This window comes from Bos indicus, chromosome 20, assembly GCF_029378745.1.
Source record: "Bos indicus isolate NIAB-ARS_2022 breed Sahiwal x Tharparkar chromosome 20, NIAB-ARS_B.indTharparkar_mat_pri_1.0, whole genome shotgun sequence".
Lineage (NCBI taxonomy): Eukaryota > Metazoa > Chordata > Mammalia > Artiodactyla > Bovidae > Bos > Bos indicus.
Window position 1 is genome coordinate 10,614,726 of NC_091779.1, and position 288,358 is coordinate 10,903,083.

Below are 288,358 nucleotides of genomic sequence, written 5' to 3' on the forward strand. Positions count from 1 at the left end.
TCAAAGCATTTGCTTTGAAACTTAGCTAGAAAAAGGTGTGGGGAGCTCTTCTGTTCTGGGTGGCCTACATGTTGCTGCCTGGAGTGTTTCCTTTTGGAAACCCCTTCTGTCGCCCTATTTTAAAATTTAGTGACATTGTTTCATGGCTGGTTTTCACCTTCATTTTTTGTTAAAAATATAGACTCTCTTCATTCACTCCCTCAAACCCATCCTTCACTCATCATGTGTATGTTCTGATGCTTTGAAAATTGCTGCAATCATAGGTAATCTGCAGAATTCTACCTTATTAACAGCACAGCCAGGAGCTAATCAGAAGTCTTCATTTGCCCGACACAATTCACATCCCTCCAGGAGCAATTGTTCCATCACTTGCTGTCTTCTTTTTCCTCTGCCTTGTTTTTCATTCTGAATTCATTTGGTTTTTATGCTACTTTTAGGATCTTTTCTTTTGAGCTTTCTTGCTGCATGTAGCCCACATGCTTGGACTTCTTTATCTGACTTGACCATACATTTAATTAATTATCTAGTCAGTTTCATCAAAAACATTAAATCCCTTTTTTTTTTAAAAAACAACATTGAACTCTCTGATCATTTTGAATAATGAATTCAGTCCGAACATTGATGACAAATGATGACTTGTCTTCCTTTTTTCTCCAATCTTTCCTTCATTTCCTTTTTATTCAATGCTTTCAATTTCCTTTTGTCTTAAACTGATCTTGGTGTTCCTTTTAAGGTATGGACTTTTCGTGAATATTGGAGCAGATTATGCTTTACATTTTATTACAGACTCCTGTTGCTTGAAGGGACAGCAAGGATTTTCTCATTTCTTAATCTCTGCTGCTGCTTAGTTGCTTTCGTGTCCGACTCTGTGTGACCCCATAGACGGCAGCCCACCAGGCTCCCCGTCCCTGGGATTCTCCAGGCAAGAACACTGGAGTGGGTTGCCATTTCCTTCTCCAATGCATGAGAGTGAAAAGTGAAAGTGAAGTCGCTCAGTTGTGTCTGACTCTTAGGACTGCAGCCTACCAGGCTCCCCGTCCATGGGATTTTCCAGGCAAGAGTACTGGAGTGGGATGCCATTGCCTTCTCCTCTGCCTAGTGGTAAAACAAGAAAAAAGTGTGTGTGTGTGTATGTTTATATGTGCTATAGAGAAGTCTGTCTGTAACTTCATAAAATCTATGCTTATCTTTTTTTGGTGTCTTTGAACTTTAGGTGTTTTGATATAATCAAATTGGGATAAATGATTCAGTTAATCTTACATGATTTACTGTTGATAAACTTTTTTCTTTCTTTTTAAAAACTGGGTATTAATTATAATAAGAGATATTTTATAATCATTTCTCCAACCCTCAGCCTAATCTGGCCCTTATATTAGTTATCAGTAATCACAAGTCACATTGGGGTACCACTTCAGAGTTTTGAATTTGGAAGTATTGGAAATTCTTCAAATGACTCAAATCCATGATGGAGGAGTATATAGCCATTTCCTGCTTCTCATACCTTTCCTCTGCTATTCCTGCTTCCCACACACACAAAGATACACAAAATGCATGCCACATATATACTCTCTGAAGATTTCTTTCATATAGAATATACCTTATACCTTGTATTATACATCACATGACAGTAAAACCTCGAGATCCTGGTATGGCTTGGCGTAAAGTGTTTGGATGATTGTTATTGTGGATAACTTGATTTAACTCACGAAACTTTTCCCCCCAACTTTCTGTTTTAAATGGAAATTTTCTAAAATAAATTCTGTACTCTATATCCTCGTCACTAGGGTTTATAAAATATAATTGAACCTTTTCTTCATGATGTAGGCCTTCCATCAAAGAAAGTTGGTGGGTTGTACAGACAGTGTTTTTGGAGGTGGATTTTGATTCAGTCAGAATTCTTGGTTGGAAGCAACAGAAGTGGATTTTGGCTTATCAGGGATAGAGGGTACTCAAACAATTGTATAGAGGGCTGAAGACACCCAGTCTTTTTTTTAATTTTGAATTTAATTTTATATTTTATACAATTTTTAAAGGTTATATTTCATTTACAGTTATTATAAAAGTAAGCCATATTCCCCATGTTGTATAGTACATTCTTGTAGCTAACTGATCCCAGTGGCTTGTACCTCTCACTCCTCCACCGCCATAATGCTCCTCCCCCCAGTCGCCACTGGTAACCACTAGTTTGTTTTCTAAATCTATGAGTCTACTTCTGTTGTAGATTCTACAAATAAGTGGTATCACACAATATTTATCTTTGACTTATTTCACTTAGCATAATAACCTCCAGTCCATCTGTGCTGTTGCAGACAGTATTATTTCATTCTTTTTTATGAGTAGTATTCCACCACATCTTCTTGATCCAGTCATCTGTTGATGGACACTTGCTGCTGCTCCTAAGTTGCATCAGTCGTGTCCGACTCTGTGCGACCCCATAGACGGCAGCCCACCAGGCCCCGCCATCCCTGGGATTCTCCAGGCAAGAACACTGGAGTGGGTTGCCATTTCCTCTTCCAATGCATGAAAGTGAAAAGTGAAAGTGAGGTCGCTCAGTCATGTCCGACTCTTAGCGACTCCATGGACTGCAGCCTACCAGGCTCCTCCATCCATGGGATTTTCCAGGCGAGAGTACTGGAGTGGGGTGCCATTGCCTTCTCCGCCATGCTGTTACAGACAGTATTATTTCATTCTTTTTTATGAATAATATTCCACTGTATATGTATATACCACATCTTCTTGATCCAGTCATTTGTTGATGGACACTTAGGTTGCTTCTATATCTTGGCAATTGTAAATAATGCTGCTATGAACACTGGGGTGCATGTATCTCTTTGAATCAGTGTTTTTTCCCCGCTGAATATATACCCAGGAGTGGAATTCCTGGGTCAAATGGTAGTTCCGTTTTTAGTATTTTGAGGAACCTGCATACTGTTTCTCACAGTGGTTGCACCAATTTACATTCCTATTAACAAAGTATCAGGGCTCCCTTTTCTCCAAATCCTCACCAACATTTATTAGTTGTTCTTTTTGATGATGGCCATTCTGACAAGAGATACCCAGTCTTGAGGGTAAGCTTCCAGAAATATTAATAATACTTTAAGAGAGGTCAAAGACCTGTCCCTATGTGGGAAGCTCCATTGCAGCTGTTGGGTAGCACAGTTTTAAATGTAACTTCTGTGCTGGGAACTTCGTCTTGCAGCTTCAGCTGCTGTCAGCGTGAGAAAGGGAGAGGAAGAGGGAAAAGAGAGAGAGAAAAAGAGAGAAAGAAGGATTGAGAGTGCTCAGTGTGAGGGAGATTTTGGTACTGAGTCTGAACTGATGCTCTGAAGCTTTGCTTCATGGATGTGCCCTCATGGGAGGGATAGCTAACATTTTCATCTCCTCTATGGGGTTGTCTGTTACCCACCAGTACTCATAATGTGTGCAATTCCCCCCAAAGAGAAGGGGCTCCCTATAGGAAAGCTAAGATAAAATGTCAGACCCCACTTAGGGTTAAGTTCAGTCGTGTTCAACTCTTCGGGACCCCACGGTCTGGGGCCCCAGGCTCCTCTGTCCATGGAATTCTTCAGGCATGAATACTGGAGTGGGTTGCCATTCCCTTCTCCACAGGATCTTCCTGACCCAGAGATTCAACCCAGATCTCCTGCATTGCAGGCAGATTCTTTACCTTCTGAGTCACTAGGAAATCCCCTAAGCGCATAATATCCCAGGACAAATCTTGGCACCCACTTCCTTGCATCTGCCCTGATATGAGCCCAATTCCTTGTTTCTTTCTAAGAAAGTTGAGGGCAGCCTGAGCAATTGCAGCGTAAGGTAGTTCTTTCTGAAGTGTCAGAATCAAAACCTCTGGGGTGTTCTCTTGTCCTCGGTAAAATTCTTTAATACTCTTATCATTGAAGTGTGGCTATTTTGGCACTACTAAAAATAAGGAACATCCAGAGCTATTTGTTTTAGCTTCCCAGACATCTTTTTTTGGGGGGCAGTCTTTGAGAATTTCAGGATTTTTACCCTTAGCCTATTAAAGACAGGTGGCATTTCTGCAACTGCAGACATAGTTGGGCATCCTATTTTCCAGATTTCTTTTTTCAGAATTTTTTATTTGGGCTGCAGTGGGTCATAGTTGTGGTGCATGAGCTTCTCTAGTTGTGACATGTGGACTTAGCTGCCTCACGGCATTTGGGATCTTAGTTCCTTGACCAGGAATAGAACCCAAATCCCCTGCATTGGAAGGCGGATTCTTAACCACTGGACCACCAGAGAAGTCCTCTGTTTTCTGGATTTCTTTAGTTCCAGATACAGTTGACCCTTGAACAACACAAGTTTGAACTACATGGGTCCACTTATATGTGGACTCTTTTCACTAAGTGCTACTACAGTACTACGTGATCTGCGGTGGGTTGAAATCATGGTTGCTGAACTCTGCATGTGCAGGAAGTGCAGACATAGGAGTTATATATATGGCTTTTGACTGAGTGGAGGGGTGGTACCTCTAACAACACCTCCCCGCCCCTTGCCCCACCATGTTGTTCAAGAGTTAACAATAATCATGAAGTTTGGAGTTTCAGATATAGGTTAATTCAGGTTTACTGTGTCCTGTTATGAAGAAGTTGGGATAGAATTCATTGTGTAAATCCAGATGATTGAGAGTCTCGGTTTACTGTTCTATGAGTGGACATGATCCTGCTTGGGTTGGACCCCTGGGTGCTGGGAGAGTGGTTGAGATGATGAGGAAAGAGGAGAGATAGACATGGAGGAGGAAACTGGAGTCTCCTGACTCCTGGATACTGTGGCCATGCTTCCTACCTCCAAAACCACTATCCAGAAATCCAGCTACCCAAGCTCTTGACTTCCAGTCTTTTCTGTATTTATTGTACCTGCCTATAAACTATTTTTTTTAAATGATTTTTAGAAGCATTGGTAGTAGATGTTTGATGGGAAGGAAGAGACATTCAAAAGTATTATCTAAAATTCAAATGATATATTTCAGAGCAATAGATTTGGTTCAGACCCAGACTCCACACTGACTGTGTACTTGGGGAAGTTACTCAACGTCTCTGATCTCCAGTGTTTTTCTCAGCAAAGTAGGAATAACAGTGCTTGTGTTGTATAGCCAGTGAAGATTAAATGAGACCAAAAGGTAAACTGCCACTCATAACGTACTGAGTAAATGTTGTATCCCTGCTTGTATGGAGTTTATGTACATGGACCCTGCCCCCACTGTGGTGACCTCAATATCTTTGTATAGCATCGCTGGTAGAAGTCAAGTGAAGTGAAGTGAAGTCGCTCAGTTGTGTCCGACTCTTTGCAACCCCATGGACTGTAGCCTACCAGGCTCCTCTGTCCAGGGATTTTCCACTGGAGTGGATTGCCATTTCCTTCTCCAGTGGATCTTCCCGACCCAGGGATGGAACCCAGGTCTCCCGCGTTGTAGACAGATGCTTTACCGTCTGAGCCACCAGGGAAGTCTGCTACCAATTGAGGGTTTGGCAGCCTCTCACTCTAACGTAAGTTAAATGTCATCCTGAAATCATAATGAACTTTCTAAAATTATACATTTTTGCATAACCTGATGGGGCTAGAGAATTACGACTATTCTGGAAGAATTCCAGCATAGAAGCTATACACCAGAAGTGAAATTCTGGCAAAATACATTTTCCAAGGAATTAATTTTATTTTTTGGAGGATTACCACATATATTTTTCTTTTTATTTCCTAAACTGTATTTATCTCTTTATTTATAGGTAATGCGATACTTTAAATAAAGCACCATCTTGGCTTATATTCTTCTGCCTCCCCCCCGCCATAGACAACGGCTTTCTTCATTAGAATGTCTCATTTAAACAGTAGTATTTGTGCTTTCTCTCCCAACCTTCCAAAAAATTCACTGCTGGGCGGAGAAAGAAGTTGATAAATAAAAAGTAATTTGTTCATAAAATTTATAAGCTGCTGGAAATCAGAGCCCAGGAAGAAAGTGCCAAGTCAGCTTTAAAAGAAGATAATAATCAAAACAGCAAATGTACGAGTGCATTATGGTGAGAATAAATCAACTGGCGAGGCTCAATATGAACAATATGGAAAAACAGCCAAGTGAAGAAATGTCAAATGAAGGATTATCTTTACTTGTGAAGAATCTATTTACATCATAAATTTAGTGCTGGATTTCTGCTTTGCAAAGCCTTAAGCAGCAGCAACAACAAAACAAAACAAAACAGCAAAACCCTTTGTTTTCTAACCAACTTCTAATGGTTTTGTGCCTTAGAGATAGACTTTTTCAGTGGCCTGCCTTTCATTGCAAATTTAACCCTGAAAGAAGGGCTCCCACAGGGTTTGCTCAGGGTTGGAGATATAGATCATTAATTGGACATAAGTTTACTTCTTTAACTGGCCTTTGCCACAGAGGGCAGCTGTTGACCATTTAAGTCTTAAACTCCAAAAGCAGATGTTCCATGGCACAAACATGACTTTATAACAATGAAATAACTTTATTGCTTTTCTTCTATTGGCCCTTTATACTTATTCTGTGCTAGCTCTTCTCTGCCCCTGGATGAAAGATAAAATTTAGGGCAAATCCTAGTAGCTTTCCGGCCACTTTCAATGAACAGAAGGTCAGTCAGTCATTTCAGTCATTCAGTCGTGTCCGACTCTTTGTGACTCCCATGGACTGCAGCATGCTAGGTCTCCCTGTCCATCACCAACTCCTGGAGCTTACGCAAACTCATGTCCATCAAGTCGTTGATGCCATCCAACCATCTCATCCTCTGTCATCCCCTTCTCCTCCTGCCTTCAATCTTTCCCAGCATCAGGGTCTTTTCCAATGAGTCAGTTCTTCACATCAGGTGGCCAAAGTATTGGAGTTTCAGCTTCAGCATCAGTCCTTCCAATGAATATTCAGGACTGATTTCCTTGAGGATTGACTGGTTGGATCTCCTTGCAGTCCAAGGGACTCTCAAAGTCAGGCCAGTATAATAGAATCAGTATATTTCATTATAAGTTAGTATTTTCCCTCCTCCCGCATCTCAGGTCTGCTCAAGGCTGGCTGGAGGCATTGAGCAAAAGGGGATCTGGTTGGCTTTTCTTCTTTTTCTCTAATGTGCATCATACCCTTCCTTCCTTATTTTGAGATGAAATCCCCTATTTCAGATCAATTTCAAGGTAGAAGGTGGGAGGGGCTGGGGAACAGCGGGATGGAGCCAGGAAAGGTCTTACCTGATGAGTGCTGTCATCAGAAGGCCGCTGACTCCACAGATGGGCCCATTTGATTTTGGGCACTTTCTGGGTTCTCTGAGTATCCACCTCCGGGAAGCTGTTACTTGCAATCCATCATTAAATCTGTTCTGCCTTCAAAAACTATTCCAAGTCTAACAAATTAGTGTCTCTTCCACTGCTCCCTATGCTCCAAGCCACTACCAGCTCTCTCCTAGATTACAGCAGTGGTCTCCTCCTAACTGATTTCCCTGTTTCTGCGCCCATGTTCCCTAGTCTTTTTTATATGTGGTAGCTAGAGAAATTCTTTTAACATCTAGTGCAAATCATGTTATTTCTTTGTTCAGGCTGTCTGGTGGTTTCCCATCTCACTCAAAGCCCTTGAATAGATTACAGGATGTATGGTTTACCCTTCATCACACTTTTAGAGTCTTTGCATTTGCTGTTCTTATTACTTAGGATACTTTCCCTCAGATAGCCATGTCTTAGTCCCTCATCAACTTCAATCTTGTACAAATGTCTCTTTCCCTGTAAGCTTTTCCCTGTCCATTCCATTGAAAACTGTAAACCTGCCTTTCTCCCAGCACTTCCCATCCCATTTTCCTCCTGTTTTATTTTTCTCCATAACATGATAATTTTGACCTACTGTATATTTCTTACTCATATATTTTGTTTTATTCCTCTCTTAGTATAAACTTCATAAAGGTAGAACTTTTATCAGTTTTGTTCACAGTTGTATCCCGGACACATAGAACAGGACTTGGCATGTAGTCAGTGTTCCATATTATTTTGAATCAATGAGTGAATTATTGATGATACTTGCCATGTTTTATTGTAATTCATCTGTTCATACAACTATATCTCTCTTTAGACTCTTTGAGTGAGTGAAATTCTTTCAGTTGTGTCCGACTCTTTGTGATCCCATGGACTATACAGTTCATGGAATTCTCCATGCCAGAATATTGGAGTGGGTAGCCATTCCCTTCTCCAGGGGATCTTCCCAATCCAGGGATCAAACCCATGTCTCCTGTATTGCAGGCAGATTCTTTACCAGCTGAACCACCAGGGAAGCCCTTAGGCTCTTTAGTAAGGTCTAGATCTGGGTCATTTTGTGTTCCCTATATATCCAATTCAGTACCTGGTGCAGTATAAATTCTCAATAAATATTTGTTGAATAAGTTAAATAGTGAGTGAATCAAGAAAGATCGTTGGAGACGAGGAAAAAAGGATTTGAAGAGTAAGCTAACATAGAAAATTGGGAAGGAGAAAGTTTCAAGACAAAGTAAAGCAGTCATATATTAAAGGCAGAGTAAGCCATGGCGCTTGATGGGGTAGGGGTTATGGGCCTTTGAGGGGTGGTGGAAGGGAGGGTGCAGGACAGGTTGTTGGGGGATGAGGGGGGAGGTGGAGGTGACTGAGAAGAGCTGCAGGATGTGGAGAACTCTGTCCAGAAGAAGCTTGTGAGGGGGTGAAATGGAATTTAGCCTGAGGGGAAATTGGTTGGGGGAATTTTGTGTATATATTAGTACACAGGAGGGACTTCCCTGGTAGCTCAGACGGTGAAGTGTCTGCCTACAATGCAGGAGACCTGGGTTCAATCCCTGGGTTGGGAAGCTCTCCTGGAGAAGGAAATGGCAACCCACTCCAATATTCTTGCCTGGAAAATCCCATGGACGGAGGAGCTGGGTAGACTATAGTCCATGGGGTCGCAAAGAGTTGGACATGACTGAGCAACTTCACTTTTTCACTTTCACTGTAGCACACCGGAGAATTGAAGATGTTGGTAGGCTGAAGCTCTTGTTGAGAGAGAGATTAAAATTCAGTAGAGAGGGGATAGATGCTGGTACAGATTTGGGAGGGGACAGCAGGAAGGGGGATCAAGAGGACAAGGGAAGACCCAGTCCTGGGGAGAGGTAAGGTTCCTATCTGAAGCAGGAGTTACCCCTGGTCCTGGCTTGGATTCACAGGTGTGGAGGGAGGGAGGGAGGAAACAACTGACCTAGCTACCTCCCTCCTCACTCACCTTCCTGTCTGAGTCTTTCTGCTCATCCATTCATCTGCTCACCCATCTGTCCTCTCACCCACCTGTTCATCTATCAACTTTTTCTTAGAAGCCAGACTCATTTCTTAGTTACTTCTAAGTGCTTTTCCCCAGGGATGCTGGGGAAGTCTGTAGTACTATGAGGTGGGACCAAGGTATGGAAATCTTTTCTCGAGTCATATATGATTGGGCAAGCTAGGAGTTTTGAATGGCCCCACCCAGTAATTCCCTAGCCTGAAGATCACTTTGAGGTCAGATATACACAATGTAAGATGAAAAACAACAGCTCACTAATATTTAGAACTTCATACTTTTCAGAGTCTTTTAAATTCCAAAATGTTCTACCTACTTGTATCTTTCCACTTACTTCTCTGCAGACTAGGCAAGATGATTGTAGGTAAATAATTTCCACCTCTCCGTATGATATCCAGTGAAAGGAATTGAGAAATTTTTTTTCCTTTCAATAATTGCCACTTCTATTTATGAACAATGGAAGAGAACAAAATAAAGAGTAAATGGAGAGAGGAAAAAAATAAATCCACCCTGACTTGACACTCTGTCCAGTTAATGAACCCTACAGAGGAACCACATTAACACTGCCACTGTTTTTAATGATGGAATAACTCAATATGTGCACTCATTCGGGACATTTATAGATTATTAATTACCCATACACACAGTATTCAAGCGATGAATGTAATTACCCGGAGCCTGTCTTCCCTTGCTAATCCAGCATCTTAGATCTTGTTTCCTGAATCACCCTTGGTTATGTGAAGCCCCAGATGTACTCTATACTCCTTGGAATCATTTTGGCAGCATCCCCCTTAACCTCTGCTTGTATTGACCTGTCAGGCACCTTCAGCTAAGTACCTGCTTTAAAGTATTGATTCTCAGGGCAAAGATGTTATGATGATTATAATACCCCCATCATCCTCGTGTTCACAGAGGGGATGTGGAAGTGGATTATGGGGACTGATTTATTTCAGGAACTTAGGGAATGTCATGGTTGCCCTTGCCTCTGAATCTGGGCTTAAAAACAGTTTAAAAATGATGAGGGCTGTTAGCTGGAGATAGAGACATGCTGAGCAGATGGTCCATCAGAGGCCAAGAGCCGAAACTGATGGTAAACCAGCGTGGAGACTGGGGAAAAGGGGCTTCCTTAGGGAAACGTATTTCTAGTTCCCAGATGTGGAGTAGTTAATTCAGTAGCAATAAAGGTGACCTTAAAGAAGGGCCAATCTGTGCTGTGACTCAAGGCTCAGGCAGGTGGAAGTTTTACAAGCAAGGTTTGCACAAAACTATCTAGTTTTTGTTATAATCCCATGGCTTTGGCTCCTTGAGGAGCCAGTGAGATGGGGCATGGACTCTGCCTTCATTAGGGAGCAGGGGACACAGGGTCCCTCTTTCTCTCTTCCTACAATGTACTAGTATTATTTTTCTGATTATAAACATAAGATATGCTGATTATAGAATACTAAGCATTTTAGACATAAATTACAGAAAGTGAAATTATTTTAACCCACAGACATGACCATTGCTATAATTTATGTATGGTTTTCCAGAAGTTTTTTGATATGTCTAATAAACACATATATTAGCACAGATAAACCTTATAGATAAATCTCATTAGACCCACTCTTCTATAAATTTTTCAGCCTAAAATACTTCATGGACATCTTTCTATGCTATTGCATTTAGACTTCTTTTTGTTTTTCTTTTCCAGTGCTTAAGACTATGCAGTTATATGGCTGTAGTACAATTTATTTAATTTGTCATTTGGATATAATTAAAACTTTTAAAATAAGCTAACCTGGAAAAAGAAATAATGTATATTAATTTTTGTTCATTTGTTTATTTCTACAAGCTTGTCAACTAGGTCAAAAGGAATATTTATGGAAAATATTGGTGGGAATGGCTATCCACTCCAGTATTCTTGCCTGGAGAATTCCTTGGACAGAGGAGCCTGGTGGGCTACAGTCCATGGGATCGCAGAGTCTGACATGACTGAGCAATTAACACCTTTTTTGGTATGCACTGTCTCGCTTATTACCTCCCAAAAGTTAAACTAATGCATACTTCACAAGTAGAGTATTTGTACCTTCACCAACTTTTGCAAATCTTAGGGTGGAAAATGATATCCCATTGTTATTTTAATATTCATTTCTTAATTACTAATCAGATTGAATACCTTTTCATGTGTTTTTTTTTGGCAGTTTGTTTCTTCTTTTGAAATTGTGCTGTTCATGAGCCTTCACTTACTTTTGGGGAAGAGGAGAGTACTTCTTTCTTTTTAAATTGATATATAAGAATTCTTCAGGAAATAGAGATACTAACTTCTTACTGCTCTGTATGTCACATATTTTCTTCCCCAAATATATTTTATTGCTGCCTTTATTTATAATTATTTTTTAAACCAAGGACGCAATAAAATTTCATTCATATGTGATAGGTAACTTTCATTTCTTTCAAATAAAGAACAAGTCACTCAAAAATTATTTCCAGTTACCATTGACTTTTTAGACACTGTTGTTGATTTAAAAAAAAAAGTTCTGTATCATATTATATAAGTTCTTCCATTCTTAGTTTACCCATAGATTTAACCTGGAGTTGAGTACAGAATTTTATCAACTACATTTTCTGCATTTATCAAAGTGATCTTTTGGCTTTTTATTGTAATTTGTTAATCTTGTGAATAACATTGATAGATTTTCTAATCTCGATCCATCCTTGAATTCTGGAAATAAATCTTGGTTACAGGCACTGTATTATTTTTTAATGTGTGGTTGATTCTATACATTTGCTAATACTATTTTTAGGATATATATATTATATAATATATATGTGTGTGTGTGTGTTCATCTGAATTTGACTATAGGTTACTTTTTCCCTACTATTTTAGCCATTTTGATGTCAGAGTTAAACTAGCCTTGCAAATTGAGTTCTTGAAAGCTATACTAGTGTTTTTATGAAGCCAGCATCTGGAACTTTTTTAGGGATTTGAGTTTGCTAATTCTTTCAATTCCTGTTCTTAAAAAAAAAATCAAGCAATTTCTCAAAATTTTTTTATTTTTTGGCTTTCACATTATTGGCATGAAGTGATAAGTATTATTTTAATAATAAGAATGATCTCTTCTCTATCTGTAGTTATATTTTATACTTTTTCATTGCCAATGTATATATGTTCTCAAACTTTTTTCCTTTTGTTAGATTTGTTAAACATCTGTTAATGCTTTTTTAAAAAAGAGCTAGTTTCAGCTTTACTCAGCAATTCTAATTGTTTTAAGTTTTCTAATTCATTGGTTTCCTTTGTTTATTTTGTTGTTATTTTTCTAGCTTCTGAGTCTAATGTTACAAAAATATTTATTCTAGACATTTCTTGTTTTAGGAAAAAACTTATTTAAGGATGTAATTTTCTCCTGGGTAAGGTTTTGGTTACATCCCATAGAATTTTCCATTGACTGTTTCAACATATGTTAATTTCCAAATAATTTATAAATTAACTTATTTACTCACTGACACAAGAGTTATTTAGAGAAGCGAGATTTTAGATTTAATTCCATTTTAATCAGTGAGGGGGATCTTATAAGAGTTCACTTTTAGAAATTTAGAATTTACTGAGAAAGTTTTTTATGACTATTAAATGTTGTTATTCTTTCTTTATTTTAAATGAATGTTCACAGACATTTGAAAAGAATGTGTTTGTTCCCCTTTGGAGAGAGAGAATAATTTGCTATGAAGAGAAGCTTGTAGTAGATGTTATTCAAATGCTTTCTTTATTTAGTTTTTGTCATCTTGACATGACAAAATTTAGGAGTGGTTTGTTAACCTTTCCCCCTCTGCCAATGGGTTTTACTTTCTTTTTCTATTTCTAATACTTCTTTTTACTTTTTGGAGAGAGTATAGTAGGAAGTTAAGAGCGCTGATGCTGGTCCATCTGCCTGGTTTAGATTGGAGCGTTACCCTCGCAAGCCTACAGGCGTTGACAAGTTTCCTCACCTGTGAAGTGACATCATCTATAGGGCACTTGGGAAGATTATGTGAGTCACTATGTGTAAAGAGCTTAGATCTTCCTCTGACAGACGGTGAGCACTCTAGTACTCTTGACATATCTGCGGCCATGATATTGAGAGCAAAAAGGTTTATGGTTGCTATACATTTTGATGAATCTGTTGTTTATCCGTATGAAACAACTTTTTGTTCTGTATGGAGCTTTTTGTCTTGAATTCTGTATGAGCTAACGTTAACATTATTATAGTGCTTTCTTTTGGTTTGTATTGGCTTGGTCTGTCTTTGGGCATCTGTGTATTTGTAACCTTTCTGTATTATTTTATTTTAGATATTTCTCTTCTGGGCTTCCCTGGTGGCTCAGATGGTAAAGAATCTGCCTGCAATGCTGGAGACCCAGGTTTGATCCCCAAGTTGAGAAGGTCCCCTGGAGAGTGAAATAGCCTTCACTCCAGTATTCTTACCTGGAAAACCCCATGGACAGAGGAGCCCATATACAGCGGGCTAGAAGGGGAGCCTGGTGGGCTGCCGTCTATGGGGTCGCACAGAGTCGGACACGACTGAAGCGACTTAGTGGCAGCAGCAGCAGAACCTATGGAGTCACCAAGAGTTGGACACAACTGAGTGATTAACACACACACACACACACATCTCTTTTAAATAGCATGCAGAAGGAGCTTACCTTTTTTTTTCTTTTTAATAAGTCTGGGGAATTTTTTAATCAGTCTGGTGGTCCAGTGGTTAGGACTTGGAACTTTCACTGCTGGGACCCAGGATCGATTCCTGGTCAAGGAACTAAGATCCCTCATGCCGTACTTGTGGCTCCCCCCGACCAAAATCAGTCTGAAGTTATTATTTTTCTTTATCTGAAGTAAAATTGACATGTAATGTTATATTAGATTCAAGTGTAGAACACTGTGATTTGATATTTCCATACACTACAAAATGATCATCACAGTAAGCCTAGTTGTCTTCTGTCACCAAATAAAGTTATTATAGCGTTGTTGATTATATTTCCTATACTGTGCATTATATCCCCGTGACTTATTTAATTTATAACTGGAATTTTGTACCACTTAATCGCCTTTACCTATTTCCCACAAGTCCCACTCCTCTTTTCTCTGGCAACCAGTAGTTTTGTCTCTGTATCTATGACTGTTCCTATTTTGTTTTGTTTATTCATTTGTTTTGTCTTTTAGATTCCACATACAAGTCAAGTCATACAGTATTTGTCTTTGTCTGTCTGATTTATTTCACTTAGCATAACACCATCTAGGTCCATCCACATTGTTGAAAAGGACAAGATTTCAATCTATTTTTTTTTATAGCTGAATAATATTTCATGAGATGGGAATACCAGACAATCCAACCTGCCTTCAAGAGATGGGAATACCAGACCACCTGACCAACCTGCCACCTGAGAAATCTGTATGCAGGTCAGGAAGCAATAGTTAGAACCAGATATGGAACAACAGATTGGTTCCAAATAGGAAAAGGAGTATATTGTCAAGGCTGTATATTGTCACCCTGCTTATTTAACTTATATGCAGAGTACGTCATGAGAAATGCTGGACTGGATGAAGCACAAGCTGGAATCAAGATTGCTGGGAGAAATATCAATAACCTCAGATACGCAGATGACACCACCCTTATGGCAGAAAGTGAAGAAGAACTAAAGAGCCTCTGGATGAAAGTGAAAGAGGAGAGTGAAAAAGTTGGCTTAAAGCTCAACATTCAGAAAATGAAGATCATGGCATCTGGTCCCATCACTTCATGGCAAATAGATAGGGAAACAATGGAAACAGTGACAGACTCTATATTTTTGGGCTCCAAAATCACTGCAGATGGTGACTGCAGCCATGAAACTAAAAGATGCTTGATCCTTGGAAGAAAAGTTATGACCAACCTAGAAAGCATATTAAAAAGCAGAGACATTACTTTGTCAACAAAGGTCCATCTAATCAAAGCTATGGTTTTTCCAGTAGTCATGTGTGGATGTGAGAGTTTGACCATAAAGAAAGCTGAGTGCTAAAGAATTGATGCTTTTGAACTGTTGGTGTTGGAAAAGACTCTTGAGAGTCCTTGGACTGCAAGGAGATCCAACCAGTCAATTGTAAAGAAAATCAGTCCTGAATATTCACTGGAAGGACTGAAGCTGAAGCTGAAACTCCAATACTTTGGCCTCCTGATATGAAGAACTGACTCATTTGAAAAGAGCCTGATGCTGGGAAAGATTGAAGGCAAGGAGAAGGGGATGACAGAGGATGAGATGGTTGGATGGCATCACTGACTCAATGGACATGAGTTTGAGTCAGCTCTGGGAGTTGGTGATGGACAGGGAGGCCTGGCATGCTGTAGTACATGGGGTTGCAAAGAGTCAAACACAGCTGATCAACTGAACTGAACTGAGTATTTCATGTGCTTTTTATAGGCATGTATGTGTACATATATGTGTGTGTGTGCAGTTTGAGTGTATGTATAAACACACACATGCCATATCTTTACCCAGTCATAGGTTGATGGGCACTTAGATTGCTTCTATATCTTGTCTGTTCAAAGTTCTTACCTTTTACTTAGGGAACCTATTTGATTCCCTGGTGGCTCAGAGGGTAAAAGCGTCTGCTTACAATGCGGGAGACCCGGGTTCGGTCCCTATGTTGGGAAGATCCCCTGGAGAAGGAAATGGCAACCCACTCCAGTACTCTTGCCTGGAAAATCCCATGGACAGAGGAGCCTGGTAGGCTACAGTCTATGGGGTCGCAAAGAGTTGGACACGACTGAGTGACTTCACTAGTCAATAGTACTGATATTACTAATATTCTGATCAACTTTATGTTTCTTTTTGGAACTGTTTCTAGATCTCTTTTCAAGATTGAATTGTTGCCCCAGTGACCTTGTACTAGTAGCAAAGCTTAGATCCTTCTAGGCTGGTGTGGCTAGAGAAAAGTCTGCTTTTCCTACTTCAAAATAAGAAAAAGCAGAAGCTAGCCAGAAGGCATAGCATTTGTGGTCACAACCCTTTTAATATTTTGGAACTAAGTTTCTTACAGCTGTCATCCAGTAAGTACCTAATATAAGCTGAGTGCTTTTCTAGACACTTTATATATGTTGTTTCATTTAACTCTCACAGCAACCTTACTAGACAGGTATTATTATATTTATAGATAGGGAGACTAATTTAAGAAATTGGGGTTTCTCAGGTGGTGCTAGTGGTGAAGACCCTGACTGCAAATGCAGGAGACGTAACAGACATGGGTTTGATCCTTGGGTTGGGAAGACTCTCTGGAGGAGGGGACAGCAGCCAATTCCAGCGTTCTTGCCTGAAATTCCTATGGACAGAGGGGCCTGGTAGGCTACAGTCCATAGAGTCGCAAGGAGTCAGATAGAACTAATGCGACTTAGCACAGCTTTAAATTGGCATGGCCGTTAAAGAAATTAAGGTGTGTTTCCGAGAAACTAAAGAATGTGTTATAAGCAATGTGTAAACTAATTCCTTTTCTCACTGTGTATTCATGAGATGTGGAGTAGGCTAAAAAATGGGTCCTGAATTGACTTTTATTGAATTTCTCAAAGAATAGGTTGCCAGTGCTGCTGGAAACTGGAGAAGGCGATGGCACCCCACTCCAGTACTCTTGCCTGGAAAATCCCATGGGTGGAGGAGCCTGGTGGGCTGCAGCCCATGGGGTCGCTAAGAGTCAGACACGACTGAGCGACTTCACTTTGACTTTTCATTTTCATGCATTGGAGAAGGAAATGGCAACCCACTCCAGTGTTCTTGCCTGGAGAATCCCAGGGACAGGGGAGCCTGGTGGGCTGCCATCTATGGGGTCGCACAGAGTCAGACACGACTGAAGCAACTTAGCTGCAGCAGCAACAGCAGCTACTGGAAACAGTGGAGCATCTCATTCTGGCTCACCCATTTTTCATACTAGTTTAAGTTTCCACTCTAAGTTGATTATTTTGGAGTGGGTTATCTGGACTTCAGTAGCCTTTTCACTGCTAGAGGAGGGGAAAGTGGTGTGTGTCACACTCAGCTGTTCACTTTTCTGTTTGCAGGGGCTGGGACTGGAGTTAGTGGGATCTGTGCTTACTGGTCTTACACAATCCCAGAGAGGAGAAGTGCCTTATTCATCTGATATCTCTAGTGCATAGAAGAATGCCAGGCCCATAATAGGTGCTATTTCTTAAAATGACCTGAGTTCAGAAGAAGGAAAGTTGTTTTACGTTAATATTTGAATTATGAGGCTTTAAAAAAAGGCACATAGAATATAAATGCATTCTCTTAAAATTATACTTTCTATAATTTCTACAATATTTTGTATAACACAATAAGAATAAAGTGTGTTTATTACTCTTTCAAGAACTTCCTCCAGCCCATAGCAGAATGTACTTTCAGTAGGAGCTTATCCCAGTCACCAAGGGAGAGAGGAATGACATTGACAGAGGAATGACATTGACATATGAATGACTGTTTGCATTCGTGATGTGAGTGAGGACATTCAACTAATAAAGTGCTCTGAAGCCAGCTGCAGGGGAGATGTATACCCCTGATCTCACAGGGATTCCATGGTCGAAGAAAAAAAAAATCAACCCAAGTGAAAACTCCCAGCTTACATCAGGAAAATACTGCTGCAGACCTTTAATGAGATCCCTAGGTGAACCAGTTTTTATATGGGCCTGTTTGACTTCTACAGATATCTGGCTAGACCTTGATTGATTGTCAGGCTTTTTAAGTAGCATTGATTTTTTTTTTTCTGCAGCAACATTGGGATGATGAGGTCATTGTATTCTGCCACGTTATTGAAGTTCTTGTTAAAGCAACTTGGATGTTAAAAGCATATCCCGGCACTGGCTTCTTGTTCCAGCTAAATTTTGAGAGATGGGAAAGTTGAGGTAAGTGAAATGATAGAGGCTAAAAAAATTCTCCATTCTGGTTATGGGGGGGGGGTTGTGTTTCAGATTTTTATGAATTAGAATGATAGTTGGTAGCTCTTCATCACAGCTGATCACTTCTTTTCATTCTTGCTTTGTTGCTCAGTTTTGTCCGACTCTTTGAGACCCTTTGGACTATAGCCCGCCATGCCCCTCTGTCCATGGAATTCCCCAGGCAAGAATACTGGAGGGGGTTGCCATTTTCTTCTCCAGGGGATCTTCCCGACCCAGGGATCAAACCCATGTCTCCTCTGTCTCCTGCATGGCAGGTGGATTCTTTACCTGCTGAGCCATCAGGGATTTACTGAGCAGGGACTGTCATGAACATCTGACGCACAGGACCTCTTTGTCATCACTACACCTCTGTGAGGCAGGTGTTATTCTTTGCACCTTGCAGATGAGGACGCTGTGTCTCAGAGAGAAGGGTTGCCTTCTCAGGGTTAACTAGTCAATGGAAGAGCTAGGTTTTAGATCAAGCGATGGCACCCCACTCCAGTATCCTTGCTTGGAAAATCCCATGGACGGAGGAGCCTGGTAGGCTGCAGTCCATGGGGTCGAGAAGAATAGGCCACAATCGAGCAGCTTCACTTTCACTTTTCACTTTCATGCATTGGAGAAGGAAATGGCAACCCACTCCAGTGTTCTTGCCTGGAGAATCCCAGGGATGGGGGAGCCTGGTGGGCTGCCATCTATGGGGTCACACAGAGTAGGACACGACTGAAGAGACTTAGCAGCAGCAGCAGCAGCATGGCTGACTCCAAAGCCCATGCTTTGAACTGCTGGTTTCCTATATTATGGAACTGCTGTTTTCCCATTCTCTTACATCAGAGAGTAGGATTGGAGGCTGCTGCTTAAGTGACAATCCTTCTCTCCCATGTGAACCTGGGTCCTAGGGAAAAATGGAAAGAGTACCATCCCTTGGGAAACAGCATCCTGACCTTCCCACTTGCAGACCTGAACCTCCTTCAGCTTGAGCAAAGCTGTGTCCCTGAAGGGGTCTCAGAGGGCTTTGCACATTTTGGGATTCCTCCGGCTCCCACCTATTGATCGGTGGCTGCCAGAAGCTTTAATCCGATTAGAGTCTCTAAAACTAGTTTCCATCTCTGGCGCCTGACTCGGGTTTCAGAGCAAGAGGAAAAAGTATGACATCACCCCTGCTTGCATCTGTGCTGGGTGGCTAATGAAATTACGTGATGGATTTGAGGACCATTAAAGTCAATGTTGATCCTGATTATTATTAAGAGTACTTTCAAATTTACTGCACTGTGGGGCAGGCTCGAAAGCATCATTTTTCATAGGTGTGTTCATTGCTCTGGATTTTAATGCACAACTCCCTGGGATATAGGGAACGCTAGCAGCACAGAGAATCAATTCTGAAATCTGCAGATGAAAGTGAGTGGAGCCCTTTTGCTGGAGGGAGAAGGTTCTGGGATTTTTCCATAATGAGGCATCGTGATGACCTCGGACTATAAAACGTAACAGAATATGTTTGTCAAATAAATATGAAGCACTGCAGTTTCCAATAGCATCAGCAAACAATAGTATTTTTTTTTAAGTTCAATTGGTTAGTGTACAAAAAAGTGTTCAGTTCAGATCACCAATCCACTGAGCATAGACACTGAGCTAACACTAGAGATACACTGTACTGAGGGGAAGGCCAGGCTTGTGTTCTTTATCAGGATGTTTCAAGGGCCCAGCTAAATGTCGGGCATGCAGATTATTCTCTGTCTTAAAAAAAATACACACGCATCCATGTATAACATAATACTACAAAATGCATAGATCTTAACTGTACAACTCTATAAACTTATATGCATACACAGAGCAACACACACATGCACACCTATGAACTAGGCCTCAAATGAAAATATAGAGCATTTTCTATATCCTAAAAGGCTTTGTCCTGCCTCGTCACATTCCCCCAACAGAGATAACTACTATTTTGACTTTATGCATAGGTTGATTTTGTCTATAATAAATATACTTCATATACATTCATATAAATCAATTTTCACATAAAAGGAATTATGCACTACGTAATCTTCATCCATGTTGCTACATGTAGTTTGTTTTTTTATTTTTTAATTTTTCTTTTATATTTGGGTTGTTTTTAATTGCTACACAATATTTCATTGGTTAAATCAGTTCAGTTCGGTCACTCAGTCATGTCCGACTCTCTGCGACCCCATGGACTACAGCATGCCAGGCTTCCCTGTCCATCACCAACTCCCGGAGCTGACTCAAACTCATGTCCCTTGAGTCAGTGATGCCATCCAACCACCTCATCCTCTGTTATCCCCTTCTCCTCCCACCTTCAATCTTTTCCAGAATCAGGGTCTTTTCCAATGAGTCAGTTCTTCGCATCAGGTGGCAAAGCTTCAGCATCCGTCCTTCCAACAAATATTCAGGACTGATTTCCTTTAGGATGGACTGGTTGGATCTCCTTGTAGTCCAAGGGACTCTCAAGAGTCTTCTCCAACACCACAGTTCAAAAGCATCAGTTCTTCGGTGCTCAGCTTTCTTTGTAGTCCAACTCTCACATCCATACATGACTACTTGAAAAACCATAGCTTTGACTAGATGGACCTTTGTTGGCAAAGTAATGTCTCTGCTTTTTAATATGCTGTTCATGTTGGTCATAGCTTTTCTTCCAAGGAGCAAGCATCTTTTAATCTCATGGCTGCACTCATCATCTGCAGTGATTTTGGAGCCCAAGGAAATAAGATAAGATCTCTGACTGTTTCCATTGTTTCCCCATCTATTTGTCATGAAGTGATGGGACCAGATGCCATGATCTTCGTTTTCTGAATGTTGAGTTTAAGCCAACTTTTTCACTCTCCTCTTTCACTTTCATCCAGAGGCTCTTTAATTCTTCTTTGCTTTCTGCCATTGGATAAATATTGTGCCATTAATTTATTATTCTATAATAGATATTTGGATTGTTTCCAGTTTTTAGCCGTTATAAACAAAGCCATTTGAATATTCTTGTACATGTCTTTTGATGGAATTTTCTCCTTGTTTATTTTGGGCATATATAGAACTGGAACTACTGGATCATTTAAAATATTTTTGAATTGTTGAATTGAAAAACACAGTCCTTAATTTGTCTGTGGCCCACTCAGATCTTGCAAAATAATGCCGGTCACCTATCGCATGTGTTCTTAGTAGAAAATAATCACTGATAGCAAAGAATTAAAGCAGCATATAAACAAAGCTGCTGCTGCTGCTGCTAAGTCACTTCAGTCGTGTCCGACTCTGTGCGACCCCACAGACCACAGCCCACCAGGCTCCCCTGTCCCTGGGATTCTCCAGGCAAGAACACCGGAGTGGGTTGCCATTTCCTTCTCCAATGCATGAAAGTGAAAAGTGAAAGGGAAGTCGCTCAGTCGTGTCCGACTCCCAGTGACCCCATGGACTGCAGCCTACCAGGCTCCTCCATCCATGGGATTTTCCAGGCAAGAGTACTGGAGTGGGGTGCCATTGCCTTCTCCGATAAACAAAGCACTCATTATTTATTTATTACAATGATAGTACGAACTTAAACACGTTGTTTTAATAAAAATATGCCCCAAACTTGGTCATCTAGTAATTTTATTACAACAAACTCAATATTATACTGGAGTGTAATTGCATATTCATGGTATAAATTCATAGTTAGCATAGAATTATTTTAAAGAAACTACTGAGAACCTACTATGTGCCAGAAGACACTGTTCTGGACACTGGGGCTCTAGTAGAGAACCCACAGATAAGGAAAGGTCTCTGGCCTTATGAGGTTCTAGTAGAGACATAGATAATAGATGTCAAACAAATAAATATGTGCTATAAAACATACCACCAACGAGACATATAGTGTAAACAAATTTTGGGAAGATTACAGATATATCTCCTTTAGCAATAGATTTATGGATGATTTGTATTTGAACCACATCTATATATAGCTTAAAGTGTAGTTACTGAAAATTAGAGGCCAAATGTCCTATTCCTATGCATAGTACTAAAATAATAATAATAATAGCTAACTATGTAGTTTAAGCCATGGATTATCTCATTTAATCTTCCCAGTATCTTTATGAAATAAGTACTAGCATCACCGACTCAATGGACATGAATTTGACCAAACTCTGGGAGACAGTGGAGAACAGAGGAGCCTGGTGTGCTGCAGTCCACTGGGTTGTAAAGAGACATGACAGCAACTAAATGACAACAACAGCAACAACTAGTCTCTTATTTTAATGGTGAAGAAACTGAAGTACAAGGGGTTGAGTCACTTACCTGAAGTTGGACGACTAGTATGTGGTGATGCTGGGATAAAACCAAGCAGTCTGACTTTAGAGACTGTACTCTAATTATTGCTCTATTCTGTCCTCCAGATGGACAAATATGCATTAATATACACTGTCAAGTTACCCAAATGGCACCCAATAAATTCATAAAGATGTTATACTGACTGTAAGGTACAATGCAAAAGCCAAATGCAAATAGTAATGTTGGAAACCATGATCAATTGTAGACAGCATTAATGATACATGATTCTCAAATTGTTCCCTGAAAACCACTGAGATTCTGTCCTGTGTGCTCATGCACAAGTTTTGCAGTGTGTTCAAATGAGTAGCTACCAGATATCTTAACCCGATACTGAATTTAAAACTTCAGTGAACTATATTCATAGCTCTAATGTAGGAAGTATAGATAACTCACCAGTAGGCTATTAGTAGGGAATATTAGGTTGTAGGTAAAAATAAAAGCTAGTGGAAAGTGTGCCATTTGTTGTCAGTTTGAAAGATTTGCATCTCTGGGTCTGCTCATGCTCATTGGAAAGGCCCTCCTGAGAATCATTGACTAACATACCGAAAATGTACAAAGAAACTTTAAACAACATGTTAATGCTGTGGCAAGTAGTCTGTGTTGTCATGAGTGAGGCTTAGTAAATAGCTCCCCTGACTTCCTCTAGAATTCTGAAACAAGAGATAATTCAAAAGTCAGATAGTGATGAAGATACTACAGTTACTGATTGAAACAATAATGTAGAACTCTGGAAAGATATTTACGCACTCAGGCAGAGCAGCCCTGGACAGACAGGCCTTTCCTAGAAGGGACAGAGCGTGCGTCAGGAGGTGGGAGGAATGTGTCCTCCGTGGGCAGTTTGCTCCCCCCGAGAAGAGGAGTAAGACTTATCCATGTTGCTCTGTCTCCCCTGGGAGGACTTGGTGGGAATAGATATGGGGCAATAGTGTCATGGATGTGGAACTCCCTTCACATGGAAGGGAACATTAGGCTTGGAGAAGAAGTTTTTCTTGCACTGAAAAATACTTTGGTATGTATCCTGTGGGGCTTCACAGAAAGGATGCAGCTAACCAGGAAGAGGAGAAAGCTCTCTTCAGAAGACAACTTCTGCTGAGTCTTGTAGAGCTAGGAGCTAGCCAGATGGAAGTTGGAAGGCAGGATGCTTTAGACCAGGGTTTGGCAGACTACAGCCCACAGGCCAGATCTGGCCTGTTGTCTGTTTTTCAAAATAAGAATTTATGGGAGCACAGCCACATTTATTTGTTTATGTATCGGGTATGCATTTGTGCTATAATGGCAGAGTTGAGTAGCTGTGACAGAGACCATATGGCTCCCATAGCCTGAAATATTTACTCTTTGGTCTTTTACAGAAAAACTTGCCAGCTTCTGCTTTAGGCAGGGGTAATGCTCGGGTGGGTGAAAGAAGATGGTCGTGTATTGGGGATGTGGGCTGGGCACTGTAATTGGTTTGATACTGTTGGGACATGAAGCAGGAGGCAAGTGGTGATTAAACAGATGGATACCTGGTTCTCTAAAACCTTACAGTTTTCTACAGAGAACAGTGGTGTGGGCATACAGGTTAATTATATTAATTGTATGAAGACAGGCAAAGATTTAACAAACAGAGCCTTTAAATTCATAAAGAATTTGCATCATTATATTCAAGTCAAAAGACACACGTAGAAGAAGGAATTGTGACAGTAAGATGTTTTGAAAGGATGAAATTGGTCATTTCTATTTGATTGGCTTGAGGAGGGGTTCAAAGAAGAGGCATGTTGCTATTTTGGCCACAGCTATGGAAAGGTAATGGGAAGGGTGAATTAGGAAGGGGAATTTTTTTTTTTTTTTTCCTGCATAGGGATGCACTTTAGAGTCAGAATGTGAAGACTGAGTGAAGTGAACTTGAATCTCTTTGCCTGGGAGAATGAATGAGGATGGTATGCCAGTATGGAGGACGGACTCTATGCCGAGAGGAGACCAGAGCCTGGGTCTTTTAAAAACAATATATCTCCTCTGCTCCCCAGCTGTTAGAATTTTTAAAATTTATTAATGTGTGAGCATTCCTCTCTGTCCCTACTCATTCTGCTTCCAAGAAAGATGATTTTTACTTTTCAGCTTCTGGGATTTTATTTATCCTGCTTAGGATAATAGAGAAAGGCTGAACCATTAAAAGAAGGACTGGTGGCTCAGACAGTAAAGTGTCTGCCCACAATGTGGGACACCCGGGTTCGATTCCTGGGTTGGGAAGATCCCCTGGAGAAGGAAATGGCAATCCACTCCAGCATTCTTGCCTGGAAAATCCCACAGATGGAGGAGCCTGATAGGCTACAGTCTATGGGGTCGAAAAGAGTCGGACACGGCTGAGAGACTTCACTTCACTTCACTTCACTTAGGAGATTAGAATTGAGAAGAAATGAAAGTACTGGTGGAAGGGATGGCAGAGTGACTGGAGAATACATCCAGGCAGATAAGGAAGGATGGAGGAAAAGACCACAGTTAGTTTTTTGGGCAATACTGAGAAAAAGGATGTGAAGGAGTTCAGAGAGAGAAGGAAAGAGTCTTTGTGGGCAGCCCTGAGTATCTGGGTAAGATAAATAAGACAGTGGGCATGATGAAGGTGTTTGCTATCAGTTATGAATTGGGTTCCATCTGATGTTTTCAACAGCCTTACTAAAGGTTAAGACTATTGTCATTTAATTCTTGGCTGCCAAACAGCTGAAATAGGACATTGTAGAGACCAGACCAAATAGAGTTAATTCTTCCTAAACACTTAAAAAAATTTTTTATGCCCTAATGTTCATAGCAGCACCATTTACAACAACCAAGATATATAAACAACCTAAATGTCCATTGACAGTTGAATGGAAAAAGGTGTGGTACATATATACGATGGAATATTACTCATGAAATAATGCAATTTGCAGCGATATGGATGGACCTAGGGATTATCACACTAAGTGAAATAAATCAGACAAAGACAAATATTATGTGATATCACTTTTATGTAGAATCAAAAAATAGGTGCAAATGATTTTAGTTATAAAACAAAGAGACTCACAGACATAGAAAACAGATTTATGGTTATCAAAGAAGAAAGGGAAGGAGTGATAAATTAGGAATTTAGGATTGGCAGGTAAAAATTACTGTATATAAAATACATATATGACAAGCACGGGGAATTATATTCAATATTTTATAATAACTGATAATGAGAATATATATATAACTGAGAATATATATATGCTCTTTATGTTTATAGCTGAATCATTTTGTTATACATCAGAAACTAACACAGCATTGTGAATCAACTGTGATAGGGAAAGTTTTAGTAGATTCAGTCGTGTCTGACTCTTTGTAACCCCATGGACTATAGCCTGCCAGGCTCCTCTGTTCATGGAATTCTGCAGGCAAGAATACTGGAGTGTGTTGCCATTTCCTTCTCCAGAGGATCTTCCCCACCCAGGGGGAACCTGGGTCTCCCACACTGCAGGTAGATTCTTAACCATCTGAGCCACTAGGGTACGTCACTAAAAAGTTATTTTCATTCAAACAGCTTTGTCACAGTTTAATTGACACACAGTAAATTGCACATCTTTAAAGTATATAAGTTGATGTGTTTTGACATGTATACACATGTGAAGTCATCACCATAATCCAGATGATGAATATAACCATCACTTCCAAAAGTTTTCTTGTAACATTTTGTAATCCTTCCTATTCCACTGTCCCTAGGCAACCACTGATCTGCCTTCTGTCATTATTAATTGGTTAGCATTTTCTAGAACTTAAGTGGAATCATGCAGAATCTACCTTTTTTTGGGAGAGGAAGCTGACTAATTTCATTCAGAATAATTATTTTGATATTTATTCGTGTTTTTGCATATTACAGTAGATCATTCCTTTTTCATTGTTGACTAGTAGTCCATTGAATGGATATGCCACAGCCTGTTAGTCTGTGTATCTGCTGATGGTTGTTTGAGTTGTTTCCAGTTCTTGGCTATTACAATAAACCTACTATGAGCATTAATGTTCTTGTCTTTGTATTAATATGTGCTTTAAGCTCTCTTGGGCAAATACTTAGGAATGTAAGGTTGGATATATGGTGGATATATATTTATTTAAGAAACTGCCAAACTATTTTCCAAAACAATTTTACATTCCTATTGGAAGTATATAAATGTTCTATTTTCTCCACATACCACACCTTGGTATATTAACTCTTTTTAATTTCAGCTATTCAAATATGTACAAAGTGGCATTCCATCATGGTTTTAATTTTTATTTCCATAATGATTAATGATGTTGAACATCTCTTTATGTGCTTGTTGCTGCTGCTGCTAAGTCACTTCAGTCGTGTCCAACTCTGTGCGACCCCATAGATGGCAGCCCACCAGGCTCCGCCATCCCTGGGGTTCTCCAAGCAAGAACACTGGAGTAGGTTGCCATTTCCTCCTCCAATGCATGAAAGTGAAAAGTGAAAGTGAAGTTACTCAGTCGTGTCCGACTCTTAGCGACCCCATGGACTGCAGCCTACCAGGCTCCTCTACCCATGGGATTTTCCAGGCAAGAGTACTGGAGTGGGTGGCCATTGCCTTCTCCACTTTATGTGCTTATTTACACATAAATATATCTTTTGGTGATGGGTATGTTCAAACTGTTTGATCATTTTTTATGGGGTTGCTTTTATTCTTATTGATTTTAAGAGTTCTTTATATATTTTGGATACAAGTCCTTTATTGAATATTTGATTTGTCAATATTTTTTCCAGTGTGTGGTTTGTCTTTTAACTACTCTAATGGTGTCTTTCAAAGAGTGTATGTTTTTAATTTTGATGAAGTCTAATTTATTGATTTATTTTTCATTTGTGAATTATGGATTTGGGTGTTATTATCTAAGGAAACTTGGTCTAATCCAAGATTTTATCATATGTTTTCTTCTTAAAGTTTTATAGTTTTAGGTTTAGTTTTATAGTTTCAGTTTAGTTTTAAGTCAATGAACCATTCTGAGTTTATTATACATGTATGAAGTATGGATTAAAATTCTTCCCCTCCTTATTCTTCTCCTCCTTCTTCTTTGTGTATGGCAATCTTGTTGCTTCCGCACTGTTTGTTGAAAAGATTATCCTTTTCCCACTAATTGCCTTTTCACCTTTTTCAAAAATGCATATATTTATGACTCCATTTATGAATTCTTTATTCTATTCCATTGATCTATTTGTCTATCTTTACACCAATACCATGTGTGTTGATTACTGTAGCTTTATAATAAAATCTTGAAATTAGGTGCTTTTAGTTCTCCAACTTTGTTCTTTTTTGGTCAGAGTTGTTTTGGCTGTTCTGTTCTTGGAATTCTCATGTGAATTTTAGAATCTGTGTGCTGATTTTTGGGATTTGATTGGAGTTGTGTTGACTGTCTAGATTAATTTGCAGAAAATTAGTATCTTAACATCATTGAATGCTCTAATTCATGAACATGGTTTTATTTAGGTCTTCAAAAATTGGTCTCAGCACTGTTTTATAAGTTTCACTATGGATATTGCATAATCTTTTGTCAGAGTGTTTTGCAATGGTATTTCAAATGGTGATTTTTTTTTTCACTCTGTGATTCTCTGTTGCTAGGATATAGAAATATAATTGATTTTTGTGTATTGATTTTGAATCTTACAACTCTGTTAAATTCACTTATTAGTTTCCATAGCTTTTTAAAAAATAGGTGAATACCTTTTAATGAACAAACTGAATGGGCATATATCCTTAAATGAAAGGTAGTGTCCATTGGTTTGAAGTTGGCTTTTTAAGCTGGTCAAGGATGTTCTCCGGACTTCCCTGGTGGCTCGGACGATAAAGCGTCTGCCTACAATGCAGGAGACCCGGGTTTGATCCCTGGGTTGGGAAGATCCTCTGGAGAAGGAAATGGCAACCCACTCCAGTACTCTTGCTTGTAAAATCCCATGGACAGAGGAACATGGTAGGCTACAGTCCATGGGGTCTCAAAGAGTTGGACATGACGGAGTGACTTCATTTTCACTTTCAGGATGTTCTGCATTTGTTCTGGGAATGGCTCTGTGGTGCTTCTTTCAAAAAGATAAGGTCTTTTTTGAGGAATGGGTTGGGGTAAAATCATAGTGAATGATTGCTCGCTCCCAGACAAGGGTCGGGGGAAGCACATTAAAAATAGATTATGGTGGACAAGAACAACAAACACTTGAAAAAAACCTGAAAACTCTGTTCAAGGACATTCCTTATGTACCAAATGGAGGTAAGTCTGCAGGAAATGGCATGCAATCTTGCAGATGGTTGTAGGAATGGGTGAAGGAAAAGACTTCTACATGACAGCACCAACTCTGAGAGGGTGGGCTAACATGGAGAGTGTTGCCTATGTTTTTGTGCTAATAAGTATCTAGATGATGACTAGAAAATTTACTTAAAGCATCCGGAAATTTATTTCCGTTTTTAGATTATTGTTAACATGTGGATAAGATGAAGTTGGGGGGACTCTGTTTTTAGTTGCTTCTTTCATGTCTCAGAGGCACAGTTGTTGCAAAGCAAAAAACAGCAGATTCAGGCAAGAGAATGATTATGGCAGAAGAAGGATTGAGATGACTCAATAGAACTCCAGTGTTTCTCTTGTGGGAGTTCAATGCTATTGTTGGCAGTAAAGAGAAACTCTGGCATAGGCAAGGGCATGTACAAGTAAGGCTTACATTAAGTGGATCTGGGCATTCAATTTTATGTAAAATTTGGTGGGTCTGGAAAAATAAATGATTCCTGTTCTCCATCTGTTCTGTAGAGTCCCTTTGTCCCAAGGAGATATGTTAGGGGCTGCTTTGAGGGCAGAGATGATGGATAAGTGAGCAGAGATCTAGACCCTCCATCTTCCTTCATCATACCCCTAACTTCTCCATTCAACCAGAGGTCCTTACCCTCCTTTGGGGAAAAAAAAATCTGTTTAATGTGTTAGGATTTTTTATCAAAAGTTGTTTTCTACATAATTGTTTGTGTGTGTTCACATGTGTGTGTGTTTGGAACCCAGTGGACAAAGTCAATGAAAGTGATCAATGCTGAATGCCTTCCTCAGAAACAGGATGCAGAATGTCACACAGAGCTTGTGCTCTCTGCCAAAATCAGAGGAAGTTGCTTCCTTCCTTGCATCCGGTCCTACTTAAGTGACAAGTTACTGATGGCCCAGTGTTTGGGTTGCCACATATTGCATGGAACATATTTGTGCTCAAAATTATTGTTATCTGCAATTTAAATTTAGCTGGATGACCTGTATTTTTATTTTCTAAATCTGGCAACCCTAACCAGTGTATAATTCATAAAAAAAAATAGTGAATGTATTCTCTAACATAATGATTTTGCTAAACACTGACCAAAAATTTCTCACTTTTGTGTGTATGTGCCTCATACTACGTTAATCCCTGGGCTTGCCTGTACAGCTTTCTAGAAACCAGCCATCCTTTCTTGCTGGAATGTGGGTACATGTGGTAAAGAACCTGCTTGCTAATGCAGGAGACACAGAGACGTTGGTTCAATCCCTCTGTTGGGAAGATACCTTGGAGGAGGAAATGGCAACCCACTCCAGATTTTCTTGTCTGGAGAATCCCATGGAGAGAGAAGCCTGATGGGATACAGCCCATAGGGTTGTAATGAGGTGGACACCACTGAAGTGACTCAGCACAAACAGTGTTGTCGCTGCTTTTTCAGTCCAGAAGGTCCTCCCTCGCCCCAGGACACTGAAGACAAATTAATCTAAATTTGGCCATTGAACCTGTTTTCCCAATTCTTGCTTTTTGTCAAGTATAATTTCATCTTTGAAATTTCAAGTTGCAAGTTTTAATTGGAATATTGATGGTGTCTTACAGTCCTTCATTGTTATAATATACCTTTTCCTTAAAGAGATAATTAAAACATTTTTGTCTCTGTCACTAGTACTTATTTATCTTAAAATTATAAGTTTATACCTTTTGCCACCTTCATCCAATCCCTTTGTCCTGCCCTTCCACCTCTGGTAACCTCAAATCTGATCTCTTTTTCTATGAGGCAAGCCTCTGTTCATTTTGTATGTTATTGCCAAGTCCTTAGTTTATGCTACTAAAAACAGTTTGCTTTGGTTCTCTATCCTTCTTTCCTTCTTTTATATATGCCTGTTAGGATCTGAACTTATCAGTGAGCGCCTTGGTAGCTGCATTGGCATTTCAGATGTCTCTTGCTTGTCCTTCTCATTTAAATCCCAACACAATAAGTACTATTATAAGAAAGCTTTCTGGACAGTAAAACTAAATCCATGTTTTTCATGATTCATCATATGAATGGTTCATAGCTGCTTTCAGTTCAGTTCAGTCACTCAGTCGTGTCTGACTCCTTGCAACCCCATGGACTGCAGCACGCCGGGCCTCCCTGTCCATCACCAACTCCTGGAGACTATTCAAACTCATGTCCATTGCGTTGGTGTTGCCATCCAACCATCTCATCCTCTGTCATCACTTTCTTCTGCCATCAATCTTTCCCAGCATCAGGGTCTTTTCTAAGGAGTCAGTTCTTTGCATCAGGTGGCCAAAGTATTGGAGTTTCAGTTTTGGATCTCCTTGCAGTCCAAGGGACTCTCAAGAGTCTTCTCCAACACCACAGTTCAAAGGCATCAATTCTTTGACACTCAGCTTTCTTTATAGACCAACTCTCACATCCATGACTACTGGAAAAACCATAGCCTTGACTAGATGGACCTTTTGGTAAAGTAAGTAATGTAAAAGTACTTTACTTTGGTAAAGTAAAATAATGTCTCTGCTTCTTCATATGCTGTCTAGGTTGGTCATAGCTTTTCTTCCAAGGAGCAAGTGTCTTTTAATTTCATGGCTTCAGTCACCATCTGCAGTGATTTTGGAGGCCCGCCCCCCCCACTCCTCTGCCAAAATAAAGTCTGTCACTATTTCCATTATTTCCCCATCTATTTGCCATGAAGTGATGGGCCCAGATGCCATGATTTTAGTTTTCTGAATGCTGAGTTTTAAGCCAACTTTTTCACTCTCCTCTTTCACTTTCTTTCATCAAGAGGCTCTTTGGTTCTTCTTTGCTTTCTGCCATAACAGTGGTGTCATCTGCATATCTGAGGTTATTGATATTTCTCCCAGCAATCTTGTTCTAGCTTGGGCTTCCTCCAGCCTAGCATTTCTCATGATGTACTCTGCATATAAGTTAAATAACCAGGGGGACAATATACAGCCTTGACGTACTCTTTTTCCTATTTGGAACCAGTCTGTTGTTCCATGTCCAGTTCTAACTGTTGCTTCTTGACCTGCATACAGATTTCTCAGGAGGCAGGTCAGGTGGTCTTGTATTCCCATCTCTTTAAGAATTTTCCACAGTTTATTGTGATCCACACAGTCAAAGGCTTTGGCATAGTCAATAAAGCAAAAGTAGATGTTTTCAGACATGTGTTAAGTATTGTACATTTATCATCATATTCAGTTCTCATAACCCTATGAAATAGGTGCTATATCTTCTTTTTATAGAAGTGGAAACCAAGACACAGAGAAGTGAAGCAACTTGTCCAAGGTCACATAGCTAGAAATCTTTAGAGCATAAAATATGAACGTATCTCTCTCTAACTTGACAAGATTACTTAGGCTATTTCGTTATACTCTACAAACAGTGCTTTCTTGTTCTAGCTTCAGTCAATCATGTGCAATAATCATCTGATTGAGTTAGTTTTTTCAGCAAATCCTTTTCCACCTAGAAGGACTAGCCATCTAATTAGGTGCCAACTCGTATTCCAAATAATTAATTTTAAAAGGCACATACAACAGAAGCCCAGCATCTAGTGAGAGAAAGGGGGAATATACGTGTTTGTATATTCATGACATTTCTTTCCCCAGCTGGGTTTAATTCCTTTTGCTTGTGGATTTATTAACAGAAGCCGGATGTTGGCATTCTCTCTCCTCCAGATTCCTCAACGTGGGACCTGTTTTCTAGCAATGTGTTAATTTTACACCACTTTAGTTCATTAAAATAATTGGCAAGTTCCTTGAGTTCATCACAATGGGAGTTTACCTATTTTTAACTCTCCAAAACTTAATGTGGTAGTGCTATTTTTACTCAGAAACTAATTCTTCACAAGTTATTTCTGAAAAAATTTTCTTCATGAAGAAAGTCCATTTAACCATTTCCAACTCATAGTGGAGGGAAAGCCAACTCTCAGAGAAGTTAAATGATCTACAAGGGGTTTCCCAGAGCCCAGCTGAAGCTCCAGTCTCAGGTACATATCAGGACCCACTGCTCTTTTCTGTCCTTGGCAACAAGAATGGTTCAACTTGCAGTATCTGTAACTCTCAGTTCTGATTGCCAGCCACTGTCCTTTACAGTGTGAACGACTTGATCGTCACAACTCAGGACTGTCATCAGATGCCCGCCCTCCTTTGCACGTGCCCCTCAGCAAGAAGTCTGCTTGCCTGCTGACTTGGTTTGGGTCTGCTCCCCTTATCCCCCATGCTATTTGGGGATGGCTTGTTATCGATGTCTGGGAGGGGTCCGGCAGGTGTCCCTCCATTCTCGTACGTACCATCCCACAGGGGCAGTGCTTCTGTTCTCTGGACTGGTTCCTTGGGCCCGTCACCCTTCTTCCTGCTGCTGTGGCCATTTGCTAAGGCTGGTGAGCAGGCTGAAAGTGGAGGGTTGCTTCTCAAAGTAGATAGAAGAGGCTCATTGACATTCTACCAGGGAGTTGTCTTTCAGCTGATGGTGAAGGAGACAGAAGAGCTGCTTTCTGCAGAAAGCCTCAGTTAAAGTCCAAATGTGAGGTTTGGGAGGGGCAGCCTGGTGCTTGAACCTGGGCTCAGTCCTGGGACCCTCTCTGCCCACGCACAGTGTCTGACGACCCAGTTTGCCACCTCTCTGCTGATGCCCCCTGGGCTCTCTTCTGACCCCCACACCCATGTGTCCCCTTGCCTGCTAGGCAATCCACTTTGATTTCTAAAGGGCAGATCTAACTAGTGTGTTCAGAAAAACTCTTGACCTTCCTTTCCAAACCTGCTTTCTCTCATTCATTTTTTCGGTAAATGTCTACTTCCATCTTTCAGTTACTCAGGTCAAAAATGTGGGCCTAATCTGTCATTCGCTTTTTTCTCTCACATTTCACATTCAGTCAGTCCTCAAATCCTGTCAGCAGTCTTGTAACACATGCTCAGCATCTGACCACTTTCATCACCTCAAGTCTATCACCGAAGTCCAGACCGCCTCCTCTCTTTCCTAGATCACCGCATCAGCTCCCCCCTTGCTTCTCCTCTTGCTCTGCCAAGTCTCATCTCCACATACTATTTAGGTGGATATTTTAAAAACATAAGATTATACTCCTGCTGAAAATCCCTCTGAGATGTCCCATCTCACTTGCCACAAAATGCAAGAGCCTTCATGATCTGGCCACCTCGCCTCGAATCTCTTATCTCACCTCTAGCCCATTGCCCCTTGTTTCGCCTCCAGTCAGGTCACAATGCCCTTCTCACCTGGAACATGCCAAGTACACGGTGCTCCACTTCCTGGAACACTGCTGCCCTAGGGACCCACGTGACTCCCCGCTCCCTTTACCTCTCTGCTCCTATATCGCTATATCAGAAAGTCTTTGCTGACCTAGATAAAATGCTACCCCCAGCTGAGAGCAGACCCTTCTTTGTTTTTGTTTACTGTGTACCTCCATTACCTACACATGGCAGACACCTGGTAAATATCTGTGTCTGGTAAGTACAAACGAATTCATTTGTTCCCAGGCAAGAGAAGAATTTTGTTTTTTCTTAAATCGTCTTTAATTCAGTTCAGGGTTTCAGTAGTCGATGAGTATCTTGTGTGATCACAGGAAGATCACACGACCTGCTTTTTTCATCTGTAAAATTCAGGATTGGACTAGGTCACGTGTTAGGCATGTTTTAGCCCCCTTTTCTGGTTTTGTAAATGTGGAATCTCTTCTGTGATCCAACAATAGCATACTGGGGTTGGGGTGTCTTCTCTGGTCCTGCACCTGTGCTTGAAGTGATGGAGACAGCCTTTCTTTCATACATCTGTCCCCTTGCTGACTCTTTCCTGCATCTCACCATCGAGCACAGTCCGTACTTGTGCTATTACAACACACAGCATGCAGTAGCAGTTGTGACATGTTTCTAAATACCACTCAATAGTAACAGATCATCAAAGTTTGTATGTAATTTACATTAAAAAGTCAGAATGTTAAATGAACTATCAGTTCAGTTCAGTATCTCAGTCGCGTCCAAGTCTTTGTGACCCCGTGGACTACAGCACACCAGGCCTCCCTGTCCATCACCAACTCCACATCCACATACTGTTTAGGTGGATATTTTAAAAACATAAGATTATACTCCTGCTGAAATAGTATACATAAGATTATAGTATACGTAATCAGGCCATTGTGACCTGCCTGAAGGGGAAACAGGGGCAATAGTGTGTGGAGTTTATGCAAACTCATCCATCGAGTCGGTGACACCCTCCAACCATCTCCTCCTCTGTCGTCCCCTTCTCCTGCCTTCAATCTTTCGCAGCATCAGGGTCTTTTCCAATGAGTCAGCTCTTAGCAACAGGTGGCCAAAGTATTAGAGTTTCAGCTTCAGCATCAGTCCTTACAATGAAATTTTCAGGACTGATTTCCTTTAGGATGGACTGGTTGGATCTCCTTGCAGGCCAAGGGACTCTCAAGAGTCTTCTCCAACACCACAGTTCAAAAGCATCAATTCTTTGGTGCTCAGCTTTCTTTATAGTCCAGCTCTCACATCCATACATGACTACTGGAAAAACTATAGCCTTGACTAGATGGACCTTTGTTGGCAAAGTAATGTCTCTGCTTTTTAATATGCTATCTAGGTTGGTCATTACTTTCCTTCCAAGGACCAAGTGTCTTTTAATTTTATGGCTGCAGTCACCATCTGCAGTGATTTTGGAGCCCAGAAAAATAAAGTCTCTGACACTGTTTCCACTGTTCCCCCTTATATTTGCCATGAAGTAATGGGACCGGATGCCATGATCTTAGTTTTCTGAATGTTGAGCTTTAAGCCAACTTTTTCACTCTCCTCTTTCACTTTCATCAAGAGGCTCTTTAGTTCTTCTTGACTTTCTGCCATAAGGGTGTTATCATCTGCATATCTGAGGTTATTTATATTTCTCCTGGCAATCTTGATTCCAGCTTGTGCTTCATCCAGTCCAGTGTTTCTCATGATGTACTCTGCATATAAGTTAAATAAGCAGGGTGACAACATACAGCCTTGATGTACTCCTTTTCCTATTTGCAACCAGTCTGTTGTTTAATGTCCAGTTCTGAGTGTTGCTTCTTGACCTGCTTACAGATTTCTCAAGAGGCAGGTCAGGTGGTCTAGTATTCCCATCTCTTTCAGAATTTTCCACAGTTTATTGTGATCCACACAGTCAAAGGCTTTGGCATAGTCAATAAAGCAGAAATAGATGTTTCTCTGGAACTCTCTTACTTTTTCAATGATCCAGCGGATGTTGGCAATTTGATCTCTGGTTCCTTTGCCTTTTCTAAATCCAGCTTGAACATCTGGAAGTTCATGGTTCATATTGAAGCCTGCCTTGGAGAATTTTGAGCATTACTTTCCTAGCATATGAGATGAGTGCAATTGTGTGGTAGTTTGAGCATTCTTTGCTCAATCAACTATACTTCAATAAAAATTAATTAAAAAAAAGAAAAAATATTACATTGGAAAAAAAAGTCAGAGTGGGTTCAAGACCATCTGTGAAATGATCTGACCTTGTTCATCTTTATTTTGCTCTGCTTCCTTGAGTGGAGAGAAATGGTAGAGCCCAGTGGGAATTATGCATGACCCAGGGGACTGTCTTTGGGGAATGTCTTGTCTGTGAATGTCATTGGTATTATGTGCTATGGTGGGAAAACAACAGATTTAGAGCCACTGGTGTTACAATGCTTGTGAGACAGAGGGAAGGGATGTGGTCTCTGCCTTCGGAGAGTTAAAGGTCCAGATGAAAAGACAGGACATATTTGTACTGTGAAAGGGTGTGTAAGAACACAGTGTGTGTGAGTGCTGGATGGATCCTGCAGGGTGGTATCTTCATGGGCCAGACTGTTTGTGCGATTGGGTCCTAAGAGAAGGAGGCTTGAGCTGTGTCTTGAGGGGTCTCTCCTCCTCTCAAGGAGCCTTTTTAACAAGGTGCTGTCTCTTTCTCTCCTTCCTGGGATGATATCAGCTTGGTTAGCATGAAGCATCAAGACTTCTGTACTACTCTTTGAAAGTGAAAGTGAAGTCGCTCAGTTGTGTCTGACTCTTTGCAACCCCATGGACTGTAACCTACCAGGCTCCTCTGTCCATGCGATTTTCCAGGCAGGGATACTGGAGTGGGTTGCTATTTCCTTCTCCAGTGGAATCTTCCTGACCCAGAGATTGTACGCAGATCTCCCACATTGCAGGCAGATGCTTTACCGTCTGAGCCACCAGGGAGGGTACTGCTCTTTGAGGTCTCCCTATAACCACACTGTCATAAATTCTCTTTGAATGATCCTAGTTTAGGTGTTTCCTGTTGGGACTCTGACCAATACGATCTTACAGAACTTTCCCTTTCAATGGGAATATATGAGCTCTCCCAGATTAATCTTCTTCAGTGTTGTGCAATCTCACAGAAAGATAGGCTTGACATCTACACCAGAGAAGAATGAGCACCATTTCTCAGTCCCTGCCCTGCTCTTTCAGGTCGCCTAGGAACACTGTTTGTCTTTGTTGATGCTTATGCTACCTTGTGTGGGTCAAGAAGGTATTTGTCCTTGATATCTTGAATAAGTAGGTTGACAATATAACTCATTTTCCTCAGTGGAACACTTTTGAGAGTTCAAAGGTGCACCATAAATAATTATGCAGAGAGAATAGGTGTAAACCAGGACTGTTGAGATGGTGAGTCTACCCAGAGAAGGGAATTCTAATTGTGTTTCATTAATCTGAATCACAATCCTGTCCCTGAGAAAGTAATGATCACCGCTTCAGTTTGCTGGAGTGACTGTCTTGGTCATCTTCAGGAGTGCTGTTCTGAGCTGCAAGGAAGATCCTTTGTTATCTCTCCCAATTACTGCATGGAGAAGCCCAGCTCAAGAACTCCAGACCATTTGGAGAACTAAATGGCCTCACTGCTGGGCAGAGGCCAGGCAGCAATACAGGTAACTGGGCTCCTCCTAGCATTGCCTTTGATAAGGAATTAAGGTCATATGACCCATTTTGAGAGGTCTGTCTCTCAGTGTTTTCAAATTCTAAGTCACTGTTATCAACATAATTGAAGCATGGTCTGGCCCAGGGAAGAAAGTGATTCTGAGTCTGGCAGGCACACAATAGATGAGAAAGATGCAGGTCTTCAGAAAGGAAGGGCAAGGGCACTTCAATCAGCACTAACCTTGTGAGCAAAGGCCAAACCTCAGGGTGCCAGCTGCTACACAAAGCAAATTGGAGACCTGAGCCACATCCCCAGTGCCCTCGTGTGTGTGCAGGACTAGGCTTGTTTAGAGGGATACGTTTTCTTTATTAACCTTCCACCAGCTAAAAATGCGAAGAGATGCTTCAAAGCGTCAGACCTCCCCAGTAGCCTGGGGTGTGTGTGTAGAAGCTGATGCTTCTCATTTGGCTTCATGGCATTAGCTCAGATGCAGTACTTGGGATTATCTAGCCAATTACTGCATTGGTACTCTGCCTCTCAAGAGATTTTCTTTTAGATTCTCTAATAGAAACATTTTGTTTTCCCTTAAAGAACAGTTTGGTCACCCTTTGGATAACCATCTCTTGTAATCTGTGCCAGAGTTTCTATTTATTTCTGCAGCTTGAACATACTCTTTTATTCCTCATTGTCTTAGTACTTGGAGTTCTTGTTGGTAATTTGTGGGGAGCACTTTGTATCATGCTCTTTAGCCTGGTGATCATCATTTCTGTCTTTGAAAGCAAAAGTATTTCTTGTGGTGGAAAATTCTTCATGTGCTTTCATACATTTGTATATGTATATTTTAATTTTGTGAAAGAGCAGGGAGCTACTGTGGTTTGTTGAAAAACCTCTTCCAGGATTAAGTGATATTATAACATCAGAGCAGAAGCTTTTAGCATTTGGAGCCTATTTATTATTTATTATGATGCAGATTGACACTTAGTTGAGTTGGAATTTTGGGATTGTAACATCAATAATGGTTAATCTCCTCAGTAATAAATTACACTTACAACTCTGATTGCTGCCATAAGGTGATTGGCTGTGGTTAAGATGATAGACCTAGTGGTTTAGCTCTTCTTAAGTATAGTTGACCTACAGAGGTTAGATAGGTGAGCATATGCTTTCAATTCCATTATGCAATATTTGTGAGGCATAACTATGGAAGTATAACTGTGGACCACTGCTAAAGTGCACAACAATACCTATACATACATTAGCACCTCTTTGGCTTTCTCTCAGTCATCATCTGTGCACTTCTTTTCCTTCGACTCTCCTCCTAGATTTAGAAAGTTTCCTAAGCTTCTTTTATTTTCTTGTCTGTGCTTCCGGACCTTTCACTGAAATTCTCCTGCAAGTGAACCTTTGGGTAGCTCCTGCCCTCATTCAATAAAAGCATTAATTTGCCTCCTTAAGCCTTTTAATGTATTCTAAAGTAAAGGGACAGATTGTTACTTCTTTCCTGGTCAGAACAACAAAAAACTTTCCTTTACAGTTTTTCTGAGCTCAAATGAAAAGAGGAACTCAAGGAATACACTGCAAATCACTTAGGAAGATCCTTCACTAATCAGAAACCTATTCCCTGTGGTCATCATACTTATTCATCTTCTCTTTTAAAAGATATGGAAACTTAGGTGGTTTCTAGGTAAGAAATGGCTGTGGCATTTAAAAGGAAGATCCATAATTCATTAGAGTGGTGCTACAACAGAAAAGAACCTTAATGCACCACATGAGTAATCTCTAGCCCACTTCATTTGTCCATCCATTTATGCATTGGTTCATTCATTCCTAAAACATTTACAGAGTGCTTGCTGAGTACAAGATACTGCTTGGTGCTAGAGAAAGTGAGATAAATGACTTATGTATTTATTTATTTATTTTTGGCTGATGATATAATAGTATACTCAGAAAACAGTAGGTCCCAGTAAAACTTGTAAAAATTAATAAAATATTTGTAAGTGACTGGATTCCATAAATAATTGAAAAAAAGGTCTTTTTTCTTCCCAATGACACCTAAAAAAGGAAGTGGGCGAAGTATTTTGTTCAAAATAGTGGCATAAAATTACCAAATATTAAAAAATAAAGTTGACAAGAAAAATAAGGGACCTACGTGAAAAAATATGTAATAAATCTGAACAAATAGAAGGGCATACTACTTTCTTGGACAGGGAGACATTATATCATAAAAGGTCAAATCATCCAAAATGGTTATGTGAATTTAGTATAATTCTAATAAACTCTCAAACTACTTTTAATTGGATAGAGACAAGTCTAAATGTCAGGTATAAAAGTAAATGCCCAAGAAATGCTAAGAAAAGTATGAAAAAAAAAAAAGAAATTCAGCAAAACCACTATATTAAAAATCAACATGGCATTCTTTTCACATTCTAAATGTTCTTTTGTATCTAATTTATAGTAGTCATGAGTTCTATTCTCTTGAAGAACTATGTAAGCTTCTGGCCCTTCATTACCTGTACTTGCCTTCTGTCTGACTCACAAGTTCAATGCTGACTCTCAGCAAAGGCCTGAACTGCTTCCAACATCCACAGAGATTGTAAGCCTCAGTGTTTTTCCTTACCCCCTGGGATCTGACAGCTTTCATTTCTGCTTCCCTTTAGTCACCCTGGACCATGGCCACATCTTGTTCCTTGTCCTTGCTTTATCTCCAAAGTCTTAAATTCCAAAATGCCTATAAGTCAGTTTAAGTAGCTCAAACTCTAATTTCTTTCCCAATTTCTTTTATATATGAAAGTGAAAGTTGCTTAGTCGTGTCTGACTCTTTGTGGCCCCATGGACTATACAGTCCATGGAATTCTCCAGGCCAGAATACTGGAGTGGGTAACCTTTCCCTTCTCCAGGGGATCTTCACAACCCAGAGACTGAGCCCAGGTCTCCTGTATCGCAGGTGGATTCTTTACCAGTTGATACATACACCTCACATACATATGCACACCTGCCTCTTCTCTTCCTCATTTCCCATTCTCATTCCTACCACTCACTCCAAATTTCCCATGTTGTGTATACCTCTCAGAGTCTTGTCCTTTGTATTCTGTACTTCCCTATTCGGATAGCAATCTCTATCAACTCCTGGTTGGCTCTAACTATTTTAACAGCTGTGTAATATTTCACAGGACCCTCAAGAGTCTTCTCCAACACCACAGTTTAAAAGCATCAATTCTTCGGTGCTCAGCTTTCTTCGCAGTCCAACTCTCACATTCATACATGACCACTGGAAAAACCATAGCCTTGACTAGACAGACCTTTGTTGGCAAAATAATGTCTCTGCTTTTTAATATGCTATCTAGGTTGGTCAGGGAGGCCTGGCGTGCTGTGATTCATGGGGTCGCAAAGAGTCGGACATGACTGAGCGATTGAACTGAACTGAACTGAACTGAATATTTCACAGTAGAAATAGACCATTATGAATTCAACATTTCCCTTTTGATGCCTATTTAATTTGCCTCCTGTTTATTTGTTGCAATGTGAACTGCTATAAGCACTCTTTCATCTGTATCTTGATGTTATTATATCTATAGGGTTTCCAGTACTTGGACTGGTGGTTTTAAAGGTATCACTTAAAAAAAAATTTTCATAGATGCTGCCAAGGTGCTTCCAAAAAGACTAACAATTCACATTTCCATCAGAAGAATATGAGATACTCCTTGTTGCTGCTTACTTTATAGCAATAGATACTGCTTTTTCTAACTTTTGCCGATCTGAAGCATATAGTAATGACACATCACTGTTACCTTAATTTTCTTTTCTCTGACCACTGGTAAAGTTGAACATCTTGTATTTATTACTTAACTGGACTTTCAGATAAACTCTTCTGTGAGTTGCCTTCTATTCTTGGCCAAATGTTGTGGGGAGAGGGAGTGGTCATTTGAGTTTTTTGTCATTCTTTCTTAACCCTCAGTTCAGTTCAGTTCAGTTCAGTTCAGTCGCTCAGTCGTGTCCGACTCTTTGCGACCCCATAAATTGCGGCACGCCAGGCCTCCTTGTCCATCACCAACTCCCGGAGTTCACTCAGACTCACGTCCATCATGTCTGTGATGCCATCCAGCCATCTCATCCTTTGTCGTCCCCTTCTCCTCCTGCCCTCAATCCCTCCCAGCATCAGAGTCTTTTCCAATCAGTCAACTCTTCGCATGAGGTGGCCAAAGTACTGGAGTTTCAGCTTCAGCATCATTCCTTCCAAAGAAATCCCAGGGCTGATCTCCTTCAGAATGGACTGGTTGGATCTCCTTGCAGTCCAAGGGACTCTCAAGGGTCTTCTCCAACACTACAGTTCAAAAGCATCAATTCTTTGGTGCTCAGCTTTCTTCATAGTCCAATTCTCATATCCATACATGACCACAGGAAAAACCATAGCCTTGACTAGACCTTAGTTGGCAAAGTAATGTCTCTGCTTTTCAATATGCTATCTAGGTTGGTCATAACTTTCCTTCCAAAGAGTAAGTGTCTTTTAATTTTATGGCTGCAGTCACCATCTGCAGTGATTTTGGAGCCCCCAAAAATAAAGTCTGATACTATTTCCACTATTTCCCCATCTATTTGCTATGAAGTGATGGGACCAGATGCCATGATCTTCGTTTTCTGAATGTTGAGCTTTAAGCCAACTTTTTCACTCTCCACTTTCACTTTCATCAAGAGGATTTTGAGTTCCTCTTCACTTTCTGCCATAAGGGTGGTGTCATCTGCATATCTGAGGTTATTGATATTTCTCCCGGCAATCTTGATCCCAGCTTGTGCTTCTTCCAGCCCAGCGTTTCTCATGATGTACTCTGCATAGAAATTAAATAAGCAGGGTGACAATAAACAGCCTTGACATACTCCTTTTCCTATTTGGAACCAGTCTGTTGCTCCATGTCCAGTTCTAACTGTTGCTTCCTGACCTGCATATAGGTTTCTCAAGAGGCAGGTCAGGTGGTCTGGTATTCCCATCTCTTGAAGAATTTTCCACAGTTTATTGTGATCCACACAGTCAAAGGCTTTGGCATAGTCAATAAAGCAGAAATAGATGTTTTTCTGGAACTCTCTCACTTTTTCGATAATCCAGTGGATGTTGGCAATTTGATCTCTGGTTCCTCTGCCTTTTCTAAAACCAGCTTGAACATCATGAAGTTCATGGTTCATGTATTGCTGAAGCCTGGCTTGGAGAATTTTGAGCATTACTTTACTAGCATGTGAGATGAGTGCAATTGTGCAGTAGTTTGAGCATTCTTTGGCATTGCCTTTCTTTGGGATTGGAATGAAAACTGACCTTTTCCAGTCCTGTGGCCACTGCTGAGTTTTCCAAATTTGCTGGCATATTGAATGCAGCACTTTCACAGCATCATTTCAGGATTTCAACTGGAATTCCATCACCTCCACTAGCTTTGTTTGTAGTGATGCTTTCTAAGGCCCACTTGACTTCACGTTCCAAGATGTCTGGCTCTAGGTGAGTGATCATACCATCATGATTATCTGGGTCATGAAGATCTTTTTTGTACAGCTCTTCTGTGTATTCTTGCCACCTTTTCTTAATATCTTTTGCTTCTGTTAGGTCCATACCATTTCTGTCCTTTATCGAGCCCATCTTTGCATGAAATGTTCCCTTGGTATCTCTAATTTTCTTGAAGAGATCTCTAGTCTTTCCCATTCTGTTGTTTTCTTAACCCTACCTACATATTAAAAATAATTACCATTTGCTATGCTTGTTACTAATATTTCTTCCAAATCTACCATATTTCTTCTGAATTTTTTGTGGTTCTTACATAGCTAAATAATCTATAATAGTATCTAGGGGTTTCCAAGGTGGCTCAGTGGTGAAAAATCTGCTTGCAATGCAGGAGATGTGGGTTCAATTCCTGGGTCAGGAAGATCCTGTGGAGAAGGAAATGGCAATCCATTTCCGTATTTCTTGCCTAGGAAATCCCATTGACAAAGGAGCCTGGAGGGCTACAGTTCATGGGGTTACAAAGAATCAGATATGACTTAGTGACTGAACAACAAAAATAGTATTCTGTTGCATATATGTAATGTACTGCATCTTCTTTATCCATTCATCTGTTAAAGAGCTCTTGGGTTGCTTCCATGTTTTGGCCACTGTGAATAGCATTGCTATGAACATTGGGGTGCTAATTCTTTTTTAATTAGAGCTTTCATCTTTTCCAGATATATGCCCAAGAGTGGAATTGCTGGGTCATATGGTGGTTCTGTTTAGTTTTTTGAGGAAACTCCATACTGTTTTCCACAATGGTGATGGTTTAGTTGCTGAGTAGTATCCAACTTTTGTGACCCCATGGATTGTACCCTGCCAGGCTCCTCTGTCCATGGGATTTCCCAGGCAAGAATACTGGAGGGGGTTTCCATTTCCTTCTCTGGTAGGTCTTCCTGACCAAGGAATTGAACTGTATCTTGGGCATTGCAGGTGGTAGATGTACCATTTTACATTCTCACCAACAGTGTACAAGAGCTCTCCTTTTGCCACATCCTCACCAACATTTGTTATTTGTAGACTTTTTGATGATGGTCATTCTGACAGGTGTGAGGTAATATCTCACTGTTGTTTTGATTTGCATTTCTCTAATAACCTAGTGACTTTGAGCATCTTGGAAAATGTTTATTATTTAAGTCTTTTGCTAATTTTTGATTAGATTATTTGTTTTTTCCCTTTGATATTGAGTTGTATGAGCTGTTTCTATATTTTAGATATTAATCCCTTGTCAGTCACATCATTTGCAAATACTTTCTCCCAGTCCGTAGGTTTTGTTTTTTTTTAATCAATGGTTTCCTTTGCTGCGCAAAAGCTTTTAAGTAGATCCCATTTGTTTATTTTTGCTTTTATTTTCTTTACTTTAGGAGACTGATCCAAAAAAATATTCTGCAGTTTATGTCAAAGAGAGTTCCATTTTGTTTTTCTCTGGTAGTCTTATAGTTTCCAGTCTTATATTTAGGTCTTTAATCCATTTTTGAGATTAATTTTGTATATTGTGGTAGAGACTGTTCCAATTTCATTCATGTATGTAGCTGTCTGGTTTTACTAGCACCACTTATTGAAGAGACTGTTTTTTCTCCATTGTGTATTATTGCCTCCTTTGTAATATATTAATTGACCGTAAATGCATGAATTTATCTTTGGACTCTTCTACTTTGTGCCATTGACCTACATGTCTGTTTTTGTGCCAGGACCATATTATTCTGATGACTGTAGCTTTATCGTATAGTCTGAAGTCAGGCAATATGGTTCCTTCAGGTCCATTCTTCTTTCTCAAGATTGTTTTGGCTATTTGGGGTCTTCTGTAATCCCATACAAATCTTAAATTATTTGTTCTAGCTCTGTGAAAAATGATGTTGTTATTTTGATAGGGATTGCATTGAATCTGTAGATTACCTTCAGTAGTATGCGTAAATTTTTTTCCCACTATAGATGGGTAAATTTATTTTGTTAAACATTTTGTTTTATATTGGAGTATAGGCGATTAACAATATTGTGATAGTTTCAGGTGGACAGCAAAGGGACTCAGCCAAGTGTTATGTTCATTTTAATAATATTAAAATTATTCCAATCTAAGAACACAGGATATCTTTCCATTTCTTTCTATCACCTTCAATTTCCTTAGTAAATGCTTTATAGTTTTCAGATTATAGATCTTCTATCTCCTTGGTTAAGTTTATTCCTATTATTTTATTCTTTTTGATGCAATTTTAAATGTTTTTTTTTGTTTGTTTTTTGGTTTCTGATATTTCAGTGTTATTGTATAGAAATGCTGCAGATTTCTATATATTAATCTTGCATCCTGCAACCTTGCCTAACTCACTTATTAGTTCTAATAGTTTTGGGATTAAAATTTTAAGGTTTTATATATCAAGTATTATGCCATCTCTAGATAGTGATAGTTTTACCTCTTCCATTCCAATTTGAATATTTAAATTCTTTTTCTTGTCTATACCTAGGACTTCCAATACTATGTTAAGCAGAAGTAGTGAGAATAGATATTCTTGTTGTATTCCTGAATTTAGTGGGAAAGCTTTCAGCTTCTCACCATTGTGTATGGTGTTGGCTGTAGGTTTGTTGTAAGTGGCCTTTATTATGTTGACATATGTTTCCTCTGCACTCACTTTGATAAGAGTTTTTATCATGAGTGGATGTTAAAGTGTTAGTTGCTCAGTCATGTCCATCTCTGTGCAACTCTATGAATTATAGTCCACCAGGCTCCTCTGCTCGTGGAATTCTCCAGGCAAGGATATTGGAGTGGGTTGTAATAGTCCCAGTCCAGGGATGAATGAGTGGATGTTGAATTTTGTCAAATGCTTTTTCTGCATCTATTAAGATGATCATGTGATTTTTTTTCTTTCCTTTTGTTAATGTGGTATATCACATTGATTGATCTGCATACACTGAACCATCCTTGTGACACTGGAGTAAATCCAACATGACTGTGGTATATGGCCCTTTTTATACATTGTTGGATTCAGTTTGCTATTATTTGGTTGAGGATTTTTGCATCTATATTCATCAAAGATATTGGCCTTTGATTTTCTTTCTTTGTAGTGTTTTAACCTGGTTTCAGAATCAGGATAATGGTGGCCTCATAGGATGAATTTTGGAGTATTTCCTCCTGTTTCTTTCTTTTTTTTTGGAATAGTTTGGGAAAGAGAGGTATTAGTTCTTTATATTAAGTTGATGAAAATGTAATTGCAGTTTCAGACTGTGAATTTTTAATCATTATAACTAGGTTCAAGCATATGTTTATTAATCAAAATAGGAACCATTACAATCAACACATTTTTGCCAATAAGAAATGTTTGTTTATTCCTGTAGCATAAAAATCAGTGCTTCAGGATTGGAATGAATTCTTAGAAAGCATTTTCTGCCTCCTGTGGTTGTGAAGCGTTTTTCCTGTAAAAAGTTGTCGAGATGCTTGAAGCAGTGGTAGTCAGTTGGTGAGAGGTCAGGTGAATATGGCAGATGACGCAAATCTTGTAGCCCAGTTGGTTCAACTTTTGAAGCGTTGGTTGTGTTACATGTTGTTGGGCATTGTCGTGGAGAATTGGGCCCATTCTGCTGATCAGTACTCAAATTTCTCCAAGCTAGGCTTCAGCAATACAGGAACTGTGAAATTCCAGATGTTCAAGCTGGATTTAGAAAAGGCGGAGGAACCAGAGATCAAATTGCCAACATCCACTGGATCATCAAAAAAACAAGAGAGTTCCAGAAAAACATCTATTTCTGCTTTATTGACTATGCCAACGCCTTTGACTGTGTGGACCCCAACACACTGTGGAAAATTCTTAAAGAGATGGGAATACCAGACCACCTGATCTGCCTCCTGAGAAATCCGTATGCAGGTCAAGAAGCAACAGTTAGAACTGGACATGGAACAACAGACTGGTTCCAAATTGGGCAAGGAGTACGTCAAGGCTGTATATTGTCACCCTGCTTGTTTAACTTGTATGCAGAGTACACATGCAAAATGCCTGGTTGGATGAAGCACAATCTGGAATCAAGATTGCCGGGAGAAATATCAATAACTTCAGATATGCAGATGACACCACCCTTATGACAGAAAGCGAAGAAGAACTAAAGAGTCTCTTGATGAAAGTGAAAGAGGAGAGTGAAAAGTTGGCTTAACGCTCAACATTCAGAAAATGAAGATCATGGCATCTGGTCCCAACACTTCATGGAAAATCAATGGGGAAACAGTGAGAAGCTTTATTTTTTGGGGCTCCAAAATCACTGAAGATGGTGATTGCAGCCATGAAATTAAAAGATACTTGCTCCTTGGAAGAAATCTATGACCAAACTAGACAGCATATTAAAAAGCAGAGACATCACTTTGGTCTGTCTAGTCAAAGCTATGGTTTTTCCAGTAGTCATGTATGGATGTGAGAGTTGAACTATAAAGAAAGCCGAGCACCAAAGAACTGATGCTTTTGACCTGGGAAAGATTGAAGGCTTTGGAGGAGAAGGGAACGGCAGAGGATGAGATGGTTGGATGGTATCACTGACTCGATGGACATGAGTTTGAGCAAGCTCTGGGAGTTGGTGATGGACGGGGAAGCCTGGTGTGCTGCAGTCCATGGGGTCGCAAAGAGTTGGACATGACTAAGCAACTGAACTGAACTCTTGATCAATGCCTGCTCTAGGCCTTGCAGTTTTTGGTGCATCTCATCAACTCACTGAGCATACATCTCAGATGTAATGGTTTCTCTGGAATTCAGAAAGCTGTGGTGGGTCAGATGGGCAGCAGACCACTGAACAGTGACCATGACCTCTTTTGGGCACAAGTTTGGCTTTGGGAAGTGTTTTGGAGCTTCTTCTCAGTCCAGCCACTGAGCTGGTCATTGCTGGTTGTGGTATAAAATCCGTTTCATTGAGAAATCATTGTTATTGTGTAGAATGAGAGAAGATGACACTTCAAAATGATTTTTTTTTTTTTTTGTGGTCAGCTCATGAGGTACCTGCTCCTTGAGCTTTTTCACCTTTCCAATTTGCTTCAAGTGCCAGACAACTGTAGACTGGTTGATGTTGAGGTCTTTGGCAGCTTCTTGTGTAGTTGTAAGAGGATCAGCTTTGATGATCCTCTCAATTGAGCATCGTCGACTTCCGATAGCCAGGCACTGTGCTCCTCACCGTCAAGGCTCTTGCCTCCTTTGCAAAACTTCTTAAACCACGGCTGCAGTGTATGTTCAGTAACAGTTCCTGGGCCAAATGCATTGTTGATGTTTGCGAGTTGTCTCCATTGCTTTACAATCTATTTTTAACTCGAATAAGAAAATCACTTGAATCTGCTTTTTGTCTAATGTTATTTCCATAGTCTAAAATAAATATAAAATAAACCACAAGTAATATCCTTAGCAAAAAAAAAAATTGAGAAATGCACATTAAAATGATGTATAACATAACCACATCTAAAGACTGTATTTCAGTATCAAGCAGTAAAATTCAACAGTGCAAAATTACAATTACTTTTGCACCAACCTAATATGTTTGATAGAATTTCCCTCTGAAGCTATCTGGTCCTGGACTTCTGTTGGTTGGGCGTTTTTGTTTGTTTGTTTTTTAATTAAAAATTTAATTTTATTTCTAGAGATTGGGCTGTTCAAATTCTCTCTTTCTTCTTGAATCAGTCTTGGCTGATTGAATGTTACTAGAAATTTGTCCATTTCTTCTACATCGTCTGGTTTGTTGGCATATAACTGTTCATAGTATTCTCTTGAGTTTTTTTGAATTTCTCTGGTATTGGTTATTACTTTTCATCTTTCATTTCTCATTGTGCTTATTTGGGCCTTCTCTCTTTTTTTCTTTAATACAGTGGAGAAATTGGAGAGAGAGAGAGCATTCTTAATCATCTTGGTTAAAATAACTTATTTTTGCAAATTTTACAAAAACCTCTGACCATGTTGCTAGGTCCTTTCCCAAGGCCTTTGAACTTAAGCTTCATAAGTTTACTATTATGCTGTTTGTTCTTTTGCTGACACCCTCCTTGATGTTCTACAAATAGAGTGTTAAGCTGACTGTAAGTGTGTGTATGTTTATACCTTTTCTTATTTTCTTGCGATTTTTTGGTCACACTACAGTCTCAGTCCAAATAAGTCAGTTTTGCTTTTCTGACTTCAAATCATTTTTTAAAAAACTCTGGAATCCCAACACAGGAACATTAAACACTATGACTATAGTAATTTTAGAGTCAATGTCCTGAAAACGAGAAATTCCAATGAAATGATGTACCACACAACGTCGTTTCCAACACCCTGCACCACCACTTGAGCTTTGCATGCATTTCCTCCTTCATTTTCATATATATTATATTTACCATCAATCTTGTGGTAAGTTGCAGAGCAGAGAGATTGGGTGACATGGTTCTCTGATGGGGAGATCAATCTCTAAATGGTCCTTTCCTGCTCACAGTGAAAAAAAGTTGAGAACACAGCATTACTACTCATCCTTCTGTTAACTGCAGTGGGAACTTCAGCCCTGGTAACAGTAGCAAAACAGCCAGCCAAAGGTCTGAAGAGAAAAACTAATCAAGAGGAAAGAAGAAAACCCACAAAAAGTGGTTGTGTGGTAACTTGGGGATGATTTGTTCGATCAGCTTGAATATAAATACAGGAATCCTGGAAATGTCAAAAGAGGGCCTTGGATAAAGGACTCAAAGGCTGGTTTGTCTGGGAAAAATGTTTTTATTTATTAATGGCCTGTTTTTTTAAATTTTTCATGTTTCTCATAAGGTTTTTGTCACCTGCACGCAAGGGTTTAGTGAAATATTTTTGAAATATTTTCCATTTTGAAATTGGAAAGCTTATACTGCAGACCCAGGCATTTCTGCTCTGTTCCCCCTGTCCCAGAGATGTCATCATGTCTTCATTCAAACACTGCACTGCCCAGCAGAGAAGCGTGAGTCACGTGTGCCCGTATGTTTGTTAAACCTTCTCTTATCAAATGTTGGAGTAGAATACAATGCAAATGTGCACACATGGTTTCCACATTACTGGTTTAACCACATTGCAATTGCAGTAATGAAAAGCAGAATGGGCAGAAGCCCAGGGGCTCTGGGTGTATTTTCCAGCAGGGATTACAAAAATTGGTGGGAAAGAAATAGCTTCATGTACAGAGAAGAGTTTGGAAATAAGGGCATCAAGAGCTTTCTGGGAAGAAATGCAAACCAGATGGAGTAACTCAAGATTAAGAATGGTGATAAAAGGAAAGAAGTAGCTGTTTCTTAACAGCAGTGGGGGGAATGAGTCAATTCTCTGTTACCTAATTGTCAAGATAATAGGAAGGGTGCTGTGCAAACATTAGATTTAGGACTGTGAGGTCCAAGTTAATGGACATCTTCAGATGTGCTTGACTCCACCTTCTGGGCCCTGGCTATTTGCTCAGTGGAGAACCCTTGGCATTCATCATTCTCTTTAACACTGACAGCTGTCCCAGCCTTTCCAGCATCAGGGCTCTACCTGTATATGACTCCACTGTGCTCACCGGGCAGGAACAGCAGCAACCGTGCCTTTCTACCAAGTCCAAGCTCAGAAGAACTGTTGGAAAGTGGCATGGGATCTGACTATGCAAGGGGCTAATTAGAGAGGTTGAGTAACACTAATACACCAGAAGTGTAGGGGAGTTTACATACCCAGAAGTGTAGAGGAACCTTTGGTCTAGTAGAGACAGTAGACAGAAAGAACATGGTGGATGAATTCTCTGCCCTGCTCCCACAATGGACTGTTCATAGATACAGGGGTTCCATGAGATCTCTCTGGAGATTCCTGCATAAAGAAGAAACCAGTTGCGTATCTTGGTGAGGCTGTGGTCAGCTCACTCAGTAAGAGACAGTGACAGACTATAGTCAGTCCTCTGTATCTTTGGGCTCTGCATCCATGGAGTCAACCAATTGTAGATCAAAAACAGAAAAAGATCAAATAAATCCCAGAAAGTTTCAAAAGGCAAAACCTGAATTTGCCACACACTGGCAACTATTTACACAGTATTTGCAGCTATTTACATAGCAAGTACTTTGTATCTATAATACTATTTACATTGCATTTATACTTATTAAGTATTATAAGTCATCTAGAGATGATTTAAATCATACAAGAGGATATATGTAGGTTATAGTGATGAAGAATTGTTACTTTCACACTGTGGTGCTGGAGAAGACTCTTGAGAGTCTCTTAGACAGCAAGGAGATCCAACCAGTTCATCCTAAAGGAAATCAGTCCTGAATACTCATTGGAAGGACTGATGCTGAAGCTCAAATTTGGCCACCTGAGGCGAAGAACTGACTCATTGGAAAAGACCCTGATACTGGGAAAGATTGAGGGCAGGAGGAGAAGGGGGTGACAGAGGATGAGATGGTTGGATGGCATCACTGATTCAATGGACATGAGTCTGAGCAAACTACAGTAGATAGTGAAGAGCAGGGAAGCCTGGTGTGCTGCAGTCCATTGGGTCACAAATAGCTGGACACAACTAAGTGACTGAATAACAACAAATGTAGGTTATAAGCAAATAATACACCATTTTAGGTAAGAGACTTGAGCATCCAGGGGTTTTGGTATCTGAAGGGGTTCCTCGAACCAGTTTCCATGGATACTGAGGAAATGACTGTGCCTTATATTTGCTTTCCTTCCTTTCTTGCCTCTCTCAGAAATCATGCAGATTTGTGATTATTTTAAATATTGTGCCACTAATTTAGTTATGAGGTGTATATATGGTAGCTTAAAAAGAAGACCATAGGGAATGATTACTGGTTATAAATATTTATAATTTGAGGTATATTTTAAAACCATTGCATTGTACAATAGATATGATTTGCTTATGAAATGCTTGAATGTATTCACTTAGTAATACAAGGCAAACTTGATAATAAAATTTTTGTAATGAATTTATTAAACACTCTGAACTTGGCAGAGGCACAAACAAATGGTTTACTTTTTGGGTCTGGTGGCCAATTTTAAAAGCAACGTGAAAAGTTTCTCTCATTACATCTTTCAATAAAAGACCAAATAGAAAGAAGTCCTTTACATTATCCTTAATGAGAAAATTTAGAAACATTACTTCCAGTTTAAAAAAAGACTCATTTTCCTTAAAGAAAAATATAAAAATACCAAAAAGTAGAAAAAAATTTTTGTAGCAATCTAAAACAATAAAGTTAACAGCTTAATATTTTAAATGTTTCCTTTCAGACCCTTTTTTCTTATATAGTGTTGTATTATTCTCTTCTCTCTCTCCAACATTGTGGCATAAACTTTAAAATTTTATTTCAAAAAAAACCTTTTATGGTGATTGTAAAAGTAATACTGGTTTGTTGCAGAAAATTTGGTAATATGAATCTACAATTGAGGAAGAACCATTGGTAATATTGTATTTCCTTTCAAAAATATTCATAAACAAATCTAAGATAATTCTACTTATGTCATGTTGCATCTGAGCATGTTCTCATATTACTGATTTATCTCAAAAGTGCAACTTAAATAATTGCATAATTTTCTATAGTGGGTATTGTCCTATTGTCTTCTTAGACGTCTCAGTTCAGTTCAGTCACTCAGTCGTGTCCGACTCTTTGCAACCCCATGGACTGCAGCACGCCAGGCCTCCCTGTCCATCAACTCCTGGAGTTTACTCAGACTCATGTCCATTGAGTCGGTGATGCCATCCAACCATCTCATCCTCTGTCATCCCCTTTGCCCACCTTCAATCATCAGGGTTTTTTCAAATGAGTCAGTTCTTCACATCAGGTGGCCAAAGTATTGGAGTTTCAGCTTCAGCATCAGTCCTTCCAGTGAATATTCAGGATTATAAATAATTCTGTGACAGGCCTATTCTCCGCCTTTTAAATTGTTTTCTTAGGGTAGATGCCTGTAAGTAAGGTTAGTAAGTCAAAGGTGATACATATTTTGAAGGATTTTGACAACTATGTCGCCCCACTGCTTTTCAGAAATGTACTAATACATGCTTCCATCATAGTGAATGAGACAACTTTCTTTTCTCAGACCACCCCTCCTTATCTTAGTCTCAATTCACTGGTAGTTTCTCTCATGTATCTCACTTCTTTTATTAGTGTGAGGATGTCCTGAGCTTGTTTCAAGGGAGATTTTTTTAGTGAGAAGAGTTGAGATTTAGCTTCTCCTACTATCTTTAGCATCACCTCTAGCAATGGCTTTTGGTATTTCTTTAATTCAATTTCTTATCCCTAAATTCAGAAGCTCCCAAGAATACATCAGTTTTCCTTTGCAGCTATAGAATACAGAACTTTGAATACACCTGTGTCTGGCTTGCTGTAATTATAGGAGGCTTTTCAGATTTTGTTACTTTTAATTTTTCTGCTTTTTCAGATGAAATTTTTTTCTATCTTGTTCTCCCCTGATAGCCCCTGGCTACTTTGTTCCAGTCACTGACTTCTTTAGACACTGATTCTGATGCAGTGTAAAGTGATGTGTTCATTCACTAACACAGTAGAAAAACTGAATAGAAAATTGACTAATTTCATTAAGTTCATAGTTGCAAACTGTCTGGCTAGACTTACAGGTTTAGTTTCTGACTATGGAGTAGAATTTTCCCCTGTGAGAAACTGGTTCATGTATTGCCCAAGCTCTGGACTCATCAGCGTAGACTCTAACCAACAGGAAGTACTAGCTTTGCATGGAAGAGACTTAGGGACACATTCACAGTTCTCTGTGAGATTTGGTCCTGCCCCTAGGATTTGCAGGCTTGTGTTGGTGAGTCATGGTGGGGGTGACAGTGAAAACTCCTGTAACTAAGGGACAGACCCTGCGGGCAACAGCCTAATTCAACCTCAGTGAAGTCTGATGGCCATCAAGATAGGTCCTGCCAGTCTACCAGGGCCGCAGAGCCAGAGCTCTTGAGATGGGACCCAGCTTCTCTGTGATGGCATGTCTTTTGTTTTTCCATAGGCCTTCCTATGTCTCCACAAGACATGCAACAAGACAGTTTCTTGGTGATTTTCACCTCAAATTTGCTATGAGTCTGATACCTGAAGCTGAGAAGGCATGGCACTGCATTGTAGTTAGCAATGCAATGCTTCAGATCTTTAGAACTGAGGCCGCAGAACTCATTCTGGGAGGCAAACTCATTTTGCCTGTGGCTTTAGTCACATGACTCTCACATGTGGTGGACAGCCCAGAAGAGACCAAGGCAGGGGTGGGTGAATGCCCCAGGACCTACCCTTCTGATATTCCGTGGGATGGGCTCTCCTTCCCATCTGCTCTCTTGTGAGTACTAGACCCACACAACTGGTCTCCAACATGTGTTGATATAAGAATATGTTTGAATAAGCAATCTGCAGTTTGGAGATTTAATGAATTCGACCAAACCTCTAGCCTTAGCTCCTTGCGCCAAGGCTTTCCATGAGTTAAGTGTGTTAAGACCTTGCCCTTGTGGCATGGTTGTAATGCCATCTTTGAAAAGTTTCCAAAGCCCAGCTAGACCATACTTGTTTTTTTGCTTACATCAGTTAGACTAGAGAAGAAGATGGTGAAAGCATACTTCTTTCTTTTGCTCAAAGAAGAAGGACAGATTTGGATCTAATGTTTGCTAAGTAAGAGGTAAGGGAGGAGGATTAGGGCAAGGGGCCAAGAGGTCTTGAATCAGGGTTCTTAATTCTTCTACTGCTATTTTGAGTCTACTCTCCTCTCAAGTCCATACAGGCAAAGCAATGGGATGATTAAATAAGGGCCCACAAAAATCCTAACATTGTACATAGTCAAAAGGGAATATTTAGTTTCAAGATTGAAACAATTATTATTTTCAATTTCTCTACTTTTCTCCCTTCTTCTTTTCCCTAGTATATGCAGCGTAAAACTCACTTCAAAATCACCTGAATAAACATCAGTGTTAATACCTCCGGTGAAGCAATCCTGTGGGTAGCTGGATTGGAATTAGAAGCCAAGTGAGTCTAATAGGAAGGGAAAAACTGAAAAAGTTGAAATTTGAAATGGGGCACAATTTGGATCAGAGTATAATGCTCTGGTGGGTATCAGATTGGATAATACCAAAAAGAGGACAGAGGGAAAGAAAGAAAATATTTAAAAATAAATTAATTGCAGCCACATACAAATCCTTCAGCAAAATTAGAAGCAGCCTGAGCCAAGACAGCATAAAATTAATAGACTATATTCAACTTAATGGCTATGAAAGCCAAGGAAGCAATACAATGGTGAGTCATTTAAAATGAAATGTACTTTTTTGTGTGTGAAACAAAGAAAGGAGAACAAAAGGATTGAAAGACTAAAATGAAAATAAAAGTTTAAATATGTAGATCCAAAGTCCAGTGGAGACTAGAAGCATTCCAAAGTAAGACAAAATGAATAGTGAGAAATAAGATTATACTTAACAAAGAAATGATCTCTTTCTTTGTTTTATTTTAGGCCTCACAAAGAAACATAAAAGACAAGTACCAGGGAAAGACATGATTCTGTGGAATAAAAAGATGAAAACCAGCCATGACCACATGAAAATAAAAGAAGATAAAGATCATTTCTTGAACAATACCTTCACATCACCAGAGCTGGGGAAAGTGGAAAGAGACAGAAAACTGGTAATTATTGCCAAGAGACTTCATGCATGCATTTACACCGTGATGATTGATTTTTAAGTTTGCAAGTAATCTCATGAGCACATTTTTGTTGCAATAATTGTAATCATGCATTAAAGTCCCTGTTGGCCCCACCCAAAGCCGTTTTTCTTCCTAAAGTATTTATAAAAAAAAAAAATGTAATAGAAGTAACAAACCTAGACGATCATCTTTTTCTCAGTAAGAAAAATATAGGCTAGCTGGTCCTTTCCACTCTTCTTTTGTATTAAATTTTGAAAAATGTATTTAGTTTTGGCTGCACTCGGTCTCCGTTGCTTCCCCTAGTTGTGGTGAGCGGGGCTACACTCTAGTTGCGGTGCGTGGGCCTCTCACCGCTGTGGCTTATCTCGTGGAACATGGGCTCGAGGGCGTGAGGCTTCAGTACTTGCAGCGTGTGGGCTCAGTAGTTGTGGGTCATGGGCTTAACTTCTCCGAGGCACGTGGAATCTTCCTGGCCCAGGGATCAAACCTGTGTCCCCTGCATTGGCGGATGAATTCTTAACCATTAGACCACCAAGGAAGTCCCCTTGCTACTCTTCTTCTGTTCACTTTTGATCATCAGGCAACTTTACTTTGAATATAACATTTCTAGTATTTCTATTTCCCTTTTTACTTTTGTGGCGCTAAAATGTTCTTGAAATTAAAATGTTCCACCCTTTCCCACTCTTCAGATCCCCATCTGTTCTCTTCTGAGCACAAGGCCTACACAGCTGGTCTCAGAAATGGTCACATCCAGGTTGACATAAGAATATGTTCAAGTAAGCAGTCTGTAGTTTGGAGACTCAATTCCCAAAACACCTAAAAAGTACCAGGTAGTATTTCTAGGACCTGAAGAGAAAGGCAAACATGACAGGGTCCCAACCTTTAAGAAAATCCTGGCATAACACTAGAGAAAACTCATAATATTCTAATCCAGCAGAAGCTAGAATCGAAATAGTTAATGCCCAGGCCCCAGAGTTATGCAGATCTGGGTTTGAATGGCAGCTCTGTTACCCATTGTTTGTATGGTTTTTAGAAGTTGATCTAAATTTGCAGTTTGTGTCATGTTTTGCCTTTTCATGCTCCTTGGCCACCACCCTATCCTTTATGGCAACAGATCCTATCTCTCTGACCACAGAGGTCGACCCAGGACAGACCAGTCACTGTATTTATCACTCCTGGCTGCAGTAATTGGTTCAGAGCTGAACACATGATCTAATTTAGGTCAATTAGAGTCCTTTTCTGAGATTTTTTTCTATCTGGAGCAAGAAGAGAAGAGCTATCTTTTCTTTTCTTTTTTTTCTGTGGATATTAAGGCTGTAAGAATGCAATTTTAAAGGTATTTGCAGTCATTGTTTCAATGTTGTGAGAATAGAGAATAAAGCAATTAAAATAGTATTTTATTATGTTATTTGAATAGTAAAAATATATAGAATGTATGTATATTGTATGTACATTATATATGTCTTATTATCATTATTTTTTTGGCTGCATGGTGTGGCATGTGAGATCTTAGTTCCCTGACCAGGGATCAAACTTGCATCCTCTGTAATGGAAGTATGGAGTCTTATCCATTGGACTACCAGGGAAGTCCCTGTAGCATATTACATAATATAATCCAATTACTTTGCTCTTTTTAGATATAATTACAATCCTGAGCTTTGTGTTTTTTGCACAAGTATATACAACTTATATAATTTATTATTCATATTGTTTAAACTTTATAAAATGATGGTAAATTGTATGTTGTTTCCATCATTCTACTAGAGGGGCAAAAATTAAGAAGTCTGACAATTTTCATACTGTTCATGGGTTAAAACTCAACATTCAGAAAACTAAGATCATGGTGTCTGGTCCCATCACTTCATGGCAAATAGGTGGGGAAGCAATGGAAACAGTGACAGACTTCATTTTTGGGGGCTCCAGAATCACTGCAGATGGTGACTGCAGCCATGAAATTAAAAGACACTTGCTCTTTGGAAGAAAAGTTATGACCAACCTAGATAGCATATTAAAAAACAGAGAGACATTACTTTTGCCAGCAAAGGTCCATCTAGTCAAAGCTTTGGTTTTTCCAGGAGTACATGATGTGAGAGTTGAACTATAAAGAAAGCTGAGCACCAAAGAATTGATGCTTTTGATCTGTGGTGTTGGAGAAGACTCTTGAGAGTCCCTTGGCCTGCAAGGAGATCCAACCAGTCCATCCTAAAGGAAATCAGTCCTGAATATTCATTGGAAGGACAGATGCTGAAGCTGAAACTCAAATACTTTGGCCACCTGATGTGAAGAACTGACTCATTAGAAAAGACCCTGATGCTGGGAAGGATTGAAGGCAGGAGGAGAAGGGGACAACAGAGGACTGGATGATTGGATGGCATCACTGACTCAATGGACAAGAGTCTGAGTAAGCTCCAGGAGTTGGTGATGAACAGGGAAGCCTGGCGTGCCATAGTCCATGGGGTCGCAAAGAGTTGGACACCACTGAGCGACTGAACTGAGCTGAACAGGCCTTTAATTACTGACTGACTGACTGTCATTGAAGACATCTTTGGGATGAGTTTCTGACAGGTTGTGATATGATCTCCAGCTGCTGGGTCCTCCACTTGGAGCCTATCACTCAGTTGTGTTGGATTCTTTGTGATTCCATGGAGTCTAGCCTGCTTGGCTCCTCTGTCCATGGAATTCTCCAGCCGGGTATACTGGAGTGGGTAGCCATTCCCTTCTCTTAGGGATCTTCCCGACCCAGGGATCAAACCCAAATCTCCTGCATTGCAGGCAGATTCTTTACTGTCTGAGCCACTAGGGAAGCCTATGCATTAGTTAACTGGTGGTTTGGGCCATCTCCCTGGAAGGTGGTGTAAACAACTTCTCCTTTTGAGGTCTTAGGTGCTATACAAAGGAAGATTACACTTTGTTTTCTATATATTTCATTAAGAATCATTGTTTTACATTTTAGCATTTCTAAAAATAAGAATGTGTCTTACAGTTGACAGCTTCTTGGCAATAATAAAAGGTAGCCTTTTTGTTTTTCTTTCTTCTTGTTGTTGTTCAGATGCTAAGTCATGTTCAACTCTTTGTTATCCTATGGACTGTGGCACGCCAGGCTCCTCTGTCCTCCACTATCTCTGGAGTTAGCGCAAATTCATATCCATTGAGTCAGTGATGCTATTTAACCATCTCATCCTCTGTCGTCCCCTTCTCCTTTTGCCTTCAATCTTTCCCAGCATCAGGGTCTTTTCAAATGAGTCAGCTCTTCTCATCAGATGCCGAAAGTATTGGAGCTTCAGCTTCAGCAGCAGTCCTTCCAATGAGTGTTCAAGGTTGATTTCCTTTAGGATCAACTGGTTTGATCTCCTTGCTGTCCAAGGGTCTCTCAAGAGTCTTCTCCAGCTTCATGGTTTGAAAGCATCAATTCTTTGGCACTCAGCCTTCTTTATGGTCCAATGCTCACATTCGTACATGACTACTGGGAAAACTATAGCTTTGTATATGGACATTTGTTGGCAAAGTAATGTCTCTGCTTTTCAATATGGTGTCTAGGTTTGTCATAGCTTTCTTTCCAAGGAGCAAGTGTCTTTTAATTTCATTGTTGCAGTCACCATCTACAGTGATTTTGGATATCAAGAAAATACAATATGCCACTGCTTCCATTTTTACTCCTTATATTTGCCATGAAGTGAGGGGATCAGATGCCATGATCTTAGTTTTTTTAATGTTGAGTTTCAAGGCTGCCTTTTCACTCTTCTAGTTTTCTTTCTCGATGATACCTAAAATGGAGGTGTTTCTCACAATCAGTGGAGTCTTAGACTTGATTAAATAGAGTATGCTTACCTAATACAGATGATCTATGTTTGCTCTTTTTCCAACAATTATTTTTATACATAGTGATCTGCATATATAAATAATATTCAGTCAACAGTCTGGAATAGAAATGGAGTCAAGTTTTGTTTTGTAGTGGTTGGTAGGGGGTCGAAGGAAGATCTTCCAACTCTCTCCATTGTAGTAGGCAGCAAACAGGAAGAGGCGATGCAAAATGAGAGAGAAAGAGACAGAGAGACAGACACATGCACAGATTTCCTTATTACTGATCACTTTTCAGTCCCTCTGGAAGCTTGATTGTATATCTTGCTCTGGGTGCCTTGAGTTTTATAATAAATACCCCCCACACCTTTTTTTTTTTTTTGGATCAAGCAAGCTTCCATTTCCCACAACCTGAGGATCTCTAATTAAGACAAGTACTCAGCAAGATACTCAAGATATTTAATGAACACTTTATAAGTGCTTTTTTTTTTTATTACTGTACTAAAACATTTATGGAGATTCACTGAAAGCACTTCAAGAATAGAAAGGTAAAGAGAAAAACTTGATTGTTGGGTCCCAGTTGGGGATGCTGGGCGGGTCTTAAAGAAGAGTGGGTGATACTTGTACAAGCAGGGATGGGAAGCCAAAAACTCCATGCAGAAGGATGCCCAGCAAAGGTGAAGGGAGAGCTTGGGAGCTGGGATAGTGTGAGTCTTGGGTGAGAGGCTGAGCCTGGTTTGGAAGGACCTCATATGTCAAGTGATGGAATTTTTGCTCTATCCTGAAAGGCTTGCAGAGGAAGCAGGAGGGTCCAAGAGATGACTTTTTTTTTTCCTAATAAACTATAAAGGTAATAACATAAGAACTTCATTTAAACACATCACTTTGACACCAATATGTAAGAGGAAGTGGAGAAGAATGGAACTCATTGGGAGGCTGCGGCAGTATGGGTGAGAAAAAAGCGAAAAGGAAGTACCAACATCCCCCTCCCATGTGACATTAACTGGAGCGGACTTGTCACTGGTCTGTGGGAGCATTCTCCTGCTGATCATCAGTGGCTCATGGCTGTCCACTAGCTCTTCCTACAGGAGCCCTTAAATTCGTGCGCCTGCTCCATTAGCAGCCAAGCCAGCTAGCTATGTCCTTGGACTCCTTTCCTCAACGGTCCACGTGTTTGTCTGCCACCTGGTCTTATCCCTTTTCCGGCCTGCTGCCAGGCTCTTTCATCCAAATTCAAATGGTAGACCTCCCACGTCTTCCAGGCAGCTCTGCACATCGATCAGACCGGTTCAGACTTTCTGTGTGCTTGTGTCTGAGCAGTGCACCCCTCCCCCACCTCACAGGCAACACAGAGTAATCTGAAAAGAGTCTAAAACCAACAATGTACACAGGCTGCGTTGGGACCTTTTCCCCTTTACTATGGCATTTTGACAGCAAGAAAAATGACACTGGGATCTCACTTATTGATTCACAAAAGACCTTCCTTGTGAATTTGGATACAGATACATCTGCCTAGTCTAGACGAATCTATGTCTATTTGTGGAATAAAAAGCTATGGTAATATAGATGTTGTCACTGAAATTGACCTAAAGAGAGATTCGCTTTTCCCAGTGGATAGTGCAGAAGACATATTTGGCTCAAAACTCTTATAAATTATATGGAGGATGATATTTTACATTTGGGGGAATAATTCTTACACAGTGGAAGTAAGGGAAAAATAAATTGGGAATATACTGCTCAGTTCTGGCCATGTGGTCATTTTAATGATGCTGTAAAAACAGAGATGGAGCAAATGAGTGCTTCTTTATGAGGATGGGCTGACTACTTAATGTTCTCAATCTGGAAAGATGAAGGTAGAGAGGGATGTGATAAAAAATTTACAGTGTCATGAAGGGAATGAAGTAGGTGAGTAACAACTCGGCAAAGTAAGGGTAAGGAACATATACTGAAGGTAGTTTGGAGACAAAAGAAAGTGCAGCTTTATATATTTATAGTAAAATCACGATTCATTATTCTAAGAGCAGTTAGGTCAAAATATGATGGGATTCAAGCAAAGGCTTAAATTAACTCAAGGATGTAATGTTGACTTGACAGTGGGTATACTTAAGAAATATGCCTGCATTTTTGGTTTTAAGTTTTAAAAGTAACATGTTCATCAGAGAAAAAGTAAAAAAATCATACAAGCAAAATTTTTTAAAATTAGAAAATATAATCTCTTAGAGATACCTATTGATATTTTGCTGTATTAATAATTTGAGTTCATAGATAAATTTGGTGGAAATCTTTACAGTATTGGGTAATTTTATTTGGAAACATAATATATCTTTTAATTTATTCATGTTTTTCTTTATGTCCTTCAGTAAAATTTTAATAATTTCCTTCATATCCATCCTGTATATTCTTATTAACTTGATTACTGGATCTTCAGCATTATTACCTTTTCAACATTATTTTATTTATCATTTATTTTCAGCATTATTACCCTTCATTACTATTGTGAGTGGTTCTCTTCAATTATTCTAGTGGTTTATTTAGGATATATAAAAAAAGTATGGTTTTTAAAATATTTATTGTTCAAGTGAGGGCCTCTCTGGTGGCTAAGTGGTAAAGAATCTGCCTGCCAATGCAGAAGACACGAGTTTGATCTCTGAGTCAGGAAGATCCCCTGGAGAAGGACGTGGCAACCCACTCCAGTACTCTTGCCTGGGAAATCCCACGGACAGAGGAGCCTGGAGAGCCGCAGTCTATGGGGTTGCAAAAGAGGCAGACATGGCTTAGCGACTAACAACAACCACCACGATTGTTCAAGTGGCTTTCCCACGAAACTTAGTAGTTTCGCTTCCCTGATGGCTCAAAGGTTAAAGCGTCTACCTGGAATGTGGGAAACCCGGGTTCGATCTCTGGGTCGGGAAGATCCCCTGAAGGAAATGGCAACCCACTCCAGTACTCTTGCCTGGAGAATCCCATGGAGAGAGGAGCCTGGTGGGTTACAGTCAATACTTAAACTTTTATTTTGCTTTTCTATCCATTTTAATTGCAAAGCTCTTCTAAAATGATACTAAATGACAGGCATATTCCTGTCTTGTTTCTCAGTTTAACGGAATGCTTTTATTGTTGTATCTTTAGGTATTAAATTAGCCATTAGATTGAGAACTTCTCTTTACCAAGTTACATTAAAAGAGTATGAACACATTCATATTCTACTGTGCTCTTTAAAAACCAAGAGTATATTTTGATTTTTTTTCAAATATCTTTTTTGCAACTTTTACATGATCATATGATTTTTCTTCTTTGGACTTATTGATGTGAATGATTTACTAGTGTTGAAAGTACTTGTGTTCATGGAATGATTCCTGTTTGTTTATTGTCAGGAGCTAAGGAAGGGCTTGGTTGAACCATTCATCTCTGATCCTCATTGTATCGGCTGGGGCAATTGGAGCTGAAGGACCCGCTCCCAGGATGGGTTTTTCATTTACGTGTCAGCTTGCTGGGTACCCCTTGGTTTCTTTTTCCTGCTCCACAAGCTCTCTTGCATAGTGACTCTTTTTCTCACTTGAAGTTCTCAGGGCATAGTGACTTCTGGGTTATCACATTTCTTACATCTTATCTGGCTTGCAAAAGCAAATGATCCCAGACATGGAAGCTGCAAGACTCCTCCAACTCTATGGTTATGACCTAACCATAGAAGTTTTCAAGTGTCATTTCCACTGGATTTTATTCGTCAAGCCCGTCACTAAGGTCAGTGTAGATGCAGGTGGAAGGGAATTAGGTTCCGCCTTCCAGCAGCAGGAATGGCAAAGAATTGGGGGTCATTGTTAATAGCTTATTATTTTTAAAATTGTTGCTGGTGTGGTTTGCTAATATTTTTCATGTGTTCGTGCAAACATTCCTAAATGATGTTGGTCTATAGATTTCTGTGTTGTATTTGCCAGTTTTTTGGTACCAGGGTTATGATAGTTGTTTTTTAAAACTGAATTGGAAAATTTTGATTTTTTCTAGTCTCTTTAACAGACTAAATAGCATTAGAATTTCTTGCTCCTTCAGTTCAGTTCAGTTGCTCAGTTGCTCATGCCAGACTCTTGCAGTCCCAGGGGCTGCAGCATGCCAGGTTTCCCTGTCCATCACCAACCCCTGGAGCTTACTCAGACTCATGTCCATCAAGTTGGTGATGCCATCCAGCCATCTCATTCTCTGTCATCCCCTTCTCCTGCCTTCAATCCTTCCCAGCATCAGGGTCTTTTCTAATGAGTGAGCTCTTTGCATTAGGTGGCCAAAGTATTGGAGTTTCAGCTTCAGCATCAGTCCTTCCAATGAATATTCAGGACTGATTTCCTTTAGAATTGACTGGTTGGATCTCCTTGCAGGCCAAGGGACTCTCAAGAGTCTTCTCCAACACCACAGTTGAAAAGCATCAATTCTTCAGCGCTCAGCTTTCTTTATAGTCCAACTCTCACATCCATACATGACTACTGGAAAAACCATAGCTTTGACTAAACGGACCTTTGTTGGCAAAGTAATGTCTCTGCCTTTTAATATGCTGTCTAGGTTTGTCATGAACAGACTTCTAAGTGAGTGTTCCTGGTGTAAAGTTCAGAAAGTGTTTTTGGGAAGGATGATGAGACTATGTTTGTTTTTTTTGTTTTGGGTCATGGCTTGAAGCATGTGGGATCTTAGTTCCCCAATCATAGAATGAACCCATGCTCCCTGCAGTGGAAGCATGGAGTCTTAACCACTTAACCAGTGAAGTCTTGAATTGATGCTTTTGAACTGAGGTGCTGGAGAGGACTCTTGTGAGTTCCTTGGACAGCAAGGAGATCAAACCAGTCAATCCTAAAGGAAATCAACACTGAATATTCATTGGAAGTACTGATGCCGAAGCTCCAATACTTTGGCCATCTGATGTGAAGAGTCAACTCATTGGAAAAGACCCCAATGCTGGGAAAGATTGAGGGCTGGAAGAGAAGGGGGTGGCAGAGGATGGGATGATTGGATGGCATCATTGACCCAATAGACATGAGTTTGAGCAAACTCTGGGAGATAGTGAAGGACAGGGAACCCTGGTGTGCTGTGACTCATGGGGCTGCGAAGAATTGGACACAATTTAGCGACTGAACAACAGCCACCTGGATGATGAGATTATGGGGAAGACAAGCAATGTAGGATGGTAACAGAGGAGATACAGGTAACTTGCCATTGATACAGGCTCACTCTTAGCCTAAGTTTCCAATTCTGGGAACACTTTCTGACAGGGAATGTGATCCATATCATTAATGACAAGGAGATAAACTAGAACTCTGGATAGTTTAGACTGGAAGCAAATAGACAGGTGGATCACTCATCTTGAAGACTTTGAATTTGTGCTGCAAAGAGGTTACAGAAAGCATCTATCCTGGTAAATAAATCATCTCACTATTCAGAAAGTAAATTTTACTTAAAAAGAAGCTATGGGTAGCCCATGCAAAATGAGATCCAGAAATAATTGGAATGGTGGCAGATGAAAGATGAGAGAGTTTGAGTAAGTCCTGAAAGCCCAAAGGCTAAGAATACCAGGATAATTTAAAATTATGGGAAAGGTTTGAAAACACATGTAGCTGCAGGGAGGGTTGGCCGAAGAACAGAAACAGAGAAAACCATAGGAAATGGAAAAGAAGGGAAATGGAAAAGGATGAAGATGTTACCTTTGGAGGAATGCAGACGCACATAGAAAGATGCCAAAAAAGCCAGGCAAATAAGAGCTCTGGATGGAATTTAGTGTATGTAGCTGAGGAATGAAAGCAAAATCCACCACTGTACTAGTAAAAGTGGGTGGGGAGTCTACCGCAAAAACAGGGGCGAATACTGTGGGTTTCAACAGGAGGTAATGTATTGTATTCAAAGACATTTGATCATCCATCATAGCATTTAGACACACGGTCTAGAGAATACAAGTGCAAAGGGCAGAATAAAGAAAAGAATGTCTGGCGACTCTATATATAAACCTGTAAGTCTGAGCTGAATTTCCCGTTGCCTACTCTAGTTACTGTTTGCTTCTTTGTTGACATGTAAAACATTTCCACAAAGTGGTTTGGGGGTGTATTAGTGAAATGAGGCTCACGGTAGAAAACAGAAGACTGTAAGAGGAGTTTATGACATTTGATAACTGCTTTATAATATAAAAACAGGTTTGTTTCTTTTTTTGGTTGTACTTGTGTGCTTTACAGAATTAATCTTACGGTTTAATAGCTTTACACCTTGAGCACCTTATACCTTTGTATTTCGTGCTTTGTTGCAAACACTTTAAGCAACAGGTTTATCATCTCTTCCTGGATCAGCCTGGTATCACCTTTGGGGAACTGTGTCTTCTAGGAATTCAGCTGACCATATGGTCTTAAGCCTGGAGTTTTGGAGAAAATATTTATTTGTAGCTGCATATTTGTGTGTTTGTTCCAGGGGAGTTAGAATTTATCTTGTAAGGAGTAAATACTTCTCTTTGGGACCTTCAAGATGGTATAGCATCTTAAAAGAAACCAGAAAGGGAGTATTCAGTTCAGTTCAGTCGCTCAGTCGTGCCCGACTCTTTGCGACCCCATGAATCGCAGCACGCCAGGCCTCCCTGTCCATCACCAACTCCCGGAGTTCACCCAGAGTCACTTCCATCGAGTCAGTGATGCCATCCAGCCATCTCATCCTCTGTCATCCCCTTCTCCTCCTGCCCCCAATCCCTCCCAGCATCAGAGTCTTTTCCAATGAGTCAATCTTCGCATGAGGTGGCCAAAGTACTGGAGTTTCAGCTTTAGCATCATTCCCTTCAAAGAAATCCCAGGGCTGATCTCCTTCAGAATGGACTGGTTGGATCCCCTTGCAGTCCAAGGGACTCTCAAGAGTCTTCTCCAACACCACAGTTCAAAAGCATCAATTCTTCGGCACTCAGCCTTCTTCACAGTCCAACTCTCACATCCATACATGACCACAGGAAAAACCATAGCCTTGACTAGATGGACCTTTGTTGGCAAAGTAATGTCTGTGCTTTTGAATATGCTATCTAGGTTGGTCATAACTTTTCTTCCAAGGAGTAAGCGTCTTTTAATTTCATGGCTGCAGTCACCATCTGCAGTGATTTTGGAGCCCAAAAAAATAAAGTCTGACACTGTTTCCACTGTTTCCCCATCTATTTCCCATGAAGTGATGGGACTGGATGCCACGATCTTCGTTTTCTGAATGTTGAGCTTTAAGCCAACTTTTTCACTCTCCACTTTCACTTTCATCAAGAGGCTTTTGAGTTCCTCTTCACTTTCTGCCATAAAGGTGGTGTCATCTGCATATCTGAGGTTATTGATATTTCTCCCAGCAATCTTGATTCCAGCTTGTGCTTCTTCCAGCCCAGCGTTTCTCATGATGTACTCTGCATAGAAGCTAAATAATCAGGGTGACAATATACAGCCTTGACATACTCCTTTTCCTATTTGGAACCAGTCTGTTGTTCCATGTCCAGTTCTAACTGTTGCTTCCTGACCTGCATATAGGTTTCTCAAGAGGCAGGTCAGGTGGTCTGGTATTCCCATCTCTTGAAGAATTTTCCACAGTTTATTGTGATCCACACAGTCAAAGGCTTTGGCATAGTCAATAAAGCAGAAATAGATATTTTTCTGGAACTCTCTCGCTTTTTCCATGATCCAGTGGATGTTGGCAATTTGATATCTGGTTCCTCTGCCTTTTCTAAAACCAGCTTGAACATCTGGAAGTTCACAGTTCACATATTGCTGAAGTCTGGCTTGGAGAATTTTGAGCATTACTTTACTAGCGTGTGAGATGAGTGCAATTGTGCGGTAGTTTGAGCATTCTTTGGGATTGCCTTTCTTTGGGATTGGAATGAAAACTGACCTTTTCCAGTCCTGTGGCCACTGCTGAGTTTTCCAAATTTGCTGGCATATTGAGTGCAGCGCTTTCACAGCATCATCTTTCAGGATTTGGAATAGCTCAACTGGAATTCCATCACCTCCACTAGCTTTGTTTGTAGTGGTGCTTTCTAAGGCCCACTTGACTTCACATTCCAGGATGTCTGACTCTAGGTCAGTGATCACACCATCGTGATTATCTGGGTCATGAAGATCTTTTTTGTATAGTTCTTCTGTGTATTCTTGCCATCTCTTCTTAATATCTTCTGCTTCTGTTAGGTCCATACCATTTCTGTCCTTTATCGAGCCCATCTTTGCATGAAATGTTCCCTTGCTATCTCTAATTTTCTTGATGAGATCCCTAGTCTTTCCCCTTCTGTTGTTTTCCTCTATTTCTTTGCATTGATGGCTGAGGAAGGCTTTCTTATCTCTTCTTGCTATTCTTTGGAACTCTGCATTCAGATGCTTATATCTTTCCTTTTCTCCTTTGCTTTTTGCTTCTCTTCTTTTCACAGCTATTTGTCAGGCCTCCCCAGACAGCCATTTTGCTTTTTTGCATTTCTTTTCTATGGGGATGGTCTTGATCCCTGTCTCCTGTACAATGTCACGAACCTCATTCCATAGTTCATCATGCACTCTGTCTATCAGATCTAGGCCCTTAAATCTATTTCTCACTTCCATTGTATAATCATAAGGGATTTGATTTAGGTCATACCTGAATGGTCTAGTGGTTTTCCCTACTTTCTTCAATTTAAGTCTGAATTTGGCAATAAGGAGTTCATGATCTGAGCCACAGTCAGCTCCTGGCCTTGTTTTTGCTGACTATATAGAGCTTCTCCATCTTTGGCTGCAAAGAATATAATCAATCTGATTTCGGTGTTGACCATCTGGTGATGGATGGGTGAATTTAACTCAGATGACCATTATATCTACTACTGCAGGCAGGAATCCTTCAGATGAAATGGAGTAGCCATCATGGTCAACAAAAGAGTCCAAAATGCAGTACTTGGATACAGTCTCAAAAATGACAGAAAGATCTCTGTTCGTTTCCAAGGCAAACCATTGAATATCACAGTAATCCAAGTCTATGCCCAACCAGTAATGCTGAAGAAGCTGAAGTTGAACAGTTCTACGAAGACCTACAAGACCTTTTAGAACTAACACCCCCAAAAGATGTCCTTTTCATTATAGGGGACTGGAATGCAAAAGTAGGAAGTCAAGAAACACCTGGAGTAACAGGCAAATTTGGCCTTGGAATATGGAATGAAGCAAGGCAAAGACTAATAGAGTTTTGCCAAGAAAATGCACTGGTCCTAGCAAACACCCTCTTCCAACAACACAAGAGAAGAATCTATACATGGACATCACCAGATGGTCAACACCGAAAGGGAGTATAAGAATCTCTTAATGCCTCCAGCCCATACTTTTTTTCTAGTGAAATGCTCTTTAAAATAATAAAACTACATATGACCCAACAATCCCACTACTGAGCATATACCCTGAGAAAACCACAGTTGAAAAAGATACATGTTGCTCAGTGTTCATTGCAGCAGTGTTTACATTAGCTGGGACATGAAAACAGCCTAGAGTCCATTGACAGATGAAGGGATGAAGAAGCTGTGGTATATATATACAATGGAATATTACTCAGTAAAAAAAAGAATGCATTTGACTCAGTCCTGGTGCAGTGGATGAACCTAGAGCCTATTATACAGTGAAGTAAGTCAGAAAGAGAAAAACAAATATCCTATATTAACACATATGTATGGAATCTAGCAGAGAAGGCAATGGCACCCCACTCCAGTACTCTTGCCTGGAAAATCCCATGGACAGAGGAGCCTGGTGGGCTGCAGTCCATGGGGTCCCTAAGAGTTGGACACAACTGAGCAACTTCACTTTCACTCTTCACTTTCATGCATTGGAGATGGAAATGGCAACCCATTCCAGTGTTCTTGCCTGGAGAATCCCAGGGACGGGGGAGCCTGGTGGGCTGCCGTCTATGGGGTCGCACAGAGTTGGACACGACTGATGCGACTTAGCAGCAGCAGCACAGCAATGTCCCCTCCCTCCTGAACCTCTCTCCCATCCCTCTCCCCATCCCACCCTTCAGCCTGTTGCAGAGCTCTTGTTTGAGTTCCGTGAGTCACACAGCAAAGTCCCGTTGGCTACCTATTTTACATATGGTATTGTAAATTTCTATGTTGCTCTCTCCACACTTCTCCCCTTCTCCCTCCTCTCCTCCCACTGTGCCCATTGGTCTGTTCTGTTTCTCCCTTGCTGCCCTGAAAATAAATTCATCAGTGCCATCACTTCAGATTCCATATATACATGTCAGTATATGATATTTATATTTCTCTTTCTGACTTAACTTTGCTCTGTGTAATATGCTCTAGTTTCGTCCACCTCATTAGAACAGATTCAGATGTGTTCCTTTTTATGGCTGAGTAGTATTCCAATGTATATAGGTACCACAGCTTCTTTATCCATTCATCTGTCGATGGATATCTAGGTTGCTTCCATGTTCTGGCTATTGTAAATAGTGCGGCAGTGAACACTGGAGTACCTATATCTTTTTCAGTTTTGATTTCCTCAGGGTATATGCCTAGGAGTGAGATTGCTGGATCATATGGTAGTTTTATTCCTAGCTTTTTAAGGAGTCTCCATACTATCTTCCTGGAGAAGGCAATGGCACCCCACTCCAGTACTCTTGCCTGGAAAATCCCATAGACAGAGGAGCCTGGTGGGCTACAATCCATGGGGTTGCTAAGAGTCGGACACGACTGAATGACTTCACTTTTCACTTTCATGCATTGGGGAAGGAAATGGCAACCCACTCCAGTGTTCTTGCCTGGAGAATCCCAGGGATGGGGGAGACTGGTGGGCTGCCGTCTATGGGGTCACACAGAGTCGGACACAACTGAAGCGACTTAGCAGCAGCAGCAGCATAGCATCTTCCATAGTGGCTGTATCAGTATCTACCAGCAATGCAAGAGTGTTCCCTTTTCTCCACACCCTCTCCAAAATTTATTGTTTGTAGACTTTTTGATGATGGCCATTCTGACTGGTGTGAGGTGGTATCTCATTGTAGTTTTGATTTGCATTTCTCTAATAATGAGTGATGTTGAGCATCTTTTCATGTGCTTGTTAGCCATCTGTATGTCTTCTTTGGAGAAATGTCTCTTCAGGTCCCTTTCCCACTTTTTGATTAAGTTGTTTGCTTTTCTGGTATTGAGTTGTATGAGGTGCTTGTATATTTTGGAAATAATTATCAGTTGTTTCCTTTGCTATTATTTTTCCCATTCTGAGGGTTATCTTTTCACCTTGTTTGTGGTTTCCTTTGCTGTACAAAAGCTTTTAAGTTTAATTAGGTTCCACTGGTTTATTTTTGTTTTTATTTCCATTACTCTAGGAGGTGGGTCATAGAAGATCTTGCTTTGATTTATATCATCGAGTGTTCTGCCTATGTTCTCTTCTAAGAGTTTAATAGTTTCTGGTCTTACATTTAGGTCTTTAATCCACTTTGAGTTTATCTTTGTGTATGGCATTAAGTAGTGATCTAATTTCATTCTTTTGCACATAGCTGTCCAGTTTTCCCAGCACCACTTATTGAGGAGGCTGTCTTTGCCCCATTGTATATTTGTGACTCCTTTGTCAAAAATAAGGTCCCTGTAGGTGCATGGGTTTATCTCTGGGTTCTGTATCTTGTTCCATTGGTCTATATTTCTGTTTTTGTGCCAGTACCATACTGTCTTGATGACTGTAGCTTTGTAGTATAGTCTGAGGTCAGGAAGGTTAATTCTTCCAGCTCCATTCTTCTTTCTCAAGACTGCTTTGGCTATTTGGGATCTTTTCTGTCTACATATGAATTGTGAAAATTTTTGTTCTAGTTCTGTGAAAAATGCCTTTGGTAATTTGACAGGAATTGCTTTGAATCTGTAGACCAAATTTGGTAGTATATTCATTTTCACAATATTAATTCTTCCTATCCAGGAACATGGGATATCTTTCCATCTGTTTATGTCATCTTTGATTTCTTTCATCAGTGTCTTATAGTTTTTGGTATACAGGTCTTTTTTCTCCTTAGGTAGGTTTATTTCTAGTTATTTTATTTTATTTTTTTGTTGCAGTGGTGAATGGTATTCCTTAATTTCTTTTTCTGAATTTTCACTGTTAGTATATAGGAGTGCAAGTGATTTCAGTGTGTTGACCATGTATCCTGTGCTGAATTCGCTGATGAGCTCTAGTAATGTTCTGATAGTTTCTTTTGGGTTTTCTATGTAGAGTATCATGTCATCTGCAAACAGTGAGAGTTTTGCTTCCTCTTTTCCTATCTGGATTCCTTTTATTTCTTTTTCTTCTCTAATTGCCATAGCTAGAATTTCCAAAACTATATTGAATAATAGTGGTGAGAGTGGACACCCTTGTCTTGTTCTTGACCTTAGAGGGAATGCTTTTAGATTTTCACCATTGAGAATAATGTTTACCATGGGCTTTTTATATATGGCCTTTACTATGTTGAGGTAGGTTCCTCTATTCCCATTTTTTGAAGCATTTTTATAATAAATGGATGCTGAATTTTGTCAAAGGCTTTTTCTGCATTTATTGAAGAACATCTTCATCATTTAAGAAATATTTCATAGACACGAAATTGTGTTCTAGATACTTTAACTTCATTGACATTTTGAGCTTCTCAGAGTGACAATTTACTGAGAAATGAGATTATGTCCTTTCAGGTTTCTTAACACCAACCACAAGGTCAAATAGCTAAATTAAAAAAAATACTATTCTCTTTAACTTTTCTATAGTATTTGACTATGCTGAGAAATTTTCTTTCTAGATATTCTCTATTTTTGTCTTCTCTACTGACACTGCCAGAACTGGACTCTTATCTTCTGTCTTCTGATGTACCATCTGAAATTTTCTCTCCCCATCTCTGCCATTTCATCCTTCCCATTACCATTAAAATGATCTTTGATTAATTCATATCCCTGCTTAGAAAACAGTGATACTTCCCAGTTACCTATAGGAAAAATTACAAAAATCCTTGGCCATGTATCTAACTCCTGTCTCAGCAGATGCGGGATAATCAGTCTGCCCTCTCTCCATTGGGCCCAGTCTTCCTTGTCCTCCTTCTCTGCAGCCACTTAAGACATGTGGCTCTCCAAGTGCTTCCTATGACCAACCTAGGTCTTGGAAGGAGACCATAGCTGTGGAGACCTGAACATCGTTGCAATGGAGAAGAGAGGAAAGGTTGAAAACCAAGAGGCTTGTCTGAACAGTCATGATCTCAGCTGTCTGGGCAAAGTGGTTTACCACTCTGAAAATAACACTGCTGCATGTGTACAGAGACCTCAGTGGAGAAATTCCATGGCTTGAGAGCATAGTGGAGTGTATTGGTGTCTTGAGCACGTTGGTACTGTTGTTTTGGGATGGGAGAGGGGTAGCTGTGGGCTATGGGAAGGCAAAAGGATGCAAGTGCAAGGGAAGTGACAAATGCTTCCATTTGTCTGAACTTACCCTGAACCACTCTAATCACAAGAATCAGGTTTCCTGGAGAACAGGCTCATGGGTTAAAGAGAGGCTTTTGTGAGGCTATTTTTGGCCATTATTGTGGATGCTGTTACCCATAGTGTGCTTCTGTATATATCATAACCATGGTGACCATATGTTTTTCAGGTTAGCACGTGTCAGGGTGGTAAATTTTAATTTTCCTTGGGAAAATATGGTCACCATAGCTATGAACTGAAAAGAAGAATGATTCTTAGACAACCAGTGCATAATATGCCTAGTCAGTAAAGAGCTATGAAAAATTTAATATATTGAATAAAAACAGTACAAAGCATGGAGAGTCCAAATGAATAAGAATCTGATTTCTACCACCATGTTATCGTCTTCTGATCTGTTTTGTAAATTTTGTCTTCTTTTTAATAACCTTGAAGTGGGGGCCAATTCTAGTGTCAAACTGATTGAACATCTTGACCCAGTTTTAAAATCCAAGAATTTTTATGAATAAATTGCAATAGAGAATGAATGCACCATCAAATTTGCACATGACTTTGAATTTAGAAAAAGTTGCGCTACCTCCTGAAATCACCGTCAGCATTGGGTGACACCATCTTTTTTTGAGCCATACATAGCACTCTTCTGGTTCTTTATAATACCAAGTAGAAGCCAAAACACAGAATGTTGGGTGGATCATGTAAACCGGGCAGAACAGATGTTATAACTATTACTGCCTCTCCTCATCCCATTCACCGGGAGCAGGAGAGCATCTTGTCATTGCTTCCATATCTTCTGTACATCTATACATCTGCTTTTATCCGAGCTCCACCAAGAACGTGGACCACTAATCCTGCAGATTTTCCTTAGACATTAGTTTCAATAATCAAGTATCATTTTTAAAATTTCTTACATTTATTTATTTATTTTATTGACTGACCTACAACATTATGTTAGTTCAATATTTCTGCACATGAAAATGATTACTGTAAGTCTAGTTATCATCTGTCACCACACAGAGTTATTATAATATTACTGATATTACTTTACTGATATAATATTACTTTATTTTCCTTGCTGTACATTTCATCCCCATGACTCACTTATTTTGTTGCTGAAAGTTGCACCTATAAATCTCCCTCATTTATTTCCTCATCTCACTCAACATCCCTCCCCTCTGGCAACCACCTGTTTGGTCTCTATATTTATGACTCTGTTTCTGTTTTGTTATGTTCGTTCACTTGTTTTGATTTTTAGATTCCACATATAAGTGAAGTCATATGGTGTCTGTCTCTCTCTAATTTATTTCACTTAGTGTAATACCCTGCAGAATCAGGTTGTCCAAAATGGCAAGATTTCATTCTTTACTTGGCTGAGTAATATTCCTTAATCAAGTATCATTAGACTCAAGAAGCCTGCCTAGAATTAATGCTGCAAACGACACCAAACTTTAGAATCATAAGGCTTCCGTTTACATTTTCCTTTCTTTCTTTTCTTTTTTTTTTTTTTTACATTTTCCTTTCTAAATAAGTAACCAGGCAGGTTTTCTGTGTGTAGTGGGCCTATCAGGATACTCCTGATTTCCTTTCGAGTAGGAAAAGTGGAAAATGTGAGCAGCAATGTGATTTAAGTCTGCGATGTACCACTGAATAGGTCTGGGATGCTGAGTCTGTGTTCTCTGGATCACTTTTATGTCCTTGTGGAAATCAGGCTTCCGTTTGCCTACTTTGTTGTTGAACATGTTACAAACTCTCAGTGTCCCCCTTTGACCCCCTGGACACTGTTGTCTTGGGATTCACTGGCATTTGGGAGGGCTTTGGCAATGGTGGAACAAATCTATCCCTGTATTTTGGGGTATCATGGAGGCTCTGGTGTGTAAGACTGGATGTTTGATATCATTGCCTGCCCTCCCAGACCCTTTCCTCCCACTTCACCTTGTTTTGTGCCCTAGGAGGCTGACCTGTATAAGCTGGAAAAAAGACACCTGGTCCTCAACTTCCAGTTAGCAATGGGAGTTCTGCTGGTGGTCGGAAAGGAGAGAGGGGAATGAGGTCCAGGTGTCTCCGTGCCGCTATTCCTCTGTGCTCATGGCGGTTGGCCGCCTTCCTCAACTGGAGGCCTCAGCTCCTGTCAGCTCCACTCAGCTTTGCCTCTGGATTCTGCTGCCCGGGCCTTGGGTGGTAGCAGTGCCCTGCTATTACTAGCTTTCAGGTAACACATCATCTCTTGTGCTATGTTATGGGCATCCCTGATCATAGCTTTGTAAATAGTCCCTTATTAAACTCTCCTCAAATTACCCAGCTTAAGAATGGCATCTCTTTCCTTCTGGGACCCTCAGCAATACAGGGAGTTATTCTTGAATAGGTGATGTTGGTAGAAGAGTCCTGAAGGACTGTTCCGGTGACCCCCAGAACCTGGCAAAGCAATGTAACTGACGCACGCCTGTAAGCTTCCCCTTGATCCTGACAGTGAGTGGGAAGCTCTGGCCACTGTGATTTCTGTCGCTGCCATCTGAGACTGCCTGGGTTACCAGCCTCCTTGTCCCTGGAGGGCAGCTCCACCACAGCTCTGGCTTTTAATAGGAGCCTGAGAGAGAGGAGGAAACAATTCTTCTTCATTATGCTGCTGGCACAGGAGGAGGCAGCAAGTGAGAAGAGATTTCAAAGCATCACCCAGTCAATGGTGCCCATCGTCTCTCCTCTGGTGCTGGCGGCCCAGGTCCATCCTGGCATCAGACGTCAGTGAGAGGAGCTGAGCTGAGGCACCGCGCCTGGTGCCTCCCTCCTGCCGTCTTCTTTGGCATCTCTGTCCCCTTGAAAAGCAGAACCCCATTAGCAAGTGAAATGTCATAGTTTCAAACATGCAAACAAACAGGCCGTGCGGTCTGCCAAGTGGCCTGGGTGAAATCACAAAGAAATCTCAGTGTCCTGCACCTCGCTGGGGCCTCCTCTCAGGGGACTGAGTAATGCTTTCATACAGGAGCAGGACTCACTTTCTCCCTAGCTAGTGGGCATCCAGCTTCAAAGCCATGACTCCTTTCCACCAGTGACCCTGCCTGACCAAGCCTAGTGAAGTCTGCGGGAGCTGGGTGACCCTCTGCCCACTGTCAATTTAAGTGACTGAGTCACTATTTGGGACTCAATGGATCCCCTTTCTCGCATCGTTTTCCAGTCTCAGGTTTCCTGAGGGAAGCTTCCCTCTCCACTTGTGTATTCTTGAGTAGCTCATCAGAAAGATCTCAAGGGCGGCTCCAGATTGAGGAAAGTGGCAGGGACACTATCTGCCCAAACCAGCAGCCAGCTTATCAAATGTGGGTAGCACAAGAGGGAAGAAGATGCTAACTAGAGTTGGGTTCCTTGGCAAAGAAATAGTAAACAGCAAAACAGTCATTTCAGAGGGCAAACTGTTTGCCTTACTAATAAAGCATGGCTCATGATGGAAAATAACTCAGGAGAAAGTAGGGAGCAAATGGATTTAGTTGCTATGGGAACACAGTTGGAAAAAAAACATGCAATATGTAAATACTGTGATTTGGTATTTTAATGTACTTCTTTTCCATGAAGAAAATTCTTTGACAACTAAAACTAACAACTCATTCCTTTGCTATACACAGCACTGATTGACAGAGGCTGGGCAAGTGGGTTTCTGAATTCCATTTTGCCCCTAGGAGCAAATATATCTTTATACTCAGGCATAAAAATCAAACATCAAGAGCAGTGGTTTTCAACTCTGGCTGTATGTTAGAGTTACTTGGGGAGCTTGAAAAAAATTGGCCACACCAGGTCTGATTAAATCAGTTTCTTGGAGGTGGAGAGGTGGGAGGAGCTGGGCATCGGTATTTTTAAAAAGGTACCTCCCAGTCTTGTCTTTTCTAGTGGGTAGCCAGTGTGGCAAACCAGTGGTCTGAATCCTGATTTGAAATACTTGGTGTCTATGGATCACTTATTTTGCCATATGCCTCACTATATTTTATTTTGCCTGATTTTTGATGATTTGGATATTTTAATATCAATACTGTTAAGTGATTAGCAGTCATCAATCTTCCATTATTAATTTTATTATCTTCACCATAATAGATTAGTATTTCTCTTATTATTTGAAACAAACATATACTATATTGCAAATCATCATTTAACCATAATAATGATTAATTACTGTAATTTGAAAAATTATTGATAATAATAATTTGGGAAGTTTAGATGTTGCTCTAAATGTTGATACCAATCTATTTTCTAATAATTACCATCATAAGTTATCATTAGCTATATAATAAATTGATAGAAAATGTTTTCATACACAAAATTGTTCAATTTGCTTAGCAATAATCCACACAAGAGCTGATAAGTGGCATAATTTTTGTTTTTCCAGCTGGGAAAAATGTTACACACAAGACATATGCATCCTGCATTAGTTTATATGTTGCAAGAAGGAAATGGCAACCCACTCCAGTGTTCTTGCCTGGAGAATCCTGGGGATGGCAGAGCCTGATGGGCTGCTGTCTATGGGGTCGCACAGAGTCGGACATGACTGAAGCGACTTAGCAGCAGCAGCAGAATGGCATACCTGTGTGCAGAACTCCAAAATTATAATTTTTTTTTCTAATTGCCTCACTCCTCGGGCTTTATCTCTACCCAGCATGAAGTCTCAATCCTTCTTCTATGGGATCACTCCATGAACAGGTTAACCCAGAGCTTACTGGTACCCAGAGAGAATTTGATTGCGGAGGAAGGAGAGGTCCTTACAAAGTTAATATTATAGGAGACTAGATTTAATTGTGGAAATCTCACTTGGTTGTCCAATCTAGATTCAAGTGGTCAGGAGGGGTAAGAGGTTACTTGGGATTCCAACTTACAGAAACTTTGCTTCCAAAACATTCTCACTCTTTTCATCTGTTAAAATTATTGTTAACATGTTCAAACTTTGAAGGCCAGCTTTTGGGTCCAACCTGATTAACCTCAGGTTGTATTTTCCATCCAGGCTGCTGGATCTCCTGAAGACAGGAACAGCACAAGGGTTCTTTTCACAATGTCTCCTCTAAAAGTCTTTGAGATGACCTCCTCTTGCCCTCTGGACCAGGTTAGATCCTCTATTCTCTGTTACCTGTTTCCATAGCACCATGAGAAAAACCTCCTCTGTACCCCTTAGTACAATAACTAATTCATAATTACTTACATAATGCTGTGCCAGGTGCTCAGTTGTGTCCGACTCTTTGCAGCCCCATGGACTGTAGCTGGCCAGGCTCCTCTCTCCATAAGATTTTCCAGGCAAGAATACTGGAGTGGGTTGCCATTTCCTCCTCCAGGGGCTTTTCCTAAACCAGAGATTGAATCTGTATTTCCTGTGTCTCCTACATTGCAGAAGTGTTCTTTACTCATTGAACCATCCAGGAAGCCCCCAATTCAGTTACTTAACAATAACTTTTATTAAAAATAAACTTTTGTTATGAAAATTTTCAAATATTCTATAAAGAACCCCCATGAGTCTATTACCCAGCTTTAACAATGACTACATCCTGCCAATCTTGATTTTTGTCTAGTTAAAATAGATAATTTTTGGACTTTCAGTGTCAGTTCTGAAACCTCTTTGAATTGGAAGATATCACTTCTGTTTTTATATGAAACAATGAAATAAACTGTGTATCAATGACTTTTCTGAGGTCTATCAGAGAAATGAAGTTTCAGGACAAATCACCACCCTGAAATCTGGAGAGAAGTGAACACCAAGAACCGCAGTTTGGATCTGTTTATCTGAAGTAGAAGCTGCTGGTAATTTTGGTTGTTAAGTGATAATTTTGATGAATTGCTGGAGGCTGAGTGTTAGCATATTGAAAAGCAGAGACATTACTTTGCCAACAAAGGTCCATCTAGTCAAGGCTATGGTTTTTCCTGTGGTCATGTATGGATGTGAGAGTTGGACTGTGAAGAAAGCTGAGTGCTGAAGAATTGATCCTTTTGAACTGTGGTGTTGGAAAAGACTCTTGAGAGTCCCTTGGACTGCAAGGAGATCCAACTAGTCCATTCTAAAGGAGATCAACCCTGGGTGTTCTTTGGAAGGAATGATGCTAAAGCTGAAACTCTAGTACTTTGGCCACCTCACGCGAAGAGTTGACTCATTGGGAAAGACTCTGATGCTGGGAGGGATTGGGGGCAGGAGGAAAAGGGGACAGAGGATGAGATGGCTGGATGGTATCACGGACTCAATGGACGTGAATTTGAGTGAACTCTGGGAGTTGGTGATGGACAGAGAGGCCTGGCGTGCTGCAATTCATGGGGTTGCAAAGAGTCGGACACGACTGAGCGACTGAACTGAACTGAACTGAGTGTGAGCTAGCCCGAGAGTGAGAAAATCCTCATGCTCTGGTTTTAAGGGGATACTCACATTTTGTAGGTTTTACCTCCAGGAACTCTACCAGGTTCTAATGGTAAAGATTCATGAGAAATGGCTTTGGCAGGAGAGAGGAAGAATAATCATTGAGATATGCCATGAGTGTGTTCCCTAACCAAGGCCTACTCTTCAAGGGGAAAAATGCCAGGAACTTATCTCACTGGGTAAAGAATATTCTTCCTATTCCAGCTTCCTTTAGCCTGCCTTGCTTTCATTTAAGTCAAGGAAAAGCTACAAGTGGCACTTCTGAAGGTCACAGCCCAGAGACTGAAGTCCTCTAAAACTGAGATATAATCATATGCTTATAGAATGCTTCCTCTCCCCTATGCCTCACCACAAGACTTACCAAAGGCAAGAATAAAATAGTCTGAAGAGACAAAATAAAGCATCAGGCCCAGACTTAGATATGACACAGATGTTGGAATTATCAGATACAGAATTTAAAATGAGAAGTATGATTTTAAGAGCTCTAATGGAAAAAGTAGAAAAAGTAGACAACCTACAAGGTCCTGTGCTAATGTAAGCAGAGAAATGGAGTTTCTAGGGAAGAATCAAATGAGAGCTGTAAATAAACAACTACTGTAACAGAGATGAAGAATGTCTTGATGTCTTATCAGTAGACTGGACACAATCAAAGAAAGAATCATGGAACTTGAAAAAAATCAATAGAAACCTCTCAAACTGAAATTCAAATTGGAAAAAAGAATGGGGAAAAACTACAGAGATTAGAACTCATTACTCAAGAACCATAGGTATTATTTCAAAAGGTATAACAGATGTATAATTGGAATATCAGAAGAAGAAAGAGAGAACAGAGCAGAAATATTTGAAGTATATTGGACAAGAACTTTCCAAATTAATGACGAACACCAAAGAACAGGTCCAAGAAGCTCATAAAACAGTGTCAGAATAAATACCTGTTTGACATATCATATTCAAACTGCAGAATGCTAAACACAGAGTGAGAATTCCAAAAGAGGCTAGAAGAAAGAATACCTTACTTGCAGAGGAACAAGGATAAGAATTACAGTGAACTTCTCATCAGTAACCTTATAAGCAAGAAGAGGATAGAATGAAATATATGAAGTGTTGAGAGAAAGCCCCATCAACCTAGAATTTTATATTTGCTAAAATTATCCTTCTAAAGTAGAGAAATAAAGGCATTTTCTGATGAGAAAAAGTGAAGGAATTTATGACCACCAGATCTTCTTTGGAGGAAATGTTAGAAATTTTTCAGGCAGAAGGAAAATGAAATGGGTCAGAAACTTGGGTCTATATAAAGAAAGAAGAGTGTTAGAAAAGGAATAAAGATAATATCTTTTATGTACCTATTTCTTCTTATTAACTGTATTTATTTGAATTTTGGCTGTGCTGGGTCTTCATTGCTGCCTGTGGGTTTTCTCTAGTTGCGATGAGAGGGGGCTACTTTCTGGTTGCAGTGGATGGGCTTCATGCTGTGGTGGCTTCTCTTTCTGCAGAGCACAGGCTCTCCAGGACTTGGGCTTCAGTAGCTGTGGCATGGGGGTGCAGTAATTAGCTTGCAGACTCTAGAATGTGGGCTCAGTAGTGTGTGCATGGGCTTAGTTGCCCGGTGGCATATGAAATCTTCCTGGACTAGGAATTTAACCCATGTCCCCTGCATTGGCTGGCAGATTCTTAGCCACTGGATTATCAGGGAAGTCCAATTTACCTTATTCTTAATTGATCTAAAATATACCCATTTATTTAAAGTATTAAGAGTAATTATGTATTGGGTGATTATGTATGGATAAATGAAATGAGTGATCGTGCTTTCATTAGAGATGAGAAGGAGGAATTAGGAATAGTCTTATAAATTACTTGCACCCCACATACATAGGAAAAATTTGAACTAGAAGTTAAAAATACTACTTATAGTAGCATAAAAGTAAGCACTCAGTGTAATCCAACAAAATGGGTACAGAAACTGTATTAAGAAAATATAAAAGTCAGTATTTAAAAGTTATTAAAAAATCTTAGATAAATGGAGAGATAGTCTGTGTTCATGGACTGGAAGATTCAATATTGTTAAGACATCAGTTTTTTCCAAGTTGATCTATAGATTCAAAAAAATCTCAAAATCCAAGCAAGTTATTTTGTAAGTATTGACAAATGGATTTAATGTTTACATGGAATAACCAACTCAGTGCTGAAGAACAGACACAAAGATCACTGGAACAGGTAGGAGCCCAGAAATCAACCAACACAAATGTAGGCAAATGACCTTTAACAAAGGAATAAAGGCCATTTAATGGAGAAAGGATAATATTGTCAACAACTGGTGTTGGGACACTTGGATGTCCATACTCAAAAACATGAGCCTAGACATAGATTTTTCACCATTCACAAAAGTTAACTCAAAATATATTGTAAATCTAAGTGTAAAATACAAAGCTATAAAACTTCTAGAAGAAAAATGGGAGAAAATCTGGATGGCCTTGTGTTTGGTTATGAGTTTTTAGATCTAACACCAAAATCCTAATCCATGAGAAAATGATAAATTTAACTTTATTAAAATCTAAAATCAATAATTCTGCTCTGTGAAAATGCTTTTGAGAGAATGAAAAGACAAGCCATAGATTGGCAGAAAATATTTGCCAAACACCTATCTTATATCTTAAAAGGGACTTGTATAAAATGTATACAAACATCTTTTAAAACCCAGCAATTAGAAAACAACCCAATTGAAAAATGGAAGAAATCAGAAAATGTATACAAAAATCTTTTAAAACCCAGCAAAAAGAAAGCAACCCAATTGAAAAATGGAAGAAAGATCAGAACAGATACTTCACCAAAAAAAAAAAAAGGATATATAGATGTGAAATTAGCCTATGAAAAGATGCTAAACATCATTTGTTTTTAGGGAATTGTAAATTAAAATAACAGTGAGATACCACTCCATACCTATTAGAATGGCCAAAATCCAAAAATCTAACAATTCCAATAGCTGACAAGGATGTGGAGCAATAGGAACTCTTATTCCCTGCAAGATTATTCAGCCACTTTAGAAGCTAGAATAGTAGTTTCTTACAAATTTAATTATAGCTTTCACATAGGATATAACCAACTGATTAAAAACCTTATGCCCTTATACAAACATGCACATGAATGTTTTTAACAGTTTTATTTATAAGCAACAAAAAATGGAAATAACCAAAATGTACTTCAGTATGTGAATAGATGAAAAGCTATGTGACATCCATACAATGGAATATTATTCAGTGACAAATAGAAATGAGCTATCAAGTTATGAAAAGACATGCATGAATCTTAAATGTGTATTGCTAAATGAGAGAAGTCATTCTGAAAATGCTATATACTATACGATCCTGTTATTTAACATTCTGGAAATTGTGAAACTATAAAGATGGCAAAAAGATCAGTAGTTGCCAGGGATTTAGGGGTGGGGATTTAAGGATGAAGCATAAGACATTTTTTAGGGTGATCAAATTATTCTGTAGGACACTGTCGTGGATGAGTACATGACAAAATGCATTTGTCAAAACCTGTAGAACTTTAGAATACAAAATGTGAATCTTGATGTATCAAAATTAAAAAAATGATTTAGGCAGTGCTGGATGGAATGGAGAATATGACAAATATGACAGAGAAATCTAGCTGTATTACAAATATATGAAACGATTCACTAAATGGGGTGGAGAAAAAAGTGCTGACCTAAATAACTTTGGAAATGAACCGAGGGTGTAGGACTTAAGGCAAAGGGAAGTGTTCGTAAGCATTGTACTCTAGTTAATAAAGTTGTTTCCCATGAAAGTACTAATTAAAAATTCTGACCCTGCTATAATATATGCTGGAATTCAGTGATTAAGTAGATGGTGCATGGTGGCAATCAGCTTTTTTTTTTTCCTGTTGGAGTTGGTTACATATAAACAAGGGGAGTAGGTTAGAATTGTTCTCATATAAGAGAGTTGGAGATATCAGTATGAACTCATGTTTAGCATACTATAGATATAGATGATTGCATGTAGTAACATTTATTTATAGATAACATTATATTCATGCGGTAGTATCCACATATGTATTTCCTTGCTCTATTGAGAGGCTAGAAGCAGCACAACCTCTGTAGCAACCTGTAGCATCCAGCAACTGGATCTTGGTTCTAACACTATTCTCCCATATAAGAAATAAAGAAACAGCTAATTCTAGCACTGAGAGAGGATATTTACAAGTTGATTCTACAGCATCTTCTTTTGCCAGAAAATAAGGAACTTATATGCAGAGTACATCATGAGAAACACTGGGCTGGAAGAAGCACAAGCTGGAATCAAGATTGCTGGGAGAAATATCAATAACCTCAGATATGCAGATGACACCACCCTTATGGCAGAAAGTGAAGAGGAATTAAAAAGCCTCTTCATGAAAGTGAAAGAGGAGAGTGAAAAAGTTGGCTTAACATTGAACATTCAGAATCCTAAAGTCATGGCATCTGGTCCCATCACTTCATGGGAAATAGATGGGAAACAGTGGAAACAGTGACAGAATTTATTTTTGGGGGGGCTCCAAAATCACTGCAGATGGTGGCTGCAGCCATGAAAGTAAAAGATGCTTACTCTTTGGAGGGAAAGTAATGACCAACCTAGATAGCATATTGAAAAGCAGAGACATTACTTTGCCAACAAGGTCCATCTAGTCAAGGCTATGGTTTTTCCAGTGGTCATGTATGAATGTGAGAGTTGGACTGTGAAGAAAGCTGAGCACCGAAGAATTGATGCTTTTGAACTGTGGTGTTGGAGAAGACTTTTGAGAGTCCCTTGGACTGCAAGGAGATCCAACTAGTCCATTCTAAAGGAGATCAGTCCTGGGTGTTCATTAGAAGGACTGATGCTGAGGCTGAAACTCCAATACTTTGGCCACCTCATGTAAAGAGTTGACTCATTGGAAAAGACTCTGATGCTGGGAGGGACTGGGGGCAGGAGGAGAAGGGGATGACAGAGGATGAGATGGCTGGATGGCATCACCGGCTTGATGGACCTGAGTTTGGATGAACTCCGGGAGATGGTGATGAACAGGGAGGCCTGACATTCTGCGATTCATGAGGTCGCAAAGAGTCAGACGGGACTGAGTGACTGAACTGCAGGAAATTCTAACCCCCAACCCTCCCCGCCGCCCCTGCAAAACCCAGGACTCCCTCAACCCCTGCCGACACCAGCAACTGGGATATGTTAAAGGAACATGGGAGCCAATGGCAAAAGCTGGAACAATTTAAGAAACAAGATAAATAAAATAATATTGGCTCATAACCAAAAATATAAAAATAAATACCCGTGAGTTTACACTGATATAAACAATTGAATAATAAATAAGGTGGCAACTTCCCAGGTAGTCCCGTGGCCAAGACTGCACACTCATACTGCAGGGGACCTGGGTTCCATCCCTGGCCAGAGAACTAGATCCTGCATTCTACAGCTAAAGATCCCACATGCATCAGTGGAGATCCAAGATCCTGAGCGTTGCAACTCAGATTCCAGCTCAAATAAACAAATATTAAAAAAAAAAAAAAAAACAACTGGGAGAGAGCTGAAATCTTCCCTGTAGAAAGATTACAAGTAGTTTATGTTGATACTCTGCTCTCAAGGAGGGGAATCATAACTCCTCACACTTTAGTGTGAGTTGTGCACTCTGAAAAGCACAGTAGGGACAACGAGAAGTACTGAGTAATTTCATGGTGGAGAAATCAGATCAACACCACCTGAAGCCAGGTGATCAAGATTAATATCCACAGTGATAAGTCATGTCGATAGTGAGTGCTCTTGATAGGATATGATGAAAATGTACCTTAATTCTGAGATTTTCCTTCCAAGAACATTTAACTCCAGTCTAATTATGAGACAAATCTCAACTGAGGAACATTCTGCAAAGGACCTGACTAGGATTCTGCGAACTGTCAAAGTCATGACAACAAAGAAAATCTGAGAAACTATCAGAGCCTGGAGGAGATTGAGGAGACATGATTATTAAATGTAATGAGGCATCCTGGATGGGATTCTGGATTAGAAAGAAGACATTAGGTAATAACTAAGGAAATCTGAATAAAGAGTGGACTTTAATAATAATAATATATTATTATTATATCAGTTATTATATATAGTTAATATATCAACATTGGTTCATTAATTGTAACAAATGTACCATATTAATGTATAGAAATATATATGTGCTCAGTTGCTCAATTGTGTCCAACTCTTTGTGGCACCATAGACTGTAGCCTGCCAGGCTCCCTCTGTCCATGGAATTTTCCAGGCAAGAATACTGGAGTGGTTGCCAGTTCCAACTCCACGGAATCTTCCTGACCCATGGATTGAACCCAAGTCTCTTGTGTCTCTTGCCAGGTGGATTCTTTACTGCTAGTGCCCCTGGGTAAGATGCTAATAATAGAAGAAACTGGGTGTGGAATATATGGGAACTTTGTATTATCTTGATATTTTGTTTTTGTCAATATAAAACTGTTCCAGGACAGTTTACTTTTTAATACAAAGGTAATTTTCAGAAATGCCTTCTAGAGCATAGATAAAGTAAATCCAGACACTATTTCAGAGTCTAAGGGGAGGCATTTTACCTGCAGGAAGACAGTAGGTACTGAAGGGCCTCAGAGACCATGACACGTGATCCAAGCTCTGGATGGATGTTCATCTGTAGCTTGAAATAACCTCCGTCATCTACGCCCAGCGGTACTAACCTGGGGCGAAGACACCATGTGGAGGGTGTATTGATTTTGTCACAGTAATTGGGGGATGCACAACTGGCACTTGGTTGGTGAAAAACAGTAGATGCTTAATATCCTGCAATATATAGAATAGCCTTCTGCAGTGAAGACTTGTCTTCCATCCTGCATAATTGCCTCTGTACTTCTGTTTAGGTGGAAAACCTGTTGAAAATGATCTAAGTCCAGACTTGATCTCCATTTTGTATGTAAACACTAAAGATATTTTTCATGATTTTAGCGCACATATAATTTTCCAGAAATGTCACTGTCATATAAATCCAAGAGAAGGTTATAATTTGCTTTGTTAAGAAGCGTTCACCTTTTTGGAAAAATCATACCCCTGAACGTAAAATATGGCATTTGATATTTGAGTCACCAATACAGCATGTTGGAAAAAAGCTTTTGCTTTTATGGTGTTTTACATATAAATGGAGTAACTATATAATTTATTATCCATAAGAAACACTTTTGAGTGTAAAAAGAGGATGCTGTTAATGGTCATCAGGAAAATGGGCATAAACATGATTGTCCTAGGAAAACTGGGTCATACAAGGGAACCTGGGAAATGTAGTTTTAGGTTTCTAGCACCACAGTCTAGGAAGACATGCCACAAAGAGATTAGAATAAAAAATCTAGAGTGGGAAAATCCACCAAACTTTGGTGTTACTTTATTTGATCTATCAAATAAAGAGAGGTTATAAAATTTTCCTCTACAATGGTGAGTTTGTCAGTTTTCCCGTGGTTCCTTCAGCTTTTGCTTGTATTTTCGAAGTCCTACACTATTGTAATTGAGAAATCAGCTATCAGTCTAATGGAAATTATTTACTGGTAATCTGTTTTTTTGTTTTTTTTTTTCTCTCTGGTTGATTTAAAAATCTCTTTGCTTTTGATGTTTATAGTTTCACTATAATGGGTCAAGGTTGTTTGTTTTTTTCCTTTTTCTTTCTTGTCTTCATTGGAGTTTATCGTGTTTCCTAAATCTGTGGATAAAATTTCCCGGGGAAAATTCTGTCATGATGCTTCTACCTCTTTCTATTATCCCTTTTTAGACCTCAGATTAGACCTATGTTTGGCCTCCTCTTTTTAGCCTCCATATCTTTTTAAACTCTGGCAATTTATTCACTTCTGTATATCCATGCTGTATTTTATATCTATCTATCTATCTATTTTAAACCTAATTTTTCAATTTACTCACTCTTTCTAGTTTTACACAGTTTGACACATCAACTGAGTTTATACTTTCAATTTTTGTATTTTTTTATTTCTAGGAATTCTATTTTGGCATATTTTATCTGAATTATTAATTTTGATAAGCTTTTCTCCCCTTTAAATAAGAATAAAGTATCAAAAATTAAATACTCTCGTTAGATAATTTCTTTAAACACATTAAGTGCACTTGTTTCATATTCTGTATCTGATAATTATATCTGTAGTCTGTGTGGTTTTGATTCAGCAATTTTTTCTTTATTCTCAGTTGGGATCATGGTAGCTTGTTTTCTGTGTGTTTGGTGATTTGAGAATTCTGAGATGGTATTGCTGGAAGCTTTGTCTGTGAGAACTCCTGAGGCTTGAGTTTTGTTTTCCTCTAGAGAAAGTTAACTTTGCTTTTGCATGACCAACTCAGAATTATTTAAAATGATGATATCAACTGAGTTTTTAAGTTACATATATAGTGTGAATTTTATCTCAAAGAATGTGAACTTGTGCTTAGGGATTTATAGGGAAATATTTTTTTCCTGTTCCATCCAGAATCTGGTTTGAATCAGACAGTGTCTTTACAGACTTTTGGTTTGGCACTGTTTCTTCTTTCCTCTGAGGACTGTCCTTTGGGAATCCTAGCTTTATGCAGTCATCTCCTATCTCACCTCCAGCCCTGCCCAAGCCCAGGCTGAGTGTCTTATCTCTGTGAGTGAGTGAGTGAAGTCGCTCAGTCGTGTCTGACTCTTTGCGACCCCGTGGACTGTAGCCCCCCAGGCTCCTCCGTCCATGGGATTCTTCAGGCAAGAATACTGGAGTGGGTTGCCATCTATCTCTAGGGCTTATTAAAACCCAGGCACTTATCTGCAAGGAATTGGCAAATTCCCACAGGCTTCCACTACCCACATACCCCTGTATACCTGAACCATTTTATACTCCTTACACAGAAGTCTATCTTGATTTGAATTGCACGAAAGAGACATGAGATTCTTTCTACATAACTCTCTAATGTGTAATGAAGGGAGTAAAGTTTACAGGAAGGGATCGTATCAGTGTAAGGAAGACAGCTCCCCAATAAAATGAGCTGTTTCATAAGGTAGCAAGTTTCCTGTCACCATAAGGATTCAAGGATAAGCTGGACAATCACTTATCAGCGATGATCAGGTATAGAGGATGGGACTGGACAAGAACTCTGCCATCTTCTCCTTCTCCGTGCTCCATGCTGACCTGCATGTCGGAACCAGAGCCGTAATGCACTGAGGAAGACGACTCCTCTCCCTGGCCATCTGAAAGTTTAAACTGCTGGCCTGCCCCGCCTGCTCTCTGCCCACAAACGGCTCCTTGACACTGGCAGCAGAGCTGTCTGAGTCTGACAGGCTGGCCAGAGCATGCGACGCCTGTGTTGCTTGGTACTTCTGTTCACGTGGCCGCATCCCCGGGCCCTGTCAGGTGGCCATGGTTTGTCTTGGCCACGTCACTGCCAAGGGGGAGGTGGACAGAGGGCAGGATGAGTGAGCAACAGGTGTTACCAGGAGTCTAGACAGAAAAGTATCCTTATACCCACAGAAGCGTTCGTTTAAAATAGCTCTTTCCCCAAATATTCTTCTGGTGGCACTGGGCCCGTCTGTGCTGTGGTTGAAGATCATTTGGCAGCTCTCATTCCTGCAATCAGAGAATGGCTTCTGGGGCTGTAAAATCATCAGTGAGTTAAGCCAATTAGCTCAGCCAGGAGAGGATTAGACACACCAGCTCTGGTACCAGGGCAACTCCATAAGCTGATTTTACACAGTTTTAGTGTTTTTGCTTACCCCTTTTTCCTCCTGGGTGGTTGTAATTTAACTCGGATGAGGCCCCAGCGGGTGACACCTTTGGGTGCTTTTTTAACTGCCTTTGGAGAAACTGCGTGAAAAGTGTTCACACTTCTCATGCTTGGTGTAGTGAGGAGAGGAGAACGGCCCTGCAAACATGGGCAGTCTGTTTATATGAGAGTAGTAAAATGTCCTTTTCCTATTTGAAAAGGATTGGAAACTCACAGAGCTCAGTCACAGGGACTAGGATGAGGCTCTATCAAGAGTGATGGGATCCTGAAGGCCCTACATGGAACCCAAGCTGATAATGATGTTAAAGCCAAGGGGGCCAGTCTGATGTGAGCCAGAGGGGACTGATCTGTGTTATTGCACATTAGTGCTCTGGGTTACATGTAAAACTGAGGTTAGTTCAATGTTATTCTGGCATGGAAATGACAGTGAATTCATGGGTGAACAGAGCTGAGTTTATAAAGGGATACCCCCTCCTTACCCCAAATGATTTTTTTTTGTTTCTTTTGTTTTGGCTTTTGTTACTGTGAACAGAAAAAAGGGATAGGACAAGAATACAAAAAAGCCCACTCTTCCAGAAAAACTACTGATAACATTTTGATGTATATCCTTCCAGATCCTTCTCTCTCTCTGTGTGTGTGTTTCTTTTTACGGAATTGGAACCAGACTCTGTCATCCACTTTTCCTCCTTCTTATATTGATTCAGTCAAAAGATAGTTAAAGCATGACTACCCTGTGCCTGATCCTGTCCGAGGCACTGGGGGTACGTTGATGAACAAAACAAATCCCTTACCCTTGTGGAGCAGACAGTCTAGAAAGTATTCTGCAGTGAGCATCCTGTCATATGCATAGATCCTCTAATGGAAAAGCATTTTTCAGAGCTATGTACTATTCCACGATATAGATGGACTTTAATGTCTTTGTGTCCTATAGTTGGACATTCAGATGGTTTGTAACTTTTTGCTCTTATGAACAATGATTTGATGAACATTTTGGTAGCTAATGTGTGTGGCACAGCTTTATTAGCAGGAAGGCTGTAATGGAAAATTAATAAAATGAAATGTTCCCTTTGGTAGGGCAATAAATGTGTACTCTCTGGTTGTGATCTGCAGGCAATTAGGTGCAGACATTTGAGCTCAGAGGGTATCACTGACAAATTGGCTGACTGTGTGGCTTAGGCTGGGGCAGGCAAGTCACGTGTGAATATGTTTCAGCTGACCCAGATGGCCAGCCTGGCAGCACTGAGATCTGTGATCTATTAAGGACATATGTAGGTTTCAAGGGTCTTGAGAGGCCCACTGGCTTTCACTGTGGTTTACAAAATAAAGATGTGCCCCTACATGATGATACGCTACTTGAAATGATGTCTTTGCAAACCAAAGAAAAGGGTTCTATGCAGCACACACAAGTGAGTTGGGGACAGCCTGCTCTGTGCACTGAGGGTTGGGCACAGACAGCAGGGTGTGTAGAAGGACCAGCTTTCATGAAGGCCTTTCCACACACTGAGCCATTGTGAGCAGAATGGGAGCTGTCGGAAGGAGATGACACCACTCACAGGAATTAAGGGTTGCTTTCGAGGGGCTGCCTGACTTTGTAGATGGCACTGGTGGGGCTTTAGATTGTGCACGTACATCCCTGCTGTGCTCTTAATGCTCCCTGAAGGAAATGAGTTCTTACTTGTGTATAAGTCCAAAATATTGGGAAAAATTTAAATACTATCTTCTTTCACACCACCCTCCCATCTTCACCAAATTCTGTCCAGTCTCCCAGACAAAGTGTCTTGAATCTGCATTCAGTGCCTAATTCTCCCTCACTTGAAGAACTGCAGGAGCTCTCAAGGGTCTCCCGGTGTCCACTTTTCTGAGTCCTCGTTCCCACGGGACAGCTCAGGGGACCTTTGTGATGTGAGCTTTGCATCACATTACTGCCCCTTAAAAATCTTCAGTGGCCTCCTGTTGCCTACAGGATGCCGGAATTCCTTAGAGACTGACAAGCCTTCTAAACCGCCTGGTCTACCTAACCAGCCCTGCCCCAGCCTCACCCACACCTGTGTCCAGCTGTGTCCAGCTTGCGGCTATAGGGAGTGAATTCACTCAGCCCCACTGTGTTCCAGCACAGGCTCTTCCCTTCTGCCTGGGGTCATCCCTGCTTTTTGTTCCTTGGTGTGTTCCTCTTCGTATCCAGAACCTTCTTTGTTGTGGCCCTATTGCATGATGTCCATCTTTGTATTATAACTTATCCTGCTGCTCATTTGCTTGTTGGCTTGTGAGTATCCCTTGCTTGTTGTTGTCCAGTCACTAAGTCACATCTGACTCTTTGTGACCCTATGGACTGCAGCACACCAGCCTTCCTTGTCGTCCACGATTCCCCAGAGCTTGCTCAAATTCATGTCCATTGAGTTGGTGATGCCATCCAACCATCTCATCCTCTGTCGTCCCCTTCTTCTGCCTTCAATCTTTCCCAGCATCAGGGTCTTTTTTAATGAGTCGGCTCTTCTCTTCAGGTGACCAAAGTATTGGAGCTTGCTAGACTGAGGATAAGGACTGAATCTTGTTCAATTTTGTATCTCCTCTCCCATAGCAGTGCTTGACAAAGATTTGTTGTTGAGTGTGGAGCTGATAAAATCTGGGCTGCAAAGATGTTTTCTTTGATGTGTAGCTAAGCAGATAGACTGTGTTCCCAGTGCCTAGTTCTGATTTACATTTTCAGACATCTTTTAAAGATTTTTATTCTAAAGACCATTAATTATGTTACGTGTTGTTGTTGCTCAGTCGCTTAGTTGTGTCCAACTCTTTGCAACCCCATGGACTGCAGGCACACCAGGCTTCCCTGTCCTTCACTATCTCCCAGAGTCTGCTTAAACTCATGTCCATTGAGATGATGATGCCATCCAACCATCTCATCCTCTGTTGCCCCCTTCTCCTCCTGCCTTCCATATTTCCCAGCATCAAGGTCTTTCCCAATGAGTCGACTCTTTTTATCAGGTGGCCAAAGTATTGGAGCTACAGCTTCAGCATTAGTCCTCCTAATGAGTATTCAGGGTTGATTTTCTTATGGATTGACCAGTTTGATCTCCTCGAAGTCCAAGGGATTCTTGAGTCTTCTCCAGCACCACAGTTTGAAAACATCAGTTCTTTGGAGCTCAGCTTTCTTTATTGTCCAACTCTCACATCTGTACGTGACTACTGGAAAAACCATAGCTTTGACTATATGGACCTTTGTTGGCAAAGTTATGCCTCTTTTTTCAAAATACTGTCTAGATTTGTCATAGCTTTTCCTCCAAGGAGCTGCTGCTGCTGCTAAGTCACTTCAGTTGTGTCCGACTCTGTGCGACCCCATAGACGGCAGCCCACCAGGCTCCTCCGTCCCTGGGATTCTCCAGGCAAGAACACTGGAGTGGGTTGCCATTTCCTTCTCCAATGCATGAAAGTGAAAAGTGAAAGTGAAGTCGCTCAGTCGTGTCCGACTCTTAGTGATCCCATGGACTGCAGCCCACCAGGCTCCTCCGTCCATGTGATTTTCCAGGCAGGAGTACTGGAGTGAGGTACCATTGCCTTCTCCGTCCAAGGAGCAAGCATCTTTTAATTTCATGGCTGCAGTCACTGTCCGCAGTGATTTTGGAGCCCAAGAAAATAAAGTCTGTCACTGTTTCCATTTTTTTATGCTACACGAGGGATGTTTTTAGAATTGATTTTCACACATGCTTTCTTAGACACATGATTTGATGTTGCAAACACACACACACATTATTCAACTAGTAAATGGTGAATTCAAACACAGGACTCTCTGACCTCAGACTGTGCTTTTGTATTCTATACTCTGATACCTGGGGGTGCTGGTATTTAGGGTTCAAGAGAAGGAGCTGTAAATGGAGAGAAAGGGAAATGTGAAAAAAGGAAAAACAAAAATAAAAAAATGACTATTTGTATTTAATTAGACATTTAAAAATAGGCAATTTCTTTCTCTTTCAGTGTTTATTGTCATATTTGTCAAATGTGAATAACAATGTTCTGCCTCATAAGATAGCTATAAGGATTAAATAGGATAATGTATCTTATATAGCAAGTACTTAAAAAGTAGCAATTATATTTATTTTCCCAGAATTCCTGGCTTCCTCTTTTTCCATGTGCTCAAGAATCTGTGAGTGGGCCCTAATAGAGATAAATCTTTGCAGATGGAAAGCTCAAGGTTGTCTGTAATTGATGAGAAGTAGACAGCTATTAAATACTCCTTCAGAAGTATCTGAAGACCCCCATGCTCCTTCTGCCCTACCACCTCTCTTATTTACTCCATGAAATCCCACAGTGAGATTTCACTCAAGCCCACCGTCATTGATAAAATCTCATATCTTTCTAGAGTTAACAAATTAAAACTTTACAACTCCATGAAATTGAGTTTTGGGTTTCTTCCTCAGAAAAGGATTTTGATTTGAGCAGGCGACCTGGGGCTTAGTTTGGGGAAGAATTATCTGGTGAAGAAAAGGCTGAAGGAAGTAGTGGAATAAGGGATTCTGCAGAAAACTACTCTGGGCTGTATTATCCAAGATTGGCATCTGCCTTCATTCTTCCTGCCATCTTGTGCAGGATTGTCTCTTGAAATATTTCTTTAATATTTTACTGCCGTCTTTTGCTATAATTCTATTGGAATTTATATGACAAGGAAGTATGCTAAGGGAAGTGAGAGAAAAAAAAAGGACCTGAATTGCCCAATATACATTCTGGAAATCCTAGAGCTGAGCTTACTGGTAGACTCAGTTTAGGACAAGGCCCAAGGGGCAGGACTGATGGGGAAAACACGATAAGCTTTTATTTTAATGTGATAAACTAGATACACATAAGAGTTACCATTTCTAAGCACATGGTTCAGTGAAGTTAAGTACTGTTACATTGGTGTTTAACCATCATATCATCCATCTACAGAACTTTCTTCATCTTCCCAAACTGAAAAATCCATACCCATTAAGCAATAATTCCCTGTCCTTCCAAACCCAGACCTTGGGAAGTTCCATTATGTTATCTGTCTCTGTAAATGTAACTATGCTAGGTATCTCATATAAGCGGAATCATATAGTATTTGTCCTGTGGTGCCTGTCTCATTTGGCTTAGCAGAATATCTTTGAAGGTATTATATTTGAAGTCTATCCACGCTGTAGCCCCCACCTGCTTTTAGAACTGCTTAGGAGAAGGCAGTGGCACCCCACTCCAGTACTCTTGCCTGGAAAATCCCATGGACGGAGGAGCCTGGTGGGCTGCAGTCCATGGGGTCGCAAAAAGTCAGACACGACTGAGCGACGTCACTTTCACTTTTCACTTTCATGCGTTGGAGAAGGAAATGGCAACCCACTCCAGTGTTCTTGCCTGGAAAATCCCAGGGATGGGGGAGCCTGGTGGGCTGCCGTCTATGGGGTTGCACAGAGTCAGACACGACTGAAGCGACTTAGCAGCAGCAGCAGCAGGAAGCAGGAATGAGCAAGGTGACCACTAGACCACCTGAGGTCTACTAGGCCTCAGGCCCTAGGCCTGAATTCAAGAAGTGGGTGCCTGGGCGATCATTTGCCTTTCAAGGAGCTTGCTGATAGCATTGTTCGCATTTCCTTAGCTGCAGGAGATGCAGGAGACGTGGGTTCTATCCCTGGATCAGAAAGATCCTCTGGAGACGGAAATGGCAACCTGCTCCAGTGTTCTTGCCTGGAGAATTCCATGGACAGAAGAGCCTGGCAGGCTACAGTCCATAGGGTCGCACAGTCGGACACAACTGAGCACGTATGCACCAACAAGGCAGGAAAAGACCCGCTGACCGTTCTCTTTGTTCACTGCCTTCCCCTACTCGGGGGCTATTAGAATCGAAAGCAGCCAATTCTTCCCAGTTGAAAAGCCTTTGCAGGGTTGGCAGTGAGGCTGGATACCATTAGGAGCCAGGACAGAATCATTCCCGTTTAGGAATTAGGGCACAGTTGACCATGTTTGATTCTAATTCATGTTTTGAAACAGCCCTCCCCTGCCTCGGGTGGCTTCTGCCTCTCACACAATGTGCGGCTTCTGCGGTAGGCTGTAGAAAGCTTGTCACTTTTGTGCTGGTCATGCTGACCGCCACGTGGGGGTATTGGCAAAGCTGGGCAGTGGCGGCCAGTCTCCTGGACAATTGCCTTGGTCCCTGCTTGGAAGTCTTGTCATGTCTGATGTGGCAGGATCCGGTTTCTAGAGGAAAGGTTCCTCTGGGATTTGGATGAAATCTGGGCTGTCCTGTCCTGTCCTATCCCCAGAAAAATCTGAGCAAGCAGCAATTGTAATTAATACTCAGTGAATCATGCCCACTGGGGGTTAACTCCTGTCAGCCCAATGTTCTGAATGGGTGGAACACATGGTGTTGTTTGGGTGCTAGCCATGCTTGCTAATGAAGAATTCACTTCACTTCTCTTGGCCTTAAGGTTAGTCAAGGATAGATGCCCAGAAATAAAGTAGTGTCCTAAAAGCTACCTCCCACAGCTCTGACGGCTTTGCTTTCTCCTCCTCAAGGGGATTCATCTCGCTTTTAAGCCGCTTGCATATATTTTCACTTCTGAATAAAGTAATTCTTTTTCAATTTTTTTGTTTACTTTTTAAATGCTTTTTTCCCCATACATTTTAAAGATTGAAGTATAATTGATTTATAGTCAACAGCAAAGTGATTCAGTTGTACATATTGGTATGCATTTGTATACACTTATATATGTATATATATTATTTTTCAGATTCTTTTCCATTATAGGTTGTTACAAAATATTGATTATAGTCCTGTGCTACACAGTAGGTCCTTTTTGTTTATCTATTTTATCTGTAATAGTATGTATCTATTAGTATATTTTTATTAATCCTCAATATATTAATATATATTAATGTTAGATATATTAATTCCAAATATAGTGGTATATGTATGTTAATCTCAAACTCTTAATTTATCTCTCCCCCTGCTTACACTTTGGTAACCATAAATTTGTTTCCTATGTCTGTGAGTCTGCCTCTGTTTTGCCAATAAGTTCAATCATCCGATATCTATTTTGCAAATAAGTGATATCATATGATTTGTCTTTGTCTGATTTATTTAGTGTGATAATTTATAGGCCCAGAGTAAGACAACTCTGAAGAAATTTTTAAAGTAAAATTTAGCACATATATAAAGTACACATCATAAGTCAGCAGGTTGATGGATTCTCCTAAAGTTTAAAATCCATGGAAAACACAGATCAAGAAGTAAAATATTCCTATAGTTTCAGAACCTTCCCGCTCTTGCAGGCCCTCTTCCAAGGGAAACCAATATCCTGATTTTTAATATCCTAGATTAGTTTCACCTACTTCTCAATAAGAACTTTGTCTGTTTTTGAGTCAACAGTGTATATACTTTAGTGTCTGGCCTGCTTTACTTAACACTGTACCTGTGAGATTCATCTGGGTTATTGTTGTAGTTGTACTTCATTTATTCTTATTGCTGTATAGCGTTCCACAATTTATTTGTCTATTCTGCTGTCAATTCTGTGCCGAGGCATATTGGTGCCTGAGGAAAACTCAGGCTGATTTTTCCTGATCACTAATACTGATTCTGCTTTTATTTAAAATTTGGTATTTTGTTCATCATGGAGTTTTTGCATTACTTTTAATTAAAAAAAGAACAACATTGCACTAAAATATTATTTACCATGAGTACCAGTTTTTGGGCACCCTTTAAACTTTGCTCCTGAGGTGAGTGCTTCACTTATCTCACTGTGGCTCCATCTGCTAGAGATGGACACATGAAGTTTTTGGACACAGTTTTCGGCAAGTACAAGAAGTGTTGCTCTGAACATTGTTGTCCATGTTTCGTGGTAAACATAGGTTTGCATTTCTCTAAGTGTATACCTAGGAGTGAAATTTCTGCAGACAACTTATAAAAAATTCTTCTGTTGAAGTATAGTTGATTTATAACATTGTATTAATTTCTGCTGTGTAGCAAAGGGATTCGGTTATACATACATGTACTCTTTTTCCATTATGGTTTATTATCACAGGACATCAAATACATATTCCTGTGGTACATAGTAAGACCTTCTTGTTTATCCATCCTATGTCAAGTAGATTGCATCTGCTGACCCCAAACTGACAATCCTTCCTTCTTCCCCCCGTCCCCTTCGGCAACGACAAGTCTGTTCTCTGTCTGCAAGTCTATTTCTGTTTTGTAGATAAATTCGTTTGTGTATACACAACTTTTCAATAGAAGGCTTGCGTGCAAGAGCAGGGGGCTCTTGTGTTCCCTTCCATATACCAGCCTTTTCTTCCAAAGTTGTTTTGAGAATGTTATTCAGCCTTAGTATGTGAGCCTGACTGTTACTTTCTGTTGGCGAGAGAGGGCTTGGTAGAAAGTCAAGCACCAGGCTCCCTGGCACGTGCATCCATCAGAGCCCAAGGACGCCTGGGAACCAAACACATGCGTGTGACCACAGTGTGCTCCGTCACTGGGGAGAGTCCCTTAGAAACAAGATCCTTGAGACTCATTGGCCAGGTTTTGGTATCCGTTAGCTGGTACCGAGACCTCTTTCCACATTTGTTCATATCCTCTGGAAAAGTTTGTATCTATTTCTTGATAGTTCTAGAGAACTTACTAATGAACTCAGAAATGAAACCATTCAACATGCATGTTTAGAAAAATGTATCCCATGAATATTAGTCTCTTCAAGTTTCCTACTTTTTCTTGAGATAATTTTTCTTTGGAAAAGGTCTACTTCATTATGATTCTCAAATATGTTAGTACATATTAATTTCTTGTTCCTTAAAAACATTCCTCCTCTTGCTGTTATACAACCGTTTTTTTTTTTCATCCTGATAAGTCTACTTAAAAAATTTTTTTGGGGGTAGAGTTTTTGTTCTCTCTTATTTTTGAGTTAATAAAAGATATCAACACTGCAAATTTTTCTCAGGGTTCTTGCTGTTATTACTTAAACTTTTTCTGATCAACAAAAATTTACAAATTTTGTTTGATTGTCTGAATTTTTTTCTTTTGTGACTTCTTTCATTGCTTCTGCGTTTAGAAATTCCACCCCTAATCCAGCATTAAATATTTATCTAATTAAAAATTTTATTGTATTTTAATTTTTGTACTTAAATTTGAAGAAATTTCTTTGATCTAAAGTAAGTATTTAACTTGCTTTTCTGCAAAAACGTGCTAGCTACTTTTAGCATTGTTATTATTATTATTATTTACAGTCCATACCTTTTTCTGTTGGTTTATATAATTCCTTTATTATCTACTAAATTCTTATATGTATTTTTGATTAATGCAATATGTGCGTTCCTGAAAAAAATCTCTCATTCTGCAGAATGATGGACTATGAGGAAAACAGGTTTAGAGGTTAGCCACTAAAAACCTAGCCTACTTCATAACAAAATTACCACAACTGTCATAAAAATTCTAGCATAGTTAAATCTTCACTGGCATTTGTACCCTTATCACAGGCAGTCCATGATTTACAGGTGTAAACCTCCGGGCTTTGAGACATAGGCCTTTGGGGATATTTACTAAATATAGACAAATTTTTATCAAAATAAAAATCTGATATGGGTTATAGCCTTTTAAAAAATAAGTTTTATTTCTTCTTATTTTTTAAGCACATGTGAAATGACATTGTAGTTTTCGCAGCTTCACCAAAATTGTCATGTTGTAGAAGACACAGAAGTCTGGAAACCATTAAACCAACCACAAATTTCAATAAAATACTTCTGTAGAATTCTCATTTTTTTAAAATGATCTACATACAGTATTAAGACTTTCCTCTTTGTGATTTTTTTAAAGAAAATATCTATTTTATTGTCCTCTTTAAGAACCAGATTCTGAATTTTAAAATTTTATTGACCTTCTCTTTTTTGATTCATTAATTTCTACTCTTAACCTTCATTTTTAAGCATTTTTTTAGGTAGTGATAGCATTAGAATTAAAAAAAATTACTCAGCTAAATGCTAATTCATATATTTTTAAGCTTTTAAAATTAGTATTATACTTAAGGCTATGGATTTTCCTTTGAGCCTAACTTTGAGTACAATAATTTTTGGTATTTAGTATTCTCACTTATTATTTTTAAAATAGCCATTATGTTTCCCCATTTTGACTCCATATTATTTAGAAAAGTTCTTTTTTAAATTTATAAGTGTATAATGTCAACAGAAATTGAATTTTTTTTCTTACTGTGAGCTTTACTTCTTTCTGGATTTTATTAAGTTAGTCTTAGTGGGCTAATGTATGCTTACATTTATTAAGCAAAAACAGACAAAAAACTTGAGCAGGTTTTTACTAAAATTTTATGCGTGCTCACAAAAATATGAGCTATATTTTAGAGCTGTTCTACCATGGGGTGAGCTAGTTAGTTATCCAGATACTCGTAACCCTCGCTGGATGAGGATCACTCCTGGGTGATGACTCCCTGACAGGTGGCAGAGCACAGCCCCTGGCCAGCACAGGCCGTTAGTTGATGAGATGCAGGAAACTATTGCAGTGTATGGAGACAGAGGGCAGAAGGAAGAGGGTGTATCGTGGGGGCACATACAAGGTCTTCTAGGCTTTCGAGTGGTCCTGAAGCTTGAGTAAGAAGTCATAGTTAGAAATGGCAGCAAAGAGTTAGGACTCTCCAGATGAAAGGAAATGAACATACAGAGACAAAAAAGGAGGCATATAAATTCAGCAATTTGTGATGCAACTTTTTGAATATAAAAGGGTATGTGATGGGGGAGAGGATAAGGAGAAGAATGTCTAGAAAGAGGTTAGGGAGAAGTCGTGGACCAGAATTCAAGGGCCTTATATTCTGTATTAGCAATTTTGAATGTCATTCTGATGGCAAAAGGCAATATTTGAAGGGTTTGAAATACAAGAGTGATATGTCCAGGTTTTCATTTTTAGAAAGAGTATTTTGAACGCTGTGTGGAAAATAGATTAGAGGGTGATAAGATTAAAATCAGGAAACTCAGTTGGGAGGATATTGCAGTAGCCAGAGATGATGGTGGCTGGACTAAGGTAGTATTAGTTGGGATGGGGAGAAGTGCTTGGGAGATGTAATTAACAGGACTTGGGTGGCAACGGAGAAGTGGGAGATGGGGAAGGCAGAGTACGAGCGGAAAGGGTTAATAGGAACTATAACTTCCAACTTCCTGATGTGGGTCTCCATCATTGCTTGAGATGGGGATGCAGTGGGAATAAATGTGGGAGTTTGGGATATTTTAAGTTTGAGGTGTCAGTGGGAGATCCAAAAGGGAGACACATCTCCAAGGGGGGAGGATAGAAGGGTCTTATTTTCTTTGATAGGTCCAATCTGCAGATTTAGATTTAGGGGTGGTGGTCAGCCTAAAGACAGTAGTTGAAACCATAAGATCAAACAAGATGGCCCCAGGAGAGTAGACAGAATGAGATTTATGAGAGGAAGCGGAAGAAAGCTGTAGAAATGTGAATCCTCCCAGGGCTGCCATTTAAAATGTGTATTACTTTTTCATCTGGCCATGAATGAAACCCCTGTCTCCTAACTTTCAGAAAATGGCACACAGAAAGGCCGGTGGGAAGCTGCACGCGCGTGCGTGCCTGAGGCCAGCTTTTCCTGATTAAAACTCTCCCTGGGCTTGTGGTGTTGCATCTGTGGCTTTCCTTGGCACGGCCTTCTATTTTGAGAGAAACTTTTTGGAGGAACTGATCTTTTCTTCTCATTTCTCTGGTTCAGCTTATGCTATAATATTTACATTGGCTGCTTGCCTTTCTTTCACCAGTTGGGACTGGTTGTGTCCCTGTAACCATTCACCCCCCTCTGTTTTAAAGAAATAAAAATGGAAATGGCTGATTTAAAACAGAGAGTTTGCAAAAGTTGTGTCTTTCTTTTGCTGACAAGAGAAAGAAAGTCTACGTATGCCAGATCAGCCCATTTCTAAATCTAACTGCACATTGGCTCTTCTGGCTGGGGGGTGGGGGGGGGGGGAGGATGGATCCCCCTTCAGTGGGAGTAGAATCAGCTTCAATAATACCATTTTTGCACTTCTCCTTGGTAAGTGAAATTCATTTTCCAACATCAACTGCAGATTGTGAATTATTAATAGCCTCCCCAAGGTATTCCACTGGCCTAATCTTATCCTGCTCTGTATAAATTGGTTTTGATTCTTTTCATTTGTAAGAGAACTTTGCCATCCTTGAGACCTTTCCTTATTTGTACTGATGCATGAATATCCTAACAAATCCTAAACATCTCATTCAATTTTGGGGGAGGTCTATTTGTTGGAAATCATTTTCTAGAATACAATCTATGCCTTTGCTTTGTACTTCAGAGTCATGTGGAATAATTCTAATGCCTCTTCCAAAGGACAGGCTTTCAAATATTTAAATTCAAATATTTGAACTCCCCTGTGGTGGTGGCCTCCTATTTTTCCTCTGCTTCCTCCCTTAAATTTCCCAACTCTCCCTTCCTACAAGATTTACATGTGACAGATACAACTTAGTCACTGTCTTTTTGGAGTTAAACCAAACCTAAGTCTTTTCAGTTTAGGTTCTACAGTTTAAGAGGGAATGCAATAAATTAAAGTGATTACACTTGTGAAGATACTTGAAACTCAACAATTTGGGGCATCACATTTCTATGAAGACAGCCTGACATCTGATTTCTTTTGGTGACCACTTTATATTCTTGCCTCATATTGCGTTGGCTATCAAGTAAAACTTCATATTATTTTCATGAGAACAACCATCTTCCTTATTCTGCAGTTGTGTGGAAGATCTTACATTTCTTCTAATTAGATGACATCTTGCTAGACCCAGCCCATTGTTCCAGTTTCTATCTCTTTCTGGATCTTGATTCTGTCCTGCAAACTGTTAGCAATTAACCTCATGATCTTGTCATATGTACACTTAAGTGCAATTTCCTCTTTTAAATCCCTGATTAAAATGAAAGTTATTTATAAAAGTGTTAAGGAAGGAGAACTGGACACCTTTGTCTGTACTGATATTACTCGATTAGTCAATACCCTTTGGTTAATATACAATTTAGCTAAACCTTAGTTTATGTTACAGTAATAAACAGTCTCCAAATCCTAGTGGCTTCCAGTAACCAGAGTTATTCCTCACTCACAGTTTATGCTGAGTGTTGTTCAGCTATGGCTCTGTTCCCTTTGTCTTCTTGCAAGGCCAGGAAGAAGGAGAAATCCTAGTCTGTGATATCCTTTTTTCATGTCAAAGAGAGACAAAGAGATATTGCTAATCTACACACAATGGTTCTTAAAGCTTCTGCTTTAATGTGGATGTGCTACATATCTTCACAGCTAGCCATGTGATCAAGCCCAACATCAGTGGGACAAGGGTGCATACTCCTTCCTTGGGTGTTCTAGAAGTATGGCGATGAGTGGCATGAATAATTAGATGTAATTAAATAATCTGGTCCCATCATTTCATGGGAAATAGATGGGGAAATAGTGGAAACAATGTCAGACTTTATTTTTTGGGGGCTCCAAAACCACTGCAGATGGTGATTGCAGCCATGAAATTAAAAGACGCTTACTCCTTGGAAGGAAAGTTATGACCAACCTAGACGGCATATTGAAAAGCAGAGACATTACTTTGCCAACAAAGGTCCGTCTAGTCAAGGCTATGGTTTTTCCAGTGGTCATGTATGGATGTGAGAGTTGGACTGTGAAGAAAGCTGAGTGCTGAAGAATTGATGCTTTTGAACTGTGGTGTTGGAGAAGACTCTTGAGAGTCCCTTGGACTGCAAGGAGATCCAACCAGTCCATTCTGAAGGAGACCAGTCCTGGGTGTTCATTGAAAGGACTGATGCTGAGGCTGAAACGCCAATACTTTGGCCGCCTCAAGCGAAGAGTTGACTCATTGGAAAAGACTGATGCTGGGAGGGATTGGGGGCAGGAGGAGAAGGGGACGACAGAGGATGAGATGGCTGGGTGGCATCACCGACTTGATGGACATGAGTTTGAGTGAACCCTGGGAGTTGGTGATGGATGCCAGGGAGGCCTGGCATGCTGCAGATCATGGGGTCGCAAAGTTGGACATGACTGAGCGACTGAACTGAACTGAACTGAAAACTAATATTTGTGTATCAGTTCCAAAATGTTTTCAGATCTCTGTGTTAATTTCCACAACTTTGTGAAGCTCCGATTTTTATGTCTATCAGATGAGATTCTGAGATGTATTGTCTTGTTGGGACTTAATCTCAAATATGCTGATGCCTACGATGTACTTCCCAGTACTGATGATAATGATGATGACAAATATTACTTGTATTTATTGAGGCACTTTACCTGGCAGGCACCATCGTGGGTGGTTTATTATCCTATTTGGCAGTATAATTAGCTCTAGCTGTCTCAGTAGATGAACCTCAAAATCTCAATGTCTTAACACAATGAAAGTTTATTTCTCTTTCACATCAAAATCCCATTTGGCCCAGGTGACTCTTCAGGAGTAGCTCTTTAAGTGGTGACTTAGGAATCTGGGCTGCTTTTGTCTTTTTACTGGGCCATTTGGAACATGTGACCTCCAAGACTCCCTTGCAAGGTGACGAGAGTGGGGATAAAGAGAGAGAGAAGGAGAAGAAGAAGGACAAGGAGATGGAGATGGAGGAGCCTGGTGGATATTTTTGAGGCCCACGATGGGAAATTGATCCCATCTCTTCCACTCACATCCCATTAGCCTTATTAGTCCCGTGACCTCATGTAGCTGCATGAGGGTTGATAAATAAGCAGAGCATTAAGCATTTGATGAAAATTAATAGTGCCCGTCACAAAGTTAGAATCATATCATCCCCATCTTCATAGATGAGAACTTGAAGTGGAGAAAATTTAAGTGCTCTTCATTGGGCACATCTATAGTAGTAAAGTAGATGGGATGTGAACTCAGGCAGTCATGCTTCACAATCTGTGCTGTTAGCAACTGCATTAGACTGCCTCTCATCTCTCATCATGATTAGCTTGGTTATGAATACGTTGACCCAGGCTGGCATCCAGTCACATTTATCCATTTTGTTAAAAACATCATCAAAGCCTTTTTAACTCTTCTACTGAAATCCTGGGGCATTGGAGATACCACGATCATAATGCTATTAAAAAAATGAAACTGGTATAGCAGAATTAGTTATCAGTGATCACTTTTTTTGGATTTGTTTTCTCATGAGAGATGAACACTTTTGGACTAAAAATGACCACAAGGATAAGGACATGGATGTCTCAGAGGAACTCAGAGGAGCAGACTGCCTACTGGCACCCCTATGCCCTCCTCTGCTGGTCTCATATCCTGGCTCCATATAGAACCCAGTAATGTGGATCATTCTAGGAAGCACTCAGGTTAAATTTTTCCATTAGCCTGGAAGTGAGGACTTGGACTGAGAAAGTATATTGTTACAGAAAATTTTAAAAAGTTAAATTTCTTGAGTCTGTAGGTAGAGATGAATAGCTACTACATTTAAAAAATGTAGTAGCCCTGGTGGCTCAGTGGGTAAAGTGTCTGCCTGCCATGTGGGAGACCCAGGTTCGATTCCCAGGTTGGGAAGTTCCCCTTGAGAAGGAAATGGCAAGCCACTCCAGTACTCTTGCCTGGAAAGTTCCATGGATGGAGGAGCCTAGTAAGCTACAGTCCATGGGATTGCAAACAGTTGCACACGACTGAGCAACTTCTGTGGCTTCCCTGATAGCTCAGTTGGTAAAGAATCAGCCTGTAATGTGGGAGACTGGGTTTGATCACTTGTTCGGAAGATCCCCTGGAGAAGGGAAAGGCTACCCACTCCAGTATTCTGGTCTGGATAATTTCATGGAATCGCAAAGAGTCAGATGTGACTGAGTGACTTTCACTATCATCTATTCCCCAACTCTGGCAAACATTTGGGCTTCCCTGCTGGCTCAGATGATGAAGCATCTGCCTGCTATATGCGAGGCCCAGGTTTGATTCCTGGGTTGGGAAGATCCCCTGGAGAAGGAAATGGCAACCCACTCGAGTATTCTTGCCTGGAGAATCCCATGGACAGAAGAGCCTGGTAGGCTACAATCCATTGGGTTGCAAAGAGTCAGAGACGACCGAGCAACTTCACTTCTCCTTAAAAAAAATATTGCCCATCTGGTGATCAAATTTATCATTCTCTCATTTGTGAATTCTCTTTATTGTCCATACTTAAAAATGGGACTGGCTCTCTTTAGAGCCTCTTCTGTGCTTCTCTGTGGTTCCTCACTGATTTCTGACCATGACTGAACCATGTCATGTGTAGATTTTCACAAAGGAAGTGTGTGATGAGTCAGAATCAGAGTATATACCTGCTTCTGAATACCAAAATTTTATCTCATGAGCTCTTCATCTACCTTGGGTTGTTAATTCCCCGTGAATTAATTTATCTTCCCATTTCCAGAAGATCTTTTTTTGACAAAGAGGCTGGAATAAAATTGGAGCTAAAGAGTCTTGGTTTCTAATTGTCCTCCACCAGCCTAGCAAGAATCTCAACTTTAGCCTAAGGAGCAGTCATCCCAGAAGTTAGATGTGAGCTTATGTGCCCAAAGTATCATGGAATCAGCTTGACAGTGCTTCTTTACTCAAAGATCTGAGGATCCTCCAGAGATAGAAGTACCAGCAATAACAGAGGGTAATGAGAGTAGAGGCCAAGAAGTTGGTCCAAGGAGAATGGACCAGCTTTCGAAAAGAGGGGCCATTCTGAGCACAGTCTGGCACAGGTCACTACCATCACCCCTGGCCCAGTCCTCACGAACTCAGGTCCAGGGTGAGGAGGCTGTTACAAAAGCAAGGAAAGCTGAAAGGACCATTTCTTAGTAGCTTTTGGGGGACTTGGTGCAAGGAGAAGGAAATGGCAACCCACTCCAGTATTCTTGGCTAGAGAATCCCGTGGACAGAGGAGTCTGGTGGGCTGCTGTCCACAGGGTCACACAGAGTCGGACACGACTGAAGCGACTTAGCATGCCTGCATGCACTGGAGCAGGAAATGGCAACCCACTCCAGTATTCTTGCCTGGAGAATCCCAGGGACCGAAGAGCCTGGTAGGCTGCCATCTATGGGGTTGCGCAGTCTGACACGACTGAAGCGACTTAGCAGCAGAGAGTGCAAGCTGTGAGCAGAGGTGCTGTTGGCAGTAGAGATGTTGACAAGACAGGGGTGGTGGCTGTTGGAGCACAAGCGTTCGTTGCTACCCTTTGTGTGAACATGACTTGAGAATTCTCCACAGAGAATCAGAAGAGGACAGGAAAAAATGTCAATTACAGCGATGAAAGCTGGATGACTTGGTATTATCTCTGTTTCCCCTTAGGGGTTCCAAAAGCCATAGGAAAAGAATTTTGTGTGTGTGTGTGTGTATGTTAGAAGTCCTACAGGATAGGTGGAACTGAAGCCAGAAAGATAGTGTTTTGTGTCCATTATTATTATCTTATTATTACTTCTATGTTTGCATGCACTGAGAAAACAAGTTTTATTAGTTTTACTCCATTTGCTCCAAATAGCATTTTTACTTCCTTGTCCTTCTCAACCTAGATATAAGGAAAATATATTTCATTGTCTTTCATACTTGGCCAGCCTTAGCTCATTGTGTGCTTCTCTTTCTGACCTGTGTCTTAACCTCTGTACTAGCCTTTCATATTCGTTCGTCTCTGCGTATGTCTTCATCTTTTGAATTATTTTTATAGCTATGAGTAAATTGCAAGTTCCCTTTGCGTCCTTGTTGTCCTTAGTAGGTAACTTTTCTCCCCCTCCCCCACCCCTTGGGCTATGAACTTCCTTTTCTTGCTATGTCTTTTTAAAGACTCAACTTTTAAACTGAAAACACAACTGTTACGGTTACATTGTAGAAAGCATGAAAGTAGAGAATCATCAGTAAGGAAAAATGGCCATAACTGCACCACACAGAGACAATTTATATTAACACTTTGATATCTTCCCAGTCGTTTCCCCATGCATATCTACACAAACATTATATGTGTATATGTGTGTGAGTGTATGTATGTACACTATACACCTATAGTTATAAAACTGGGGTCATACCACACATGACATTTTGCAAACTTTTTCATCTATCAGTGCATCACGTTCCTTTCTCCATGTCATTTATTTTTCCAAAGCCATTATTCTAAATGATTACAAAAATATTTTAAAGCTTTTGATTCCTCTGGCTTATGTGCTTTCCAAAAAGGAGATGCTAATGCACTTTCTTGAGCAGTGTTTAAGAGCATCATTGTTGGATTCCTTGTATTCTCTTTTTTGCTCGATTCCCTCCATTCTTATAAACACAGCAATTTAAAAAACGTCTGCTAATTGTCTAGGTAAAAAATGGAGTATTATTGTTACGATTTGCATTCCTTTGATTGCTAATGAAACTGAACATTTTTCATGTTTACGACTATTATACTTTTTTTCTTTCATGAATTGTGTGTTTATGCCTTGTCATGCATTTGCAATGCTCTTGTTGGAATTTAATTTTTCAGATGTCTCCTAATCCTCTTCTCTATCAAGAGTCTCAGACAATGTGATCATGCTGATACCTTATCTGAGGACTTGGAAATTTGCCTTCTGCAAGCCTACTGAATGTTTCTGACTGTATCTAGGTGACAATCACACAGTTAAATGGTTTGGCCATGTGCCTTGAGTTTCATTTGCCTCCAGTAGCTGAGTGATCATATCAGAGTGGTTTACCTTTGCTCCCTCAAGATCACAATTGGCATAGCATTGACATCACTGCCTTAGTGATGCCAGAAAATTGAATGAAGGAGGGGGAGGGAAAATCCTTGGAGAGGTTTGGGTGTGGGGCAGTGAGCTATGCCTCAGTGGGTCTCAGGAAGGGCACCATCTGTGGGCTTTTGGGATCCTGTAAAGAATCTTATGGATTTGGGAAAGCCAGCTGAAGCAGTTGACTGTGGTGTCATGCTCCAGGGACATTTGATCAGGGTAGGGATCTCAATCCAGAGGGGAGGACTGAGATAAATAAAGTGTGGAGCTTAGATCATTATGTAAGGTTAGTCAAGGAAGGATGAGGACAAAGAACAGGACTCAGGGCCTGAGACTGTTAGAAACAGGACACCCTGGTGAACTAAGGTGGGGCTAGGTCTGTTCCTGGAAGTGCCAGGAATGTATAGGAAAAAAAGGCCTCTAAGCTAGGAAGCCACGGTCAGTCCTGTCAAAGGGGAAATGGCTGGGGGATGCTAAAAGGAAAGGGGAACACCTTAGAGTTAAAAGTCGGCTGGAACTGAAGGGAGTGGGGACAAAAACATCCTTTCCAAGCCCACCCACCCACCCTGTGCCATCACCCACTGCCAGGGATGCCGTGCTCACTGGCCCTCCCTGCTGCTTATACCCACCTTACCTTCTACTGCACCCTCTGAATCTCATTTTATTTTAAATTAGCTCTTCTATAGCTTAGACTTTTTGCAAAACCTTCTCTTCACCCCTGGCTTTAACTGAAATGTATTCTTCCTTAGAACCTGCTTCCTCTATGGCCCTTTGGAGGGAAGGAATTCTTTCATATTCCACACATCCCTGGGCCAAGGGAGGCGTTTGTATTTCTTCATGTCCCACTAAACCATTTCTCTTGGATCCTCATGCAAAAGTCTCTTTTCCTTTGAAATTTATGTGGTCTGGCTCTGCCACTTCCCCCGATCCTTGACATAAATATTGGCTTACTCAACATTTATGAGGGTTTTGGAACCTAGCTTATAGGTTTATTTTTCATTCCATTTCTTGATTGACTTCAATTTCCATCTAACATTTCCACCTAAAATTCTTTAGCCTCCTTGACTCTGATGACCTTCACCTCCGGAGGCATCCACTGTCAGAGCCTTCTCTACTTCCATTACCTGGACTCTGAGTGCTGCTGGAGGAAACTGCATAGCCTTGCACTTGATCTCAGTAATAGTTGATGGTCTGACCTTAACTGAGCCTTAGCTCATTATTCCTTTCTCCTGCCCATTGTCAGCTCTCTTTCCCATGTCCTGTAATAACTGTTCCAAGTCCTCTGACCTTCTCAACTGTCTATTCTAATCCCACTAACTTCTGTAAAGAGATAGATACCCTTTCTTTCTGTCTTGTAGGAGACACTGAGGTCATTAGTTGTGACTTTACTCATCTCTTTCCTTCGCTCCTCACTCGCAAACTCATCTGCATCTGACTTTCCTCTGTCCTTCACTCTAGTAGCCAAGTAAAATGTTCATCTCCCGTTTAAAGGTAATTCTCTCCTCAGTGCCTTAAATCACATTTTTTCCTTCCCTAGGGAGCTTCTCCATACATTATCCTCACACCATTCTGTATTCTTATTCTTTCTTTCTCCACTGATTCTTTTGCTTGGTACCTAAATAAGTACCTGTCTCTTCTTGAACATCCCTCTCTGAATGCTGCCCCTTCTTCCTTCCCAGTCAGCTCTTTCCAAAGAGTATCCCCACATGCTCTGTTGACTTCCTCTTCTGACTGCTCCTCAGTTCTCTGCAATCTGACCTCCCACCACACAGTCATCTATGAAAGCATCTCTTACAGAGATCACCGGTGATCCACTTATCAAACTCAGTAGGTACTTCTTGTACTTATATGATTTCTCTTTCTTGTTTGACACTGTGATCATTCCTTTTTTTTTTCCTCTTTTGGATGTGTTTTCGTTGGTTCCCATATCACTCTGTCAGCTCTTCTTGTTCCTTCTGGATCGTTGTTATCCATCACTCTACTCTGAGGAATCTTCTTTTGGATGCTCCCAAAGATCCTATGCTTGTTACTCGTTGGCCACTCTACACACTTTACACTCAAGTCTTCTGGTGTCACTTGTGTGTTGACTCTAGACCTCTCCTTGAGTATGAGATCAGAGAAGCCAGCTGCCCATAGGCAAACTCCACTTGGATGATCCTACAAATAGGAGATGGTACTTAATTCATAATTGTTTCATGAATCAGTGTCCAGAACTTGATTCATCATTTTTGTTTCCAAGCTTGTTTTTCCTCCTGTTTATTTTGTGTGTACATGACATGACCACTTATTTCTTTACAGTGATAAGAAATGAGATTTTCTGTGCCTGAAAAAGTCCCGTTCTGCTTTACTGAAGGAAAAAGAGGAAAAGGTGAGATGGAATGACGATAAGCTCTGGTTTTCATTATTCTACAGAAATGTCTCCTATTTTGCTTTCGCCACAGTGGGTGTTGGTTGTTACTAATTGTCTGTATCCTGCTCCACCTCACGTAGATGTGAGAAGTCCAGGTTGCTCGGCCTGAGCAGATGTCCTCATTTCTGTAACGGAGTGCTTTTCAAATTTTAGAATGTAAAATATTCACCCAAGAAGGGTTTTTTGGTTTGTTCCTTTTTGTAAGGTAATGGACACTATCCATGAAAATTCGAGGACTAAGGTGGGGCTTAGAAATCTGTCCTTTCGGAAGCTTCTCAGATAATTGTGATAAACATAATTCATTGGCCACATTTTTAGAAACCCTGTTCTAGTATATTGGAGCTGCCAATTTGCCATATTCTTTAACTATTAAAGATCTCTGTCGCTGAAAGCCCTATTTAACTGATATGTCAGTGAATTTGGGGATTTGATTCTATAAGATTTGTACAGATAGGTCAAACTTGTGACCATATTTACATGTGTCCAAAATAACATCCCACTGAGCTGTGTTTTTAAATGGCATATCCAACTGACTTCTTGGAAGACGGAATGAATGACAGATTTTGTATGTATTGACTTGTAAAGACAAAGTCACAATTCTTAACTTGTCTACTGGGAGAATGGAACAGAATTTTTTGCAGGTGACTGAATATACTGCTTGTTTTGTTTTCTTTTTTTTAAACGTATGTCCCCGCCCTCTTGAACCTCCCTCCCACATCCACCCCTTCCCCCTTCCCACCCCTCTAGGTTGTAACAGAGCCCTGCTTGGGTTTTGAGTGCAAGTGGAATCTTCCCATTCCACTGTAGACAAGAACAAAACTTTTTCCTGCTGAATGTTTTTCAATCTAGATTTCAAAAGCATCTTCCTCAGAACATGCATGTCATGGGTTAATCAGCAACAGCTTGCTCATTCTGCGGTTTTGCTCCTCCGAGGCCAGTGCTACCTATGACTGGTACCCTAGCCAAGATACTGTTTATATCTCTCTCCTTCCCAAGCTTTGTGTCTAAAAGGTTTTTCCTGCTTGTCAGGGGTAGAACCTATATCTAAAAACAAAGGAATTATTCACAGTTTTAAAAATAACTTTGTGGGCTTTTTAGCCAGAAACTTTACAAATGCTCATTAGCTCAATAACAACAACAGTATTCAGGCAAACAACACTCGTAAACTTGAAATGACTTCAAAAATGATGATAGAGTGAGCCATGAATCAGCCTCTAGGATTTGTCTTTCTTCTCAGTTGCTTCTGTCTCCTTTTGCAGTTGTAATAAGACTTTCCAAGTGATTAGTTCTCATGACTTTGCTGATATTCAAATGACAATTAGCCACTTTGCTATTTGGTGATTGTGAATGATTCTGAACTTCAAAGGAGATTTCAAAGTGTTGTTGCATGACACAAGAATATCTTCTGTTTTCTGCCTCCAGCAAACACCTTAAAGGGTCAGCAAGAGGGGACAGCAGGGGACAAATGTGCTGTTGCCTAGATTAGTGTGATTCGTTATAGGATTTCCCATTAGTGGTGTTTCAGGCAATGCCAAATTGAAAGATTGGACACGAGCGCTGTTGTAGGCATGTCGTCAGGACCCAGGCAATAGTTGTTTGTATGTAATGCCAGGCAAGGGAGTTCTTTGCCCTAGAATAGTCCAGTGGTTGAGAGAACACCGTTTGGAGTCAACAAAGGGATAGATTCTGGGCTTGGCTCTGCTACTTATTAGCCAGGTAACTCTGGGCACATTATTGAACTGCTCTGAGCCTCTATAATGTTAGCAATTCTCACAACCAATTTGAGAAAGAGCTCATTAGTCTTTCCTGGCAAAGTGCTGTTGTAAGGTTCAAAAGCAACTAGCATCTAGGACTCCTTTATTCATTTATTCACTCAAGGAATTTATATGAGCAGCCTCTGTGCTAGAGGCTAGAGTGGTAAGCATGAAAAATTAAATCATTAACCTCATGGAGCTTACATTCTAGTTGGGGTGAGATGGATAATAAACAAATTAATATTCAAGATAATTACAAATTGTGATTCATGCTATAAAGGAATGAAACAACCTGATATGATGAATAGTAACCAGGGCAGGGAAGTCAGTTTAGATGGGTTGGTCACCTATGAGGTAGGAACTAAGGCTGAGAATTTCTGGAGATGAGTGTATCTGCTAGAAGATGCCCTTGTGCTCCATGCTTTAGGGCAGTCTCCCATTTATTTCTCACAAAACCCTATGTGGCAGATAGAATTTGCATCTGTATTTTTCAAATAAGGAAAATGAGGTTTACAAGATTGGATACATTGCCCAAGGTCACAGAAGTAATAGGTCAGGAGAGCTGGGATTAGAAGTAGTGTTAGTTGCTCAGCTATGTCTGACTCTTTGCAACTCCATAGACTATAGCTTGCCAGGCTCCTCTGTCCATGGAATTCTCTAGGCAAGAATACTGGAGTGGGTAGCCATTCCCTTCTCCAGGGGATCTTCCCAACCCAGGGATTGAGCCTGGGTCTCCTGCACTGCAGGTGGATTCTTTACCGTCTGAGCCACCAGGGAAGCCCGAGTATATAGCTCAAGTTTGGGACCATAACGTGCCAGGGGTAATGCATTTTAGCAGAGGGAAGCAACCTGGAGACTGCCCAGCTCACGCAGTTGTGTTATGAATGAAGCACAACGGGCCGAGAGCCCCTGTGCCTTGCCTGAGGTGGAGAGGACATGGAAACCTGGCCTCCTGCTCTCATGACCAGCACTTTTCTCAGCATTCACCACCGTCAACTGGTTTGCAATAAAGGTCTTACTGACCCAGCCAACTACCCTGTTTGATTCCAGTTTCTGATAAAGATAACAGTTGGCCGATTTTTGGACTCCTAAAGTGTACAATGGCTTGTTGAAAGCGAAATCAACTTGACAGATTTTGTTCTAACACAATTCTTTTTTTCTTTTCTTTTAAATGCATACATGTGTAATATAAAAAGAAATTGAATCAGTATATGAAAAAGCATTTTAAAAAGCCTTTTCCCCTCAGAGATATCTCTCCATCGCCCATCTGGATTTCCCCCCCTAAAGTAACCATTATGAGCACATTGTGTATACTTTTCTAGAAATATTCTGTGAATATGTGAGCATATATGTGCACATCCTTTTTCCAAAAGACATACCTTATTGTGCACAATGTCTGTATCTTGTTCTTTTCACTGAACATTACATGTTAAAGCTCGTTCCTTGTCATTATTACAGGGTTGACTCATTCTAATGGGTGCAGAGTATTCTATTATATGAGCAAAGTTAATTGTATGTATCCTATTCCAATCACTCACTATTTAGGTAGTTTCCAGTCTTTTGCGATTGCAATATGCTGCAGGGAACATCTTTGTGCACACACCAGACAGGTCTCTCTGTAAGACAGACCTGTAGTAGGATGGCTACGCCAGTGGCATGGTGATTGTAGGCATTGATAGGTACCGCCAAACGGCCCTCTGATGAATGGGACGTGCCCATCAAACTGCATGTAAGAGTTTCATCTTGAAGCCAGGTGACTTGAAGAGCCATCCCTTTGCCTGTGAAGCTGGCCTGAATTGCTGGGGGAGGTTCCAGATTTCTCTGCTCTGGATTGCCCTGGGCCCCTCTCCTCTTCCCAGCATGTTTACATCCGAAGGCACCCAAACCCCAGGGAACTCCCTCCTGGTTGGCCCTCTGTGACTGGTTTAGAGCCTCCCTATGCTCCCCTCTCTGGGGCCTGGCTTACCTGGCCCAGTTCCTATACATCGTTTCCCTGGGCCATAACCCATGAGGAATGGCTGCAGGCAACTGCCCTGGCCTCTGGGACCTGGCTAGGCCTTGTTCTGTGGAGTGTGATGGGTGAGGGTGAGGGTGGGAAGGTGGGAGAGAGAGAGAAATGATGATGAAGGTGAGAGGGGGAAGAAAGGGAGAGAGAGAGGGAGGGAGGGGAGGAGGAAGAGCGAGGCTGAATGTTGACACTTCCTTGTTTTTGCTCCCACACCTGTCTCTTCGGTGTTTATTTTCCTTAGGTTTTGAACCTTAAAGGAAACTCTAGACCACCGATTCCTCGGTCATTTTACTGTTTATCGTCAGGGTCTTTGGGCTGCCTCATGGCTGTCCAGCTTTCTCCCTCATTTGCTGCCATGTAAACCCATGGGGAGCTAGAGCTGGGAAAGGTCTGAGGGAGCCGGAATCCAGTGACTTCCGCAGCCTTCTCCCTGGGGAGCAATGGTGTCCTGTGCAGATGCCTCAGGGGGCTTCTGAGGGGGCTTCAGGGTCATGACCTCGAATGGAAGATACTGATGGTCAAACTCTGGACCCCTCAGTTTTGCTTTAACCAGAAAGATTTGATCCAGTTTAGATTATTGGGCTTTTGTGTAATATTATATTTAAAAAGGGCCTCTGCTGTCAAATAAAAAAGTATTTAAAAAAAAAAATCCCACCAGTTTAGTTCAGTTTCGTGTTTTAGATGTAAAGAAAGTGGTCTGGAAAGGAAAGTTGACCTATCCAAATTCAACCAGATATTTAAGCAATGGAGGAGGGGTTTAGAATGCTAGACTTGTGTGGAGATTCCTTAAAAAACTGGAAATAGAACTGCCTTATGATCCAGCAATCCCACTGCTGGGCATACACACTGAGGAAACCAGAAGGGAAAGAGACACGTGTACCCCAGTGTTCATCGCAGCACTGTTTATAATAGCCAGGACATGGAAACAACCTAGATGCCCATCAGCAGAGGAATGGATAAGAAAGCTGTGGTACATATACACAATGGAGTATTACTCAGCCATTAAAAAGAATACATTTGAATCAGTTCTAATGAGGTGGATGAAACTGGAACCTATTATACAGAGTGAAGTAAGCCAGAAAGAAAAACACCAATACAGTATACTAACGCATATATACGGAATTTAGAAAGATGGTAACAATAACCCTGTGTACGAGACAGCAAAAGAGACACTGATGTATAGATCAGTCTTATGGACTCTGTGGGAGAGGGAGAGGGTGGGAAGATTTGGGAGAATGGCATTGAAACATGTATACTATCATGTATGAAACGAGTCGCCAGTCCAGGTTCGATGCACGATACTGGATGCTTGGGGCTGGTGCACTGGGACGACCCAGAGGGATGGTATGGGGAGGGATGAGGGAGGAGGGTTCAGGATGGGGAACACGGGTATACCTGTGGAGGATTCATTTCGATATTTGGCAAAACTAATACAATATTGTAAAGTTTAAAAATAAAATAAAATTAAAAAAAAAAAAAAAAGAACGCTAGACTTCTAGTTTGTAGAATGGAGGTAGAGGACTTCTAGTTCAGTGCCCCTTCTGCTATAAACCATAAGCCACGTAAGAGCTTGTAACTGAAATGTAGAACCCTCATCAACTCCCTAGGTGAGGTAGTAGCTGAAGTCTCTACTTTAAATTCAACCCAAACCTTTGTTGAAATTTCTATGCTCCTTAGAAAAATAATTTTCACTCTTGCACTGAACCCATCTGGGAATCAATGTGTTGAAAGACTCTCAGAAAAGCTGTTCTCACTGTGCCTATTTCTTCCCATCTAGAAATTCCAGAAGGACTTGCCATATAGCATATCTCAGGAGAAAACTGTTAAGATCTATTTTCTGGCTATATTCCTATGACTTCATCCATTTCTTCTCTGGAGAGCTTGGAGAAAGCTGAGAAGCAAAACTTCAGATCCATGTGAGGTAGTGAAGTCATTAAAATGGAGGGATTCTTTGTTTGATATTTTATTCCTAAAATCACTGTTACCGAGCTTATTTGTTTGTTCTGACAAATGATGCACACCACAAGACCAAGCCATTTGCAAATTACACCATAGGGAGTACGTGCAAGAAGTTCATAGAAATCAGAGATGTGAGAGCGAGAAAGTACATTCAGAAGATACACAGAACAGGGAACTTCCCCAATGGTCCAGTGGTTAAGCCAATGCTGGAGACACGGGTTCAGTCCCTGCTCTGGGAGGATCCCCCATGCAGCAGGGCAACTAAGCAAGCCCGTGAGCCACAGCTACTGAGCCTGTGCTCCAGAACAAGAGAAGTCATCGCAATGAGAAGCCCTCTCTCACCACAACTAGAGAAAGCCCCTGTGTAGCAATGAAGACCCAGCACAGCCAAACGAAACAAAACAAAACAAAACTTAAAAAATAATACACAGAACATACAGAGACAGAGGCAATACTGAAATGTATATTTCTAAGTGCAAACAAACACATCTGAGAAATGGATTGGAAGTGGAAACATACGTATCCTGTAGAAGTTTCAGTCTAGAGGTTCTGTTGATACCAATTCCCTCTGTATTACAGCCCTGGCTGAAGGTAGAATTTACTTAATAGTTGAGATTTTCCTTTGCTTTCCTTCAGTCTCTCCCTGTTACAACCACTTGAACCATCTTTTAAAAAAAGTTTCTCTTTGTGGTGTTTGGTTACACCCTTCAAATGCTCGTGGGCATTTATTTCCCCCTTTAGGCGTCATTTGGTCAGGTTCTACATATTTAATTCTTTTACTTTTCCCCATAAATGAATATTTCTGGCCCTTTGATCCTCCCCTCTCCATTCAGGAACCAGCTGAACCGAGCTATTGATGGGCTCAGGCCTCCTTTCCTCCAGATGGTGGGGAGTGAGGGCAGGTACGTTCCCAGTACAAGTGCAGATTTTCTCATTGCATACGGAGGAAGCTGTGGTTTTGGAAGTTATTTGGATGGGGGTAATGAGAGATTTGCATGGGGAAGCAAGGAGCGACAGAAGGTTATATCAAAGGCTTGGCTTCTTATATGGGGCCTTGTGGAATTTCCTTGCCTTGGAATCCCTTCCGATTCCAAATAGGACTGGATAAATAGATCTCAAAAATCACACACCCAATGCTTGTTTACCCTGGCCACTTTCATCCCATCACTTGGATATTGAAAGTATGGTGGGATTGGGTGGGGGTCACACTCGGAGTCCGGTTTAATCTTCCTCCTTCATGGAAGACCAGTGGATCCATTTTGGTGAAAGGTGTTCAGAGTCCAAGTGCAAATGCACACCATGATAGTTCCCATTTGGATTCAGTCTTTCCAGTGTATATTTGCACAGACATCCATACTTCCCTCTCCTTGCTGCAGCTGTAGTAAGTGCGTTTATGGAAGCTTGATATTTGTCGTGGAGAGTTAGTGGAGCACAGATACAGGCTCTGTAGTTCAGGAACTTGTTCTGGGGCACTAAACTAGATTACAAATGCAGTTTCACTGCTTAATTAAAATAAAGCATTTTCAATGGCAACCCACTCCAGTATTCTTGCCTGGGAAATCTCATGGACAGAGGAGCCTGGTGGGATACAGTCCATGGGGTGGCAAAAGAGTTGGACGTGACTTAGCCACTGAACAACAACAAGCAAAGCCTGTTGTTACAAGAGCTGATGTGTACAGACAAGTGATGCTTTTTGCTCATTTCACCTGGGTCTCTGGGCTGAGATGCTGCTGAAGGTCCTCAGTGTGCTGATGAGAGAGGGAAGCGAGGTTGTATCCTTTCGCTCTACTTTCAAGTGTGATATAGTCAAGGACTGACTAAAGAGTAGAAAAGGAAAGACACGAGGACACAAGCAAATAAATGTCAAATCAGAATCCTCTTGTCAACCAGAGACAATCACCTTTAAACCCAGAGATTTTTTATTTTTTTCATCTGGAATATTCCCTGGGTTTTCTATGGTCTTCCTCCTAGGGATTAACCTGAGGCCAGAGCTGTTTAAGGAAGACATGGAAAACTCCTGGGCCAACATGGGCACTTCTGCCAAAATATATAATATGACAAAAGTGAGTTTAGTCAAATAGCTTTAGTTCCCTAACTGTATTTGTGTCATAGACTTTTGAGCAAGCGTGTGTGGAAATGCTGTCTGTAAGCATTCTGTAACTAATGTACCCACTACCATTTTAGCTGTAGCCATGGTTCCTCACTTTTACACTTTTGCAGTATTCATTTGTTCACTCACTCATCTATTCTATTATCCACAGGTATTTATTGGACACTTAGCATGTGCTTGAGATAGATCCCGTCAGGTGCAAGTGTGAGTCATGGACCAATCTCTGTGGCCTTCAAACTCCGGGGAATTCAGGCATGCTCTCCACCAGTCCCCCTTGAGCCTCTTCCGTAGGGGTCGGTTGGGGTGGGGAAAGCATGGCACAGTTTCTTTGAACTGCCTCCCCAAAAATCCACTCTCCATCTCCCTAACTTGAACTTCTTATATGGGTTTAGGGGCCATCCTCCATCCCCTTGTCTTTAATACAGATTTGATTAATTCTCTCTTTTTTAAAAAATATTTTAATTGAAGGATGATTGCTTTACAGAATTTTGTGGTTTCCTGTCACACATCAACAAGAATCAGCCATAGGTACACCAATGTCCCCTCCCTCCTGGACCTCCCTCCCATCTCCCTCCCCAGCCCCCCCTTCAGCCTGTCACAGAGCCCCTGTTTGAGTTCCCTGAGTCACACAGCAAATTCCCATCGGCTATCTATTTTACACATGGTATTGTAAATTTCTATGTTACTCTCTCCATACATCTTCCCTTCTCCCTCCTCTCCTCCCACTGTGCCCATTGGTCTGTTCTCTACATCTGTTTCTCCCTTGCTGCCCTGAAAATAAATTAATCAGTGCCATCACTTCAGATTCCATATATACGTGTCAGTATATGATATTTATATTTCTCTTTCTGACTTATTTCACTCTGTGTAATAGGATCTAGTTGTCCACCTCATTAGAACAGATTCAGATGTGTTCCTTTTTATGGCTGAGTAGTATTCCATTGTGTATAAGTACCATAACTTCTTTATCCATTCATCTGTTGGTGGACATCTAGGTTGCTTCCATGTTCTAGCTATTGTAAATAGTGCTGCAGTGAACACTGGGGTACATGTGTCTTTTTCAGTTTTGACTTCCTCAGGGTATATGCATAGGAGTGGGATTGCTGGGTCATATTGATTCATTATTTTTAACAGCTATTGAGTATTCCATTGTATGAGCAGAGCTAAACATATTTATCCCATTTCAGTCGCTCACTATTTAGGTAGTTTCCTGTCTTTTGTAATTACAGTATGCTTCAGTGAACATCTTTGCAGATACCTGTGTGCACACAAGCAGGTCTCTCTGTCAGCCATCTCTGTAGTGGGATGGCTACATCAAATGGCATGAAGACTGTAGGTTGATAGGTACCACCAAACTGCCCTCTGATGAGTGGGACATGCTAATCAACTGTGTGTTAGAGTTCCATCTTGATGCCAGGTGACTGGGTAATCCTTACCCTTTTCCTGTGAAGTCAGCCTAAATTGCTGCGGGAGGTTTTGGAGAAGCCTTCAGATTTCTGTGCTCTGGACTGCCCTAGGCCCCTTCCTCTTCCTAGCACAGATACTTCTGAGGCTGGAGGCACCCAAACCCCAGGGAGCTCCCTCCTGGTTGGTCCTCTGTGATTGGTCTAGAGCCTCACTATGCCACTCTCTTGAGTCCTGGTTTACCTGGCCCCAGTTCTTGTACATTATTTCCCTGGGTTATAGACCATGAGGCATGGCTTTAGGCAACTGCCCTGGCCTTTGAGTCCTCACCAGGCCTTGGTCTAGGGAGTGTGAGGAAGAGGGAGGAGGGAGAGGGGAGAGACAGGGAAGGTAGGAGAGAGAGAAATGATGATGATGATATGATGATGGGAGAGAGGAGACGGAATGTTTACTTTCTCGTTTCTACTCTTAGACCAATCTCTTCTGAGTTTCTCTTCAGCATTTTGATCTTTTCATCAGTAAGGTCTTTGGGGTCCATCGCTGCTATCCAGTTTGCCTCCTACGATGCTCTCCTTGGAGTGCAGCGGTGTCCCATGGAAGTGCCTCAGGAGTTTGTGAGGGGGGCTGTTGGAGCAGGATGGCTCCTTGGAAAGCTGTACAAATCACCCCCAGATGTTGTCACTTTTTGGTTGTGGATCCTGGCGAGTTACCTTTCTAACTCAGTTTTCTCATCTATAACAATGGGCATAATAAAAGGCCTACTGAAGGTGGGAAAAGAGATTTAAATAAATAATGGAAGTGAAGGCATGTTGTGAAGTTCTGTTCAAAGGTCATTTTTTTACAAAGCCCTACTATGTCATTTCTAATGGAGTTTGTGTGTACTGCTGTGTGTATTTAGTTCATTAAGTGGGAAAGGGTAAATGATCAGTGTCCCCAAAGTGTGATTTTCCTTTTACCTTCTCAGAAACACAGTTTCCTCTTTCTCTCACTTAGAATTGGAATAAATTCATGTACTTGCCTTTGGCCATAAGTCGGCAGGTTCCCTAAGTGGTTGAACTCCTGCTTTTGCTGTATTACGCTGAGCGTTTTTCCAGTTGTTGAGAACCCCCTCACCCCAATATTTCCATGAATCATCTGAGCATGAAGGAAACAGAAGGTTGATCTGAAGCCCCTGTGCGGCACCCACTTCAGGGAGGCCCGTGGGTTGGGGAGCCTCAGGGCTAGGATTTGGCTCCCCAGACCATTTAGAGTCAGTTTGTGCCTCAGGCCCCTTCTGTTGTCAGGAGGATGTATACAAACAAACAGAAAAAGGCCATTTGAGACGGTGCAGGTGAAGGACACAGAAGAAGGTGCCAGTGTTGGCATCACAAAGGCTAGGCTCTTAATGGGCACCAAAGCAGAATGGACACCCGGCCCTCCGTCTTTTCAGGGCCACAGCTGTTTTGGATCAGAAAAACTGTCAGTGTGCGTGATGGATGGTGGAATGGATCCATGCTCACCTGTTAGGAGAAAGAAAACACTCTGCCATGTTATGTCTTCATAAACATTATTATCAGATCCACTCACGTTTCTGTACATGTGCGGAAACCACCTGCCAGGATCAGGGCTGACTGGATATGGTCTCTCAGATGAGATTAACATCTTACCATAGAAATCTTTTAGGATTTTAGTGGAAAATGCCTGATGACTCTATTACTGATGGCAGGCAAGCTATACATGGTGAAGATTGCTTAACCATGCGGGTGTTTTTTTCCACTTTGATTTCTCCATGAAGGGCGGGACCTGTACTTGTCCACTGACACCTTCTCCGTGCCTACCAGGTACCCACTTTGTAGCAGTTGTTCCATAAGTGTTTCTGGAATCAAGTAGAGGCAAAGAGTGATTATAATATTAATTAAATAGGCTGAGGAAAGTCTATGAAAAATCCAGAATTTTTTAAAAGTTTTTTTTTCATTAAATTAGTGCTATCGGGGCAAATTTTACCACAATTCCTTCTGCCCTGGGGCTTGGAAAAGCAGATGAAATTTTATTAGACCAATAGGAATGGGCCTTTTCTTTTTGAAGTGGAGTTAGGTAAACAGTCAGCTGAGAGGTGACCTGCCCAGGCGGCCGGCTGAGAGGAGGACGTCAGGCAGGATGAGGTGAGGAGATGTTTCTGGCTTGGCTGGGGTGCTGGCATGGTCTCAGCAGGGCCACGATTTCCATTCGAGGAGCGGGCAACGACTGCCTCCCCAGCTGAAGCCGTGGCCTGTGTCACTCGGGTGTGGGTAGAGGGGGGAACAAAGGCAGGCTAAATGGAGCTGGCGTGCAGGGGCCATGCTGCGGCCAGGTGGCCAGGATCGTGGTGCCCCGCCTCTCTGAACCTTCTCCCTGGTGTTATTTTGACACGGATTAAGGGAGAGGAAAAAACAACACATCAACCAATGTGGAAAAACGTTTTTCTTTCCCGAGGTCAGCGATTCTGCGGAGTTTAAGGAGGCTCTTAATCATTTGCTCAGAAGTGACCCAGTTTTGAAGAGAATTAAAACCAAATAGCACAATTATCCATTAAAGAAAAGAAGAAGAAGAAGAACCCAAAGACAACAAACAAACAAAGTATGTGAGGAAAGGATAAAAAAAAAAAGTAAAAAGAAAAAATTTCTGTACCACAGAGAATTGAGTAGAGTTCCCTGTATTATACAGTAGGTTCTCATTTGAACTGTAGCCCGCCAGACTCCTCTGTCCATGGAATTTTCCAGGCAAGAATACTGGAATGAGTTGCCATTTCCTACTCCATGGGATCTTCCCAACTCAAGGATCAAACCCACATCTCCTGCATTGCCTGCATTGGCAGTCAGATTCTTTTGCCACCGGGACACCTGGGAACCCATCAATTTTATACATAGTATCAACAGTGTATATATGTCAATCCTCATATCCCAATATATCCCCACCGCCTTCTCCTCTTAGTGTCCATACATTTGTTCTCTATTTCTGTCTCTATTTCTTCTTTGCAAATAGGCTCATCTGTACCACTTTTCTACAGCAGAAAATAGCACAGCATTGTAAAGCAACTATACCCCAGGAAAAAAAAATACATTCCGTGTGACAATTTTCAAATTTTAAATAGTAAAATAACAAGAAAAAAAATCTGCCCTCTTCTTTCCAACCTCCCAATGTCCATTCTCTGTCTAAAGGAACCCACAGATTCCCATGAAGCTCTTGGAGGAGAAGGGGGACCAGTGCAGAAGTCTGAACCCACCAGGCATCGAGGCAGGGCTGGGAGTCCACAAGGCCATTTGCTGACCTTTGCTTGTCCTCCGCCTGCCTCTCCCCCGTCCAGTTTTGCTTTCTGATCCAAGGTACATGGGTCCTTAGGTATCATGTTTTGCTGTTGAGATCAAAGCACTCCATTTAAAATTTAGATATATCCACTGAAATAATACTCCTGCTAGAGGGAGAAAAAGGGAGCTGGGGAATTTGTTTGGGTGTCTTCACCCTTTCCCACTGAATAGCAAACATTCTAGGAGATCCTGCCAAGGATTAGAGAGGATCCAGCAATGGATTAGGAAGGGCCTTTCTTGGGGAGAAAATTTATTGAAAAAGCATCACATAATGGAAAAGAATGTGAGCTTTGGAGTCAGACAGGCCTGGGTTCAAATCCCAGTCTGCTGCTTGGTTAGGGTGGGATTGCAGACAAGTTATGTCACTTGCCTTCTCGTGGCCTAAATTCCTTCCACTGTATACTGGGTAACACGAACTGCCTCCTGGCAATGTTGTGAGAATTGATGGAAGTAAGTGTTTGGAACCCTGCCTGGAACACAGTCAGTGCTGGACTTATTATATCCTTACTATTGCAGTTGTTAAAAATGAAATAACTATATAATTCATCATAGTTATATTATTATTCGTCAATTATGAGAAGGCAGGGAGAGGAGGTGAGCAGACCATTTGTAGGTAGTAGCCCTCCTTGGAGCTGGGAAGTAGCCCAAGTGGATCTTTTGAGGGTCTGTCTCTCTTCTGTCTGCCACACTCATTTTTCTCCCCCGAATCCAAAGTCCTCTCCTTTAGGCTCTCAGACCTACTCAAATGGCACCACAGTGAGGTGATGGTCCACAGGGTTCTTCTCTCCCAGGCAAGGCGGAGGCCTGGTGAATGGACTTCTTGCTACCCAGGGACAAGGATTCTGCAAGTCAAGGAGATATAGTTGCTCTTCCTCTTACCCTGAGTAAGCCCCTCCTTCACCCACAGATATGATGGGACTGAGGCTCCAGGTGAGTCAGAAGCTACCGATGGCCATTGTGAGGACTCTGCGGTCTTCGAGCCTTCCACTCGATGTTGATTTCGTTCCTCCTGTCTCGCTTTCCCTGTAATGCTAGTAGCAAACCTCTAAAACGAAAACAAATCCCACAGGATCATTTTTGAGGGCCTACAAGAAAGTGAGGGAACAGGGGTGAATACTTGCCTGTACAGCTGGTTTTGGAGAGGGCGGGAGGAGCCCTGAGACGCAGTGGGGGTTGAGAAGGAGTGTGGAACTGAGGCCCGGGTTTGGGGCCTGCTTCAAAAAAGTGACAGGAAAGACGGGAGCTTGCTGGAGTCTGGGACAACTACGGGAATGTCCTTGACATATAACCTCTCAAGCCAGGTTTAATCAAAAATGTCCGTGACCAAGTCTCTCTCTGCCAGGACACTGTGCCAAGGGTATTCCATATGATTTATCCCCATAAAGATCCTGCAAGGTCATTATCACTCCCACTGTGCAGCTGAGACTGAGGTTCAGGCTAGAAATCAGCAGATCCAGGGTTTGCACTCAAGTGTCTGATGAGACCTGTGTGTTTTTGCCCTCCTGATGCTCCCGTTTTATCCTTCCTCATTTCTTTTCATGAGAGAGTCCCAGTTTCTCAACATTCTGAATTCAGCTAGCTATCCTGAGGAAAAGGTGACTGACAGGCCAATTCTTTCAGTGGAGAATGAAAATCACTAAGTCACTCCCCTCACTGCAATGAAGAGGACCTTGGAGAAGGTTAAGACAGAAGCTCAGGAGGCGGGTGAGGGTGGTTTGTTGACATTTGAAAGGAATGGGAAGGCACGGGGATAATATTGGGCAGTAGTACTTCCCGGGACCATTTTCATACTCCCAGTGGTAGTGTTTGCAATTTGCTTATTTATTATATCATTCACAATTCCTGGAATTATTAAAATATGAGTGCAGCTCATTAGTTTCTGAACATTCTTTCCAAGTATTTTAGCATGAAGTCTTGGGAGCAGACTGACAGGGAGATTTGTTTACTTTCGACACCCTGTTCTCCTTTTGTAGGTGGGCCAGCTAAAACTTTATGCCAGGACACTAGTCTTTAAGGTGCAGGATCCTTCATGCCTTGCCTTTTCCTCCACCCCAAGCCACTACCGTTGACCACCATCTAGGTACTGCACTGGGAGAATCAGATGTCAGGACTGTTAGAAGATAGGCTTTGCAGGAGCAAAATGATTAGAATTTTGCTCAGGGATCAGGCATGGAGCACGGAGGGACCCACTGGGGCTAGTTAAGTAGAAACCACGGTTGGGCTTCTAACAGAGAAGACTGAATGTAGGAGATTGCTTCAAAAGTGAAAGTGAAAGTCACTCAGTTGTGTCCATGTGACCCCATGGACTATACAGTTCATGGAATTCTCCAGGCCAGAATACTGGAGTGGGTAGCTGTTTCCTTCTCCAGGGGATCTTCCCAACCCAGAAATTGAACCCAGGTCTCCTGCATTGCAGGTGGATTCTTTACCAGCTGAGCCATCAGGGAAACCCAAAGTGTTTCAGAAAAAGCAAAAAATGAACACAGAGGTAATGTAGAGGGAATAATTACATAAAGCCACTGCATCCTGCAAGGCTGGGTAACAAAAGGAGGAGGTGGGGTTGATCAGAACCTAGAGGCTCAGAGGAGGGTCTCACAGAATTGGGACTCAGGCCTCTAAGGAGGGGGTACCACCCAGCTCCAAACACCTCAGCAGCTTGGGAGAGAGGTCTGTGGGGCTCGGGGTGAGAAGGCTAGTTATGGATGGGGCAAAAGGAAGGAAAAGATTGGAATCAGCTGTCACTTCCAGGATTCAGGACCATTGTTGGGGTGATGCTCCCAGGGACAGGGACAAACAGGAAGAAGGATATTGCTTCTCCTGCTTTCTCCCTTGAAGTTTCCCTTGAGTATCCCTATAGGCGGAGTTGAAAACAGAGCCTGCTGACAAAGGAGAAAGGTGGTTTGCAGATCCCAGCCCCAGCACTGCGGAGTAGAGTGTAAAGGAATGGGTTTTGGCATTGAGAGAGGCTATCATAAAAATGGGCACATGAGGTAGATAATTATGTATGGCTGCTGGTAAATCATTAATTACAAGGAACTTCATACTTGGCATTTAAAGAGACTGCCTTTAGTGCAGTGTTTCCTCTGGCCACTGTGGTCCCTTCCCTGTTGTGAATATTGACTGTGTGTGTGTGTTTAAGGATTAGGAAGAAGACTTGGCCTTTTTCACATCTGCAGGAGTCCACTCCATCGTATGGGGAATAAACACTATCGCTCTCCTCTGAGTTGTTAATGAGACTCCAAAATAAATGTTTTTCTTTAGATTACACCTTGAAACTTATGATTCAGTCACAGAAAAGAAACTTTAGTGTATTGGGGAATGGGAAAAGACGATGGTGTACTCAAAGAAACTTAATGGGGGCTAGAGCTGGAAGGATTTGGAATAAGGACAAACCCATTGCCAGTAAACCTCAGTTAAGCCTCATGTCTCCAAATCTTCGAAGCAGGCTAATGGCTTACAGTTTTCTCCCTTTGCTTATGGAGTTCCAGGAAGACAGGCAGCTCCTAACCCTGAAAGCTTAGTAACTGAACTTTACCTAACACCTGGGAACAGAGGAGAGTGTATGTGCAGGGAAGTGCTGATGAGGCCGTTTGCAGATTGAAGTTAGTGCCTGGAAATTGTTCATCACCTGCTCAGCACGCAGAACCTCTGGAAATTGAATTGATAGTGATTATGCAAGGGAAGGAAACAGGAGCAGAACAAACAGCACGTGAAAGGCATTATGACTGTTGAATGAATGAGAACCGAGGAGAAGCTCCATGTCCCTTGCCTGGGTCTTGTCCGGTTCTCCTCTGTTAAGCACTGGTTAAATTGGAAGCCACCAAGAGGAAGAACAAAGTGTAAAATTAAAAGTGCAGTGCTTGGTACACTCCCACGTGGCCCCAAAATAGCTAAGTGCTGATCTCACAAACATCTTCTGCTGGCAGTGTTGTTCTCTGGTACCAAAAGTTGTCAGTAACAGAAATCCCAACAGCCAAAAAATTTTCCAACGAGTAGACTTTATCTCATTCTGGCTGCAGAATTCCTGTTGGCAGCAGAGAAGGGTTAATATCATTGAGTGCATAATTGCATTCACTTATCAGAGAGACTACAGAACTTGGGCTCTGGAGTCAGACTACTCTAGATTTCAATCTCTCCTCTCCTGTTTATTATGTGTGTATGATCTTGAGCTCGACTGAGCGACTTCACTTTCACTTTTCACTTTCATGCACTGGAGAAGGAAATGGCAACCCACTCCAATGTTCTTGCCTGGAGAGTCCCAGGGACGAGGGAGCCTGGTGAGCTGCCGTCTATGGGATCGCACAGAGTCGGACACGACTGAAGCGACTTAACAACAACAACAATGATCTTGAGCAAATGACTTTCCTAAACTCAGTGTCTTCATCTGTAAAGTGGCGATAATTTGATTCCTTCTCTTCCAGTGCATTTGTGAAGACTAAATGAGATGATGCAAATAAGATTTCAATTGAGTCCTTGGTGCAAAAGAAGGACTTGAGAAATTTTGCTGCTCTCTGTTATTACACTGGCTATTAATACTTATTGAAAACTTTGTTGTTGTTTAGTTGCTAACTGGTGTCCGATTCTTTTGCGACTAACCTCTGTCTGTGGAATTTCCCAGGCAAGAATACTGGAGTGAATTGCCTTTTCCTTCTCCAGGGGATCTTCCTGACCCAAGGATTGAACGCACGTCTCCTGCATTGGCAAGTGGATTCTTTACCACTGAGCTACCAGGGATAAAAATCAGGGTTAAGTGGTACTAAGATGAACTAGACCTAATATCTGCTGTGAAAGAGTTCACAGCCTATTCCAAAAAGTATTCAAGAACCTATATTTAGGGAAAATGACCCAGCTCTGGTGGTTGTGTGTGGACTCATTCTCAGGGATCCTAACTCACGAGGGAGACAGCAGGGCTATGGCAGAATAGCAGTGGATGTAGGAGAACAGTGCAGTCAGGAAGGCAGCCTGGATGTCGACTACTGGCTGGGAGTGAGGGAGGGGGCAGGAGCAGACGCTTACAGAGAACATCTGCTTCCTCTGCCTACTGCTGAAGTCTTAGGAACCCGCAGAACTCAATCAATGGAGAGGGCACACGACTCGAATCCCTGACCTGTCTAAATGATGCAGTGGTGTTGAGCTAATGACAGAGGTTCTGTAGGATATCACTGTGAACTGATGTGAATTTGTGTCAGATTGACAACTTTCTTGCTGTGAAATGGCTTTCAACTTGTTGCTGAAATTGATTACTGAGGATAAGGTGTGAAATGTGTGGGTTGCAAAATTGTGGCCAAGACCGCGGCCGGCAGAAATGTCTCATAATCCTTGGATGAAGAATGCAGCAGGTGGACCTCCTCTTGGCCTGTCAGCAGACCTCGATAGATCCTGTGTTGCTCCTGACAAATAGGCTTTCAGTATCCTCTGTGAAGAGAAACAGGGTGGCCTGGTTCTAAAAGGCCCCTTGGAAAGATTTAAATGTGCTGCCTTGTAGCAGATGAAGGGTGGCGGGACCCTAAAGACCAGAGAGGAAATAGCTGTGTGTTGCCAAGATTAAATACATATACGGGTTATTTTGGGGGCCATCTATGCCTTGGTAAAGGGAAATAAAGAATCTGTCATTTACAAGTTATTAATTTTTCTATCCTGTAATGGAATATTAAATCTCAGTTCACACACATGTTTACCTGACAGGCTTTCTCTGCGATGGCTAATGCTCAGCTGTCAGTATTTGCTTATCTTTAGTGAGTCCCTTGGACGTTTTGTGAGAATTTTTAGGGTTGATAGGTGATGACTATTCTCTTTCATGTTATTGCAGACATTTGATAAACAACCTGAATAAAAAAAAGTAAAACTATGAAATAACACTCTGGAAGAAGGGAGATCATAGCTTTTGGGATATAAATTTTCTTTTTTGGATAAACACTTTGTTTTTCTTATATGGAGGCTGCTATTTTTGGTTGACATGTGCAAACAGATGAAAGAAAGCTTAATATTAGGTTAAAAAAAAAGCCACTAAATGGTTTATATTTTAGTGAGCCAGTAAAATCCAGAAGTTTTCCCTCTGGATAAAAAGCTCTTTCCACATAGCATATATTTCCAGAAATAAAATAAGTGGATCATTTTCCCTGTGTTCTCTCTAAATTGGTTTGGCTCTTGGAAAGGGAGTGCCATATGTGAGGTTTATAGTAAATTCATTCATAGGACGCTGGAACCTGCTATAAGGTATTGCAGGGTCCATTCCTGAGAAGGCCATTGAAATACCCTATAATCCAATCATTTCAGATCTTTTTTTAGTGCTTTGGTGATTAAATCCCATTGAAGGGAGTTCATTAACAGGCTTTTATATAAATGCATGCTCAAATGACAGACTCTTTCATGAAATAGAAAGGAGCATTACAGATAGTCAAGTTCATTTAGCAGATCACCTAGCTTTACCATAAATTTTTCATTGCCCAATTTTGAATAAATTTGAATGTGTTTATTATTTTATGAATAATTAGGCTTACTTGCAAAAATTTAAATATTTATTTAAAAATTTAAAATTGTTTGCAGAATGATCTAGTTGATCTAAAAGAGGATGCTGTCTCTAACATGACTAGGTTGCCCAGCAGGTTAAGTATTTCACTCACTGCCCAGGGAGGCTGTCTTGGAGCATAGCTTTCTTAGGAAGCTCTTTCTTGTTCTCTCTGACACTTCTGGTCTGATCACCTTCTCTCCTCTTTTCTCCTCAATTGTCCTTTCTCTCCGGTCCAGAATGCCCTGTAGTCTCTCCCCCAAAGGTCTAGGTCCCTGTAGTTGCTCATTCAAATTAGTTTATTTTCTCTTAAATTTCTTCTGCTTAAAACTTCTTATTATAGATAATCTCCATCCTTCAGTTCAGTTCGGTTGCTCAGTTGAGTCGGTGATGCCATCCAACCATCTCTACCTCTGTCATCCCCTTCTCCTCCCACCTTCAATCTTTCCCAGCATCAGAGTCTTTTCAAATGAGTCAGCTCTTCCCATCAGGTGGCCAAAGTAATGGAGTTTCAGCTTCAGCATCAGTCCTTCCAATGAATATTCAAGACTGATTTCCTTTAGGATGGATTGGTTGGCTGTCCTTGCAGTCCAAGGGACTCTCAAGAGTCTTCTGCAACACCACAGTTCAAAGCATCAATTCTTCAGCGCTCAGCTTTCTTCACAGTCCAACTCTCACATCCGTACATCACTACTGGAAAAACCATAACCTTGACTAGAAGACTTTTGTTGGCAAAGTAATGTCTCTGCTTTTGAATATGCTATCTAGGTTGGTCATAACTTTCCTTCCAATGAGTAAGCGTATTTTAATTTCATGGCTGTAGTCACCATCTGCAGTGATTTTGGAGCCCCCCAAAATAATGTCTGTCACTGTTTCCACTGTTTCCCCATCTATTTCCCATGAAGTGATGGGACCAGATGCCATGATCTTAGTTTTCTGAGTGTTGAGCTTTAAGACAACTTTTCCACACTCCTCTTTCACTTTCATCACGAGGCTCTTTAGTTCTTCTTCACTTTCTGCCATAAGGGTGGTGTCATCTGCATATCTGAGGTTATTGAGATTTCTCCCAGCAATCTTGATTCCAGCTTGTGCTTCTTCCAGTCCAGCGTTTCTCATGATGTACTCTGCAAAGAAGTTAAATAAGCAGGGTGACAATATACAGCCTTAACCTACTCCTTTTCCTATTTGGAACCAGTCTGTTGTTCCATGTCCAGTTCTAACTGGTGCTTCTTGACATGCATACAGATTTCTAAAGAGGCAGGTCAGGTGGTTTGGTATTCCCATCTCTTTCAGAATTTTCCACAGTTTATTGTGATCCACACAGTCAAAGGCTTTGGCGTAGTCAATAAAGCAGAAATAGTTGTTTTCCTGGAACTCTCTTGCTTTTTCCATGATCCAGCAGATGTTGGCAATTTGATCTCTGTTCCTCTGCCTTTTCTCAAACCAGCTTGAACATCTGAAAGTTCTCAGTTCACATACTGTTGAAGCCTTGCTTGGAGAATTTTGAGCATTACTTCATTATTGTGTGAGATGAGTGCCATTTTGCAGTAGTTTGAGCATTCTTTGGCATTGCCTTTCTTTGGGATTGGAATGAAAACTTACCTTTTCCAGTCCTGTGGTCACTGCTGAGTTTTCCAAATTTGCTGGCATATTGAGTGCAGCACTTTCACAGCATCATCTTATAGGATTTGAAATCACTCAACTGGACTTCCATCACCTCCACTAGCTTTGTTCATAGTGATGCTTCCTAAGGCCCACTTGACTTCACATTCCAGGATGTCTGGCTCTAGGTGAGTGATCATACCATTGTGATTATCTGGGTCGTGAAGATCTTTTTTTGCATTGTTCTTCTGTGTATATTGCTACCTCTTCTTAATATCTTCTGCTTCGGTTAGGTCCATACCATTTCTGTCCTTTATTGAGCCCATCTTTGCATGAAATATTCCCTTTGTATCTCTAATTTTTTTGAAGAGATCTCTAGTCTTTCCCATTCTGTTGTTTTCCTCTATTTCTTTGCACTGATCCCTGAGGAAGGCTTTCTTATCTCTCCTTGCTATTCTTTGGAACTCTGCATTCAAATGGGTATATCTTTCCTTTTCTTCTTTGCTCTTTGCTTCTCTTCTTTTCACAGCTATTTGTAAGGCCTCCTCAGACAGCCATTTCGCTTTTTTGCATTTCTTTTTCTTGGGAATGGTCTTGCTCCCTGTCTCCTGTACAGTGTCACAAACCTCCATCCGTAGTTCATCAGGCACTCTGTCTATCAGATCTAGGCCCTTAAATCTAACTACATATTACATGGTTCCATTTCTCTGAAATGTGCAGAATAAGCACATGCATAGAGATGGAAAATAGATTAGTGATTACCTAGGGTTGAGGGGACAGGGGGAGAGGAGAGTGACTACAAGTTTCCTTTTGAGGGACAAATTGTTCTAAAATGAGATTATGGTGATGGTTCCACAACCTTGTCACACACTAAAAACTCATTGAATTGCACACTTTAAATGGATGAATGAGATGGTATGTCAGTTATATATCTCAATAAAGCTGTTTTAAAATAATTCCATTAATGGACATCTTTTCATGGGCAGAGGGTTTTGCACACCCTTCTGCCTACCTTGTCTCTGATGCTCCTGGGACAGAACTCATGTAAGTCAGATTGCTTTTTTTTTAATTTTATTTTTGAAAAAAATTTCATTGAAGTATTATTGATTTACAATGTTTGTGTTAATTTCTGGTGTACAGCAAAGTGATTCAGTTATAGATCTATATCAATACCTTCTTTTTCAGATTATTTTCCATTATGATTTATCAGGTCCCTGTGCCATATAGTAGGACTTTACTGTTTATCTATTTTCTGTATATAATCTATGTATAGTTTGCTAATCCTAAACTCCTAATTTATCCCTCCCACTCCTTCTGCCCTTTGGTAACCATCAGTTTGTTTTCTATGTCTGTGGGTTTATTTCTGTTTTGTAAATAAGTTCACTTGTATTATATTTTAGATTCCAAATGCAAGTGATACATGATGTTTGTCTTTGTCTGACTTACTTCACTGAGTAGGATAATCTCTAGGTTCATTCAAATAATGCAGGTGGCATTATTTCATTCTTTTTATGGCTAATATTCCATTGTATATACAAACTGTGTCTTCTTTATTCATTCATCTGTTGATGAACATCTAGAACATTATCATTATTCTTTCTTCAGCCAGGTTTTTTTTCCCAACAACTCCAAACGATATTTGCCATTTCCTTCTCCAGGGGATCCTCCCGATCTAGGGATTGAACCCATATCTCTTGTGTCTCCTGCAGCGGCAGGCAGACTCTTTACCACTTGAGCCACCTGGGAAGCCCAGTTTCTCACATACTGACTTTCAAACGTGTCGTTCTTTTCATTCACTCTTTCCTCTGATTCATCAGCACAGGTTCAACTGTTAGTTTTCAGTTGCTTGAACACTAGTAATGATAGCTATTGTGTTTTACTAGTAAAATAGTTACAGCCACAGTTGTTTTTAAAAATTAAAAATAAATTATTACTAGCGACTGGTTAAAATTACTCTCAGAAGCTTTTTGTTATGACAGTCACTGTTACCATTTGGGTTATGACTCACAATGCAACTGAGATGACTGAGAAAAATAAACCTCAATATGTTAATGAGGATTACCTATAAAAAAAAAAGTCCAACAAATATTTATTGAGTGCAGATTATGTTTAGGACACTGGAGTTTTTATGGGAGATAGAAAATCATTGCTGCCGCTGCTAAGTCCCTTCAGTCGTGTCTGACTCTGTGCAACCCCATAGATGGTAGCCCACCAGGCTCCCCCGTCCCTTAGGGAAGATAAGGCATGATGGACTCAAGGTTGAGAAACAATTTAAGAGTTAATAATAAATACCCTCCAATACTAGAATTGCTACTTGTTCCAAGTATAAAAAGAATCTTTGTTAATTCATTCCCTAAATAACTGTTTTTTCAACATCTCTTTTAAGGAAGTGCTCAGGGATGAAGCTGATACTTTGTGGAACTGGAAGCCTGATGAGATCAACTCTCTCTCCTCTTCCAGGAAGTAGGATTAGAAAACTCCTAACCTCAGGGAGCTTACAGTCTATGGGCAGATCAGCATGGTGCAAAGACTCTGCTGTAGTCCTGTACATCCAGGTATTCAGTCTCCTGTCCTGGACCTTACCTTTCAAATCCCTCATGTGAGCTCTCTCTGTGGAGTGAGGAGCCTGGGTGCTAAGAGAAAAGTGCCCAGTGCCCATGCAGCATCTGCACCCTCTTCCTCTAGGCGCCGTGGGCACTGGACTTCCCTGTCTAGATGGCTCGAGTGGTTTCTAGCCCCCCTGCAGTTCCCCTCTCTGGGGCTCATCTGTGCTGCTGCTGTAAGCATCCCTGGGCAGGAGGAGGGGTCACAGGGCAGCTCTGTGTAAGAGATGTAGGCAGAGTGAGGACACGCAGGTTGAGGTCTTGTTAGCATGCATATATTATATGCATAATGCATATAAGGTGCGTTGTGATGTAAGAAAAGGAGAGTGGGCTAGGGGCCAGGGTCTGACTGTCCGTGCATGTGTGCATGCTAAGTCACTTCAGTGGTGTCCAAGTCTGTGCGACCCTCTGGACTGTAGCCCACCAGGCTCCTCTGCCCATGGGATTCTCCAGGCAAGAATACTGGAGTGGGTTTGCTGACTCTTTTGCTCTAGGGAGTATATTTCTGTTTTCAATATCGGTGGGGATTGCTTAGTTGCTAAGATGTGTCCGACTTTTGCGACCCCATGGACTGTAGCCCACCAGCCTCCTCTGCGCATGGGATTCTTCAGGCAAGAATACTGAGCTGGTTGCCATGCCCTCCTCCAGGGGATTTTCCCAACCCATGGATTGAGCCCGCGTCTCTTACGTCTGCTGCATTGGCAGGCAGATGCTTTACCACTGCTGCCACCCAGGAAGCCCCATGACTGATTGTCCTTACTCATCTGGTTCTGAGCTAGAACTTAGAGAAATCCAACAATTTAAAATTCCAACTGGATCTTCTGGGTCACTGTGAAGATATTTTGTCAAAGCAGGTAAAATAGGATAAGCCTCTTTTATTTGACAGTCTGTTTCTCTCACTCTGGGCCCTGCAAATGTGAGCAGTGGGTCTTCAGAGTGGGATAAATGTCATGACAGAGTGAGGGGCAACACATTTCTGATGAGGCAGCTTTGCAGGAGTGCTGACAGCTACAGCAGACTTCCGAGGATCTGGTTAATGAAGTGTTTTTTTTTTTTTTAATTTAATAGCTTGAGCATTGCAACAAGCACATTCCTAGGCACAGAGATACCTGGAAAAATCTGCTGTGGTCTATGCCTGTAGGGAATGTTCATTCCAATACAGGAATCAGCTCTGTAAACAAAAGCTGCCATGAAATGAGCTAGGCACCAAATGGAGGGTCTGGAATGAACAATGGAGACACAGCAAGGGGACTGATGGTTCATCCTGGGAGTAATCTGTCAGGGATTTACAGAATTATTTGATTTAGGTCCAGAATATTGAGTAAGGGTTTTCAAGTATATCAGGGAAAAACCGAAAACCATTCCAGGCAGAAGAGAATAGCAAGTCTTGCCAAGACTTAGATGTGGTGTGTTTGGGAAACTGCAGATAACTTGGTATGGGTAGAGTTTATGCATCGAAAAAAGTGAAAATGATACTGTTCAATTTATTAAGCAGCTACTTTCATCAAGCATTTAGAGTTCTGGACTAAGCCTGGTTAAAAGTTAGATGGTTCGAGCCTGGTTAAAGAGATGGATAGAGCTTGATATTTTGTATCACTGGATGTGATAAAGAGTTTGAAGGTTATCCAGAAATGTATGGAAACTATTATGGTTATCTAAGTAGGAGATTAGAGAACAGACAAGGCAGGAAACTACTGTGAAAGTCCAGGCAAGAGATCAAGATGGTCTGAAGTAAGGGTGGTGTCAGTGATGCCTCAGGACAAAGATACATGTGATATCGATTTGAGAGGACTTAAAGAATCTGCCTGTCATTATAGGAGACACAGGAAATGCTGGTTCAATCCCTGGGTTGGGAAGATCCCCTGGAGGAAGAAATGGCAATGCACTCCAGTATTCTTGCCGGGAGAATCCCATGGACAGAAGAGCCTGGTGGTTGCAAAGAGTCGGATATACACACACATTAAAAGAGAGAATCTAGTTGATATAGAAGTAAAAATAGAGGAGGGTAGTATTAGTTCTATCAGACTCTAGGGACCAGCATTGTGTATGGTGATGACATTTATTAGGGTAGGATAAGCAGCACCATGCAACTGCTCTCATCTCACACACTAGCAAAGTAATGCTCAAAATGCTCCAAGCCAGGCTTCAGCAATATGCGAACCGTGAAATTCCAGATGTTCAAGCTGGTTTTAGAAAAGGCAGAGGAACCAGAGATCAAATTGCCAACATCTGCTGGATCATGGAAAAAGCAAGAGAGTTCCAGAAAAACATGTATTTCTGCTTTAACTATGCCAAAGCCTTTGACTGTGTGGATCACAATAAACTGTGGAAAATTCTGAAAGAGATGGGAATACCAGACCACCTGATCTGCCTCTTGAGAAACCTACATGCAGGTCAGGAAGCAACAGTTAGAATGGGACATAGAACAACAGACTGGTTCCAAATAGAAAAAGGAGTACATCAAGGCTGTTTATTGTCACCCTGCTCATTTAACTTATATGCAGAGTACATCATGAGAAACGCTGGGCTAGAAGAAGCACAAGCTGGAATCAAGATTGCCGGGAGAAATATCAATAACCTCAGATATGCAGATGACACCACCTTTATGGCAGAAAGAAGAGGAACTAAAAAGCCTCTTGATGAAGGTGAAAGAGGAGAGTTAAAAAGTTGTCTTAAAGCTCAACATTCAGAAAACTAAGATCATGGCATCTGGTCCCATCACTTCATGGGAAATAGATGGGGAAACAGTGGAAACAGTGTCAGATTTTACTTTTTTGGGGCTCCAAAATCACTGCAGATGGTGATTGCAGCCATGAAATTAAAAGACGTTTACTCCTTGGAAGGAAAGTTATGACCAACCTTCATAGCAAGACAGTATGGTACTGGCACAAAGACAGAAATATAGATCAATGGAACAAAATAGAAAGCCCAGAGATAAATCCATGCACATATGGACACCTTATCTTTGACAAAGGAGGCAAGAATATACAATGGATTAAAGACAATTTCTTTAACAAGTGGTACTGGGAAATCTGGTCAACCACTTGTAAAAGAATGAAACTAGAACACTTTCTAACACTATACAGAAAAATAAACTCAAAATGGATTAAAGATCTAAATGTAAGACCAGAAACTATAAAACTCCTAGAGGAGAACATAGGCAAAACACTCTCTGACATACATCACAGCAGGATCCTCTATGACCCACCTCCCAGAATATTGGAAATAAAAGCAAAAATAAACAAATGGGACCTAATTAACCTTAAAAGCTTCTGCACATCAAAGGAAACTATTAGCAAGGTGAAAAGGCAGCCTTCAGAATGGGAGAAAATAATAGCAAATGAAGCAACTGACAAACAACTAATCTCAAAAATATACAAGCAACTCCTACAGCTCAATTCCAGAAAAATAAATGACCCAATCAAAAAATGGGCCAAAGAACTAAACAGACAGTTCTCTAAAGAAGACATACAGATGGCTAACAAACACATGAAAAGATGCTCAACATCACTCATTATTAGAGAAATGCAAATCAAAACCACTATGAGGTACCATTTCACACCAGTCAGAATGGCTGCGATCCAAAAGTCTACAAATAATAAATGCTGGAGAGGGTGTGGAGAAAAGGGAACCCTCTTACACTGTTGGTGGGAATGCAAACTAGTACAGCAACTATGGAGAACAGTGTGGAGATTCCTTAAAAGACTGGAAATAGAACTGCCTTATGATCCAGCAATCCCACTGCTGGGCATACACACTGAGGAAACCAGAAGGGAAAGAGACACGTGTACCCCAATGTTCATCGCAGCACTGTTTATAATAGCCAGGACATGGAAGCAACCTAGATGTCCATCAGCAGATGAATGGATAAGAAAGCAGTGGTACATATACACAATGGAGTATTACTCAGCCATTAAAAAGAATACATTTGAATCAGTTCTAATGAGGTGGATGAAACTGGAACCTATTATACAGAGTGAAGTAAGCCAGAAAGAAAAACACCAATACAGTATACTAACGCATATATATGGAATTTAGAAAGATGGTAACAATAACCCTGTTTACGAGACAGCAAAAGAGACACTGATGTATAGATCAGTCTTATGGACTCTGTGGGAGAGGGAGAGGGTGGGAAGATTTGGGAGAATGGCATTGAAATATGTAAAATATCATGTATGAAACGAATTGCCAGTCCAGGTTCGATGCATGATACTGGATGCTTGGGGCTGGTGCACTGGGACAACCCAGAGGGATGGTATGGGGAGGGAGGAGGGAGGAGGGTTCAGGATGGGGAACACATGTATACCTGTGGCGGATTCATTTTGATATTTGGCAAAACTAATACAATTATGTAAAGTTTAAAAATAAAATTAAAAAAATAAGTAAATAAAAAATAAATAAATAAAAAGCAGAGACATTGCCAACAAAGATCTGTCTAGTCAAGGCTATGGTTTTTCCAGTGGTCATGTATGGATGTGAGAGTTGGACTGTGAAGAAAGCTGAGTGCTGAAGAATTGATGCTTTTGAACTGTGGTGTTGGAGAAGACTCTTAAGAGTCCTTGGACTGCAAGGAGATCCAACTAGTCCATCCTAAAGGAGATCAGTCCTGTGTGTTTATTGGAAGGACTGATGCTGAGGCTGAAACTCCAATACTTTGGCCACCTGATGTGAAGAACTGACTCGTTGGAAAAGACCCTGATGCTGGGAGGGATTGGGGGCAGGAGGAGAAGGGGACGACAGAGGATGAGATGGCTGGATGGCATCACTGACTCGATGCACATGGGTTTGGGTGAAGTCCAGGAGTTGGTGATGGACAGGGAGGCCTGGTGTGCTGCAATTCATGGGGTCGCAAAGAGTCGGACACGACTGAGCGACTGAACTGAAATGAACTGAGCAGCACACTTAAGCTGGAGTGAGGCTGGAGAGTATTACATTCTGGACTCATTGAGTCACTGAGATTCTTACTAGATACCCAGATAGAATCTACTGAGATTCTTATCAGATATCCAGATAGAATCTACTGGACATTTGAAACTGTGGTTCTGAGCTTAGATAAGAATTCTCAACTGAGTATGTAGATTTGTGAGTATAAAGGCATAGGGGAAAAAAACTCATGGGGCTGGATGGAATTTTTACTCTTTGAGTATCTGTTATATGCCAGGCACTGTATTAGGTTCCGGGGACAACCTTGATTAAATAAGGCATGATTTCTTTAAAGTGTCTGTTATGTGGGTTCAGGGAGTGGGATGGAAGTGCAAAATTATGTTAAGTATACAGACACATTTTTATATAAAGTATACAGATAAATTTTTAATAAAAATGTATAAAGATACATTTTTTTTCTACTTACTATAATCACTAATTGTGTTTTAGTTTTATTTTCTAGATTCAAGTAAGTTGAATGTATAAAGGGAAAGAAGGATTCTATAAGAGAGAGAAGGGAATGTTTAGATGGAATACTAAGCATTAATACTGTAGGAGAGATGGTGATGTTCAGAGAACAGGGCATTGGCACCAGGCTTAATGATTTAGGACCCAGAGATAAGGTCTTGTGTGAACCTAGGGAATGGTTAGGAGTGTTGCTGATGTGCAAAGCAAGTAAGAGTGATGGAGTCCAGAAGTTTTAGGAATTATGGGGTCAGAGGTTGGGTTCCCAAGTCATTGCAGAGGATGGTGCAAGTCATGGTGGACACTGTAAAGCAAGTGCCTTCGTCCTCACCAGACATCCCTGGACATCCACAGGAGGTGGCTGGGGGTGAGGTCAAGGAAGGGTAGACGGTGATGGGGCTGAATGGCAGGAGATTCCAAGGCAGAGGGGGGTTTCATCAAAGGCGGGAAGGATCTGTGGTGGGTTGGGAAATGCTTGCATTACTATTTGTCTTTTCAGTATCTTCTGGAGATGGCTATAAGGCATCTGAGGTTAGCATTCCTTGATGTAATTCCATGGTGATGAGGGCATTTGTTTGCCAAGGAAATTGCATAAAAATTGGTGGAAAGAATTGCTAGGTAGGTCAGCTTTAGGGGCTAGATCATTGGGTAGGAGGGTGAGGGTTTGGCAATGGCCTTGAATTTCAGGTATGGACAGTTGTAAGGGGGATATATGATTTCCACCTGCCTCATGGCTCTGAAACATTCAGAGACTGTCACAAAATAATAAAACACAAAACATTTTTGAATGGAAATTTGTGATCAAGTTTTTTTTCAGTGATAAAACTCAGTTTTATCTGTGTGAATCAGGCCAGGAATTCCTTGAAAAGAAAGGCTCTTTTGGAAATGCGGAGGGTGTCATTTTCTCCTCTCCATTCAGAAGGACATAGAACAATCCAGGAAGAGAGATTGTTATAAATGAGAGCAGGGAAGTGGGGGGATCTGTGTGGGAGTTTGTGAAGTGATTAGCTGTGGGGCTCAGAGATGGAAGAGATGAACACTTAGACTGTAGGAGGTGGCCAATTTGGGAAGGGCCTTGAACGCCAGATGGAGGAATTTGGTTTTATTCTGCAGAATAAAAGAGAAGTGACATGCATACGAGTTCTGTGGTTTGGAAATGTAGAGAAGCAGGAGCAGGGTAGAGAATGGAGCAATGAGAGCAGGTTGAGCTCTCAGGAGTTGTTGCTGCTGGGCACTCAGTGATGAAGTACACAGGGTCTCTGCCCTCGACATTTCAACTTAGAGGGGATCAAGAGTGCCTACAAGGTAGAAAGTGATAATGTGAAAAGAGGGGTGCAGAGTACCATCCTGACCAGTGCAAGGGGATCAAAGAAGCCTTATGAAGGAGGCAGTATTTGGTCTTCACACTGAGGGGGAGATAAGGTTTTGATCTATGGCCAGGAAGAAAGGAAAGAAGATATTCTGAAAGTAGAAATTGTGTTGGCCCAAAGCATAGAATGTGTTTGAGGGAAGAACAAATGGTTCATTTAGTTTATAGCAGGGGTTCTTAATCTTTTTTATGCCACAAATCTGCTAGATAGTCTGGTGAAGCCTACAGCTTTCTTAGAATAATATTTTTGGTGTATAAATTAAAATAATAGCATTGCAAGGGAAAGCAATTGGATTGAAATAAAGTCATCAATAAAATAAACACATTGATGATATAGTAATATGTGTATTTCATTAGTAATGCAATAAATAAGAAGGTCTGCTGCTAAGTCGCTTCAGTTGTGTCCGACTCTGTGCGATCCCAGAGACGGCAGCCCACCAGGCTCCCCCATCCCTGGGATTCTCCAGGCAAGAATACTGGAGTGGGTTGCCATTTCCTTCTACAATGCATGAAAGTGAAAAGGGAAAGTGAAGTCGCTCAGTCGTGTCCAACTCTTATCAACCCCATGGACTGCAGCCTACCAGGCTCCTCCATCCATGGGATTTTCCAGGCAAGAGTACCAGAGTGGGGTGCCATTGCCTTCTCCGATAAGAAGGTCTAGCAGCCATCTAATCATGACTATAATCTCCAAGTTGAGCTTAAGTGATATTTTGAGATATTGGCAACAACTCTAACATGATATGAAAATATCTGAGATCTCAATTGTTGACAAAATTACCGGTACTGCTAATACTATGGTTTGTGGCCCACAGTCATAATATAAGTACAGTGCTTGAGTCATTACTGAAAATAAGGGTAAACGTTTTCCCCATAAAGGATCATGCCCTTTATAAATTCTAGCCACAGATGCCAGGGGAGTTATGAACCTCAGTTAAGAACGCCTATAGAGAACGCGGTTCAGAAAGTAATACAGCACCGTGGCCTAAGTTGTGAGATCTGCCAGGGCTTTAAGATAGAATTTGATTTTCAAAATCAAGATTCATTCACTCTTGGAAAAGTACCATGCTAACTGAGTGAACCAAGAAGGCCCAGGAGGTTGTATTTCTTTAGGCCACCCATGTGTTTTGCCCTTGGTTGCCTAAGAAGACCTCTCGACAGTATTTGCAGGATGAGGAGCGCATTCTTCCCAAGTCCGCGGAGAGGCATCAAGCTCAAGGGGCAGAGCAGAGGTCTGGGCAGCCGAGGTGGCCAGTGGCACAGTGTGCTCTTTGTCTTCCAAGCCCTGGGAGGAGACGGGCCGGCGGAGATGCGTCCTGTTGTCTTGGCATCGGGTGCTGTCCCTGGCCTTTTTGTTTTGGGCTGCTGAGTTATTTGCTAGTTAGAGAAATCTTAGTAAAACAGGAATAGAGCAGTTAGATGGAGAGGCAGAAGAACAAAGGAAGCAGAAGGAAAAAGAGGGGGGCTTTGGAAAGGCATTTTTTTTTTTCTTTTGGTGCGAGGTGTGTCCAGAGCACCCAGTCTTCAGGACTGAGATTTTCCTCTGTGCCTGGAGCCTAGTTTACATGACTGCCTTCTGCAATATGCCGTTTTGGAATATGACAAAAACCGTGGAGACAGCTGCTTACTTTAGAGACAAATAAGGGCTCCTTTGTCTTCTAACAGTGAATTGGAACAAAAGGGCTTTACGTTTATGGCTCTAGTCACAGCCTGACCACATTGAGTGGGAAACCTGGGACTCCTGGAGCTCCTGAGGCCGAGAGAAAATAAACCTTTCAGTCCTGCAGGCCTCCTGTTGCCCTTCTTTCTTCCCTAGGCAGTATGAATCCACAGTGGTGTGGTCAGCATTGTGCTTGTGAGATGCGCCCTTTATTCAGTTTATGACTGCTGCTCCTTGTGCCTTCTGGCCACCGGGGACACCGGCATCGCGCTGAGCTCCCAGTCCTAAGGGCCAGCTATCTAGGCTGCTTCAGCCGCCGTCAGATGCCCATGCTCACAGAAGACGTCAACTGTGCCGCTCAGTGCACAAAGGAGTGCTTCTCTCTGCAAAGGCAAATAGGAAACATCTGATGTTGTAGCCAGCCATCTGGCTATCTTTAGGGACTGAACATGCATATTAATTTCATCTTTTGTTTATTACCTAGTTCACCCTCCAACATGTAGGTGGTGTTAATTGCAATGTTTGTTAAGCAGGCTCCCCACTGCAACCCGTCCTTTCAATCCCAATCCTTGAGCAATTACCACCACTAATATATTTCCAGTTGAGTGTACCAGCCAGTAAAGTGGACTGCCCGTGTCTCTTCTCCTGGATGATGATCAGTAAGCTTTTTTGGCTCTTTAGAATGTAAAGATGAAACATATTACTGAAAGATTTAATTTTCTAAAGTTAAGAAATGCAAAGGGAAGTTTTGGGGACAGTGGAATTGTACTCCATTGATGGAATAGTACTGTCTGAAAACCCACTTACATAAAATGTACAAAAGATTTGGGTGGGACAGACCTTCACTGGGCTTTTAGGCAAAATAAAGTTCTAAAACAGGTAGTTCGGCTTCTCTTAAATGATTCTAGTCACTGCTTTCAAAGACCTCACAGCCCATAAATATCCTTTTTCTGCTTGCCAAGGTTATGAACAAGGCTGATTGACAATTTGGTCTTGACAGGGGCACCTGTGTTTTTAGTGACTTCTCTTTTTGCTTCCTCTTATACAACATGAACTTCCAACTGCAAATGAAAATAACATCTGATTCTACACAGCAGAGTCAAGTGGGAGATGATGGCTGTCGAACCAGATCACCATACATACCACGTTGTTCCTTAATTCCTTTTTTCAACTAGGACAGGCAGATGTCTCTGCGAAGTGAGGTGGAAAGTTATTTCCATATCAGAAAATGGCTTGGAAGAAGGTGCAGAGATAGGAATGGAAAACAGAAATACAAGTAAGCAAAAGGGGAATTTAAGATGAAACTCTGATACCTTCTTTCATGATTTTATGTAATTGACATTTCAGTAATGTGTGATAAAGATATCTCTATATAGAACATTTGTCATTTCTGACCCAAATCAACCAGGGTTTACTGTTGAGCAAGAGGAGAAATAGTTTATTCCCTTCCCAGATGGGAAGAGAAAAGAGAATAGGAGAAGTTACGGATTTTTAGAGCTCTTTAAGGAACACGGCATTTGAATCTCTCCCGGAATCAACATTTCTAAAAATATTTCAAGCTTTATGCTTAGCGTCTTTTGGTTTCCTATGTATTATATATATACATGCATTTTCTGCTTTATTTGTTTGTAACATCATGTGTGTCTGCTAAGTCGTTTCAGTAGCGTCGGACTTTCTTAGATTCTATAGACTGTAGCCCACCAGGGTTTCCCAGGCAAGAATACTGGAGTGGGTTGCCATGCCCTCCTCCAGGGGTTCTTCCCAACCCAGGGATCAAACCCTCACCTCTTATATCTCCTGCATTGGCAGGTGGGTTATTTACCATTAGTGCCACCTGGGAAGCCCTTGTAATTCATGGTATTAGTCACTCAGTTGTGTTCAACTCTGCGACCCCATGGACTGTAGCCTGCCAGTCTCCTCTGTCCTTGGACTCCTCCAGGCAAGAATGCTCTAGTGGGTTGCCGTTCCCTTCTCCTATAATGTCATAAAGATAGGTAAATAGGTAGCCATTTGTCTTTCCATGGGTCTGGAGTCAATGCAAATTTCTAGGTATCAGGAATGAAAGAGTTGGGTTATTTTGTCCTTTCTTGCTTATGTATGCTACACTGAGACATGTATACTTTGATAGCTTGAAGGGAAACTACATTAGCAAAAACATAATCTGGTGACTTAACATTGCACTTTTTTACAAGGGCAAATTAAGTAAAAACTTAGAGCAGGTAATACACAAACATAGGCATTCTCTCTCTACAGCTGGACTGGTTGGAGGTGGCTCAGAATAAAGGTGCAGAATGATTATTTAAGAGGTTTTGGCTATTTTGCATTTTGCTTCTGAGTTTCCTAAAATCCTGGCTTACCAATAATTTTTTATGATATTAGTTTGGAAATTAAAATCACCTACTTTTGTTTTCAAGCAGAACATCTGAAACATGTAGCATGGTATATTACAAATAATAGGTATCCCTGAAATGCTTGTTATATAAATGCCAAGCTGAACACCAAAATTTTGTAACGTCCCCTGATTCTGAACATGTTTATAAGCATACCATCTATTTTTAAATAATCATTAATTTTTTTCATGAAACTTCTTCACATATATTCCTCAAGGCATTGTTTTCCTTCTCTTATGCTAGGATATTGAGATTCACAAAGTTTGAGTGACTTACACATTTTAATTATTTTTCCATCATTCTACCATAAAAATATTTCAAAACATTTCTAATGTTCTTCATTTCTTCCTGAAGATTCAGGTTTCCATCAGCCTGAAGAGCTTCCTTTAGCACTTTTCATAGTGCAGGATACTGGAATAAATTTGTTTCTTTTGTCTGGAAATGTCTTCATTTTATTTCATTCTTGAAGGATATTTTCACTGAATCAAGAATTTTGAGTTTATACTTATTTTTATTTCAAAACTTTAAATGCATTGTTTGGTTTTCTGGTTTGTTTGTTTTTGTAATGAGAAGTCAACTACAATTTAAATCATTGTTCCCTATATGTGATGCTTTTCCTAGACTTTTTTCTGAATTGGTGGTTTTTAGCAGTATAATTATCAGTATAATTATGGTTTTATTTGTATTCATACTTCTTGGGGTTCACCAAGCTTCTTGAGCTTATAAATTTATATCTTTCACTGAATTTGTGAAATTTTTGGCTCTTAACTTTTCAAATATATTTTCTGTTCCATTCTCTTTTTCCTTATTTTCTAGAATTTTGGTTACTTTATGTTTGGTAACTGTTATTTTGATATAGTCCCTTAGGTTTCTGTTCATTTTTTCCCTTATTCTTAAGAATAAAATATTCTTAAAATGCTTTTATTTTTCTTTTATTCTTATTCTTCTTTTAAAGTAGAGCAATTCTATTGATCTATCTCTGAATTCACTGACTCTTCCCTTTCTGTCACCTCTATTTTGTGTTAAGCCTGTCCAGTGAATTGTTTTTCAGATATTTTATTTTCCAGATTTAAAATTTTCAACTGGTTCTTTTTTTAAAAAAATAGTTTCTAGTTATATGTTTTCATTTAATAATCTCCTATCTTTTCATTTAATAAAAGCACATATTTCTTGATGTCATTGAGCATAGTTACAATAGTGGCTTTAAAGTTGTCTGAAAATTCCATCATCTGGGCCATCTCATGATTGTTTTCTTAGAATTATCTTTTCTCTTGAGAAGCGGTTACATTTTCCATATGTAGAGCACCGTTGGATTACCTGGTAGCTCAGACGGTAACGCATCTGCCTGCAGTGCAGGAGACCTGGGTTCACCCCCCGGGTTGGGAAGATCCCCTGGAGAAGGAAATGGCAACCCACTCCAGTACTCTTGCCTGGAAAATTCCATGGATGGAGGAGCCTGGTAGGCTACAGTCCATGGGGTCGCAAAGAGTCAGACATGACGGAGCAACTTCACTGGGTTCACTGTTGGATTATACTCTGAAGATTATGAATGATTTGTTGTGGATACTCTGAGTATTGTATATTTCCTTGAATAGAGTTGATATCCTTTGTTATAGTAGGCCATTAACTGTCCTAGAGCTGCAACTGCTATCATTTGGATGGCCATTTCAATTTCAGCTTAGTTGTTTTATCCTTGGCTGAGCTGCTTGGAGTCTGCCCACACACTTGTGGTTTAGTTGCCAGAGATGTGGGGAGGGTTACACCCAGAATTTAGAGCGCCCCATTTCTAGCTCTTTACTTCTCGAGATCCTGCCCTCCTCCTAGAAGCCATGAAAACAGGGAATTCACCCAGCATTGTTTCTTCAAGTGTTAACTTCCTTCCAGATTCTGCCTGCACTTGGCTGCTCTCCAGTGTCTTCAGGTAGCTGGGATTGTTTTGTTTTGTTTTGAATTAGAGTTTATAGTTGCTATCTGTGGGAGACTCAGTGTGTTAAGACCTTATTCGGCCATTTTAAGTTACTTTTGAGCCTTTGATTATAGCCACATACTAGCAGAACCAGAACTTGAAAAGTTAGCGCTCTTCCAGTGCTGAGCTGCCACACGGGTCAGTTATTCTTTAACTTGGTTGCTGTACACCAGTTCTCCTTAGGTGAATGAAACACTGAGAGGGTTTTATTTGTAAACCATAAAAATATATGTCAGTTTGGATCTGAGTCCGGCGTTCAAGCTAAACATTCACCTTTTATGGACTTTCCTTAGAAGTCTAAATAGTTAAAAGCTTCTTCTGATACCATCATGTTAAAACAGAGCAAGATTAGTGACAACAAGAACCATTATCTTTTAATAACAAAGTTAATTCCAAGGTTACTATAATGGCTCATTTATTTCAAGTCATATTTGACAAGAAGAATTTGTCAGTCTAATGAAAGAACTGGGACAGTCTTGTAGACTTAGCTCTGATGGGATCTGAAAGATCTTAATGGATTCCAAACACGGGAACGGTGCACATAATCCTAGTTAAGTAACTTAAAAGCAGAAACATAATGAAAAACCTGTTGGATTTGTGTGTGTGTGTGTATTTAATATTCTATTAGTTTAGCTGTCTGAAGCATTTTTCACAGAGATATATTTTCATTTGACATGCTTTTCAAACGTAGTTTGGAGCATATTACACAGCTGATTTTAAGCCTACTAAAATGTTAGATATTTATTTATAGAGTTCCTAACATAGCCTAATAATATTGAGCAAATATCAGATGTATGTAAACACTGGGCAATATCAATCTAAATTGGAAAAAACTCCAATTTCATTGAAAATCACCACTGTATCAAAATATTTCTTATAATAAACAGGTTGTGCACTGTTTGGAATCATTTTGAAGTGGCTGTTACTTTTTTCCTTTCCCCCTCTTTCTTTGTATTTCTTTTTTTATTTTATTTTATTTAACTTTACAATATTGTATTGGTTTTGCCATATATCAAAAGAATCTGCCATAGGTATACATGTGTTCCCCATCCTGAACCCTCCTCCCTCCTCCCTCCCCATACCGTCCCTCTGGGTCATCCCAGTGCACCAGCCCCAAGCATCCAGTATCGTGCATTGAACCTGGACTGGCGACTTGTTTCATATATGATATTATACCTATTTCAATGCCATTCTCCCAAATCATCCCACCCTTTCCCTCTCCCACAGAGTCCAAAAGACTGTTCTATACATCAGTGTCTCTTTTGCTGTATTTCTGATATTACTTACTTGAGAGTTTCTTTGAACAGGTATCATTCTCTTCAAAACTGAAGATTATAGAAAAGTAAAGTGACATACCATTTCATGTCATTTAATTTCTGTAGTTTAAATTTGATGTTGATTAATTTGCTCATCAGTGACTGAATCTTTCTTTTGAATAACTTGAACTCAATCACTACTTTTTCTACTATTGTTTTTCTTTTTGATTCATTTTATTGTTATAGGTGTTTTTTTTATGAAAATGAAAGTTTAATCAAGGATGTTCATTAGCTGAAGGTTTGTGTAACTGAAATAGAATTTTCATTTTGAATGCATCTGTCCAAATTCAAGCTCACCTATCAGGTAGGAAATATATCAATATTTCCTGAGTTTATATTTTGACTTATTATCTAGTAGATGATAAAACAAGTCTCTGCTCCATTGAAAAACAGCTAAATCAGTTTTTGTTTGTTTGTTTGTTTCATTCTTAGGGTGATATTCAGACTCACTTATTTCAAAAGTTAAAATAATACTGTGCTTGGAAGTTTCAGTCAGTTAAACTGGTTGTTAGAATGTTATTCTCTAAGTGTAGAAATGATTTCTTTCTTCTTCCAGTAACTATGTGCCTTAAACATAGTAGGTGTTTAATCAGAATATGTTGACGTGTCTAGTGAGATAGAAAAATCCTAAATAATAGTGTTCACTGGGGATATGTAATTTTCACTTGAGAATTTATTGAATTCATTTTCCTTAACTTTAAGCTTTCTGGTTTCAGAATAATTAAATATTGATGATCTTGCTATGACTAGTAATATTGCTCCTTTATTTTAAATATTTTTAAAATTTAGTATAAAAATGGAAGACTTAAAAAATGGTCTTATGTGTTTTTCCAGTAAAAGGGGTGGGGGGAAATCCTTGAAACTTTGTATAAACTAATAAAATCCTAATTCATAATGCTATTTGAAATAGAAACTATTAAAGTGAGGATATTGGCACAAAGTATGCATGCCATAAATGTCTATCATGTTGAACTTCATGGCTTTGAATGCATTATTATTGTTGAGCTATCTTAGCTGCATCCTAGACATTGGTGAAACTGAAGGATGACAGTATTTAAGCTTTAAAGAAATTTGAGAGGAGTGGTGGGCTGCAAACTATAAAACTCTGGGTATAGAAGCTGTTTCCTCTCTGTGGATTTCAGCCTATTAACTTGTGTATTTTAGGGGAAATATTTACTTCATAATCTGTATATAAATGTATATACTTTTCATTGCTTGACATTTTCATATTTATAAGTCAATGAGAACTATCAGTATTTTCTCCCTATTCAACTATGTCTTCTTTCTTCTGTCTAAATAAGGGTGTAACTGGAAATTGACAGACTCTGGTGGGTGGCATTTGCATTATGGAGCAATGGAAATCTTAAGTCTGGTTAATTATATTTTCAGCCTACATCAGGCATTGCTCTCCTCTCTCTTCTTCCTTATTCTCATTCACTACCTTCTAGTTAGTTATGTGCAGGGAATTTTGAGCTTTTTGAAAGCAAGAGCTGAGCTTTATTCATCTCAATGCCAAGCACAGGACCTGATACAAATAATGATTACCATATAAGATAAATCACTATAGTTGTGCAAGAAACAAGAAAGAAACAACAGTTGATAATGTTCATTGCCATTGACCACATGTGTGAACGCTATATAAGGTAATCATATTGGGGATCTTCCTTAGCAAGATTACGTAGGTCACTGGTGAGGAGGCAGACCCAGGACCCAGGGTTGGAAACCCCACACCAAATCCCACCAGTGTAAGCACTGTGCCATTCAAACTGCTCTCAGTTTATTAAAGTGGCCGTTTTCCTTACAGAAACCAACAAATGTAAACTAACACACATTACCCTTGAGACCTGCGTTACTCAGCATGATTCAATGTATGAATTAAATTCTCCAGGTGTTTTCACAACTGAGATAAAGAAATGAAAACTCTCCTAGTGTTAATGAAGTATGATGAGAAGAGACATCTATAAACAATGGTCGGTCTGTCCACCTATTGTTTGCTCTGCTTAGAGTATCAAATCTGATTGTGATTTGGGTAATTTGAGTCTAAGACTCTTTGAGCCTTTTAGCTCTGTGTGTGGACTTTCAGCAGGGATGACTTTTTCAGAATTATGAAAAATCACATCACACTCAGCATTCTAGGACAAAAAGAGCAAGCTTATAAGGCAAGAATTAGTGCTTATCTTTATAATCTGCCGGCATTTTTTAAGCAAGACTAGCAAAGGTGTAAAGTAGGTCTAAAATTATTGACATTAACACCAATAAAATTGTAAAGTAGGTGCTAATAGTCCTTAAATAATATCAAAACTTTTGTAGAGAGGGCAGTTAACTGTTTCCTTAGCTCTGCCTTTAGATTTGGCCAGGAGTCCCCTTCTGGTTGACCTACCTTTGAAGTAGTAATTCTTCACTGAGATGGTCAGATGCACTGGTGGTAATCATTTCACTATCCTTGAAAATAATGTACACTAGGAAATGGAGTTTCCATAAATAAGAATGTGTTGGTTCTCTTTAGAGAAGGAATTAGAGATGGGGATGATAAATGAACACCTCACCCCCCACACACAATAATAAGAGCATCTTAGAAGGGTACAGGAAGGGAAAAATGATGCCCAGAATTAGAGAATTATGGAATTTTAGAGCTAGGAAATATCTCAGATATGGATTAGTATAAATATGGGCTCAGTTCAGTTCAGTTGCTCAGTCGTGTCCGACTCTTTGCAGCCCCATGAACTGCAGCACGCCAGGCCTCCCTGTCCATCACCAACTCCTGGAGTTTACCCAACTCATGTCCATTGAGTCGGTAATGTCTTCTAACCATCTCATCCTCTATCGTCCCCTTCTCCTCCTGCCTTCAGTCTTTCCCAACATCAGGGTCTTTTCAAATGAGTCAGCTCTTCGCATCAGGTGGCCAAAGGATTGGAGTTTCAGCTTCAACATCAGTCCTTCCAATGAACAAGCAGGACTGATTTCCTTTAGGATGGGCTGGTTGGATCTCCTTGCAGTCCAAGGGACTCTCAGGAGTCTTCTCCAACACCACAGTTCAAAAGCATCAATTCTTCAGCACTCAGCTTTCTTTATAGTCCAACTCTCACATCCGTATATGACTACTGGAAAAACCATAGACTTGACTAGATGGACCTTTGTTGACAAAGTAATGTCTCTGCTTTTTATTTTTTTTTAACTTATTTATTTTAATTTATTTTAATTGTAATTTAATAATAATTTACAATATTGTAGTGGTTTTTGCCTTACATTCATATGAATCAGCCATGCTTCTTAATATGCTGTTTAGGTTGGTCATAACTTTCCTTCCAAGGAGTAAGCATCTTTTAACTTCATGGCTGCAACCACCATCTGCAGTGATTTTGGAGCCCCCAAAATAAAGTCTGACACTGTTTCCACTGTTTCCCCATCTATTTCCCATGAAGTGATGGGACCAGATGCCATGATCTTCATTTTCTGAATGTTGAGCTTTAAGCCAAATTTTTCACTCTCCTCTTTCACTTTCATCAAGAGGCTCTTTAGTTCTTCTTCACTTTCTGCCATAAGGGTGGTGTCATCTGCATATCTGAGGTTATTTTTAAATATGGGTAGAAGAGTTGATAGACGTTCAAACATTCTGGTAATCAGAATCAATTCAACAGTCTAATTGGTTCACTATCAAGAATCTCAGAGCAGTATATTCTGGCCCTTCTAATAATGTTTGGAGTATGTTCTATAGATTTTGTGGTATATTTTTAGTTATATGAACACTGGGACAGTTCATAAAGTAAAAGAGCTCTGTCCCACCTTTAGTATATAGGGCAAAATATATATAGGGCAAACTCATCCCTAATTCTTCAGTAACCTTTGAATTTCAGAGTGAGCTGATTGCTGCTGATGTCTTGATTTAGGCAATGAGAGACGACACTGGCACAGAAGAGGAACATGAAACAGTGAAGGGAGGTAGTAAGCCCAAGGTCTTAAAGATGGATTTCCAGGGAAGTCTCAGGAAAGTTTTCTAAACTGTCTACTTATACTGTACAGAAAAAAATGAAAACGAAATGAAAAAGCCACCTTTGTGAAGCATACATCACTATGCCAATCTTCTTATCTTTTTGTACTTCTTCTTGTTATGAATTCCTAATGATTCTTATCATGAATGGAGTTGGTCTTTCTGTATTCCTCATATCATTCATTTGATTGAACTCATCAGGAATTACAATATCAAGTTGAAGTCAAGCTTCCCAGGTGGCAGTAGTGGTAAAGAATCTGCCTGCCAATACAGGAGACGCAGGTCCAATCCCTGGGCTGGGAAGATCCTTTGGAACAGGAAATGGCAACCCACTATAGAATTCTTGCCTGGAAAATTCCATGGATAGAGAAGACTGGCAGGCTACCATCCATGGGGTTGCAAAAGAATCAGACATGACTGAGCACATGTAGGTGAATCTTCCCCTTTTTAAGTGCCTATTTTGAAGTCTATCTTACCCTGAGACCTGTGTGGCCACTTGAAATACAGGATTTTGTTCCATAGTGCTGGGGGTCATGCCCAGCACTTGGCAGGCAGCTCTAAATGGCCATGGTGCCATCATAAAATGTTACATGTTACATCACATCGTAACATCAGTTTAACTTTTTACAGTGTGGCTAATTCCAGAGAATGGATGGCATTTTGATATATGGACTTTAAGTCTTCTATGATCTTTGTGAGTGATTTTGCAAAGATTTTCCTCTGTGTCCCTGTAGACTGTATTCAGAGTACTAAATAGTTCAAGGTTTGACTTTCATGCTAGGAGTTGTCAGTAACCTGAGTATGCCTCAGGAAACTTTTTTTTCCCCATAAAAATAGTCTTCCGTTTTTTGTTTTTTTTTTTTTATCTTTCAGTTGAGGAAGATGGCAGCATGAATCAAAGACATGGACTAATAACTTGTAATGAGAGACGGATAAATGTGGAACCCCCAGGCACGTCTCTGCTCAGCGTTCCCATCAGGTGCAGTGGCCTGTTATGGATAAAGGTAAATTGAGTTCTTCTACTTGACCCAAACACTGATTCTGTGCCCTCACGTCCTGCCAAGGTAGTTGCATGGTTGCTATTTAGTATGAGTCACAGCCAAAGATGAATTCTGAGTGCTGTGTCTAAGTGGCAGGAAAAAAAAAAACCTGGTCCTCCTCTGAAGGTCAAGTGCAGTTTTCCAATGTGTCAGCACAATAGGAACCCACACACTTAAGGCCAGGAGAGACCTTGAGGATCTAGGGTTGTGACATGTGTATGGAGACTTGGCTTCATCTGTTGCCTGTTTGGATTGATCTAACCCTGGGACGGAAAAAAAATCCACTCAGTTTCTTCCCATTTTGGTCCCATTGTATTTGTACATTTCTTTCTTCCTTAAGAAGATCTCTCCCTGGCTAATGTAAGAGATGCTGACTGTACTGAGCATGAATCTTTAATCCAAAGCAAAGCACTTCAATGGAAGAATGGCTCATTGGACTTCTGAATATCCTTTTGTACCGGTATTTCCTAAAATTACCTAATTCCTATGAAACCTTTCCCTACGAATCCTTGTTGGGCAGATGAAAGGCTTGTGGAAACACCCAGCATTGGTTTCACTCTTGCTTCCCTTATATAAATAGGATAGCCTTCCAATCTGTGGGGCTGACGTGCATGATATGGCATTACCTCTCCTAAACAGAGCAGGGTAGGGCTGGTGCTTAAAAAAAAAACTTTTTGTGCCAACTGACCACTAGGCAGCTGGACCAGGAGGCTTCCTGGCAGTACAACAGTCCTGAGGAGAAACATCAGGGTGGGGAAAATAACAGGAGGCCAGTTGTAACGTTAGAAATGCTCTTTTCAGCGTCTTTCTCATTTCTTCTAAGTCTGTGCATTTGATGTGGCAGCTCTCTATTTCTCAGACAAAGCTCAGTGAAGAAACTGTTCTCATTAATTGCTAATGGGCCAAATTGCGGTGCTCATTTAGAGAGATTCTGGTGACAGACAATTAAGTATCCACGTATTTGAAAGTGTTGGGAGAGAAAATGATGTCTTTACCTCACCAGGTTCATTTAAAAAGCTGCATTCGTGTTTTTTGTTTTTGTTTTTTTCCCTTTTCCAAAATTTGACTCATGTCAATGGGAAAATTCCAGAGAAACTGAAAAGAAAATCCCCCTCAATGCCAGACTTTCCTTGTCCTCGGCTTAGGTAAAGAGGGTACGGAGAAGCTCCAGGGAAGCCACAGTACTGAGTCCCTACGACTCTTTCTTTCTAGGCCTGCCTGTAGTCTCTGCTGAGCAGTCTCTTCAGAGTGGGCTATGTTTTTTAATTCTGGAATAAGTAATACTTTCTTCTGGCACTTCTTTTATGCATTAAAAATGAATGTCTACAAATGCTGGTGATTAGGGGATGTACTCCAGAACAGTACAGGAGTACTTTAACAATTGATGGAATCCTCAAAAATTCCAAATAAATAAAATGACTTGGCCAGGCAGAAGAGTGGTTGGGAATTTTAGATTGAAAGGGAATCCTTCTGTAATTTTTTTTTTTTTTAGTAAAATATTGAATCTTTTTTTGAAGCAAATTATCACATCCCAATTTATCGTGTGTAAATCTGGAATGCCACATGGAGACCTGACTTTAACTGGAACGCGCCTTCACTAAGCTAGTTTGAAGCCAGTTCCTCCCCTTCCCTGGCTAGAAAGGAAACTCCATGAAAGCAAAGTCTTTGCTGTTCATAATTATGGAATCTTTGATGCTGCAGAGCTCAGATGTTTAGATACTCATTAATGTTTGTTGAGTCAATGGGACAAGTGAAGAGACAAACAAGGAGCTGGTATTCTAAAATGTGATTAGAGAGAAAAAATATCCAGAATTCACGGTTAGTGCTAATATATAAAAGAGGCTTCTTTGGGATAAAATGAAAAGAAATTGGGGTCTAAACCCAAGAGTACTGTTTTTTACTGGGTATTAATTTTATGTCACTGCAATTTCTCCAGACCAGTGGAATCCTTTATATGTTTATGTCAGCCACAAACAGAATCTATCCAGAGGAGGGACCCATAGCTGTCTACCTGGGAACGTTGGATCATGAATTCTGATTGGCTTCCTTTCTCTGTGTCAGGACCTGGTTGTAAATTCATGCACAGAACACAGACTGTCAACGTGGACATTTACAGTACACGTTGTTCCATGCTATGACCTTCCCTCGTGAACACTGAAGCAGGAACTGAAATGGGGAGGGGGTCATGGGGAACACCATTAAATGGAAACACGGGGCTGCCGTATCTCTTACTTACAGTGAAGCTGGAGACACTGGCGCCCATAACATGACTCCCTTGTTCATGTTACACTCAGGGAAAACCAGAGCCACATGTTTGAGTGGCACCTCCTGAGCTCCTGTTTCCAAATTCAAACTGGGCTGCCACGTGGTGTACACGATTTCAACGCAGGAGCAGATTTCACTGAAGCCACAGGGCATCTGAGTTACACGAGTACAAAATGAGAAACAGACGTGACTGCAGGTGCTTTCTGCCCTGCTCTTGTGTAACTAACTCAAAGGTGTCTTTGATTTAAATAAGAAATTTGGCAGAGAGCTTGTCCATAAAGCACTTTAATTGCATTGGTTTTTGGTAAAAGGGCTTCTCTCTCCTCCCACCTCACTCTCACCACACACATTCAAATACACATAAAACTCCTATTATAAAGAGTAGAATGACAGTGTTAAAAATAAAATTTAAATTAAAGGCCAACCTCAGTAACTTGTAAGTTTCCCATTCTCCCTGAAAATGGCCTTTGGTTTTCATCTTTGGATAGCCTGATTTTAAATAGGTAATACTTATCCAGTAAGTCATAATGGCTCTAAATCTATTGCATAAATAATATGGCTTGTAAATATATTAACAAATAAATATTTAACCAATAGATCAAAATGGCTTCAAAGAAGTCAGTCAACTCCAACGGGGACATAACACATTTTTAAAAATTGCCAAAATAAGAGTTTGTTCAGTAGACCATAACCAGTCACGGCTCAAAAGAGAGTATGCTACCTTTGTGCCTGGAAATGTTTCTAGTAAAGTTCTCAATTTCTAGACTAAATGTTGTGTGTAATTGAAGCAAAGCTGCCCTACTTATATTGCCCCATTTCCAAGGCTTAGCATTGAGAAGGTGCTCAAAAAATCTGAAATGATGAATAAGACTCCATTTGGAGTCTGGGTGAACTGAATACCATTCACAGCAAAGCAGCCTCTTTCGGCTGTCTATGGAAAGTAGGGAAAGTGTTTCACTTTTTAGATAGGCTTGTTGACCTTGGGCAAGACATTATATCTCTGACCTTCAGTAGCCTTATCTGCGCAGTGAGGGACTAAACTAGATGATTTTAACCAGGTCCCCTTGGTTGTAATTTAGAGTGTGATTCTGTGGGAAGTTTGGGTTTTACTGTGTGCCTTAAGAGTTTTCTACAGAATATAGCAACTTCACTTTTTAATAACCTGAAGCTGCTACACCTGTGTGGAAATTATTATAGGCATTTTTTCTGACATAGATATCCTGAATTGGGATTGTTTAAATTTGGTTTCACAGGTTGTATACTGCACAACTCCAGGGGGCACTATTCACATAGATTATAAAGCAAATGCCGCCCCCCCTTCAAGTTATGCAATGTTGTTTCTCTGCCTTAAATATACAATATATTTTCTTTCTAGCTAGGGAACAGATTCATGTTGTTAGATTTTTTTTTTTTTAACACCTATGTTTGTTGGAATTCTGCCAACTTCTTCCTTCAGACTTCTTTTCCGAGAAGAATTTTCTTCTGATTCTTTCCCAAGCCTTGATTAGAATGAAACTAACATTTACTTTAAAAGGAAATTATTCTCACTCTGATGGATTCTGCTCTAAAATTGAGGGAGAAAGGGTCTGGAATTGGGGCACCAAACTGTTTAGTTGTGCCTTTCTTGGCATGGTGTGTGCAGGGTGGGATGGCATCAGGCAGCAATAGAACATAGGTTTTTGGTAGCCTGGGCGCTGGTAGCTCTATATTTTGTTTGTTTCCTGTGTGGAAAAGAATCAGAAATAGATGGCTGTTTCTTGAAACTGTGCCCAGTGGTTTGGCTAATGGTCCTTTTCCATCTTGCATCGTGGAGGGAGTTTGGTCTTGAGTTGGGACTGATCACATCCCTGGGCAGGCTTTAGGCTTGGCAGCCTGAGGAAGGCACATGTGGAATGCTAGCTGACTGCCTTTCTGCTCCCGCTCGGCAAAGACACCAAGACTGCTGGGGTTTGCTTATACCAGTTGTCTCCCTCGTGGGGAGCAGAACTGGTCCCTTTAAAAAAACATTTTTGCTTAAAAATAACAAGTGGAAGCTGAGGTGCTTTTCAGCTAATGGGTAAAAACTAGCTCTTTCTTACTGAAGTCAAATTAATATTTAAAACCTGGATTCTGGGCTTCAAGACATTCCAGAAACTTCGTGGCGCTTTCGCCACCTGCTACTGGTGAGTTGCTTTGTACCTGTGTCCCCTCTAGATCGGGGCGTCACTGTGGGGCTGCACCACCAGCTCTGGGCACATAGCTTTAGGCTGTGCCATGTGTGGGAGACGGCGCTACCTTCTGCCTGCCTGTCCAGACTGTGTAACTCAAATGATGAGATGATTTGATATTGACAGTTAGACCTGTCTTACCAGCCAGCCCATATGCATCAAATTCTAAGAAATGAGTAGCCCAGTGTTTAACTGTCCACATCATTAGAGCAATATTGAAGCTGAACCATGAGCCTGAAACCTCTTCAACAACAGAATTCTGACCAATTATCTCTTCTGATGTTTCTATGTTGCCCCTGACAACATGTAGCAATAGCAATAGAATTATTTACTCCAGAAATAATACCTTTTATTGAGACCTTGCTTCAAGTGATCATGAATCCCTATCCAGACTGCAAGGTTTTAGATATAATTATCCCTGTTTTATAGGAGAAGACACTAACTCTCAAAAGGGAAGGCATTTACTCAAGACAGCATCAGATTTCAGGGCCAAGAGTAAAGCCTGGTTCTGTCCTTCAAGCCATGTTGTCATCCCTCCCTTCCTCCCAGTTAGGAATGCAAGGCCTCCTGCCATCTCCTCCTGTATTATTCTCCCTTCACAGCCCAGCTCATTCTCCTGTCTCAGGCCATCTTGTGGATATGCTGTTGGCTTCTTCCCATCACTCCCAGGATTCTTCCCATTTTTCCGCAAGTTTTCTTTCCTTGGCCACTTTCTGGTTATGTAATCTTGAGAAAGTTATTTAATTCTCTGGCCTAAAATTTCCTCATCTGTATAATGTTTACAAAATTATAGACAGCTCCAAAACATGAACTGGTTTGATTGGATTTTGTTTTGGGAATATCAATTAAAACCTACAAAGAATTGTCTAGCTAACCTAAAGAACTGAAGTGAAAAAGTCGTGAGCAAGGATAATAGGAAGATTTTGGATCTAAGTAACTCTGAAGAGTGGTGCAGTATATTGGGAGGAGGGAGGCTTGGGGTAGGGGGAGAGGATGGGGAGAGGTTTGGGGTAGAAAAGCAACAGTCCAGTGGGGACATCTGGGCTGAGAGTTATTAATATGTGCTGTCACTTAACTCATGGAACTTGTGGACTTTTCTAAAGACCGAATGTGGGATAAGGAACAGAGGAGGGCTGAGGGCAGAGTTCTGGGTGCTTGGGCTAACCTCAGACTGGTGACTTCGTTTTTCTGGATTTTAGTTTCCTCTTAAAATGGAAGACATGGACTAGATTTCTAAGCAGCCCTCTCACCTTAACATTCTTAAGTTCTATAAATGACACAATAGCAAATGCACACATCATCTGAATCTAAACCTGAAATTGTCTACTGTCAAAGTCAAAGACATTCAGCAATGGCTTCCCTGACGGAGCGGCAGCCGGCAATGAGGTCAGGCGTGCTCGGCTGTGAGAAGCTGATTATGTCCTTTGTTCAGGAAGTGGCATTTCAAGAAAGGATTGACTTTGCTTATGAAAACTTCCTGGTTTTGTGCCGAAACAGAAGATCGAGGAGGAAATGGTACCAAGGAGCAAAGGCTGCAGAAGAGTGGGAGACCCTTCCCGTTTGTTAACTTGGGGCCTGGATTGCCTAATTATTTGAAAATGAGTGGTGTTTCATCAAAAGTGTCTTCCCAGTAAGAACAGCCCATCCCTGACCAGAGCTCCTTTTATTCTTCCCAGTAAGAACTGCCCATCCCTAATCAGAGCTCGTGTTATTGCTCTGCTTCCTTGACCTGTGTTAAAGCCTAGGGAATTCACAACAGATGAGTTCCTGCTATGAGGGGAAGGTTGCTGATAGGACGGATCAGCAACGTCTGATACATGTTTCCTTGCCTCCCCACAGGGTGGGCTCAAGCCCTCACTTTGCTCTCTACTAGGGCTCGTGCAGAGGGACTTAGCTGGACAGAGAGCATAACTCGTGGGCTGGGGAGGAGGTTAAGAGGAGCAATTAACCTTGGGACTTGTGTGAAAACCAGTGACACTAGGCCCTGACACTCCACTATTCCTCAAGTTGCCCAGAGCACTTATAAACATGGGGTATTTATTCATGCCTCCAAATTTTCCCTGCCAGACAGCCCAGTGTCCGCCTTTCCTCCTACCTCTGTGGCCGGGGAAGCCCATGGAATCACAGAGGAATGCTACCACCAGTCCCACCACACACTGGTCACCAGTTAAAGGATGGGTAAATCTCCATGCAAGTGTTGCCATCCACCTTGCTCAGTGTTTCCCAGTTTAAGGGAAATAGTCCCAGCTACCTAGGAGACACAGTGTGACTTTGTAGGTAGGCTAAAAGCATTTATGGAGAAGGCAGTGGCACCCCACTCCAGTACTCTTGCCTGGAGAATCCATGGACAGAGGAGCCTGGTAGGCTGCAGTCCATGGGGTCGCTAAGAGTCGGACACGACTGAGCGACTTCACTTTCACTTTTCACTTTCATGCATTGGAGGAGGAAATGGCAACCCACTCCAGTGTTCTTGCCTGGAGGATCCCAGGGACAGGGGAGCCTGGTAGGCTGCCATCTCTGGGGTCGCAGAGTCGGACATGACTGAAGCGACTTAGCAGTAGCAGCAGCAGCAGTAGCAGCAGCAAAAGCATTTATGAGCTACAAAAAATGTTCAGTTGTCACCCAAATTTTCCACCCTAGCTAAGACTTACTGGCATTGCTGGCATGGCTAGGCAGGAGTCACATGGTAGGTGACTTAGTGTTGGCATAAAGATGAGATGAAGACTGTAAAGCACCTTTTTTAAGATTCACATGCCCTCTGTTTCAATGTAGTATAGTCCCCTGATCCTCTTACCAAAAAAGCCTGAGACTTCTGACTAATTAGGTCAGACTCTCTGGAGATGGGACTCGGGTGCTCATGGCCTTTAAAAACTTCCTCAGTTGATTCTACTCTGCCACCCAGGCTAAACACCGTAGGTGGAGAAGAAAGGACGTGGGTTCTGCACTTGTTGTAGATGTGTTAGTCAACTTCTCTGAACTCTGACATCCTCCTAAACTGAAGATGGTAATACTTACCTCATGAGGTTGTTGGGAAGATCAAGGGAAATTAAGTTGAATGAGATATCTTATAGCAGGTCCTTAGGGTTTACTCAAAAAATATTACCACCCTGCTCTCGTTTACCTCAGCTGCTGTGGAAACAGTTGCCATCTATTGTGTAAGTGGGAGAGAGTTTACTTCTTTTTAAAAAAAAATTGAGGTAAAGTTGACTTATTACATTATATTAGTGTCAGGTGCACCAAATCATGATTCACCGTCAGTGAACTGTGCCCAAATATAAGATTAAAAAACCAAAAAAAATTTGTATACATTGTGAAACGATCACCACAAGTCTAAAGAGTTTTCTATGTGATAGAAATTCTTTTCTGTATTTCACTGGGGCTTCCTGGGTGGTGCAGGAGTAAAGAATCTGCCTGTCAATGTAAGATGAACAAGAGATGTGAGTTTGATCCCTGGGTTGGGAGGATCCCCTGGAGGAGGAAATGGCAATCCACTCTGGTATTCTTGCCTAGGGAATCCCATGAACAGAGGAGCCTGGTGGGCTACAGTCCATGGGGTCGCAAAAGAGGTGGACATGACTGAGTATACACATATCTCATTGCTAATTTAAAACCTAAAACATGAAAGGACCGAAAGCTCTTGCTTTGGGTTTTATTGAAATAAGTCAGTAGAGCCAAATGAATGGTTGGTGTTGTCAGGAAGCCTCAGGTTCAGCCTCCATAAAGGCAGCTTCTTTATTTCCACCTGATTCTGAACTGTTTATTTCATCTAGTGGGAGCCAGGATGCCAGCCCACAGCAGAAGGGCAGTGCTCTCAATTAGATGGGCAGGGCCATCTGCGTCCCTGCCTCCGACGGGGCTCTCTGGGGACAGTGGTCCAGGGTGGGCGAAGGGAAAATGGTGGCCCTTGTTCTCTCAGAAGCTGAACTCTAGCCCTGGGGAAGTGTCATCTGACTCCAGCCTTATGTTTCTTCTGCTCCATTCCATCCTGTCCCTCAATTACCGTGGTGCTGGCACCTTTCCATTCCTGGTCAGAGGAAACCTGTCTGGACGCCTATGCCCTAAGTAGCTCACTTGTCTCTGCTTGGTAGCAAGACTCTGTCTAGCCAGAAAGAAAGCAGGGCCAGTAAATGGCATTTCCACAAAACCTACTACCTTCCATTCAAAGGCCCATGGCCTCTTAGTCTTCGTGTAGGGGAATAACAGCCCAGCTTCCCTTGGCTGTCTGGGCAGATGAACAGGCTCCGGGCCCCCCTCAGTCCCATCTCGGGTGAAAGGTCAATGTGGCAGTCGGGGCTGTGGCTGCCGTGCCCTGCCACCTCCCTCACTAGCCCGGGGGTTAGATTGCATCTCCACCTCACTCCTCACAGAGGTGAGCAGCACACAGAGAAAACGAGAGCCTGTCTTGGGTGTGTTAGTGAGTTCTGTGTTCCATGGGTTATCCCAGCACCATTTTCTTCTCAGCCTGCTATGGAGGGCCCCACCTCTTCCCCACACTGGATGTCGTTTTGGGCAGGTGACTCCATGTGGGGGGAGACATCGTACCCTCATGCTTTGACCTGGAGCCCCTTGAGCTTGCTGTGGGTTCCATGATCATGCCCTGATTTGCATGACACAGCTATAGTCAAGCTCCTCAGCTGCGGTTTTTATCACTGGTCCTTCTATCTACCAAGTACAGCACTGAGGCAATTCATCTCTCTGTTCCTTCAGCCCTCCATCCTTCCCTCCATCCATCCTTCCATCCATCCAGCATTTATTCTTTATCTGCACTGTGCCTGGCACTGTGGAAGATGCTGAACGTCCATGGATGAAGAACACACAGCACTTCTGTCAAGAATCTCAGGGTTAGTGAATGTAATTGATAATGAACAGGTGTTGGTTGGTTAGTGTAAGATCATCTGGTGAGACAAGAATGAAACAGGAACAGGCTGAGATTCTGAATTTTACAGCAGGAACCCTGGGTAGAGCAGTTGGAAAAGGTGCATCTCTAAGGACTTTCCTGAGTTAATTGACACTCATGCGCAGTTGGCTCACCTTAGGGACTATCTGCTTTGAAAGGGGCCCAGTGAGAACTGGGGGCTGGGGGGCTGGGGCCTGGCGGCATCTCCTGGATACAAAACTACTCTTGTCCACTCCTCTTCCCACCCCAATAAGAAGGTTGGGGAGTAACAGTAGAGGGCTATTCTCCTCTGTCTCACTACCCCAAGCTACCCTTTCAGGGAAAAAAATCTGGAGACCCATCCATCCCATTTTATTATTTTGGAAGGAGAGAAGCTACAAGTGTGGTGATGATGGCGGAGGCTGCTTTCACGGTTATATTTAGAGATCAACTCCTACATTCAAATGGAATCCTGAGCCGGCTTTCAGGTGGGCGGAACAGTTGCTTGACTGGGCAATCTTCTTTGGATATTGGAAACAGCTACCTAAACCTTGGTCGAGGACGATCTTTGGTTTGTTAGCAGGAGGAAAGGTGAGAAAGTATACTTCGTGAAGTTAAATGAGCCCCTTGCCTCCCCTCCAACTGGAGCAGATTAAAATTTGTGGCCCCTTGGCATTTCCTGAATAAATAGAATATTTTTTTTTCTCCCCAAATGACAGGGCTCTGGTTCTGATGTGAGGCAGTAAGATTTGAAAATACAGACAGAGCTAAAATCCATTTTGATTGAAGCTAAATGTGATTGAATCCTGTTTACAATGACCTTAGATAATTTTGCTTCATTATCCAGTGTATTATGTTTGCACTGGGGATTCTGAAAATAAGTTACTTTCTCAAGATATGCCTGAGATGCCACTTTTAATGCTGGTTTGGGCTAGTTCCATTTCTCATGAAAGTGGAAATATGGAATGAGGATGGGTATGAGATGAGAGGCAAAGAAAGATGGGAGTCTGCACTTCCATTTCCTTTGCAGGGAGCTCCAGAATAACCCAAGTCCCTTGTCCCTTCTATCTGTTACCTGGGACCATCTTCCGCTTTGGCCAAAACACTCTCAGCTCATATAACCCCGTTGCCCATCTGCCTCATTAACGCCTTTGTTGGTCAGCACCATGCAGAAAAGTTGAATAACATGTTACTCACATGTGGTGCTCTTCTGGTCCTTGGCAGAGTTTCCGGGAGAACAGAGAGAGAGGGGAATGCTTCTTCAGACTCACCATCTCATTTATCTAATAGCCCAGCCAGGGATATTGCAGCCCAGTACTTCTTTATTGAAGTCATCCTTGGGAGGGTTTCTGGTTCAGATCAGATCAGATCAGTCGCTCAGTCGTGTCCGACTCTTTGCGACCCCATGAATCGCAGCACGCCAGGCTTCCCTGTCCATCACCAACTCCCGGAGTTCACTCAGACTCAAGTCTGTCGAGTCAGTGATGCCATCCGGCCATCTCACCCTCTGTCGTCCCCTTCTCCTCCTGCCCCCAATCCCTCCCAGCATCAGAGTCTTTTCCAATGAGTCAACTCTTTGCATGAGGTGGCCAAAGTATTGGAGTTGCAGCTTTGGCATCATTCCTTCCAAAGAAATCCCAGGGCTGATCTCTTTCAGAATGGACTGGTTGGATCTCTTTGCAGTCCAAGGGACTCTCAAGAGTCTTCTCCAACACCACAGTTCAAAAGCATCAATTCTTCGGCACTCAGCTTTCTTCACAGTCCAACTCTCACATCCATACATGACCACTGGAAAAACCATAGCCTTGACTAAAGGACCTTTGTTGGCAAAGTAATGTCTCTGCTTTTCAATATGCTATCTAGGTTGGTCATAACTTTCCTTCCAAGGAGTAAGCGTCTTTTAATTTCATGGCTGCAGTCACCATCTACAGTGATTTTGGAGCCCCCCCAAAATAAAGTCTGACACTGTTTCCACTGTTTCCCCATCTATTTCCCTGTAAGAGCCCCTAATATCCTCTCCATTCCAGTAAGCTGAATTTGGACTATAGATACCAAGAACCAAAGAGAACATGAAAGCCAAATGATTCTGGCTCATTGCTGGCTACAAATGCCTTGCCTCTCCTCCTGTCTATTACTCCCTGCTTAGTTTCCCATCAATTTTGTCAGAATTCATCTGCTGTTCTGTGAAGGAGCTAATACCGCCATTGCTTCCACTTTGAATTATTTATTCATTAAACATTGAATTCAGTGCTATCTCTGTGTTGGATACAAAGATGGCGGACCTGGTTCTGTTTTCAAGAAGCCTCCAAGCTCGTGGGAATACAGATGTACAGAACTGGTCTATCTTACAAGGGCTGGGTTGGATGCACACATTTTGTGGGAACCTGGAGTAAAGGAACTATGATCTGCCGACGAGAGCTAAGGAAGTTTCTCTGTGGAAATGTCCTGGAGGATTGAGGGATAATTAGGGATTCTCTAGGAAGATAAGAATAGAGACAGCATTCTAGCAGAAGAAATAACATATATGAAGTTTCAGTGCCATGACAGAGGATGGTAGTTACTGGGACTGGTGAATAGCCCCATGTGGCTGGAGCCTCATTGCCCTGGGAGAAATGGCAAATAGGATTTCCCCCTTAGTCCCAAGAAGAGCCCCATTGGCTTATGTAGGAAGATCTATTTGCTCCCATGGGTGATGGGAAGCTACTGAGGAATTTCAAAGAGGAGTGCCATGGGTTTGATTTTGATGTGCTCTCAACAATGGGACATAGACTGATGGGAGAACTTAAATGCCACCGATTTAAAGCAACTTGAATACTTTCCTGTTCTGGAAAAGTACCTGGAAATAATCTACATCACAGAGGGTTTGATCATTTTCTTCTAATGAAATGGACTAGGATTTGGGGTTGATGCTCTCCTCTCCCTCACTCCCATTATGTTTTTAATGATGATCATGCTCTCTGGAGAGCTTTTCAAGCCAGTACCCAATAAACTAAAGAGAGCTAGAACCAACCCCAAAGACTGAATCATCTCCCATGTCAAAAGGAACCAAACACAAGATCTCTTCAAATATTTAATCAGTTTGGAGACCTCTCTGCCTTCCAACCCAGTTGGGTAAACATTCAAAAGAAAGCATGATGAAGGGGTCTTCAAAGAAAACACTGGACTAAAATGGAGAGGAGACTGGATTTAGGAAGACAGAATATAACATGTGCCTTATGACCTTTTGAAGGCATTCTACCATGGATTAAAAATAATCATCATCATCAAAATGAACAAGAAAGGATTAAACAGTTATACAAATTTAAGGACAACTAAAACTTTTCTTATGGCTGAAAATACCAGACATGGTTTTGAAATAGACTCTTTAAAAACCTTTAGATCATTCTGTGGTTTCTTTCTATAGCCTTCTGTACATGCAAGAAGCAAGCTAGCTACATGTAGCATCCCCAGGAGGTTTGTGGGGCCTTGGCAAAAAAGCAATCAGTGAGAGATAGAAGGCCTGGAGGAGGTGAGAGGAAGTGGTTCAGTTTTTGAACGTGGACTCAGACCCCGCAAACCTAATCTATTTTCCTGAGAATTATGGAAATAAACTAAAGGCCTTGGGAAAAAAAAAAAAAGTCTAAACATATTTTTAGAATAAGTAATACATGCATATAGCAAAATATCCAAAAGTTATGACAGGGTGAAAGGTTAAGTATGCTACTTTTTCCTTCCTCTAACACTTTCAGTGCTTCCCTTTCTCTCCATCCCTGTTCCCCACCCCAAACAACCCCTGAGACGAGTCTCTTAGCACTTTGTAAAGGCAAATAATTTATTTCTTCCATCCTTTATGGGAAACGGATTTCACTGACAAGCCTCAATGTGTGAAGTCTGGGAACTAGGTGTGCGGTGTAATTGAACTATGGTATTTCTCAGGCTGTAGTGAATTTATAGATTTTCTGTGTTAGAGAGGTCATTAATAGATACTTATTTTGAGAAGCCTTCCCTAATTTCCCTCAGGAGAACTTTATCCACTTTGGGAGGCTAAGCCCTTGTATTTACTTAAAAACAATAATTATTTATTTTTGGCTGTGCTGGTCTTTGTTGCTATTCGGGCTTGTCTCTGGTTGCCTGCAGGCTTCTCATTGAGATGGCTTCTCTTGCTGTGGAGCACAGGCTCTAGGGTGTGCGGGCTCAGTGGTTGTGGCTCCCAGTTATAGAACACAGGCTCAGTAGTTGTGGCACACGGGCTTAGTTGCTCTGTGGCACGTGGGATCTTCCTGGACCAGGGATCAAACCCATGTCTCTTGCATTGCAGGCAGATTCCTTACCACTGAGCCAGCACGAAAGCCCTGTATTTACATCTTAAGACGTATTTTCCTTTTTAATGTTAAACATAGCTTTGATTTCTTGATTATACAGTCATATTTCATATTAGGAAATGTAGATAAGCCATGCTATACCACCACCACCCAGAGACAGACACTGAAACATTGCTATATATATACATGTCTAGAAGTTTCTTACATGTTTGTATATACATTTTTAAACACAATCTTTTAAAAAGTGATATCACACTATAACAGTGTTTTGACTTATTCTACCCTCGTACGTACACTGAGTATCTTTCCATTTCAGTAAATCATTTCAACGCTTATACTAGAGCAACCTGGCCACTGCTGTAAATAGACCTTATCATGATGCATGCAGCAGAAGTGTAAGTCTTGCTCTTGTACCAGTCCTGAACATGAATAGACCATCAGTTCAGTTTAGTTGCTCAGTTGTGTCTGGTTCTTTGCAACCCCATGGACTGCAGCACACCAGGCTTCCCTGTCCATCACCAAATTCCCGAGCTTGCTCAAACTCATGTCCATTGGGTCAGTGATGCCATCCAACTATCTCATTCTCTGTCGTCCCCTTCTTCTTCTGCCTTCAATCTTTCCCAGCATCAGTCTTTTCCAATGAGCCAGGTCTTCGCATCAGGTGGCCAAAGTATTAGAGCTTCAGCTTCAACATCAGTCCTTCCAATGAATATTTAGGATTGACTGATTTGACCTCCTTGCAGTCCAAGGGACTCTCAAGAGTCTTCTCCAACACCACAGTTCAAAAGCACCAATTCTTCAACGCTCAGCTTTCTTTATGGTCCAACTCTCACATCCGTACATGACTACTGGAAAAACAATAGCTTTGACTAAATGGACCTTTGTTGGCCAAGTAATGTCTCTGCTTTTTAATATGCTGTCTAGGTTAATCATAGCTTTTCTTCCAAGAAGCAAATGTCTTTTAATTTTATGGCTGCAGTCTGCATCTGCCCTCTATCATCTGCCATGATTTTGGAGTCCAAGAAAACGGTCTGTTGCTATTTCCATTGTTTCTGCATTTATTTGCCATGAAGTGATGGGGCCAGATGCCATGATCTTTGTTTTTTGAATGTTGGGTTTTAAGCCAGTTTTTCACTCTCCTCTTTTACTTTCATCAAGAGGTTCTTCAGTTCCTCTTCGCTTTCTGCCATAAGGGTGGTGTCATCCGCATATCTGAGGTTATTGATATTTCTCCCAGCAATCCTGATTCCAGCTTGTACTTCATCCAGCCTGGTATTCTGCATGATGTACTCTGCATATAAGTTAAATAAGCAGGGTGACAATATACAGCCTTGACCTACTCCATTCCCAATATGGAACCAGTCCATTGTTCTATGTCTGGTTTAACTGTTGCTTCTTGACCTGCATACAGATCTCTCAGGAGGCAGGTAGGGTGGTCTGGTATTCCCATCTCTTTAAGAATTTTCCACAGTTTGTTGTGATCCACACAGTCAAAGGCTTTAGCATAGTCAATAAAGCAGAAGTAGATGTTTTTCTGGAATTCTCTTGCTTTTTCTATGATCCAGTGGATGTTGGCAATTTGATCTCTGGTTCCTCTGCCTTTTCTAAATCCAATGTGAACATCTGGAAGTTCTCAATTCATGTACTGTTGTAGCCTTGCTTGGAGAATTTTGAGCATTACTTTACTGGTGTGTGAGATGAGTGCAATTGTGCAGTAGTTTGAACCTTCTTTGGCATTGCCTTTCTTTGGGATTGGAATGAAAACTGACATTTTCCAGTCCTGTGGTCACTGCTGAGTTTTCCAAATTTGCTGGCATATTGAGTACAGCACTTTCATAGCATCATCTTTTAGGATATGAAATAGCTCAATGGAATTCCATCACCTCCACTAGCTTTGTTCATAGTGATGCTTCCTAAGGCCCACTTGACTTCACATTCCAGGATGTCTGGCTCTAGGTGAATGATCACACCATTGTGGTTATCTGGGTCATGAAGATCTTTTTTGTATAGTTCTTCTGTGTATTCTTGCCACCTCTTCTTAATATCTTTTGCTTCTGTTAGGTCTATACTGTTTTTGTTCTTTATTGTGCCCATCTTGGCATGAAAATTTCCCTTGGTATCTCTAATTTTCTTGAGGAGATCTCTGGTCTTTCCTCTTGTTTTCCTCTATTTCTTTGTACTGATCACTGAGGAAGGTTTTCTTATCTCTCCTTGCTATTCTTTGAAACTCCGAATTCAGATGGGTTTATCTTTCCTTGTTTCCTTTGCCTTTAGCTTCTTTCCTTTACTCAGCTATGTGTAAGTCCTCTTCAGACAATCAATTTGGCTTTTTGCATTTCTTTTTCTTGGGGATGGTCTTGATCACCGCCTCCTGTGCAGTGTCACGAACATCTGTCCATAATTCTTCAGGCACTCTGAACAGTATGAATAGACCATAGGGGCAGCTTTCTTCCAAGTGAGCAACCAGGAACTCAGGGTGTCTGAGGCTCTGCCACCTTTAACAGTTGACTTCAAGGGTTTAGAGATCTTGCCATTCCAACCAGCCAGGAGGTTAAAGACTAGTTGTCTCTGTCACATACTTATTAATATAGCTCGTCTGTGGTCTTGCCAATGCCTGAAAAGCTGAATCCATGTCTGATTCATCCCCACAACACTTTTTACAATAATTGATAAATACCTATCTCTGCTCTGTAGATATTTGCTGAATGAATGAATGGAGTCTACTTAATTCTATTGTTCAGGATTAATGAGAATCTATTACTTTTATTAAGGTGTAAACAAGAGACTTCCTGGTGGTTCAGTGGTAAAGAATCTACCTGTCAGTAAAGGAGATGGCAAGAGACTCGGGTTTGATCCCCAAGTCAGGAAGATCCCTTGGGGGAAGAAACAGTAAACCACTCCAGTATTCTTACCTGGGAAATCCCATGGACAGAGGAGCCTGGTGGGCTACAGTCCATGGGGTCACAAAGAGTTGGACATGACTTAGTGACTAAATAACAAAAACAGCAAACAAGAGACACCTCTCAGATCATGAAGGAAATGTGGTGTAGAAACTTAGAATCTGAGAAGGAAAAATTTTTCTTTGGGAAAAAGACAGGGTCCTTAGTCTGGACTAGGAATACAGGTGAAGGCGATGTAAACTTCTCAGAAGCTAAGGAGGATTCTGAACAGAAATGTTCTGTTGCATTGTGAGGGAACTCCATGATTTCTTTCCAAAGCTGGATAAGGCAGCTCTCTCTAACCTTTATGAGTCTGAACTGTAATTCTTGATGCTTATGTAGTCTGTGTCTTCATGACATGCTTACATTTATAGAAAAGAGGTTTTTATGGTGGTTTTTTTGAGAAGACAGGTCTGAAGGTGCTGTGTTGAGGGCTCACTCTGAGAAATAGGAAAAGCCCTGCTTCGGAGAAAATGCCACGGACCCCCAAGGGACTGGGAGTGGGACTCTGGGGTGGCACCCAGAGAGCTAGTGGTGAGGACAGTGGGTATCCTGGCAATGCTGGGAAATGGCAGGATCAAGACCTTCATGATAAAACAAATGTCCATTTTCTTACCCGTTATTAGGTGGTGCTGATAGGGATTCTCGGCAGGAGAGGCCGTGCCAGTTCTCCAGTGTGCCTTCTGCCCAGGAGAGCCTGGGAGGTCTGGACTGTTGGTCCCCTTCTGCCAACCCCCTAAGCATAGTGACTGGTGCCAAGGCAGCTGGCGAAGGAGGCTGACGCCAGGCCAGAACTCCCGTCTCACTCCAAGCCAGGGTTTGACTGTACTGTCAAGAGCCAGTGAGAAGCTGGGTCCATGAGCTCCCCATTCTGACTTGGCCCGCCCTGCTCTCCACCTTCATTGTGGTGTATCATTAGGGAATAGTTGATTTCTCACTGTGAAATCTGATCCCCACTATATGCCTACTCTTGGGAACTACCTACAGATTTGGGGCTTGCTTTTTTCTTCTCTGTAAGAGGGTAGAAGGCAGGATGTCCATGCATCGAGTCTCATGGCCAATGGTTGTGCTGTTACGGAGCCAAGCACCCACTGACTCTTCCACAGTTGGCCTGGTTTGGGAGTGGACTGAGGGCTTCTGGGCATCCTGAACACTTTTTCGGGTGTGTGTGTGTGTGTGTGTGTGTGTGTGTGTGTGTGTTTGTTCAGGATTGGGCAAACCTGCTGGGACACACAGGGCTCTGGAGGAAGGAGGAGGGGTCACGCTCAGCCCCTCCCGCACTGTGCCTTCAGAAGGTGGTGGCCAGCCAGCCAACATTTCGAGGCAGGCACACATCCTTCAGGGCTTATGAATCCATGTTCTTGCCTCCTGCAAAGGGAAAGGGGGTGATTGGGCCAGGCAATTTTATTATTGGATTGAAGTTCTGGTCATTTAATATTTTACAACTTAGATGAAAATCAGCTTAATGTGTTGAAGGCTACTTGCTTTTTGAGTGGAATTTTTAAATGGTGTGGCAGTTACTTTGGCTGCAGTAAAAGAGTTGGAACGAGTTAAGTCAAGGGTATATATAGCTTCTTTCAGTACCCCGAGAGACACAGGTAGTTATTAATAAAGTATTTTGGCCTTCAGATAATAAATTCCTAGAGCTAAGGGGGAGGGGTAGAGATGAAGGGACAAAAGGAAGGAAGGGGAAGGGGAAGAGGATTCTTGTAAATGTCCTTAGCTGATAAATGATGCTATTTTATAAGGCACTTGTCCATCTGAAAGCCTCGGAGCTCTTTGTGGGCTCATACCATCAATCTTCACACTATCCCTTCTAGGAGATAAGGAGCAGATGGAAATGGATGTGAAATGTGAAAGAAGAGGTGCTGAAGAGGGGCTATCAGTTGTTTGCTCTAATGTCACCAGTAAGTTTCTGTATCATGAGTGTGGGGCCGGGTGTCCCGACCCCTTTCAGCACACGCAGATGGCTCACATGGCTGTGCCCTGGATGAAGGCCGCCATCTTGTTTTATGATCCCCTGGGGGTGAGGGGAGGACATTATTAAAGAACACGAAAAATCGTTTAGGGTAGAAGTAGAAGCAAGGCTCTTCGGCTGGTGCAAACGATAGGTTTAACCACTTCTACTTTAATTATGAAGTTACTTGTTTGGCTGTGCCTACCATTTGAGAGCCACAAAAAGCAACTGAGGGCACAACCATATTTACTATAGAAAAAAATCAGTGGATGAGAAATGAAGCACCCTGGGTTGGGGAAGGGACTATCATAACCTGCCTCCTAGCCCCTCTCCCAGCAATTACTCCCCCCCACCCCCAGTGAATCTCATTAGTTGGTATATAAGAGGGAAATTGTAATTGAGTCATGGTTGAATGTATCCCATTTCCTTTTGGTATTTAGAGACTTTTCTTTCTTTTCATAATTATGCTTTTGTGATGAGGGAGGCATTGGGATTCTCTGGGGTTTGGGAAGATCTTTGCTTTATCCTGAAAGCACCTATCTATTCCCTCTGTGCAGTGGTTTCTAATCCTGCCTACGATGGAGAGATACAAAATGCGCTTCTAATTTCATGGTTGATGTGAGAAGAGATCATATCAGCTCAGTTCCCTGCATAAAAATTATTTCTAATACAAATCTTCTAGAGGTTTGCCTTTGTGGCTGCAACGTGGTCAGGAGGATAAGCATATGTATGTGCTTGTATATAGTTTTCATTTACACATATTTATAAACAAATCATGGGATGGAAATTCTTAAATAACCCAGGAATTAGGCAGGATGCTCTGTGTTATCAGTGTAAGTGTACAAGGTGATTCCTTTCAGGGGGGGTTGTAGCACCCCTTGAGATAGAACCAAAAGTGTCAGGTGTATGGAAGGAGTATTTCAGGTACCTCTAGCAGCAGCTATTTCAAGATGATCCTCCCTGTGTAGGCTCCACACATTGATCTCTGGCATTTGCTGTGCTGTACTCTCAAAGGAACTGAGAGAGGAGAGGGTTAAGGAAAATAAATGGGGTACGATGTGAACATCTTTCCTTCTTTTCAGCGTTTTAGAAGATAAATGTTTCAGATTTCAATCTGTGGTTCCCAGCAGCTCTTTGGGAACACTGCAGTCGGCCCACAAAAATCGCTACTGCTGAGCCAACCCTAGATAATGCCTCTCAGCAGGGATGACATAATGTGCTAAAAGAAGACCATGATGTAATGCCCATCTCAGAAATCAGAGCCAATTTCCGTTACAAAGCCGTGGAGTGTAGCAGGAGGTAATGAACTAGCATAAATTGTGTGGCTCGGAAAACTTCTAGGTCTGATATTCCAATCTGCATGTTTAAAGGCAAAAAAAAAAAAAAAGAAATAAAATAGAATTCCTAGATCTGCTGGGGCTTAAGAGCGCCTGCTCAGCAAGAAGCTCTGCCCCCTTCCAGTTTGGACAGACTGGTGCCCCAGGCTGCCCGGATCACCTTGGCCCATGAGGGAGATAGTTGTCTGGGTCTGTCATCTGCAGCAAGGTGGTGATGTAATGTGTAAGGCTAAATTTGTTTCTGCAGATGATGTTTGAGAAGCGGAGATGGTGTTTGAAGGAGATCGTGCCTTCCCTGGCATGTGGGGGTAACTAGGCTGGAAATGCCTAGGAGGAAGTCGAGGGAGGGGCTGAGGAACAATGGAGAAAGTCAGAATCACCTTGAAAACTGTGTTAGGTGCAACCTGCCCTGGTTTGGAGAAGTTCATATGTGGGGTATCTGACACTCCCACATAACCCATCAGCCTTACCTTAATTAATGATGCATCCTGACCTCCTGGGATTGTAGCCTGCCTGGCAACCAGAGTCCAGCTCTTTGTCGTGCTTCCTACACATGTTGAGAGCAGCCGTAAATTCATCTAAGCAATGAACTAGAGTCTCAGAGAATATGGAAAGGAAAGCACCATTTTTGACTTAAAAGCCATTCCTACCCTATCCCCGCTATAGTTTTCTCTTTCTGTTCCTTCTTTCCTCCACTTCATTTTGCAAGGCTCTGCGTGCCTGCATGAAGAACACATTTCTGTTTTGTTTGCCTTCCACGGTTTCTGCTGCTCACTCCTCACTGGGGGACTCGCTCCTGGAACCTGCCCTGCACACCAGCTACTCCCTTTGGACGGTACGGCAGTAGTTTTATGCCTTTCTTGCTGCAGATCAGGCCATTGGTGCCACAGACCTGGGTGCTGAGAGCACTGGCAGAGAATTTCTGGCTTCACAGACTGAAGACTGTGTCTTTAAATAGGGAATGAGTATTGGGAGCAGAGGAAAAATTTCTGGTATAAGAAAATGAGAGAAATAAAACAGAAAATATATAGGCAAAAGTATTGTTCCTGTGACATGCCAACTGAAATGGGCATTGCTTTCTAGACCTTACTGGGAAGTGCCAGCAAGTCTTTAAGTGTATTCTTCACTGTTGAAAGGAGCATAAGCTCAGGAAATGAGTGACCTGAGGAAATGACTTCAGCCACTGCTGGTCATTTGCAGACTGATCACAGGTCAGATATTAACACTGTTAATGATCATTTTTATCCAGTGTTTTTTAGTGTACAGCAGGTGCTATCCAAACTCCTTGCATTAACTGTCTCATTCAGTTCTTAGCAGAACCCACCTTGTGGGATAGGTACACTTAGTATTATCACATCTATTTTATAAAGGGGAAACTGAGGCTCAGAAGGTTTAAATAACTCACCAGTTTCCCAGCTCGTATGTACCCCAGCTGGCACTGGTAACAATATCCCTCTTATCCTAGGACTCTTCAGGTGGCATCCTTAACCACTTTGGAGCACAAATGTACAGATGACATCAGATTTAGGTAGAGATGGCTGCTGTCTTCAAGGTGAGGTATTCCACAGGACAGATGAATGCCTTACACTAATATTTTCACAAAGCAAAGGATTATTGTCTTTTCTTTTTGTATCTACATCACTTGGCCCAGTGCTGGGCATACACCAAGTGCTCCCTAAATGTTTACTAAGGTGGGCAAGGGGGCAGGTAGAAGAAAGAGTAAGTGAAAGAATAAAATCCAAATCTGATAGAGAGCATGCTAAAAATGACAAGGAGTCAGGCTGCTTCCAGTTTGTCTGTGAAGACTGCGTGAAAAAGATGGTCTACAATGTGTCTGCATTAGCAGCTGAGTAATATGAAAGGGCTATTATTATTTGTCCCCAAATCCTTTAGCATCTGACTAGGTGATGGAGTCTGCTCAGTGAATGAGATTACATTTTTATTAATAGAGGCTCCTCCGCAGACAAGTTCTTACCAATTCAATAATGTCAAGTTTTGAAAGGAATCTCTGATATAAAAATGAATGAGGATGGGAGCATAGTTTTGACTACAGGAAGGACATGGAAAAGCATAATTATTGATTCGAATAATCTCCTTTATATTCAACAACCATGGTTCCATCCACCACTATATAGTTATTGTATTTATACAACAGGAGGGAGATTATGAGACTCTCTCTCTCTTCTTCAGTCTGAGATATGTGATATCTGATGTCTGCTTGGTTATTTTTATCTTTCTAAGCCATAAAAAGACATAGAAGGGACAACACAATTTTTTAAAATCTAACAAATATACTCAACCTACAACAAGCAAAATCATTCAGTCAACAAGCTTTGGGCAAAGGTAACATCATCTCAACGGTAGATTCAAAATCTCATGCTTTTAAATATCTGTTTGGTATGAGGGAATTTTGTTTTCATCACAAAACTCCTGGGAAATGCTCCCTCAACTTTCACACCAAATTATTCCTGCCCTTTCTGCATTCTTAATGCCTAGTGAATCCCCCTCCTTTTCATTCCATTCCATTCTTACAGCAAGTACCTCTCATTCAGATCATCAAAAGAAGGCAATTCTTTCTCCAGTGTCATTCACTCCAATTCATTATGGCCCAATTAATCTGCCTAAAGGTCAGTCCTCTGAAAAATTTCAGTGGCTATCACCTAGAGAATTTAGACCAACATTTCTAGCTCATTCTCTGCAATTTGGCTTTCACCAAAACTTTCCAGCTGTATTAATATATCCCTTCATTTATCTGTCCTATGCTTTAGCCAAACTGGCCTACTTATTTTCTCTCAAACAGATATTTTATTCTTCTACCTTTGTGCAATTCCTTTTTTTTTTTTTTCCCGAGGAAGGCCATTCCTTAAGGTCCTCTTACTGGTTAAGGTTTTTCTATCTTTCAACTCCAGCACAAGACGCCACATCTTTGATGATTTCTTGGCTCCTGCCTCTTGGAAATGACTGACTTGTTCTCTGGGCTCTTGTAATATTTAGGTTGAATCTCTCAGGGATCCTATCTGATTCCTCGCTGTGTTATAATTGTTAATCTGAAATGTCAATCTTAGAATTTTGCAACCAGGAGGAATATTTTTCTTTTCTTTAAATTCCTAGAGGCTAGAGTACATCTTCTTCATATTCATGTCCCATAGAGTGTGCAGCAGATTCTTATCGTATGGCAGATGTTCAGTAGATGACTGTCAATTGATTGAAATGAGCCTTTAAAATCCACAGTTGCAATATTAACCACTGAGACATATATAATCCCAAAGCTGGAAAATGGGGTTCACTTAGGTAGACTTGTCTCTGCTTCTTTATGTCCCTTAGATATGGGTGACCAAGGCTATTCAGTGAGACTTGCTGTTATTTGGTTTATCTGAGGAGGCCAATGAGAACATAAAAATAGTTGGGAAGAAAAGGGTGATGACATGGAGATAACAGGAAGCCTCTGACTTATTGACTTTGTTTTTCTCATCAAAAATTTTCACCCTTTACTTGTCTCTTTCCTATCCCTCTCGTCTTCCTCCTGTCCTCCATACTTTTTGACTCATGGTAGGACCGTGAGTGATTGATAGAGATTAGAAAGATAATATTAGATTTCTTGTTCTCTGGAAGTTTTCTGGTTCCACTGAATTATTATATCCATTGAGGAAAGTTAAGCCTTGCTATCCCATTCTGTAAAATGAAGTGATGATAACAGATTGGCCCTGAGTTCTCTCATAGCATCAAAAGTTGTTTTAATCTAGTAAATTACAGTACTAGATACTTTTCCCCCTCATTCAGGCTATTGAGTTCTTGGGTAGAACATTCATGTCTTCTTTTCTATAGATAGTTTTATGGAGGATGTTAAACCTTGAGTGGGTGAAAAGGATTTGAGCTGACTGGTACCCAAAATTCATAGAGCTGAAGAAATTCTCTTTAATGAATAATAGGGTAATGAAATTCCCCTGTAAAATTTGGCAAAGTTAAGAAAAGAATGGATATTACTGTGGTGAAACTTCTGTGAACCAGAGGGGAAGCTAATCGTAACTGTTCTTTTTCTGGAAGTTGGTGTAGGCACACACATCTCCGAATCTAAGAAAAAAGACTTTTCTTGTCCATACTGAAGCACCTGTTAAAAGACCCATCACTCAACCTCTATCCCTGAATAACTCTGGTACAGATCCACCTCTGACATCCTTAAAGCATTTCCTTTGACTAAAGATCACAACCTCAGCCTATCCAGGTTGACTTGAAGCCAGCTACTTCCTGCCCAAACTAAAATAACTGTGAGCCAAGTCAAAGGATAAGACAGTTTGAATGGATCAGCAGAAAAGACGATAATTAGTTGAGGGTCATTAAGGTCCTGTTGCCTCCACTGATGGTTCCCAGGGTCATCTGCCCATGTTAGGTAAATAGGGAAGAGGGAAGAGACCTCCCAGGAGATGCGTATGAATCATGAGCAGTTCTTCATGACTACCTACGGACCCCCCTCCTTCCAGGAATGAACTCACCAACTGACTTCAAAAGGAACTCAGCCCCCGCCTGCCATTGACCACAGTCTTGTCACCGACACCTTATGATTAACTGAATCAAAAGCTTCCGACAGGTCTAAATTTAGCCTGGCTAAACATATCATTAAGGAGTTAGGGAGGAGTGTGAATGACCTTTCTTCAGCCCTGGTCTCCCAGATCCAGTCAGCTGTGGGGGCTCACTGGAGTGCTAAATTGAGCTCTTAGGTTCTTGAAATAAATGACCCTTTAGATTGATTTTTTTAATTGCCTGAAGGTGCATATTTTTAGAAAGTTTGGAAGCATTCTGTTCATCTATTTTGAATCATTTGAGTGTAAAAATGTGGCATTTTCACACTATGGGATATTCAAGTCCCCCTATTCCTTTTTTTAAAGTCTCTAATATTTTTATAAACCTTTCAAATTAGTTTATTTAAAGGCCAAATTTGATCTCCTCACAGTTTCTGAGGTAGAACTGTAACTTTACCAGCTTTGAGGGAAAGGAAAATCATGGTAGTTCATCATAAAGAAGTTATAAATATGTGGAAATACTATTCTCAGCATTATATTTCTGGTAGGGACTTAAATACGGAGAAGAGTAGCAAAGGCAGGGTCTGTGTTTTTACTCCTTTACACAAACCTTTAAGGGCAAATTAAAGAAAAAGATCCATTTTCTTTATCCTTGCTACTCAAGGACACCCTTAGCCCCTATTTCTTTCCAAGTTCCAGGCATGAAAGACCCAGGGGAAGAAACTGAAGATGACATGGTGCCATTTCTGAACTCTTGCTTGACATGAGCCAGACTGTTTCAATTTCTTTACTTTCCAGCCCAATTATTTTGAAATTTCATGTCTCCTCTCACTAAGCCAGCGTGTCCCAAAGTCTTTCCTAGAACACCGGATCTGTAGGATGTTAATAGATGTGACTTGGAAAAAGAGTTTTGAGGTAAACAGGTTTCTTTGCTGCTGGGCTTCTCTCTCAGCTTCCCTGGGGTGTGTGGTGTGAATCTCTGAGAAGGGAATGCGGTGTGCAGTGTTTCCCGGGCTTATGTGCCTTGCATGAACTTACTTTTGCACCCCCCGCCTCTCTTCCATTTTCTTTGTCTGTTTATTAAACCAAGTATCTGGAAGACTGATATTTTCAGAAGCACTGTCTGGGAAGTAAAAGAAGATGATATTTGAGATTTCAAAATTATACCTGTTTTTTATTTGACTGGGTAGTGATCATCTAGAGTGGCTACTGGTGCGGCCCAGCTCTCTCAGCGCTGAGCATTGGCCCTGGGTTGTCTTTTGTCTTCTCTGAACCTCCATTTCTTTATGTGCAGAAGGAGAGGGCTGGGCCAGATGATCGCGTGCCCTTCCCCAAGGTCCTACCAGGCAGACAGTGCCGGAGGTTCGGCCACCCAGCCCCTCACCCACAGCTGGTCGGACTAGAGGTAAATTAGTGTTACCTGTTTGGGTGTGAGTGATGTCCTTTTGGCTTATTCTATTTAAGATATTGTCAAAGAGCCATTAGTGGTCAGAGAACAAACCTATGACCTTTTAGGCTAAAGGAAATCCTTTAACAAAGGGCAGGCATCTGGAAATAGGAGCTTGGCTAGAAAGTGGATCCTCAGCCAGGGTTTTTAATATAGGTCTTGCAGCCCAACTAAGGTCATTTTCATGATTTTTAATTAAACTGTGTCTGTACTAATGCTGTAATTATAAACAGGCTGTCAAGTCAAGGAGCATTTGCCCTTCAATCATTGTATTTAAAGATGCCGACTGCACACTTTTGATGAGTGGCAAAAGGAAATACCTTCAGTTTGAAAGTCTAACCTCAGAAAGATGTGGCTTTTATAGTTAAGTGTCTTCTTCTCTCTGGTCCTCCCACCTCAAACTCAGAGCCTGCTGTCAATGTTTGAAAAGCCTCAGACCGGAAGGAAATCCCACATTTTCTGTGAAGACACGCTGGACTCTAAACCCCATGGGGCTCCAGTTTCCTGATCTGTGAAGTCAGATCCTGACTGGACCATCTCTGGGAAGCCTGCTTCCAGAGGCTTCTCCATCCTTCCGATCAAAATGCACCCAGCCCAAGGCCTTGCCCTCAGCTTCTCAAGCTGAGTCCTCGAAGATCTGCGGTGGGCTTGGTATTCCTGGCCAAGAGTTTCACTGCTCTCATGGGGATGTTGTTTTTGTTCTGTTGGTAATAGGACACTCTTGCTGTCGTTTGAAGGAAGGTATTAGTCTTGATGCAAACCTCACATTCTGAATGTGGCCGTAGCATTTTGGTGACAGGTATGGAACCATCTTCATTCATAGCCCCCAGGAAGCTTCCTTTCTTCCAAATCTGTTTATCTTTAATAATATTAATAGTAATACGGAAGCCAAGGTGAAGCCATTTATTTACACTCTGTTTTCATCTTGACTCACACGAGTCGCACAGGATCAGAGTAGTGGATACAGCATTTATCTGAGCATAGATGAATTGGGGAGAGGAGTTTCTTCCCCAGTAGACATCATTGTATAACTGTCGCAGGGCTACAATTTGTCTTTTAGGTCTCTAAAGACAGGTTCTGCTGTATCAGTCCCTCCCACCCAACTCCCCTTCTCATAAATCAGCTCGCCCCCTCCTGGAGCAGTGTAGACAGTGGATTGTGTGACTCAGCCCTCTTCAGGTCACAGCTGAGTGTGTAGACTAGGAGTAGGTATCTGATCCTGGAAGAATCAGTCCCTAGACTGGGTTGATCAATGGTATTTTTTCGCTTAAGAATTTGACCTGAGGATTACCTTCCCCTCCCCCATGCACTGAAATTTGTTCCTTCTAAAAAGCCTCATCTCAATTATGCTTTTGCCTAACCTTCCTATCATCCCCACCATTTTTATTTTCCTAAAATTTGATCTGATAAATTTCTATGGTAATGATTTACCTATTGTTCTTTCTCACATATATAGAAGTTTGCCTTTGCTTTTAGTACATAATGGAGGAACACATGGATGGATTTTCATCCTAACTGGCAAATACATTTACATGACCTGACTTAAAATGTAGGTTGAATGACATCCATGAAACTCACCTTGTGGGGATGGCTGAGAATAACTCCAAGAGGGGCTTTTTCCATAGACATTTTCCAAAGCATCTGCAAGAGATTGATTTGCAATCCAGTTGCTTTTGGGCAGTTGAGTCTAGCTGATTTGAATGATGCATTTTGATGTAGAGGTTGAGGTAGTTTGGGAACTAAAAGGGACTTGGGCATTTATGTGTTTCTCTCACAGGAGTCTGGAGTGTTGTATGGACCATCTTGGTGTACTCTTTCCCAGGGATGGTTTGATTTCCTGTGAAAATATTTGAATCATTTTAGGATTCAAGACAGGTTGAAGAAGAAAAATAAAGAGGTGACTTTCTGCCTTTAGTGCCTGGGAAGTTGGGATCTTTCCAAATAAGAGGGTATGAGACTGATGTCTTGATGCTCAGTGACTGAGAAACAGGAGAGACCAAACACCGTGGGGCTGAGATAGAGGCTTGAGGGTAGTGGGAGGACGTCTGGGAGACCGAGAGGCGGGCTGCGTGCTCACTGTTCTGACAACAGTGTCACGTCAGGGCTCTGGATCATGTTTGGGCTCAGCACTTCTTTTCCCCAGCACATTTCTCAGAAACTTCAGAAAGCAAATGCTTAGGCATATGGGCTGCTGTCAATGATAACAAATGAATTGTACACATTTTTTCTAAGTTCCTGAAAACTGAATTACCACATGGCTGGATATAAAATGACTCCTCCCTTATTTTAGACTTTGAAATGGGGTTAAAAAGATAATGGTGGTACACCTTCAAGAAATTAGGATTCGAGGGGTGATCTTGATGGTGTTCAGTTCAGTCACTCAGTCGTGTCCGACTCTTTGTGACCCCCATGAATCGCAGCACGCCAGGCCTCCCTGTCCATCACCAACTCCCGGAGCTCACTCAAACTCATGTCCATTGAGTCGATGATGCCATCCAACCATCTCATCCTCTGTCATCCCCCTCTCCTCCCGCCTTCAATCTTTCCCAGCATCAGAGTCTTTTCAAATGACTCAGTTCTTCGCATGAGGTGGCCAAAGTACTGGAGTTTCACTTCAGCATCAGTCCTTCCAATGAATATTCAAGACTGATCTCCTTTAGAATGGACTGGGTAGATCTCCTTGCAGTCCAAGGGACTCTCAAGAGTCTTCTCCAACACCACAGTTCAAAAGCATCAATTCTTCAGCACTCAGCTTTCTTTATAGTCCAACTCTCACATCCATACATGACTACTGAAAAAACCATAGCCTTGACTAGATGGACCTTTTTTGGCAAAGTAATATCTCTGCTTTTGAATATGCTGTCTAGGTTGGTCATAACTTTTCTTCCAAGGAGTCTTTGAATTTCGTGGCTGCAGTCACCATCAGCAGTGATTTTGGAGCCCCCCAAAATAAGGTCTGTCACTGTTTCTACTGTTTCCCCATCTATTTGCCGTGAAGTGATGGGACTGGATGCCATGATCTTAGTTTTCTGAATGTTGAGTTTTAAGCCAACTTTTTCATTCTCTTTCACTTTCATCAAGAGACTCTTCAGTTCTTCGCTTTCTGCCGTAAGGGTGGTGTCATTTGCTTATCCGAGGTTATTGATATTTCTCCCAGCAATCTTGATTTCAGCTTGTGCTTCATCCAGCCCAGCGTTTCTCATGATGTACTCTGCATATAAGTTAAATAAGCTGGGTGACAACATACAGCCTTTACATACTCCTTTTCCTATTTGCAACCAGTCTGTTGTTCCATGCCCAGTTCTAAGTGTTGCTTCCTAACCTGCATACAAATTTCTCAAGAGGCAGGTCAAGTGGTCTGGTATTCCCATCTCTTTCAGAATTTTCCACAGTTTACTGTGATCCACACAGTCAAAGGCTTTGGCATAGTCAGTAAGGCAGAAGTAGATTTTTTGGGGGGACTCTCTTGCTTTTTCGATGATGCAGCAGATGTTGGCAATTTGATCTATGGTTCCTCTGTCTTTTCTAAATCCAGCTTGATGGTGTATCCTGTGGCAACTTCAATGAAAATTTGCAGCTCTTCTGATGGTGGAGTACATCCTTTACTTTGCAGTCAGCTGGGTGTTGCTTCAAACACAATGAACTACAAACTTCAAAACAGGAGAAAAGCAGAAGTGGTTAGACGTGTCCCTTATTTAAGTACATTTAGTTTGTACTGTTGTCGTCATCTTTTAGTTGCTAAATCGTGCTTGACTGTTTGTGACTCCACAGGTGGTAGGCCACCAGGCTAGTGCATCTGTGGAATTCTCCACGCAAGAATACTAGAGTTGCCAACTAGGGTTGCCATTTCCTTCTCCATTGGTTTGTATAAACGATCTAAAATTTATGGAGACTCCTTTGTAATTAACTGTAGTGGAAATGAAATTAACATTAAAATAAAGTGACAGTATGACTTTATGTACTATTAATATTACCTTAAATTATATAAGGTAGGCCTTATTGACATCTGTGTTTTACTGATGATAATCAAAGAGATTAATGGATTTGCTCTAAATGACACTGCTGGTGGTTAAGTTGGATTCAAGCCCAAGTCTTCCCCTACTATTCCTCATATAATTCCATAACCTAGCCCTGTGGTGTCTTTTAGAGTTTATTTTTGGTGATAAATGACCTGCAACAATGAACAAGAAAAAGTAAAACAATTTGAGTATCCAAGAGGAAAGATATGTTGGCCAAACCTTGTCCCCCACCCCATATCCTCTCGCTCCACCATTTATTCCAGTCATTACCATGGAAACCAGCTACACCATCTATCTCCATCTTTGCGCATCCAAGGTTTTCTGACTTGTCCCACAGTGTGGGCCACTGGATGGAACTCACCAGGCTGTTCTCATGCATGCACAAGCCGGGAAGGGCAATCCTCCACCAATGGAGGATGGTAGCCGGTCAATAAATTCTCCCCTCCTGGATGGCTCCTCCTACATATCTCTGCAAAGTCCCTTGCATTATTTTTTTCTCCTTTCCTGTTTTGTTCTTTCCAGCTCTCAACTGTTTCCTGGCTTGATCGCTGGAAATTAATGACCCATGTGCAAGCCTTTATCTCAGGCTCTGTTTTCTGGGGGAGACCCAAGCTAAGACAAAAGGTTTGGGCAAACATGATCTTCAAACCACTTACTAATTGCAGCAAACATTCATTGTTTCTGTCATTTGGTATTTACATTTTCTTCTTTTTATTGAATTATAGTTGATTTACAATGTCATGTTAGTTTCAGATATACAGCATGGTGATATATATATATATATATATACATACATACACACACACACATATATATATATACATATAAAACTTTCCCAAATTCTTTTCCCTTATAGATTGTTGCAAAATATTGAGTATAGTTCTCTGTGCTATAGAGTAGGTCCTTGTTGGTCATCTATTTTATGTATAGTAGTGTGTATATGTTAGTCCCAACCTTTTATTTATCCTCCTCCCACCCACCTCTTTTCTTTTGGTAACCATAAGTTTGTTTTCTATGTCTGTGGGTCTAAAATGTCCATCTAGTCAAAGCTATGGTTTTTCCAGTAGTCATGTATGGATGTGAGAGTTGGACTATAAAGAAAGCTGAGTGCTAAAGAATTGATGCTTTTGAACTGTGGTGTTGAAGAAGACTCTTGAGAGTCCCTTGGATTGCAAGGAGATTCAACCAGTCCATCCTAAAGGAAATCAGTCCTGAATATTCATTGGAGGGACTGATGCTGAAGCTCCAATATTTTGGCCACCTGATGCGAAGAACTGACTCACTGGAAAAGACCCTGATGCTGGGAAAGACTGAAGGCGGGAGGAGAAGGGAACAACAGAGGATGAGATGGTTGGATGGTATCACCAACTCGATGGACATGAGTTTAAGCAAGCTCTGGGAGTTGCTTATAGACAGGGAAGCTTGGTATGCTGCAGTCCATGGGATCTCAAAGAGTTGGACACAGCTGAGTGATTGAACTGAACATAGTTTTGGATTCCACATATAAGTGATACTGTGTGATCCTTGTCTTTCTCTATCTGACTTCACTTAGTATAATAATCTGTATGTCCATCCATGTTGCTGCAAATGGTGTTTTATTGTTTTTTATGGCGAAGTAACAGTCTGTTCTATATATGTACCCCATCTTCTTTATCCATTCATTTGTTGATGGACATTTAAGTTGTTTCCATGTCTTGGCTATTTTAAATGGTGCTGCAGTGAATATTTGGGTGCATGTATCTTTTCAAATCAGAATTTTCTCTGGATATATGCCCAGGAGTGGGATTGCAGGATCATATGGTAACTTTAAGTTTTCAGTTTTCTGAGGAGCCACCATATTGTTCTCTATAATGGCTGTACCAACTTACATTCCCACCAACAGTGTAGGAGGGTTCCTTTTCTCACTCTTTCCAGCTTTTATTATTTGTAGACTTTTTGATGATGGCCATCCTGTACTCTCTCTTCTTATGATAGCCATAGCTTGAATTCTTTTTTTTTTTTCCTAACTCAGTCCATGTGGCTTTGGTGTACCTGATTCCATCTCCTGATTGCACACGTTCCAGGCCATAGTCTAGGTTTGGAGGAGAACATGTGACCTAATCAGATACTGTCAGACTTAGTGGGAATAGAACTCTTGCTCCTGTGTGCTGGGCTGGGCCCCTGAGAAGCTGAGAGGTCTGTGCTGCCAATGCCATCATGTGGGACTAGAGACTGTGTAAGGAAGGACTAATGGAAGAATAAAAGCAGCCATGTCCTGATCTTGTTATTTGAGTCCTAAATCCATTCAGCAGCAAACAAGATCTACCTCTGAATTGTTAGTAAGTCCATAAATTGCCCTTTGGCCAAGCTACTCACTTGCAATGAAAGTGTTTGAACCCATCTGTAAATCTTCAGGACATCTCGGTTTAGGCCTTGCCCTGTACAAGGAGACATCCAGATGTATCTCAGTTTCTATTGCACAAGTATCTTTGCACAAGTATCTATTGCACAAGGATTAAAGAAACAAGTATCTATTGCACAAGTATCTATTGCACAAGTATCTATTGCACAAGGATTAAAGAAACAAGTATCTATTTGCACAAGTATCTATTGCACAAGGATTAAAGAAACTACCATGGGGAGATAGAGTTTTTCTTCCCTCATCCATATCCTTCCAATCAGACAGATATTCTGGGTGAAGTAACTTGTGGCACAGTTTAAATCCTCCCTGGTAGAGGAACAAGAGTCTCAGTATCTTTGCTAATGAGATCATGGAGGCTATGGCTAAGATGGAGTCATTTCTGCCTTGATGAAAGGGATGGGTTAGCTGTGTAGTGATGACTTTGGTGTGATTCGCTTCTTCTGGGGCCCTGGTGTCTTCTTTCATTTTCTAGAATTGCTGTTTTGAAGGAATGCTCTGCTAAATCGTCTCCTGAGTCTACACTAGGATAATGAATTCACAAGCATCACTGGTGGTGCTTGGGATAATCCAGGCTCTATCATCTGCCATGCTTTGCACCTCAGATTTTACCTTTCTGTTCTAATTTGTGCTTATTTCACTTTTGGAAATCATGGCCTTCTTTCCTAATCTAAATCACTGTCTTCTGCAAACTAGCATCTTCTGAAGAAGATTACTCAAATTTAGAAGAGTCTTTACCAGAGAGACCTTATCCTTTTCATTTCTTTCCACCTCTGTTTTTACTTCTAGATACTAGTGCGTTAATAACCTACCCGAAGGGGTGATGCAGACAAAAACTTCCTAGGCAAGGAGATGAAAGCATCTTGCCAGTCTTAAGATGGCCCAAGCTACTGAGCCTCTTGGAGGCAACCACCTAAATCCCTAGAGCCTGGGTGATTTCTCAACTGCTGCAAACTCCACATCAAAGTATTAAATGATCAGGAGACCCATAAACTCACTTCATCTATCAGCCATTCTCAAAACTTTGTCTCCATAGGCTGAACAATTTTATAATTTTCTTAGTTGTCTGAGGTGTAGAAAACTCAAGAAGGAGTGCCCAGAATTACTCTGGGACAAATATAAGGGTGTAGGACAGACTTGCAGACAGAATTCCTAAACTGAAAGGAAATGCCAAACTAAAGAAAAGTTCTGTTCATCTAAGCAGGCTCTCCAAACTATACCTTTTTCCTGGGGACTAGGTCTATCAATGTCCATCTAATCACATACTCACTATTAGATCTATCTTTTGAAGACAACACATTTCTTTGAGAAATACATCTTTATCTCTGGCATCAAAGTTTTTGTTATATTTGCCAAGGGGCCCTAAGGCTCAATCTTAAGTACTGAATCTGCTTATATGTTCCTTTGAGTTACTCTTTTTATTTATTTTTTTAGACTTCTAGGTAAAGAAGTATGATGTGACTAGTTAGTTTTTAGAGTAAAGCTCTAGTTATAAATACCCTGATTTTGCCTGTTGGTACAATTTCAGTAGTCCACTTTTCAGCCAGGAGAATGGGGTCCCACTGAGATGGAAGACAACTGAGCAACAGGAGGAAGGAGAAGGCCCTGCCAGCTGCATTCATAGCCTTGGGCTGACTGGATGCTTCAACTGGCCTCTCGTAGGCACATTGACAAGCACCTCAAACAGAATCCTATTTAGGATTGCCTTTGGGGCCCCCAAATGGGACCCACTAAGATTTATTCTACTTCCTACTATACATGAGCAAATTGAATCACACAATTATGACAGAAACATACCTCACCAGCACCATCAGCCAACCTGAAGGCATTTGGGGTTATAAACCAAGGTCTGGAAAGGGTACATCTGACCCAGAGGACTAAGAAAGCTGGCTCAACATGGCCAGGTATAGGGATTTCTTAGATACCCTGTTGCACGCTTATGAGCTTCATCACTAAGTCTTCCAATGGGCTTCTCTTGGTGATTATTTTGTGAAGCCTTTAAAACTGATTGTTATATATTATTGAGCATCTGCTCTAGACAAGGCACTATACTTAGCACTTCAAGACAATACAAAGGAGGATAAAAAGGGGTGCCTAAATGGCACCCCACTCCAGTGTTCTTGCCTGGAGAATCCCAGGGACGGGGGAGCCTGGTGGGCTGCCGTCTACGGGGGCGCACAGAGTCAGACACGACTGAAGTGACTTAGCAGTAGCAGCAGCAGCCTTCAACACATTTGAAATCTTGCCTTGTAAGCCAGGGCTCAAACAGACACAATTAAACAATGAAATAAACGTGTTATAGGAACACAAGACTGCAGTCCTGGAGGTGTTACAAGGAAGTTGGTGATACTAATTAGGGTTACTTAATATAATTAACTTTTTTTTGACAAAAAATAAGTATATCCATTGTTGTTTTACATAGCCTTACATCATCACCCAAAGACGGATGTAGATTTTGTTTCTGATGACGAATATTCTGTAATTTATTTTGCAGTTCTGACACAGAAACTAAGATGCTGTTGTTATTTTATTTATCAAAACTAACAATTGAAGGAACTAGATTGGATATTTTTAATGTCCAGGAAAAGTTCTGAGCCACTAAGAGTATACTGTTACCTGTCTTAAGAAGTCAAAGAAGCAATTTGTAGTGGTCAAAAAAAAGAAAAAGTTCTGGAGTCAGACAGGACTAGATTCACGTCTAAGACTTATCTAGACCACACAAAGTGAGCTGTGTGACTTTGGGCAATTTACTGAAGCTCTCTGATGTTCTGCTTGCTCACTGGTAAAGTAGACAGTTTCTGTCCTGCAGGAAATTGAGGAGATACATGATTTAACGCACATAACACGCCTGCCGTAATGGCACTATATGTGAAACTGGTAGGCACCCTATAATGATAGCTTTTAGACCGATGCAACCGACACATGTGAATTGCCTCTTCAGATCATTTGAATCTTCACATAGAATGACCAGGAATTGTGACATATGCTGAGGGCCCTGGATAAATTAGCTGGATTCCATCTTGATTAGAGATTGTACAGTTTTAAATTCCAGGTATATACAGTAATAATTTAAGAAGAAGAAAAAAAATTAAGAAGACATTATTGGTTTCAACTTTTGTTCCTGTTTAGTTGGTAAGTCATGTCTGATGCTTTGTAAGCGCCACGGGCTGTAGCCCACCAGGCTCCTTTGTCCGTGGGATTTCCCAGGCAAGAATATTGGAGTGGGTTGCCATTTCCTTCTTCAATTGGTTTCAGTAACTTTTTAAAAATCTAGAATCTGTTTTTGCAAATTGGTAATTCACAATTGGTAAAAACATTTTCTGTATACATATAACTTTTTTTTCGCAAGTGAGATCAATAATGTCTTCTAAGATGAAAACAATAATACGGTTGATGTTGCTGGTAATAGCGTTTGAATAACTGTGGTCTGCTCACAGAAAAGCTTGTCTATATCACCACAGGGAGGTAACACAAACACATCTAGAGAAAGCAGGGGTTGTCAGGGTCAAAGGCATTTACATGTGCACCACAGAGAACTTTATAAAAGGGAGTTGTTGGGATACTATTACAGGATGGGTTATGTCTCCACCCATCCCCCAAACTCACATACGGAACTCATAATTCTATTAATAACCCCCAGTGTCTCAAAATGTATTTGGAGGCAGGATCTTTAAAGAAGTAATTAACATAAAATGATGTCATGTGAATGGGCCCTAATCCAACATGACCATTATCCTTCTGAGAAGAGGAGATTAGGATACAGACTGGTACAGAAGGAAGGTGATGTGTGGACACAGGGAGAAGACGACCACCTACAAGCCAAGGGGAGTAGTCTGAGCAGAAACCAACCTTGCCAACACCTTGATCTAGGACTTCTAACCTCCAAAATAATGGGGAAATCCACTTCATTTGTCTAAACCACCTAGTCTGTGGTGTTTTGTTATGGCAGGTCAAACAAACAAATACAGATACCTGGGTGGTCCTAAAGAATTAGGAGTTAAAGGAGCATAAAGGTATTAGAGTAAAGCAGTGGTACTCAGCATGTGCTTCATGGACCAGTGAAAGTCAGCAAATAGCTTCTTTTCAGTCTGAGAAGCACATCATTTGAGAAAATAAATGTTTAGAAATTAAAAAAAAGAACTGGGAGTTATAACCTGGGGCCAGGATCATTCTGTTTAGATCTGGCCACTATTTTCCTTGAAGGAAAAAAAAGATAAGGAGAAGCCTGGGATTCCCTGAACCAGGTACTTATGCTCCCGAGCCACACCTAAAATGTGGTATCAGCACAGAAGCCTGAGAAATAAGTACAGACTGTGTTTTAACTGATGTCATTTAAAATGTGTGAAAAATCAGCTCAATGAGTTGGAGGAATGAGAATTTGCTATTAAAGTTTGACAGCATTAGGGCTCAGAATTTGGTTTTGTAAACAACAGCATAGAAATGTGATTAAGTTCTCAAGGTGAGCAGCTAGGGAGACCTCAATTTGAACCTAAACTCTAGCACTTCCAAACGGCGTGATTTTGATCAAGTGACTTGAGCTCTCTAAGCTTTTGTTTCCTGCTATATGTAAAAGGGGCCCTTGACATGGTTGTTATAAGGATTAAGTGAGCTAGTAATGAGTTGTTGTGTAAATGTACAGTAAACGTGAGCTGTTATTACGTTAATATTAAAGCACAAAGTTGTTTAAACAGCAACTTGCTGATAAGGAAGAAATACATGTTTTTGTAGGCAAACCATATAAGAATTCAAACTTACCTGTTTATACAAAGGGTAGCAAATGCCATGGATATGATGTGATGTTCCTTTCTAATTACGGCAATGGCTGATGTGAAGACCCTTGGTGTTTCTACATCTTCAAGTACAATAATGACGAATTATGAATAGCTTGCAGTGAAATAGCCTCATTGCTTAAAAGACTGTTCACTGTGAGGGCAAAGCTATCTTTTTGGGTTAGGGTGGGCTGTGGTTCATCACAGTGTTCTTTATTGATTCTTTTGCACTGTGGGCAGTTTTCTCTCCTAGGTACCTGCATATGTATGTTAGAGGAAATAGGATATGGTTAGTGACTTATTTTTAGATCTCGTATAACTCTTAGCTTGTCCTCTGTTATTACAATTCCAGACATCATAGCTTCCTTGGTTACCCCTGCTTTGCTAGCGCCTTTTCCATTTTGTGGTAAACCAGTTGATCACTGAGTCTGAAGAAAATAAAGCCTGCAGAGCTAAAGGCTGAGAACTATATTTCTTTCACAAACCCTAAAGAGGAGGAGTGACTCAGACACGGGTGAGCACAATGTTACCCGGGCCCTCTTAAAATAGGAATGTTCTTCCCCTGAAGCTGTCAGGATTAGTGCTGTGGGCCTGGGAGTTCCTGAAGCGAGTGCCTCCCAGGGCACAGCGTGGGCCCCTGAACCTTCCTGGAGGAGGGTGGGGACCCTCGATTCCCACAGACACACTTCCTGCCACCTGCCATACTTGAGCTTCCCAGAAAGGAGGGGAAGACAGGTCCTGGAGGAGGCAGAAGAAAGCAGGGTTCCCAGGCAACATAGCACTGCAGAGAAGCCTATGGCAGGTTCATGGAGCTCCAGGGGAATTGACTACAGCAGGAGAAAATGTCCTCTCTATAGTCCCAGGCATGGACACCCTTTCACAAGCCCATTAAATCCTTCCTGAGGCAGATCCTGCCTGGGACGTTCTGTTACTTTCTCCAGAATACTGTTTGACATTAAGGGTCTAAAGTCGTAAATAACTTTCCTTCTTGCTTTCTCTTTCCAGAGTGGAAAATCTTACCAAGTTTTTTTGTTTTGTTTTGTTTTGTTTTGGTAAAAATGTTTACAGAAGTTTTGGGGCTATTTCCAAACCAGGATGATAATAAAGACATATCTTTTCTGGGAATGCTGACCAGTGGCCTATTCAGGTTTGAAGGAACGTAGTCTGAAATCCGTACACCTGGTGGGGAGAAGAAACCTGGAAAGCAGTAATGCCAAAGGGGAGCTAGGGTGATAATGGCCAGGCCCCGAGCAGCCAGACTGCAATAAGAGAAGGCGGCACGAAAGGCCAGACCTATTCTGGGACACGTACCCTGAGTCACGGAGTAACAGAGACCAGAGGTGACAGCTGGTCTCTTGGCTCCTCGGTGAGCAAGCATCTGGAATATCACTTGGATCTTTATAAAGCTCAGGTTAGGGGCATAGGACCTTAGGGAATTTGGAGAAGGGCAAGGAGAAGGAATAGTTTTAAGGTGAGGAGGTCTCAGGGATTCTGATTAGAGGAAAGCTTAGAAGAGCTAAATTCGGGTAGCTAATGGGGGGATGGTAATGTCTGCTAATTCGTGACACCCTAGAAGGCAAGAATTATTATAATAGGAGATGGCATAATTGGAAGATAAGAGATGGGAATTAAAAGGCTGAAGAGTGTAAGAAAATGCCATCAAGTGAAAGTGAAGGTGCTCAGTCGTGTCTGACTCTTTGTGACCCCATGGACTGCAGCCTACCAGGCTCCTCCATCCACGGGATTTTCCAGGCAAGAGTCCTGGAATAGGTTGCCACTTCCTTCTCCAGGAGATCTTCCCGACTTAGGGATCGAACCCAGGTCTCCCACATTGTAGGCAGACGCTTTTACCATCTGAGCCACCAATTGTATTATCTTACAAGCAGGACTACCATTTCTGAAGGTAATTCAGAGTGTGTGTTTATGTTCAAGGCCTCCTTTACTTGAGATGTTTTCAAGTAGATTTTCAGTGCAATGGTACAGTAAGCTTCTCTGAATCAGAGACTTTTGCAGCACAATGGTCTAATCAACAAAGCTTCAAGAGCAGAGCCCTCTGTGCATATTTTATAATTCCAATGCTTGATCAAAGTGAATTAAACCCAGAATCACCTGGCCTCTAAACTTGGCAATAAGTATCTGAATGCAGCTTCTAGAACCCAAACCCTTAGCAAAGTAACCTCAAAATGCTTCTCTAAAAGGTAGGCTTATTTCAAAAGATTTTGATTTGAGTCTTAACAATCTGCTCTATGATAAGCAATGGAATTTCATGAAGGCTGAGAAGCAGAGGGCTTTAACCTCACATGGAGGAAGCATGGTCCTTCCATGGAGGATGCAGAGATGCCCAAAGAGGGAAAGAGAAGGCAAGGACCACATCTGGACAAGAACCCACCAGTAAGGCTGATAGATGAATCCTAGAGAATGCTGTGTGTGACATAGGCAGTTCCTGTTATAGGACTGGAGATCTGGTTAAGTGTGGCTAAGTGTTTGGAAATCCATAGAAGACAGCACACTGCCTGTACTAGCAGGAATTTTAATATGGACTGAAGCAAACCATCTTTTTGTTAATTCCAGTTTCAAAAACAAAATTTGCTGCTAGGTTTGGAGGACAGCTGGGAAAAGCCTCTGGACTTGGATCCGTACAGCCCTCTCAGACATCAGGGGCCTATGAGGGGCCAGACATTTTTGGTGTCTATTTTTATTTATAAATAAGTCCTACCTCCCAGGTGCTGGAAAGATAATCTAGGCTGACAGATTTCCTTACTTGACTGCTTTGGCTTTCAATGGTCTGTGTCACTGCTATGAATAGTAAACTCTATATTCTTAAAGAGCTTTTCTGTCTGCTCTGCCAGTCCTAGGGCAGACCTTGGTAAGAAAGATCAAGCTGGGGTTAGGCTGGAGGAAGACAGAAGCAATTAAGTGGAGGGACAGGGAGGCACCAAAAGAAGAAAAGCCAGGAATTTCTTACGGGAAATTAACCTTAAGAGGACTTTGAAACTTCCCTTGATACATTCTTCTAGCGATTGGTTTTAAGGTTTACATAATACAAGAATTAAGGAGCTCAGCAGGACCCAAGGGTAGAGGGAGAATGCTTCCGATTACCAGATTAGTTAGCTTCTACAAGAAGGGGACTCAAGAGATGATCTTTGTTGAAGAAGCTTCTTTTCTGGCTCCCTTTTTCTTAAGCAATGTTTGGCTTAAAACAGAGCAATATGTATCTGTTTGCTAGTCTATTCTTTTGGTTTTCAAGTACAGTGCATATTTGGGGAGAAATTCCAGTCAATTTTGCTATTTTTGTGTTTTGCTTGTTTATCCTGCTATGGCCCAAGGTCTTACAGATTGCACAGTGCCCCCAAACACTTTAGAAGCAAAACTTTTATTAATGGAATTCTCGGGAAATAGAATTTATGCTTAACTCCTAGTTAAACATAAAACCCCCTTTGCTTTAATCCTTAATGTTGAAATCCTTTCTAAAATGTTTACATTTGCTTTTATGTCTGTGCACAGTACATGGACATGATCTAATCTCTCTCTGATGACTCAGCATCTTGCAGCCCCTCGGTTCTAACAATGTTTTATGGTTGGAGAAAAGGATACAGAAGATTGGAATGAGTCTAAGCCTTGGCTGAAAAGGCTCTTTTATCTGATTGCATTTGAATCCTGGAGCCGACTGGCATTCAGTTCTGAAAGCCTGCAGACTCCAGTCTCAAATGCTGCCTCTCCTTTAGCAGGACCAGAATAAACTGTCTGTTTCTGACTTATCTCCTCTCAGGAAAATTATGAAGCCCGGAAAATGAAGATCAGCGCAAGAGCTGTGTCTATAAGCAAGACAAAACCCTTACAGGAACTATTCCTCTGGGGCATGGCTGGGTGCTCCTCACTTTTAGGCCTGAGACCACGAGCTCCTAAGTTTCTGCCTTGACATGCAAGAGACCTGGACGGACCCATGAGGCACAGGGAGGATCCTAGCTGTTTCCCAACACAAACAGCTGAGGAAGTGTAAATGTATTCATTTACATGGGGTGGAGAAGTCACACTACAGGCTGTCTTGGTGTTCTCTTTAAGTTCAAGGAAATGTACCAGGTTGGAAGACATAAATAGCCCATCCAGAGACAATTTTGAAAATCTCCCTTCTCTCACCCTTTCCATCCCAGCTGCCAGAGTAATGGCATCATGAGTCACATGAGAAGGGCAAGAATGTGATAGGAAGTTAGGATTCCTATTTGCCTCTGTTTTCTTTTGCTTATTGTGACAATGAAGACAGACCCCACTGCACTGAAACTTCTGCACCACCTTTTTCAGCTATAGGATTTACAACATTTATGAAGTAAATGTCCAGATAAATGAGAGCTGAGTCAAAGACAACAGGAGTTAGCCAAGGGAGCCCCATGGTGACTTGCTTGTCATGAATGATGTATAGAATGAGGTAATGCAACCCAAATTAAATGAGAGCGGCAGAGTCACTTTCTACACAGCTGGGAGTGAAGCTTTTTGATGACTCTATGATTTTTAAAAATGTCCTGGAGCATCAAAAAAGCCTGAATGCTAGAAATGCGTTGCTTTGCAACCTTATGTCACAGGTATATTTGGCTTTCAGGGAAGTAGGCTGTCTCCACGGGGAAATGCCACAGATACTGACAATGGGAAAGCCTTTCACTGCCATTGTTTCTTGCTCTCCATTTGAGGGGTGAGCCTCCCAGTCTGGAGAATCAGCACGATAGCTATTGGAAACCTGGGAGATGGGAAGGTGGGGTTGGAGAGGATAAAAAGTGGAAATCTGAAATGGGGCAGTATATCTTGAGGGAATTAGTTGGTTAATGCAGAGTTTATAGAAAGAGTAGCCTCCACGATCCACTTAGAACTTTAAAAAGATTTATAAGAGCTTTGTTCATAATTGACAAAAACTGGAAGCCACCAAGATGCCCCTTCATAGGGTATAACTTGAGATAAACAAACTGCGCTACATCCATACAAAGGACTATTATTCAGAAGTAAAAGGAAATGAGTTGTCAAGCCACCAAGAGACACAAAGGAATAGCAAATACATATTGCTAAGTGAAAGAAGCTAGTCTGAAAAGCTACTACTGTATGATTCCAACTGCATGACAGTTTTGGAAAATGCAAAACTGTAGGGATGGTAAAAAGATCAGTGGTTGCTAGGGTTTCAGAGAAGAGGGATGAGTGTCAAACAGGTGGAGCACAGTGGACTTTTAGGATGGGGGAACGATCCTGTATGATACTGTAATGGTGGGTACGTAATATTATGTATTTGTCAAGACCCATCTAACTGTACAATACTGAGAGTGAGCCATAATGTAAAGTATGGACCAAACATGGGTTCATAAATGGTAACGTGTGCACCACACGATGCAAGATGTTAGTTAAGAGAAAATAGTGTGCAGAGAGAAGGGATAAATGGGAATTCTTGGTACTATCTATTAGTTGTTTTAAATGAGCTAAAACTGGTCTAAAAAGCGAAATCTCAGTTTTGAAAATCCTTTTTTTTTTTTACTATTTATTCATATTCTTATCTCACTTATGTACAGTTCTGTTTTACATTGGAAATGACGGCCTAGTGGGAGTACACAGTATCTTGTTTCCTTATTAACACAGCTTTTAATACATGCAAAATGAGAGAAGTTTTACCTGCTTTGAGATTTTCTTTGCTTGAGGCTGTATTTCTGATGTTTCCCATTCGCTGCTTTTTGGGCTCATGGACTTTCATTCTGAGGAAGGGAGTCAGGGAGACATGGGCTAGCTCCTGTTTTGCTGCGTAGCCTCAGGTCTCATCTGCAAATGGAGAGGGAACCTCTGCCACAAAACGTTGTCTTGAAAACTGATGTAATGTCAGCAGCCAAAAAATATCAATTCTTTCCTTCCCTCTGTTTTCCCTTTCTCTTTTCCCATTTCCTGTTGACTTTTCTCAGTAATATTCTAATAGCTGTTTGCCTCGAAGCTTATAAAGCTTCTGCTTGTAAAGTGGGCTCTGGATCTGCTCCTTTTAGAAATTCTGCTTTAGCCATTTAGTTCCCTTTGGAGGAATATACTTGGAAGATTATGGGAGTGGTGGAGAGAGAGAAAAACCACTACTTAGGGAGTCGTTTTGGGTGTATATAAAGATTAAGAAAGGAGTAAGAAAAAGGGCATTTTACTCACCATTGATTAAAAAGGAACACAATTCTCATAACCCATTTGCTTTCTACAGTGTCCTGAGCATTAGAAAGATACTGTTTGAAAAATAAGAAAAATGTTCTTCTATGGACTTGTTTGACATGTGATTTTGTTCTACTTATGTTATTTGGGATACCCCTAAGATGAGAAATGTTAATAAAAAAGCTATTCCCTGAAGTTTCTGCAGAAGCAAATACTAAACAGACATAGTGGGATGAACTCTTAATCTGGGTCTCTTAGGATTCCCACAGATAAATACCTGCTGAGCATGAGCTCTTGATAAAGCATGGTTGTGTCAGTCAGTTTATTTCTCTTTCTCGGTTCTTGTCTCATCACAACAAATATTTGGAGCAGTGGACTAAGGTTTAAAACAGCAAATACGTTACATCTCACTTTAGCTCAAACAGAAGGATCTTGTATTAGACACTCGCAAGACATGGGAGCAGGCTTATCTCAAAGGAGTCCTCTCTTTTCACCGTCTTTATACTTCCAGTCTCCTCTTTTTATGCCCTATGCAAAATAGGGCTTGCTTGTGCCCAGCACCAGTCAGTGAAGGGGAATGCGAATGGGCATATGCTAAGGCCCATTGACAATTGCAAGTTATGTAAGAACAGGCTGTATTGTTTATGTCTTCCCATAATTTAGTCTGTTATAATCAGATGTAGAATATTTATGAACTCTTAATGGACTTTTAGCTGCCTAAGGTTACCTGAAGCCCCTGTGGTCATTTTGTATCCACTGTGTGCCTAGGGTGCATATGCAGGAGTTAGAGAAGTCTCTGGAGTTGTTTTGTGGTATATCTGTGAGCTCTTCTGGGTGTGTGTGGGATGGGTTTTAGGGATCAGCTTGCACTCCTTTCAGCCAGGCCACCCCTTGTTGCTCATGCTTAACTTCCTACCCAACAGTTGTAAAATACATAAGACAGACTACACTGAATGTGCATTAGTAGATATTTTAAAAAAGCACATTAAAATTAGACAGTTTTCAATAATTTTAGATAGAGGAATCATTGGGTAGAAGTTATAAAACTAATGTTTTAAGTGATTAAAGGCATAAAATAGGGAATTTAAAATATGAGAGAAGAACAAGCTATTATAAAAATAATTTTAAAAAGACAAGGCAAATTTTAAAAGAACTTACTAGAACTTCTAGAAGGGAATGTAACTGAAAGAAATTGAAAAGAGATATGAGGTACCATTTCACGCCAGTCAGAATGGCTGCGATCCAAAAGTCTACAAGCAATAAATGCTGGAGCGGGTGTGGAGAAAAGGGAACCCTCTTACACTGTTGGTGGGAATGCAAACTAGTACAGCAACTATGGAGAACAGTGTGGAGATTCCTTAAAAAAACTGGAAATAGAACTGCTTTATGATCCAGCAATCCCACTGCTGGGCATACACACTGAGGAAACCAGAAGGGAAAGAGACACATGTACCCCAATGTTCATCACAGCACTATTTATAATAGCCAGGACATGGAAGCAACCTAGATGTCCATCAGCAGATGAATGGATAAGAAAGCTGTGGTACATATACACAATGGAGTATTACTCAGCCATTAAAAAGAATTCATTTGAATCAGTTCTAATGAGATGGATGAAACTGGAGCCTATTATACAGAGTGAAGTAAGCCAGAAAGAAAAACACCAATACAGTATACTAACATATATATATGGAACTTAGAAAGATGGTAACAATAACCCTGTATACGAGACAGCAAAAGAGACACTGATGTATAGAACAGTCTTATGGACTCTGTGGGAGAGGGAGAGGGTGGGAAGATTTGGGAGAATGGCATTGAAACATGTATAATATCATGTATGAAACGAGTCGCCAGTCCAGGTTCAATGCATGATACTGGATGCTTGGGGCTGGTGCACTTGGACGACCCAGAGGGATGGAATGGGGAGGGAGGAGGGAGGAGGGTTCAGGATGGGGAACACAGGTATACCTGTGGCGCATTCATTTCAATATTTGGCAAAACCAATACAATATTGTAAAGTTTAAAAATTAAAAAAAAAAAAGAATTGAAAAGAGAATTAGTAAGTAGAAAGTAGATCTAATAAAATTACTCAGAAATTAGCACTGAGAGATAGAGCCATGGAAATATATGACAGGTAAAACACACATAGAATAGGATTAAAAGATTTATATATGGTAATCATAGTTCCTGAAGGAAATAAAGAGAGTAGGGGAAAAGCAATTCTTGAAGAAATAATGATTAAGAATTTTCCAGAGTTAAAAGTCCTCTTATCAGGGAACTACAATAGAGTGCAGTCAGTTTTAGTAAAAAGAAATATACTGGTCTTATTGAAATGAAATTTAAGAACTCAAAAGGCAAAGTTTTAGAAACAATAAAAGCAAACACTATATTATTTACAACAACTGACAACAGACATTTCAAGAGCAAAAGAATAATATTTTCAACAGGCATAGGTCTATGGAAAGTCTATTTCCTTGTTTCTCAAGCAGTATCTTGTTAATGCTCAGGACAGTGTATAAAACTAGTGGATTATAAGAATTTTGCTCCTTTTTTTTTTTAAATCCCTGGTGGATAAAATACCCTCTTTCTTACACCCTTTTCAATCTTCATATGTACCCAAAATGATTTCCTAAATAGTATTCACCTCCCCACCCTGATAATCCTCAGAATATCTTCTTCCACAGGGAATTAATTGGCTAAAGTGCAAAGATAAAATTTTGTTATTATACTCCCATTTTGGAATGATCATTTGGCTGAACACAGAATTATTCAGTAACATTAAATTCAGAAATTAGGAGTGAAAAGGAAAAAGGAATGATGAACACATAAATTAGTAAGCATGAGATAAATCTAAATTAGTATTGACTCTACAAAATAACATTGTCAACAATAGCATGATTTAGAGGTAAAAAAAACAAGAAATTAAAAGCTGTGCAATACTGGATGCTTGGGGCTGGTGCACTGGGATGACCCGGAGGGATGGTATGGGGAGGGAGGAGGGAGGAGGGTTCAGGATGGGGAACACGTGTATACCTGTGGCGGATTCATGTTGATATATGGCAAAACCAATACAATATTGTAAAGTTAAAAAAAAAAAAAGACATAAACCATAAAATCAATTATAGTTACAAGCAATGTTTAAGTGATACAAATAAATATGTAAAATATAACATCATAAATGTATAAGATGGGGAGGGGAGTAAAAAGTGTACAGAATTTTAAATGTATTTAAAATTAAAAGACTATATTTTAAAACCAAAAAAAAAAAAAGCTGTACACAAGTAATGTGCAAGATGGGAAGGCACTGATTGGATTTAAAGTATTCTAAATTCTTTTTTATTTTATTTTTTTTTTAATTTTATTTTATTTTTAAACTTTACATAATTGTATTAGTTTTGCCAAATATCAAAATGAATCCGCCACAGGTATACATGTGTTCCCCATCCTGAACCCTCCTCCCTCCTCCCTCCCCATAGTGTTATTTTGGAGGAAGATAGAGATATAGATTAAACATAAACTTTGTTAAGGTAGTATGCACATTAAAACTTCACAATAACCACCTAAAAAAAGAAATATGTAAAAAAAGAAATATGTAATATGTCAGTAATTACAGTACACGTACATGGACTAACTCCTGTTAAAAGATCAAGATTATCATATAGAATTGAAAGTAAAGCACAACAAAAACCAGACATATCTATAACATAAAGACCCAAAGTTAAAAGTAAAAACATGACAAAAGATATAGCGGACATATTTTAACCAAAAGAAAGGTAATACAGCTAAATTAAAATCATACAAAATAGTTTTTTATTTATTAGAGGTAAAGATGACCCTTAAATAAAGAGAAGTTGAACAGTATGCTGCTGCTGCTGCTAAGTCGCTTCAGTCGTGTCCGACTCCGTGCAACCCCATAGATGGCAGCCCACCAGGCACCCCGTCCCTGGGATTCTACAGGCAAGAACATTGGAGTGGGTTGTCATTTCCTTCTCCAATTCAGGAAAGTGAAAAGTGAAAGGGAAGTCGCTCAGTCGTGTCTGACTCTTCGCGACCCCATGGACTGCAGCCCACCAGGCTTCTCCGTCCATGGGATTTTCCAGGCAAGAGTACTGGAGTGGGGTGCCATCGCCTTCTCCAAACAGTATGCTTGGAAGATACAAATTCCTTTCAAGGACTCACGGGACATTTAGAAAAACTCATCATGTACCATTGCAGAGAGAGTCTTAATAAATACTTGAAGACCAAAAAAGCATATACACAACAAGCTTTCTGACTACAATGGGATTAAATGAAAAACAATAGGTAGAAATGAAAAAGACCTAGTATTTTTTGGAAGTTAAGAATAACTTTATTACTAGATAAATAATAACAATGGAGATAAATTTATATTTTAATAATAATGAAAATATCATAGATAAAAGCAGTGTGATAGAGCTAGAATGCTACTTAGCGTGTAACTGATACACTTAGAGGCACACACCCAGTCCTCTCTGGCTTTTTGCAACCCCACGGACTTCCTGCCAGGCTTCTCTGTCCTTGGGATTTTGCTGGAGTGGGTTGCCATTCCCTTCTGCAGGGGTTCTTCCCAACCCAGAGATTGAATCTGCATCTCCTGCATTGCAGGAGGATTCTCTACTGTCTGAGCCACCAGGCAAGCCTTTTTCTCTTTCTAAGCTGAGCTTACTGAACTCAGCTCTTCCCTTTCAGGGAAAATCCATCTGGAGAAAGAATATGTTTGCCTCTGCTCCCCCATGCCTTAGACTTTACCCAGGCTGCACTTTCAGGGTGTTCTTACTCAGTCAAATTCTGGCTCTCATATTAAGACACAACCTCCAACCTAACCTTATCAGTAATAAAGTTACTCCTTTATTGGATTTCTTAATTTGTTCATAACCTGGGCAGGAAAGAGGTAGGGCACAAATCAGTCTTTTTAGGAACAAATAAGGAAACATGGTAAAATTTAGTAGACATTAAAAAATGAAAAGAATATCCTATGGCAAGACAAATACCCATAAAATTTAAAACTTTGATGAAATAGATGTTTCATAGAAAAATAGAAATTCACCAAAACAGACTCAGGAAGAAACAGATAAGTAGTTACAGTCATCAACAAAATTCAGCCTTTTTGAAAAAAAATCTACACATATATGGGCACAAGGATATACACATACACACACACAAATATTTCAAATTTCTCATTTAGAAGTGTGTTCTATCAAACATCCAATCTTATTTACATGTTTCAGATAATAAAAAGAGTGAATGCTGTTTATCTTATGACTAGTATAACTTTGATAAGAAATCAAAGTTTGATCAATACTAAAAACAGTAAAAATTAGTATAAAAAAGGAAATTTGTAGGCCAGTAATCACCAATGAATATAGGACCAAATATCATAAAGAAAATATTTACAAGTCAGCATCCAACTGTATCTTTGTGAGTTTTGTATATATTTGTGTGCGTGCGTGCGTGCGGGTGTGTGTGCGTATGTGTGTGTATGTGTGGGGCTTACTAAGTACTAATGTAAAGAAGGTTTAACAATAGAACCCTTTTAATGCAATTGCTAAAGAAGAAGTATAATCATTTAAATTGAAGCAGAAAAGGCACTTGAAAATTCAATATATTTTTATGATAAAAACATTTTAGTAAAATAGAAAAGGAGCATTTGATAAAGGATATCTACCAAAATGTTAGAGCAAATATCACACTCTATGATATTAACTTCAGAGAGGCAAAAGACAAGCATGCTTGTCATCACAGCATCTATTTATCAGTGTACTGTAAGCTCTCATCAATGATGGCAGAAAGAAAAAGAAAGCTATAAGGACTGGAAAGAATAAAAATCTTTTCTATTTCATTTTCTTTGTAAGTGTTAATCTTTGTTTTTTTCTTTTTAAAAATTTATATTGGAATATATAGTTGATTAATGATGTTGTGTTAGTTTCAGGTGTACAGTTTTTCTCATTTTTTTTAGACAATCTATTTATATATTCATAACAAGCAGTCAAATAATTCAAGGATTGGATAAAAGGTTGTTGGAGGTTGATGCTCAGCAGAGATTAATCAGCGCAGAGGTTTTTAGGTTGAGCTCTTGATCTCAGCACCTGTGGAAAGGGTGTGATTGTGCAAAGGGAGAAGCTGAGCTATAGTGTGGTCCTAAAGAAGGCCTGGGACAACCCCATGGGAAGATCGGAAGCTGGCAAGCCCCTTCAGAATGGTCCCAAGTTGGGATGACGAGGCACCCCCTTTCCGTCCCCAAGTTGACCACTTCCGGGGGTGGGGGTGGGGGGAGCAGGATGCCCCGGAAGGGGCGTGGCTCTGGGCTTGCCATCTGCTTTCCACCGAGACTCTTCTTGAAGAGGGTTGGTAGGTGGGATCTGACTGTTGACATTACTTCCTGCACCTGAGGGATAAATTCTTTAGTTCAGAAAGGGATGTGGGTGGCACTGGAATCTATCTATTCATCTAAGTTCTGGGAGCCAGCCCTTCAAGATTCCAGGGTGGGGGTCGGGGGTGGGGGTGTATTTGCCTTGGAGGACTTTTGTTAGAGGAAGATGAGTGGAATGAACGGTAACTCCTATTGTTAAAGCTGGTCTTGGGGCCATAGGTGATACTCATTGATCCTGCTTTACTTGACATACCAGACCTGCCCCCTCCTCTTAACTAACACCTGTACTAGTCTCATTGGCTTATCTGGTGGGTGACCCATATCCTCACTGCTGAGCGGTCTGACACCCTGGTCACTGATGCCTTTCTTAAGCCAAAGTTGCTGCAACTGTCCAGGTACCATCAAAACAGGGGCAAGATACTACCAAGAAGAACCCAGGTGCATCACTTAAATGCCAAATATATTCTTCCCTGCCTACATTATGAAACAGCAACCCTATCTTCTCCTGATACATAATAATCAACATTAATACCTCTGCCACCCTGAACCTATCACTTATTATAATATTTGCATCTCTTTGGCTTGTAACAATTAAGTGCTGCTTTCTGGCCTCTGCTATTTCAGGGTCCTCAGTTGCTCTCAGTTAGCCCAGCTCTGTAAGGGCCTCTGAGTCTCATTCCAGGCCTGCAGACAGGAGGCACGGTGCTGCCCCTCCTCACCAGCACATTCTTTTCTGCTTCGGGCCCTACGGTGGAGTATTATCATCCTGTGAATTTTTCAGCTTGACAGGGTAAGTCTGCTCTTATAGGCCTGAGTCTTTTTTTTTTTTAACACCAAAAACATTTTATATTGGGTCTTTATTTCTTCTGCTTTCTGTCTGGGTAATTCAAGCATTCTCCCTTCACTTAGTGCGGGCTAGGGTCAAAACAAACTTCTTCTATAAAGGGCCAGAAAGTAAATATTTTAGGCTTTGTGGGCCACAAACAGCCTTGTTTGCATATCTTTGTTTATTTTTTATAGCCTTTTAAAAATGGAAAAGACATTCTTAGCTTACGGGCTGAACAAAACTAAGGCGCAGGCTGGATTTGGCCAGCAAAGTTTGCAGCCCCTGGGGCATCACTTTTCCGTGCTTCTGGGAGCTGTGCTATCAGGGTTGCACAATCTCCCAAGGTCCTCGACTGGACCCCTGTTAAATCCCATGTCCTGTCACAGTTCTCTAAACACTCCCTCCTTCAGTTTTATCTTCTGCCTCCCTTGAGTCAGAGTCCACAGGATCCAGTCCAGTGCATACTCTCTTGGCTCCCGCTGGGACGTGTTTTCTAGGCCCTGCAGCTCTGTTTTGGCATGCTTTCTTTTCTTCTTTATCAGGATCAGCATGTCCTGGGCTGGGTTAACCTTAATTATTGTCTTTCTTGCCAGCAGGGGAGGGGGAAGCAAGTCCCAAGGGGAATGCATGTTGTCCTGCAGGAGAGAGTCCTCTTCAATACGTGCAAATAAGAGAAGAAGAAGTGGATGTGAACAGGGAGGCCACTTCTGCAGGCTCAGAGGGTTCCAGGATATTAAACAGTTTCAGGGGTATAAATCCCAGCATCCACATTGCTGCAGTAGGGTTTGTTCTTTCCCAGCCCGGGCTCTGAACTGCAGTAGAGCTTCATCTTCTTTGGAACTCTGCTTCTTTGTGGTTAAGTCCTGGGCCTGGTCCTTAGCATTTCTTCTTCATTCTTCCCTCAGGCTGTAAGATGTGAGAGCCACTTTATATATATGATGCTATGAAGACTCTTTGGCTTTCACATTTAGTTTAATTGACAATTAATTTCTATTAGTCTTTATCTTTTTCAAAGGATTAATGATTCAACTATAGCCACCCAATTCCACTGTTTTTATTGTTATTATTTGACCCATGTTTCTCAAATGCCTGATAAATTACATTCTTTTGTGTACTCTTCTTCACAGAATACCCTCTCAGTTTACCACTGATGGAAGTTTTAAACAATTATTCATCTAACTTTTGCCAATGATGGGTCCTTATTGTCAGCTATGTGGAGGATGATCCAATTCTCAAATCTCACTTTAGCATTTGCTCTCATGGCCTGTCTCAGGTTGGGCTCTCCAGGAAGCAGACACTGAGATATAGATTAACCTGCAGGAAGCATGCTCTCGAGTAGATACCTGTGGACAGGATGGGAAAGAAGCAAGACTGAATTGAGGGGAAGATGAGCTGGGATATACTCTCAATGAAGACCTTGGTAGGAAAGCTCTAGAACTTGGATGGCCATTCCAATTTGTCCCAGCTGATAAGAGGGATATGAGCTCTTGTTCCCTGTCAATCAGTCTTTGCATGTGGGAATCCACAGAAAAGGGATGTGACTTTAAGGTACTTTCTTGAGAGTTGCAATAGCTGGGGGATACTTGCTAGTAGCATATCCCACTGAAGGCAAATAAGCCCTTCAGTCTTAAAGGGAGATCTAGACGCTACGTCACAGTGTTTACTATGAAGATCCCTAAACATTGGCCACAAAAGTAGAGAATTTTCAGATTTAGAAAATATAATTTAAGTAATGACAACTTTTAAAAGAATAACAAAAATTCTTAGGTGTCTGAGAATAAATCTAACAAATATTTATGACATCTTAAGAAAAAATGATAACTTTATTGAAAGACATTAAAGTAGACTTGAATAGATATATCATGTTTATGAATGGCAAGATTCAGTATTCTAAAGATGTTAATGCTCAAATTAATATAAAATTCAAAATCCCAATAGCTTTTAAAAACTTGATAAAATTATTCTAAAATTGATTATTGTTCTAAAATATGAAAAGAACAAAGGGTCAACGATAGCAAAAACAAGTTCAAAGTCAGAATGAGGCAGGAGGACTTTCCCTACTGGAGGTGCATGCATGCTCAGTTGCTCAGTCATGTCGACTCTTTGCAACCCTATGGACCATAGCCCACCAGGCTCCTCTGTCTATGGGTTTTTTCAGGCAAGAATCCTAGAGTGGGTTGCCATTTTCTCCTCCAGGAGCTCTTCCCGACTTGGATCAAACCCACATCTCTTGCATCTCCTGCATTGGCAGGCAGATTCTTTACCACTGAGCTACCTGGGAAGCACTGGATAATCAGATTTATTAAAAATTAAAATAGTCAAAATAGGAGGTTAGCACAACATAATAGGGATTTTACCTTTGTTTGAATAAATACTTAATGCAAGATGGTAGTAGCTTTGTAAATTAGTGGGGGAACAGGTTTTTTTTTTTTAATGGTGCTGAAGCAACTGATTATTTCTATAGTGAAAAATAGCATTATAACTATTTTATTCCATATATAAAATTTGATTCCAAGCAGACTGAATGTGAATAAATTGTAAAACTTTAATAAAAGTTTTACTAGAAAACATACAGAAAAATCTTTATGATTTGAGGTAGTAAAAGATTTCTTAACCAAGGCATGAAAACCATGTCATGAAGGAAAATACTGATAACTTTGATGCTTTTAAAAGTTTACACAGAAAATACAGCTTAAATGACGATTCATGACATGAGGAAAGATACTTGCAATACATGTAACTGATGGAGGAATAATATCTGGAAAACTTAAAGAACTCCCCCAAACAAAAAGGAAAAGGCACATCAACATGTAAATAGGCAAAAGATAAGAACAAGCAGTTCAGAGAAGATGAACGATGAATGGGCAATATGCTTTTGAAAAGCTGTTCACTTTCCTCAGCAACCTGGGTAAAGTTCATTGAAACCACAGTGAAGTATTTTTCACATCCACCAGGTTTGCAAAGATTGAGAAATGTACCAGGTCCACGTGTCAGTGAGGAACTGGGGAAAGAAGACATTCATACTCTTCTAGTGAGGTGTAGAGAAGGCGTGTACATTGCAACAGCCACTTTGGAAAGTGATTTAGAATATCAGATAAAATTTAGAATGGGCTTAATTTTCACTCCAGCAATCCTCTACTACGCTAGGAAATTTTTTTCACGTGTGAATAAGAATGCTCAATTTAGTACCATTTGTAATGGATGGAAATTTGAGATAGCTTTAATTTCCATTCACTGGTGAATGGAAGAGTTGAAGTATCTTCAATACAAAGACATATTGTAGAAGTTAAAGTAATCTAGAATCACATGTCTCAATGTGGAAGGACCTTAAAAGTAAAATATTGAACCAAAAAACCCAAATTCCAAACTGAGTTACAGAATATTTAAAGTATAATGGTCTATGTGGTTTTTGAATTTATACACATTACATGCATGCAGTTCATATATGTAATTGCACATATTGCACATGTCACATATATGTGATGATACATATTACACAATGTAGTACATGTATTATACCTTTATTACATACATTTTATAATATTTTATTAAATATTATAAAACATGAATGGGAGTGAAAAACACCAAATAAAGATGCTCATTCCTTCTGTAGAAAGGAGTATGAGAAGGAGAAGATTGGGATTGAGGAGAGGGCTTTCATCCTATCTGCAGTAATTTTTTCCCCTTAAAGACCCTAAAGCACTCAAATTATAAGGCAAAATTTTAGACTTTGACAAAGCTGAGTGGTGGGTACATGAATGTCTGTGATTTCATTTTCTACTTTTTGGTATGTTTGAACTACTTCAGAATTTAAGGAAAAAATTAAGTTTAAATAAATGAATTATCTAAGGGAAATATATTATTGTGATCTGATTAAAATTAAAGTTATAAATCCTAGTTTTTGACCAGTGAAACCCAACTTTCATAGATCATGGAGTTTAGTCTGATAAACTCTATCTCTGACTCTACAGGGACTCTGAAAGAGGATAGCTAGATTAACCCAAATAGATCAAGCGTCCTGAGGGTAATCAGAAAGGATTTCTTTAGCTGTCTTCTCTGGGGACTTTGAGGATGGGCTGGGGAGAAGAATGTTGGCTCAGGGAAAGCCTCAGAGATCAGGAACTTCTAAGAAGATTCAGCAACTCCTATAGAACTTTGTCCAAGGCATCTCTGTTTCTGCTGTCAGGATCAAGTTTCCTGGCCTTCACGTGACCTCCCACCCCTGCATTCCTGCATCTCTGTGGGCCTATTAACAGATTGCTGTAGGTGTCCTGGCCACAGCCATGACGCTGTGACGTTGCCGACCTTCCTGTTAGAGGAGGATGGAGGCTACACAGCTGATAACATCCCCTGTCTGTGCAGTGGAAATGGAGAGATTGTGCTGTGCGGGGAGGATTGGCAATCACAGCCATGGGGAGGGAAATCTTGGCAAGTCAGGGTTGGAAGGGATTTTAGAGATCACTGACTTATTATCTTGTATGTTTGTGTTCACATGTTTTGTTGCAACATAATATGTAAAGCAGGTGACTACAGAGCTGCTCTGGTTAGAGACAATGTGTGTGTGTTTTCAGTCTTTCAGTTGTGTCCAACTCTTTGCAACCCTATGGACTGTAGCCCACCTGGTTCCTCTGTCCAGGGGATTTCCCAGGCGAGAATATTGGAGTAGGTTGCCATTTCCTCCTCCAAGGCATCTTCCTGACCCAGAAATTGAATCTGAATCCCTTGCATTGGCAGGTGGATTTACTGCTCTTTACTGCTGAGCCACTTGGAGGGGACCCCAAAGACCCCATTAAGGCGACTCCATTAAGCTCCTGTTTCCCCCCTTCATCCTTCTCCTCTCACTCACACCTGTGCTAGTCCCTGACCAAGCTCTAGGAAGCACATGGTGTAAAACACTGGTTCATGCCCAAGCCCTTCATTTAATGGATGGGGATCTTGACGTCTGGTGGGATTTGCTCAAGGTTACCCTCAGCTGGTGGGGATAGATCCCCTTGGCTCCTGCTAGGATGCTGTCTCCCTCACCCTTCAAGCAGTTTTCTTGTAATTTAGCCACTATATGCAGGCTATATTGATTTGTTTTAAATTCCATTTAATAATACATTTAAAAATAATCATAAATAAAATAAATAATAAAATAATAAACTCCATTTATTTAAAAATTCATTCTCTCTATTCTAGATTAAAAAAAGACAATTTTGAGTGTTTCTATTACAATCCATGATATTAGCATCCTGCTATGTTACAACTTTTTATTTCACTGACCTCCTTGTGAAGGAATCCAAGTTAATTTCTAAGTGTTATGATGATGGAAGAGGAAAGAGGGATCTAGACTAATTCCATATGAGGAGATAGGAGATCAGTGTTAAGTAGAAGAGGAATATCTCACTCTGCCTGTTCTCCCAAACAGTTTTCTCATAAACCTCACTCTTTTAGATAAAAATTTGGTTCATGAAGCTGCACTTTTTAAATACCCATATCTTCCCTCCAGGTAAACTCCACTGATCACCTGTACCACAAACTGAATATTAATGATGTTTCTAGAGCACTTTCTACATGCTGACACTGTGCTCAGTGCTCCTTATATAATCCCCATCACAGCGGTATGATGGAGAAGGAAATGGCAACCTGCTCCAGTATTCTTGCCTGGAGAACCCCTTGGACAGAGGAGCCTGGAGGGCTACAGTCCATCAGGCTACAGTCTACGGGGTTGCAAGAGTCGGACATGACTTAGCGACTAAACCACCACCACCACCACCGCAGTGATATGAAATAAATACAACTATTATCTTCATTTACAGAAGATAAATAGAAGTTTATAGAGATTAAGTATTTCACTCAAAAGCACACAGCTAATAACTAGCAGAACCAAGATTTGAGTTCATGCTCTTAGGGGCTGTGCTCTCCTGCAATGGATAGTCAGCTTCATAACCAATACTTAGAGAATGGGTATTTCACTGTTGGAAGAGGGGATAAATGCTCTAAATGCTCTCAATTCTGATTTCCTGTTGCCTTTGTAGACTTTAGATTCTTTAAATCAGCTTGATAGTGAGAAAAAACTGTTAGGGACATTTAAGTAATATAAAAGTTAATTACCAATCATCTATTTCAAAGAGAGGTGAGCTGGGTATTTGAAATAATACTTAAAAAAAAATCTCTTTTTGCAAATGGTGTCAGTCTTCACATCATTCTGATTCATTTGCAAGAAACAGATGACCAAACTCAAACGGGCTTAAACAACAAGGCTGTTTATTAGGTCTTATGCTGTGCTGTACTTAATTGCTCAGTCGTGTCTGATTCTTTGCGACCTCATGGACTGTAGCCTGCCAGGCTCCTCTGTCTGTGGGGATTCTCCAGGCAAGAATACTGGAGTGGGTTTCCATGCCCTTCTCCAGGGAATCTTCCCAACCCAGGGATTGAACCCAGGTCTGCACTGCTGGCGGATTCTTTACCATCTGAGCCACCAGGGAATGGGTTTTATGTTTGATTGGTTCAGTGACTCAAAAAAATGTCATCAAAGGGGCAGGTTCTTTCCATCTCTTTATTCTGTTTTGAAGATTTGTCTTCACTCATGAGTTGGTTTTCCTTGTGTTCACAAAATGGTTGACAGCAGCATTTGAGGGTAGAATCCCCCTTCTTCACATATAGTGAAGAAGAGAAAACCAGCTTCCTGTTGCTCTGTCAAGAACAAAGAACTTTCCCAGAAACCTCCTTTCCTTCTCGCTGGCCAGAATCAAGTGTCACAGGACCATTTCTTAGCCTATCTCTGGAAAATGGGTTGAGATTACTCATAGGCAGTTAGGTCTGTCTCTTTAAATGAGGTCATTCCCTCAGACATCATTGCTTTTTCTCCGTAAGAGGAAAGTGGGATGTATGTTACAGAGGCAACCACGATCTCCAGTGTAGAATTTGCTTGCACCAGATGGGTACCATGATTCATTGACATATTCAAGAGACATGTATTAAATATCTGCCATCTGCTCAGAACCAAGTGATTCTAAAGAAAAGTTACACATGAATACATTTTCCTATTAGGTGAGAAAAATGGCAAACTGTGGCTCATGCTCCTTCCGCTTTCTCCTCCCTACCCTTCAGTATAAGAACTCAACAAAAATCCCAACACAGCCGAAGGTGGAAACTGATCCCAAATTGACAGCTCCAAAACAAGGAAACTGGCCAAATTCAGTCAGCCACTTAGTTACTAACTAATTATTTTATTAAACACCATCCTTGAGAAGAATTAATCTTTCTTTTTGTACAGATGAACTTACCTTTATCAGGTGATAGATTACTCTGACTTAAGCTGTAACTGTTGAGAACATTGGGTATGCATTTCTGTAACCCACAACTCATCAGTTTGATAGCTGGTAACTTTACTCTTGGGCTTATTTACACCTTTTATATTAAGAGGGGTTGGAAGTGAAGTGAAAGTCGCTCAGTTGTGTCTAACTCTTTGTGACCCCGTGGACTATAGAGTCCATGGAATTCTCCAGGCCAGAATACTGGAGTGGGTAGCCTTTCCCTTCTCCAGGGGATCTTCCCAACCCAGGGATTGAACCTAGGTCTCCCACAGTGCAGGCAGGTTCTTTACCAGCTGAGTCACAAGGGAAAGCCAAGAATACTGGAGTGGGTAGCCTGTCCCTTCTCCAGAGGATCTTCCCAACCTAGGAATTGAACTGGGGTCTCCTGCATTGCAGGTGGATTCTTTATCAACTGAGCTATGAGGGAAGCCCTAAGAGGGGTAGAAGGGCTCAAAATTTCTTATATGCAGAGCTTAGAGTGCCCTGTGTTGGAAAATAATTTAATTTGTAAGTGTGAAATACCTTCAGAAGCACTTCCTTTGAAATCAGTTGAGATACGGGAGCTGAGAACAAGTTATGAGTTGTCTTATACTGTGGTTTAGCAAGATTTGAAGTTGGTCAAATAAACAATCTTAACTCCCGCCACCCCCCCACCCCGCCTCTCTTTTTTTAACAGCCTGGCTGACTGCACCTGCCTCTTTAATAACCGCAGAACAGTGAAAACCTAGCAACATGAAATTAAATCTTTTTCTGCTTTGGCACCAGTATGCCCATGGAGAGTGCTAAAGACATTGGGAGATTTAATGCTTGGGGAGAGTAAAAGATTCTGCCCCAGCAACAGAGCTATTCTAAGAGTTCTGATTGCTTAAGAAAGGCACGGCACAGGCATGGCCTCCCTTTCTGTCTCTTTGGACTTTTAAATTCTTGTTGGTTTATTTATTTGTCAAAGGGATTACAGCACAGAGCAGTGGTTTTTGAGTTTGTTCTTCTAGGTGACTCCCAGGCTGATGACTAATAGTATTCGTGTTTATAAAGAGATAATAATCTGCATTTTTGCTCTTGGCATCATTTTATCGTTGAACTATTGGTTCATAAAACCCAAGAAGCATTTTATTCTAATTCTAGCAAGTGTTCTGATGGTGGCAGTGAATAGAGAGAGGTGAGGGGGAGAGAGGCGTGAGAGTAGGTGACCCGAGGATTATTTTGCTGTGCCAAAATGGAAACACGGGGCTTTGAATTGCCACAGTCCTAAATTCCTGTGACTTTTCAGAGCTCAGTCTCTCACCTTCAAATGACTTTATTTTTTATCACTGTTGTTCCTTACAGCTATTAGCTACCAACTCCCCAAACTATTCTGCACTGCTCCATGTGTCTTCCCATGCAAACCTTTATCCCAGTCTAACTACGGATCCTGCCTGTGTCAGAACATTTTATACATAGAGTTTAATTCCTACTGCCCCAGAACCACAAGAATACTCTGAGTATGCTGAAGAATGAAAGTAGTGGTCAATTGGGAGAAAACATGAGACTTTGAGTTGGTTGAGTCCACGTCCAGCCTATCTGCATGACTGTTTTTTTTTTTTAAAACATTGAGGATTTGGTCAGGTGTTTCGGTGAGTCGTACATTCACTGAATGTCCTCTCCACTGTTTTTCAACCCAGCAAATGGAATACCATTGACCCTTTGTTTAGATTAGAAACATAGGAACAATCCCTAATGCTTCCTTTTCTTGTTATTCCTCACATCTAACTCATTATGAAATCCTGTGGTTCTCCCTACAAAATACACAAAGAATGTGTCAACTTCATCTCTGTATTCAACGCTCTTGCCCAAACCAGCATCATCTCTAATCCTCAAGAATGTTCTGTCTTATTTCCTTGGCTTAATCCTTGCTTATCTGCAATCCATTCTCCAGCTTGAAGCAAGAATTTTTTTTCCCTTTCTTTTTGGCTGTACTGCATGACTTGTGGGCTCTTAGTTCCCTGACCAGGGATCAAACCTAGGCCCTTGGCAGTGAAAGCTTGGAGTCCTAACCACTGGACCACTTACGGGATTTCCCCCTTTAAACATTTGTATTTTTATTTAAGTATAGTTGGTTTACAATGTTGTGTTAATTTCTGGTGTACAGCGCAGTGATTCAGTTATACATAAAGGTGTTCTTTTCCATATTCTTTTCCATTATGGTTTATCATAGGATGTTGAATATAGTTCCCCCTGCTGTACAGTAGGACCTTGTTGTGTATCCATCCTACATATAATAGTTTGCATCTGCCATCCCCAAACTCCCAGTCCACCCCCTAACCCCCACCCCAGCAACCATGAGTCTGTTCTCTATGTCTGTGAGCCTATTTCTGTTCTGTAGATAAGTTCATTTGTATCATATTTTAGATACTGTGTATAAATGATATGGAGAAGGCAACGGCACCCCACTCCAGGACTCTTGCCTGGAAAATCCCATGGATGGAGGAGCCTGGTAGGCTGCAGTCCATGGGGTCGCTAAGAGTTGGACACGACTGAGCGACTTCACTTCCACTTTTCACTTTCATGCACTGGAGAGGGAAATGGCAACCCACTCCAGTGTTCTTGCCTGGAGAATCACAGGGACGGGGGAGCCTGGTGGGCTGCCGTCTGTGGGGTCGCACAGAGTCGGACATGACTGAAGCGACTTAGCAGCAGCATAAATGATATCATATGTCTTTCTCTGTCTGACCTACTTTACTCAAGATGATGAGCTCTAGGTCCATTCATATTGCTGCAAGTGGCATTATTGTATTCTTCCAGAATTTTCTTTTAAAAATACAAATCAGAGTAAGGTGACCCCCCTTGATAAAACTCTGTATGGTTTTCCAGTACTCTGAATAAAATCCGAGTCCTTTCTGTGATCTCCTAAGCCCTGCTTCATCTAGTTTCTCCTAACTCCTCCAAGTTGTCTACTGCTCTCAATCACTATGCCAAGAGTTGTTACCTTTGTTTTTTTTTTCTATCCCTATAAAGTTTCTTCCTCAGTTCTTTACATGGTCTTAGCTTAAATGCCACCTCCCCCAAAGACGTTCCTTGATTATCCTTCCAAAGTGATATGATAATTACTATGAATTGGGTAGTTTAACCTCCATTCAAACTTTCTTCCTATGCCAAGAGTGCAAAACTGAAATTCACCTTTCCCAAACTATCTTGGAGGTTGGATCCTAGAAATGATTTTCTTCCCAGGAACAAAGTGCAGGGCACTCATTTTGTGGTTCACAAGGTCTCCATTTTGAGGGGACCAAGCATCATTTTGCTGGTATGTGGCAGCTGTGGTGTGGATTTTGGAGAAAGTTGTTGTAACTATGGCTACAGTGTGTTGCAGCAAAGAACAACTTTCGGATTCTGTGGCTCTGTAGCAGTTTTAATTGCATTGGGGCATAGAATGGTTCTGTAGTCAGCAGGGGTGTAGCACCTTCCTAGTACAACAGCTTCTTATGATAGATTTTGCAGAAATTGGGGATTGTTCTTGAGAGATCAGTCTAGAGCCTGCTTTTCCAACCCTTTGAACAATTTTATAATCGCTAATTTCCCTGTATACAATCCCTTTCTGTTTAAGCTAGTAAGCGTGGATTCTGTTGTCTGCAATCAAATCTGGACCAGTACAAGTACCTCTATAAGTTACTCTTTAGCTCATCTTTTAGTTTTTGTTCTTCACCCTTATAATTTCGACTATTCGTGTACTGTCTTTCTCCACTAAAGTAAAAGCTTCATGAGGATGGGGCCTCATCTGTCCTGTTCACTGCTCTGTCCCCAGCACCTAGGACAGCTCTTGAAGCATGGGAGGTGTTCCACAGCCATTTGTGGCATGAATGAATGGGCCCTAGGCATTTGCAGAGGTGCTCCACACTATTCCCCAGCAATCTGAGCACCGGGGCATTTGCTCTGCAGTTACAGCTCTCATTTGACTCACCATTTGTTTCTGGGCCAGCTCCAATTTAGTTCTTCTGACTCAGCAATGGAAACATGCACTTCTGATGATGACGACAGAGTGAGTCCTTGAATTCTCTGAAGGTTCTGCCTCAGGAAGCTTCTGTTAAATGGTGCCTTGCAGCACTATCAGGAGAGCAGGGCTCAACTGGATTTCACTATCAGTGGTGTCAGGCAGCTGAGCAGAATCTGGTCAAGAAGGCATACCTAGCTTGGCCATCGCAGGCCCTTCTTGCTTGAAAGACTTTCACAAGCAAGCAAGTCAGGACATTCTCCTTCTGAAGGCCATCCCGATCTATCTGAGATCATCCCATCCATTCTGGTTGCTTGCAGTCTGTTTGCTCTTTTAAGCCCTGCCTTTCCCTTTGCCCATTTCCAAATGATGCCAAGGTCCAGAAATGCATGTTGTCATTTTGCTTTGTTTTTAGCAGACCAGTAAGTTGGGTTCTCAGCACAAAATCTTGAATGATAATTTGCCTAAAATAATCTTTGTCTTATTTCATATTTAATCCTAGCGCTCAGTACAGGGTCTGGTACATAATGATTGCTTGATAAATGTTGGAAGAATGATTGGATGAGTGAATTATCCTAGTTTTGTGCTTAAAAAAAAAAAAAACAGGCAAAAGGTTAATATATGCAGAAAAGACTTAGTATAAGAGAAAAAAGATCTCACGTATGACTTTGATTCTATTCAAATGTGTTCCTGCAGTTAGGCAAGATTTCATTAACATTTTCTGCACATCATGCCTGCTGAATATCATTGCAAGGTTTCATTGACAAGTGCCATTCACGAACCACATCCCTGAACCTAAGAGGGTATCCTGCCACACGGGGCTCTCTTTTCTCAGTCCTGACACAAATAAGACAGCAAATGTCATATGTTCTTTTTTAGAACTCATATATAGAATTATGTGCTTCTTCAAGGTCAGGGCAAGCACCCACTTTACTTTGCATTCATGAGCAAGAATGCTGGCTGGTGACAGGTAACCTTCAGAGAGAGTTTGTCATTAGCAGAAGGGCGCAGTCTGGGGATTGAATCTTCCTAAAAAAGTCACATCTGCTGGCTGGCAGAAGAAGGAACTCATGTCAGGGCAGGCGACTAACTGGCAGGGGAGGGAGGCTGGTTACTGATTAAGCTGGGCAAAGCATTTTAAAAGCAAAGAGCCCTCCTGGAGTTGAGATTAGGCAGGCTCTTGCAGGCTCTCATAGCCGGGAGCGGGTGGGGCGGGGGTGGGTGGAAAGGGAGGTCAGGAAAAGGACACGGAGCGGGTATGCCCTTGGCTTGGTGGGAGGGAAAAATCTCACGGGGGTGGCCAGGCCCTCTGTTCTGTCTCCGGGTAGACAGGTCATGTCTATCTCTAGGGCAGAAATTCCTGTCCTTGAGGTTGAGATACTTCATGGGTTTGCCAGCTGTCTCAAAGGGCAATGTGAAACTCCCAAACTCAAATGGTTTCCAAGTCTCTTGGCTAATATGTAGATAACACAGCTACCTTCCAGTACCTTTTGAAGGCTGAATATTTCTTCTTTTTTTTTTTCTCTTGAGATTAAAAATTTTTTTTTTGGCTGTGCTATATAACACGTGGGATCTTAGTTCCCTGACCAGGAAATGAACCCATGTCCCCTGCAGTGGAATGGCAGAGTCAACCACTGGACTGCCAGGGAAGTCCTGAAGGCTGAATACTTCCACTCTCAAAAATGCCTGGGAGTAGCTGTTGTACTTGCTACTCTTTTCACATGTTTCATATGTAACAAGTCCTGAGTTATGTGCTTGCAGATATTATATTAACTATTACATTGAATCCTTACAACCTGATGATTGTAGGTGTATTTATCTCCATTTCAGAGATGAGTACCTGAGGCTCAGAGAGGTTGAACTTCTTGTGTGATATTACAGAGCTGGAAATTGACAGGCTCCCCAAATAGAAGCAGTTCAGCCCCTGTCTAGGGGAGTGAGTGAGCTCCTAATGGTTCCTTGCCAACTGCAGAAAATTTAAAAGATATTTGGCCCTCAGGCATGCTATTTACCATAATTGGGAACTAACTCTACATTATTGCTCTTGTGTCCTTCAAACACTTAATTTTATTAACTATAGATCAATCTAAGGTTCTCCCCACCAGATTCAATTGAATGAAGTAACTGTGGACTGGCCACAGGATGGGGAGTGAGCATATGAGGAGAGGGCAGCTGGCTTATAAAATGTCAGAGCCAAAGCTGCAATCTCTCCCTGTGTTCCACTCACCCAGCCTGCTGTTCCCAGGTCAGCCTGCCTGATGCCTGAAATTTTCCAAAACAACCATTGGTTTAGATGAGAGTTCTCTCAGTCCTGCCTGAAACGGCAGTTTATTATCCGCAAGGGCTAATATACTGATAATAACAAAATATTAACACTTCACCTGTATATATTGATTTCTCTCATTTGAGTTTCTCAAAAAAGCATAAGGTGTGTGTTTTCTTTCGATATCGGTGAATGTGTCAGACAGACAGCACTGAGCAAAGTCCTCAGGGAATGGAGCACAGGACAGGTGCATTTTGATGGTAAGAAAGATAATCAGGAGAGGTGTTGGCAAAGGCCAGGAGCATTAGGCTCCTGTCCCTTGGGGTGAATCCTGATAGAATTGAAAGCATCCAGAGACCAGCATCAAACGTTGGGTATCCCAAGAAGTGGTGCTGAGACCACAGAAGGCGATGAAGCTAAAATGTGAAGAGTGTTTGTATACAGAGGGGAATCCATAGGCGACTTAAATATTTAAATTTCTTTCTCATCTTTTTGGGTAAGGTTTATCAGTGGGTACCACTCAGTAGTTATATTTTATCGAAGAAGTAGACCGCATTTCTTCACAATTTTGTCTTGGTCGTACTAGAAGGAGCCTGCAGGAGATGTGGGGAGAGGGGCTGAGAAAAGGGAAGACGATCGTGCGGCTGATGAACACGTTTCCACACCAGAATCAGGGCAGGAGCGTGGTGTTGCTAGCTCTTTCCACACGCTCTTTCCTAGGAAATCAGAGATCCTAGATGGGCTCCGGAGTCACTCCCAGATGCCTGGCTGTGGGGGGAACTGTGCCGGCTTGCCCCCCTCCCCAGGAGATGGGCCCAGGCACGGTTAGCCAGTGGGAAACTCCAGGGCTTCTGACCCACTCCACTCTTCCCAGCCTGAAGAACCTCTGACACTCTCCTACATCTTTCCCCTGCTCCTACTCTGCTTCTGACACTCCACCGAGTCTCACAGTTCTGTGAGAGGTTATTTATTTCCTGAGGATGCCAAGGAGGGCAGGGTATCAAAGACCAGTCACAGCCCCCTTCCCTGGGGTCTCCTCCCTGTGTGTTAGTAAACACAGTGCTGGCCCAGGCGGATTTGTCAACTCAGCCGTCTGGTTTATTTCCTCTGCTCCTCCTGCCGTGTTTCACACCAGCCAAGTGTCTAGTGCCCCCATTTCCTCTCTCCCACCCCCTTTGCTTTACCCCCACTCCTACTGTGTCCTGTATTCTGGTCCTAGAACACCCCCTACTGTGGATCATCCTCCTTTTCCTTTTTAGCTTCCTTTTCCAAACTGGTCTGCCCTGGATCTCATCATTTCAGGACCTGTTCTCATGTGGATGATACTAGGTTATCCAGAAACTTGAACATTTACTTCTTCCTGATAAGCAACATCTTAAAACACTTCAAGATAGACTTTTGTCTAAGAAGCCTTCCAAGCAGTAACTCCAATGGGAAATGAAATATCACCAACCCCAAAGGAAGACCTTGCAGTCACTGGTCCCCTTCCCAGTGGAATCAGCTGCCCCTTCTTTGTATGGGATGGGCCCCAGGGTGAAGGTCTAGAAGTCTAGACTTGAACTTTATTTATGATTCCAAAAAAAAACTTGGCCATCAGCTGTAAACCTCCCTAGAGACTCCGGGGTCTCCCTCTATAAAGTAAAAGTTGATAGTGTGTGGTCAATCTCCTTTCTCTAGGTGTGTCTTGAGTGAAGGCTACAAAATTATTGCAAACCCTGAGCATGAAATTTGGATGAAATTTCTCTAGAAGTTGAATGGGAGGTTGAGATGGGTTCCTTGGCAGAGTTCAGTGCTAGAGAGTGAACTTCTTGCAATGCATTAGGAAAACACTAAATGAAGTACTCATGGCCATTAGATGCTTTCCACCTTAAAAAAAATACTAAGTCTGGCAAGTCTGGGAGATGATTGCTGTCAGCTATTGTCCAGTTTTGTGATGCTATCTTAAAACTTACTAGAGACATATTGTACCATGAAGGTTTTTGGGCTGGTAGAGGAGGGGCGGGTGGAGATGGGGGTGGGGTGGGGAGAAGGCAGTCCCTGGATATGACTGTGCTTTTTCACAGAGTTAACTGGAATATGCATGATTCCAGATGTTGGCCTGAATAAATCTTGACCACTTGCCTTGTTCCAGAAGCCACCTAGAACTGACTTTGGGCATATCTACAGGCAGTAGAGTATCCCAGGAGAAATTCAATGATACCAAATGGCTCACGAGGGCGTTTGGACTTTTCCATTTTATCATAGATTAGGGTTGTGAGTGCCTCACATCTGGTGGCCACTTTGGTTTATATGGAAATGTACCATTTTGAAGACCTAAAATTCCACCTCTGCAGAGGGAAAGACACTTGAAGTGAAGACCCTTGGACCCCCTAACCCCTAGTATATGCTGAGCATAATTCACTTCTTTTTTAAGCTTCTGTGATTTCTCATGTCTGCACATCATGACAAGACAGAACGAGAGGACACTGAGCGTTTGACTAAATATTCGTCTCTTGTTTATGTCTCTTGATTGCGTTACTCTGTGGGACCCTGCTGTGGGCTCTGCGTGTCTGTGTCACACGCTGCAAGGAGCAGAGCAAGGCCAGCTGTCTTGGCTGCTTCTGTCTGCTTTGGTGATGTTTCCTCAAGTAACTGTTTTTGGGAAAACCACTAATGCTAACTTCCCTGGGGAAATGTAGAAGAATTGGTACCTTCCATCAGCTTTGGGATAGACTTTCCAAGTCAGGGAGGCAACTCCATATTTGGAAAATTCTCTGCCGTTTTATGTCAATGTTGATGAGTCTGACAATTACCTATTTACGGTAAAGAATCTGCCTGCAACGCAGGAGCCATTGGTTCAATCCCTGAGTCAGGAAAGTCCCGTAGTGAAGTGTCACGCGAGTGTATGTTCCTCGGTTCTTTGTCTCATCACAACAAAGATTTGGAGCGACGGACATTAAAGCCCTCGGTGCGTCACAGCTCTTGGGTCTTGGACAAACTGTGCTACAGCTCTTAGGCAAATCAGTGTTACAGCTCTATTTTATTTAGAAGATAGCAGGAGAATCCAAGACTTGAAGAGAAGAGAGTGGAGGAGTGCATGGGGAGGGAGGGAGAGAGAGTGAGAAAGAGAGAGAGTGAGAAAAAGAGAGAGAGAGAGCGCATGCATGCGGGAGAGAGAGTCCGAGAGAAAGTGCTTTGGCTCCTCCTTTTATATGTTTTTTCTTCCACCTGGGCCTGCCCTATATAAATTGGGCTTAGCCAGGAGTGCTGTTTGTTCTGTTTGTTCTGCCTGAAGTCTTCACTCTGGTCCTCGGACCTTCCTTGTCTTTTAGCCACCGCCATTTTGGACTCCTTTTCCCTATTCTACCTACCTAACAGAAGGAAATGGCAACCCAGTCCAGTATTCTTGCCTGGAGAATCCCATGGACAGAGGAGCCTGGTGGGCCACAGTACATGGGGTTGACTGAGTGACTAACACTTTCACTTTCTTTCCTTTACCATGTTTTTGTAAACTGGTGCTCTTTTGGGCCTATCAGTCTCTTTAGGGAGGAGATCTAGGATAGGTACACACCTTTGACATCTGGTCTTTTTAATCAGGAGGAAGTGACTCACGAAGAGCAGGTTTGCTCTAAGAACAGAAGGAGCAAGTGTTGCAAGAAGAGGAGGGATTTTGGAGCCGACGCTTTGATGATAAAATTGGATTGAAAGAGAGGCCACTGATGGTTGAAGGTAAGAGTGACTATTTATAACCAAAACCTCTGGATCTGTGAATTGGGATGGTGTCTTTTCATAGAGACAGTTGTCACTCTGGTATGATTATAATATGGATCTTTGACTGTTGTTCATTCGCTGATAATGTATTCATTCTATGCTGAGCCAAGCTCCAAACTTCTGTTCCTCTTTTTGTTCCTTTTTCATTTTATTCATGTTCATGCTCATAAAGGTTTGGTTGGATAAGAGCTCGTGAGACATAGAATTCACCATCATTTGTGAATTTTTTGGAGGTAGTGATCTTTTTCATGAAGTCAGGGATACTAAGCCCCTATCACCCCATTCCCAGAGCTTACTAGTACAGTAGTTTATGGATACCTCTTGCTGTGGGCAGGAAGGAGGCTCTTCAAGGAAAGGAGTAGAAATTCTAGTTTCTTTCATGGAGGGTTGATGGGTCAGATATGGAGAAGGAGGCTTTCTTGAACTCTGTCCAATGGAGAACAGATTTTATCAGCCTGATCTGATGTGGCTGGAAGGATAGAAGCGAGGCTTTAGTCAAAAAGGCTTACCTACTTCCCTGCAACTCTTGGTCCCCCAGCCTGGCCTCTGCCCATTTGAAAGAAATGAACTTATGATAAAAGTTATAGCAGAATAGATGTTCAACAGTGTAGGCTTATATTACTTAATGCCCTGGGTCTTGGTTTTTTTTTAATTGCAAAGTTAATTTGATACTGAATTGGAACTATTATTCATAGAGTCTCATATATTCTTAGTGGTGCTTTTATGTATTTTATAAAGTTTTTATAGTCAATATGTACTACTTTGAAAACAAAGTAATATTAAGACTGCAAAAATAAATTACATATAATCCCTCAGGCTACTATATCTATTTCCATTTTGAAGTGTTCTTTCTTTCAGTGTTTGTCAATTTTGTGTGATTTTGGCAGGCTTTAAAAAAGTAATTTATTGAGATAAAATTTACATAACACAAAATCAACCATTTTAAAAGTGAACAATTCAGTGGTATTAGTACATTCTCAGTGTTGTGCAATCATGTCCATCTAGTTCCAAAATATTTGTCTTAATTAAGGAGATGATAATCTGTATTAATCAGTAAAATCTCTTACCCAGTAAACAGTCTTCCTGCATTTCTCTGCATTTCCCTCTTTTTCCAGCACATAGAAACAACTAATGCACATTCTGTTTTTGAGGATTTATTTATTCTAGAATTTTATGTAAACAAAGTCATGTATTACACGTATTACATGACTTTGTTTTGCATACTGTTCTTGTGGGTTTATGCACTGTAGCATGTATCAGTACTTTTCACTGTTTATGGCTGCATAATACTCCATTGTAAGGATATACCACCGTTTATTTATCCATGGATATTTGGGTTATTTCAACATTTGGGGGTTGTGAATAGTGTTGATGTGAATATATACGTCTATGTTCTTTTTTCTCCGTTTTTCAATGCTTTTGGTTCTATGCCTAGTTTATATTGGTATTAACATAATTGCCGGGTTCCTCGTGGGCTGCCGTCTATGGGGTCGCACAGAGTCGGACATGACTGAAGCGACTTAGCAGCAGCAGCAGCAGAATGACTCTACGTTTAAGTTTTTGAGGAACAGCCAAACTGGTTTCTACTGTGGCTGAACCATTACGCCTTCTAGCCAATAGTGTGCAAGGGGTTCAGTTTCTTCACACCCTTGGCAACACTTGTAATTTCTGTTTGACATACTTTTAACCATTGTGAACATGTCATCTTATGCAATCAACTAAAGGCTGAGTTTTAAAATTTGTATTAATGTCTAGCATTCATGTGTATTGGTGCATTTGATATTAACCTGGATTGCCACTTCAGAGCAATTTTGTTCCATTATCCTACTTCTTCTCAGATCCTATAATTCATCCCTGTGACTACATTTGACCATTTTGAGCCCAGGGCTTATTGTTGGAGCAAATTCTCTTGCACCTGTGAGTGACCTCTGTATTAGACCTGAGAGTTCATACATGTTGGCCCCTGCTCTGCATTTAGGCCAGCTGAACTTCTTGAAGCATGAGTTCATAACTGAGCTCTGTCCTGAAAGCCAAGTAGCGGCAATTACACTTGGCTTCTACTGAAGCTCTGCTGAAAATAGGCATGTGTGTATGAGGCAAAAGAGGGAACAAAGCGGGCAACATCTTGGAGTGTGTGCTCTTCTTCAGCCTCACCCACATGCCCACATTTCAAGCTCCCACTGGTCACAGGGGTGAGAAGAAATAAGACTGTTCAGTTGGGCCAACAGAGTTTGGGGACAAAGTGGGGAGGCAAAGATGGCCTTGTACCTACAGGAATGGACAGGATGAAAGGTGACAATGATTACTTTAAGCTGGATTTGCCTGCTGTAACTCAACTGGTGAATTAACTGATCAGGGAAAACTGAAAGAAGGCCAAATTCTCAACCTCCGTATCATTGCCATTTTGTGCAGGATAACTCTGTGTCGTGGGAAGGCTGCCCTGTACATTGAAGGACGTTTAGCAGGGCCTCTGTATACTAGGTGCCAGTAGCACCCACATTCCCCTCTCCCTGCCCATCCAGACATTGCCAGTCTTCCCTGGGGTGGGGCGGGGTGGGGGGCAAAATGACTTCTAGTTGAGAACCTTGTGGCAAAGTGAATATTAATTTTTTCACGTATCAGTTGGCATTATCAGTGGGTTATTATTGAAAAGCTAGTATTGAGGTCCTGGGACACGCCAGGCACTGTGCTCAGCGTTTACACTCATTTATTCCTCAGCGTGTGCTTGGGTGTGTGTTCTGCTAGGAACTAGATCTGTTCTGTGGGCTCAACACTGGAAAGCTCCTGCCCCTGTGGAGCTGCCATTCTGGCGGAGAGATGGGCAGATTGAAATAATCCCACAAACATAAAGTCTCCACCCTGACAAGTGACAAAGAAGGGAGGGCTTTGAAGAGTCTGGCAAAAGCAGTGCTCCCCATGACCAGGCTGTGTGCTGAGACTGTCACACATATTCATTCCTGTGCTCCTTCCTACAACAGTATGAGGCCCCTCTCTGCTGGCATTCGTGCCTGTTCTGTAGTAAGGAAGCTGACTCTTAGATGGGTGACAGTCACACAGATAGTAAATGGTGGAGTTGGGATTTTGAACGTAATGAGTTGTTCTCAAAGCCTGAGCTTCTAACTACCACCCAAGATACCATGAGTTGAGATCTGCAGAATGAATAGATGTTGAATGCTTAAGGTAGAGGTGAGAGGGAGATTGTTCCGAGGCAAAGACAAAAGTGAATGGGTGGACCTTCAGGCAGGAGAGAGAGCGGAGGAGTTAAAGGAGGCTGAGTGGCTAGAGTGGTGCGGAGGGAAAGGGAAGCTAGGTGAGGAGGCACCTGTTTCTGGGCTCTGCAGTCAGTCCACTTTTAAGAGATTCTTTACCCAAAACACCTTGGAAGTTTAAGTAGGGAGAGGACACTGAGGTTTTCCCTTGTAACCACATTTAATACTTACAGCCATCCAATGAAGAAATAAATCATGTCATCAATGAGATGCAAGGGATTTAGAGAGTCAAATGCTTTGAGGCGGTCTCAAAATTGAGAAGTGACAGGGCTGGATTTACACTCATGCTGGTCCAATCTCAAGTCCACCCTTTGAACCACCATGCCACATAGCTCCCTGCTCCGGGCCCTTTGAGCTGACCGGGTCACTGAGCACACCTCCTCCATACAGCTAGTCAGTAGATCTGACATCTGGAAATTCTGTCTGGGAGGGTTTTGATGTCTGAGCACAGACATGATTCCATGCATCTCCATAGTCATTCTTTAACTTATGAATTTTCTGGTCTCTGTTTTTTTATCTTGCACTCCAGCTCCAATTCACCCTTTCACCCTGCCCTCCCCTCAGCCCTGCTGTTTGGTCCTGGGACACTGCCCACGTGGCCTCTGATTAGAATCAGTCCATTCAGAGTGGCTGGCAGGTAGATGTCCTCTTTGCTCAAACATGCGTGAAGGTCTCCATTACCTAGATTGCATGGCTGTGGAGTCTGGAGCTCTTTGGCTGGCCCTCTTCTGTTCTTTTAGAGATAGTGTATTTCCCCCTCCAGGTAAATTTCAAACTAGTGTTCATTTAAATATTAATTTGCAATTGCACCCTCTCTCCTGTGATATTACCACATCCTGGGGGGATTAGGCTGAGGGAGCCTCCTCGCTCGCTTTAATCACAGGTTTTGGCAGTGCCGGGACTTGCAACCGAGTCGGATCCTTCCTTTCACACCATCCCAAACGCTCTGCAGTGCTAACCGAATTGAAATGAGCCCCTTCATCTTACACATGGATAATTAAACTTCAAACACTGTTTATCTCCATCCCCAAATCCGCAGAATGCAGAAGCAAATTAATTTTAAATCTATATCTGCTTTAAATAGTAATTGTTTCATCAACAGGCTTGATGGATAATTACATTCTTTGTTCATCCTCCCTGCAGACTTGAATAGGCCACATAATTCCTGGGTTGCTTTCATTTCTGTAATTAGATCATGTGACAGACCCTTACTATATTACAGTTGACTTGAGTTACTTCTCTCCCACCCACTTCTAAATTCTAAAATGGTTTCTCATGAATACTTAGATTATAACAGCCCAGCTTAACACGGAGCTATGAGTGCTTCACTTTAATCCTTTACTCTTCGTTCACCTAATAATTTACTAGGGAGCAAGCCATCTTACTGGTGGTGGCTGCTACTTTGTGCCAGCTGTATCCTTGCGTAGTTAAGAGTTTTTGTCTTTATTTTGAACTCCTCTTTCCCTAAAAGAGAACCCTTCGTGACCACACTGTCTGGATCCCCCAAAGTCAATATTATCCTTATAGAAGGATTTCAGGTTCAAGCTGAACAAAAAAATGATATACTGGGCTTTTGTTTTTTGACCATCTGGGGTTTCGTGGAAAAAGAGGAAGTCATTTTCCTTATTAGAAAGATCAGTTTTGTCTCCAAGCATTTATTTTACTTGCCTGGATTCATCCCATAAAAATGAAAGCTGGACACTTGATGATTAGGTCAACATTGAGATCTATTCCCTAATTGGAATTTGTTTGTTCCACACAATATGCCTGATTTTCTCTGGGTCTGTGCTAGAAATAGGATTGTTCAGCCAATCTGGCTCTTTCAGCTTCCTTTATCACTCGTATCCTCTAGCTGATTATCTTTCAGATTTTATTTCCCAGAGTTCTTGCAATTCTTGATATTTTTCTCATTTTTGTTATTAAGCTACACAAAACTGAATAAGGCATAGTGGATAAGACCTGATCCACAGTAAATTGGGGGAGTGATTGGAAGTTGGAGGGAGAGAGAGTATCTTTCGTCGTTTTTTTTTTTTTTTTTCCAAAGCCACAGGGTGTCTGTAGTTAAAGTTCAACTTAACTAGGCTCTTTTTCCTCCATCATATTTCAAATTACATACAAATTTGCACTGTCAGTCCTCGGTCTTCTCAGCTTTGTTCATTTCTTACTTTCTTTCCTACCCATGGAATATCTGTGTTTTTGATTCCTTTCTTTTAACTATGCAAATGTGATTTTGGGGCAGTATCTCATTATAGTATTCTGATTCAGCTATGCATTTTGATAAGTTTCACCACCATATCCTGACCATATTTCTCTAACTGTAAGGTTTTTTTGTGCGTATGATTATTTCACCATCCTTTTGGGTATTTGCAACATCTCCCAAGTAGATCTGTGGAATTAAGTTTTGCCTTTGTTATTCACCTTTCCAGATCACACATGCAAGTGCTAAATTAAATGTGACACACTCTTAGGTACCATTACAGTCCCAGATTAATAATTATCCTGTGTTAATGGATTCGTGATATGTTTTGGTTGGAGAATTTTGACCCCAATTTCTCACCCTCTCTTCAATGGAAGATCAGTCATTATGTAGCTTTTATTTCTATATTTTCCACATCATCATATAAAAATCATCTGAGATGTATTGTGATTTCGATGCTGTTGTCAGATAAGGTCTAGCTGGAAAATATAAATGACTTTTAATCTTTCAATATAAGGAATAATATAGTACATTTCAGTCACTCAGTCATGTCTGACTCTTTGCGACCCCATGAATTGCAGCATGCCAGGCCTCCCTGTCCATCACCAACTCCCAGAGTTCACTCAGACTCACGTCCATCATGTCTGTGATGCCATCCAGCCATCTCATCCTCTGTCGTCCCCTTCTCCGCCTGCCCCCAATCCCTCCCAGCATCAGAGTCTTTTTCCAATCAGTCAACTTTTCGCATGAGGTGGCCAAAGTACTGGAGTTTCAGCTTTAGTATCATTCCTTCCAAAGAACACCCAGGACTAATATCCTTTAGAATGGACTGGTTGGATCTCCTTGCAGTCCAAGGGACTCTCAAGAGTCTTTTCCAACACCACAGTTCAAAAGCATCAATTCTTCAGTGCTCAGCTTTCTTCACAGTCCAACTCACATCCATACATGACCATTGGAAAAACCATAGCCTTGACTAGACGGACCTTTGTTGGCAAATGTCTCTGCTTTTGAATATGCTTTCTAGGTTGGTCATAGTTTTCCTTCCAAGCAGTAAATGTCTTTTAATTTCATAGCTGCAGTCACCATCTGCAGTGATTTTTGAGCCCCCAAAAATAAAGTCTGACACTGTTTCCACTGTTTCCCCATCTATTTCCCATGAAGTGATGGGACCAGATGCCATGATCTTCGTTTTCTGAATGTTGAGCTTTAAGCCAACTTTTTCACTCTCCTCTTTCACTTTCATCAAGAGGCTTTTGAGTTCCTCTTCACTTTCTGCCATAAGGGTGGTGTCATCTGCATATCTGAGGTTATTGATATTTCTCCTGGCAATCTTGATTCCAGCTTGTGCTTCTTCCAGCCCAGCGTTTCTCATGATGTACTCTATATAAGTTAAATAAGCAGGGTGACAATATACAGCCTTGACGTACTCCTTCTCCTATTTGGAACCAGTCTGTTGTTCCGTGTCCAGTTCTAACTGTTGTTTCCTGACCTGAATACAGGTTTCTCAAGAGGCAGGTCAGGTGGTCTGGTATTCCCATATCTTTCAGAATTTTCCACAGTTTATTGTGATCCACACAGTCAAAGGCTTTAGCATAGTCAGTAAAGCAGAAACAGATGTTTTTCTGGAACTCTCTTGCTTTTTCGATGATCCAGCAGATGTTGGCAATTTGATCTCTGGTTCCTCTGCCTTTTCTAAAACCAGCTTGAACATCAGGAAGTTCACGGTTCACATATTGCTGAAGCCTGGCTTGGAGAATTTTGAGCATTATGTTACTAGCATGTGTGATGAGTGAAATTGTGCAGTAGTTTGAGCATTCTTTGGCATTGCCTTTCTTTGGGATTGGAATGAAAACTGACCTTTTCCAGTCCTGTGGCCACTGCTGAGTGTTCCAAATTTGCTGGCATATTGAGTGCAGCACTTTCACAGCATCATCTTTCAGGATTTGGAATAGCTCAACTGGAATTCCATCACCTCCACTAGCCTTGTTCATAGTGATGCTTCCTAAGGCCCACTTGAATTCACATTCCAGGATGTCTGGCTCTAGGTGAGTGATCACACCATCGTGATTATCTGGGTCATGATCTTTTTTGTATATTTCTTCTGTATATTCTTGTCACATCTTCTTAATATCTTCTGCTTCTGTTATGTCCATACCATTTCTATCCTTTATCGAGCCCATCTTTGCATGAAATGTTCCCTTGGTATCTCTAATTTTCTTGAAGAGATCTCTAGTCTTTCCCATTCTGTTGGTTTCCTCTATTTCTTTGCATTGATCGCTGAGGAAGGCTTTCTTATCTCTTCTTGCTATTCTTTGGAACTCTGCATTCAGATATCTTTCCTTTTCTCCTTTGCTTTTTGCTTCTCTTCTTCTCGCAGCTATTTGTAAGGCCTCCCCAGACAGCCATTTTGTTTTTTTGCATTTCTTTTCCATGGGGAGGGTCTTGATCCCTGTCTCCTGTACAATGTCATGAACCTCATTCCATAGTTCATCAGACACTCTATCTGTCAGATCTAGGCCCTTAAATCTATTTCTCACTTCCACTGTATAAGCATAAGGGATTTGATTTAGGTCATACCTGAACAGTCTAGTGGTTTTCCCTACTTTCTTCAATTTAAGTCTGAATTTGGCAGTAAGGAGTTCATGATCTGAGCCACAGTCAGCTCCTGACTGTATAGAGCTTCTCCATCTTTGGCTGCAAAGAATATAATCAATCTGATTTCGGTGTTGACCATCTGGTGATGTCCATGTGTAGAGTCTTCTCTTGTATTGTTGGAAGAGGGTGTTTGCTATGACCAGTGTGTTCTCTTGGCAAAACTCTATTAGCGTTTGCCCTGCTTCATTCCCTATGCCAAGGCCAAATTTGCCTGTTACCCCAGGTGTTTCTTGACCTCCTACTTTTGCATTCCAGTCCCCTATAATGAAAAGGACATCTTTTTTGGGTGTTAGTTCTAAAAGGTCTTGTAGGTCTGCATAGAACTGTTCAGCTTCAGCTTCTTCAGCGTTATTGGTTGGGGCATAGAGTTGGATTACTGTGATATTGAATGGTTTGCCTTGGAAACAAACAGAGATCATTCTGTCGTTTTTGAGATTGCGTCCAAGTACTGCATTTTGGACTCTTTTGTTGACCATGATGGCTACTCCATTTATTCTAAGGGATTCCTGCCCACAGTAGTAGATATAATGGTCATCTGAGTTAAATTCACCCATTCCAGTCCATTTTAGTTCACTGATTCCTAGAATGTCGACATTCACTCTTGCCTTCTCCTGTTTGACCACTTCCAATTTGCATTGATTCATGGACCTAACATTCCTGGTTCCTATGCAATATTGCTCTTTATAGCATCGGACCTTGCTTCTATCACCAGTCACATCCACAAGTGGGTATTGTTTTTGCTTTGGCTCCATCCCTAATATAGTACAGAAAGCCATATTATATGGCTATAATATGTTAATATAAAAGCCATGTTATATTTTAGTATGGTTACCCAGGTGCTGGTAAAGCTGAGAAGCAAGAAGGAGAGGGTACAGCAACTCAGAGGTTGGCGGTGGCTGGAAGCTTGACACCCTCACACCAGAGAGACCACAGAGGGTGGAGGTGTCACCAGAGCCCAGAGTTGGGAGTTCTGCAAAGGCTGCCTGGCAGAAGCAGGGAGCCCAAAGGCCAAGGTTGCCTGTTGGAGCTGGACACACCCAGGAGAAATAAGCTGTAAGATGCCACCTTGAGCAGGGAGAGGAAAGGGTAAACAGCTTCCTTCCTCCTCCTACTTCAAGCTTTCTAGCCTCCCATTAGCTGTTCCTACCTGGAAGCCAGTTGGCAAGAAATCCAGTCCTCAAATATGCAGGTTAGAGCGGATGAAGTGCAGAGTAGATCTGGGAGCAGAGACAAATGATCCACGCGGATGTGCTGTTAAAGCTGGTACAAAGTCCTTTATGCATTTCAGTGAACTTGTCAATTCACTATTGCAATCACCTGTCCGTCTCTCTAGTCCATTCTGGACACACTACTAGGCTGGCCTTCCTAAAATACTGATCTCACTTCTGCACGATGACTCTTAGTTCTTGCTGCATCAAACTTGAGCTCTTCAGGACTTTCCTCATCCAGATTGTCCTTGGCAACTCAGATCTAGATTTAGTTCACATTTCTCCTGGCCCAATTCTTTGCCAGAGGAAGGGAGGAGCAAAGGTAAAGTAATGTTAGTTGACCACCTGTTATGCAACAGATACATCTGAGAGCTTTATTCTCCTATTATTGAATTCTCAGTTATTACTCTCATTTTTAGGTAGGTTGCTGAGGCTTAGTGAGGGTAGGTAACTGTCCCAAGGTGACATAGTCTGGCTAGAATTGGAGGCGGGTCCTTCTGACACCAAATCTTGTTTCCACTCTGCTGTGTTACCTTCCTGGTTTATTAATGCCTGGAGAAAAGAAGCAATTTATTGAGGTTCACATGGTTGGTAAGCACTAGCTGACAACTCAATCCATCTGTTTTAGATTTACAAGATTTTCCTAGTAGTCATATTTTAGCATGGTCTTATCCACTTATCTTTGGTTCAAGTCCTACTGTCCAATGGTATTTCCCCCTCACCTGGATATCCTGCATCAAGCTCTCCTTTCTTTGAACTTCTCTGGCACTTACACTTAAATACGTAGAGTCATTGAGTTCTCAAAGTGCTTCATATAAGGGACATAGGTTATGGAGTCAAGATGTAAATAGTATTGACAGCTGTTTATTAGATATTCTCCCATTATCTCTGTAAAATCCGATTCTAGTGACTCAGTTAACATTTTATGTTTACTCCCAACCTGTATTTAGGAGTATGATAAGTGCCTTGCAGTTTAGACAGAGAACTCCTATTTCTCAGTAATTTTTAAACTTTCGTGGGCATAAGGATCACCCAAGGTAGTGTTAAAATGCAGATTTTGACTCAGGAGATTTGGGGTGAGGCCTAGAGTTCTGCTGAATTTTTTTTTTCCATTCTGATCTTTGTATTTTCTTTCTTTTCTTTTTTACTGAAGTATTGTTGACTTACAGTGTTAACTTCTATATAGCAGAATAGTTCAGTTAGATATATATACATTGTTTTTATATTCTTTTCCATTATGGTTTATCACAGGATATTGAATATCATTCCCTGTGCCATAATAGGATCTGTTGTTTATCCATTCTATATATTATAGCTTGCATCTGCTAATTCCAAACTCCCCATCCTTCCCTTCCCCACTGCACCTTCCCCTGGCAACCACAATTCTGTTCTCTGTAAATATGTTTTACATATTTACATATTAGATTTTACATATTTACATATTAGATTCCACATGTAAGTGATACCGTATAGTATCTGTCGTTCTCTTTCTGGCTTCATTTAGTATGGTAATCTCCAGGTCCGTCCATGTTGCTGCAAATGGCATTATTTTATTCTTTTTTATGGCTGAGTAACAGTCCATTGTGTTTATACTGCATCTTCTTTATCCATTCATCTGTTGATGGACATTCAGGTTGTTTCCATGTCTTGGTTATTGTGAAGAGAGCTGCTATGAACATTGGGGTGCATGTATCTTTCTGAATTATAGTTTTGTCTGGATACATGCCCCGGGGTGGAATTGCTGGAACATACAGCAATTCTAGTTTTAGTTTTTGAGGAATCGCCATACTGTTTTCCATAGTGGCTGTTCCAACTTACATTCCTAACAACAGTGTATGAGGGTTCCCTTTTCTCCACACCCTCTCCAACGTTTGTTATTTGTAGACTTTTTAATGGTGGCCATTCTGACCTTTATGAGGTGGCACCTCATTGTAGTTTTGCTTTTCATTTCTCTAATAATTCTAATAATGATGTTGTTAATCCTGGACCCACACTTCCAGTGAGTCTAGACCACACATTTACACATCAGAGGCAGCTGACAACCTACTAAGAACACTTATCATAATGGGTATGATGAACAGACAACTGCGTATGCTCAAATCTAGGAAACTGGGCTGGCTGGCTGATGAAATTAAGGTTCATAATGTTGGAGGATGAGAAAATGAGAGTCAAAGTATTCATGAGAATAAATTTGATGTGGGTGGGGCTGGCACAAAGTATTATACGGTAAGCCTTTGTGGCCCTTGAAAGCAAAGTTCTTCTAGTCTATTGCCATTTTTAACATTTTACTTGAGGGAAGGGTGACTGAAGGGCATGTGAGGTGATGGCCCCTGGAGTGTTCTTGGAAGGGAGAAAGAGAAGGCTGTTCTTAGGCAGAACTCTGACTTAGTTGTCTCCAAAGAGGACCAGGAAGGTATTCTTATGCATCTTAGTTTGGGGAATACACTGGGAGAGGGTTCATTGTGCTCTGAGGGCCTGAGTCTCTTCTCTTTTGCCAAATGCTAGCTGGATGATAGGGCAGAAGAAATAGCTCTTAAGAGAGGAAAGAGAGTGAGTGGTGATGTATATGTACATGTGTACCTGTGTTCATATATGTACACACGTGGTGTGACTTTGATATACAGTAGACTGGTGTGTGGAACTTAGCAGGGCCGCCCCACTCAGTCACCTCTCCTGACCATGTGCAGGTGTGCTGGTCCCCCAAGGTCAACTGTTCTGAGCAGTTGTTGGCTGTTTTTGGAGAAGAAAGAGAAGACAGGCCCTTCCCCATCACCTCCCATTGGGTCTCAGGAAAGTGTGCTTAGAAGGCTCCTTGATTGTTAGACTCAAACTGAACATTTTAATAGAAATTGAAAAAGTTTACCTGAGGTACTGGTTAGGATAATCTTACTTCCATTTTCAAAAATCAATACTGTATTTTCTATAATTCAGTCTTCCCATTTTCTCCCAAATTCTTGTTGCTGATAAAAAAAATCATGACTGCCTTTGTCAGACATTTAACTGTGTATAATCCATACCATCTGCTGCAGACTTTTCCATTTTATTTTAGGATTTTAATGAAGTTTTTTATTTGTCCATTTCTATCTCTTATACTAAGCATTATGTCTAGGACTCAGCTCCCATTTCCTTAAACCATCTGGAAGAGGATTGGAGCAATCTCATGTACATTGCTGATTTTGGAACTGGCTCAGACCTTTTGGGGAAGATTTGTACAATTTTCCAAAATTTGTACAATTTTTTGATCATGCTCCAGAATGTCCTTGCCCATTGCTTAAATTTTATTCACAATGTGGTCTTCCCTAATTACCAAATAATAGCAAATTTTATTGACCTTAATTTTTTGGATGTTCACATTTGAAAAACTTTGCGGTGAAGGAGTAGAGTAGAAAAAGATAATCCTGGTAGAAATAAATAGTAACTATGAAGTATTGCCACTCTCTTTTCTTCTATTGCTGCTGCTGCTGCTAAGTCGCTTCAGTCGTGTCCGACTCTGTGCGACCCCAGAGACAGCAGCCCACCAGGCTTCCCCGTCCCTGGGATTCTCCAGGCAAGAACACTGGAGTGGGTTGCCATTTCCTTCTCCAGTGCATGAAAGTGAAAAATGAAAGTGAAGTCACTCAGTCGTGTCTGACTCTAGCGACCCCATGGACTGCAGCCTACCAGGCTCCTCCGTCCATGGGATTTTCTAGGCAAAAGTACTGGAGTGGGGTGCCATTGCCTTCTCTTAAACTTTAAGAATTTCTGATTTGCATTGGGCTAAGTACATTGCTTTTTCATACTGTTCATGGGGTTCTCAAGGCAAGAATACTGAAGTGGTTTGCCATTTCCTTCTCCAGTGGACCACATTCTGTCAGACCTGTCCACCATGACCCGTCTGTCTTGGGTGGCTTCACAGGGCATGGCTTAGTTTCAGTGAGTTAGACCGGGCTGTGGTCCATGTGATCAGATTGGCTAGTTTCTGTGATTATGGTTTCAGTGTGTCTGCCCTCTGATGCTCTCTCGCCACACCTACTGTCTTACTTGGGTTTCTCTTACCTTGGACGTGGGGTATCTCTTCACGGCTGCTCCAGCAAAGTGCAGCCGGTGCTCTTTGCCTTGGACGAGGTCACCCCTCCTGACCTTGAACGTGGAGTAGCTCCTCTTAGCCCTCCTGCGCCTGTGCAGCCGCCGCTCCTTGGACGTGGGGTTTCTCCTCTTGGCTGCCGCCCCTGACCTCGGACGTGGGATAGCTGGGGAAACAGTGGAAACAGTGTCAGACTATTTTTGGGGGCTCCAAAATCACTGCAGATGGTGATTGCAGACATGAAATTAAAAAACACTTACTCCTTGGAAGGAAAGTTATGACCAACCTAGATAGCATTTCAAAAGCAGAGACATTACTTTGCCAACAAAGGTCCGTCTAGTCAAGGCTATGGTTTTTCCAATGGTCATGTGTGGATGTGAGAGTTGGACTGTGAAGAAAGCTGAGAGAATTGATGCTTTTGAACTGTGGTGTTGGAGAAGACTGTTGAAAGTCCCTTGGACTACAAGGAGATCCAACCAGTCCATTCTAAAGGAGATCAGCCCTGGGTGTTCATTGGAAGGACTGATGCTGAAGCTGAAACTCCAATACTTTGGCCACCTGTTGCTTAGAGCTGACTCATTGGAAAAGACCCTGATGCTGGGAGAGATTGGGGGCAGGAGGAGAAGGGGACGACAGAGGATGAGATGGTTGGATGGCATCACTGACTTGATGCACATGAGTTTGGGTGAACTCCAGGAGTTGGTGATGGACAGGGAGGCCTGGCGAGCTGCGATTCATGGGGTCGCAAAGAGTCGGACACGACTGAGCAACTGAACTGAACTGAATTGAAGTACATTGCTTCTATCCTCTCTTCTAGAAAAGACTGTAAGATCTACTAGTGTTGAGATTCTGTATTTTCATCTGTGTCTCTAATGCTTGGTATGTAAGTGCTCATAAATACGGATAAATAAATCAATGAATGATTTTTTTCTGATTATCATTATTGTGATCCAGTGATGGAAACTCTTTTTGAATTCTGTCGCAGACTGACTCGGAGGTGAAGGCCAATCTTTTCCTTCATAAAGTGAAAGTTAATTTCCCTAAAGTTGATTCTTGTATTCCTTTTATTTTGTTCCTTCCTATCTATATATCTGGGCTTCCCTGGTGGCTCAGTGGTAAAGAATCCACCTACGATGTAGTATGAGATAGATAGTATCACAGACTCAGTGGACATTAATCTGAGCAAACTCCAGGAAGCAGTGAAGGATAGAGGAGCCAGGCATGCTGTAGTCCATGAGGTCACAAAGAGTTGGTCACAACTTAGAGACTGAACAACAGCAATCTACGCATCTATGTATAAGCACAGATATTACATTTCTATATGAAGAGACTCTGTATAGAAACACAAACGATTTATAATTTATTTTTAAAACCATTTTAAAAAGACTCCTTTTATTCAGATTCACTAAGAGCTTGCACACAGAAGATGATTGAGGGTACAAGCTAGAACAAAATTAGGAATACTACCAAACCAGAGACAACAGTCAAATATGGCATTGCAGTTAAACCTTGATCAATATGGGCTATCATCCATCAGAGCTGGATTCATGTTTTATGTTCTTCTCAATCAAAATCAGTCCCTCTGACACTATTAGTCTTAGAACAGGCTGCTTTCTTTCCAAGCATTGTTACAACCTGCCTTATGTTAACACATTATTTTATTCATCTCTGAGTCCCCTAGTATCTGAATGAGCAAGAGAGGCAGAGTTGTCAGTATGAGCCTACCAGGTCAGGGCTCTTGGAGGGAACAGTAACCCTGCGCATCTGGGTGCTGACTCACGAGTGGTAGGTTGGCCCCACACGAAACACCTGGGAAAAATCTTCCAGAGGCATTTGGTGGTGGTGGTTTAGTTTCTAAGTAGTGTCAGACTCTTGTGAACCTATGGACTGTAGCCCGCCAGGCTCCTCTGTCCATGGGATTTCCCAGGCAAGAATACTGGAGTGGGTTTCCATTTCCTTCTCCAAGGATTTATAATTTCTGTTTGTAGTGAATCATCTCACCTTAAAAGTACAGAGGGGGAATTAAACTGAGGGGGTTTGAGTGCTGGCCTCACCTCTTTCCAGTGATGAAACCCTGAGCATGTTACTGGTGTTCTGAGTCTATAAAATGCAGACATTAATGTACAAATGAGGTAACATATAGTGTCTTAATAAGGCCTCCAAGGCCATGGCCCTCATGTATCCCACTATTCTTCTTTTGCTCTCTGAATTTCACCCACATTGTCTTCAGTTCTTCAAAAGCTCTAAACTCCTACCTACTTACCACAGGGCCATCCCCACTTTTTATTTCATAAGTTCTTATTCATGCTTTGAGGTTCAGCCAGATTGCCTGGTCTCCCTCAAGTAAGTTGATACCCATGGAAGGTGTATTCTGAGGTTGTAAGACTTAATTGTCATTAAATAATAATTGTGTCATAATTAGTTCAGTTCCTCTACACTTTCCACCCATGAGAATATAAGCTCCATGAGGGCAGAGATCATGCCTGTATTACTCACCTCATATATGCAGTGTTTAGCAGGGTGCCTGGCACACAGTAGCTTTATAAATGCTATTGGATGAATGAGTAAATGAATGAAAAGTCACTAATACAAGCAAAACACAAACTAGGTGCACAGTAATTTTAATTTCTAATCCGTTCTCCCAATTGCCTTCATTTTTGCAACTCTGCATGGAGAGTAAGAAAAATAAAGCATTTGTGATTTGAATGGGTGTGCCATGACATGACCTCCTTCAGCTGCCTGAAAATTTTTTCCTTGGCCATCCCTCTAGGTCCATAATTCTAAAGCCTCACTTGGCCCCAGAATTCACTGGGAAGCATTGTAAAATCGCAGATAACGTTGTAACCATTGTAGGGTGGGGTCTACACATTAGCATTTTAAAATGCTTTCCAGGTGATTCTAATGTGCAGCCAGAGTTGAAAATCACTGCTTAAATAAGGAATTATTTTAAAGACTGGATGGATGAAATTCAAGAATGTCTCTGTCTGTATAAGTCAGGTTTATTGGAATGGGTTAAACAGCTTAGTATCTACCAGCACTTTTGCACCAACTGATCAGATTGGCCTTTGAAGGAAGGGAGGAAGGAGAGAATCATCATCAGAGCAGTAAATCATGAGATATACATGTATGTCCTGAATGAGTAGCATCCCATGGTGGACATAATCAGGTGGAATCCTGCAAACACTACCCTCATCTTCTCAACGTTGCCAGCATACAGGCTTTGTCCAGATACACCATGCTGTTGTCTCCGGGAGTGAATCACCCTGGGCTAGTCCTGGCTGTGCCTTTTCCTAGGTGAAACAGTGCTGGGATGGGTTTCTTGTGTGGGAACAGCTTCGGGGTCATTGCCCCTGGAAGATGCTATAGAGGGGAGGGGTCTGAATGTGCTATGGGACAGGATTTTGGAAGCCATTTGGCAAAGATGATGGTAAAGAGCTAGCAAGCTTTGGCTTCAAAGAATGAATTTGTAGGCTTCTTAAAAGGAAACTAGAAGAAAAGTAGAATAATAATTTGGAGCTTAAAAGCTCTCTGGTGTAGTATGAATGCTAAATCTCAGAACTTTGTTAAAGCAGGAGTCGGCAAACTATGGAGTGTAATACAAAGCCTGCCTGTTTTGTATAACTTGAGAGCTGAAAATGGTTTTTGTATTTTTCAAATGGTTGAAAAATAATAAAAATAAGACTATTACATGACCCATGAAAATTCTAAGAAATGCAAATATTAGTGTTCATAAATGTTATGGGAACATAGCCACGCTTATTGTTTTTATATTGCTTATGGCTGCTTCTTTCCAACAAGGAAAGGGTTGAGTCATGGTGACAGGCTGGTAGCCCATGAAGCCTAAAAGATCAACTGTCTGGCTCTTTGCAGTTTGTTGACTCCTCTGTTAAAGAATCAGAAGAGGAACCAGATAGAAGGGTTAACCCTGGGTGAAAAGAGGAGTGGGACACAGGAGAAAGGATACAACTGGCATTGTCATGATGTTTTCTAAGTGCACATTAACCCTCTCAACCGTCCTCAGAGGCATCAGGGTCCCAGCAAAGCACAGAAGCAACTTCAAATTAAGATCACTGGAAGAGGCTTTAATTAGTAGACTCCACAAGAGAAAGCGCAGTATCTCTGGGCTAGTAGCAAAGGAGCTGTCCCTTCTGGGCCTGGAGGGTTGAGGTTAGGGGAGGAATTTCCAGGGTCCAGAAGCAAGCATGTAGATAAGGCTGCCTGGAGAGCACGTGACCTTCACTTGAAGGACACAGCCCGTCAGATAGGATAGGGACCAGGAGACAGCCCATGGCTTCACTGTCCCCCCCCTCACCCTTTTCCCTTCCTGCAATCTCCTACTGTGGCAGGAGCCTCTTGCATCCAACAAGAGAGTCTGTAGAAGAATTTCCTCCAGGCTAGTGGATGTCTTCTGGGCAGACGTGGCTGATGAAGGCTGCAAAGGGGTCTGTAGGGGCAAACAGAACATATCCTCCCCAAGTGGGTACCCCTGCCATCACTGGGCCCCGCTTGCCCACAGATGATACAAATTCGGTTTATTTAAATAGCGTCTCTCTAGCCCTGTTCTTTTTTGCCTCTTCATATTGTTCATGGGGTTCTCAAGGCAAGAATACTAAAGTGGTTTGCCATTCCCTTCTCCAGTGGACCACGTTTTGTCAGAACTCTCCAGCATGACCCATACGTATTGGGAGGCCCTACACGGCATGGCTCATAGTTTCATTGAGCTAGACAAGGCTGTGGTCCATGTGATCAGATTCGTTAGTTTTCTGTGATTGTGGCTTTCATTCTGTCTGCCCTCAGATGGAGAAGGATAAGAGGCTATGGAAGCTTCCTGATGGGAGAGCCTGCAGAGTCTTGTTCTGATGGGCGGGGCCATGTTCAGTAATTCTTTAATCCAGTTTTTTATTGGGCGGGGCTGTGTTCCTCCCTGTTGCTTGACCTGAGGCCAAACTATCCTGAAGGTAATGAAGATAATGGGGGCCTCCTTCAAAAGGTCCCATGCATGCACTGCTGCACTCTGCCTCGGACCCTGTAGCAGGCCACTGCCAACCCTTGCCTCTGCTAGAGACTCCTGATTCTGGGAAAGATTGAGGGCAGGAGGAGAAGGGTACAACAGAGGATGAGATGGTTGGATGGCATCACCAACGCGATGGACATGAGTTTGAGTAAGTTCCGGGAGTTGGTGATGGAGGGAAGCCTGGTGTGCTGCAGTCCATGGGGTTGCAAAGAGCCAGACACGACTGAACTGAACAGAACTGAACTGAGTCCTGTTCTAAGTAGCTCAGAGGGTGAAGAATCTGCCTGCAGTGCAGGAGACCTGGGTTCGATCCCAGGGTTGGGAAGATCCCCTGGAAGAGGGCATAGCAACCACTCCAGTATTTTTGCCTGGAAAATCCCCATGGACAGGAGCCTGGTGGGCTACAGTCCATGGGGTTGCAGAGTCAGACACGACTGAATGACTAACCATAGCATACCACAGCCCTGTTCTAAAGACTGGGCTAGAATTTGAACCCAGACACTCTGATTGCAGGACCCCCATTCTCCCCATTGGGTTATCCTGAGTTCAGGTGGAAGAGACCTTAGAGGGAATCCAGTTTCCTCTCTCCCAGCTCAGGAATGACTTTTGCAGCACACATTTCAGGTGGTCCTCTGGTCACTCTTTGACTATATGCTGCATGGGGACCATCCACAGTCTTGTGGGAACTTTTTTTTTCCCATTAAAGGATCCTTCTGTAACTGGAAAGTTATTTCTTGCATTGGACAAACCCAGGAGGTCACATTTCTAATTTAAAAAAATTATGTGTGTATGTGTATATATTTAATATATACACATACATACACTACATATATATAAATATATATTTTATATAAATATGTAAATATAAGTATTTATATATTTAATATATAAATATATTATATATAAGTATATATTTAATATACACACATACACACACTACATATATACATGTAAATGTAGACATTTGAATCACCAAGTTTTCTTCTTTACCCACTTATATCTTTCTTTTCAGGGTTACTAAAAAATTCCTATATTTCTATTTTCCTTTCTGTGGCCCTCATGGTGTCCTTTTCTGGATTCAGTGGTATGATGTTTTTCAGTGGATACTCCCTCCTCGAGCCAGATGGTCGTGTCTCATAGCCTTCTTCATTCAAAATCACAGCCTTTGATTAAAGGAGCTTGGGGTACAAGTTTTCCTTTTCCTTTTGTTTTAAAGGGCTGAGCTCTTAAAATTCATGGAAGGTACATTACCAGTCTTCTGGTGGCTTCTCAGTCCTGTGTGAGTCAGCGGAAGTGAGTGGTGGTCAGGGAGAATGATGCATCTTTTCAGTTGTTTTAGTTTATTTTTAAAATAATTTACTTATTTTTGATTGCAGGATAATTGCTTTACAGTGTTGTGCTGGATTCTGCCATGCATCAACATGAATCAGCCATAGGTATACACATGTTCCCTCCCTCCTGAACCTCCCTCCCACCTCCTACCCCAGCTCTAGGCTGTCACAGAGCACCAGGCTGAGCTCCCTACAGTAATGTATATATTTCAGTGCTGCTCTCTGGGAGTGATGCATCTTGGCAGGCTTTGCACCAAGTCACACGCATTCCAGGAAGAAGGTTCACCTGTGAATGGCCACATCAGGCCCCCAGATGGGCCTTTTGTGTACCACAGTGGGATCTCCTACTAGACACATTTTGTGCTGGATGTGGTAACAGGATACCTCAGACCTGCTGGTGCTCATGAATCCTTATTGTTTCGTGAACATAGGATGTGGTTTCTTTCTCAGGGTAAATCTAGGACTTGATTAAACTCTGTATGATGACTGTGATAATAACAACAGAGTTTACTGAGTACTTCCCACTTGGTATATCAGGAATAGTTGTCAGTATTTACCATTTGCCTCCAAAGAATCTTTTTTTGTGCTTTTATATTTTTAAGTCATTTAATGAGTAATTTGTAGAAGTAATATCACAGATAGTGTGAAGACAGATTTATTAGAAATTTTAATAAAAATTTCAACATAGAAAATCCCAATTCCTGGTTTAGAAGGTGAAAAGTAAAAATGTTAGTCACTCAGTCATGTCTGACTTTTTGCAACCCAATGGACTGTAGCCCACCAGGCTTCTCTGTCCATGGGATTCTCCAGGCAAGAATACTGGAGTGGGTTGCCATTCCCTTCTATAGGGGATCTTCCCAATCCAGGGATCAAACTGGGGTCTTCCGCGTTGCAGGTAGATTCTTAATCATCTGAGCCACCCAGGTTTAGAAGGTACATACACCAAAAATGGGCAACTTCCTTTGAATACCATTCAACCACAATCATCAACTGTCATGTATGATTCTGGAACATATCCATCTTGTAAATATGACTCCAGATTTTAAATACACCTCTATAAGTTTTAGCTTATCATTGCTTCTGATTTTTATCTTCTTGCAGTTAACATCATCAAAATACACTTTTGAAAAATTTGATGGCTCATAGTTTTGAGAGGACAGCCATCTTTTTTCCATAATTGTAAAACATTTCAGATTTATAAACATGAATTAGTGATCAGTAGATTTTTTTTATTTGCATTATTTCTTTCTTTCATCCATCCTTTTATACATACCTGTCTTCTCTGCTTATGACCCATATCAAGCAAAATTTGGGTGTACAGTCATCATAAAGATGAAAGAATATTGAAATTCATCTTTTTAGCAAAACAGGATGGGCCAGGTTCTGATCAGAAAACATTGCATGATAAAGTTCTTACTGGGTGACTATCTCATTGAGAACACCACATTGCCTTTTAATCTTTAGAAATACAGTATCTACTCAATGATTCTAGAGTTTGAGAAAATTTGCCTAGCGTATCATCATCTGAAGACTCATAGTCTGAGATCTTGGTTACCTGCAATCTCTTGCGTTGATCTTATGATTTATGTAATACTTGTGAAACAACTTCCTCTGCAAATTTCCTTATTTTTGCCACTATGGGTAGAAAATAAAAATTATAAATTATAAACTGTGTTGACTGAAAGATATTTTAAAATTACAAAGATGGTATCCCCTGTCTTCTCTTAATCCTTGAAAGATGCTGAAGTACTTGGGGCAAGACAATAGGAAAACTGAAGGATGATGTAATAGTGATGGTTTATTTTATTATTGCATGAAACTTTTAGGCAATTTCATTATTTTTCCATTACACATTATTTTAATGTTTTTAGCATAATTGAGAATAATTGGTGAGTAATATCAAATAATGCCTAAAGTGATGAATAGCAAAATATTTTAAGATATGGGAAAAATGAAATTGCTAAGATCCCATAATATATCTTAAATTTATAAAAAGTCAAGATGTAGTGAGTTTCACTCTGTTTTTTTAAAAAGCGGATCTCTTTGTTCATTGGAAGACTTCTAAGAAAAAGTAATAGCAATGAAACATTATTTCCTACAAGCAGGACTGCTCAAAAATGAAACTCAAAAACAAAAATGAAGACCCAACATTCCTTATGTTATCGTGACAGTTAACATAGTCAACATGTATTTAGGTACCATGCTACAAAAAATTGATGAACGTGACCAAAACCAGTTAATGGATCAAAATAATAATAGGGTTTCAGTCTGGGATGATGAAAAGATTCTGGAGGTGGATAGTGATGATGGTTAGACAAAAATGTGAATGTACTCAATGCCACTGACTTGTACACTTAAAAATGGTTAAAATCATAAAATTTATGTTATGTATGTAATAAAAACTCTTTACATGTAAAACAGCATGCATTTTTGGCTGAAACGGCTTCTGACACTCACAGAACATAAGCATGCTCATGTCCCAAAGGACAAGGAAAACGGCTCCCCGGGCCCCACCCTTTGCTTTCACTGGACTGCGCTGCGTGTTGCCTCCTTCAAGCTCTGTTTATAACTGGTTCTGACACTTCACACCACTTCTAGTAGCCGTGTACTTGCTAGATGGTAGTAATTCTCACTAATCTCCATTGATGTCAAGCTCAAATTAGCTATTATAACATGTTTGAGGAAAGTATATGTGATTAGATGAATGTTAGTAGAATTGTTTCTGCAAAAGTTGGGTTATGAATTCTAAATCTGTATACTATCTAAATATCTTTTACAAATGAATTACATAGGGCTTCCCTGGTGGCTCAGTGGTAAAGAATCTACCTGCCAATGTAGGAGACATGGGTTTGATCCCTAATCTGGGAGGATCCCACGTGCTGTGGAGCAACAAAGCTGGTGTGCTACAACTATTGAGCCAGTGCTCTGGAGCCTGGGAACCGCAACCAGTGAGCCCACGTGATGCAACTGCTGAAGCTCATGAGCCCTAGAGCCCATGTTCTGTAACAAGAGAAGTCACTGCAAGGAGAAACCTGCGCACCATAACTAGAGAGTAGCCTGCGCTTGCCACAACTAGAGAAAAACCTGTACAGCAACGAAGACTCAGCACAGCCCCAAATAAATAAAATTATAAAAAAAATGAAGTGCATAGAGAAGCATTATTATTCTATTCTAAGAAAACTCGCATTGATGTGAATAAAACAGGGAGTATAAGTAGGCAGCAGAATAATTTCTATTACTTGAGTGGAAAATAAAATATTATTCATAGCTCAAAGATAAAGTTATGTCAGGGTAAGGATCTAGTGGGGTATAGAGCTGGAAGAGTGTTTTAGAGCTGTAGTTCCTGCCTGGACCAGCTGAGGGCAGTTGTTATGATGAGGACTGTCTGCCCGGATTCCACTCATGATGTCTGGTCATTTTGAGTCATTAGGAGAAAGACTGTCTCTAGCATTCAGAGGGTCCAGTTAGGCTGAAGGGTGACATAGAGCACTGAGATCGTGTCTACTTGCTGTTTTCCTTAAAAGAGTCCTTGGACCACTTTCCAGGTCCGTGCTGAAAATGCAGATTCCAGGGCCTCACCCATAACCTACTGAGTCAGAAATTCCTTAGGTGATCTTTTTTTGTAGTAAAGCCTGCAAATCACTTCTCTGTCAGCGTCTCTTCAGGTGGGAGGAAGGAGTGGAAGGTAACAGAAGGAAACAGACCAAGATGAAATGTTGGGACTTACGGGATTGTTAATAATGCTACATAGGGTCTGATGGGGGATCTAGGAAACAGGAATGTGAGAAGAGCTGTCAAAAAGAGATGTCTCAGGAGACAGTTAATTTACTCACTTGGTTGAAAATGCGAGAGAGGGAGGCAGAGGTGAGGCATATAGAACCCTAAGACTACAGGATTGGTAACCTAGGAGGCCAGAGGAGGGGAGATGCTGGGTGAGGGGCCCTGACCCTCACCATCAGGAGGGCTTGCGATGCACCACAGCACGGGACCTGATAGGCTGGGGCTAAGAGCCATGTGGCCACAGTCATGAGCCTTCCTCTGCTTGTCCCTGGCTTGAGGGTTAAACTTGCACACCTTGTGTCCTGTCACACCTCTCTCATGTTAGACAATAAGTAGTTGCAATTTCTGTGGGTCTTATTACACACTTAACACCCAGGCTGTGGACATGCGGAGCTTTGTGGTGTGAGAGTTTTCCCAAGGGCTTAAAGAACAGACTTGCTTAATGGGGCTGATCAAAGTGGAGCCCATTCAGTGACATACTGGTCCCTGTGGGGGAGAGCATTTCAAGCTCTGGGATCCGTGTTAGCAAAGCCAAGAGTAGGGTGAGGAAAGAACCAAGCGGTTGGGAGTTACTAACACGTGTATGTGTTTGTGATGCAAGGCTGCAGAGAGCAGCCTTCTGAAGACTTTGTAAGTCTGTGATTTGTCCTGAAGGCCATGGGGAGCCATGGAAGTGTTTTAAGCAAGGGAATGATGTGATGAGATTTATTTTTAGCTTAGGAAGTGCTATACCTGGGCTGTTGTTTGATTATATCAGTGATGAGAATCAGACATGGGGCAAGTTGGTTACTTTTTCATTTGCTGCCCAGGCAAGAGAAAAATACACATTTTGAGGACTTTGGTGGTACTTAGCTTCCTAAGTCACATGGCTGGGTTTGGCCTCCATTATTCTCCTTATTCCCTACTGTCCACCTTTTCTGATGTGCTTTGAAAATGAAACAAAGATACTTTCTCTAAATCCAAACAGGAATTGGGAAGGAAAGCTTGGGGATGAATTTATCTTTTAGACTTTTCTCATATACTTTTCCAAAATTTGAAAATAATTATTACAGAAATGAGCCACCTGGTGGCTCAGATGGTAAAGAATCTGCCTGCAATGCAGGAGACCTGGGTTGGATTCCTGGGTTGGGAAAATCCCCTGGAGAAGGGCATGGCAACCTGCTCCAGTATTCTTGCCTGGAGAATTCCAAGGACTGAAGAGCTTGTCAGGGTATAGTCAATGGGGTTTGCAAAGAGTTGGATACAACTGAGCAACTAATACTTTCACTTTCGTTACAGAAAAGGATGCAAATGTTAGTGACTTTTAAAAGTTATTGATAAACCTGCTTATTTTTGCAAAAAGAAATCCAATAAAAATAAGGCAGAAGGTTATGGAATTTTCTTATCTATGGTGCTGAGTGGGAACCAGGTGCAGGGGAAGGGACCTTTCTTTGTACCTGTTGACTTGGTTTTGACTTACTGTGGATGGTGACTGCAGCCATGAAATCAGAAGGCGATTGCTTCTTGGAAGGAAAGCTATGACAAACCTAGACAGTGTTCAAAAGCCAACAAGGGTTGACACTGGTCGACACTCTGCTGACAAAGGTCCGTATAATCAAGGCTATGGTCTTCTCAGGGTCACCTATGGTTATGAGAGCTGGGCCATAAAGAAGGCAGAGCGTCGAAGAATTCATTTCAATTCAGTTGCTCAGTCGAGTCCGACTCTTTCATGACCCCATGGATTGCAGCACGCCAGGCTTCCCTGTCCATCACCAACTCCCAGAGCTTGCTCAAACTCATGTCCATTGAGTCGGTGATGCCAACCAACCATCTCATCCTCTGTTGTCCCCTTCTCCTCCCACCTTCAATCTTTCCCAGCATCAGGGTCTTTTCCAGTGATTTGGTTCTTCGCATCATGTGGCCAAAGTATTGGAGTTTCAGCTTTAGCATCAGTCCTTCCTATGTATATTCAGGACTGTTTCCTTTAGGATGGACTGGTTGGATCTCCTTGAAGTCCAAGGGACTCTGAAGAGTCTTCTCTGACACCACAGTTCAAAAGCCTCAATTCTTCAGCGTTCAGTTTTCTTAATAGTCCAACTCTCACATCCATACATGACTACTGGAAAAACCATAGCTTTGACTAGACGGATCTTTGTTGGCAAAGTAATGTTTCTGTTTTTTAATATGCTGTCTAGGTTTGTCATAGCTTTTCTTCCAATGAGCAAACGTCTTTTAATTTTACGGCTGCAGTCATCATCTGCTGTGATTTTGGAACCCAAGAAAATAAAGTCTGTCACTGTTTCCATTGTTTCCCCATCTATTTGCCATGAAGTGATGGGACCGGATGCCATGGTCTTAGTTTTCTAAATGTTGAGTTTTAAGTCAACATTTGAAAAAGTCAAGCTTTTTCACTCTTCTCTTTCACTTTCATCAAGAGGTTTTTTAGTTCTTCACTTTCTGCCATAAGGGTGGTGTCATCTGCTTATCTGAGATTATTGATATTTCTCCCAGCAATCTTGATTCCAGCTTGTGCTTCATCCAGCCTGACATTTCTCACGATGTACTCTGCATATAAGTTGAATAAGCAGGGTGACAATATACAGCCTAAACGTGCTCCTTTCCCAATTTGGAAACAGTCTGTTGTTCCATGTCCGGTTCTAACTGTTCCTTCTTGACCTGCATACAGATTTCTCAGGAGGCAGGTCAGGTGGTCTGGTATTCCCATCTCTTGAAGAATTTTCCACAGTTTGTTGTGATGTACACAGTCAAAGGCTTTGGCATAATGAATAAAGCAGAAGTAGATATTTTCCTGGAACTTTGTTGCTTTTTTGATGATCCAGTGGATGTTTGGCAGTTTGATCTCCAGTTCCTCTGCCTTTTCTAAATCTAGCTTGAACATCTGGAGGTTCATGGTTCACGTACTGTTGAAACCTGGCTTGGAGAATTTGGAGCATCACTTTACTAGCATGTGAGATGAGTGCAATTGTGCAGTAGTTTGAACATTCTTTGGCATTGCCTTTCTTTGTGATTGGAATGAAAACTGACCTTTTCCAGTCCTGTGGCCACTGCTGAGTTTTCCAAATTTGTTGGCATATTGGATGCAATACTTTAACAGCATCATCTTTTAGGATTTGAAATAGCTCAAGTGGAATTCCATCACCTCCAGTAGCTTTGTTTGTAGTGATGCTTCCTAAGGCCCACTTGATTTTGCATTCCAGGATGTCTGGCTCTAGGTCAGTGATCACACCATCATGGTTATCTGGGTCATGAAGATCTTTTTTGTACAGTTCTTCTGTGTATTTTTGCCACATCTTTTTAATGTCTTCTGCTTCTGTTAGGTCCATACCATTTCTGTCCTTTATTGTGCCCATCTTTGCATGAAATGTTCCCTTGGTATCTCTACTTTTCTTAAGAGATCTTTAGTCTTTCCTGTTCTGTTGTTTTCCTCTATTTCTTTGCACTGATCACTGAGGAAGGCTTTCTTATCACTCCTTGCTATTCTTTGAAGCTCTGCATTCAGATGCTTATATCTTTCCTTATCTCCTTTGCCTTTAGCTTCTCTTCTTTTCAAGCTATTTGTAAGGCCTCCTCAGACAACATTTTGTCTTTTTGCATTTCTTTTTCTTGGGGATGGTCTTGATCACTGCCTCCTGTACAATGTCAGGAACCTCCATCCACAGTTCTGTTTATCAGGTCTAATCCCTTGATTCTATTTCTCACTTCCACTGTATAGTAGTAAGGGATTTGATTTAGGTCAGACCTAAATGGTCTAGTGGTTTTCCCCACTTTCTTCAATTTTAGTCTGAATTTGGCAATAAGGAGTTCATGATCTGAGCCACAGTTGGCTTCCAGTCTTGTTTCTGCTGACTGTATAGAGCTTCTCCATCTTTGGTGCAAAGAATATAATCAGTCTGATTTCGGCATTGACCACCTGGTGATGTCCGTCTGTAGAGTCTTCTCTTGTGTTGTTGAAAGAGGGTGTTTGCTGTGACCAGTGCATTCTCTTGGTAAAACTCTATTGTCCAAGAGTTGTTGCTGAAGACTTGAAAACTTGTTGCTGTGGAATTGCTGCCTTCTAACTGTGGTGCTGGAGAAGACTCCTGAGAGTCCCTTGGACAGCATGGAGATCAAACCAGTCAATCTTAAAGTAAATCAAACCTGAATAATTATTGGACTGAGCAGAATTTGAAGCTCCAGTATTTTGGTTATCTGATGTGAACAGATGACTCATTGGAAAAGTCTCTGATGCTGGGAAAGTTTGAGGACAGAAGGAGAAGAGGGCATTAGAGGATGAGGTGGCTGGATGGCATCACTGATGTAATGGAGATGAACTCAGGCAAACTCTGGGAGATGGTGGAGGACAGGGAGGCCTGTTGTGCTGCAGTCCAAAGGGTCAAAAATGACTGGGTGACTCAACAGTAAAATAGGTTGTATTTCCAAAAAGTAAAATTAAATTACCAAAGATGAAAATGATAGATATTGAATTTAACAGAAAAAGGAGAATCTAACTTTATATCAAATAGATAAATATCTCACATAAGAGAAGTCATTCAATTCACTTTTAAACACAGTTTTCTGACTGTGTGCTCCCAATGTGATTTTTTTCCTAAGAAAAAATTGCAAAGAAATCTGGAAATTTACATAAGCTGTTGGTAGTGGTAATTGTGTAGCAATCTTGAAACTCTTATATGTATTACAAGACCCAGCAAATGAAGATACTGGGGATATTGGGAACTTAGGTAGGGGAGATAGATATATGGACTGGGATAGGATGATTCTTGTCTGAGTTATTATTCTGATGATAGTGGTAGAAATGGTAATTTTCTGAATTCCTTCCTCATTTATTAGTTGATTTTCTCCTGTAAAAAGCTTTCTTTTCTATTTTTTCCCTCTTTTATTTTTTCATATCAGACTATATTTTCCCCTCCCCACAACCAATGTGCTATAGTCATTTCTGTGATTAGCCATTTTGATGTTCAAATTATGCATTTTCCGAGTGAGAATTCCTGTAAGCCAGAACCTGTGTCCTTTTGACACATCTCCATTATGCAGAGATACACCTTTTTTGAAAAAATTGTGTCTGCTAAGACAAAGCTAAGTATCATGAAACAAAGCAAATGCAAACTCAAACCATAACAAAGCAAAAATGAAACCAAAGTAAAAGGCTATGTCTAATAAATGCAATATGAGTTATTTGATTAAATCTGGTAGATATAGCTCTATATATCTTTATCTCTGTCTCTATATTATTAATCTGTATATACATATATAATTTAAATATACACCCTGGTGGCTCAGATGGTTAAAGCACCTGTTTGCAATGCAGGAGACCCAGGTTCGATCCCTGGGTTGGGAAGATCCCCTGGAGAAGGAAATGGTAACCCACTCCAGTACTCTTGCCTGGAAAATTCCATGGATGGAGGAACTTCATAAGCTACAGTCCATGGGGTCACAAAGAGTTGGACACGACTGAGAGGCTTCACTTTCTCTCTCACTATACACATATACATCTCAATCAGCTGCATAAGAATTTATAGGGATATTTGGGGAACTTAAGGATTATATATGAGATAATAGTATTGTATCAATGTTACCTTTTTTTATAAGATAATCATGTTGTGGAAATGAAGAAAACCTTTTGTTCTTTTGAGATATACTGTGAAGTATGGGGGGGTGTCTTGAAGTCATAAAACTAATGCGACTAATTCTAAATGGTTAAATAAAAACATGTTATGTATGTGTACAGAGAGATAAAGCAAATTTGAGATGGTGTGGACAACTGGCGAATCTAGGTGAACTATTCATTATACTTGTCTTACAATTTTCTTTATGTTGAAAGATTTTCAAAATAAAAAGTTGGAGAGGAAGGAACACATCGTTGGATCAAATGAGGAAGACCGTGGCAGGCGGGACTGGGGTCAAGCTGCAAACTGTGAACCTCCACGGGCTGTCTTAGAGGGTGCTAGAAGGTGGGGCCGCAGGGGAAGGTGGTTTGAGGCAAAAAGAAAACGGAACATCAAGGGCAGCGGTGACTGAGCACCTGTGAGCCTTGGGCCTTAATGATGCGGCTATTTGTTTCAAATATGATTTCATTTCATACCCATATATCATACACACAAATTGAGGTCCTATTCCAACTCTGTCCCAGGCCCATTCACTCAGTGAGAGGCACATTGCTTGGCTTATCTGGTAGGTGGCTTTTAGTGCAAAACACTTCCTCACGAGTGATTTCAATTCTTCCTCATTAATCTTGCTGGAGAACCATGGTTAAATGATTGTGGGAAGGTACATTTAAGATATCCAGTGATCAACAGTGTGGCTCATTTTCTGTCAAGTATGACTTTGTGGTTTTTATCTGATGCTTACCACACAGCTTCACACAAAACAGGTTTGCTCCCCTGCCTCCCCTCCCTCCCCCCAGCTCCCAGTACAGATTTGTATTCCTGGTATCCTGCTCTCGTCTGATGAGTTCTCAGAGGCCCCAGTTCTTGTCTTGTCCCCAGGAGTAAAGCAGCAACTGCTTTAAACTGATAACGACACGATTTTGCTGCCCTATAGACAGTCATTTAAACTCTGTGATATGTGGCCACTGCCTCGAAATTCAAGCAATGGAAATGACATCATTATCAGCCGACTCTTTATGATGAAAAATGACCCACATTAGGAAACAATCTGAACCCAGGGAAACTTCGGTGATCCATCATCACAATTATAATGTGCTGGTCTTTTATGTAAATCCAACCCACAGTGAAGCCAGGTTTGGGTGGAGGACTGGGGGGGACAAGAAATCCTGTGGAAAATGAACATTAGGACCATATAATTAAGCAAAAGGGAAAGCTTCAGATAATGTATGTTTCTCCAGGGATCATTTCATGCTTCAGAGATCCTGACAGATCTAGGCTGGGAGGGTTGCATCATCCTTATTAAAAGCATTTGTTAAATGCCCAGAGCTATGCAGAGATGTACTGGGCTTTGGGCTGCATGAAGTTGGTTGAAAGCACTGCTCAAGGTACTCCCTCCAGGACCTGGAGCCCTCTCTGAACTACCTCATTGAGAGGTGGCCCCCTGGCCACGGAGAAGACCTCACATCATGTGCTGGAGGATAATGTCCTGTCATGGGTGGGAATGTGGGGGTGTCTGGTCTCCCTCATTCCCCTTCCGTCCCTCTGACCAACAGACCTTTTCACTGTCTTTTCACCACCATGTGGCCAGAGAAGTGGGATTGTCAAGTGGATACCATATCATTGCCTGCCTTACCAGTAAACAAAGGCCTCCGTGGCCATCAAACCAGCAGCCGCTACAGTCGGCCACCCGCTGGGCACCTGAGGGGACTCAGGTTGGAGAAAAGCAGGATACAGGTCCTAGATCATTAAGGTGTGTATCAGAGGAATGGTTTCAATGAGGCCAGACTCTTGTATCTTCCCATACTTAGAAAAGTGCTAACTAAATTCGTTAACTTGAGATGTCTAATTTTCTTTAATTAACAGTCATCTTTTGATGTTTCATCTTTTTTTTTGTTTTGGAAAATTCCTGTTTGTCCTGGCTGCCCCCTTACCACTTCAGAGCAGGGCCTCTGAGTGATCTGAGAGGCTGTCTTCTGGGCTTACATCCTCAGTGTGTCTGCTGAGTAAGCCATAATTCTCAGCTTTTAGGTTGTGCACGTTCCTTACTTGACAGTTACCATCCACCTGCAGGAAGACGATAATTTTTAGAGAGCACAGGAGCTAGAGCCTTTGGTGACAAATCTTGCCCGTATCGGTGGGCACATATGATTGCTCCTGGTCCCCATCACCTGTCCTTACGTGGTCCTTAGAGTCTGTGTTTTGTGTTGTCCCATTTTGTCAAAGCTTAGAAAGAGGGGGAGTGTGTGTGTGTGTGTGTGTGTGTGTGTGTGTGTGTGTGTGTGGAGATGTAAGGGCGGTGAGGAGGGATAAAGAGGATTAATGGTTGCGTTGATCCCAGACAGTTGCGGATGGAGTACAGACTTACCAAGGTGTCTCTCAGTTGTCTGTACCCTTGGATATGAGAAAAGCACAAGGAGGTGAAATTTCTCTCATTCACCTTTCACTTCCTACTCAGGAGGCCCTGGGACCCACAGGCTAGCCTGGTAGCTCTGGGCTCATGAGTGCTATAAACAGGGCGTCTGCATCTCAGCCCCCACCTGGGGATACCAGGCTCCCTTCAAAGTTATTTTTCTGTAAAGCACTTTGTGGTATCATCTTTTCTCTCCTCTTCGACTCTACCTATAAAGAATGAAAACTGTTAGTTACTTCAGTGGTGTCTGACTCTTTGCAACCCCATGGACTTTGGCCCGCCAGGCTCCTCTGTCCATGGGATTCTCCAGGAAAATGCTGGAGTGGGTTGTCATGCCCTTCTCCAGGGACTGAACCTGTGTCTCTTACTTCTCCTGCAGGGGCAGGCAGATTCTTTACCACTAGCGCCACCTGGGTACCTGTTATATATGCTCTTCTTATCCTAAAATCATTGTTTGGATTATATGGCCCTGGCTTGCTTTCTCCTCTGTTCTTTAATACCCACCTACAGGATATAAAAACCTTTTCCGTTTTTGGGCCAATAATATCTAAGAGTTCCTCCTAGATGTTCATTCCTTGTATCTAAGGCTTTGCCTCCCTGAGGAATACAAATGCCCCTCATAGGGCAACACACTGAGCATGGCATGGATTTGTAGATTGCAGCCATTTTTTAATATGACAGCTGACAGAAGGTTTCAAAGGATAAAGGGCATATGGTAATGTATACCTTTCAATGCTACTCTCTCAGTTCGTCTTACCCTCTTCTTCCCCGGCTGTGTCAACCCTCCAACTTAAAAAAAAGAAGATAAAGGGCAAAAGGCCCAGAACACAACACCCCCACAGGGCAGATAGGATGGAGTCTTGGGGAGAGGAGAACATGGTGGGCCTAGTGCCCAGGAAGAGGGAAATCCCATCTAATATGACTCCACATTTACTCAGACTTAGGCCCTGCTCTAAATCTGTATACAAATCATAAGGAAATGGCAACGCACTCCAGTGTTCTTGCCTGGGAAATCCCATGGACAGAGGAGCCTGGCTGAAAAGGCTTCAGTCCATGGGGTCGCAAAAGATCTGGACATGACTTAGTGACTAAACCACCACTACCACAGATGATGCGGTTTAATCCCACAGCCACTTCAGAATGCTGTATGGGAGCTTTGACCATCCCCTTCAGTAGAAGAGGAGCCTGAAACCTAGAAAGGCTAAGTGACTCAGGATCACATGGTTCATGGACAGAGCTGGGATTCAAACCTTGGCAGCCTGACTCTCAGCTCCTGCCGTTCACCACCTCGCCTCACCGGGAGGGGGAGGAGCACCTCTGGGGAGAAGTCTGTCAAACTTCCTGGAAGGAAGTCTTGGCTGCTGGCACTCAGGCCTGCCTGTAGTCCAAGGCCCCTTAGCTGTCTCTGGTTGCAGTAGAGATGTGTGTCGTGGTGGTGGCTGGTGGTCACATCCCGTCAGGAGGGAGTGATAGGTTTGCCAGCCTCCCCCTGTTCCGGTGGGATCACCTTCAGAGCAGCTGTGGCATCTTATTTACCCTTGGCAGAAGCTAAGACCCTCCCTGAGTCACCTTTGGGCTTGTAGTTCTAGCAACTTCCTAATCAGACCCACCATGGCAGTTGAAACACTGCCAGGGGGATGTCCCTGCAAGTCCAGCAGTTAAGACTCTGCCCTTCTGCTGCAGGGGGTGCAGGTTTGATTCCTGGTCTGGGAACTTAAGATTCCAAATGCCCCATGGTGTGGCCATAAAAGTTTAAAAAAAAAAGAGAGACAGAGAGAGAAGAAACAAACAAACAAACACTGCCAGGAAATGCCCAGTTGATTTGTCTGCTGAGATTAATGAAACCAAATCTTGGGATCTACAGACGTCATTGGACATGCTCCAGTTGGCCTCAGCTGTAGTCCAGTGGCTGCTTACTGAGAGACCCATCAGTTAAGTCAGCTCAGAGAGGATGTCTGCTGAGTGTTCTCTCACCATGGGGAAAGGCAGGGCTGTGCTTTCTGCCAAGGAATCAACCTCTTTCACTCTGGGCTGAAGAGGAGGCAAGAAAACCATTTTGGAACATACCCTAAGAAAGACAGTCTCTCTGGCTCCCCATTGTGGCAGGGCCGGGCCCTGGGCTCCCTGCGGTGACTGAGTCAAGGAGTTGGGCTCCTTTGGAAGGAGCCCAATTCACTGTGGCTGGGAGGCACAAGAACTGATCTGCCTCTGTAAAATCCCTTTTCATTTGTGCCTTTGGTGAGACTCTTAGGTCTGCAGTTTGGGGCATGCTATCATTAAATTTACCATGGTATTTATATTCAAATGGTTTACCAAGTATATCACCTCTCATGTCCAGTTTACTTCTTAAAGCTCCCCAGTGAAGAGCTTCCAGAAGTGCTTGGATTGTGTTTCTTTCCTGAAAGTTCTTTAGTATATGGTGCGTATTCATGACCAGATTTTAAAACCAGAGATTCTTCATGCCCTACTTCAGCTGATCCCCTCTTCAGAGCCTCTACAGAGGACGCACTTCTAATCAGAGCCAGATTGGATTTGTCAGTGTGGTGGGGGTTATGGTGACCAAGCTTCTTGGTAGAAGAAGCTGAACAGTGTTATGCCAGGATCACTGGGGCTAAGAAATAACTCAGCCAGGTGTTAGCTTAGTTACACTGGACTTGACTTAAAACTCTCTGAGCATTAGTTTCTTATTCATAAAGTGTAGATAGTAATACACACCTTGAAAGGTCTGGGGAAGGCTCAAGTCAGATAAGGTGGGGAAGTACCTTGGGAACTGTACAATATTAAACACACGGAAATTGTGAGTCTTGGACTTAAGTTGGATCAAAGAGGTTTTGAAAGAAGACAGTCTAAGTCTGGAGGTTTGTTAAACAGATATTTCTTATTGATTTTTCTCCTAACAGGATTTAATCTATACTCTGTTGTCTTATGTCTAATTTTTCCAAAGATAGGCCAGTTAAAAAGGTTTGTACTTTAAATCGTGTTGCGCAGGGCCCTACACTCTGCTGAGCTAAGGTGGAAACTGGCCAGAGCCGGAGCAATCCTGTCTGGAACAGGTGTATGTCCCTGTAAGGGAGTCCCTGCTTGGTTGCCGTGGTGGGGCCCCTCCTCTGGCCCCGTCTTCCACCTCTGCCAGGCCTTTGAACTATCTCTTGGTGTACTGAGTTCTGTAGAGGCTGGGGGCTGTGGTTACATCTCTGCCCAGAGTCTGCAGGTCTTTCAGAAAGAGAGGTGGTTTGACACTTAGAGAATTATTATAATTGCTACTACTTATTATTTACTGTATGCCAGGTGCCCAACTTTCCATACACCACCCCAATTAAATCTTCACAGTAACTCCATAAGGTAGGAACTCCTATCAACCTCATTTTGCAGATAAGGAATCTGAGCTTGGAGAGTTTTAGATCAGATGTCGGAGGTCGACAGCTAATGTAGTACAGATCAGGAGTCCCATGTGGGACTGTGGGGCCCCAAATGTGGTTCTTAGCAGAATGCTGCTCCTGGGCCTGGACGGGCTATGACTGGACACGGAAACCAGAGCCTCAGATCACAGGGCAAGATCAAACTTAGCCCTGGGGAATGTTCTCCTCTTGCTGAAGGGAGGGGAGGCAGGGGGCTGGGAGTGCCTAGGACTTCTCTCTTGTGGCACTGAGGTAACAAGCCCAACGTTGGTCCCAGACTGAAAATGCCACAGGCCAGTTCAGGCAGGTGAGTACACAGTACAAATGGGCTATGTATGGGGCCTCTTTGCTTCAAAGTCTGTTCATTAAACACATAACTGGCCACTTAAAACATTTCTTTTCCAAACAGCTACCCCCGCGTATTTGGGCAGTTTAAAGGGGTGGGGTGAGCTACAGATCATTACAGCTCTTTGATCTTGATTTCTTACTGTTCATTCATTACTTATGTTACTGCCTAAAAAAGGAAAGGAAGAAGAAAGAAAGAAAACAAGTGGGAAGAAAGAAAGACAGTTTGTTCAAGGAAGGTAAGGAAAAGGAGACAAGGAAGTGTGGCCCAGAGTTGAATAAAGCAGCATGAAACCAAGGACCCTGACGCCTCCACCCCCCAGTGCCATCCCATACATCTTTACGTTCCACTACATGTTCAGAAATGTAACTGCGCTTGCAAATAATTGCTGCCGTTGAATGAATCCACCCTGGCACATCCATTTGAGCTCAAAATAACCCATGTAACCTAAGAGTAAATCAGTGACCGGACACCCAGTGCCAAGCATAATCTCAAGCAACATTTAACTAGGTTCAATATTTATTTCCCTGCCTTGAGTCACTTTGAAATGATCTGGACTCAGTTCAGACAGGTCCAGCCCTAATTTTATGGTGCTCTTGGAACCCTTCCAGCAGCACGAGGGCTCAGATGTCAGGGAGTTCCAGAAAAATGAGATCCCTCACAGAAGATTTCACAATTTAAGGCACCCTCCTTTCAATATTTTGCAACATGTGGGCCTTGTGACTGAAGATACAGTTTTTTGAGATGGCTTTGAGCATCCTTAAGAAGTTTGCCTCACCCACACCCCGACTTCTACCTCCACCCTAGGGATGGGTCGGGTGACATTAACCTGGTTAACAGCCTGTGTAAATAAAATCTCTGAATATCCACAAGCAGGAAAATTTACTACCATTTTCCGAATGAATGCCATTTTCCACACAATTATGGAAGCCAGATTTGGGAAGCTTCAGGACACATTAAAATAGCAGATAATGTGGCTCCAAGTTTGATGGATACAGGAACACATCAAATAAACAGCAACTAATTCTCAAACTTCTGTATCTCAAATGCTCAATCAATAGAAAACCAACCAATTTTAGTGTACATCTGAGATAAATCTCAAGATGGCAGATTGACTTATAGCTCCCTGTTAAAGGGATATTGAGCTGACATTGAGTGACCTCATACTCAGCCAAAACATTTATTATAAAAGTCTGATGTGGTTAAGTGTAACGATTCATATTGGCCCATTCAGCTCTAAACGCAGCCTTTCATCTGTTGTAATTGGGAGAAGAGTCAAAGACCTCAGTCATGAAATCAAACATTTCCCTTTTCTTTATTTCTCCTTTATCTATAGATGATTAGTCTTGATTCAGAACAACAATATACATTCTGGAGTCTGAGAGATCTAGTTCATGTCCTAGGAGCACCATTTACCAGCTTTTGAGCAAAATATTAAGTTTCTTTCAGGAGCAGTTTTCTTATCTATGGAGTTAGAAGGATTGGGATGAAATGATGTATTTAAAGCAATTAGCAAAGTGCCCAGGCACATACTTAAGAAGTTCTAGTCATATTATTATTATAATAATATCATTATTTTGATTAAAAGTATTTTGACTGCTGACTTTACAGTTCCATAGATTATTAATGCTATCAGTAGAGATAACAACAACAATAATTATATTATTTTGCTGATACCTACTAGTACCAGGCATGGCAGTCAATGCTTAAAATATATTTTCTCATTTAATTCTTACGACAACCCTTTGAAGTTGGTTGCTGTTTCTATCCCAGTTGTTGGAAATGAGGAAACTGAGGTTCAGGGAAATGAACAAATTAGTTGAGATCACACAGTTGGCGGACATCCAAACATACAACATTACACTGGCCTCCCTTCTCCACGTGACATAGGTTAATAACCTTTTTGTATCATTATACCCCTAGGGAATTGGAGAAGGAAATGGCAACCCACTCCAGTGTTCTTGCTTGGAGAATCCCAGGGACAGAGGAGCCTGGTGGGCTGCCGTCTATGGGGTCGCACAGAGTCGGACACGACTGAAGCGACTTAGCAGCAGCAGCAGCACCCTTAGGGAAACAGGAAACTTTAATAATTTGAGAGAAGTCACTTTATCTCTCTGGACCTTATGAAAAAGTCAAATGAAAAAGTTGGAATGGATGATAGCTGAGATTTTAGGATTCCAGGATTCTAATGTGATCAGTTGTTGTCTAGAGAGAAATGCTTAGAAAATGTGTAAATTGGAATTTTTTTTTTTTTAAATATTTGAAAAGGATATTGTACACATGCCATATACTGGTTGCTTCTCCAGTCAGGCTGGAAGGAGAATCATCACTGCCTTTCCATAATGGCCCAGCTCACCCAGACACACTTGTCTGCTGTGGCCATGGTTGGTCCGGCAGAATTTAGGACAATCCTTCATTTGGATCAAGCTGCACTTCCCGCTTCTAACCTGTATTCCTCCAAGACGCTTAACACTATCTCCTATTCCCCCAATCCGTAAGTAAATCCTCCTATCATCCTGGGAGTAATGCTGTAATTAAAGGCTTATTGCCATTGGGTCCTCGCTTCAGGGTGGATGTGAAATGAAGCCACTGACCACTCTTGCGGTGGGTTAGGTGTTTAAAATATTTCACATCCTGGCCACAAGCCAGGCAGTTTCTAGATACGGCCTGTTTAGGGTCTGGGCTTCCAGGGTAGAGAAGATCAGCAAAAGTCAACAAAGGTAGGGAGAAGTGGCGTGAGGATGGAAGGATGTGGAGGAGATAGAGGGGAGTCTGAGCCTCAGTTTCTGGCTGGATGCAAGCCCTGGGCATTGACCTGGGTCTCGTGCCATGACATGGACCCAGTGTCTTGGCTCTGAGTTCTTAGTTTTACTGCTCGACTGCAGCTGTCTGCTGCTGCTGGCTTCCTGAACCATTGTTTATTCTAATAGTGAGACGGGCATGCAGAAATGCTGTATATGGTAGACTGACTCTTCAAGTGTAGCCAGGATTCCACATTTTGGCCTTTTATTCTTTTGGGTTTGGAGTAAGGAAAAAGTGAGTGGAAAAGAAGAAATCATCTGACTTTAGGTCCTAGGGCTAGTCTTTTTACAATGTGCTTTTACAGATATGAACCTGTGAAGAGAATTTGATCACCCCAATAATGTCAATGAAACCATAGATTATTGGGGGAAAATCAGAGTTAAACAGCTTGTTGAAACTAAGGATACTAATCAGTTATGTGGCTAAATTAAGAGAAAAGAATTTTTAGATCTGTTTGTTTTCATTGACTTACATGTATAGAGCCAGACTAAGCCAAGACCCAGGATGATGCATATGGAAGTCCCAGTTAGCCATTTCAGACCTTCTGCAAGTTTGAGGAAGATAAAGAGGAAATCTCAGTTGGGTGAAGTGTTTCAGGGGTTGGAGAAGGGGACAGAAGTTGATGGTATGCTTTATGGAATATTCTTTCAGCATGACATCAGAACCCCAGAAAGCTCTTGAACATTTGCTATTGATTTATCTTTAAAATAATAAGAAATATATTTTTAAGAAAAGAAATGAGGAAAAATATTAATCTGAGAGTGATTGGTTCTGATGATTTGTACCCACCCATTTAAGTTCAGGAAGTTACTCATTTGGGGGCATTTTCCATGGGAGGATTGGAATTAAGTTGTTAAGCAACATTTTTTGTCTTTTAAATATTATTTAATTTACTAACAATCTGACCTGACTTTGTAGGGAAAATGTACAAAGGACATAAAAATGTCTCCTTCTTTTTCCCCCTGAGGTTTCCCTCAATCTTGCTGTTCAAGTCTTGTCAGAGATTTTTACCAAACCTTTTTTTCAGGGATTTAAATTCTGCTCTTAAAAATTAACTTCAGGCTTTTATGCACATTAAAAACAGAATTCATGTGGTTTAAAAAAAAAATCTCGTTTGCCTTTAAAAGAAGGACTAAGGAAAATATACCTTCCTAGATGGCTTCTCCTGTGGCTCCATGGCCTGTTAGTTTAAGGAACCATTACAGTTCAGTAGATCATCTTTCCCCTGTCCCCTAGCAGCACGAGGTAGCTCTGGGTTTTATTCGGAGCCCTAAAAAATGCCAGTTGTTTTTTTCTTTCCTTCTTTTTTTCTACTGAAAATTGAATTAAGAGCTCAGGAAAGGCGTAAGATAACTTCACAGTGCAGAGCTTGAATTCCTGTGTGGGTCCTAGGGAGGCTCACCCTGTGCTAAAGAACAGAGCACATTGTCCTTGGAGCCACAGTACAGAACATCAATCTTACCCTCCCAGGCTTTGGAGACCAGACCTGTCCATGGCCCAACCCTGTTTCCTTTGAGTCCCCGTAACAAAGAAGGATGTGCTTTCAAGATCATAGATCATCTCCCCATCTAGGGTCTGCCTGGCCCAATGGGAAGCTAAGAAAATACTTCTGGGCTACTTCACTCAGGGGAAACTTTCTGTTTGTGGAGGACAGCCTCCTTGGACTCTGCTGATATAGCTTCTGCTGATTCTTTTGGCTTCTCTTAGAGTGATATCACGATACCCTACCCTTGTGGGATTATGAGAACATGCTAGACTAGCTCTTTGGTCAGAGGCGGAGCTATGTTATGGAAGATACAGGGGTTCATTCATTCATTTACTCGTTCATTCAAGCATACAGTGTACATATACCCTGCACAAGGCACAATTCTTGGTGCTAAAGTTATCAGCTGAAAGATATAAGCCTTTCCTCATGGAACTGGAGCCTCCAGGTGAGAAAAAGCACAATAATATGGTACGATGTGTACAGTAAGTCAGTTCTGAGATGGAGGCTGCAGGGAGAGCAGCAGCGTCTAACCCAAGGTGGAGAGGGGTTTATGGAAGGCTTCCTGGAGGGCATAACTCAGGGGTGAGATTTGAGGAACATATACAAATGAGAGGTCTGGTATCATCATTACAATTAATAATTCATTTCCAAAATAGAGATTTTGATGGCTGTAATTGAGTCCCAAAGGGTATAACCTTTCAGGATGTAGCTTGGGATCATTCCTTTCTAGCTGCTTCTTTGAAGAAGGAACCGTTTTATTCCCTAACACCCAGTGTGGTCTCCAAAGGACTTTATCCTATTTACTAGCAAAGCCCCAAAGATTAGATTACAACTTGGCCAAGCTCAGGTTCCTGTCCCTACTTTCTATTATTTTTATGTGTAGGACTAGACTGGTCATTGCTGCTTGACTGGGTCACGGTGTCTGTCTGATGAAGGATCTTATCAAAGATGCCTTTCAGGAAAGGGGGTCTATTCATTACTTGTCCCAGCATAACACTTTAACTACAGTCCCAGTGGAGTAAGAGCTAACTAGATAAGGAACAGGAGGGGGTTCCTTCTCCCAAAGCTGAAACATAAGCTTAAATGATGTTGCCTTATAAGTGGAGCAAATCTTCCTTATTTTGAAAGAGAAAAATCTACTAGCTTCACCAGTCTATGACTTAGAGCCCAGTAATTAGCAGGTGACACGCGTTCATGCCCTTTCCTCAAGGAGGCAGTTCAGGTTCCCTCTAGCCCTGGAACTAGTCCTAATCTTAATGGTCTTGGGTCTCTTGTTTTCCAGCCCCACTCCCCCACCCCAGATGTTAGATGCAACAAGCAAAGAAAAGAGAAGAGATGAAGGAGCTGACTTCCAGAGGGGACCAGGAGAGACTTCAGACAGCTGGGCAATGGGGAAAGAGCAAGAGGAGATCCATGAGAAGCAGACACAAGAATTTTAAACTGAAGAGTATGTGTGTGTCATTTGATAGTGAAGTGATAGTGATAGTGAAGTCGCTCAGTCGTGTCCGACTCTTTGCGACCCCATGGACTGTAGCCTACCAGGCTCCTCAGTCCATGGAATTTTCCAGGGAAGAGTACTGGAGTGGGTTGCATTTCCTTCTCCATGTGTGTCGTTTAGTCGTGTCCAAATCTTTGTGATCCCATGGACTGTAGCCCTCCAGGCTCCTCTGTTCATGGAATTCTCCAGGCAAGAATACTGGAGTGGCCTGCCATTTCCTTCTCCAGGGGACCTTCCTGACCCAGGGATTGAATCCATGTCTCCTGCATTGCAGGCAGATTCTCTACCATCTGAGCCACCAGGAAAGCCCTAAAACTTAAGAGAGCTCTGGCCAAGTGCGTTGGGGATAGGGATTCAGTGAGAGCCTTGTATTTTTCCCTTTTTTAGTGAGTCTTGGATCCTGTTTTTCTGGCATTTTGTCTAATTGAGAAATACACTATTTTCCCAATTTTTAATTGACATGAAAATTACAGTAATTTGTGAGAAGAAAGGAGGTTCTCAAGTTATTTTAAAAGTCATTGCAAAAGTATTGCTCTCTTTGACGAGATCTAAGATAGAATCATATTCTTTAAGTACTCTGAAAGGGAAGTAGCAAGGCTGAATGGATAAACAGCAGATTGTTTATCTGGAACCTGTTTCTGTACTGTTTCTCTAACTCTGAAAATAACTCTACCCTCCCATTCTGTTTTTTTTTTTTTTTTAATGGAGCTGGTTGCCCTGATATAAAGTCCTGAGTGATATGCTCTTATAATGGAGATGTACATGCAGATAGAAACATTGTGTATATTTACATGAGTCTTGGGAAAGGAAACTCAGCCATCAAATGAATCTCAGATGACATCAAGAAGGTAATTGGAGAATAAAAGAGATTGCATTCTTCCTCATACAGATGGGGAGACTAAGGCACAGCAAGGTGAAGTAATCTAGTTGAGGTTCTATGAAGGGCAATGATGTAGTTGACATGAACCTCCTCAAATCCTGAGGTTTTCCATCATATTGTGACACTAACATTAAATCTGAATGCCATTCAAACTAGTTGACCTTCCTTTTAATTTTTACGCTTCTTCTAAATTTTGTTTATTACATGTTGGAACTCATCTCTTGGCTCTGCATTTGAAATTATTTTATGGCTCAAGCTTTGAAGGTTTATAATGCAATGGCCTCCTAATAGCAGGTCAATGAAAAAGACTTTCATTTGGCACTAGTTTCCAATGATCTAACTAAGCCATTTAAAATTTAGCAAGGGATCCCAGTAATATGCTGAAATCCTGTCCTGCTGCTGATTGGCTGAAGGAGTGTTGGCTCCTCAGAGAAACTTCAGGAGCAACGATTACCACAGTCATACTACTTTTGTGGTGGCGGTGGTACATCTCCTGGGGATTTCCCTGACACTGCCTCTGTGCCAGGTTTTACATGGCCCTACTTGTTACTGAGGGTCTAAGGGAAATACAGTGAACCCAAGCAAGATGATCTGTTGACTGTCATGGACTCTTTCCGCACATTGCTGTCCCCCCCTGCTCTTCCCTATCCATCCACCACAGTCTGTGAGGGTTGTTCTTATAAAGCCTAGCCTTTGAGAACCTTAAAGAAATATGCCCATTCATTCATTCTACATCCATTCACAAATACTAGGCACCTACTGCATGCTTTGCTCCATGCTAGACAAATATAACGTGATGCCCATTCACTAGTGAAGTAAATGCCATTGTCTGGGGTAGGCACAAGCACGTTGAATAAGATATAAGAGCGTCCAATGCAAGCATACTGTGAGGTAGCCCATAGGAAGGAATATGAGAAAGAGCATGGACTTGACTGATGACAGATTTGGGTTCAATTCCCATCCCTGCTGCTCACTGACTCTGTAGCCATAATTTCCTCAAATGGAAAATAGATTAGGGTAGCTGTGAAGATTAAATAAGATAGTGTATAGAACTACTTAATATAGACCCTACTACATAGTGAATAGTCAGTACATGGGTACACACATAAAATATTATTACATAGATTATAAAAACAGTAAGAATTTGGAAAAGTGGGAACTCAGTGTGGGCTGGATGAGAGGAAAAGGCCTGTCAACTGGAAAGAGCTGGGTCCCTAAGGAATGAATTCAAATCAGATGAGGATGGGGTTAGAAGAGGGGCACCCCAGGCAGTTCCAGACAGACAGGAGGACAAAGGTCTGGAGGCAGCAGGAAAGGTCTGGGGGCTTCCTAGGAGAATTCAGAGCTAGGACCCCTGGTGGGGAGCATAGGGATGCAGTGGATCCAGATTTTGGTGAGTGGTAAAGCCTTTACCTCCTCTCTTAGGTAGCCCTTACTGGCCTTGGTGTGCTTCAAAAACTGCAGGCTTTTGAAATGTTTTTATACAATCAATTCTGCCATGTTTTAGCAGATGAGGGGCAATCCAAGGTATGACAGTCAAGAATCTTTTCATTGTTGTTGTTGTTGGGGGAAGTGGAGGAGATACTACATATACTGACTGAGAAGAAAGAGCTAACAGGTTTTTTTAAAAAAAAAAAAGGTCATGGAAATAAATGAGCATCTGTCATTTTCTTATGGGGTCTCCCTCTCTCCTTCCAGAGGCCCTTGTAAAGTCATGCTGATTTATGACTTTGGCAGACTTATGACATTCTTAACATTAGAAAATTATCCCCTACCCTATTCCCAAAGGGCACAGTGATATATTGTGTTGACTTATTTGTTAGTGTATTTTCTGTTGGGCTTCCACAAGTTAGCTTTTTCTGCTCTTTCTTCCTAATTACATATTGTGGTAAGTTTCCCCAATGCCCAGAAAACCCAAAGGCATTAGCTGTCTCCATTACCATTCACAGACGGGCTTAGCTGAATGGGCAGAAACCTGCTACAGCCAAATTGCTATCTTGAAAGAATGATTATGTGTCCTTTGGGAGTTTTGTAAAGTGTGTTTCTTGATAACCTCCTAGAGAAGAGAAGCGATAGTACATTTCCCATCCAAATAGGTATGGAAAGCTCCTTGCAAATGAGTTTCTGAAGTTAGGGGTCAATAATAACTGGGTCATCTCATTAATGTTTTTCTTAAAATAAGATAATGGAAATAGCTTAGTTCCCATTGTCCACCCTTAGCAACCCCTCCCTATTTTATTTTAAAAAGAAATTCATATAGCCTTTGGAATTGTCACTGTGACTCCTTAGGTCACAGAGAAACAGCCTACAAAATCCATGGGTTGCAAACTCATTATATATTAGCTGAAAACTGAAGAGAACAAACTTTTGGTGCAAGGATGTTATTTTATCCCCTCTTCCCTCCATGATCCATGTTGTGCAAACAGAAAATAGGAGGTCATGTACCTACTGATCTCTTGGGAGATCAGGCAGAGCTGTCCAAAAAGAACATAGAGGGGATTGTTTTAATTTAAAATTTGTTTGCAAGTTGGTATTATTCCATTTATTTCTTCTGTTTAAAATAATTGTTTCCTTTGCTGAATTGACTTCGGGCATAGTGACAAAGAATGAACATTTTCTAATAAGATGTTAAATAGCAACAGTGATTCAGCTTATTGTTTTAAGTACATAAACTGTGTTCTTGAGGTTTTCCTATGGGGAGAAAGGGTAATGAAAATGAATGACTCCCAAGCTTGATATCTCTTTGAGAGACGTGGAGATTCTGTGAGTGCCCTAACCTCATATGCTTCTTAGTGACTCAATACAAACCAACCCCAAACAAGTCAGCAGATGTAACCTGTGATTAAGAAAGAGGCAGCCTGTCTGTTACAGATGTATTCATATTTATTGTGCCATGGGAGAGGCGACACCGGTGCAGGGGCAGGTTGGGGACTCTACTTGTAGCAAAAATGGTGGGAAAACGCAGGCAGAGGCTTTGAGATGAACACTACCCTTCTGCACTACGATCCTAAGGAATAAAAGGGGCTTGACAGGTGCTTCCCAAGGAATAAAAGAAGAGGCTCCTCTCTTGAACGTGATGTGGAGGTCATGTCAAGTGTCATTCATGGGCAACATCTGATACCATAGACAGGCATCCCATCTGCCAAGAGATTTAAGATGAAAGAAATTCTAGGGATGAGCCCATTTGAGGAGGGAAAGAAAACCAAATAAAGCAAAATTTTAGAACTTAACTATCTCTTGAATAAAACAAGCCCAAGTTTCAATTTTCTTTTTTTTTTTAATCATCACTTCTTTCAATTTTGGGGCTTCCCTGGTGGTAAAGAATCACCAGATGGTAAAGAAGTCACCTGCAATTCTTAATTGAAATGATTAGTGCCCTAACCCCATATGCTTCTTAGTGACTCAAGACAAAGTAGCCCTGGGTTGTAGGAGACCTGGGTTTGATCCCTGGGCTGGAAGATCCCCTGGAAAAGGGAGTGGCTACCTTCTCTAGAATTCTTGCCTGGAGAATTCCGTGGACAGAGGAGCCTGGCAGGCTACAGTTTGTCGGGTCACAAAGAATTGGAGGCAACTGAGTGACTAACACTTTGACTTTCAGTTTTTAACCCCTCAAAAAACAAGGCCTAGTATCTTAGGCCTCTTTGGGGGGAATATTAAGGCTGACTCCTCAGTTCAGTTCAGTCGCTCAGTTGTGTCTGACTTTGCAACCCCATGGACTGCAGCACGCCAGGCCTCCCTGTCCATCACTAACTCCCAGAGCTTACTCAAACTCATGTCCTTTGAGTCGGTGATGCCATCCAACCATCTCACCCTCTTTCATCCCCTTCTCCTCCCGCCTTCAATCTTTCCCAGCATCAGGGTCTTTTCAAATGAGTCAGCTCTTTGCATCAGGTGGCCAAAATATTGGAGTTTCAGCTTCAGCATCAGTCCTTCCAATGAATATTCAGGACTGATTTCCTTTAGGATGGACTGGTTGGATCTCCTTGCAGTCCAAGGGACTCTCAAGAGTCTTCTCCAACATCACAGTTCAAAATCATCAATTCTCCGGTGCTCAGCTTTCTTTGTAGTCCAACTCTCATATCCATACATGACTACTGGAAAAACCATAGCTTTGATTAGATGGACCTTTGTTGGCAAAGTAATGTCTCTGCTTTTTAATACTCTGTCTAGGTTGGTCATAACTTTTATTCCAAGGACAAGCGTCTTTTAATTTCATGGCTGCAGTCACCATCTTCAATGATTTTGGAGCCCCCCCAAATAAAGCCTGTCACTGTTTCCATTGTTTCCCCATCTATTTTCCATGACTCTTAGGTTGAGTGTTATATTTGGAGCTGATTATTCCATTTTCTTGGAATCTTATGTCAAGAAGCTCTTGAAACAATTTCTCAAGAAAATACCTTGGTCAGTTTTCCTGATTTGTCATGTCCTGGTGCCAATTAACTGTAATCTCTTTGATTCTCTCTCTTTCTCTTTTCTGGGCGTGTGTGTGTGTGTGTGTGTGTGTGTGTGTGTATGTGTTATTGTTTAGTTGCTCAATCACGTCCAACTCTTTGTGATCCCATGGACTGTAGTCCACCAGGCTCCTCTGTCCATGGAATTCTCCAGGCAAGAATACTGGAGAGGGTTGCCATTTCCTTCTCCAGGGATTCTTCTGACCCAGGGATGGAACCCCTGTCTCCTGCATTGGCAGGTGGATGCTTTGCCACTGAGCCACCAGGAAGGCCCGTGTATGTGTTTACATGTGTGCTTTTTTTTCTCCTCCTGATTACTTTTCTCTTATTTTTATTTTCTGCTGCTGTGTTATAGCAAGCCTTAAGTTATTTCTCTGGCTGCAATCTGTCAATTTTTGCCCATCAGAACATATCTTAATACCACATCTACAGATTCTATCCGCCTGCAATGCAGGAGACCTGGGTTCGATACCTGGGTTGGGAAGAACCCCTGGAGAAGGGAAAGGCTATCCACCCCAGTATTCTGGCCTGGAGAATTCCATGGACTACAGGCCATGGGGAAGCAAAGAGTCAGACACTACTGAGCGACTTTCACAAAGATAATATCCCACTGTAATTAGGAAAGGTGGCCATGCATCACAGTTATAAGAAGAAAGCAGATCCCCTGCTACATGTGCTGTGACCTATTGAAAACTCTTTGTGAGTACCATTTGATGGAACTCTTGGAAAACAATTGGATAATATCTATTACACTGGAAAATTCACATACATTTGACTCAGAAATTTCATTGTTAGGAACTTATCTTTCTGATATTGATCTGCAATACCAAAGATACACATAGGAATTTCACCAAGCATTGTTTGGATAAGAACAAAAATTAATCAGACTTAAATATCTTATAAAATAGGACTAAATAAGTAAAACATGAAACACTTTTACAATGTGATATTAAATGCTAGTTAAAAAATCTATTGAGGCTGATATAGAAAGTATGGATTATGTGATTCAAAAAGTTTCAGAATTATTCATATAAAATGAGTTTATATATATTCAGAAGAGTGGCATAAAGTAAATACATGAGTCCATACTGATATAAATCAATAAATAAGGAAGGAAGGAAATATTTTTCTCTTCAGAAGAAGGATTCCAAGTAATATATGTAGGTATCACTCCCTCAAAAGGCGGAGCTTAATTCTCTTTGCCTTGAGTGTAGGCTAGACTTAGTGACCTGCTTCCAAAGAATGGAATATGGAAAGGGAACAATTTTAACATTACAGAGGAGAAACTTTTAAGACCTTACCCTAGCCAAGTGGTCAATAGTCTTATTGCCAGTGATAAGCCATATTGATATTATCTTGATAAGTGAAGTGAAGAAGTGAAGTCGCTCAGTCATGCCTGACTCTTTGCGACCCCATGGACAGTAGCCTGCACCAAGCTCCTCCATCCATGGGATTTTCCAGGCAAGAGTACTGGAGTGGGTTGTCATTTCCTTCTCCAGGGAATCTTCCCGACCCAGGGATTGAACCCAGGTCTCCCTCATTGTAGACAGACGCTTTACCATCTGAGCCCCTTGAAATTGTGTGATGACAAGGGCAATTCAATTCTGTGGTTTTCTTCTCCCAAACCAGTAATACCTGTGCAGTCATGAGAAAAACACCAGACAAATCCAAACTGAGAAACATTCTAAAAAATATCTGACCAATACTTCTTGTAACTGTCTATGATAATGGAAAAGAAAAAAAAAAGGAAAGACCGAGAAAACAGAGCAGAGGAGATTAGGAGAGATGTCAACTTAGTGTAATCCTGGGGTGAATTCTTCGAACAATAAAAAGGATATTTGTGAAAAAATGAGTGAAATCTCAATGAAGTCTGTAGTTCAATTAATAGTAGTGAATCTATGCTAATTTCTTAGTTTTGATAAATGTACCATGATTTTGTAAAATGTTAACAATAGGGATACCTAGATGAAGGGATATATGGGAATTCTCTGTGACTTTTCTATAAATCTACAATTATTTTTTTAAGCTTATCCTCAAAAGGCAAGGGAAGGCTTCAATAACATGCACATGCACAGAATTTTCTGGAAGCTAGCCAAGAAACTGCTAATACAGTTGACTTCTAACAAGTAGGATTATGAGCAGCATGGGAAATGCAGAGAAAGACAGAGAGATACAGAGACAGAAGGAGACCAAGAAGGGCAAGGTAGGAATTTTACATTTTCACTTTTACCATTCTTCATTGTTTGATTTTTCCCACCACGTTTGACTTTTATATGGCTACCATGGTTATCAAACCACACTCACTCCACAACACTCTCAGCTCATCTTTTCAAAACAAAAGAGGAGACATTGTTTTTAGCCATTTTGCTTAGGAAAAACAGTGGTCATATAGCTTTGCACAATGAAATTAGCTTAATATCTATGCCTGCCATATAAGGAATCTCATACCGCGCATCTCACATTTTAAGGTTTTAGTGTCTCCTCAGATTATCATTTATCATAAGATTAGTTCTAAGGGAACAGTTCTTCAAATCAACAGTCCCCCTTGCTAAACATTTATTCAAGCCCAAAACACTGATGTTCTATCCCTCAAGATTTTTTAAAGTTGACTTTTACATTTAGATTGCCATACCCAATTCACTGTAGTAATAACAGAAAAGTTGTTAGTCTACATTGGCATCATCTTGAGGTTATGGATTGTTTCAGCAGAGGAGTCCTCAGTGAGAATCACATCTAATTAATTGTGTGGGCAGAGGAGAAAATGATTGTCAGTTAGAGGAAGTTAAACTTCTAGCTATCTAGAAAATGGTAAAAATAGATCATGAAAATGAAAGCTACTTGATACAATTTAGTTCATAAACAGAAGTCAATCAGAGACCACTTTTCCTGCCTCCTCTCAAGATGCAACTAAGATTGTATTGTTCAAGTAAAGAATTGGTTCTGGGGTCAAGAATTTTGAGATTGTGTATGAGAAAACTGGTGTACACACCTTGCCTGATGATTAGGCTTGATAAGAAGAGAAGCATATCTGCTCAAGGAGAAGTTAGGAGGACGGGAATAATACTAGTGATGTCTCACTCCTGTGTAGATTAATAATAGTTATGTGGAGGTAGGTTGAATACAGAAAATTGTCGTAGCGTTTGGCTAAAATCAGTGAATTGTGCCTGCTACTCTGAATGATAAAGTTCAGAAAATCAACAGATTGTTTTCTCAAACACAGACTTTGTACAGATTTGTCAAGTGTTCTTCACAAGTCTAATTTTGTTTTGCTTTATTTCTGTTTTATGGTTTGGACAGATTCTCTTTTGTTTCTTAGTTTCTCTATATTTAAACTACATCTCTAGAAACTGGGTCTCTGTTTTACCATTCTGACTATCTCTGTTTAGTTTGTAAACAATTAAGGAAACCATTGCTATGGTTGAATTTAGGTCTACCATTTTATTATTATTTTTGTATTGTTTCTTTGTTCTTCCTTTGTTTTCTTCTTTTGTAGTATTTGCATTATCTTCAAAATGTTTATAATCATCTACTGTATTTTTAGGTTATACCTCTTTATACTGTTTTTGGTGGCTATTCTAGAGATTAAAGGGCTTCCCTGATAGTTCAGTTGGTAAAGAAACCACCTGCAATTCAGGAGTTCCAGGTTTGATTCCTGGATCAAGAAGATCTAACTGAAGAAGGGATAGGCTACCCACTCCTGTATTCTTGGGTTTCCCTCATGGTTCAGCTGGTAAAGAATCTGCCTGCAATGTGGGAGACCTGGGTTCTATCCCTGAGTTGGGAAGATCCCCTGGAGGAGGGCGTGGCAACCCACTCCAGTATTCTTGCCTGGAGAATCCCCATGGACAGAGGAGCTTTGTAGGCTTCAGTCCACAGGGTCGCAAAGAGTCAGACATGACAACGACGAAGCATAGCACAGCACATACCTTGGAGATATTGTGGATTAAGTTCTAGATCACTGCAATAAGGCTAACGTGACAATAAAGCAAGTCACATGAAGTTTTTGGTTTCCCAATGCGTATAAGAGTAATGTTTATTCTATATTATAGTCTACCAACTGTACAAATACTTCATGTCGAAGAAAACAGTGTATATACCTAGTTAAAGATGCTTGATTGCTAAAAACTGCCAGCCATTCATTTGAGCCTTCACTGAGTCATAATCTTTTTGCAACAGTAAGTATCAAAGACCACAGATCATCATAATAAATATAATAATAATGAAAAAGTTAAAAATTTTTGGAGTACTACCAAAATGGGATACAGAGACATGAAGCGAGCAAATGATATTGGAAAAATGGCACCAATCGACTTGCTTAAGCAAGTTGTCAGTTGTTGCAGGGTTGTCACAATGTCTTCAACTTGTGAAAAATGCAGTATCTGTAAAGCGCAATAAAACAAGATATGTCTGTACTTAACTTTTCACAGTCTACTACTTAGAGTTAATATTCTACCACTTCATATAAAATGTAGAAACCTGGTAACTGTGTGAGTTTGTTTTCTGCCTTCCTATCCTTTGTGCTATAATTATTGTATGTATCATCCACATACATTATGAGACATGAGGCAATGTATGTGTTTCTTGTAAATACTTATGCATTTCAAAGAAATAAAGGGAAAAATGTCTTTTGCATTTACTCAGATATTTAACCAGGTGTAAACCACTTCTGACATTTTATATTCCTTTTTGTACAGTTGAATTTCTTTCAGCTTTTCTTACAGTGCAGATCGGCTAACAATAAATTCCCTTAATTTCTTTTTTAAATGAAAATGTCTTTGTCTTTATTCTTGAAAAATATTTTCACTGAATATTAAATTTAGGGTTAATGTTTTATTTGTTGCATTCTCTTCTGTTTTCTACAATTTCCAATGAAAAGTCATTGAGTTTGCATCATGGCTTCCCTGTGTATAATATATTTTTATTAGACTGCTATCAGGATTTTCTCTTTTATCTTCGGTTTGATTTTCAGCAATGTGACTACAGTGAAACTTCCTATTTGGAGTTTGTTGAGCTTCTTGGACTGGTAAAGTTAAGTCTTTATCCTAAATTTGAAAGATTTTCGGGCATTATAGTTTTGTTATTTTTATTTTTTTTCAATAATAGAACTATTTTATTAAACATATGAACGTACTTATTTTGTACAACACGCATTTCTTTCTTTCCTCTGCCCCAGGAAGCCAGCGCTCTAGAACCCCATGTTTATAAAAACACACTTTGGCAGCTACTATGACAAGGTGGAAAAAGTGCAATTCTGAAAGTAACAACACATAACCAAAGTGGGGAACAAAAAAGGCAGAGGTGAGTGGGCCCAGTGCTGCTCATCTTCTCTCAAGAGGCAACAATTTAAGAATAGAAACTCTTGAGCATTATTTAAGCAGTACTGCCCAACTCTCTCGGTAGCGTCTCTCGTTCAATTCCATTTATCTTGATGTTGTAACTAACTAATCTGTTACTTCTTTAAGAAATTCTGCCCTGGTTTATATCCTTTTCAGTGGCCCATATCCCTTTGAGCTTCAAAAACACAGAAATCGCTCAGTCGTGTCCGACTTAGTCCACCAGGTTCCTTGGTCCATGGGATTTTCCAGGCATGAATACTGGAGTGGGTTGCTGTTTCCTTCTCCAGTTTTGTTATTTTTAAATGTCTATTCTGTCTCTCTCCTCATGAAATTCCAATTATACATATGTAAGACCTTTAATTCTTCTTCTTCTTCTTCTTTTTTAAATTTTATTTTATTTTTAAACTTTACAATATTGTATTGGTTTTGCCAAATATCGAAATGAATTTACCACAGGTATACATGTGTTCCCCATCCTGAACCCTCCTCCCTCCTCCCTCCTCATACCATCCCTCTGGGTCGTCCCAGTGCACCAGCCCCAAGCATCCAGTATCGTGCATGGAACCTGGACTGGCGACTCGTTTCATATATGATATTATACGTATTTCAATGCCATTCTCCCAAATCATCCCACCCTCTCCCTCTCCCACAGAGTCCAAAAGACTGTTCTATACATCAGCGTCTCTTTTGCTGTCTCGTATACAGGGTTATTGTTACCATCTTTCTAAATTCCATATATATGCATTAGTATACCGTATTGATGTTTTTCTTTCTGGCTTACTTCACTCTGTATAATAGGCTCCAGTAATTATTCTTCTTCATGTCCATGAGTCCATGAGAATCTTTTCCGTTTTCCCCAGTTTTTTTCTTATCTGTTTTTAGATTGGATTGTTTCTATTTATCTGTCTTAAAGTTATCTGACTCATTTGTATTTTTCCATCCTACTACTGAACATATACAGTGGATTTAAAATTTTTAATTATGGTGTTTTAAGTTGTGGTATTTCTATTTAGTTCTCTATTAATTAAAAAAAAATAGCTTTCATTTCTCAGCAGAGGTTTCCTAACTTTTCATTCACTGTGGTAGTATTTTTCTTTATTTTGGTGAGGATCATTTCTTTATATGGTTGGAATTTTGGGATTATACCCTGGATGTTATGAATGGTTTGTTTTAGATATCCTGGAATCTATTATTTCTTCTGAAGATAGATGATTTGCTTCAACATATAATTAATTTGGTGACTCAAACTGAAAACTCTGTCTCTTGTATAGTAGCTCAAATCTTAGGGTATTTTCTTTTTTGCTAGTTTGCTTAAGGTCTACCGTATGCATGTATAATTCAAGGGTAATCCAGATACTTGCAAAGAGGGTATGTACAAATTTGGCACCCTCCCTTTCTAAATCACTCCTTGTGGGAAACTTCTGCTCACTTTCTAGTAGCTGTGGTTGCCCTAAATTTTGTTCTTTGGTTCTTTTCTTCAAAAAGACTTAATATTTCTATTAAAGATTTTCTTACCCTGAGTGACACTGACTTCAGCCTGCCTTCAAATAGAAGGCATACAAATTGTCAACTTACTTGTGCCTATCCCTTGTATGAAATCTCACCTCCTATCCAGAAATTGGCTACTTGAGTTTACTCTCTAGCACCTTTGGATATTTGATTTTTATTTGTATATTTTATCCATGTTTTATAGTTCTCTGTTGTAGGACAGGGTGTGGGAGGAGCTTTCTTGCTTCCCTGGTGGCTCAGTGGTAAAGAATCCACCTACCAATGCAGGAGATGGATTGATCCCTGGGTTGGGAAGATCCCCTAGGTAAGGAAATGGCAACCCACTCTTCTTGTCTGGGAAATCCCATGGACAGAGGAGCCTAGTGGACTACAGTCCATGGGGCGACAAAAGAGTCAGACAGAACTTAGCGACTAGACAACAACAGGAGCTTTCTGGGTCATATTGGAAGTGGAAACATAATTTAAAATAAAACCAATTTCTTCTCTACTAAAATGAAGAAACTATGATCTACCCATTACCTATGGAATCTCAAGTTTTGGTGCTAAGAGTGTATTTGTAAAAGAATACAAACCCAGTGAAGACCTTAACATGTAAAAATTACTATAAAACTATGTAAACAGGTAAACACAAAGTATAATACTGCAGATGAAATTCTGCTTCAAATTCATTGGCAATATTTAAGGGGCCTACGACTGAGCGACTTCACTTTCACTTTTCACTTTCCTGCATTGGAGAAGGAAATGGCAACCCACTCCAGTGTTCTTGCCTGGAGAATCCCAGGGTCGGGGGAGCCTTGTGGGCTGCTGTCTATGGGGTCGCACAGAGTCGGACATGACTGAAGCGACTTAGCAGCAGCAGCAGCAGTATGAATTCTAAGATGAAACATTTAATAATAGATAAGAGAAGATTTGTCCAAGACTTCTGAAAATAGTTACTAGCCCACTGATGTTCTCTAAGACTTTAAATGGTTCTTCCAGGAACTCTAATCCCCCAAAGCTCATTGCAGATTCTCTAACACTGGCTATAGAGTAAGGAGAGAGAAAGTAATACTAATGTACATGAATTCAATGATGGCAGTGGGAAATAGTTATTCATGGGGATACATCAGATGCCCAAAGAAATATTTGTGGAAAGAATACAAGCACCACTGGTTTAAACTTCTGTGTGAATAGGAAGTATGAAGGGAAAAGTTATTATATATGATTGTGGAGTTCTATATGGGATAGGATATATATTTGGTCTGCATGCATGACTTCTGAATCAGAAATAGAAGAATGAATCTTAAGAGAAAGAAAACCTGAGTTTCTTGATCTTTTCTGAAATGTAGAAGCTTCAAAGCCCATTTTCTGTCTCCAGTCTGTTTCATTGCTAATTGTCTAGTGACAGTCTGGACAGGACAGGAATCTGAGAGGCTGAAAGGGAGGGAAACTGTTCAGAGACCAGGGTCAGTTCTAAACCCTGGCCTCCAGGTCAGAAACAATTCATTTTTCTTTGACAAGTATAAAGCTTAGTCATTGGTAATGTGAAAAACTAAAGTGCTGCAGCTGAATGTCTTTATAGCCAATGAGCTTAGAAAAGGAAAATTAGATTCTGGGAGCATTCATGAGCTGGACCAAGCTGGCTTAAGCATCTCTGCAGATGGCATACTTGCTCCTGGTGGGAATGTGAAAGTCTGTGAAAAGGTCTTTGAAAGGCTCCAGGAGAGCTCTGTGTTTTGCTTCTAGAGAAGTCCCCAGCCAGGCAAACTTGGAGGGTCTAGAATTTACTGGAAACTAAGGTCTTGCCATGACTCAAAGAAGCTTTTGCAATTGCTCGTTATGGAGTCTCCCCTTGAAAGGTCTCCGTGTTTTTATTTAGCTTGATGTTTTAGTTGGCCTGGGGTCACTTTAGCTAGAGGATTTCTATCTTTTCTTTAGGTTGTTTTCTGGAGAACAAAGTCACTCTTTCAGTTCCCTTTACAGAGGTCTCAGCAGCCCCCAGGCTGTACTGGGCTCTGCAAATCTCTGTAGGCCTCCCAGTATTCACCTCTCTTTTTGAAAGGAGATGGTCAGAATGGCCAAGGATTTACTTACTACCCTTGCAAAGATATTTATCTGAATAAATGAGTGATTTTCTGCTTGCATTAAAAGGAGTGAGTAGAAATCCTCCTAGGAGGGCACCTTCAAAATTATCTGCCTCTTGTCTTTTTACAATTCTTGATCCCCTGGACTTTATCCATTACCCAGTACTATGTCATCATATGATTTTGTGACAGCTAGTATGTCTGGTCTCCGTAGTAAAATGGGTGCTGATTGGGAAGCAGAGTTACTCTGATGGAGATGGAGACATTACTGGCCACAGCCAGACACCAAAGACACCCAAGCCCTCTCATTTAAATGCAATCATACTTTTTTCTTTTTTTTTTCTTCCAGTTTTAGTGAGATATGACTGACATACAACTTTCTGTAAGTTTAAGGTATGCAGCATAATGATGTGACTTACATATATCATGATGTGATTATCACAATAATTTAGAAGACATTCATCATCTCATATGGATACAAAATTAAAGTTTTTTCCTTGTGATGAGGACTTTTAGGATTTATTCTTTTATCAAATTTCATATATATATGTATATATATTAATTATATTTATGATTAACTTACAAAACTATGTTAGTTTCTGTTATACTACATAGTAAATTGATATTTCTGTATATTTCAAAATGCTCACCCTGATAAGTCTGGTTATAATATGTCTCCATTTGCTATTGTTGTTCAGTCACTAAGTCATGTCCAACTCTGTGATACCCCATGGACTGTAGCATGCCAGGCTTCTCTGTCCTTCATGTCTGTTGAGTCAGTGATACTATCCAACCATCTTATGCTCTGCCATGCTCTTCTCTTTTTGCCTTCAATCTTTCCTAGCATCAGGGCCTTTTCCATGTGTCGATGCTTCTCAACAGGTGGCCAAAGTATTGCAGTGCCAGCATCAGTCCTTTCAGTGAATATTCAGGGTTCATTTCCTTTATGATTGACTAGTTTGACCTGCATACTGTCCAAGGGACTCTCGAGAGTCTTCTCCAGTACCATAATTCAAAAGCATCCATTCTTTGGTATTCAGCCTTCTTTATGGTCCAGCTCTCACATCTGTATATGACTGCTGGAAAAACAATACTTTGACTATATGGACCTTTGTCAGCAAAGTAACATCTTTGCTTTTTAAAATGCTGTCTTAAGTTGGTCATAGCTTTCCTTCCAAGGAGCAGGTGTCTTTTAATTTCATGGCTGCAGTCACTGTCTGCAGTGATTTTGGAGCCCAAGAAAATAAAAAAATCTGTCACTGTTTCCACTTTTTCCCCTTCTATTTGCCATAAAGTGATAGAACCAGATGTTATGATTTTAATTTTTTGAATATTGACTTTTAAGCCATCCTTATCACCCTCCTCTTTCACCCTGAAGAGGGTTCCTCTTCACCTTCTGCCATTAGAATAGTATCATCTGCATGTCTAAAGTTGTTGATATTTCTCCTGGCAATCTTGATTCCAGCCTGTGTTCATCCAGCCCAGCATTTTGCATGATGTACTCTGCATATAAGTTAAATAAGCAGGGTGACAATATATGTATAGCCTTGTCTTACTTCTTCCTCAATTTTAAACCAATCAGTTGTTCCTTGAAATTTCTAACTGTTGCTTCTTGATCTGCATATAGGTTTCTCAGGAGACAGGTAAGATGGTCTGGTATTCCCACCTCTTTAAGAATTTCTACAGTTTGTTCTGATCCATTCAGTCAAAGGCTTTTGTGTAGTCAATGAAGCAGAAGTAGTTTGCTACTTGTTTCTCAGTTTTTCTGAAATTCTCTTGCTTTCTCTATGATCCAACAAATTTTGGTAATTTGATCTTGGTTCCTCTGCCTTTTCTAAACCCAGCTTGTACATCTGGAAGTTCACCATACAGAGATATTATTTAGTTATTGACTATATTCTCCTTACTGCATATTTCATATCCATGACTCATTTATTTTGCAACTGGAAGTATGTACCTCTTAATTTCCCTCATCCATGTCTTTCCTCTCCTCACCTCTGGCAACCACCTGCTTGTCTTCTGTATCTATAATTGTTTCTCGTTTGTTATATTTGTTCATTTATTTTTTCAGATTCCATATATAAGTGAAAACATACATTCTCTTTCTCTGACTTATTTTACCTAGCATAATACCCTCTAGATCCACTCACGCTGTCACAAGTAGCAAGATTTCATTCTTTTTATTACTGAGTAATATTCCATTATATATCATATCATTAACATATTGTTATATATTATTAATATAGGTATATTATTAATATTATATATTATACACATACCACATCTTTATCCACTCATCTATTGATGGGCACCTGTTGTTTCCATATCTTGCCTATTGTAAATAATACTATAATGAACATAGGGGTGCATATATCTTTTTGAATTATATTTTTGTTTTCTTTGGATAAATACCCAGGAGTGGAATTGCTGGATCATATGGTAGTTCTCTTTTTAATCTTTTTGAGGAATCACTGTACTGTTTTCCACTGTAGTTGCTATAGTTTCCATTCCCACCAACGGTGCGCAGGATTCCTTTTTCTCCACATTCTCATCAACACCTGTTATTTGTTGTCTCTTTGATAATAGCCTTTCTGACAGATGTGAGGTAATGTTTTATTGTGGTTTTGATTTGCATTTCCCTGACGATTAGTGATGTTGAGCATCCTTTTATGTGCCTGGTGGCCATCTGTATGTCTTTGGGAAGATGTCTATTCAGTTCCTCCGCTCAATTTTTAATTATTTTCTAATGTTGAGTTGTATGAGTTCTTTGTCTACTCTGGACATTAACCTTTTACTGAATGTACTGTTTGAAAATATCTTCTCCCATTCAGTAGGTGGCCTTTTCAATTTGTTGATAAAGCAGTCGTGCTCTTGAGCATCATCCTGTTCCAGTCTAAACTGCTGAGTTTTCATCAGTTCTCTAGACTCTAAACTTGGGAATTTTGAACTTAACTCTGAAATTTCACATTTCCTCTGTTTCTGTTCATTGTGGTGTTATCCCAGAACCTATTTTTCCTGTTTCTCACTCTAGACTTCAGAGCTGATTTCCAATTTTGATCTGCCTGGAGATGGTGTTTCAACAGGATTTTTTTTCCTCAATACCAACAATCTTTGTGAGATAACTTATTTTTAGCTGTTGTGGGGAGATATTTTAAATAGAAAGAAAGAGAAAATGGCATTTTTAAAGGAATATTATGTGTTAAAGAAAAACTATAAAGATTTTCTTTCCTTTGGCATGCTGTAAAAACAGAATAACAAACACCACTATGGAATGTAGACTGGTACAGATTTCCTGAAGGGCAATATAGAAAAAATATTTTAGGAACCTTATAAATGTGCTTATCTGAAAATCCCCCTTCTAGAAACTTTGTCCATATAAAACTGTTTAAGAGGCACTAAATATTTATTTAAACTAATTTCATCATGAGTAATTAATAAACTCATGATTTTCTAAATTAGTTAGATATTAAGTTGAATCATATGAAGTTTCTGATAGCTGACCAATGTTGACCTACAAAACAACTTTTTGTATGGTTCAACCTAATGAATTATGGGAGGTTCACATGATAGACTTCTATACGGCTATTGAAAATTGCATTTTAAAGGAATATTTAATGCTCATGAATAAACATACCAGACCACCTGACCTGCCTCTTGAGAAACCTGTATGCAGGTCAGGAAGCAACGGTTAGAACAACAGACTGGTTCCAAATAGGAAAAGGAGTACATCAAGGCTGTATATTGTCACCTGTTTATTTAACTTATATGCAGAGTACATCATGAGAAACTCTGGGCTGGAGGAAGCACAAGCTGGAATCAAGATTGCCGGGAGAAATATCAATAACCTCAGATATGCAGATGACACCACCCTTATGGCAGAAAGTGAAGAAGAACTAAAGAGCCTCTTGATGAAAATGAAAGAGGAGAGTGAAAATGTTGGCTTAAAGCTCAACATTCAGAAAAAATAAGATCGTGGCATCTAATCCCATCACTTCATGGCAAATAGATAGGGAAACAGTGGAAACAGTGGCTGACTTTATTTTTTGGGGCTCCAAAATCACTGCAGATGGTGATTGCAGCCACGAAATTAAAAGACGCTTACTCCTTGGAAGGAAAGTTATGACCAACCTAGATGGCATATTCAAAAGCAGAGACATTACTTTGCCAACAAAGGTCCATCTAGTCAAGGCTATGGTTTTTCCAGTGGTCATGTATGGATGTGAGAGTTGGACTGTAAAGAAAGCTGAGTGCTGAAGAATTGATGCTTTTGATCTGTGGTGTTGGAGAAGACTCTTGAGAGTCTCTTGGACTGCAAGGGATCCAACCTGTCCATCCTAAAGGAGATCGGTCCTCGGTGTTCATTGAAAGGACTGATGTTGAAGCTGAAACTCCAGTACTTTGGCCACATGATGTGAAGAGCTGACTCATTTGAAAAGACACTGCTGCTGGGAAAGATTGAGGGCAGGAGGAGAAGGGGACGACAGAGGATGAGATGGTTGGATGACATCACTGACTCAATGGACATGAGTTTGGGTGGACTCCAGGAGTTGGTGGTGGATAGGGAGGCCTGGCGTGCTGCGGTTCATAGGGTCCCAAAGAGTCGGACATGACTGAGCGACTGAACTGAACTAAATAAAGGTAGGACGTGAAAATAAGTATATAGCATGAAATCTCCATTTTATTTGATTAAAATACAGATTTGTGTATATGTGTATATACATGGTCAGAAAGATCATTTAAATTTCTTCATATTATTAGTAGTTCTATGATTGATTGAATTATATTAATCTTTTGATTTACTTTTGTCTTATACTTTACTATCGTCTCCAAATTTGTATGGTATGATAACACTAATATTCTGCATTTCCTTCAAAAGTCATATAGTTAGCATTTTCCACAGTATTGCATTTCTCAAAAATCATTTTTTTCCAAACTTTAAACTTTTAATTATTTATTGGGATATAGGTGGTGTCTAGTGGTAAGGAACCCACCTGCCAATGTAGGAGACATAAGACACATGGGTTTGATCCCTGGGTTTGGAAGATCCCCTGGAGGAGGGCATGACAACCCATTACAGTATTCTTGCTCGGAGAATCCCATCGATAGAGGAGCCAGGCGGGCTATAGTCCAAAGTGTTGCAAAGAACTGGGCAAAACTGTAGTGACTTAGCACACATGCATAGCCAATTAACAATGATGTGGCAGTTTCAGGTGAACAGAGAAGGGACTCAGTCATACACATACATGTGTCCATTCTCCCCCAAATTCCTCTCCCATTCAGGCTGGCACACAACACTGAGTAGAGTTCCCTGTGCTATACAATAGGTCCTTTTTGGTTATCCATTTTGAATATAGCAGTGTATACATGATCTTCACAAATTCCCTAACTATCCCTTCCCCTGGCAACCATAAATTTGTTTTCTAAGTCTATGAGTCTTTCTGTTTTGTAAATAAGTTCATTTGTATAATTTATTTTTATATTCCGCATGTAAGGGATGCCATATGACATTTCTTATTCTCTGTATGACTTACTTCACTCAGTATGACACTCTCTAGCTCCACCCAGGTTGCTGCAAATGGCATTATTTCATTCTTCTTAATGGCTGAGTAGTATTCCATTGTATATATGTATCATATCTTTTTTATCCACTCATCTGTTGATGGACATTTACATTGCTTCCATGTCTTGGTTGTTGTAAATAACACTGCAATGAACATTGGGGTGCATGTATTCTTTTGGATCATGTTTTTCTCTGGACATATGCCCAGGAGTGGGATTGCAGGGTCATATGGCAGCTCCAATTTTAGTTTTTTAAGGAATCTCCATACTGTTCTCCATAGTGGCTGTACCAGTTTACATTCACACCAATAGTGTAGGAGGGATCCCTTCTGTCCACACCCTCTTCAACACTTGTTGTTTGTGGACTTTTTTTTATAATAGCCATTCTGACCCCTGTGAGGTGATATCTCATTGTAGTTTTGATTCTCTAAAATCATTTTAATGTATTCACAATAATCTCTGTAGTAAAATTTCATCAATTATTTAATTATCTCTTAATAATGGGCTTTAGGCCCTCCCTTCCTTCCTACCTCCGTCTTTTCTTTCCTTCCTTCCTTATATAAATAAGGCAAAACTCCCCTTCCCACATTTTGGATTATTTCCATAAATTATAGACCCAGAATTAAAGTATGGGCTTCCCAGGTGGCGCTAGTGGTCAAGAATCCATCTGCCAATGCAGAAGATGCAAGAGATCAGGGTTTGATCAGGGTTCAACCCCTCGCTCTAGTATTCTTGCCTTGAAAATTCCATGGACAGAGGAGCTGAAAAGTCCATGGGGCTGAAAAGAGTTGGACATGACTGAGTGACTGAACATATACACATGAAGAATTAAAGTGTCTGTTAGGCATGGAAGAGAGAGGTGGAGAGAATATACTAGATGCTGAATATCACCCGTGTACTTCTTGAGAACCTTACCCGAATCCTGTTAGCCTTTTGAAGCACTGGAAAGACACTGTTGTACAATGACACTGCTCTTGTTAGTGCAAATGTGATCATTTCCCACAGCTCTGATTCCAAGGCAGCAACTTTTAAAAGCTCAGCTCAGGTGGAACAGCTTAGTGTTTGCATTCCTGCTGAACCTCGAGAAAAACTCACAGAACTGGATAAAAACATTTCCAATCTGTCGGCACACATAACTTTCCAGTTTTTTCTATTAGGCTTTGTTCAAGTGACACTTATATACGTTTTGCTGCCCAGTGACATGAACCTGCCTGGTAGTCTGTGGCTGAGGGATTTGGAGGGACACTGTGGCAATGCTAGGTTGCACAGAGGCCTTGTGTGTGTGTGAGGAAGTTCTGCTGTGTGGTGAGGATCAATGTGATGAAAGAGGCATTGTATTCTCCACGCACTGGTAAAACGTGGGTTGGAGGAATACTGTCTCCCCATCAGACAGTGCCAGGACACATGACTCTCAACTGGTAGTGCATCTTGTTTCTGTTGAACACAGGAGGGTGTAAGGAAGCCACAGGACACACAAAGGAGCGTCCTATAGCCTTCATTGTATTTGGGAGATAAACCACCTCCATCCCTCAAACCTGGCTGGCACAGGTGAATGGGTATCTGCTGAGGGCCTGACACAGCTGGGGGACTGCTAGGCCGACTGAGCTGCAAGAGAACTTAGGGGTGTGGAAGCTTTCTTAGGGGAAAGTTAACAGCTGTATGGCAAAGCCTGGGAGATGGCAGCCGCTGTCTGCTGGTTTGTTTACAAGCATATATTGAATTTTTGTTTTTTTTTTTTTTTCGTTTCTTTTTTTTTTTTTTTAGCTTTTAATTAATTTTATTTTATTTTTAAACCTTACATAATTGTATTAGTTTTGCCAAATATCAAAATGAATCCACCACAGGTATACATGTGTTCCCCATCCTGAACCCTCCTCCCTCCTCCCTCCCCATACCATCCCTCTGGGTCGTCCCAGTGCACCAGCCCCAAGCATCCAACATCGTGCATTGAACCTGGACTGGCATCTTGTTTGCTATGTATTAATATCAGATGATATTCTGGGTCTGGAAAGAGCAGTTGAATGAAACATGCTTCCTGCTTTCCAGGAGGTTGTGTGAATGGATGAAACAGGCAAGTAAATAGAACATTTAGAGCCCAGGAGAGGACACAAGAGAAATAAGAAAGTATCATGGGGAACACACAGGAAAAACACCAGGATTGGGATGTTTTCAGGGGAGGTAAGCAATAAAGGACAGAAATGGTATGGACCTAACAGAAGCAGAAGATATTAAGAAGAGATGGCAAGAATACACAGAAGAACTGTATAAAAAAGATCTTCACGACCCAGATAATCATGATGGTGTGATCACTGACCTAGAGCCAGACATCCTGGAATGTGAAGTCAAGTGGGCCTTAGAAAGCATCACTACGAACAAAGCTAGTGGAGGTGATGGAATTCCAGTTGAGCTATTTCAAATCCTAACAGTTGATTCTGTGAAAGTGCTGCACTCAATATGCCAGCAAATTTGGAAAACTCAGCAGTGGCCACAGGACTGGAAAGGTGAGTTTTCATTCCAATCCCAAAGAAAGGCAATGCTCAAACTACCGCACAATTGCACTCATCTCACATGCTAGTAAAGTAATGCTCAAAATTCTCCAAGCCAGGCTTCAGCAGTACGTGAACCGTGAACTTCCAGATGTTCAATATGGATTTAGAAAAGGCAGAGGAACCAGAGATCAAATTGCCAACATCCGCTGGATCATCGAAAAAGCAAAAGAGTTCCAGAAAAACATCTATTTCTACTTTATTGAGTATGCCAAAGCCTTTGACTGTGTGGATCACAATAAACTGTGGAAAATTCTGAAAGAGATGTGAATACCAGACCACCTGACCTGCCTCTTGAAAAACCTATATGCAGGTCAGGAAGCAACAGTTAGGACTGAACATGGAACAACAGACTGGTTCCAAATAGGAAAAGGAGTATGTCAAGGCTATATATTGTCACCCTACTTATTTAACTTATATGCAGAGTACATCATGAGAAACTCTGGGCTGGAAGAAGCACAAGCTGGAATCAAGATTGCTGGGAGAAATCTCAATAACCTCAGATATGCCGATGACACCACCATTATGGCAGAAAGTGAAGAAGAACTAAAGAGCCTCTTTATGAAAGTGAAAGAGGAGAGTGAAAAAGTTGGCTTAAAGCTCAACATTCAGAAAACTAAGATCATGGCATCCAGTCCTATCACTTCATGGGAAATAGATGGGGAAACAGTGGAAACAGTGTCAGACTTTATTTTTCTGGGCTCCAAAATCACTGCAGATGGTGATTGCAGCCATGAAATTAAAATACACTTACTCCTTGGAAGGAAAGTTATGACCAACCTAGATGGCATATTCAAAAGCAGAGACATTACTTTGTTCTATGTTCAACAGTCCAGAACTGTTGCTTCTTGACCTAAATATAGCTTTCTCAGGAGGCAGGTAAGGTGGTCTGGTATTCCCATCTCTTGAAGAATTTTCCACAGTTTGTTGTGATCCACACAGTCAAAGGCTTAAGTGTAGTCAATAAAGCAGAAGTAGATGTGAAGGTGGGAGGAGAAGGGGATGACAGAGGATGAGATGGTTGGATGGCATCACTGACTCGACAGATATGAGTTTGAGTAAGCTCCAGGAGTTGGTGATGGACAGGGAGCCTGACGTGCTGCAGTCCATGGGGTCACAAGGAGTCAGACAGCAACTGAACTGATACTGACTGAGAGTTTCCTTCATTGTGCAAAAGCTTTTAAGCTTAATTAGGCCCCATTTATTTATTTTAGTTTTTATTTCCATTACTCTGGGAGGGGGATCATAGAGGATATTGCTGTGATTTATGTCAGAGAGTGTTCTGCCTATGTTTTCCTCTAAGTTTTATAGTTTCTGGTCTTACATTTAGATCTCTAATCCATTTTGAATTTATTTTTGTGTATGGTGTTAGAAAGTGTTCTAGTTTCATTCTTTCACATGTGGTTGAACAGTTTTCCCAGCACCACTTGTTAAAGAGACTGTCTTTTCTCCATTGTATATTTTTGCCTCCTTTGTTAAAGATAAGTTGTCCATCGGTGTGTGGATTTACCTCTGGACTTTCTGTTTTGTTCCATTGATCTATATTTCTGTCATTGTGCCCATACCATACTGTCTTGATGATTGTAACTTTGTAGTCTGAAGTCAGGATGGTTGATTCCTCCAGTTCAATTCTTCTTTCTCAAGATTGCTTTGGCTACTTGAGATTTTTGTGTTTCCATACAAATTGCGGAATGATTTGTTTTAGTTCTATAAAAAATACCATTGGTAGTTCGATAGGGGTTGCATTGAATTTGTAGATTGCTTTAGGTAGTGTACTCATTTTCACTATATTGATTCTTCCAATCACAAACATGGTATATTTCTGCATCTATTTGTGTCATCTTTGATTTCTTTCATCAGTGTTTTATAGTTTTCTATATACAGGTCTTTTGTTTCTTTGGTCAATTTATTCCTAAGTATTTTATTCTTTTCTTTGTAATGGTGAATGGGATTGTTGCCTTAATTTCTCTGATTTTTCATTGTTAGTGTATAGGAATGCAAGGAATTTCTGTGTATTAATTTTATATCTTTCAATTTTACTATATTCATTGATTAGCTCTAGTAATTTTGAGTGGCAATAGTCTTGTTAGCTATCTTTAATTGTGAAAATGACTCTTGCTTATCATAAAATTTCAAACAATACATGAAAATATAAGGGAGAAAGTAGGTATCAACTCAGATCCTTCAACCTAGAGTATGCCACTTTAGCAAACATCCTTCTATGTAAACTTGCATATACCCACACTGAAACACTTTTGTGGGAATGGTATGCAGTTTAAGTTAACAGACACTTATTGTGCAAGGGCTATGCAAGGCATTTGGCATACATGAACAAGCAGTGAACAAGACAGGGAGGAGCCCTGCCTAATGGAGTTTCACTCTCAGCCTTCATTTAAGGCAGGTTCCCAGAAAATTGATGCTGATTACAAAACCCCATGTGGGCCAGGAGCCCTGTGCTTGATAGTGGAGCCTTTGAACAAGCTGGCTTCTCTGCCTGGATTGCTTCTCTCCCTTCCCCCTACTGTGGAAGGATTTCCACATTAAAAGATATAATTCTGCTGTATATGAAATGGAAGTCTGTTTTCTTTTGTATGGATGAATCATTGATTCATTTTTACTTTTAACCAATGACTTTATTATTAGATTTTAGATTGTTTCAAATATTTTTTCTATTATAAATAGCTGTCTAACAAACATTCTTTTGTATACATCCTGACCATTTATTTTGGGGTACATTCCTTAAAGTGGAATTACTAAATCAAATGATATAGACTTGAAATTTTTAATATGTGTTGCCCTTCTGAAAATTCTAGCAATAGTATGTAAAGTCATTTTCCCATACCTTACCAATAGTTGGAATCCTCAGTTTATGAAACCTTTGACCATCTGATGAAAGTTACTTTTACTTGTTAGTAAGTTGATTGTTATCTGTCTATTCATTCTTTATATATCTTCTTTTGTGAACCTTCTGTTCATATCCTTTGCCTATTTTTTTCTATTGAGATTCTGGTCTTTTCACATTAATGATTTACAAGTGCTCTTTGTATATTAAGGGCATTGACACTTTGCTGCTGTTGCTGCTGCTAAGTTGCTTCAGTCGTGTCCGACTCTGTGCAACCCCATAGACGGCAACCCACTAGGCTCCTCTGTCCCTGGGAGTCTCCAGGCAAGAATACTGGAGTGGGTTGCCATTTCCTTCTCCAATGCATGAAAGTGAAAAGTGAAAGTGAAGTCGCTCAGTCGTGCCCAACTCTTAGTGACCCCATGGACTGGAGCCTACCACGCTCCTCCGTTCATGGGATTTTCCAGGCAAGAGTACTGGAGTGGGGTGCCATTGCCTTTTCCGGACACTTTGCTATACCTATTACTAATATCTTTTCTATATATTATTTCACATTTAATTTTTTATGTTGTCTTTGTCATTGAGAGGTTAAAACAAACAAACAGAAAAGCCATGGTCATATCTAGTCACCTTTTTTTTTTCATGGTTTTGTATTTTTATGTTTTATCTTCATTTCTAATTATATTGTCTCACTGGTTGTACCCAACTGAATTTGAGGCTTGGGTGAGTACCAGATGGCTAAGAATTCATTCCAATAAGACAAGGGACCATGCAGGTAAAAATGGGAAAATAACTAGAAAATGTGTTTGAGATCGCCTCTGTTCTCTCATATAAAGGCATGACCCCATGGATTGTAGGATTTTCATATGGTGGTTTCTGAACAGTCTGAGAGCAGGTGTGTGTAAGATGACCTTTGTACAAACACACAAAATGAAGAGAACCATCTCTTCTATAAGAATAGGGTCCTCTGCCAGTCCCGGTGTGGGTATGCCAGTGTCAGTGTGGACGGGGCAGTGCTAAGGATTGTACTGAGCTTAACAGGGGAGTCTGAGGAAAATTGATATAGAAGGTAAAATTCATTCTGAAGAGTTAAAGTAGTCATGACTTGTGTTTCTACTCTTTGATCTCCACCTTCATACATGGTAGATAATCTTGTCCTCATTTTCCATATCTTAAAAACAAACCAACAAACAAGGCTTTTAGAGATGAATGATTGGCCCAAGGTACATAGCTAGTAAGTAGAAGAGCTGGGAGTTGAACTCTGAGTTGAGCTGAGTCCAAAGCTAGAAATAGCAACCAAAAGCTAATATTGTAAAATTGAGGACTCATCTGGACAAGTATTGTGCAAAGTGCTTCCTATCTATTAGCTCTTTTAATATAACAGTAACCATTTGAGGTAAGCATTTCTGTCTTCAAGAGAAGAACACAGAAGCCCAGAGCAGCTAAGAAACATGCCCAAGGTCATGTAAGCTGGTAAGTTGCAGAATCAGGAACTGAACCAACACATTTTGACTTTGACACTTGTACTTTTTTCTTCATGCATATCTTTCTTTTTAAATTTTAATTTAAAAGAAAATAACTATTTTTTATAATTATGAAATGCTCATTCTTGTTAAAATTGCAAAGAATTCATGAAATAAATCATTGTTGTTTCCATTGCTCCATGCTGCTTACTCCTGACATATGTTTTGAATCAGCAGTACCTCTGGGAGAGTTTAGCACCCTATTTCCACTACCCATGCTTCAAAAGTTATCTTTTTTTCATGAAAATTTATTTTTTAGAGTAACTACTGAATGGAGAAAAGGAATAATTTATATAATTACTAGGCAATCTTGGTGTTGTCAAGCGTGACCAAAGTACCTGGAAAAGTTAATAAGTGAGTGATTGTTTAATTACTTAACTACTAATGATTTTCCAGGAATTGAACCA

At 41.0% G+C, this 288,358-nt stretch overlaps 2 long non-coding RNA genes across 5 annotated transcripts; one reads left to right on the top strand and one right to left on the bottom strand.

Moving 5' to 3' along the window:
- The first annotated feature begins 12,514 nt into the window (after positions 1–12,514).
- LOC139177991 (uncharacterized) lies at positions 12,515–227,227 on the top strand. 3 transcript variants are annotated; one of them, XR_011562408.1, is made up of 7 exons: positions 12,515–13,326; positions 13,581–18,142; positions 54,955–55,058; positions 55,537–55,706; positions 110,015–110,084; positions 152,345–152,475; positions 220,009–227,227. It is a non-coding gene; the product is annotated as an uncharacterized lncRNA (long non-coding RNA). The 3 variants fall into 3 exon arrangements; XR_011562410.1 differs by lacking the exon at positions 54,955–55,058; XR_011562409.1 differs by lacking the exons at positions 12,515–13,326; positions 13,581–18,142; positions 54,955–55,058 and adding an exon at positions 34,072–34,196.
- On the bottom strand, positions 175,186–214,951 carry LOC109574758 (uncharacterized). 2 transcript variants are annotated; one of them, XR_011562407.1, is made up of 5 exons: positions 214,140–214,951; positions 195,187–195,330; positions 189,530–189,800; positions 184,732–184,793; positions 175,186–182,007 (listed from the first exon to the last, which is right to left on the bottom strand). It is a non-coding gene; the product is annotated as an uncharacterized lncRNA (long non-coding RNA). The 2 variants fall into 2 exon arrangements; XR_002183189.2 differs by lacking the exons at positions 175,186–182,007; positions 184,732–184,793; positions 189,530–189,800; positions 195,187–195,330 and adding an exon at positions 199,023–204,250.
- Positions 227,228–288,358: the final 61,131 nt, after the last annotated feature.